The following is a 288,358-nucleotide window of genomic DNA, read 5'->3' as shown; positions in this document are numbered from 1 at the left end:
TCTGGGCTGTAGGGCGGCTTCAGAAGCGTTGGGATTCCGTTCTTGGTTAAGTAGCTGTTCACAACAAAAGCGGTGTGAGCCGGGGCGTTGTCGTGGCGCAACTTCCAATCGGCTGCGATGTCTTGTCGGATCTGATCAACCCTTCATTTGAGTCTAATGAGGACAACCACGTAAAGCTTGCCGTTGATTGTTTGTCCAGGGGGAACAAATTCATGGTGAACGACGCCTTTGATGTCGAAAAAGACCATGAGCTTCGTTTTCACTTTGGATTTACCTCCCAGAGTGGTCTGGATCAGCGACCTGTTCCTGGCCTCCCAAAAATGCCTGGCAACATCTGGATAAGCCTGCTTGATCATATCAAACGTCTCTGTGGCGGAATTTAATGGTATACCTCTGCTCTAAGGAACTCTGCATTTTGGGTTTACTATACTCACCGGAACACGTCGCGCGAAAATGTTTGTTCTGACTCTCCGAGTGCTCGGAGACAACTGACCAGCGTTCGGTTCTAGCTAGGAACGCCCTCTACCGAATCCATTCGATGCGCGCAAACTCCGAAGTACAGTCGCGGCGGAAAAAAATCGTCCTATTACTTCCGGAGAAATCCTAGAACATCACGCATTTCGTTCGCCATTTACCAGTCGATATACTCCAACGAGTCAACGAAAATTGAACTCAACACGTGGACCATCTGAGACGTAGCCGCGACGAGCATGTGAAAGAGAAAATCTTCAAAAAATAAATGCAAAGAATACTTTTTCGAATGGTAATAAACATTCCCATTAAATTTTAAGCACAAATATATATATATACTTACCCTTTTGTACAAATGTCTGATACTTTTTTTTGTGCAGGGTATTCGAGCTTTCCTGTAGCCGAAGTTAAAAGTTATTCTTGCTTGTTTAAATTTCTTGAATAGTGGCAACATTTTTACGCTAATCATAATATTTTCGCTCATGAATTTCCAATGGGGTCTTAATGCACATATATAATGTATATGGTAAGTACATACACAGCATTCTATACATACTTACGTTTTATGTAATTTAATGTTTCAACGGAAAATAAATAAAAGTAATTATCTGCGCAAGTAACAAAGAATGCCGTTACAAGCAGCTCCTCTGTTCGTTGCTCGTTTCCAACGGCTTTGTTTACTTGCACTTGGCGGATGACGGAAGGAATAATGGCTAAAAGGGAAAATAAAATGATTGCGGCTCAAGATGCCATTAGAAGTGATAAAGACACAAATGGCAAGCTGGACGCATTACATTGCTCTGCCTCGCTAAGTGTAACACGTGCAACGTTATTTACAAAGTCAGACTGCGGCACTGGCTGAACGGCGGTCCTGCAGTCGCTGGTATTGACTGTTGCAAGCTTGCAATTGCCGGAGCTTCGAAGCCCAGATCCAACAGACATACATATGAAACCGTTATGGTAAGAAAATCTTAACTCAAAAGTACTTGTTTGTAAAATAATAAATGAAATATTGTGTTAAAATAAGTATTTGTACCTGAAATATCGAAGAAAACCCTTATATTAATGACAACGGTTCATTTCTATAGTTTAAAACAAAATTTGTATTTAATAAAATTTAAAAAATATACAAAAATAATAGAGTTTGGAGTTAACATTTATTTTTTCTAACTTGAATGTAACACTTTTAAGTCTGTTCGGCTGTGTGTGTAGGGTTAAGGACTCGGTTCAAAGAAATGCCTCTTCGTTTATTTGTCCAGGAAATGTAGCGAGCGAAAAGCTGTTTAAAAGCAAAGCAGCTGCTGCAAATATTGCACTTCCTTTGAAAAAGAATGCTGGCAACATAGCATACACACACACACACACACAAATGCGCGCATAGAAGAGCTCTGAAGAGCGTGCATTAAAGTCGAAGCCTCGGGCACAGCGCGATGTACTTTGGAACGCGCGCCCGAACCAGCTGCACAGCGCTTGCCATGGCTATTTAGCCTCGAGTTGGCACCTGTGCTGCAACTACGCGTGTGTGTATGTGTGCGTAGATGTGTGAGTGTGTGTGCAGTTAAATGTTTGTTTGCGCTCTTGAAAATGCGAAATGAGCAAAGTAAACAAATTACTTTGTAGTCACATGTATGTGTGTGTGTTTGATTGTTTGTATGTGTTTGATTGTTTGTAAATGTATTTTCTAAAGGGTGGGCGGTTAAAGTAAATATTTTCGGTATTTAAGTGGGCGTTTGTAGAAATAATTTCTTTAGCGAAAAATACTTTCCAAACATAAAGAAACATACCGTTGAACATAAAACGTTCTGAGAAAAAAATTTGTGATGCCTTAAGTGTTTAGGCTTCAGCGGATGAGAGTGCTTTAATTTGAGGGCATTTGGGCGAAATTTGGTAATAATTGACGCTGGAGGGGTATTTTTATTGATGGTTGAAATTGTTTGAACCGTTAGCGCGAGATGCGGTAATCACTTGTATGGAATTTTGTTCAATAATAACATGCAGCTCCAATGACAATGTTTTATGTGATATCGCTGTGTTTTTAACCGGGTCACTACAAACTCTCTCTCTCTCTCGTCTCTACAAATATCCGAACTCTCAAATCGGTTAACTAAACTCGTATATTTTTTTTTATTTTTTCGTTTCCACTTATTACTCGAAGAACGTGAAGTCTGATCAACTATATCCGAACAGGAAATAAGATTGTATGTTATTAAAAACTAGACTTCACCGTATCAGAAGACTGTTTCAGTGAAAAATTTTTTGGCCGAGCTGCAGCAATATAAAAAACCTCGCGTACAAGACTTGCCTTATAGAGAGAGAGGGAGATATGGGTTATATTCAGAATAACCAAACGAGAAGAATTTTCGTTTAAGTGGTCATTAGAGTAATCTTTTTTTTAATTTTTTGCATTTTCTGTTCCCTTATACCCTTAGAATTAATGTAAAAACCTACTTTACTATTGGAAGGTTTCGAAAAAGGCCCAAAAATAGTAATACCGCTCGACGTTCGGAGCGCTCGGAGTGCACACCTCAAACTTTAAACGCGTTTTTCTCAAAACACACTTTTTTAAACTCCAGTCGAACTATTCAAGCGGTTTGCTTAATTTTTTTTTAAATGTTCACAAAACGCCTGGCCTTCGTCCTTATATTTTTTATCATTTATTGACAATGTTATGAAACATTTATGTAATTAAGGAAAAGTAATAAAAAAACCGTTATTTACTTTTTTATTTATAAAAATTTTTTCATGATTCTAGTAGAGACATTCACGTACTTTTTAAGAATAAATTGGGTTTTTGTGTTTCAAATCCAAAGATGAGAAATCGTTTCCGCCTGTGAAAAAACGCATCTCATTCACCCAGCCATTTCTCCGACAGATGTCATCAGAAAGTTCCGAAAAAATTTATTTGTACACTCCACGATATACCTCAAGATATGTGATAAAAGTTCTATTATAGAACAAAAATTTCTATGAAAAAAAATGTCAAAAAAAAAATGCCAGATTACCCTACTGACCCCTTAAGCAGACTTTTTCATCATAAGAAGAAGAAGCGAAGCGAAGAAGCGATCAAAGATAGTTGTTGATTCTCGGCATGTGTCTCTGAGCATGTTTTTACCATGAAAAAGATTCTTGTAATAAATCATAAGCCGGACGGTGGTCGCTTATACTTGTTGTATACCATGAGGGTGAAGGAGAAGTACAATTCTACATTCGGTACCTATTATTCGCAGCTTCTTTGTAAAAAAAGAAGAAGGGTTCTATCAGATAAAACTTTAAAGTGAGTTTCCGGAAGAACTGTCAAAGCACGTAGCGATTCACGTTTAAAGTCGTCAATTGACTCAAACTGGTGCCCACGAAGCGGTCGTGTGAGTTTGCTGAATAGTCACTTTGTCAATGATTTATCGTGGTGCAAAAACTGAGAGTTGTTGGCCCATTGCGGCCTCTTTTTACGAATACCTTCCCGGAAAAGACACATAACACTCAATCAGTATTCTTTGTTGACAGTTTGGCCGGCGGCAAGAAATTCGGAGTGCACAACACCTCGATAATCGTAGAAACCTGTCATCATAACCTTGATTTTGATCTACTTTGACATAGTTTTTTTTGGCTTCGGTTCACCTTTGCCACGATATTCGGCCGATTGATCATCTGTTTCTGAGTCGTAAGCATAGATTCAAGATTCATCACTAATAACACGTTTCATATCATCCTGGTAGTCGGAAGGCATTGTTTCACAGACGTTAACGCGACGTTATTTTTCGAAACAATTTAGTGACTATGGAACTACTTTCTACTTTTCCTAGGAACAAATGATCTCTCAAAATGGTTTTCATTAAACCACTGTCGACTCTCAAGAAAGAATTCATTCATATATTTTATAGTCGTGTTGATCGTCAACGCGTTCTCGACCTTCTTTTAATAATTTGTACCAATCAAAAACACTTGCTGGCGACAAACAGTCATCACCAAAGGCATTTTCCAACATTCTGAACGTTTCGGTACCAGAAATTTAATTCCGCACAAAAAATTAATGGAACTTCCTTGTTATATATAGTAATTTCATTCATCGTCAAAATCGTCCAATGCAAATATTTCGTGCGAAATTTAAAGTAAAAGGTTTTACTATTTTTTGCCCACAGTCGAATGTCTTTGCTTTGGTATGATTTAGTTGAGACACGAAGTTTCCTTCCCATTTGAAATTCTGCATTTTGTGAAGTTTATATATCAGTACATATATACACTCATATATGTACATGTATATACTCTAACACATATGTGTACTGTAAACTTGTGCAGCCTGTCTTTCACTCGCCTCGGTAAGTGTCTATACTTTCGGGAAAACCCATCACATTTCAAATGCAAATCCATTTAATTAAAGTGATTTGCAACTGTGTGTGATTGTCTGTCCGTCGTCCGTCCGTCTTTCATGTATCTTCTGTGTCATTCAATAGTGTGGCGCTCATAAAAAATGCATTAGTCAAAGCGACAGCAGCGGGAGAAATTGCAAAACAAGTGATTTGCTGTCACAGCGATGGCTGCAGGAGTTTGTGGCATGGCAGTGATTTCATTGCGGTTGCATGCAACATTTAAAGGCAACTAACTAAACACTTTTTACACACTTCAGGCAATTAAAAGCAAATCTACGATTTACTGCCGCAATTCACACACGCTGCAGTTTGTGTGTGTGTGTGTGTGTGTGTGTGTGTGTGTATGAGAGCATGTTGATTTGCATTTGCAGATGTGTATCTTTGCATGTGTGTGGCTATTTGTAATTTGTATACATGCAATAGAAAAATTTCCAATTAAAAATGATTTATGGCAAACAAAAACTTAAGCGACTTAAGCAACTCACACAGCAGAATCCCTTTGAAAATGATGCATGTGTATGCATGTATGTGTGCCTGCATAATTAGCATAATTAGCAATGGAAACTGGAGGCTTTAAGCAAAGTAATATTCTGCTTTTGAATTTGAGATGAATTCATTAAATTAAAATCATAAAAGTTATGAAAAACTCTTGTTTCGAAAGCTCAGTAGCGATTGGTTGGTCCGTCAGGGGTTCAAATCGCAGGCGAAATGTGAAATTACAGAAAAGGTTTGCCTTAAGAAGGGCGATATTTGGTAATATTTCGAAGTCCCAGGTTTATTTCTTATATAAAGGCTTCTCAGTGGCTAGGAACTTAGGAAGAAAGGAAAGGAAGCCCGTTGGAGAGCTTCGAGTTGCTAGAACTTATTTTTGAGGCATAGAAAACTTCGCTGATATAACAACAATGCTAGAATTAATTTTAATTGCACTCCTTCGCCGATTTTGTTTAAAAGTCGCTCTTGAGTGCCGTAATGCACCCTCAACACTAGTTTGCATAAATGTTGGTGGCTTAAGCAAGTAAAGTGGCGTTCTGAACCCTGCTTCACCGACACCTTTCCGCATTTTCTCTAATTATTTTGTGTTTGTTATGTGATGCATGGTGTGCTTGTTGCTTTTGTTGTCTAAGTAGCGAAATTAGCATTTTGAAAATCACACTGGCTGACGGAGTCTTCGAAGGAAGCAGCACGTACGTGTCTAAATGCGATTCCGGCTCGCTCTTCAGCCCGCACGGCGCCTGCAATCGTTAGGTTGTTTACTGGCAGAGCCTGTGCACTTAAAGATGAGCAAATGTGGGTGCCAAATGTGTCATAAGTGCTGCGGATTAGTTGGTTTACTCAAGGATGTGCACCTTTTAGTGAGGCGCAGCGGCAACAGGTGATTTCGATACGCTTGACGTTTAGGGCTTACTATTGCTTCCGTAAGGCGTCTATAGACATGAAGTAAAAGGAGTAAGGTTGTGTGACGAAGAGACTCAAAACATTTTACTTCAGGCTTTTTAGGCCTCACCCAGGCCACTGCATGCCTTACAGTTCCTTATGTCTTCTCCACAGGGTATTTATTTAAGTGCCAATTTCGATTCCATACTCCGCATTTAAACTTATATCTTAAGGTTATATGTATGTATATGGCAAATGCATTCAACTTCCCTTGATATGCGTGTAATTGTAGTCAGCAACGGTATAGTGATTCGTGCCTACAACCTTCAATGCGCTGACCTGTATAATTATAATGAGTTAAATGCATTGGCGATGTTGCTGCCACGCTGCTGAAGCCTTCTTGTCGGCTGTCATTGTATACTGTATATATATATATAGGTTTGTGCTGTCTTTTACAGCCACGCAGAGTCACAGTGTTGCATTTGGTGCTATCAGCAATTTACTGAGGCTAAGTATTAAGGCAGATCCTGCGACGGAGTTCAGACTTGATTAGTTAACCTTCACATTTCAGCAAAACGTCTTGAGCCCATCAAGAAAATTCTAAAGGCGAATGGATAATATTACAGCTATACTCTCCTCCACGATTGAATATACATAATTCTTAGTCGCTCAGTACTAAGCTCCATAAGGAAACTAGATTCCGTTCGGTAACTTAAATTTATGCTACATAATGGTTCCCCACAACCCATTAACCCGACTTCGATGCATTCTCAAAATCAATTACTTATAGAATTGGAATATTCTTCTTCTTCTTTACAGGCGTAGACATCGCTTACGCGGTTATAGCTGAGTTAACAACAGCACGCCAGTCGTTTCTGCTTTTTGCTATGTGGCGCCAATTGGAGATTCTAAGCGAAGCTAGGTCCTTCTCCACTGGTATTTCGAACGGAGTGGAGGTCTTCCTCTTCCTCTGCTTCCCTGACGGGTACTTCGTCGAAAACTTTAGAACTGGAGTGTTCTCGTTCCATTCCAATGGTATATTATACCGTAATTGTCAACATCGGCAGAACATAGTTCGAAAACATCTTCAACCAGACAACCAGTTTTCAGCTTCCTTTCGAAATCGACATTTAAAAACACGGAGCACCTGATGCTCGTCTCCACGCTCTGGATGCAACGTGCAACAAATGTGTGAACTTTACGTTCGGCTGTGGGGTTCGCATTTCAAGGCGGCACGAGTATGTGCGAGCGCGTGTTTATGTTTTTGGAATCCGGCAATTAATTAGCCTTTCTCCTGCCACACCCAGTTACAACGGGGCCGACGTATTCGTAATGTCCGTATATTTGCAATACTTACGGCTGCACAAAAACAGCAATAACAACACAGTAAACCAACAAGCCGATATCTACCTAGAATGCAACTAATTACAGCATATCAGGAGGATTGCGTCACCCAACACACTCACGGCCAGTCTTACAGCTCTCTACGCATATGCTAATGTTCAATTAGTGCGAATACTTGACGATAACGCTCTTGATGCGCACAACGAGCTTGCACATTATTCAGAGCGATGTTCGGCTTAGAATTACAGAATTAGAGGAATGATGCGGAACCGTGCAGAGTGACGGAGAGCCGCATGAGGCATTGTAGGGGAGAGACTTTAGCCAAATGGGCGGACATTTATGTGGGCGTTGGGAGGCTACAGCCATCGGCCATGTGTCTACGTGTCCGAGTTAATACAAATTGACCTAATAAATATACGCTTAGCTCATTTGCGAATCGCCGGTTTCTAATGTAGAATATATATATATATATATGTTTATATGCACGTGTGAGCTGGTGCTTTAGCGGACACTTGAACAGTTGCATTATGAAGTGAGCGATGCTGCCGAGCTCAGCGGTGCGGTTTGTGGCACGTGTAAGTTTGCATGTATGCGAATTTAACTGCAACTGAGATCAACGCGGTTGGGAGTAACCGAAACACTCACGTAATTAACTGGGTTAATTAATCAATGCTGAAGTGTAATAACCGCGTGACGTATGATACGTGGGTGGATGTGGATCTCTGCCGGTGCCCGGAAATATTCCTTCATTGTTGGCGAAGTTAAATTGTTAATTAGTTCAGGCAATGTAACTTTGCTCGAGCATCCGCTCAGTAATGCTTACAAGCTTTTCATTTAGCTCATTAAAATTTCAAAAGAGCTGCTAATTCTCGCACGCTTTTGCATTGCGGCATTTTTATATATATTGGAAGTGATGTTGCGTGAGTTAAAAACGATTTTGCATAGATTTTGTTTTCTCAGCATTTACTGCTTTTCGTTTACCACTTTTTATAAAGATAGCAAACTTTAGTTGACTTTTTTTTATAAAAACAGCTTAGGCATGAGCAAACCAGTGTCCGTGGAGTACCTATGTTTCCAAAAGTTCGGAACATATGATGAAATGGAGCATAACTCCATCGATATTGGACATCCTTTGGCTTTACGTCTTTTTGAAAAGGTAGCACTGGATTTGAAGTAACTGAAGAGAGTCTCTAACTTTTTCTTAAAACAACACAGATCCACGTTTTATATATTCTTGAAACATGTTAGATTGATTATAATACTTGTGTTTATCTTTACCTAAAATTTGCTTATATTACCAAAAACTAGTCGATGTAGATTACATTAGATTAATAAATGAGGATTGCACCGCGACCTAAGGTCTATTGTGCCTTCTTCTAAGTCCCAACGACTCCCTTAGCTAAGGCAAATTGATATATTCCATGATGTTATCCGTATTTGGAAACATGAACCCATGGGCCTTTATCCTCCGCCTACAGACTGATATGCAGTCAATTAGCAAGTGCTCTGGAGTTTCGCAAAAGAAGCTAAGCCCATGTTATGTAAGCGCTGCTTGAGCTTAGAATGGCCATTGTAGAAGGCGACAAGAAGCCAGAGTTTAATACTTGGGAGGTTGATTACACATTTAAACCTTTTAAGGCTGTAACCACCCATTAGCAACTTGGCATGGCACATGCCCAGGAGTTGTTGCCTATACCTCTTCCTACCCACTGCTTTATCCTTGCTGAGCAGCTCTTTATGGTATGGGGATCAACCGAAATTAAAGTTCAAGTCCTACCATATTTGTGGATGCTACGGAGCGGTCAAGTTCATCAGCCAGTTCAGCTCAGGCTATACCTTTGTGACTTGGCGCTCGGCTATTCAGCCGTTCTCTACACACCTGCACCGATAACGAATTGATCTCGTACGCAAAGGTCGCGTTGAGTGCTGCTTGACCATCGGTATCATTTGAGATCGAGTTAGAATTGGAGACATATGATCAAGATGACGAGTCGATTTGACATAGAGATGTTTCTCGGTTTATGCGATCAACCTATCTTGGTGCGCATATTCGACTGTGTCCACATCTGTTGAAGTGTCTTCGAGAGTGAGAGGCTTTTAATGGATGAAAATCTGATTTATTGGACCTGAAGGTACGTCAAAAACTTTCTAATACTAGATCTTCAATCAATCTTTGGTATTCGCTGAAATAAAAAGATAATAAAATACTGTAAGGGAATTGTCGAGAATTAATTCGTTATTCTGTCTGTCCGTCTGCCTGTGCATACGAGAATTTTTCCTTACATTTTTGGGATCCGAGATCGATCCGAAATTTGGCACAAGTCCTCTTCTCCCCAAGAAGTTGCTCATTTGTCGGAACCGCCCATATTTAATGAGTGCCAATAACTTTGACGGAAATGGATAGGCAAATAATAAAAAAGTTATGACTTTATTCTCCACCTTTATTGTATACAAATATCTCAATACCCTCAAAGTTGTATTATATTTGGGTTAGTAAAACCATCGATATTAATTGCGTTCCGTAATAATTGTGGGAATTACCGAAAGCAATAACTCACACAACAACAACACGGAAAATTCTTTGTTCACCAATATCCTCATAGCTTTCCTGTGAAGATGATAAAAAAGCAACGCACGAAGCAAGAAAAGAAAACATAAGGAAACGCATTAAATGCCATTCCATTGCGAAAATATTCATGAAATGGGATTCCCGTTTGAAATATAATACAAAACGCAAATAAATCGTCAATCGTTATTGATACATCAGAGCCATGGGTGCCTTTGAGTGGCGCATTATTGAGAAAATATAAATAACAGTTCACCGTAGCTCGCTGGACATCAAATCAACGGGCGCTTGGAATGTGTGTATGATTGGAGAAGCAACAAAAAAAGTAAAAGACATAAAGACAGAATACTCGCACGAAGCATGGAATTGCATGCAATGACAAAGAGGATAAAGTTATTGCCCAGCGGCAAGCTGCCGAAACTCTGCCATTGACCACGCGCCGCGGCCTGTCTTTCAGCTGGCTGAGGAGCGCCGAAATTTGATTGCCGCAATGACAGCTTAACGATGCCTCTGGCTTTCATAAATTGTTTTCGGTAATGGAATTATATTAGGCAATGTGTAATAAATATGTCAAGTTGGCATAGCCATGAGATGAGTGGGCAATTAGTCACAACTGATTATTTGGTTAGAATTGTGTTTACGCAAGTCAATTGCACAGTGGTTTAAGGTTTATAAAGGCCGCAGTAACTTAAAATTTTTATCTCCGACGTGGGTTATCGCAGCAGCAGTGCATGGATGAACTTAGTTAAAGTTTTAGGGATGAAGTATTTATCGATGGTATGGTGAATGCAATCGAGATCGGGGATCACTTCAAGACGAATCGGTTCTCTGATAGTAAGTCATGTGAGCACTAAGCAACATTGAAGAACAATTTCTTGCTTTCGCAGAAATCAACCCTTCAGTCACTTACTCGGAGCGTAACTGCTTCTTAGGAACATCAAGAGATTGTTTCTCAATTACGTCGACGACATTAGACAATACGCCGATCAGATTTCGGACGCAACAAACTTCCAACAAGCACTGACCGCCATTCACAGTGGAACCATCAACACCTCCATCGACTCCCTTCCAGTTAATGGCGTACTCGGAGTCAAACCACTACCCATTGCAGACGAAGTGCTCGAGTTGTCGTGAGAAACTAGAGTGACTCGTGCGCAGCTCCGTTCTGTGTACTATAGCAGGTTAAACTATTTTCTATCCAAAATAAACCCCGACATATCCAATATATGTCCTGCGTGCAATGATTTTCCGCATGGTACTGGCCATCTCTTTGCATGCCCCACCAACTCCACTCATTTGATACCGGTCTTCTTTTGGTCCAACCCCGTCAAAACAGCACGTTTCTTGGGTCTTCCGTTAGATGACGTCGACGACAACTTAGCTAATCCTTACCATTCCAACAGGGACTAGGTACCTGCTAAAACAACAACAACAACCAAAAGTTTATCACAAAACGAATTAGCTCACCGAAAAATTTTTATACCTTGTATGCATGAGAAATCGAGGTTGGGTCAAGTACTTATCCACTTCTGTAAGAGTTACATTCGTTATTCAACAAAAGTAATAGATAAAATGCTTCTTGAAATTATTTTAATTTTTCTCCGAGTGGCCACCGAGTGACCCCACTGTCTATAAACTGAATGTATTTGAATTCAGTTGTATAAAACTTCGCTTCCCTAATGTTTTTGATTACTTTGATTGCCATAAATATTTTCACAAAGAAATAATTTCCTCAAATTTCGTTGACTACCTTTTGCATCAACGGGATTGAAGAGGAAAATTTATGGGTTTCCCATCAATTATTTTTATCTAAGGCATTTGGTAAGGGAGAAAGTGGAATTTACATCGCATATTTCCATGTCATGTAGCCGAAACAATAATTTTACTAGGATTACGGGAAAGAAAGATAATAAATATGACATATAATGCATAAAATGTGACAAAGATTTTAGAAAAAACATTTAATCAAAAAGAAAATTATGAACGCCTTCCAAAAAGTTTCCTCTGTAACCAAAAATCACGTTATGGTTGGCCATAGGGGCGCTCATCAGCACTTTTCACTTGTCTCTGCTTCACTTGTCTTTGCTTTTCTGGGAGCAAAATTACAACTATTTTTCACGCATTCACCCATTCACCAATTCAAACATAAAAAATATATATTTATTTTGGGGTAACTATCGCGTTTTATCCGCTCTAGAATCATTTTTTTTCACACCAATATCGATGAACTATCAAAAATGGTGCGCTAATGTGATTAAGCTCACTTTGATTTCATTTCACTAATTCGAATTTAAATGGAGACTTAATTATGCTAATGGCTTCATAGTCGCACCTTCCCATCAGGATTTGTAAAAATTACGCAATGTTTGCCGTGCATCGGTAGCTACGGTAAGTGTCATTCAGTCTCGGTTTGGACTTCGACACACAATCATGGGCTGGCGGGACTTCGTCTACCGACCACGCAGCATATACCAAGCGAACGCCTTCCTTGTCTCAATGCAATTTCTGACTGCATGCAACGGCTTTTGGTATCACAGGGGAAGGTATGTGGTCAACCGCTGGACAATACTCTACACAATCGCCTTCCCCAACGTCATATTCATCGCCTTGCTGCTTGGCCTGTATCAGCTGTTTAACGATCCCATTCAACGCGAGCGCATCGAAGCGATGGACCAGCTCAAGCTAACCATCTATGCTTTGGAGGTGCTCATGACGCCTTTAAACCATGTGCTCGTCATGTACTTGATGCTGAGGAAGGTGCGCGGCCACATTGCACTCTACGATCGCTTGGATGCATTGGACCAGCAGCTGATACGCGAGTTCGGGGTGAATTTGAACTATCACAAGTTGCTGCGCAAGAATCTAATTAAAGTGGCAATTTTACCAATGGTCCATTACTCTGCCGTCACTTGGACTATAATACACGAGGTACCGGATAGAGTGCCACAGGCTTGCTTCTTCATATTTTTATATTTGTTGAGCACTAGCGGCCCGAATCATACTTGCTATTTGCATGCAGGCTTCGCCCAAATTCTAAGTGTTCGTTTTCGTCTGCTGCAAAAGTTGCTCAATGCCGACTTTTTGTTGACGAATTTCCCAGAAGTGCGGATATGTGAAGTTCGTCTACAGTGCCTCGTGGGTATGGTGCGTAGTTTTCACGAAATCATCGATGACATTAATGACGTTTACCGCGCTGCCTTGGTGGCGGTCTTATTGCACGATTTCACGCTGGTCACCAACATACTGTACATGCTCTTCGGTCACTCGATCGGCAAAGGCGATGACGGCATATTCTTCGCGTATGGCGCAATGTGGCTCATAGTGCCGTTGCACAAATTCATCTCTACCCCCAACTACTGCAGCATGGCGGTTGAGGAGGTGAGACGCCGTTCGCACCACCCGCAGGAGTGCGCTGAACTCTGTGCTTTTATTTCGATTGCAATGTAATATTGAACTCTGTTACTGCTTTTTCAGGGCAAACGTTGCTTGCATCTAGTCGAACAAATAGACATTTGGTTTCCCAACTTCAAATCGGCCAAACGCATGGTGGACGCCACAATGCACTGGCGCCTGGAAAACAAAATTCAATTCACTTGCGGTTTCAATATGATCTTCAATAGAACCATCATCGCAACGGTTGGTGGAGTGTGCGATAATTATTTTCAAACTTTTTCAACATTTCGCTGCATATTTTTTCAATTTCCATTCAACAGATAACGGCAGTCGTCTTCAATTATCTGCTCATACTCATACAGTTCCGTATGACCCAATTAATGGGTCAACAAATCGAGGAACAGAAGAACGCTTTGCACGATTGGGTTGGCGACCTTTAAAGTGCGTCGTGGGCAAATGGAGTTATTACACTGGTAAACAAAGAGTGATTTCGTTTTTATTGTTTGAAAATGTTATGCACTTGGAATTTAATAAATTATACAAAATTTTCGTTTTTAAGCAAAATGTAATGTTTTATTGAAAATATATTACGACATATATAGCTATTAGGGCTCTTAAAATATTTAATAACCTAAAATCGATTAAAACGATTCATATAGTGGTAACTTTGCGATAACTTTTCGAATAGTCATATTCTCCTCTGCTTCGAGTATTTAAATAAATGAAAATTGAGAGTCAAGAACGATGAACCTCATCCAGAACGGCCAGCAACATCAACTGATGATCAACATGTCAATAAAATTAAAGATTTGATACTTGAGAATCGACGATCAACAATCAAAGATCTTACTGGCATCGCTGGAATATCGGAAGGATCGGTGAAAACCATTTTAAAAGATCATTTGGGCCTAAGAAAAGTGAAACCACGATTGGTTCCAAAATTACGACAGTTTTTCGAAAAACAGGGTCAACTTTCAGACTACCAGGATTCATGAAACGTATTATTACTGACGATGACTATTGGATCTATGCTTGCGAGCCTAAAACAGACGATCAGTCGGACGAAAGGTGAGCCGATGACGAAACAAACCACGCCAAAACAGATGACAGTTTTCTTCGATTATCGAGGTGTGGTGCACTCCTAATTCCTTCCGACTGGAAAACTGTCAACAAGGAGTACCATTTGAATGTTATGGGTTTTTTTAGCGAAGCTGTTCGTAAAAGGAGGCCGGAAGTATGGGCCGACAACTTTTGGCTTTTTAAACCGATAATGTGCCGTCGCTTACTGCGTTGATCCTTCGTGAGTTTTTCTCAAAATTTTGAACTAATATCGTGCTGTAACCATTGTGTTCACCTGATTCAGCTCCGTGTGACTTTTGGTTATTTAAACTCAAACGACTGCTCCGTGGAAAACGTTTTGAGTCAATTGAAGACGTTAAACGTGAATCTTGTGCGCTTTGAAGGTTATTCCGGAAATCGACTTTAACAGCTGTTTTGAAGATTGAAAAAAACGTTGGCAGAAGTATATTGGTGACAAGGGGAGGAGTCAATCTGAAGCTTGAAAGACTTTTTATAAAAAAGTATCTCCTGTTCTGGAGGAAACCGAACACCTTGCAAAGGGTAAAAGTTGTTCAGTGAAATTAAGCACAGAATCGGCGATCCAAAACGTATCTTGACCAGTGTTACACAATCCACCACGCGTACATATGTTTGTGGTTCGTATGTATTAGCACACATGTGCATATAACCACCGTAGCAGTGGTACTAGAAGTTCACTGGAATTTTTCACTTCACATAAATCCATTGTTTTGCCACGAGCGTTGATAAAAAGTTTGCAAACTTTTTCGCTTTACTATGAGTAATTGGCTTTTAGGAAAAGCAGTTTCTAATGACAGAAATTTCAATTGGAAAAAGCTTTTGCAATTATTCCCATTGAAATATTACTGTCAACAACCACAAGCAATGGCTCCAGTACTTTACGCTTCCAATTATTGAAAATAAAAACGCTTCTCCACACAGACAGACACACATTTTTTGCGCTTCTATGAGCAAGTGGCACTAGCAGGTTGCCACAGGTAGAGCCGCATTTAGGTGGTGAGGAGGTTGTTTAAGACTTTTTCATAGACACTCTGGTGCCTTTTTGTATTTTCTACTTAATTAATGGCTTTGGGTGCGTTCACATGGTTGCCAAGTACCTTTACACTTTTTGAGCTTTGGGTCACAATCTTAATTAGTAATGCAGAAATAAGGAACATGGGTGCAAATGTGGTTTCAAAGCAGTGTTGCAGCTCCATAAATAAGGAGAAATGCCGTTTCGGGCGAGTTGAAACAAAATTAATTGCATCGTGAACGCGAAGAGTGTATGTGACTGGTTATTAGGCTTGAAAGACGCTGAGTTCGGAGAGACTAAGTTAAGCTGCCTTAAAGGAAAATAATATTTTTACTTCAGGAATAGACGACTAATATGCTTAGCAGCTAATTTGACAGTTATTTAGGACGAAAAGGGAAGAAATGCATTGAAAGGCATGTACATAATTAATTGGATAAAGGCAATAATATGTCAAAGGAGCTAGTTCAGTTTAGCTTCGTTCTATGCTCTCTACTAAATAGATTACGATGATTTCTATCACAAATACGATTATAAAATACAAATATGGTATTAAGCAAATCTGCTTTAACAGGTGCATGCAGACAGCTATATATTCTGCTTCGCAGTCACGTTTTCGGCCACTTGTCATAGTCGAAATCAACGGCTCGGCATGAATCCTTAATTCGCTGCATTAATTATGCTCGATAATTATGGTTTTGGGCTAATTAATTGCACAATTATTAACTGCAGTTCATTTACTATGTAAATCGATGGTACTTAAAAGCTTTGGAGATCGACTTATTGCTGAGCGCAGTTGTTCGTAGTGAGGGAGTTTCTGCGCAGAAATTAATCCTTCCGAAATTCCATGTAAGCCTGCACAAATGTGACAACTGCTTCATAGAAAATATAACTGCAAATATACTATATGTGGCTGAAGTTTAATGTAAACAAGATCTGTTTAAACATATATATGAGTTCGGATTTTATCTGGTTTAAAAATTCGATTTCGGTCATTTAATTTAATTTAATTTAAATTTCGCGCGAAAACCCATTCGTCGAAATGTTTTTTTTTTTAGATTCGTTTAACATCTGTGTCAAATTTCACAACAAAATAGTCATTATTGTTTAGTATACTCTTGTCTTTCTGAAGTACATAAAGGGTATTCGGGGATTTTTGCGATGAGTGAAATTATTCAATAAAGAAGTTCCATTGAACTTTGAGTACGCAATCAAATTTCTGGTGCCGAAACGTTCCGAATGTTGGAAAGGTTTTCGGTGATAATTGCTGCTAGCGATTATTCCACGTCCATGACGGCTATCCACATCAACTGATCATCAACACGTCAATAAAATAAAGGAATTGGTGGTTGAGAATCGACGATTAACAGTCAGAGATTGTACTAGCATCGTTGGAGTATCGGAAGCATCAGTGAAAACCATTTGAAAGATCTTTTGTGGCTTAGAAAGTAAGTGAAAGCACGATAGGTTCCAAAATCACTACATTTTTCCGAGAGGCAGCGTCGCGTTTGTGTAACATTGCTCTCTGAATACCAGAATGTCATGAAACATAATATTACTGGCGACGATTCTTAGATCTATGTTTACCACCTAGACAAAGATGATCAATTGGCCGAATATTGTGGCAAAGGTGAGCCGAAACCGAAAAAACCTGTCGAATCGGGTCAAAATCAAGGTTATGTGGAATTTTTTCCTTGATTACCGAGAAGTGGTGCACTCCTAATTCCTACTGACCAGCCAGACTGTCAACAAGGAATACTATTTGAGTCTTATACGTCGTTGTAAACTTTTCAGATTAACACGCAACTTAAAATAATTTATTTTTTGAATATCTGAGTTAAATCCAGTTTTTGGCCGTCAAGCCGATGTTATCTTCAGTTTGTTAGTTATTGTTAGTTATGGCGCCGTTGATTTCTCAAATGCCTTTCATATTCTCTTGCATTAAATTATCAGGGCAGAAACCTGAACAATCCAAAACGCATTTCTCTAAACTCTTGTTTTTCGTCCATTAAAGATATCGTTGTAAATTTTTTAAAATGGTGGCAAGTATTTAACTAAATTTTTTATAACGATAAATCCAAAAACTGCTTCGGATTACTTTAAATTGTTTTGTAGTATTTAAAAAGCTTTATTTCACATTGTCTGCCGATTTTGTCACACAAAGTCCGCAAAATATAACCAGTGCACTGCATATTAATTATTAAATAGGAATTGTCGATGTTTCTAAAATATTTGCACTTACAAATCATAACTGTTTATTGCCGATAAAGGCACTAATACCGGCGCACACTACGCGAACAGTCCCCTTGTAGGCATTCGTCGTCTGTTCTCCTCGTCAGCACCCATTGCATGCCGCAACTAACGTTCGCTCGCCGGCCCAATCAGCCGCTGGCCATCTGCTGCACGCTTCGCGGTCGTATCTAATGAATGCTATGTGTCTCAGGTCGGCTTTTTTGCTTTTGCACTTAATAATGTCTTTTCGTAAATTTCCTTCTCTGTTCTCTTCTTGTCCGCGTCTGCTTCTTCTAGTTACTACTGCGACGCTATTTATCGCGACTTTATGCAGTTCAAGTACATTTCATTAGAAATTTATGCAAATTGCCGACATTAGTGCATATTTATTAACTTATATAGATTGAGGAACATGAAAGAGTGCGGTGCAGGGAAATTACCACTTCTTACCGACTGGTGGTTGGCAACAATGTGTGTTAGTTTGTTAATGGTTCTTGAAATTTTCTGCTGAGTGGTGAGGCAGCGGTGTGAGTGATGAATGTATTTAATAACTAAAGTAATTTGCACTTCGTTTTCTCGATTTCTTATTTCTGTGTGTTTCAGTTTGATAGCGATCAATTAATTCTCCGAAATTGTACCGGAGTTATACCCGTAAGTCTGTGTTGTTGATGAATCTTAAAAAAATTGTTGTTTTACTTTTGGTGCTCTATTGTAAACGACCTTACTTGCATTTTAATCTCAAAGAAAGATTTAGGGACTTAGAGCTGTCTGAGCAGAGGATGAAGTCATGGTCTTATGTGAATGACTCAAAGGAGTCCGATGGAAAACTCTTTGCATAATTAATGGGCTAAAATCAGCCATTTAACTTAGCTATAAAGAGCTCCGGTAAGATCAAAATCTATACTTAAGTAAGTTAGAATAGCTAAGATTCAATGGTTGACCCTCAAGATTACGATTGATTACTATATGTAGTCCTTTGTGCAGCCATAAAAAATAATAAATAAAATGACTGTAATCATATCTTATAAGTCGACAAAGCACCTTGAGGCCAATAAAAGTTTGCTGAGGCTTTTAAATTTTACTCTCATTAGCTTAGTGGCACATCTGGAGCGTTAAGCCTTGGCGAAGCAGTTAAGCAGATGTGTTGAGGTCTGCTGAGGTCAGTTTCTACAGCTGCCACCTGCTAAGATCCCAATTCTTGTAGCGTAGACGCCTACGGGTGCAATGACCAGTTAATCAGAATTTATATAAGTATAAGCTAAGCGAATTTATAGGTTTTAAACAGTAAAATAAACTTGAAAAATCACTCGAAAATTGGTCTGAAAGCTCTTTGTAGGGTTTGCTTTTAAGAGTCAATAATAGCAACCGCGGTCATTTCTTGCTTATATAATATATGTGGATATATTTATATAATGACAATTAGTCACATGGTGCTTAGAGCATCAAATGGGGTCATATAATCACACTCACATACATAATTACACACAAATAGTGTAAACAAATAATATGACAGTATATTTCCTTGTTTTGAACAAAATGCAGCGTTCATGACAAATGCATAATCCTCTCTGAGAGGAAACTGCGCAAATTAAGCTTCATTTCAATTTCCAGCGCTTTTGCATTATTGACGTTGTTCGCTAAATATGTGCGCCCTGCATTGCTGGGCCGGCGAAATTAACGCGTGCAAACAACGCGGGGCACCACAGCGAGCGCGCAACATAGCCGCACGCCATAAAGTATGCTTCATGACGTGATTGTTTAACATTTCATTAAAATGTTACAATATTCCAATGCCGCACACAGTTTGCAACCGCTTGTGTACACACGCGCCTTTGTATGTGTGCCTGCAGGTGTTTGCATGTGTGTGTGTAGGTGTGTGGGTGTGTGGGTGTGTGCGTACGTCGGTGGAGCCGCCATGAACACAGGTAATATGCCGTAATTATAAATGATGTTAATAATGATTGTAAGTAATTAATTGTAGCCACATATTTGCCGTTATAAATACAACAAAACAACAACAACAATAACAATAACGGCGAAATTAAAGTAAAACATTTATTATATGTGCATAAGCAATAACCGCAAACACACACGAGCACCGCAAGCCGCCTGCAACGCACCAAAACACGCAGTTGCGCCCCCAACTGACCTTTCACCCCCCGACCGGCCGGCCACCGCTGGCCATTGTCCATGGTTGCTGCCGGCAAAGGGAGTGTTTTCCCGCACGATTTCCCCGGCTGGACAGCGTTGATTTCGCTCGCAATCTGCCACGCATGCATGACAAATAGGCCAAAATACCGTTAACCGCTTATGCAACTGCGTGTCAGCGCGCGAGTGTTTGTGTGCTGTTTTAATAATTTAATTTCCATTAATATGTATAATTTGTTATGATGCAGCGAGCGCTCAAACACAAAATGCACCATTCATGTCGTTAGCGCTTTTTGTGCGCTGCTATAATTGTATACTTTTAGGCGCATAAGGTAATTATCGTGGATTATTGATAGAGGCATGGCCAGCTCACAAAATAGCGGTAAAATGCTGAGTGGTGTGTGTTCGTGCAATGAATTGTAGTATTTGTGGTCGTAAAGGGGGGTGCTGTGTGGGTGCTCGGACCCTTCCCCGACCTTTTGTATGTAAATGAGTTCAAGCGCTTGTATGGAGGTTAGTTTATGCTTCATTTAAGCAATGTTTGACCGATCAGTCGTGTAAACATTTATAAAATGAGTACTTGTTGCTTATTCATTATTGACCTTCGCTACAATGAAGGCATGTATGTTTTTATACGAGTTAAGGATGCCTGTTATGGTTTTTAGTTTTAAGGGTACGTTCTATAAAGAACATTTTATGAAGATAAGTTTTAGTATATGCAACCCTTGATACCATCATTGGCTTAGGCATTATAATACATTAATTTGGGTGAGAACTGAATTAGCTGTATAAAAAATTATTCCTTTGGTTGGTATACTTCTAGGCGAATTTTCATATCTCACCAACTACTTGACTGTTTTCAACCAGTTTGTATCCATATGTAGTCTCTCATAGTGCTCTCTTAGTATATTGGGTAGTCGAAAAAGTTTTTTCACATTTTGCAAATAGATGTCGTTGCAGTTGTATATGTTCAGTGCTACCAATCATATTGTATCATACCATATAGTGTTGGAAAGGTGAGATTTTAAGCTTCATTTAACAATAAATAATTTCAGGGAAGTTGAAAAAAGTTACAGCTGTTCAAAAATGTGTGGAAATAGTGAAGAAATTCGCTAAATTTTAAAATTTTTGTATAAAAAAGTGATGAATGACACGCAAATCCATCAATTTGTGAAGTGTACGGAGACAATGGTGTATCAGTTCGTGTAGCACAACATTGGTTCGCTCGCTTCTGTTCTGGAGATCTCGATGTGAGAGATGCACCTCGCTCTGGTCAACCTTTCGTTGAAAAAGTCGATGAAATTATAGAAAAACTGACCAAGACCGTCATATAAGCAGCCATGACATCGCTAAGAAACTTAACATTCAACATCAAACAGTTTAGAACCATTTAAAAAAGGCTGGCTACAAAAGAAGCTCGATGGTTGGGTACAATATGAATTGTCTGTGAAAAATTTATTGGACCGAAGTAATACCTTCGATTCTTTGCTGAAACGAAATGAAATCGAACCATTTCTGAAGCGATGGTACCAGGAGACGAAAAGTCGACAATAATGAGCTAAAAAGATCATGGTCCAAGCGTGTTGAAGCTCAACAAATGGTTGCAAAGCCAGGATTGACATCTCGAAAAGTTATGCTGAGTGTTTGGTGGGATTGGAAAGGAATCATCCACCATGAGCTGTTCCAACCTATTCGAACGATTGATTCTACATTTTACTGTCAAAAACTGATGAGATTGAAGAAAGCAATCGATAAATATGACCAGATCTGATCAACAAAAAGAGCTTCGCCTTCCATCAGGACAATGCTAGACCACACAAATCTTTGATGAATCGGAAAAAACTGAGAGAGCTTGGCTGGGAAGTTATGTTGCATCCACTATATAGCCCTGACCTTGGACCATCAGACTTCTATTTGGTCAATCTATTTGGTATATTGATCGATTCAGAATTCCATTAGTGAAGTAAAGTTGGCTTCAAGGTAAGCCTGTGAAAAATTACTTGTCGCAGTTTTTCGCCGTGAAACCAGAAAAGTTTTACATTGATGGAATAATGTCTCCAGCGGAAAAATGACAAAAAATGGTAGACCAAAATGGTACATATTAAGTTCATTAAAGCTCATTATAAATATAAAAAAATAAGTTGAAGTTTGAGTAGAAATAGGAAAAGACTTTTTCGACTACCCAATATTATAAATGCTTTTGTTTTTATGAAACGGTGTTAACTTCTAAATATGGAATATTTTAACCTCCTTCCAGTTGACTTTATGTCGTTTAAATCAATCTGTAGATAATACATCTGCATAAAAACGTTGAAAATGCTTCGATTTTTTACTTGCCATTGAATGAGGTGTACTTTTTTCCTTTCCCCGTGTGAATTTAGTAGGCATAACTTAGGTCTAAGCTCATATTTGGCTCTTTAGCCCTCTATTCTCTGTAGTATTAAACACATTGTTCATATGTATACAAAAACAACAAAAAAGATTGCGCTTTCTGTACCACCCTATATTCCTCATGAAATGTATCAATACAGAAGGTCAAGAAACCCCTGGCCTGTTAGCTGTAATATTTTTTCTGTGAGCACCTTCTTATTCTATTTGCATGGAAACTATACAAGTAGAACCTCTTCTATCCAAATTCAAAGTATTGTATTGGAAAGGAATCGGCACTATCTTTCTTCTTCTACCAATTGACAGCATTGTAGAAGCTCTATCGTATTCCCAGTCTGTTGGAGTCTGCCAATTAAACAGTGAACTCTCAGCACTTTTATTTGAGTTCTATTTCACTCATGCCTCGCTTGCCTGCTTGTTGAGCAAGTTAGGGATTAATTCCACTGAGGCTCAGTTTTATTTATAATATTTTTGTCGCTTATATATCTGCAGTAGCCAGTGGCATATATATGTTCAAATTCACATAAGTATGTAAATATGTAAATACGTTATATCATTTTGACACTTTTTCAAGTTTTTTTTTTATATTTTCTTGCCCAAACTGAGAGTTATTGTGCAGTTAACAAATTGAAGCCGAATTTGAGTTGTGTCTCCAGCTGTGCTGTCAACAACTAACAGTCTGGAAACGTCGTTGTGCATGCGAATGACGTGAGGAGCAAATTTTATTTTTCATAATTGGAAGTAACTGCCAAAATACACGCCAGTACACGTGTTGTTGTAGAAAATCAAGAAAAAATCAAAAGAAGATTAAAATATTTTTGCCGAAAAATGCGGGAAATATGTGACATTTGCAAATATTTTGGCAAAAATTAGAAAATTCAAATCAACTTTAAAGCACCGCCTGATAAATGATACACTAATGATTCATACAGAAGATTGTATAGCAATGAATGCGGTCACCCGGTATTTATTTATCGGTCAACAAAATTACATTTAATGAGGCAAGGCAGCTACTGTCACTCCTCATCAGCATCTCACTGGCGCTGCACTGTGAAGTTAATTTGGATGCTCCTGCTGAGAACCTTCGCTCTCCTAATGACAAGGCTTTTTAATACTTATCTGTCTACATTTGGTTGTTGTTGTTAGTTCGTATTCTTCGACGACTGCAACCGACAGCAATTGCCTATTCTGCATATCGTTTTCATAAAGCATATACACAATCATAAATATTTCCTTAATTGCCCTCAAATGATGCCGCACCATCACTAAAACACCCACACAAATTGAAGAAGACACGCATTTATTGAAATTTTACATTTCCTACTCACCAGTGAAGAATTAATTTCAAATCTTAACCGAATTGTTGGTAGTGAAGTGTGCAGCTGTCAATTAATAATCGTGATAAATTATGAGCGCTTCGATAAATTCATACAAAATGTACACTAACACACTCACACACACACATATACAAACATTCACACACACACACTTGCATGTGTAGGACATGTGTCGTGTCATGTATGCGCAGTTGCTCGTGTCATGCTGTTCAATTCGATTTATCGCCGATGTGTGGGCGCAAGTGTACACACGTGGTATTTATATAACGGTACAAATGCCATTTTGTATCATTTGTTATTTGCGCTTGTAATCATATGTACGCAATGTAATAAATGTTAATTTCCTTTCAATTATTTAATGGCATTGTTTATGGCACGCACTTACTTAACTGCAAATTCACCCGCACAGCCACCTAATTACAGTGGCGGGCAGTGAAATAGGAACAGTTTTTTCAGCTTTGACTGATCTGATCGATTGTCTTTAGCGATTGGAGCTTCTTGACGTTGAACCTTCCTTGTGTTTGTTTACGTTCGTTTTATGCTGCACAGAGGCGGGTGCATATCTTGGCTGCAACATGATAGTAGTCCTAGTCGATGTTTAGGACCTCGGAGCGCACGCACGTCTGAAACACTGGAGTTGTGTCTACCGTCTATCACAACACGATCGAACTGGTTGGTGGCTTTTCAATCCGGAGAGACTTTGATAAATTTTCCTATGCTGAAATCTACCACTACAGATAACCATATCTCAGGCCCGGTAAAGTCGATCAGTCCCATAACATTTGGGGATGTTTCAACATAGAGAATTAACTTACCGACTGCTGTGCCAAATGTACCTTTTTTAACCACCCTGGCTTTAAAGTCGCCAAGCGCGATTTTTCCATTGTGGCGGGGGCAGCTCTCATAGAGACGCTTCGAGCACTCAAAGAAGGCATCTTTGGTTACAGGTCCTTCTCTTCTGTCGGGACGCAAATTAGCGATATGTTGAATAATATCGCTATGATGCGGGTTGTGGCTAGACGTTCATCCACCGGGGGTGAATGGCAGTACTCGGCGACGGAGTATCTCTCCCATCACGAACCCCACACCGCATTTTCACTCCTCCATAGTAAATGTGACCCACTCGTCTCAGACCTTTTCCAGTCCACCCAATTTCTTGGACGGCGGTGATGTCAGCTGTAACTCTAAGGAGGTCATAAACCAGCTGGACAGCGGCACCTTCCAAATTAGGGGACCGGATATTCTAGGTGCATGCCTTTAAATCGTAATTCTTAACACGTTTACAGAGGTCGTTATCAAAAAAAGGGTCTCTCATCCGGACTGTTTCTTCCTTTTCATTGGGAGCGTTTTTTAAGTAGTGGGAGGAGGGATGGTTCATCTTCTCACTTTAGCTCGTCTTCAAACGGATGTTATTTGGCTGCTCAGAGGATACTTGGTCTAAGAACGAAAGTTCTCACCTGCTTGTGCCATATATAAAGCAATATAATTTAGATGGAAATTTTATTGCAATATAGTCCATAAATGGCAATTGGTATTAATCCTCACACTGCGGTCAGTGGAAACCTGTGTTCTTATTTTTATGCCCATCGCTTTATGGGAAATTCCAAACATGTCACGCTTCACTGGGCGTTCGAGTTGTTTGTGTCGCAACTGTAAACTCAATACCAACATATGCCAACTGTCAGCCAACAATCGCAACAAAATTGATTTATGTGCATGATATCCAATAAACGCCCACAAATGCCAACAGGAGCTGGTGTGGAAGATATATGCAAATTTACACCGCTGTGAAGAGAAGTTGAGGCGCTTTGTCTGCGGATAAAAATGGAAATTTGTGCTTGAAAAATAACAGGTCCACGCTTTTAACTTATATTATTAGACCCAGCTAAGGTTTCGGGACTACAAGTGTTTAAAGACTAGACACCAGCTAACCTCACTTTAAAAAAGTATGATATACGCCTGAATGTATGCTATACCAGAATTTTTATAATTTTTTTCAGAGTCAGGCTCATAATCTCTCAATTTAGAATGCACATCCGTAGAGCTTGAAAACTTTAGAACTTTACGCGCTGTGACTCAGCTCAAATGACTACTTGGTTTCAAGTCCACACACACATACTTACACACACAAAAGTATAAATGATGAATGCAGCAAGACAAAAATGCAAACAAATATTTATATTCACATTGCACATATTTCAAACCAATGCGCCGCAACGCTCCAATTTGTGTGTGTGCATTAGTGTGAGTGCGTGTATGTGTGCGTTTATGAGTTCACGCACACATGCAGCGTGCAGTCGGCGCATAAGTTCTGCAAATTCCTCGTAATTGAATAAAATTATGATTGAATATATTGTCGGCAGTGTGTGACAGTCGGTCGGATTTGTCGCTCAACGATTGCTAATGAGAGCGCTGGATCAACATGCACAAAAAAGGAATTTACAATGCAATTATGATAAGAGCTGTCAAGCATTTATGCATTGCAATGTCCTTGGCCACAATTAAAATGCTGCAAATGCTGCAAATGTCGCAAATGGTGGATAAATTACATTTTTGTTGCGGACTTTTAAATTAACTGCTCACTGCGTAGCGGAATTCAAATTAAAGAGCATTCTTTCGATTCGCGTGAGTTTAATAAATTTGTACGAAATTCAAATAATTTAATTTTTTATTTTAATTTCAGTGAAAAGTTTATGATTCCTCGCATAAAATATGTAATTTGAGCTTAAAGTTTGATTTTAATATAATTTTCTTTGCGTAAACAGAGGCCTTTGCTTAGCGCTTGAAAGTTGGTTTCATTTTAAATTCCATCAGCGCAGCTGTGACTCTGCTTTAGTTACAAGGTTTTTCCAACAAATTTCGTTTCAAGTTTTCAGAAGCTTTAGTGTAGCATTTGCCATTGTCAGTCGAAATTTTCAGCGAAAAAGTGAGCGAGAATTGTTTACTTCAATAATTGACCATCTGATCCAATTTGACTCAGGCTGGACGTTTAAATTGTAGACGTAAACCAAATCGTGGATACTGCAGAGCAGGCAAATTCATCAGCTAGTTCATTCCCGGCTATACCTTTGCGACCTGGCACCCAAATAAGAAGAACTTGGCTACTTTCTGATAGACTATTCAGTCGTTCTATACACTCTTGCACCAATAGCAACTCGATCTCGTACGCAGATATCGCTTTGAGTGCCGCTTGGCTATCGTTTACTATAGCTATACGTTCATTGCGATAGTTGCGTTGGATGCTTAACTCTACACACCCACTTATAGCAAAGTCTCTGCTACGAATATGCTCGGAAACCTACCCATAGTAATAAAGAGTTTTCTGCGTGGTTCTGCGACCTCTGCGGAAATTCCCTCCGACGTTTTCGAGACGTCGGTGTACTACTTGATTGTTCTGTTTTTAAGTAGTAGCTGGAGAGCGGAGTCACTCCATTCAGCCTTACTGAGTGTAAACTTAAAATTCCTAGAGAAGTGTACCTTTTTGGTAAGGCTATCATTAGCGAGAAGAGTCTGTGGTATGACGCTACTTACTCATTTATAAGTTGGGAAGAGATTACCTTACCTTTGCCAAAACCATCTGCACTTCACAAGCACATGATACATCTAGAATTTTTTTCGAAGCTTGACATAGTGGTTCCTCATGTTCTTACGAAACGACTTTTGATTCGTCGCATTAACGATTATCATTTGCTTAGTCAAGAAGTGGTCCATTTTCGAATCCCATTGAGCGCAAGAGATCATGGTCTAAAGGATGAACTAGCTCAAGCTACTTCGAAAGCCAAAAGTCACAAAAACATGTTAGATTGTCTGTTTGTGGGTATTTCAACGGGAATTATTCCCGTCTCTGCAAAATTTTTTGGATGGCAAAACTTTCACCTTAAATTAGGATATCAAGAACCATCCTGACCAATTTTTGCCCCCAAGGATCAACAATTTAATAACGAGGAATCAATCTCTTGCCCGAAAGATAGCAAAAGTTATACCGTAGACGGTGATGTTAACAATTAAAGAAGCTTCTAAGCAACATGCGGCCTTAACCCTCTCAAACCACTGTCTTTGCTTAAGCAAAGCACGCGTCATTCATGGGAACTTCTGTTATTGGGCGAGTTATTTAATTTGAAGAAAAATAAATTACTATTGCAGTTCAACAGCGATGTGTTTTCTTATTCAAATCTCATCAAACGCGGCAGCTGCAGCAGGAAGGAGTGAAGGCAACCAAATGAAAGTATTTTTGTGTAGAGAGCAAAAGGTCAGAATAAAAAAAGTATACTGAAGAAAAGCGTGCGACGCAGCTGCATTAAATGTAGAAATGCAAAATTTGAGCACAAATGCATTCAAGTGCAAATGTTAATCACAGAAAATATGCAAATTCAAGTGCAAGTGCAAACTTAAATCACGAAACGCAATTCGCCGCCAGAGAAAGTCTCGCTCTGCTCAAATTTAATGAAGCTGAAAATTGTTAAAAATGAAAATTTACCAAGAGCATCACTGAACATGTAAAATTAATGTAGAATGCGCGACAGGTCGAAATTCCTTTGCTCAAACTCAAATTGTAGCATATCCCCAGGCGCTGTTATGAGAATTTTAGAATACAGTGCAAAATATACGAATTAATACTCAATTACGGTGATGAATTTTCTAATAAGCAGCATTTTAAAATAAATAATTAAATGCGTTATGTTCGAGGACCAACTGAGAGCACGAAAAGGGCGCAACAATGGCGGAGTGTGTGCCACAGGAGTTATTGGTTAATTTATCAAACGAAATGGCGCTCCAAACAGGAGATAAGAGTGAGCGATTTTTGTTGCGCTCGCAGCACATAAAACATCGGAAAATGAATAAAATATTAGGGATTTCGTTTATGTGCGCAGCTTTGTTATTGACAGCAGATAATTGCTCGCCGTTTGTTGCACCCCCTCCCCCGCACGTTCAGACATGGTGGATTTGGTAGTATTAGCAGTATTGCTGTTGTTGTATATTAATTAATTAAATTTCGTAGCTTTCGCGTTTTTGAAGCGGACACTGCTAAAAAGTGACGTTAATCAGTCGTGACAGTCGCTGTCAGGTGACGATGGCGATGTTTGACGCGCTGATGTCTGCGTGATGTCAAAGCTGATGATGATGGCAGTTATTGTCTCAGGTTGAGAGATATTTCATACATTTAGGGAATGAGGGTAGCATATTTTAAAAGCAGATTAGTAATGAGCTTGTAAGTTTAGTTATGCTTGTATATAAAAAGTTCGAAACCCACTGTGTAAATCTAGTTGTCTCGAACTATATGTTAAGTGTAACATAATCCAGGGCAAAGTTGAGGGATTGATCATATCATTAACGTCACTGAACTAAAACCTTTTGCGGATGCTTTCAATAAATGCGAACCCGATATTTTACTTATAAGATTCTGTAAATTTCGAGTTCGGGAAGAATACGATAAAAGCAAACTGCTTCCTTGCAATATTTTCTTTCTCTAATACAGGCTTATGGTCACGCACAAACCAAATACGCCTTTGGACCGAAACTCTCAAAAGGAAATGACGCAGGCTTGAACTTATTTCGAGGTGAGAACCAGACAAAATCACTTAGAGTTTTATCGACTGGAAACCACAAGACAGTTGACGGAAAGGCCGACTCGCCTTAACCTTAAGAAGGCATGCGGACATCGAAGTATCTAACTTATATCAAATCAAGAGACTAGCGAAAGATCGAGATAAATTAAAGGGTCTCTTAGTTGCCTTTGGTACCCCGCCGAGTTTTAGTGTAAAATGTAAATTGGCAGCTAATTCTATTAGTTAAAACTAGGTCTTCTGTTTAGTTTTCAATCTCAGTATTTGTCAGTAATTAAATAATAAAGTCTTTTTAAAACTAACCTTATATATGATTACCTTCTAAAACATCTGAATTAATCAAGCTTAAAGAAAAGCATATGAAAATGGTCCAAAACTTAACAACAATCGCCAACATTTAGTGAGGCCAACAACTCTAAATCTCAAGAGCTCCGGAAGAGTTTTTGACTCCCAAAAGAAAAATAAACTCAGGATAGATTGTTGACTAAAGGTAAGGAAAAACGATATTGTTCTCAGGAAAGGTGTTTGGCTTGGCTAAAGGTAACTCACATCGAAATAGGTTGTTGACTTCACTTAAGGGACTTGACCCCTTTAAAGGGTTATTGATCCCGATAAAAATGTTTGACTTTGACAATGTTAAGCTGGGGCTCAAATAAGCTAATATTCATTAACTTTCTTATAACAATTGCCGAAATGGAACCATAAACTTTCTATTGAGGAAAATATAAAATAATTTTAAAAATATTAACCGTTAGGTTTTCGACATGCCTTTAAAATCACGAATAAACTAAAATATGTTCATGTTTCCTATAAAATAGAGATTATCGTGAGATCCAGTTATTGCGAAGCGTGGTACGAAATCATCAGCATTTCGTAAAAGCTTGTTATCTCTAATAATCTCCTTTTTGGTAATTAACAATTGGTAGCATGTGTAACGGCACTCTTTCATGAGTAACTCCAATCTCCTTGTGATCAGTTGTCGTAATGCAATTGAAGCTGGTACTGCATCGCGTTCAACTGCACTTGAGCTTACTATGTAATTGAGTATTTATCTAAATGCTATCGATACTTTCATTCACGCTGATGATTTTTCGTTGGCAAAGGATACTCAATCGCTGGAATTGCAGCGTATCCTTTGCAAGCGGACAGCCAATGTTTGTGGCGAAACGTTTTATTTGTATAATGATTCAATTGTAATCCTACTAATTAGACGACACTTTGACGTTGTTGTAACAGCAATACTGAGCGCGACACATAATAACAAGATAGCAATGAAGCGAAATGTAGGAAACGCTAATGAATAGCAACTTAACTAAATGGTGCCGAGCACATACACGATCACATGCATACGCTGTGGGGGCGGACAAAACATTTTAGCTGGAAATTCGTTGCATTGCACAAGGTCAGCCGAAGCCAGCGTGGCGACCAAAGGATGCGAGCAATTATTATTTTTCTCACTTCCAACGACAAACAGTTCACATTCGCCCGACCGAGTGGGTGTGTTTGTGTGTGTAGCTGTGCAAATATATCAATTAGCATGAAGCTATTTCGTTGGAGCACAAAATGACCGAATGTGTAGCTGATGCTGGACTAGTCTTAGACTACTTGTGAAGGAATTGCGTACTGTTTATTCTAGAAAAATTTTATGAAAGATAGAAATGATTTGAATTCAGCATAACAACTGATAGTTCCATTGAGGTAATTTTGGTTAGGTAATTTATAAAGACTGATCCATACGGCGGAGACCACATTCGGAAATTTGTGAACTGCCCATTTGTGATACTGAAATCCTTTTAATATGGCTCCCTCACTGGATGATAAAAATATAAAGCTTTGGTTTTTAATTACAGTCTTCCAAAAGCTGGACCGTCTGGAAAAAGTACCAAGATGATTTCACAACGCTCTCTTCCTAACAAGTTTAACAATCGTAGTAGAATTACCAGACTGACCACTTCAACGGCGGGTTACACCTCCAAGTCCGGATGAGTTGCTCACATATAAATAAATATGTATGTGCATAGAGTGAACCTCAGCTGGGATGCAGCGAAGCAAAAAGAGAACTATAAAACTAAAAGTTTTACAAAGCGATTAAAAACAAGAAGTAATAAAAAACAGAAATGAAGTAAGAAGATAACAAATACAAAAAGGGCGTAAGTCGATATAAAACAAAATAGCGAGAAGTCCGAATTGTATCACAACAAATTTTCCAATTACGATACAACAATGTATGCGCATATACATACATACATACATACAGACCTACACATGTCTTTTGCTGTGGCTTGCAAGAAATTCAGAGAGCAGGCAGTGAGTCTGAAGGCAATTGAGGTTAGCATTTGAAGTAGTGGAAATAGTTGCTGATAAAAATAAGTGCTTAAGAATTCAATCTACTCAGTCAACATTCGTTCTTTTAAAGTGTTTTTATGGTAGCATTGGTTGTTTTCGATTCGCCATTTTCCTGCTCGTTTTCTTTGGGAGCTCTTTATCTCTTGTAAATATTTTCACGCTGAAGGAATTTGAAATTAATGCAAAATAGTAAGCGGTATAATGCCACGAGGTCGCTATTCGGTCTGTGCTGGTGGTTTAGTTTGTTCGATTCGCTACTCTCCAAACATTTAGTGAATCGGTTGGGAAATGCGCAGGCGTTCTTAAAGTCACATGGCGTAGAGATGGAAAATTATAATGCATAGCAGTTCTCCCCTTAAGATAGGGAAATAATTGCTTTGCGCAATCATAAACACTTCCGCCAGCTGTCCTACTGGGCACTTTCTTTGTTGCACATCGCAATATTGGCTCTCCATGTATGGTGCATATGTTGCAGACACTCTTGCGCTTATTCATTTAGCTTTTTAACGACTTTGCTCTTGTTTTTTGTTGCTATTTTCTTATTTTCGTTATTTGTTTTCATCATTTTCATTTTTAGAAAATTGCACTTAATTGAAATGCTTTGTCGAGTGTAAGACAAAGGCGGATTTGGGTGTAATGGAAATTAGAAAAGCGAAAGGGAAGCAGAGATAAGCAGAAATTTTTGCGTGTCTCTCTCTTTAAACATTGCAGCTAATACTCTTTATAGCAATTTAATTTGTTGGCGATTTTAATAATGATAAAGGATTTTTCATTAATAATGACAATGAATTTACAGAAAGATTTTGAATCTTGCAACTAGATATAGCGCTGTAAAGCCAGTTCTAACTTATTTGTGCAATTATTAGCTGATCCAGGGTTGTTTAGTACAAAGCAGTGGAACATTAGTTCTCTACGAAATTTAGTTGAATAGTATTGTAGTAGATAGGCATTTAGTCCGATGACAGCCAAGTTAGTCGCATATTAAGTACCATGTGACAAGCAGTACTTCGCTGTGACCTTCTATATGAGATAAAGGATTCACAAGTTTTTACAGTTCAATTATTTAAATAAATTTTTTATCAAAATAAGTAATATTTTCGACATATGTCCATTTGTAATGGCAAAAACTACTGCTGCTCTCCGTGTATGGCTTAATTGCTTTTATTGTGAAAAAGGCCGAAACTTTGCTCACTTACTTACATACATACACACCCACATACGAGTATAATAATATAAAAATAAAATATTGTATATAGGCATAAGCTTTTCGGTCTTTTTCCTAACGCTCCTAATGACCGACAGACATATGCCGTTAGGCTGTTTTAGGTCGTTGAAATTTTATTCAATGTTGCCTGATGACATTTTGCACTTGCCTTCTAATAAAAGGGTAGTTCTTGCTATAATTGCGCTTGCTGCTGTCGTTGGCGTAGCGGAGGAAAAGTAGTGAGCCTGTGACATGCTGACATGCTGAACACTCTTCTGCCATTAGTGCTCATTTAAAATGCCAATATGTAGCCAGTCGAAAAAGGCAAAAATTTATCCTTTCTCTGCCATTTGACATATTTATTTAATTTTAATATTTTTGTTAACAAAATCACACAAGAAAGGCATTTGCTTTTTGTGGAAAAAAATGATACTCTCAAAGCTGTTTTGTATTTGTTTATCGCTTATAGAGAGCAAGATAATGGTGTTATTTTTTAGCTGAATAAATATGGTGCTGCATTGTAAGAGTGTAGTATACAGTATAAAGAATACTACTTCAAATGTTTGTTTTAGGGTTAGGATGATATATGTAGAGGCACGTACTGTTTTCGCTACACACCCTTAAACCTTAGCTTACCATGAACAGCGGAGATAGCAAATAATTTTTTTCGATCTCGACAGAAAGGTTTCTTGTAACGGATTAACCAAGAGAGGCACATTTTTTAAATCGCCTTTTTGGACAGATAACGCGTGCGTCAAACTGTCATGTTATTTTTGTTCAGTATTGTTTGGCATTTCATCATGGAAAACCTACGCCTGAACAACTTCACAAATCGCACAACTTTATTACGAAAAGAATGCTGTAAAGAATGTGTTTCGCGCGCTTCGCTCAACTTATGGTCAGCATAATTGACCTACTGAGCGTACTGTTCGCAACACCTGCATCCATCTTGGGATCCAACATTCGTTGCTGGATAATATTCGATCGAATAGACCAAGTCCAGTACGCAGTGAAGAAAGTATAGCAGCCGTAGCTGAGATTGTACACGATGACCGTGGAGAGTCGATTCGGCGCCTTTCGCAGCAACTCGGCTTGATGTATAAAACGACTTGCCACACTTTACGTCGAGATCATAATTTGAAAGCGTACCAAATACAGCTTCTGCAAGATTTGAAGCCGCTCGACCTTGCTAAGCTACATCGATTCGCTCTATGCGCTCTTTAAAAGTTCCAAGAAGATCCAACGTTTACGAGCGAAATTTTGCTCAGCGACAAAGCCCATTTCTGGCTCAATGGCTATGAAAACATGCAAAATTGCCGTATTTGGGACGAAGGTCAACCTGGAGAGATTTGGGAGATGCCATTTTATCCAAAAAAAAACAACGGTTTGGTGTAGTTTGTGGACCGGTGAAATTATCGGTCCATATTTCTTCCAAAATGATGCCGATGAGAACCTAACTGTCCACGGCGACCGTAATTGCGCCTTGATAAATGACTGTTTGAGGCCTGAATTTCAACCTTTTTTGTTTTCATTTTGGTGACATTTAGTTTCAACAAAACGGCGCCATTCCCTCTATATCGTATCGATCAATGAAGTTATTGAAATAATACTTCGGTGAGCAGATAATTTCACATTTTGAGCCGGTCGGCTGGTCACCAAGATAGTGCAACATCACACTGTTAGACTGTTCCCTGCAGGGATATGTAAAGTAAAGAGTATATGCGGACAATCCCGCTTTGATTCAGGCCTTGATGCAAAATAAAATAAAAAATAATGCCAAGGAATGTTCTATAGAATGATAATAAACACTCTCCATAAAATTCGAAGTTTCTGCGTTTTTTTTTTAAAAAATAGACAACTAGAAAATCTCGAAACTGATCACCCTTTATATTATCTGACACTTGGGTTACAAAATTTGATGTTTTGTAGCCTTAAATCTTCCTAAGTGAATCTAACTTCTTGCCTTTGTCTTCACTTTGCTCACCCCTCTAACATGCTTTCAGATTTATTTGACCAAGGCTTATCAATTTTTAATACAATAAAACATGAAAATCCATTCAAGCGGTTTATGGTACTATTGACAGTTCTTTACAGAGAGAAAGCTTGGCAATTACATATTATAAGCATTCATATTTTTTTGGTAGTTTCTTTTAACCAAAGGCATCTTCAACATTCTGAAACCCGTAGCGTGTTCTTATAAATAAGTCATGGAATCACACCATGATGAAGGTAGACAAGGCTGAATGCCAAAGGGCGGCGACGTGTTGAATTTTTAAGCACTCAAAACTGGCGTAAAAACCTCAAATACAAAAAAATCATCACCGGAGTCTGTCAAACGAAGGTTTACTGCTAAATTGATTAAACGCAACACCAACCAAACCAATTTGCTTGCAAAAACACACAAATGTGCTTTCACTCAAATACTTTATTTTCGGATAATTATACACAAAAATATTTTCGAAACAAAATAAAACAACAGAATTTTTGGTTATTTTAATTGCGCGCTCGTTCGGTGTGGGCGAATTAAATACACCATTTAAATATAATAACAGCCAAATTACAGTGTTTAACCCTTTCGGTGTATTATCTTTTACTCACATGAGCAACTGTGCGCTCTTTGTTAATTTCGGTTAATTTGGGGGTACCGTTATATTTCTAATAGAGAGTGAACCCAGCAATTCAGCATATTTTATTGCATGTTAAATCATCATCAGAATACCGCTATGATTGAGGCGAAGGTGGAGCTAGTAGGTGCTTGCTAAGCGCTGATATATGAACGAGTGATTTAGAGAGATCAGGCCCTCTAGGAATACTCGTTCTGCAGAGTAAATTTATGACGTGGAGAAATCTTAAGTTATCATCAGCTTTATATACTATATGTACATATAATCCAGTAGAGGTTCAAAGGAGGCACAAAAAATGCACAAAATGATTCTGAAAGACCAGAGAATGAAGTTGTTCTGGAAAACTGAGGCTTTTAAGATGTTGTTCCTGAATAATAAAAATTTAGTGAGTTGGGCTTCAAATGTCATCAACATATATCCAACACCATATTGTCCGGGTCAACCCTCCATTGACTTTCCCTATCCTCAGACCTGAAGCTAATATTTGCTGGAAAGAGATTTAACATCAACGAAGGGGTTAAAGCCAAGAGTTATACCCTCGTGTAGCACTCATTCGACTCCGAGAGATTAAGTGCCAATAATAGTTATTCTCTTGATGTTATTGTTGTTATTGTAGCGGCCGAAATTTATGGAATTGACAGTTCTTGACCGGATAAAAGTCTGTACAGATTACGTAGACCTGACTGTGGAACGGCGTTTTCTCTTAATATTTTCCTGCGGTCCTCCTTTCCTAAGATGCTTTTACGCAATTGCTCTAGTTCTCAACTCAAAAATTGTCCCGCTGGTTCGTGTTTCCCTACAGGGTGCCTAAAAAAACATAGAGTCCTTTTTGGGACTGATTTATGTATATCCCGGCAATGGAAAGTTGAAGCTCTATCATCGTTCGCCGCAAAAAAACCTAGCATACTTTTAGCGGCCCACATATGAGCGTGAATATGGAACCTGGCAGTGGATGTGTGTATTTAATGGACTTGTGCTTATCATTAATGGCACAAATAATTATATAAAAGAGCGCAGCGATTAATTACTTCAAAAAGCGGGCGAGTGTTGTCGGGGAAAAATTTCGGCTATTTTTATGTGTGTGCAAATTAAGGGGCTTGCGAGCGTAGTTATGAGTCTAAGTTGCGATGGAGTGCACATTCTAAAGCTATATGCTCCACACAATTATTCGGACGTTTCCACAACTGCGAACCATTTTAATCATCAACGTAGAGGGAAGCTATTTTTTATGCGAGTCATAAACATTTTTTCGTAGAATTTCGTGGTCTAAAAAAATAATGACGAGAAATAAACAAAATGCCGTGGAACTATTCTAAATTTATAGTAAAACTAGCACTTTGCGCGTAATTCGCAATTTCCTTATAAAATCAGCAGTGAACGAGCGCATATTTGTCGCCATAATTTAAGCCGGATATTTCGCGTTATTCCCTGGAACCGCATAAGTGCTTGTTGCACCGTTGCATATCAGCATAAACAGACCGGTCTGCGGGAGTGTGTGTGCAGCATGTCGAAGCTGCCACAGCTTTCAGCCCCCTTGGGTGCTGCGGCAAAGTGTTCATATTTTTATGCAACGCTAACATTTTTATACGCGCTACCAACAGATTTTCCCCGTTATTTTTAAACATCACAAGCAACAACAACAACAACAACAACATGAATGGAAAGCCATTAGCAACGCGAAATGCAACAGACACTGCGCTGACAAAATCAAAAACTGAAAGCGCGCCGGGAAAAATGGAGGAAAACCAAAACAGAAACAAAAGCAATAACAATAACCAGCTAGTGATGGCAACAATGACACTGGCGTGTTCGTCAAATGCAACATTTGCCGCTGACAATGGCGACATTAAAAATATTGCAGCTGGCGTTTAGTCTTGTTGTTCGTGTGTCGCGCTTAAACGTTTTGCCGTTTAAAAAGAAATATGCGGGCGTAAAAGAGCAAATGCGCGGCAGATGCAGATGCGGCGGTGGATGGATGGGAATTTGTGTAAAATGGGCAATATAACGGCGAACGTGCAAAGGATGGACGTGCAAAAGATGGACGTGAAAAGGAAGGAGATTTGAGTAAACGACATAAGAATAACGGTATTATGAAGCATAATCTATTAACGCTGTTTCAGCGTAGATAACGGCAAACCGCAGTTCGCCAGCTCATAACCTAAAATAGATGGACATCTGGCAAAATGGCCTGTCATCGGTGAGCTTAAAGCTTCAGTGACACAACTTCGTTGAGACGACCAAAAATGGGTTATGATAATAAATTAATACGAGGAGTTCTATAAGTTAGAATATATTTCAGATTAGTTGGCCGTGAGCAGTTGGCGTTCTTCCTAACATCTTTAATTATTTTACATTTCATAGTTATAGAAGAAATAAATTTTACTGCCGATGTGCAACTCTTAGGTTTTCGGAGCTCTTAGCCGATCCCATTACACTGTTATTGAGACTGAAGTGCCTGTTCATGCAAGCTCGTCAGGCTTAAACTTTTTTGCAATATCGCTATGGCAGGGCCCCAAACTAGTCCAATCATGAAATAAGTCAGCAACTGTCAGCGAACTCCAGGCTAATATCGCTGTTCTACTATCGCAGTGGATAGTCACCAGTCTGAAGAAGTCTGCGCTTCGGAGCTGTAGATCTACTACGACTTGTATGGCAGCCGACTCCGCTTGGAAGAACTTTCAGTGGTCAATAAGCCTAAAATTGGAACTGACATAAACATCTATAAACCCTCTCCGTAGGCTTTGACCCATGTGAAAAAGAGTCTCTAAGCTTCAACGAGTTCTTCCTTCTATGTCTCCACAATGGTTAGGGAGACAGGCAGTGCTAGGTTCAGCGATCTGTTAAACCAAGTATTTGAGAATGAAATCAAAGTGGGCGCGGATTCCGGAGTGCCTAGGCTTGTAGTGATCTAGTACCCAGATTCTTTGAGTCTGAGGTCAGCTATACGCAGAAAGACCTTTAGTGCCATAGTTGGTTTGGTTCGTAATGCAGTATAAGTGATGATGAAAGCCCACAGGCCTACTTGAAAATCAGGTCTTGAGCTTCTTTGACCTTCTACTTTGTTCAAAGCTTGTTGGTTCGTGTATCCTATAAATATATTCGTCATCTACGAAAGAAAATTCGTTTTGGTTTGATGGACTGATGGTAACCTTAGAATCAATAACAGGTTTGGTTGATGGCGAGTGGTATTCTTTTCCGACGACTGTGGGGTCTACGTTCTCAGGACTCAGGGACCGCGTGCCGCGGATATTTGCCTGGAGATATTTTGTGGATCGGGATTGATGAGATATGTCTGGATAATTCTTATTTTCGGGGTTCGATGCGGGTTAAGACAGCCCTGCGCATCACTGCAGGCACACAAAAAACGCTTCACAATTTAACTGACCAAACTATTACTCTTAAGCCTCCGCTTATCTGAATTGCCATATATCGTCTCGTAAACCGCTTTAATGGTAACCTGCTTACGAAGAAGCTCCCACTGAAAACCCATTACCATTACCAGTTATAAATTTATTACCGTAAATATTCAATCCACTATAGTGAACATCATTATTTATAAGCGTTGTCATAAACTTTCGAAGCACTCGCAATCACACACTGTCGGCAAGTGCTCGGCACCCCGCTGGCTCACACCGACAACACCTGCGACCCGGCGCGAGTTAAAATCAAATTCAATTTGCGTTTAAAATTTTCATTTTCAATTCATAACTCAGCTGAAGGTTATTAACCCTCCGTCGGCATGAGTATCTTGTTTAGCGGAATTTTATGATCAACGCGCGCACACTCACACCTCTTTATTTGTGGTGTGGCGGAAGCCGGCACTCGCCTTTTGACTTTTGACCCTCCTTTGTGGGGTTATGTTTGCGTGTGCGAGTGCATAGTTATTATTTTATTATTATTAATGGCCATTTGGCGTCAAAGTGTTTTGCAATTTATGATAATGAAGGCATTTATGGACCACTTATAAATCCAGAAGCGACACAGACACACATCCGCAGCAACGGGCGCTTACACAAATAGGTTTTGTTATCGACTCGAAGATTGAAAATGTGACAGGATTACCAGTGAGGCACATAGATGAAAGGAGTAAACGCGTCTTTTGTTACTTTATTTGAATTCTTCTTCATTGCTGCGCTTCTTAGCTGCGATTTGATGTGCTGAGTCGTGCTTTGTTTGCGTGTCACAAGTGTCGCGTTATCATAAATTTTCGCTTCGTACATACATCCTCACACATACATATGTCTGTTTAAGGTTTATGGGTTTGATTCTGCGATAAATCGTCAAATTGTGTTCTGTGTGAATTTTGTGGACCATGCAGATTTCAGACGATTCTGATTTTTGTTTGTGCGAGAAGTGTGAATGCCAAGAATGAGAAAAAACACATTTGAAATTTGTCAGTCTGCCTATGTGATATTATAATTCAGCCAAAATGTAGGCAACATATTTGGTTTTGCATACTTTTCAGAGTTATAAGTAGTCAGTATGATTGGCTTTATCGAGAGTATTTACGGAAATATTAACTTTAGTGGAAAGAGCGATTATGACAATAATAAATTGTAAGCATTAAAAGTTCAGTAGCGGTTTCACGAGATATCTGCGTGATTACCGGCTAAAAGCTGATAACTGGTGTACTAGATACAACCTAAATATTCCGCACTTTGTTGACTTATCTGTGACTTGAACCAATATGTACTACATTGTACTTATATATGTATCTGTTTGTAGAGGTGAAAGTTATATATGATACTTAAGGGAAGAATAGACCGATTGCAGTCATTTTCAGGAATAATCGATATACATAGATAGATAGATAGATTACGATCGATAAATATAGTGTAAGGTTATAGGCTCGAAAGAGTATTGGATTTTGAGTATTTGGAACGAGTATTTATGTCGTCATTATTTGAAAAGTTATCTCGTTTCCTAGTCAGGAGCGAATCCAGCGTAGATCTTGCGGGGGAACTATATAATTTGGTACTTACAACTCAAAGTCTTTTGCGTCGCAGAGTGTCACTTCTGATGGAAATAATGTATTACTATTAACTTTTGGGAAGGGAACTCTCCCTAGTTTCCCCCCTTCGTGGATCCGCGGATGTTCCTAGTTTTACACAACACCAATATAAGCGACATTTCCTGCCTTTCATAAAGGCATATTTAGTTTAAGTTATAATTAAGGATAAATGGTTCTATGAATGACAGTTCCAGTGGCGAAATCTACATATTCAGCGACGGATCAAAGGTTTCACAAAAACAGAAACAGGACCAGGCTTCGTTTGTAGTAATCCATATACAGAAGACAGCTTCAAACTAAGTGACTATAATTTAGTCTTTCAGGCCGAAATTGTGGACATAACAGAAGATACCAAGTGCGCTTCGGATCTAACCATGAATTCTATAAATCTTTTAGTGTACAGCCAAGCGACTATTAAGGCAATCCGTAGCAAAAATGCCAAGTATTACTGGGTTAGGTTATGCAAGTATGCAACAACTAGACTTTAAGTAGGTAACTCGGTTCACATCATCTTTTTACCCGATCATATAGAAATATAAGGGAATAAGAAGGCGGACGAGCCGGCCCGCTCAGGTGTAGCTGAAGACACATCTTCCCTAAGCTCAGGCCATTCAGCTCCTTTAAGCGTTGTTTGAAGCCAGAACATTAGAGGAACACCTTAATTCTTGGAACACAGGAAACAGAGTGCATAACATAAAGTTACTTTGGTGTAGTATTGCTGGTGGAAAGTCTAGAAAACTTCTTCTTCTAAGCAAAATGGAGCTTAGTAACATTGTAGTGGTCATTACAGAGCACCTACTCTTAAGATCTCTTCAGAGAATCGGAAAGTGGAGTCGGAAGAACGTGCGGAGGATGGTGAAATGCTGAAACATTATCTATACGAATACCCTGCATTCAGTCGTATGGGACGGGATATATTCCCTGACTCCCAAATCCACTAAGTTGCTGAATGAAGCTTAATTTGACTACTACCTGGGAGTGCAAGGGGTCTAATATTGGCACAAGTGCGGCTGCCTGGGGTCTGGCGCTCACTCGACTTCTTTTTCAAACAACCAACCAAATCTAATGTTTCTTAGAATTCTGTTAGAATATCTTTAATTGCTTATAACATTCACCTTAAGGGACCTGTCTAAGAGGATTTTAAGTTACTTAATTAGATGCAGAGTCATAGTATCTAAATATTAGTGTTAGAACATTTCGTTTGCGCTCTTCAAAGTACACGCAATTTTTATTCATCTCAATATATTAAGACTGTAAATATCAAAAATTCCGAAAATAAAATAATAAACGAACCGAAAGTTGCAACTCCACGACTGCATTGACGATCTTCGCCTTCGTGAAGAGTATTTGCACGATTGAAATGCGTCCATTAATAACACATTTCTCACAGTTTGCGGGGCGTAGCCAATTCAAAATTTCAGCACACAGATCTTCGCTGCAAGAATGCGCCGCTTCAGCGCCTCGCTCAGTGCTTTGCTTCGTTGAAAACGCATACGAAAAAGCGACGGAAATGCAAGCGAAGTCAATCGCTCGCCACGCCAGCGTTGACAATTTTATCAGCGGATTATTTTCGGCGACACCCGCGGCAGCTTTAGTACGGGGCAGGCTGCTGCGCGTTGTGTGACGTTTGGCATGCGGCTTGTGGCACGCGGTCCCATCCGGAGACACATGTGGGACTGGTATTTGTGCTCCTCGCAACTTCTGTATTTGTTTAGTCGTGTCATTGTCGCTATTGTTGCTCTTGTTGCTCTTGTTGTTGTTTAGATGTGCGTGCGTGCCGACGCGTTGCGCTTGATATGCGTGATTTTGCGTGATTTATGTGTGCGGCGTGGCATGCAACGCTTGCCCCTCGCATTCCCGTTAGTACATGTTCGCGTTTGGCTGTGTGTGTGTGCATGTGTATTAGTGTGGCAGTTGCTTTCGTTGACTGTGCATGCAAATAATTCGCAGCTCATTAATCTGCTCTGCGTGCTCACGATGAATCCGTTGATGGCTGTTGTTGTTGTTACTGTTCGCGCGAATGCCGTTGATTTGGCAAAATGTTGCCGGCAATTTTGAGTTGACTCAGTTGATTCTTCGGTTGCTTTGATATTTCCTTGGCGCATTCTCCGTGGAAAGTAAGCAAAGCGAGACTGCGAAATGATTGTGTTGAAATTTCTTTCCGCCTGATAAAGTGACAAATTTATGAGCTGCTGACGGTAGTCCAGACCACATTGTGTGGCAAATAGGATGAACAAAAACTATCATAAATAAACACAATAATGAATTGAGTGTGCAGAAAGTGAGCAGAAGTGGAAGAAGGTAGCTTTCTCACCGTCACTCGAGACAGGTCTAAATTTACATATCTACCATTGATCGGAATTTTTCCAAATTACTGAAAAGTTACTGTTACTTAAAATTCCATATCTCATAACCGATCTACTCGATTTGAAAACATAAATTTACAAAAATTCTGCCGTCCCTTTGATTATGAATTATTATAGCCATTGTCGTACCGAAACGGGCCAAATCGGTTTAAGGTCATGTCACATTTCGTATGTATTCGAAGCTAACTGTGTAGGTATACAACAAATATGCTCAAACTACATTTTTGAGAAAAAGCCCCAACACTTTCCATTTCACTTATCACTTTATTTCCCAACTAACGAGACGCTCACTTGTAAAAGTTTGAATTCATCGCCGCTGGCAAAGTGAAAAAGTTCGTGAAGAAATGGATTTACGGCTAAGTAGGCGAAGTCATACAAGCAGCACCACTACAAGTACAAGCGATAGCGATCCTCCTCGGACAATGCGAATTCCGTACCCGCACCCGAAAAGGCAATAAAAGTACACAAACGAAAATAAAAGACGACAAATTGTTGCAACTTTGCAGCATAGCGCAAGGCGTTTTGACACATTTGGAAAGTGCATGCGAGCCATTTAAGCCATCACCTAGGCGCCCCGAAATGGTCATGCCAAATGCTTGCCGAAGCGCTGCGGGACCTCGTTCGTGCTCAGTTGTGAGGCATCGCTGTTGTCAGGATTATTATATAATAGTTGCATTTAAAGTATCGGCGGGGAATAGCATGGCGCAAATAGTGGCCACTCTCTGCACAACAATGGCTAAGAAGTTTGTAAGAATTTCCGCAAGTTAGTCGCCACGGGAGAGCTAAAGCAAAGTGATTGCCAATTGCGAAGTTTTAAGCCAATTTGCACTTCAAAACGAGTGAGTGTTTGGTTTGTTGCAACAACCATATGCAACAAATGCAGAGTAGCAATGTGCAGGCGTATATATATTTCCATAAAATATGTTTTGCTTTGTTCAAAGTTCGATTTTTATTGCTTTGTTAAAATATTATAGTTCACTGGTATTTAGTCATACAAACTATATCCCTTTTTAATTATTATTTTTGACTGTCGATAAATTTGGTTGAGATAAGGGATGATCCAAGTAGAGATATTTTTTTCACTAGCTTTTCTTACGGATCACTCGTGAGTTGTGGCAAGCTTTCATGTTATTTTTGTTCAGTATTTGTGGCATTTCATCATGGAAAGACTAAAGTAGGCCTGAACATCTTCAAATATCGTTTGACTTACGAAAGTTCACGTTCCGTAAACAATTTGACTTACTCAACGTATGGTCAATATAATCGGCCTACTGATCGTACTATTCGCAACACGATCACCCGTCTTGAGACCTAGAATTCGTTATTGGATAATTTTCGTTCAAATAGATCACGTCCAGCACGCAGTGAAGAAAAGATTGCTGTGAGTCTACATGACGACTGTTTAGAGTCAGTACGGCGCCATTCACAGCATCTCGGACTGATGTATGGAACGACTTGGCCCATTTTAAGTCGAGACCTTAAAATGAAAGCGTACAAAATGCAGCTTGTACAAGAAGTAAAGTCGCTCGACTTTGCCAAGTGACATCGCTTCGCACTATGGACTCTTGAAAAGTCCCAGGTAGATCTGTCGTTTCCGAGCAAGTTTTGTTCAGCGACGATGCCCATTTCTGGCTTAATCAAGAGCTGCCATTTCATCCAGAAAAAACAACGGTTTTGATGTGGTTTGTAGGCCGGCGGGGTCTTCGGTCCATATTTCTTCAAAAATGATGACGGTGAGAACCTAACCGTCAATGTCGACTGTTATCGTGCTATGATAACCGACTTTTTGATGCCTGAAATTGATCATGAACCCGGCAACATTTGATTTCAACAAGATGGCGCCATTTCTAACACATAGCATCAATCAATGGATTTATTGAGCGAAGACTTCGGTGAGCAAATAATTTCACTTTTTGGTCTGGTCGATTGGCCACCAAGATTGTGTAATATCACACAGTTAGACTTTTTCCTGTGGCAATATGTACTAAAGTCAATATAATCGGTCTAAAGTCTATGCGGTCAACCCCGCTTCCATTCAGGCCTTGGAACAAAACATCACTCGTTTCAGTCGCCAGTTACCATTCGAAATTCGGACCCGACCGTTTTGGAATAAATGCTTTTCATTTGGCATGTACATAAGTGTTTTTTAAATGAGTTAAGCATCCGCCCACTCTTCCCGGAAAAACTGGCGCACCTTAATAAACCATCTCAGTTCACCACAGCAGATGACACTAAAATATAACTCACCACATCAGTAAACCAACCCACTCCGCAGAAAGGATGAACAAGGAAAAAGCAGGTCACTTCGTTACAGACAGATCACACATCAACATACGCTTTTCGTCACCGATCTCGCGCTACAATTTACAATTCGTTCGATACATACTTTTCAACCATCAACTTTCGCTGAGACACTGCGCCGCGTCAACACGTCTACTCAAGCGGGATTATACCTTTCGACTTTTCTCGCCGCCCCGTTTGACGACATCTATTTTAATAAAATTCAATTTTTATAATAATAAAAATTATAATCTCTGCAATCCAATTGTGAAAATACAAACAAAGTTTATTTTAATAAACATAAATTTCGTGTACTTTTATTCATGGTCCTTCGAGCCATAGTGACAGGCACTATGGAGTTTTAGACGAAACAATATAAAAGAAAATCCAGTGCAGTGCGGAGAATAACAGTGGCGAAGCATCAAACAAAAAAACTGTGTGCAGTGAAAAAACTAGTGCAGCAACTCAACCAGAACAAAAATCAAAAAACAATAACATATACATATACTTATGTATATACATATAACTAATAAACAAAAAAATCAACAGAAGCTGCAGTGCAGTGAACAAACAAAACAAAAAACAAAGTGCATTGCAAAGAAAAAGCTACCAAGCAATTTAAGAAAACAAAAAACACGGTGAAGTGACAAAAGTAATAACTTTATATACGTTTGTAACATAGTATGTATACAACAAATAGACAAACAAACAAAAAAAGCGCGAAGATTAAAAAACAAAAGTGCAGTGCCCAAACAGGAAAAAAACAACATACGTATACAAACAAAAAACAAAGAGTCAAAAGTGCAAATGTGCAAAAATCAACAAAGTTCAGTGACACAAAACGAAAAAAATATACTTGTATATACATAAATACGTATATAACAACCAAATCAAAAGACCGGAGCACAACAAGGAGGAAATTAATTTCGTTCCAACAAACAAAAACAAACGTGGCACGAAACTCCCAAACTAAAAATAAAAGACATAAATTAAAAGCAAGCACTATTCGGGCGCGAAACCTAAAAGAAAAAAAAAACAAAACCAAAACTAATAACCGGGCGCGGGCAAATCTACCAATCTACTCTTACCTAATTGCAACAACACGCACAAGGAGCCAAGCAGGTGGATACAAGAGGAAAGGAAATGGAACAAAACGATCAGGCATACTATCCATAACAATATACCCTATAAAACTAAAGTGAGCGTATTCAGTTCATTTATTTTAAATTGTCATGCATATATGTATGTAAAAATTAGGTGCTTTATATAGACAATATTATAACGTTAGTAACTATTCCGTTGACTAGTTTAATACGGTTAACTAACATTTCGGATTTAACGCAAATAATCTGGCCTTATATATATTCACCTATATATACATACGAGTATATATATATATATATATACTTATATAGCAAAATACAAAATAAGCAAAAGAAAATTTAAAACACAACCAGCAATATTAACAAGCAAAACAAAATGCAAACATACATACATATATGCTTATTAAGACACAATATATAAAGTATATACATACATACATAATAAATGCACTTGCTAACATTTCTTACACAAACTTACGGCATTCAATCTGCATTACAAAAACAGATCATTACAAAACAGAAACAAAATAAAAATATTACCAAAGTACATACAAACACAAGTGCATAGGGAACTTACCTGCAAAAATTACTCATTTCGTTTTTGCGCTCTTTTCTCAGTGCTAACATATGAACATTTATATATGAGCACAACAATATAGAATCCGCCTATCTCTTACCCTACACTAGGAAAGGGCAAATTATTAAAAAAAAAAAAAAAACAAAAAGTAATTTTAAAATTCACTTACTATTCGGCGGTAAAGTCAAATAAAATTTCATTATTTTTAACTAAAAACTATAATCAAATCGCGGTTAAATAAAAACTGTGGGCGCACATATTAATATATTCAAAGTCCACATTGGCAATATCCCGCAATACCTCTTGCATAAAAACAAAAAAAAAAAAGTTTAACTCGCATATCATAGCACGAACATTTCGTGCATACTTATGCACATAGCGAATTGATCTCCTCAGCGAGCTCTCAATTGCACAAAACATAAGTACCTTCATAAGCACATACATATTATATACATATTTAGAGCTGCCACAAATGCAACAATATCAAGAGGCAAGTTCAGGCATCCAACTCGAGTTGCCCGCTTGTGATACAGAAACCTTTTACGGAGGTTATGAAGAATGGCCGTCCTTCCGGGACATGTTCACAGCCGTTTACATCAACCATCCACAACTATCAAAGGCACAAAAACTGTATCACCTCCGATACAAAACAAAAGGTCAAGCAGGCGAATAGTTAAACAGTTCGCATTAAATGACGACAATTTCAATTTGGCTTGGGAAGCTCTAAAAGCTAGATTTGAAAACGAAAGAATACTGGTCGATAAGCAAGTAACGACACTATTAAACTTGCCAAAAGTTAAAAAAGGAACAAGTGTAGAATTCATCAAACTAGAATCCACTGTTTCAAATTGTTTGTCGATTCTATCGACACTAAATATTCCCACAGACAGCTGGGACTCAATTCTGGTAAACATTTGCACCGCCGCATTACCAGAAAAGTCGTTACTTCTATGGGAGCAATCGCTCTCATCACGAAAAAAGTGCCCAACGTGGCAACAAATGAAGATTTTCTCACCACCCAATATGAAATTTGCGGAAAGGTTAGAAGAAAGAATAATCAAAACTACTAAGAGCAAACACGACCAAAATGTCGTAACAAAATGTAGTAACAAAATCCATTCAAACAAAAACTTTTACAAAAACGCAATCGTTCACATCCGAACAGAAAAAACATACGTCATGCGAACTATGTAAAAGATGGCATAAGCTTAAAACTTGCGAGAAGTTTAAAAAATTAAAACATTAACGAAAGGAACAACTTTGTCAGATCAAAAAGACTCTGTACAAACTGCTTGTCCGATACACATAGCTTAAAATTGCAAAAAACAAGTTTAATGCTTATATTGTCACAAAAAGACATCATACAATGCTTCATTATAGCACATTTAACATCCCACCCCATAAAAGCGCTTATAAATTAAGAACACGGGTTTAATTACAAAAGCAAATCCCGAAAAAGAAAATTCTAAAAAATAGCCAAGAGACACCCATGTTGCTCAAAGGCTCAAAAAGTTCAAACGCTCCACTGCGAAATACAAAATGGACTAGTTACCGACCTAGTTACAACCATACCAACTCAAGTTGAGTACAATGCAAATAAATACCTTAATTCACAATTAAGGAAATTTCAAACTCTAGACGATCAGTATTGTAAAGACTTCTCTAAAGCTACAACTACTCGATCAAATAATGGCCGGTACGTCGTACGACTACCACTAGAGCCACAATATTCCAATACCTCACATATTGGTAGAAAAAACAGAGTACGATTTCGGTCTAACAATATTAAAAACTCAAATATATGTTACTTTTCGACCCCGCAGGATGGCTTTCGCCAATAATGGAAAAAACACAATCCTGAATCAATCCTTGAGCGGTGGCTACTAAAAACCAAATTAGTGCATACGCACTTAAACACAGTATATAACAAAATTGTTCCAAAGGGATAGAAAAAAAAGCAGAGGTCGCTCTTATCGTCCCTACATAAGCGCTCCATATAAGGTTTTGAATGGGAGTCTGTTGTACAACTTGAACATCCCACTTAAAAAATTATAATTCTAAATGAAGCCGTTCGCAATTACCGGCTACTCGCTCGCAAGATCCCTCTAATTTCATAGTCCTAAATCTAGGGCTAAGGAGTACCCATTCTGGCCACATCTGAGCCAGGCATGGAGTTACTATCCTTTATAAGCCGATAACATAGAAAAGGCAAATAATAAACAACCGGTATTCCATACCGATGAAATAAGACATTTTAAATTAAATTTTTACTATAATAATAAGTCGGATAAACCCGCAAAATATAGTTCCTTGCCATACGCCAGTAAAGCATGTATTCTTCACCCTCGGCAACTCTACAAGCAGTACACCGAAATACATGCAACAACGTGTAATACTAGCCAAAATATTTGCCTAGGGGGCCCAGGATGTTTAAATGAGTTAAGCATCCGCCCACTCTTCCCGGAAAAACTGGCGCACCTTAATAAACCATCTCAGTTCACCACAGCAGATGACACTAAAATATAACTCACCGCATCAGTAAACCAACCCACTCCGCAGAAAGGATGAACAAGGAAAAAGCAGGTCACTTCGTTACAGACAGATCACACATCCACATACGCTTTTCGTCACCGATCTCGCGCTACAATTTACAATTCGTTCGATACATACTTTTCAACCATCAACTTTCGCTGAGACACTGCGCCGCGTCAACACGTCTACTCAAGCGGGATTATACCTTTCGACCTTTCTCGCCGCCCCGTTTGACGACATCTATTTTAATAAAATTCAATTTTTATAATAATAAAAATTATAATCTCTGCAATCCAATTGTGAAAATACAAACAAAGTTTATTTTAATAAACATAAATTTCGTGTATGTAAACGTATATGGTTTGACAAGCATTCTTCAGACAAACCTCTACCCTTTTGCATCGTCTGAGCCCATGTCGGTCCATTCTTCTGACATTCCTGGTTTATTTTCTGAACTTCTCTTTTTGGGAAGATAAATTTAAGAAAAGTTAAAAAAAAAAATCAAAAACTAAACAAAATTTTACGTATCGAAAATTTAATAAATTTAATACTTCTACTTCCAAGGTCGGTCAATTGATACTGACAAGTGCCTAAAATAAATAATCGCTGAGGATTCAAAGCAGTTATAAATAAACCGAAACCATTTCCTATGACTTTTTGTGTTCTTTCAGGAAGTGTGCTTAACGGCGCATTTTATTTGCTTAGACAAACATATATACATATAAGTAAGAATTTTGGTCCCCCGAAAAGGAGGTCAAAAAACATATAAATCAAAGCCAATAAACAAGTGACCGAAAACAAAGCCAAGCTACTTGTCAGAATCAACATTTGTCTAAGCCAACAACAACTAAGCATGTAGATATGAGAAATTCTTTCATGTTATATGTATGTGCAACAACAAATATGAATTAAATCGCGGCACAAAAACAATACGCCGATTAAATCTGTAAATCATTTAGACTATGCACGCAGATACCGCTAAGCGTGAAGTGGAGCGCATGGCTTCGCGCCAACTAGCGAAGCGAAACCAGTTTGTCGCCCATCTTCAGCAGCTCAGTTAGTCAGTTCATCGCGCTTTGTGTCAAAAAGTTGAATGGAGCCAAACTTTCGCAGCTCCCCGTGGCGAGTGCTTCGCTTAACTCTTTCGTCGTAGATCTACCTTGCAGCCGGTGGCTTGTGAGTAGCTCGTGCGTGAATATGATTGACTTCGATGCCGATTACCAGGTTTGTTGTTGTAGTGTTATTTCTATCTAAAGTGGACTGCGGTACGTTTAAATTAATATTAATGATGGCTGACGCGACGTTGACTTGCAATTCTGCGTCAATCAATTGGTTCGCTTACAGGTAACGGTCTTTTATTTCCATGCCAGTGGATATTAGAATAAAGTAAAATTTTCTTTGTCTCTTAGCCTGTCGATATTTGCATTTTTTTCGCTTAGTCTTTGCGTGTAAAGGGTGGCTCGAAAACAAGTTGAAAGCATTAAATCTTAAAAAAATAATTTGAAAGTTATAAGAGAAAGATTCTTTGTAAGAACTTGATTTCGATCGATCAGTTTGTATGGCAGCTTTATGCTATAGTGGTGCGAACTGAACAATTTTTTCGGAGATTACACCACTCTCTTAGATAATAGTTCATGTCAAGTTTGGAGACGATATATAGTCTAATAAAATCTTTCCATATAAGTACTTGATTTCGGACATTCAGTTAATAAGGCAGCTATAGTGCACTATATCATAATAGTGGTCCGATATTAGTTCTGATAAGTTAGTACCTTCGTAGGGATAAAAAAAACGTGAGCAAAATTTTATATGATTATCTCGATAACGGTACTATGGTAGTTCAAGAGACAAGAAAGTGCAGCCGTAGATCACTTCAAGACGAATTTCTTGCAGGACGTCCAAAATCAGTTGTTCTTCTCGAAACTATTGACGATGAGCGAAAACTAATATTGCAACATCGACCTACCGTGAGATTGAGACAACTATTGGCGTTTGGGGGATCAGAATACATTCAGCATTGCATGAACATTTGATTGTAGAAAACATTGTTCACGTTGAAGGCAGATAATTTGTCTATCGCTCAAAAAAAGGCGTATGTCAATAGTAGAGAGAAATCTTAATATACTTTTAATACGATACCGGTGCTTTGAAACACGACTACGACATTGTGTCAGGTTATGAATCGTAGATTTAGGCGTATGACCCGGAAGTAAACTGCAGTTGAGTGTCTGGCTGTTTTAAAAGGAGCCCAATCCAAAGTTTTTCGACAACTGAAGAAGCGGTTGATACGTTCAGAAGGCATATTTTGGAGATATCTCACTCAGAGAGGCAAGAGTCGGCAGTTGGTTCAAACACACTAGAGTATCTGGAAAGTTTTCAGCGACTTCGACCACCCTTTGCTTTTATGGAATGATATGGAATGCAAAAAAAGCAAAAAAAAAACATTCGACCACGAGATTGAATGACTAATTTGTAGTTGGATTGGATTTTAGCAAAAAAATTATAAAAATAAAACTAAGTGAAGCTATTTACATGTATTCTGTCGAAAGCGGGAGTCCTTAGGTTTAATATTATAATATCTTTCGAATCTTTTGAATACAAATGAGGAACATTTTGTGACATACTTAAATCAAAACATTAGTCATCTACGATTGTTTTAAGGCGCTTTTTAAATTTAAATAAATTTCGATAGTGAAAGCTTTGCGGTATTTTTTGCATGGAGAAATTTTTTGTGCGAAATTGAAGATGAATAAATATGAATTCGAACTCTTGCGCTCTGGGCGTTCAGGTGCAAATGATGATGTACATACCATTCGACACCTTTACACCCATATATTTGAAGTTACATATGTATAAGTAAGGAATCTCTTATACAAAGTTTTCTTGAATCCTTCCAGAAGTTATTTATTTATTTATATGACATTGTTTTAGCAAATAACAATCTACTTTGTCAGTTTTTGCATTTCTTACGACCTTTCATTAATTAATTTGACGTTACTCCGATTAAATTACCGATTTACCACGCTTTCATTTAGTCATGTGAAGAACGATGGCTATAAAAAGGCAACGTTGAGTCAAAATGCGCCCATTTGCTAAATAAAAGGTGGTGAAACGTTGGTCCAGAGGGCAAATATCTCGAAGTACAGGATATAATTTTGACTTGTGGAATGAAAGAGATTCGTATGATTCTACTACTCGCGTTGTTAGCTTGTCTAACGACTCCAAATGCAGTTCAAGGTAAACCAACTTAATAAATATTACTATTTCACATATATTCCAATCCAAATTCTCTGTCTTTATCCCAGCGCACCGCTATGTTTTGCGCCCATTGAGCGCACGCGAAGTCTATCGGCTGCTCGCCAACACAGGTCGTAGTAATGATATACCACAGGGTCGCATTATCACACAGGGTCTCACCTTCATCGGTGACATCACTCGTCGGATAATCGGCGTGGGCACCGAGCCGCGCGTAACTACACAAGAGGTTTGCTATGAAACGCGCGGCGCACGCAGTCTAGCCGAGGCTGAAGCGGTCTACGACTCTTATGTAGCGGCTAGTAATCAACCTGAGCCTGATAGGCGGCATAAGCGGGTGCGTAATAGTGAGGTGGGACGTATTTTGAAGTTGAAGAAGCGTAAAAAGTTACGCGAGGACGAGGAACTACGGGGAAATCAACGCATTCGAAATGAAGATAATGCGCCAATAAGTCAGCCAGGCTTGGGCTCCCGCACGACTACACCCACTTCTAGTACGGACTCTGACATTTATTCCACACCGCAACGCTCTTCGCTCACTACGGATCCAGCTGTAACAACTATGACGTCCAAAAGCGATACGACGGTGACGACGAATCCCACAACAACTATGAATCAGAATAATGATGCCACGATCTCGACATTCACAACATCCACATCGCCGGAGGGCTCCATTAATTGCATTGTTATTAAGAAGAATGAATAAAATGAGTGAAGAAAATGTTTAAATAATCGGGTAACTTGTTTTCGTTTATTTTTAGCTTAGACGCGTGTGGTGTGTAATAAAAGAGTTTGGCAAAAGTAGGAAAGTATCTGTTTGGGTGGTGATAGCAGTAGCTCAGGGTTTGCAGAAATATTTTTAGCGGCAATCATGACTGCTTTAATGAGCTACATTTCGGTAGAAGGTGACAGCAGTCTTTCGCTCAATGTTAGAGTGAAAGGGGAGCAATATTTTAGCTGAAAGTGTGGTTCCTTAGTGAATTCTGATTCAATATTAGCACAGTACTGACTTAAACAACTATGCTCTGTAAATATTCAAGATCGGCATATAATATTTTTGGCAATGTTATATTAGGAAAAATAGATCCTTTATTTCTGCACTGAATTGAAGACTTTATTTTCACATAGTTGGAATGGTTCACTTTACTTCCTTTAGACGGTCCAACTCTTGATAGCATAAGTCCGAATTAAGAGTATAGAGAAGCAGCTGTTAGCAGATATATTCCTTTTACTACCACAAAACACATAGAAAATCCTTCCTGACCGTCAATCCAGGCTTGAGTCACCGGGATTCCACTACGACTGGGATCAATTAATGTTACGTTAGTTTCATCATAAGTGACTATATTCTTCAGAAATGCACTGTATTTGTTGAAGTGGCGTTTCGCAGAAGGAAGCTCAATCCATGAGATCTTTTTGTGCTAAAGCGCATTTCAAAGGGGACGACGTAACATAGCCATTGAAATGTTTTAGAAAATAAGAGAAATCTTAAACGCAAATAGATAATGCGAATAGCTCTTGAAAATGAATCACTCAATTTCGAACAAATATCTGGAAAGCTATAAACAGACCGTCAAAGTCAATACTAATAACAAGGGATGAATATATGTACCATATATATTCGCTCTTCATTCTCGACCTGCTAAATGGTGCCGAGGCATGGACGAAGACAACAGCTGATGAGTTGGCGTTACGAGTTTTCGAGAGAAACGCTCTGCGGAAGATTTGTCGGCAGACAGCGGCTACCCTGTCTAGGTCATGCCGTCCGAATGAATGAAAACGACTGAAGCTCTGAAAGCATTTGATTGTAGAAAACATTGTACATACCCGCCGGGGGAAGCATAGGAAGAGAAAGACCCCCACTTCGTTGGAAGGACCAGATGGAGAAAAACCTGAAAGTTATACTTGGAATCATAAGATACAAGTATGTGGGTTTAGATACTTTTCGATTTGTGATACATCCAGTGATCAGGATTTTGTATAGCTTTTAGGCCTCGAATTCTTTGGACTCACTAATGACAAGTGTAGGGTATTTACTATATTCGAAATTCGCATTTTAAGAATTTACGTAACACCGCGATTTAATGGAAAAATACTTTCGCTATCGTTGGGTGAAATTCATTTTTCTTAACTATGAGAAAGCGTTTGTGCCGCTCATTATGATAGTTGTCAATAAAAGATGTGCAACGGCTGAGCGGTGGTTTAGTCAACGAGTAAAACTTTTACGCAGAAGATTTAGTTGCGAAATTCCACGCGCGCGAAACGGTCAACGAAGCGAAATTAGCAATAAGATAATAGTCGAAATATATTTGAGAAAGATAAAAATTTGCAAGTGGAAATATGCGGCTTGATTTGGTGATTTCGGTGTTCGCGCTTGCGTTAATCAGCATAACTTTGCCGGCAGAAGGTGAGCTTTGGGAGAATGTGATCTTTAGAGTAACGGTGGAATAGTTTTTGGAGTAGTTCGAGGATTTACATTTTTGAAGGATAAATTTCAATTATATAAAGAGATATAAATTCTCAAGTGAGAATAAGACAGTGAAAGTGATACGAAGTAGTAGTTCAGATATACTAATTTCTTAATATCTACTCAATAATTATAATGTTTCAAGTATTTTAACTGAAAAATGATGGTTTAATATGCTTTGATACACCTTCCTTCATATCCGTTAGTCAGTCATTAATTTCGGCTTTTATTTGCAGGCAAACGCGTAACCTTAGTTCCCCTTCCAGCCAGTGAGGTATATCGCTTGCTGCGTGAGGCGGGTCGCGAGGATGCAGTGCCCGAGGGGCGCGTGGTGACTCAGGGTATAGCAGCGGTGTCCGGTTTTGCCGTTGGATTGGCTAAGGGCATCGGTGGTTCATTGCTTGTGGACTTGGCTGCTAATCTCTTGGCAGCAAATGGACAGAACGTAACCGGGGAAACTGAAGAAGTCTGCTTCAATAGTCGCAGCTTGGATGAGATTGACGACGCTGATGATGATGAGTATGCGGAGGGAAGACAAGATGATGACGACGCAATTACATCGGTCGATTATTCAGATTATGATAGTTCTAATCCGGTGAGGAGCGATGCTTCTTCGCCATCTGTAACCAATGCTGGCATCGACTATGGTGATGACGAAGACATTAGGGCTGGAGACGATACCAGGAGTAGAACTATTACAACTACAAAAACAGGCCCAGGTGATTCGATAAATTGTGTGCTGATAAAGCAGTGAGCATTCGCTCTGTTGAATTAGGTTCTCTTTAAATATTAGTTTAATAAATTATTGTATTTATTTATTTAATGTGTATAATAGAATTGAAATTAAATCACTTTGTCGATGTGTGCGTTAGGTTCGGGGGTATCACACAGCACTTTTAGTTGAGAGACAGCGACAGCCACTTCCAATCATGACAGCTTTATATCTTTATATATCCAAGCGGGAACGTAGGACCAAAGGTAAAGTTTGCTGGTATCATATAGTATCTGATCATTCCCATATCCAATTCGGGTCGCCTGTTTCATGCAAAATACGCTTGGCAAAGTTGTTTTCTGGGTTTCCTTCTTTACTCTCATATTGGTTTCAGTAATCCGCAATTCCCGGAAAATGTATGATTGCCATTAAGACATACCCGTCTATTACTGGAGCCGCATTATCCAAGAGAGACTCTTGCTGTAACCGTAACTAGCATGTGAACCGACTCTGCGACGTCCATCGCAGATAGTGAATTGGTTTAACTTAAATGCTCAGTGTCGACCGTATCAACCAGAAGCTAAGCTACCGCCGGCATCGCTTTCTGGATTATTGTCTTTACTGACCCCTTTCACTGGGACGAGTCTTTTCATAGAGACACTACAAAAGTGGACCGATAGGGACAACAAACGACTCCATCTTTTTCCCGCCCTTTTGACATTTCTCTTTAGTAAGGTTTGCACTTTCATCATGGAATGATATACGATCCAACAACGAGTCAAAATTATTAAAATTTACTGTCGAAATTAGGAGTCAGTGGCCTAAATTTTAAAAGCGCTACGCCCAATTTATAGGCGTCATAATCATCCTGTTAGATCAATAATTGAGTGTCGAGGGCAAAAATTTTAATCCGCAGTCACAGTACAAAATGTTCCCGTGCCTGTGAGACAAAGAAGTGCGCGTAGTGTCAAGAATATTTCTGGCAGTATAGCATTGAGGAAGACCCTAATCAGTCTCTCATACGTCGTTCTCAACGGTTGGGCATCTCTGTGACGTCGCAAGAACTGAAGCCGCTTGATCACCAGAATCGTCATATGTTTGGGAATTGAGTTGACCAACCACTTGAAAATGATTCGGATTTTCATTGAAAAATCAAGCTTCTTCAGCTGAATGGCTTCGTCATTAAGCAAAATATTCGTTACTGGTCAAGCCGCAATCCACATGTACTCCAAGAGTCATCATTGCATCCCAAAAAAATTACGGTTTGGTGCGGCTTATGGGCCGACAGCGTCGGTAAGAGTACGTGATGATCAAGACCGGCTTGTTACTGTGAATGACAATCGTTACCGCTCAATAGTAACCGAATTTTTTTTTGGCCCGAATTAGAAAATATGGACTTGAACAATATGTGGTTCCAACAGGACGGCGCCACAAGTCACACAGCGAATGCTACAATCGCTTAATTGAAAACCAAGTTTTACGCCTTTAGACTAGTTCTTGTGAGGCTGCGTTAAGTCTATAGTCTGTGCCAATAACCCAGCCACGATTGATGAACTTCGTACGCATATCGAAGGTGAAATTGCTGCAGTATCGGCCGATTTATGCTTGAAAACCGTCGAAAATTGGGCTCAGTGTCCGGACTTCTGCAAGCGTGCCCGTGGTGGTCATGCAAAAGAAACCGAGGTTTATACATAATTGCACCACTGTTATACCAAACGAAATTTCTCGTCTCGTGGTTCAATGTAATATTCGTTCCTTCCGCGGTTTACTTTAATTCAATTATGAGGTTATGCGCCGACATACAAGTCTTCTGCCAAAGGCGAGACTTCTTTCGGCAGCAACTAAAGTTTTGTTGTTTTAGCATTTGACGATGTGTTATCGGTGTGTGCGTGAGAAATCGTAGCAAATAATCGCTGGCAGCAAAGCCAAATGCGCCGGTGATAAGCACTTGAAGGAGCACAGCGCAATAAAAACAAAAACAGGACATGGGATATAAGGATGAAACCTTGAAAGAATTAAGAATCGCTATTTGTATGTGGGTGTGTGTGCCTGTGAGAGGACATAAAAATGAGCGTAGATATGCATGACCAGCAGCACATCAGCACCGGGATAACGAACACACACGCATGAGCCGTTTTATTATCCACCGGATTTGGAAGCGCTTATATGCGTGCGACTGCATGTGTGTGTGTGTGTTGTGCATTGTTGTACAGCCACAATTGTTTCGGCGGCGTTACGTGTTGGTGGAAATTGCTTTAAACGCTTCTTCGCCGTCGACGCAACGCCTTGTTTCCGCACTCCACTTCGCGCCTGTTGTTGTTGTTTGTTAGTTGTGTTGACTTGCGATTGCCGCCGTGATTTCATTGGCCTCTCGGCCGTGCCAAGTGTCACTCAGGCTGGGCAGGGCGGTGATGGCGGAAGTGCAAAACACTGTCAAATTACGCGTGCTGACTGCTGGTTACTGATTGTCGATGGCTAGTGCATGTGAGTGTGTCTGTGAGAGTGAGTGTGTGCGTGTAGTTCGCTTATTCATAGCTCGGAAGGCAATTGTCTACTCGGCTGTCAGCGGTTTTTTGTGTTTTTGCTTCACCAATTTCCTTAACAAGCACAAGAGTGAGGAGCCGACCTTCCGAACCCGCTGATGTGGGTTAACCGTTCCAAATAAATATGCATGTGTGTGTGTGTGAGTGCGGGCATGCAAGTATCGCCGTCATCTGAGATTCTCCTTTTTGATGAGGGACAGATAGTTGACTCTTTTATTTTACGATTATTAAGTGTATGCTGCCAAAGTGAGCATATATGAGTGTGTATGTGTGTGTGGGTAGTAAGCGGCAGCATAATAAGTGGACGCGGTTGCAGAGAAACTGGCTTAGTGCTTAGCTTCTCAGTGTGCTTATTACCCTCTGGTCCAAAGGCTCAAAATATCAAATAATAACTTCGCGCAAGCACACCCCTCAAAGCAAGAGCGAACCAGGAAGGTGAACTAAAACGGAACACATAATGACATTTAGTCATAAAAAGCCATAATCAACAACAAAAAAAAAAAAAATCGCATAACCATCGCCAACAATAATCAAGCAATAGAAATGCGTTGATGAGTAAATTTGCAGTTCACATTTTGCTTTTTGTTGGTAATTCGTTTCAATGACTCGGTCATTAATTTTCATGGGTCTCGCACACACATACACCTACACTTGAGCTCATTCAACACAAATACTAATGTATATTTAGCTGGCTTGGCAAGCAAATATAAATGAAGTTGTGTAGTGACTCGCAAATTTAAAGCAACCTCAAACGGTGGGGAGTTACACCCCCCTCCCGCGCGTTTGTCAGGTGCTAAAGCATAATGGATTTGTGTATTTTTTCGCTTGTGCTGCAGAAAGCTATTATGTCTTTTTATGATTTATGTCTTCACGACGACTTTTACTTTGAGTAATGGAAAATGGAATCGGATTCGGTGGCAATAATCAAAGCGCTTTTGAGCAATTGTTTAATTTATTACTATGATTAGGGTGTGGGGTACTCATAAAAAACCAGCAAGTCGAATTTATTACACTTATGAAAATAAATGGCATGTTGTTTTACTTTTCAATTAATTTTCACTTGAGTTTTTTATGCCTAGCGATTGATAATTATCAATTATAATTCCCGTGTTGTCGTATATCACCAAGTAAGTTACTACCTTTTCAATTCTACAGATTATATATTTATACCGAGTTTGTTCGTTTTATCTTTGTCAACTTTTTTGAGTATATTACTATTAGATGTTAATACCACTCTCGACGTAAAGTTGACGACATTTGCGGCTGCAATATAACAACTACTTGACAACTATTATTTGACGAACGTTTGAGAGCTGTCATTTGATGTCAATTTGGTATTCAACTGACATCCAATTGAAAGCTGACAACCTCGTTCAGCTGACGTGCATGTGACAGCTGTCAATTCATTTGACAGTTTTCTTTTGGCATCCCTTTCACAGTTACCATTCCACATCAATTCGACAGCCGCAGTTTGAGATTAATCTGACATTCGTTTTATAGTTGTCATCTGACATTAATCTGATATCTGTTTGCCTGAAACCATTTTTCGACAACTCAGTATTTGTTTGATGTCTGATCTGTATTTATCTACTTCCATCTTCCCTACATTTGATAATTGCTGTCTGATGTCAACCTGAAAACTGTCAACAGAGTCCATATGACATCAATTGACGACTGCCATCTAACGTCAATTTTACTTCCGTTTGAGGGCTGTCATTTGACGTTTATATGAGAACCGCCATCTGACTTCTATCTATCATCCTTTTGATAGCTGACAATCCATTTGACATTTTTCTTCTGACACTACTTTCATAGTTACCATCCGATATCAACTCGGCAGCTGCCCTCTGACGAGAATCCTACATCAGTTTGACATTTCCATATGGCTTTAATCTGATATCCATTTGATAGTTGTTATCTGACATCCATTTAATAAGTTAGTTGTTAACTGGCAACAATACTCGTATATCATCTGACGTGCATTTGACTGGCGTAATCTTTCTTACATTTGACAGCAGCCATCTGATGTCAATCTGACAGCTGTCAACTGTCGCCCATATAACATTTGTTTGACGGCAACTATCTGAAGTCAATCTTACATCCATTTGACAGTTGTTATCTGACGTCGATATGACATCCGTTTGACAGTTGCTAGTTGACGCCCATTTGACATCTGTTTGACAGCTGCCATTTGTTGTCCATTTTTGAGTTGCCAATTGACTTCAATCAGAAATCCGTTTGACACTTGCTATGTGTCGTTTTTTTGCATTGATAGCTGCCATCTGCCGTCAATCTGAACCCTTTGTTTATTTTGAAATAGAGGGCAATTTTGAATTTTGAATGCATCTCATTTCAGAATTTTCAACAGCTTTTGGTGAGCCTAATTAAAGCTGTCATTGTTTCAGTTAAAAGAACTTATAGTTTGAATTTTGCTTCGCTAATGGTTCAAGAAATATGTTAGCACCTGAGTCTTATACATAGGCTTTAAGTTCTTACAAATTGAAACGAATATCTGATAAAGTCAGAAATCAACTTTAAATAAGTCACGTGGGCAGCTCGAAGAAAAGTAGAGCGATGAATTTTTTAAGGAAGAGTAGAAGAACCGAAATCAGCGGACACATCTTCTATGAAAAATACTCGATATTGAAATTGTGTTCCAACTTGTATCGATATTATTTCCGATGATACATGCGAAACTTGTATTTTAGTTTCTTTGTAATTCCAAAATGTAGAAAAGCCTTAAGAGAAATGCACTAGAATTTGTAAGTTTTGAGCGACTGTTGAATTCAACACACTTATTACAACTTAACCTCTTCCTCTAATACTGCAAGAGTTCGTGGAACTGTTGTCTCTTTGCAGCCCTTTCTGTCTCAGCACATTTAATAATAAGTTCATGATGAAGATGTTCTTAGAATGTAACATGCCATGCCAAACAGGTACTCACTTCCAGGTGTGTGTGTGTGTGTGACATGTACGCATTCAACTTGCAACTTAAGAAAACTTAAGTAGGTAAATAGTTGGCAAAAAGAAGGGTCGAAACTAAATGTAACAAATGATATGGCAGGAAAGTATCAGCAAAAATGGCGGCGAAGACTTCTTCAGGTAGCAAAGTGAAAGAATACTAATAAACTACTCGCAAAACTTGTTTGTGCGAGAAAATTCTAAACTTCGCCGTGTTATGTTGTACTTCGTTGGTGTACTTAACAAGAAACCCTATTAGGGTGGGGAATAAGTAACTAGCACATTTATCGCCTCAAACAAATTGCCTCAATTAAAAACTTTCACTTGCAGTGCAATCGCGAGAACAGAGAAAAAGCGCAAAGTAACGGCAAGTCTTGCATAGCTTATATATGTTTCTGTGTGTGTGTGTCTGTGGGTGTGTTTACTTATGGCTGTGTGTTGAAGTAAATTAATGCACACTTTATTCTGTATTGCAATTGTTTATATCAATCAGGTTATTTTATTGTCTACGCCAGTAAAGAAGAAGAAGAGGTTACTTCATCGCTCGGCTTGTTTAGCGTGAGCTGAGATTTTAACAATCACCAATAGCTTGTGTGCAGGAGATGGAGGGATCCAGATACTTCGTCATAGTCGAAACTAACAATAGCCGCCTCAACAAATTTGTGGGAAGCCCAAAGCGCTCTGTCGATTTATGAGGATTTTTTGGATTCCTTGCATGAAAAGTCCTATGAAAGGCAAACATTTTAAGTCCACAGAGGGGATCCAAGCAGCATGCATCTCGTTTTCAAGGCTATTCCGGAGAATGCTTTCGTGAGGCCTTCAATGCTTGGAAATCATGCTGGCAGCGCTGTATCGACGCAGAAGAAGCCAATTTTGAATTTCTTTTAAAGAATTGTAACGACTGGTTCAATAATTTTTTTTAAATCGACTCAGCTCTATTACTTTCCGTACAAACTCTGTAGTTATTCTATATTGATAAATTATTTATTTGTATTTCTATCATATTCATAATATCCTCATACATATTCTTCATTATATTCCTAAGTGAAAATTTATCCTTAAATTGGGTATTTTGAGTGAAGTTTTATGCAAAGTTGAGGGATATATTCTCTTTAGGCAGGTGTGGTGAGTTATATCGAATCTATGTGGTGACTCCGAAAGAGAGAAAATGCTCGCTTCCGAAAAATTGCCGCTATAAGAGAACTTTATTTTTCGAAAATTCGAAACAAAATTCGAATATGTCTTTAACTGACCTATGACAGTCAAAGTTATTGGCACATTTCAAAATAAAAAAAAATGTTGGAATAAATAATAAAAAACTGTTTTGAACACGAGCATAAATTATAAATATTTTCCACTTCTAAAAAAGATACTTCGCATTGAATGAAAGCTTTAAAAATGAATTGTTAATTATCAAACATTCATTGAAAAACTAGCGAATATGTTTCTGAACACCTTCTATGTTTTTAACTGTAAACTACATTTCCGGTCTACTCCGTGTCAAGCGATAATCGTTGAAATGTACACCGGTAAGCGCGAAAACTGGCCTGCCAACTCGTTTGTTGTTGTATGTTTTCGAACTTGCTACTCTTTACGCTCTTCTTTTGCGCTCTTTGCTCATTTCCGAACTAAAGCCATTCGAAGTGCCTACTCGTTGTTGACATGTATTCACTTCGTTTGCCATCCAAGCTGCACGATTCATACACGGCTCGTGTACTCGTTTTTCTGGCGCCCCTCTCGCGTCTGCGGCAATGCGCTCGCACAGATTCGCCACGAAGCAGCGGCTGTGCTGTGCTGCGACAGGCTGTCAGCTATGGCCGCAGTTGGAGCTGGTAGCCAGTCAGTAGTTTCATGCTGTGTGTCGAGTGTGTTGCACGCATACGCGCGTTCGTGGCGAAAGCAAATGCAAGCGAAATTAATTCTGTTTCAAAATGCAAAAAATGAAATTAAGTAACAGCAGTAAACGCTGGTATAATTGTTGCAAGTGAAGTTGTGATTTTCTAAAAAAAAGTATGTTCGGCATTAACGTTGAGTTTGTGTGGTGACAGCCTAAAAGCATGCAGCAAGCTTGCAACGTACTTGTGGCCCAAGCATTACTCAAAATCTGGAGCTTGCTTAACGGCTGGGATTGTGTGTTAGTGGGACTTAAAAAAGTTGCTTACACCAGCGTTGGTGCTGCTGCAGGTTTGGGGCGTTAAATGCTGTTGCCTACAAGTAGGCGCAATAAGATAAATGACATCTAGGCATGATTTCGCCAAGCCAGTGTTGCCTCAGCATGGCTGCACAGCTGAAGTAAATAAATGAGATTACAGTCATCACCAGTGTTGGCAGGTGAAATAGCGAGGGAAACACAGAGAAAAAAAAAAAAACAAAAAAGTAAGGAACAGTGAAAGCCAAAATTTTATGCGAGCAAAGTAAAAAGTAGAGCAGGTTGCTCGCGACATTGATATAAATTGAGTGCCATTTATGCTTGAAATGAAATATTATCTGAAATAAGTAAGTGTTATAAATGGTGTGGCATATTTTTAGACGCCCAACAGCATAACTGACAGCCAAAGTCGTGAGCAGCGCAAAGGAGGATAATACAAATTTGAAGTTGAGCAGTTTTACCAAACTAATGGTGAATATTATTTGCTAATTGAATGAATTAGCAGTGCATGGGTAGTGGTTTTAATTGATATTGACGACAGTAGTGCCTGCACTACATTAAGTGTTCGCGCTGAAAAGTATGCAACAAGAAATGTAAGTATTAAAGCGAGTTGTGAAAAGTGTGCCAAATACTGAGAGTGCGGAAATATTAAAGGAAATAAATTGTATAATTTGCATTTTAAGGCGGCGATGCGTTAAGGAGCGCAAACACGAAGCAAGTGGAAAAACAGAAAGTGAAATTAATTGTTCTAATAAGTGTTCATGAAGAAAATTTATGCTGCGTCATGTTGATGGATGAGCATGCAGAACGTGAAGGTGTTGTTGCATGTGCTATTGGACCAAACACTGTACAATAAAGATTAGCATATAATGCGCTGCAACAACAAGTGTTGTTTTGAAAGTGCCCGAGGGGTCTTAAGAAAAGCCAACGAAGCAACTGAGTGAACGTAAAGAGTTTGTTTTATAAAAAAAATAGCTGTTAAAGTTACTGTTCTAACAGAGTTATAAATGTAAGCTAAGAAAGCGTAGAAAAATCCGCGAATACCAAAAGAAATTCAATTTGACCCATTTACAGATTGTCGCGTAAACACTGTAACGCGGTTAAACCGCCATTAAAAGAACAATTCCCTGTTTGTGAGCAAGAAGTGCAAAAAATACACAGAAAAGAAGCAGCAGCCACGGGGAAAAGCTGCAAAAAGTTGTGAAAGAGCGAAATCTCGTCAACAGTAGCGAAAGCAAAAATTACACCTACACCAGGCACTCAATGGCAGCAGCGCAAGCGGCGAGCGCTTGAAGTCGAGTTAAGTGTTTACTGCGCGCCCGGAGGCAGGCAACGAACCGCGTGGCGAGGCATCGGAGAAACGGCGAGTGAGTGGTTGGGGGAGCGCTAGCAACCAGCCAAGCAGTCTACAATTCAAGCTTACGTCTGCCCGCCTGGCTGTCTGCTTGACTGCCTACCGCGTCTCCACTTGGTCGCTAGCCAGCTAGCAATTCGCCCGACCCAACAAAGCGCACAAAGCGAACAAAACGAATGAAGTGAGCAGAGAAAACATTTAGGAAAAGCGAGAAAGTGAGAAAAAGGAAAAGCATTTTGGGTTATTAGTCCCGTGAGTGTTTTTAAAAAGACCATTTTTCTGGTATTTCACTGGCACTAATTTGATGAAATCTTTAGTTGGCATTTTTGGAGCAACCCCTCCGCACCCTGTGTAAGCCACTGTGACTGCTACGGCTGTCAGTTTTGATTTTGGTATTTTTTTGTTGTTTTTATACAATCGGAAATTGTGGCCATCGCGCCGAGTCATCATATTAGCGGTGGCACGGTTGTTGGGGGAAAACGAAAATATTGTTGTGATTGTCGGAAATGTGCACAAATATTAGAGCGAAATTGAAAAATCAGCACACTGAAGGTGGGGTGGTGGCTAGCCCTAGGGGATACGCGTAAGCGAAGCGCTGATAAACGCTTGAAATACTTGCTCGCGGCGCTAAAGACTATTTGGGGACGTGTAACAAGGCTGGCATAAGCGGCGCGTGCTTGTTGTTGTGCGCGCGCGTGTTTTTCAATTTACTCAAAAACTCCCCAGCCAACCGTCTAACGGCAACGAATAATCAACGGAAACAACGCGGCAACGCTTGGACGCCTGCTCGTGCGGCGCCTATTAATTCATTGCAATTAAGCAGGAACCTTGATAGTGGCAGTGTTTCAGCGGCAGCGGCCACGGGTGACAAGGTGGAACTGCAATTAGCATCAAATCAAACCTTTCACACACACACATACACACGCGTTCAGCAAAGTGCGCCGCGCGCCACAATGAGTTCTTCGAGTGCGCTGCGCGTGGGTGGCGCGTTCAGCTCCGGTATGCAGTTACTGCTCCTCTTGGCAGCTATACAAGGTGAGTTGGCAAAAGCATTGTTGCATACTTTAATTTAATTTGACTCTGAAACACCTTCGTTCTCCACAAACACTAGCGCGTCACCTCAGTGGTGCGCGTCGGTGTGTGTGTCTGTGTGCGATCTAATTTGCGTTTTTCATTCTCGGCTGTGTGCTTGACAATGTTTTAATTTGAATTTGTGTAACGACAAAAGCTGCCTGTCGCGTTGTCGGCGCTGCTCTGGTGAATTGCTGTGATGGCTTTCCATAACGGCATTGCCTCAATCACTTCTTATTCACCCCTCGCGCAGACTTCGCGCGCTCCTCCACGTCAATTATAGCAAAAGTTATTTGTTTGTAGGTATGTGAGTGTGTTGGTAAGTATGAGTGTGTGTGTAGGTGTGTAGGCCGCAGTGAAAGTTTCCATTTGTTTTGTTTGACTGCGAATTCGTTTCGCTTGGAATTTTTCAATTTAACAAAGAATTCGAATTAGTTGCGCAAGAAATATTAATTTGCGCGAATTACGCAATGTCAGGCCGCTAACAAAACATGGCGCGAAATTCCCTCATTAAATTCGCTTTGGTGAGGTAACGGCAATTGTTAGGAAATAGAAATATGTACTACAAGTTAAGGATTTTAATTCACAATTTTATTTTTTATTTATAAGTAATTCTAAATGTACTTTGCCAATTCGAATATTTCGTTTTGTTTCGTCACTTCGCTCGTTTAAAAATTTAAATCCTAACGTAAAAGAAGCTTCCAATTGAACAATGAAACTCTGTAAATACATCATTAAGATGATAGATCCTCTTTCTTTTCCATCCATGTCTAAGTTTATGAGTGAAATTGAATTAAGTCTCAAATAAGTGCCGATTTATCACTCATTTTGAAGAAGAATGTCCGTAAAATTAACAGGTAGATTATGTTACTGACTAGTTTACGAGAACTATATAAATTGCCTAGTATAAGGATACAATAGTTACGCCAAGCTGTTAATCAGGATACACCTCCTTTGATATCAAGTTTAAGGGATTATATTATAAGTTGATTTGAATCGCATGTTTTTTTTACAATTTTCTTCTCTTTCCGCAATGGTTGAAATATTTTACCTGTGGTATTGATTCTTAATATTAGCTCACCGCAGCAAGTTCATGGAAACATATACCCACGACGGAACTAAGAGGTACCGAAATGAAACAAGCAGTTTCTAAAGTGTCTCCGACAAAAATTACTCTTACCCTTCTTTGACTAATGTTCATGTTTTAGTAATTACCAAAAATGTTGACCATACTGACTGAAAAACATTTTCCCGGGTTTTCCGGTTTCAGCGTATTTATGAAGCGGCATTCTTCTAAGTCCCGTTATTTAAATTGTCAAGATCGCGAAAAAAGGCAAAAAGTATTTAAAAACATTGAAATAGCTGTTTTATTGTAAAACCTCTGGTTTCTGGTCTTTTGGTACTGGAGCAAAATTAACACGCTTCATACTTTGAATGCTTCCGTAGCTGTGATTGCTTAACAATCATATACTCGTAATTTCAAGCTACCTCGTTGATCATAATATTTTCCATGATAGACTTTTGGTCTCGTAAACAAACAGAGTTGAACTTAAATTCAGTCCTCAATTGTAGCAAGAGTGGGAAGGGGTTAAGGTGGATAGTATGTTTATGGAAGGGTTGAAATTAGTTAAACGAGTGGAAGGTAGTGTGTTTTCAGCAAAATTAGTTACCAGAATCGTCTTGCGTCTACCAGAACATAATAGTGTTTTCCAAGCGGTGTTCTCAGGAATTAAAAACAGTTTGATCAAACAAGGAATACTGTTATATACATAGATAACTAAGCGGTTTCTAACTCACTTAAGATAAAGAAAGTATGCCTTGGTCTCCTAGAGGTACTAACATCTTATTTCACAATAATCCTACAATGGGTTCCAAGGCATAGCGATATTATTGGTGAACTAGCCAGAGCAGATACCTCCGTACTGAACTCCGAAAGGTGAGAACAAGTTATAACCATAGCTTAATATCGTTGGAATCTACAAGTAGCACATGACTGACTACTCATTGAAGTCAAATGTGACATGAACAGAATATGGGCTGTACATGCCGACAATTAAAATTTAAATGAAATGAAATAAGAACTCTAGTAGGAGCGCTGACAGATCATTGTTTACTAAGTAAACATGCTAGTATATGACGACTATTGTAGAAGCTGTCAGGAGGTAGAGAGGAGGAGGCTATTGAACATCTTATATGCAAATGTAAGGCTCTATATACGGGGAGGTTTAGAAAGTAGATAAATAATTAGGAGATTTTAGTCCCCGTGGTTTCACAATAGGTCTAATAAAGGCTTAACTGCGTAGTCAAACAACCACTCTACCTATGTACATACTTACAAACAGCAGTCAAACACACACTAATTGACTTATGAATATCAAACTTCACATGAACGTTAAAGAAGGTTGTGCCAATCTAGGAAGCTTATTTTAAGTCATTCGTTTGACTATAAAAATGAGACAGATGATAACACTACCAAATTTCCCTCCATAAATTGTTTATTTAGTTGGCGGTTTAACGGCGTCTCATCCTAACGAAGGTCGTACAATTGGAAAAAGTCATTGAACAGGACTCCATAAAGTTCCATTGGCTGTAACTTTATATCTGGATTTATTTTTAGAGGAATATCAGTGATTCCCTGTAATCATAGAGAACACCAAAAAGTTGTAATGTAATGACGTCTTTACAATGGCCGAGAAGTTATCACCACTCCAAATGCGCCGAATTTGTTTATTAACGCACCCATTCTACCAAGAGTGAGCTTCATTGGTGAACAAAATTCGCGAATAGCGTTGCGCGATCCGAACCATTATTATTTTTTTATAAATTTTCACTACTTGCATTTTCTTCATTATATAATGACAACCAAACTCCGAAAAGATATTGCCTCACTGAAGAACACACACGTCAAAAAAATCAAATAAAAGCATTTGTAAAAAATGTTCAATATTTCCTTTATTCCCATAATTGGTAATATTAGTAAAGTCATGAATTGAAATATTATACGCCAAAGTCAACCTTTCACGGCTAATTGCCTTCATCACATCATTTAATAATAAAAAATTTTTTAAAAATAATTTCCAATCATTTTTTCAAATTGTGAATATTTTTAACTCAATTAAATGTGTTTCGATAGTTTATAGTCCAAAAATTATTTTTGTATTAAATTAAATATGAATTTGGGCTATAAATAAACGCGCGAAAGTTAAATAGCTTTTAAAAACACTTTCTATGAAATTACTCACCTACAGTTGTGCGTGCAAAAATACCATAAGGCATTCAAGCCGCTCATTATGATAAGCAATTAACGTTGGCTTTAATTTTTTCAATTTTTTTTATTTTTTTTTAGTTTTTTTATTATGTTTTATTTTTTTTTATTTTTTTATTATGTTTTTTATTTGCTAATCACACGACTTAAACGTTAAAGCTGCTTTAGTCAGGCAGCAAGCTTGGCAGGCGGATTAAGCAAATAATTTCTATTTAAATTTATAATTATGGAATCCGATATCGAAAAAGTAGCGCAAATTGAGCTTTCATTGGGAAAGCGCCTAATTATATGCAATTAAATTGGTTAGTAAAAAACGTCAAAACCGTTAGTTTTTCCACACCTAATTTGGTTTTTACGCGGCTGTGATTTTTGCTGTGCTGCGGTTGGTTATTACTCACGCACACACATATTTGTATGTATAAAACTCACTCCGTGTGGTCCGTATTTATTTTTTATTGGTATTTCGTGCCACGTTGAGCTGCGGTTGAATTTGCTGATTGTTGAAATCTGGAAAATTATTTTTAGTGATTTTTGCGCTTTTTCTGCTCTTCTATTCAGCAGCCGCACAACTTTTTCACGTGACATAATTTTCATAGAAAGTGCAATTCTGCGTTAGAAAAACTGAAAGAACCGTTGCCCTTGAGGTGCTGTGAATTGAGTTATTCATTGCGAGATAGCGGGTGCGGCATTTAGGGCGCTTCTGCGATTAATAAAATTTTTCATGGTTTAAGCTTGATTTGAAGGAGTTGAACTTAACCTGGTATGGTAAAAAAAATACGAGATAAAAGTAAGAAATAAAAAATAATTCTTGTACCAAAATATGGCGAATTTCTTCATTATTTTCCCCCAGTTTTGAACAGCTGTAACTTTTTTTCAAATTACACGGAATTTTTTTTGGTTAAATGAGTCTTAAAATCTCACCCTTCCAACACTATATGGTATGACACAATGTGTTTGGTAGCAGTGGAGATATATGACTGCAACGACATCTTTTGACAAAATACGAAAATACATTTTCGACTACCTAATATTTCTCTAATGCAACACCCTGTATTTGCAATAATGTGATGAATGAATGATGAATGAAATGCATTGACAATTTAAATGCATCAAAGGCATAAAACTGAACTTAAAGCTGGCTTAATTGAGAGCATGCGAAGCACATTGCCGCTTAATACACACACATACACACACACTACACCACAACACAACGGCTTTCACATGAAAAAGTGCAGGAAAGTAGAGCAATTGCAAAAAGTGGAAACAATCTTGTGAATTCCTATACACCTCAATGCGTATTGATGTACACACACACACACACACATACATTGTATGCACCCACACACACACGCAGTATTTATATATACGACTATTCATGGCGAACAGAGCGGCTTAGACTTTCGCTCGACTTTGACGACTTTCAGTGAAGCGCAAAGGACATTGAAACGGACCGGACAAAGGGCTGATGCGAGCAGAGCAGCGAAATTGTTTACAATGAAACAGAAAATGGGAGAAGTGCAAAAAATAGAACGAGTGCAGAAATATGCTGGCAGCTGAGCACATAAAGTGTAGTGGTTATGGAGCGTAGAAAAACATGAGAAACATAAAAAAGACACTTGAAAACTATCAAAGAAAGGGCAAATGCGCGCACGATTGGGGCAGCTGCGGCGCCAAGCGGTGAAGGTTTTGCAACGCGTGCGTTTGCTGTGTTACGCGCTTGTTGAAAGAGGAAGTGGAAGCGAGGGAGATGGAGGAGGAGGAATTTATGCTTTTTATTGTCGGTTTGTGTGCAAATGACACTGACATGCAAATCTCGAAATGTTCAACTTGCAACTTGAAACATGTGTGTGGGTGAGTGTGTGTGTGTGTGCCCTACACTCGCCCATTGTTGTGCTTTCAGTGTGAATGCCTGAGGTGGCAGCAAGTGAAGCATCAAAACACAAGTGCGCACTACACTGGTCAGGGCCGACACACTTGTCCTCCCTCGGCCGCAGCTGCTGCTGCCGCTTGCGCTGCACTCGAGCGCTTACGCCTGAATGGCAAGTCGCGTTATCTGGACCACAATAAATATTAAATAAAAACTCGGCGGCAATGGGAAAAAAGCGAAATGTAGATAAAAATTGTGCGCGCAAATGCAGCTCCGTTTGCAATATTTATGAGACACCGCGCGCGGACTGGCCCATATCACTCACTCAACGCGCGCATGAATTGCTGACGCTGAAGTGCGCCTAAATGCATGCTGCGGTCGCAAGCGAGCTCTGCTAATGCAACTGTTTGTGGCGCACTGCATGTGTGTGTGTGTGTGTGTAGTTGGCGCCATGCATATTCCAATTTGTGACTGTATGTGTGTCCTGATGACGGCTAACTGGGAGCTGCGCTAAGCTGCTGTCATTGCGGCCAGTTATGGAAATAAACCCGCTCTTACAAGTGGATCTGCGCTGTTTAGCGTTTAATTTTGCGCAAATCACAAAGCATATTTGCGCGTTTAATTGGCCTGCTGCGAGCGCAATAAAATTGCGCTTTTCTTTTCTGTCTCTTCCCTCAATTTATGAATGACAATAAACTGTTTAGAGCATATCTCCCGGTGGCCATAACATTTATAAATATGGCTTAACTATTATGTCCCATTGCTAACGACTATCCTTCATCACCATCGCTTTCATTTTAAATATTTTTGCCTTTTAAATACTTTGACTCAAAAGCTCTTCATATAGAAAGCTCGAATGATTTCCGACTTTTTCAGGAACTGTTATACAGTCCCCTTTACTTATGGAGGTCTATCTGTATCTGATATGATTTTTACATAGCACTAATTTCAGCGAATGTAAGTTAAACAGTACGAAACATTGTATTTTCATTTGTGTGGGAGAGAGTATCTTCGAGACTAAGTTCGAGACCGAGTATTTACATTAATAAATGTGATAACAGTATTGTTTCTTTCATCAACATATTTTGCATAATTTACTGAGCCTTTAATACCACATGCAGAGCTATTCCTAAAAACGATTATAAAGAATTCATTTTATTTCTTACAGTTCTTAAAATGGTTTGTGGGTTGACTTGTTGAACTTCGAAAACATATGAGGTCGTGGTTTAAGTAAAAGCTATGGCTTAATTATTTGTATACCCTGAACAGTTACGTCCGTCCCTCTATATGCGAGCCAGTTCCTCAGTTTTTATATTCGAGAAGGTGATGCAGCCCTGGAACAATCGAAGTTACAGTCTTTTCTTGTTTTTACATAGTTAGTATTGGTCTTCTTTGAACTCCTTTTGATCCCAAAATGCAAATATCCATTCGGGTGATAATGCCATGACTCGGTTAAGGGATTACATAGGTTAGGTTTTCTACAACACCTTAAGAATATTTACTTAAATTTTCAAGTTGATCCGTTAGGATGTACAGCTTTGAGAACTTGTGCAGTCGAGGCTAGCTAGGCTAAATATGCCGTCTTTAAACGCGTTTTTCTCTAAACTGTGTTTTTAAAGTCGGTTTGCAAGATGTCTCGAGAACTACTCTATCGATCTTCATGAAATTTTACACGGGTATTTGAGATATTGGGTGGGCCATATAAAATTTTAAATTTGAAGATAAGGCGTAAAAGATTGAGTGTAGCGTTTGCTGTATGGCACGTAGCGCCGTCCTGCTGGAACCAAATGTTGTCCAAGTCTTCCAATTTGCTTGAAGAAAAAATCAGTTAACATTGCGGGATATCGCTCACCATTGATGGTTGCGGTTCTTTCTTCATTTTCGAAGAAAAATGGGACGATGATTCCACCAGACCAAATTTACCATCCTCGATCTTCTGCCCAATCTGTCAATAGTTCCCAGTTTTCTTCTAGTGAATAGCGACCCATTTTGTAAATTTTAGACTTTTTACTGAATATCTGTCACTTTCCGAATGGTATTTGACGTTTCCAATGTCGACATATAGATAATTCAAATTTAAAACGTTAGATGGCCCACCCTTTACAATTCTTAAAAAATTGGACGAGGTATTCGAAAAAAAAAATTTCGAGAAACTTTCACTGAAATTTTAAGTTTTTTTGTAAAAATGTCTGCCAAGAATACAATTTTCAGTTTTTTTTCCTGTGTCCAAATTCTAATTTAAGGCTTTAACAAAAACACGTATTTTTTCACTTTTAGATGTAAGGAGATATCCTGCCAACGCGAGCCCATTTTCTTTCGAGGGGTCACCAGAAATGGCGTCGCAATGGCCGAGTTTAAAAATGTTTTCCAAAAATTTCAGAATTTCTTTGTTAATAGTGTATATTTGCAACAATAAAGTATTGTAATAAAATATTAGATTTTTTATATGGAAAAAATTGTTGAAGAAAAGGCTTTTTTTACATAAAGAAACCCAAGTCATTCCTTAAAAAACATTGAAAAATATTGCTTTTTTGTTTTTTATGTATTTAGTTAAAACATAATGAATAAAACTTAATATATTTTTGCAATGCAGCTGGCCACCAAAAAAGTGTCTGCCAGATAGAAGATTTTTCTGCTTGAAATTATCTAGAATTTGAAAACCAAAAAAAGGATTAGACTATACAGGAATTTCAAAGGTTTTTTTTCCGGCTATGAAAACTACGTTTCGAAAAAAACGTGTTAAGGTTTTGGTATCCGTTTATAAGAGACTTACAAATATGCTCATATTTCCGAAGCTATTCGCCAAATGAACTTCAGATTTTCGCAGAATATTCTAAAAAATATGTACATTCGAAATACCAGGTTGTTTAATAAGTTTTGTCGTTCGATAAAAGAGGGCGCTGCTACTAGCCCAAACTTTTTTTTGGTTTTGTTGGTGCACTCTTCATATGAATGTTTTTCAAACTGTTAATTCTTTCTCTGTTTAAAAGTCATTTAGCCGTGGCACAGTATTTTTTGACAATGGAAAATATTGAATATCGTGCAGTGATAGGGTTCTTATTTTAAAAGTGTATAACGATTGTTCGCTTAGAATTAGGTCAGTAGAAAGATTGGTTGCTGAATTGAAACGTGGTCGTACAAACCTTGAAGACAATCCACGTGAAGGACATCCAAAAATCGCATCAACACCAGAAATCATAGCAAAAAGAATGGATATGGGTTTGGAAGACCGTCGATTGACTGCGAGATATTTAGTAAAGACAGTGTGAGCCATATCTTAAGTGAAATTTTGGGTTTTAGAAAGCTGTGTGCACAATGGGTGCCACATTCGCTAACAATGGAACAGAAACATATTCGAAGGCGACTTCCATTTGTTTGTAGAACTCAAAAAATGTATGTGTGGAAAGCGTTTTGCATCAAGTGAACAGGTCATAACGGCTGTTGAAGACTCTCCCTTCAGGGATGGGATCAACATATTGGAGGATCGTTGGAGCAAGAGTAATTATGTTCAGGGAGATTATACTGAATAAGAAGTGTATTTTGAATCATAAAATTGTGGTTTTTTTATCACACGACAAAACTCATTGAATAACCTCGTAATCAGGCAAAGCCGTCTATTTCCGACGGCACACTGTTGGGCCGCATGCCAAGTGACAATAACGGTTGATCGACCATAGGACTTGAATTAATTTCAAATCATCTCTCCGAATGCAAACTGTCTTGAAGGCGGTTTTACAGAAGCCGCAGTGTTGAGCGTAGTGGTTACTGACTGCTTCGATTAGTTCACTTGCGGTCGTTTTCGAATGCCATTTTCTTGGAAAGCACTATAAATTCGGTAAGCAGATGTGATTTACTTACATTCACATAAAACGACATAACACATAGCGCTCCTTGTATAATTATAAATATTAATCAAACTTTGCAGGTGAAGTAAAACATTTAATAGTGCTGAGTACAAAAGCATCCCTGGGCAACCATTTAGTCACGATTTGTTGGCACAGAAATTGCGCCGGGACATTGTTGGTGCACAAGTTTGGAATAACACTCGCCGTTGGATTTGGCTCGCACAATGCTCGGAAATGTTTGGCCAAATTTTGGCAAAATACTCGAAAAGCCAAGCAAAATTTGAATAAAAGCTAAATACAAATACATTTGTTTCGTAAAATTTTCAGAGCTGGAAATTTGCGCATTTGTTCAATAGCGGATTTGCTGCGCTGAGTGCTTGGGAGTTTGGAGCACTCATTAGCGCAGATTCATGCACGCACGCACGCACATGAAGCGCAAGCAAAGAGGGCAGCGCCGGCGGCAGATATTCAAGCACGTTCGACTGTGTGCTTATGTGTGGCGCGGTTGAGGACAGCCGTTTGCGGTGCTCCATATTTTGCACTTGATCTATATCGGGCGGCCATCAGCACTGCATACACCGAACCAACACAAGCGCCAACAGCGGAGCTCAATACAAATTCCACGCGGGCGACTCTGCAACATTTCGCTCGCGCGCTCGGGTGGGTATCAATGCTGTGACTCTCCACTATGCCACTTGCGGGCGCCGCGAAATATTTGGTCCATTAAATAAAATGCGAAAACCCAACAACAAAAAATGTGGGTTCGAATATCTGCTGTTTTTGTTGCAGCTGTTGCCGGTACCGCTAACAGCTTGTGGCAACAATATCGTCGCGGTTTTACTCGCTGCCAATGTGGGTTTCCAATTTCTAACTGCCGCCAAAAACACACACCAATATACACACAAATGTATGAATGTGTTCTTGTGGCAGTTTCGGTTCGCTGTCGATGACCAGATGCTGCATGCCACGTTTCGCCAGTTTCAATATTCGCGGCCTGCCTCAAGCGCTTCGAGTGCTTCTAGTTCAGTTGGTGTAGTTCTGGTCGGGGGAATCGCAGCTGCTCACCCTCAGCCTCATTGCACGGCGCGCCGCCCAGGGCTGGCCAAGTGAAAAGCAGCCTCAATTTATTTACATTTGCATTACACATGTGTGTGTGTGTGTGTGCGAGTGTATGTGTGCTCCATAATGTAGTTGCGAAATTAAAAGTTGGTTGGAAATATTGTTGAGTGCTCAAATTCCTGTTATATTTCGTCTCTCGCATCGCCCTCATTTCGCATGTGCTTTGCCCTGGCAACTCTGCACTCTGGTAATGGCAAGTTTTCAATAACTTCACGCCGCATGAGTGGCGCTCGTTTGCCGCGGTTTGGCCTGCACATTCGCCGCATCCATTTGGTTAACTATTCAATAGAGTTTCGAGCATCGTTTTGAGTGAATTTACTGGCGTGAAATGAAATGTAAAAGTTAATGCCCGTGCACGCTCGTCAAGTTGTGTCGGCATGTTTCGCGTAAACAATTTAATATTTTAATTTAATTTAACAGAAATGAGTTCTGTTGAAAGAATATACAAATACTTGCGATTTCAATTTTATTAAGATCGTTTTGCAATAAAAGTAAAAAAAAAAATACAAAAAGAAAAAGGAAAACTTTTTTTGTGCGATAAAATTTTATTTTCATTTCAGATATTTCCAACATTCATTTCATAAAGATGGCTTAGTGAGAACCAAAATGAGACCTTACTCCCAGCATTACAAAAGGACTCATATTTTTATATTTCCCCGACTTCATTTCCTACTTTGCAGTACTACTCAGATTCATTAAGCTTCCATAATTGGAAATTTCACTACTTCAACGGAGCTCTCATTATTTTGCAGGAAAATTCCGAGTTTTATAACGAATTGATAGCAAAAGTTCATGTGATCAATTTACTCGTACAATCCACCTTTGGTTCTTGCCGTAGTGAAAGTTCTCGCGTTACGAGTACTACCGCATTCGTTCGTATACTGGTGAATGCAAACCAGCGAGTTTATGGAAAATAAAAATTGGTGAAATGGAATTGCCTACATTACTACGCAGTTTTCAATGTTTTGTGAAGCCTTCATTTAGCCAGAATTGGTTGGTAAATCAGTATTATTCAGATGAACTCAGATTCTGTGAACTGTTTCCGAGAAGCACGTTACACACTTTCAGGCAGCAGAAAGAATCGGAACTTTTTACCAGGAAGCATTGAAAATTATACGAAAATGGTGGGCGGTTAAGTATGAACAACCTACCTACCTACCTATCAATTTGCTGGTGTAGGAATAAGAAAAAAATATTAAAAACATAATAAAATAAAAAAAATAAAAAAAAAATAAAATAAAGAAAAAAAATAAAAAAAAAATTTAAATGAAATGAAATAAAATAAAATAAAATAAAATAAAATAAAATAAAATAAAATAAAATAAAATAAAATAAAATAAAATAAAATAAAATAAAATATTAAAAGAAAATAACTTCAAATAACACAAGGAAAATATTCAAGTTTTGAAATGTATAGACGTTCCTTCAAATTTTCTTTTTCATAAAATTATTTATAACCTTTAAAATAACTAAAATTTAACTTTTTTTATACCCCTTTGATTCACTTGCTAGTCAGAAAAAGGCATTTTTTCGTGTTATTCACGGTATTTCTTTTATAAATAAAAACAATGTATAACATTGTATTTCAAAAATTGAATTTTCATTTTGAAAAATTTAGAATTGCGTTGATCCCATCGACGATGTACCAAATAATCTCCAAAGGAACAATACACCTAAGTTCGGGGTGTATTCTTCATTTGTCAATCAATCGATCTCAAAACAAATAGGTATATCGCTTAAGAACATTTTGCTGCTGAAAATTATAAGAAATCCACAAAAAAAATCTTCTTGTTATTTTGATGATTGCAGGTAATGATCGAAGAAGTTGTTAACATTGAGATTGTTGACAATGTGGCGGCTTAATGGCTTAAAAACCGAAATTGTGTTCAAAAATTTCATGAATCCTTCCTAAAAAATTTCTTAGCAGATAGTATGAAATTTTTAATCGATTGGTCGAAACGTCTCGGTAAAAGTTTTACCAATTTTAAAACAAAATTTAATGTTGGCGCTTTGTTCGAAGCTCATTTTCGCGCCGACAACACTAACATACCGACACTTAAAATGCCATAACTTCATTTTCAATCAATGAAATGTCATGAAATTCTCACTGGACAATCGATAAAGATAGCAGATTCTAACGCACTAGTTGACATATAGATGGCGCCATCAGAGGGTGCTAGATTCAAAGTCCTGTTTACTTTGGAACGCATCTTGTATGAAGAAAATGTTCTTTGGTATTTTGGCGTACGGAAAATATAGGAATTATTTTGTACATAAACTCATTTGTGGCAACTCTTTCAAGCTCACAGTATACAAGGTATCCAAAGAAACAGAAAATGTATGAAGTTTGAACTGTTGCTTTGCTTTACTTGTATGCTGAAGAGTTTGTCATTGTGCTATGTAGTATATATACAATATTTGTATATGTATAAGTAAGCATATAAATACAAGTATAAACACATAACTGTATATTCCATATTATGAACAATTGAGGTTTTTAAAGCAACTTTGTTTTTGTACTTTAATTCATATTTGGATTGCAAAGCTCTTTAAATATGCTGACAGTGGTCACTTAGTTGGATTTAACTGACAGAAAAAGTACCGTTGAGTTTATTGTTCGAAGAGCTTTGCATTAATAAATCATCAACCGTAAATAAAGAAAAAAATACAAAAACAAGAAAAAAACATTTTCGCAATTCGAGTTGATTTCCACATATGCCAACCGAGCCACAGTTGCTTCGCCAATAGTGTCGGCTGCCCAGCTGAGCAATTACTGCAGTCCATTAATACCGTAATAATATCGTTGCTACGCTTGCCTTGCTAGCGAACGAACACACAACGCTTGTTTGTCTAACTCTGCGCCAGCGAAATCACTCATCTATTATTTATGTGTGTCTTGACTTCAATTTGCCCGAGACCTGCCATCCACTTCACTCGCTCGCTCGCTTATCCAGATGGATTTATTTATATTGCACTGGAATTAGAATCAACATCAACATTGCAATTGTTGCTCGGATGCAATGAACTGAGAGTAAGCACTGTTGTTGCTATTCTTGCTGTTGCTGTTGCTGTTGTTGTGATTATGTGTTTACCCAATGAAAGTTGCAAAGCAAAGAAATGCAAGCAAAACACAAACAACAATAAGAACAAGCATTGCAACAGACACATAAACAATGCGAACAGTTACATGGGCAATAACAATAACAACAACTGTAAGCAATAATTTGTAGCTGTTTGCTTATTCGCCAGCATTTCTTTTCGTTTATCTTTCTGCTTGTTTTCGCACTGACACAGCGCAAAGTGTTGGCAATTTCCTCAAAATACTCGCTCAACCCACCACCATCCCTTGTACCTTGACCTCTCCCATCGCTACACATCCGTCATGGCTGGAGGTGGCGCTGCTGGCTTGCACTTTGCTCCCTGCCTTGGCACCGCTCGCCCGCCGGGGCGTATGAGCAATTTGTCCGAACTTGTCCGCAGGATATTACCGTTACAAGCGTTGTCGGACACACAGCGTTCGATTGTTGGCTTTGCTGTGTCCGCTATTTGATTTTGTGCTTTTTATTGTTTTTGCTGCTGTTGTTGTAAACCGTTTATCACAAATACCTCCCTCGCACGGCTAATCGAGACGATTGCAGGCGCTGGGGCAACCCTCACAGAGTTCGTTGTACGCGAGAGCAGATTTTTAATTTACAAGAGCCACACATACACACACATGCACCCACATGTAAATGCTCGCTCACTTGTCGTTGCGCGCTGCACACGAATGCGATCGAAAATAAGCAAACAAGCGCAGATAAACAACCGGCGGGCATTACACTGAGCAAACACAACAACGACGAGCACAACAAGTCAACAGTCAACAGCGGTTAAGTGCGGATGACTTTTTTCTCAAATTTCATCAACTTCTATCCAAGTTCAGCGGGTAAACACGCACATACACACACTAATAAACTTCGATGTATGTGTGTGGGAGCGTGCATGTGTGAGGGTTAAGTCGTTGCCTTCTGCTGATTAAGTCAGCCGTGTTTGCCATATTAGATTTAGCGCGATATTTGCTTAAATTACAAAAACAAATATTCGTATTTCTCATTGAACAGGATTTGGCTGATTTCAAGTAAAGTGTACTTATTGTGTGTCTACAACTGCGCATGTTGGTAACAGCTCTCAGTGAGTGCCATTAAATATTTAAAAATCTCTTGAATTTCCTTTTTTATTAGTCTCGCCGTCCATCTGCCGCGGTTTTCATTCTTCCAACTTCGTTACCATGTGAGTATCGTGTCTGTTTTTATACGGTCAGTTGCGCTCTTGATTTCTTTAGATCAGCAGTGTTCTGTTACTAAGGTAGCTCCGCACCATAGACGGGAATTGTAAAGCTTTTTTCGAGATCATTGATCATATCCATATCCAACCATCCAGCGCGGACATCTAAACACTATTCTTTTGTATTTAGGCCATCTACGCTGTGCGGTTTCTACACTTTCAATTACGCATTTTAAACCGAAAGCTCCTAAAGTTGATCTGCCAGGTCTAATGCCGAGTTGCCTAGGGGTGAGTCCTACAGCTTCGTTGATAGACGCTTAAAGTCTGGGTTTAAGTAGTCTCTCATGAAGCTTTCGCGTTGTGCAAAGCATACGAGTAGATATTCATGAATAAATAAATAATTTTTGAAAAAAACACAAAATTCGCCATACTTTTTGAACACACCTCGTACATAGTGTACGGTATGCTGTTGACAAGTTGGGATCTCTTTTTCGCTTGCTAATTAGCACCAACCGTTGGTTTTTCCAGAGTTCAGGAAATATTCCGGCTTCGAAGTAGGCATTGTACGTATTCAATAGTACTGCCGGTGGCTCTGCAGCGATTATTTTCAGGATTTCTGCTAGGATCCTGTCCGGAGGGTGTAATTTGTTAGTTCAGAACTTGCCAGTGGCTAGTTGCAGCTTTTCAAGGATAAACTGGGGGATTCGGAGAAATCTTAGAGTCTGTTTTGGATCACTGCCTTGTCCTCTCCTATCGGTCCCTTTGCAGTCCTACGTTAAGTGCCCTGGCCCAAAGCAGCGAAAGCACTTTTGAGGTTTCCTTTGAGTCACAACCTGCAGTTAATCCAGCTAATTTTAATGCGTGCCTATTACATCAGTACATTCCGCTTTATTTTGATCGAGCGTTATATATGCTCGTACCTGCTCTCTTGTGTAACAGGTGTTGTTATGTTTTTCATCGAGTCTTCAGAGTGGGGTCCTGTAGCGTTTCTTTTACAGCCCCTGCTACAAGCCGTTGAAGGTTGTAAGAACTCAGCGAGTACTGCGTTTGGTCCTTGTTGAAATGTATTAGAAAGTTGAAGACGCTGAATTCCAACCGAATCTGAGATAATCAAAAGAGAAGCAAGTGCTATTTAGTTATAATTACCTAGAATTACCCAAAATAAAAAAAAATTGTAAAAAATTGACAAAATGGTGGAGCTGAACCATAGTTGAACTTTTACCCCAAATTTTGGTTGTTTTTGTCCTGCCAAAAATTTTGATGAGATCAACTGATTCAGTCATTGTATTAGATTGTTTAATTATAGTAGTATATAAAAAAGAGGAAGAAAAAAGAATTGATGATAGGATCATTTGTCTTCGAGTTATCAATGTAGCAAAATTCGAAAAATGTTGTTTGGAGAAAACGGCGTTTAAAATGTGGTGGTTCGGATAGAACTGAGCGGCTCCGCTTTGACTGGCTGTAAATAAAAAATTATTAAAGATTTTGCTTTAAAACTTTATTATGTCATTTCTAAAGGTATGAACTATGCAATTATGAAATAAATTTCACAGTAAGTGTTTCCCTTAAGATTTCACGCAAGTTGGTTTTGTGAAGCAACAGAATGAAACGATTAGCTCGATTAAACTGAAAGAAGATGAGTCTCTTCGACAATTTAACCGCTCGGTTGCAATATTTTGTAAAAGCGTACTTTTTGGGACCTATATTATAAACATTGTGTCTTAATATATTAATTTAAAATTATTTTTCTCTGTACTATTGAAGACTATTAACACTTGTCTTTCAATAAAGATTTTCCAATTGATTAAAATTCCTTCAATAATACTTGAATGACAGCTACTAAAAAAAATAAATAAAAAAACGATTAAATTTAATTCATTTCAAAATTAATACACCGTTCCTTTTTTTGTTACCGCTCACTTTTTACTTTCACTACTTTACATTTAGCGTTTATCAATGGAAATAAATCCGCCATTTAGCCACATTCGTACTTAATGTCAAAGAGAGCGTAAAAATAGCAAACAACATTTGTCATTTGCCAGTTGCCAAGTGCCAAGAGCAAATTAATTGTGGGTTAATATAAAGAGCTATATACAGAAATAATACAAAAAAATATACTCGTATACAAGTATATAAAGGATTATACAAACACATAGTTTTGTCTACATAAAAGCACTTTTTTGATATATTTTCACTTATTTTCTGATTATATATAATTTATGGGAATATGTGAAGGTTAAACACTGACAGTAATAATTTCACTCATACAAAAACAAGCATATAATAGCATAATTGTGCTTAGTAAATACGCATACAACGCATACAACACATTCAATCGCGGATTAATAGTCCACCGTTTAACTTAACTCGTTTTAAATGTTTCAGTGAATACGCAGGCGTGGCTCCCAAACTGTCGGCAATTAAATGCGTAGTAGATAAATGTTGAAAATTCACGAGCCACGTGCAAAAGTGGGTCTTCTAAGAGTTAACCGTTTTAAATTTAATTGGGGGACAGTAAAACTACATTTATAACTTCTACTATAAAACCCTTCACAAATACAACAAGTTTTCTTATAAGAAGTTGATTCTGGTCGTTCAATTTGTATGGCAGCTATATGTTAAAGTGGCTCGATCTGATCAATTTCTTCGGAGATTACATGGTTGCTTTAGACAATACTCTAAGGCAAATTTCATGAAAATAATTTCTAAAATAAAAAAGTTTTCCATACAAGAGTTGATTTTGATCGGTCAGTTTGTATGTCAGCTATATGCTATAATGGTCCGATATTGGCGATTTTGAAAAAATGGGCAGCTTCTTGAAGAGAAAATAATGTGTGTACAATTTCAGATCGATATCCCAATGAATGATGGACTTGTTCAGGTCAGACAGTTCAATGAACATAGCTAAATCGACTCAGATCGCCACGCTGATATTTTAAATACTTATATACTTTATTTTATCTTCGACGTTTCCTTCTAGGTATTACTTTCTTCGTGATACCCTGCTCAGTGTATTAACATTATACAAGAAACTAAACCTACAATGCGCCATTTATCAAATTCATTATAACGCTCCGCTTGAGAACAAACACCGAAGCCTCCCCATAGGGAAATTCAGAATTATTAGATTTTATACATACAGTATAGTACGAACTACTAGCTACATTTTCAACTCCAACTGCCCCCAAATGAACTAGTTCCGGACCAGTCTTTCAATATTCACATTTTTCTTTGAATATTCATAGACAGCACTCTTACAGGCAACAATCTTGTTTATCGTGGATATTGCTACTCCTGATTGTTTATTTGCTCAGCTGCCAACACTTCCATGAATACTGCCACTTTCATGAATTCAAGCCACCCCAGTGCAATTGATGCCGTCTATCTGCTTGTTAGCCTGCGGCTATAATAAAAGCAGAAAAATATTTATAGAGTGTCAATGGCATTTATTATTTGCATCAAAGCTAATACACACACACATATGCCCAGCTAACTAATACAAAGCACACTTGATTTCATATTTGTTTTTTGTCGCAATCACATATTTACAAATGTATATGAGTATGCGCGGTCAATTGTTCGTTTGCATTAGTTGAAGAGGTGTGTGTGTGTTAATGACTTCGGGGAAGAGGATCAAACACTCTTTTATTAACTTTTGCTAAGCCTATTTGTTCATTGCATATATCAATACACATGATGGCTATTTATACACACGCACACAGTGACACATATGCCTACATATTTTTCGATTAAAGTGAGCGCTTGTTAGAGCTGGACTCGGCCGTGACAGGTTTTTGTAGTTCTTAAATGTCGCTCCAGGGAGAAACATGTCAAAGTGAAATATTTGTTATTGCATTTTATTGAGTACCGCTGCGGGGTTCTAGCAATCAAATAAAATTTCAATACACAGCTTAAAAAAACTTTTTCTAACTCCTGTTAATTTATTAAGCATATTTCCATTTCACTAGCCATCAGGCGTATTTAAGTGAATTTCCAATAAATCTTAGTCACACCTTGCTTTATGGGCCGGGCTCTATGATAATGAACTATAAATATACAATATATTTGCATTTATTGACATACGCACACACATATATTTGCGTATGTATTCACTTGTGCACACGCATATTTTTTCAGCAGCACATGTGCCGCAATCTCGTCGGCAGTGTATCATGCTAACGGTATATTAAACACTCATTTCGTTCGGCGATTTGTTGATCCCACCTACTTTTGGCCACAAAACTACCCACAGATTTCACTGCTATTAGTCAATAATCAAACTATTTACTAAAGCAACAACAATGGCCAAGGCATGGCTTAATATCGCCGCGGCTCTCACACTAAATGTGGGTAATGCCTAAACTTTTTCCAATATATCACATCATGTCAACATCAGTTAACAGCGTGTACAAACGTCGTCGTCCTACGCACGACAGCTCGCGTGCAAATATATGCAGGCACCAGCTGTACAAAAGCTACCCAGTAGGGTAACCGATAGGTGGATAGCACAATATCAGTCATGTTGTCTCAAAAATAATCTCAATATCGATGAATAACTTTGATGATCTGAATTTTAATTGCAATAGCAGTCTCAATCGTCCTCTCTCTGACTTAATCTGATTTTCAGTCTCAATTTTCAATCTCATTCTAAGTATCAATCCCGTTGTCGATCTTTTTCGCAGTCTCAACCACAGTCCCAGTTTCAGCCGCAGTCCACCTTTTAGCCACAGTCTATGACTAGCTTCAGACGCTCTCATTCTAAGAATCAGCTTTAATATTATTCTTAGAAAAAGTCTAGCTATAGCTTCTGTGATTCCAATATTTTAATCTGAGTGCCATACTGTTGGTATAACCGGTAGCTAGTCTCATTCACACTTCACACTCGTTGTCGCTGTTCATCGGCAAACATAAATATTTCCTGCAGGGTTGTAAATACCTTTCACATGCGATTTATAAGTGGGATGAAATGGCCATAAGTGGGTTTGTTATTTCCTGGGTGTGCCTATCAGTCAATAAAATGCAAATGTTTGCCGCCCATTCACTCGTACAGCTGCTGAAAAGTACACACGATGGTAGCACTTGCCTACGCACACATTTATCTAATCGGACATACATACACACGTGCAGGATGATATACTTGCTGAAAGAAAAAAAGGTCATATTCCGCTTTGGATTGTGCAGAAAGTAATCAAACGAATGTTGAACGTGAAATCGAAGCAGTTGAAAGGTATAGGAAGAGGAAAATAAGGATTCTCTACATACGTACAGACTACGATCACGGAATACAACCAATTTATGGGAGACGAGGGCTCGGTTGAACTTATGCGTATTTGTTGGTATGTAATATTATAGTAAAAAGGTTTCTCTTCCGAAGAAGTTGTTTTGTTCCTTTTCAGAAGAATAATAGTTAGCAGGTGCATGTGAGAAAATGTCCACAGCAGAAGACGTCTTTAAGAAATTTGCACCGTCTAAAAATTTTGTTTAGCTTGGGAATAAGATCAATCCAGAAAAGAATAACCTAGTCGACTTAGCGATCTGTATATAGTGATTGAATACACGAAAAGCCTTTTCTTTCACTCACCTATTAGATAATTTAGATTTATTAAATGTGACAGTAGAATCGACGTTTCTCAAAATATAATATAAATTATGAATTAGTTTGTTGCTTGAGGTTTCAAGATATTATAGCTGAGTTGAGTCTCTGTCTCAAACATCAAATCAAAACGGATTTGAGCGCAAATTTTAGAAGAGACATTTACATGCTTAAAATCGATCAAAAAATCATTCAGATCTCTGTTGTCTTCAAGCGTGAAAACATATGCGAAAATATTTTCTCAAGTTCACGGTTACTAGGTTGAGCAGGGTAGTTTTTTTAACGGAATTTACAGGAATCATGAAAAAATATGTGATGTTAGTTGTTTCCAAAAGCAAAGAGAGGAAAGGGATAAGCCAGTTTGGTACAAAAAAAGCTAAGAGAGCATAAGTTTGGATAATAAAAGATAGGACTTCATAGATCAGGACAGATAGCTTAGGTTAGGATATGATAGGGTAATATAAGAAATGTTTAGTTAGAATCGGATTGGTTAAGATTTGACACAATCCGATAAATAAGTATAGAATAGATAGTAGGTATATATAATAAGATAGACAGATTAGACTAGGAATGAATAAGGAACGATGGGACTGGGGGAGATAGGATAACTCTAATAACTAAGGATACATAAAAAGGAAAATAAGATAAAGTAAGGTTCGAATTATTGCAGAGATTCTGAGAGGATGGTAGAGAGGAGGTGAGGGTAAGAGGGGATAGATAAGTTAGGATATTATAAGAATGTTTTGGAATAAATAGGTTGGGTTAGTATTAGGAAAGAGAGTATAGCATGAGGCTGAAAGAGAATGGATAAGTTAAGATGAGATAAGGTATGTAAGGATTTGATAAGATAGGATAGAGTATGATAGGATAAAGTAAGATAGATTAAGGTAGAATAGGATAAGACGAAATGGGTTAGGATACTAATATAATCGATGAAGAAGCACTTCTTTCAATATCAAATCGCGTGGCTTAGTTTGTTGTCGTCCAATTTTATTAAAATTACGACATGCGCTTTGAAACCGCAATCTTACTACTCAATGGTCTAATTGTAAGCTTGACATAATCTCCCTATTGTGCCGAAAAGCGCTTGTCAATACTGTACCAGCATATCTTGCGAGTTTTGACTTTATTGGCAATATTTATAGGCAAAACAAATTATTTTTTCCGCATATTCAGACGCTTTTGCAAATAAATTCGCGCAGCAAGCACGCACTGATAAGCGTAATCACACATGCCAGACGTGTCTTCGCTGTTGTGCCACACAACCACAGCGCCTGCCCGCGCCACACTTCCTATCCCTGTTGCCTTGACGAACTTAAACAGCAATGGAGAGTATCTCCTCGCGGCAGCAACTCCAGAGCCTTGGCGCTGACTTCACAAGGTAGTTGGAGGAGGACGACATTAAACGTCGTTTAATGGCATGTACTTGTTGTTGTTGTTTTCTTATTATTGCATTTCATTTGCTTGTGATGCTGCGGTAGAGCGGCGGCCTTCGTTCTTCTTTGTTTTTTCGAGTATTTTTTCATCTTTTCAATTTGTTTTCTCATTTATGCGTGCTTCCGTGCTTCGTCGTCGCCGTCTTCTACGTGAGCGAATCGCACACCCGACCACACACACAGCGCACAATGCCACGTCATATTTTTTGTTTTTGCTGCTTATTTTTCGGCAAGTTTTTGTCGCTGCCTTGCCACAAGCGGCACGTCTGTTGCCACATATCCTTTTTTGACATTTATATGACAGCAGCGCCAGCAGCAGCAAAAGCAGGGACTTCTCGCACCAGCAATGGCTGTGTGTCAATGTGCTGGCAAGGAACGACGACCTTCTTCGGCCGTCTTCAGGGATATGTTCACTCCAGCTCACATGCGAGCGAATTTGGCTTTGCTTATGTCTTGCTGTCGATGCTCCGCCTTTGCTTGGAAATCTCTCTCCTCCTCGGCGAATTCTTTGCACAAATTTATATGGTTTGTTTGTTGTAAACCTTGAATTTGTGCCGGACTGCCTCTGGCCTGTCTCCCGGCGCCTTAAAAGCCATAAAATTGTTTTCGTGCTTTTCGTGCCTGTATCAGTGTGAGCGCAGTGGTGGATAAAGGTATATTCCAGGTTATTCCGCAGGTCTGCAAACATATTTTTAGTTTTTTAATCAGGAAGTGGCGGGGTTTGTTGTTGTTTGTTACTTCAAAGGAAATATAAGCAATATGCTTCTAAATAAATATCTTCGGAGCATTGAAATTTATCTATGAATCCCTCTTTTTTTGCTTCTTCACAATAAATACCGTTGCAAATACATATAAACATCTTCTGTTTGGTCTGGGAATTTATTTTTTTGTGTTTTTTATTTATTATTTTTTCTTCTCGAAAATCATTCAACAATCTAGTGATATTGAAAGTTTTGACTTTACGTAGAAAAGGGTACTCAGTTTCACAGTACTGATTGCTGCTTGCTAGATTGTTATTGGTGGCAGTTTTTAAAGTACTTTCATATTTTTATTGTGTGTGTGTGTGGGTAATTGAGTAAAATTACCCTGAAAACAGTTTGTTAGTAACAGTGATTTTCCAAGGAAGCCAAAAAGCGTATAAAATGATTCCAATTTAGCATTTTCAATGAAAATTTTGCACAGGTTTGGGGTTATGTCAGAACTTTATTTTTATTTGAAAAGTAATATAATGAGTATATTGGAAAAAAATATATGTAAGTAAGTTTTTCACTGCTTGTTAAACGGAAGGATGTGAGGAAACATTAAATTTAATTCAATGAAAACGCAGTTATTCTTCAGAACTTCTTTCAGAGTAGAAAACGCGCTTTCATATTGTTCCATTATAAAAAATGCAAAGCTGAATGGTGGAAATTATGTGGGCTGTGAAATAGTTGTAGTTTCCTATGTTAAGTACTTACTGTTACTCTATTCGGAACTTCATAGTATAGTAAACGGTAGAGTGGAACTCAAAACTACGATGGATTTTGTGTGGTGTTTCAGAATTAAATTTATCTAACTCAGCACATACAAATATACCTTTTTATATTGAAACCATCTAAGTTCACCACTCTTATATATGACATAGAAGTCACCAAAATATTGAATTACGTTACAAAGTGTAAATATTGCATCTAACTCACCACATACAAATAAATCATTTAAAATAGTAACTATCTAAATTCAGTACTCTTAAACAATTGGCAAAGATAATAACAATTTTGTATGGTGTTTGTAAATTAATTTCGCCGAACACACCACAGATAATTTCACCACTTGAAATTGTAACCATCTAAGCTCACTACGCCTTCTAATATACCGTAACTCACCACGTTTAAACTCACCACACAAAAACTCACCACACAAAAACTCACCATACCCAAATTCAACATGGATTGTCTCGCAGCAAAAGCTAGGTTAAAATACACAAATTATGTTTTTAAAACTTGATACCATTTTATGTTTTCAGATAGAAGGTCTCCTTACTAAAATATATCACCACTGCTAAATATTCATGATGCCTTAATATTTTCCACTTAGTTTTATGACGTTAAATAACTATATCTGAATTCACCACATTCAATTTCAGCACACTTAAACTCACCATACCTAAATACCACACGAATATTCTCGCAGCAAATGTACGATTAAAATCGACTTTGTAAATTTTATAAAAGTCGATAACATTTTAGTGGTTTGAAGATAACTTATTTGGCCGGCAAGTCCACCCACCGAAATCGGATGTAAATATATTTCACTTAATTTTATGACGTTCAAATCTCTATATCTTAATTCACCACATTTAAACTCACCACACTCAAACTCACCATAGATAGATTCAACAAAGATTGGCTCAAACTTGGTGAAAAGATTTTTCTACCAAAATTTATCACTACAATCAAACTGAATTTTTGTATAATTTTTTGTTACTTTTGGTCGGCAATCAGAGGTGGTTTGTGCACTACGGGTTCTATGAGCCCTGTAAAATAAATGCACGCAAAAGAACACTTATATTTATATACGTAAATATTTCTTTGCATACATATGTACGAGTATATAATATGGAAAATCCTTGACAAAAGAAAATAAAACCGCTATTAATTTTTGTTTTATTTTAAAGCATTTTTATGTCTACGAAATGTTACTGACAAATTAGGAAATATCGTCTCGCATATACATTAGGTGATTACAACAGCACTAATGGACGTGTGTGTGTGTGCGGTGTGTGTGTGCGCATATATCATTGCCAGATTGCGTTACTTTGGCACGTGTGGCTTCCTATTGTCGTGAGCTGTTTAAATATTGCGGCGGCAGCTGCCAACAACTTTCGGCAACGCACGCATTTTCCGCAGCAAACCACACGTGAAACGCACACGCACACACATACACAAACACAAACATATGTTTATAGGCAAACAAATGCACGTGTGTTTATGATCAAATTCATATTTGCGTGTTGCGATTGTGAAAATACGGCATCCACGCGTGTCAAATTACACGCTTCTGGCGGCTGCACACTCACACATACATACATGCATATTTATGCGAGGTCGACGTGTGTGTGCGCAGGAAATGAAACACCTTAAGCGATATTTAAAAGAGTAAAGCATTGCGAGATATTTGCCAAATGCTCATTCTTTGCATAACTTTCGGCGCTTTGTGTCATTGTTGACTTGTGTTCATTAAGGCTTTGTTTGTGTGTGAGTGTGCGATGTTTGTTTGCTCGTGGGCTTCATATTATTTTGCTGTTTTTCGCGTGAAAATGTGCTCTCGTTATTGCCGCACATTTTATTTAGACTTTTCAATTTGCTTGCCACTTTCTGTGCCCCTTCGAGTGCAACACACACACATACACACACACATAGAACACACATGTCTGCTTAGTCGCAGTAGCTTTCGGCCCATTACGGTATTGTAATTGTAGGCGACGAAGCATCTGCATTGCTTTGTCATCGCTTTTTGCAGACATGTCAGCGCCTACACAATTTCCGGCACGAAGCCGTTTTAATAACCTGTCACTCCAAACACACACACACACGCACATATACACATTCGACAGCAGGCAATAAGAGCAAAAAGCAACAGAGCAAATTTGTAAGCGTTTGCTGCTACTCACACACACCGTCGCATCATCTTGTCTAATGACATTGCGTTCGTTGTTGTCGCCTGCCGATTCATACACCAGCCCAAAGTCTCCACTCTTCACTGCTATGGCCCAGCCGCCCGTTACTTCGAACTCAACAATCTGCTCTGTTTTGTATATTTCCTTCAGTTCTTCGGCAGCTCGGCTCATTCATTTGCTTTTGACACTGAACGCCCTAATATTGCCTTTAATGAGCTTGTGCGTGTGTGTGTGTGTGCTGTGTGTCTTCAGCATTGTTTTGGCGCCTGAAGGGCTGCTTTGCATTTCTACTGCTCCTCCTCCCTTCGCTAAGAATAACTACAGCTTCTGCTGGCAGCGCCTATGCATTGCTGTGCGTCCCGCCCCTTTGGCCCGCCATATTTTCATTAGACTTAATTTTTTGCAGATTTCGCCGCTTAAAGCCAACTGGAGTCGGCCGATTTTCATTAAAGCCTATTAAAATGAAATTCCAGCAGTGCACGCGCGCCAACTTAACTGTCAGCTCGACTGTGAATTATGTTCGACAACGCACGAACGCACCAAAACGCTTCACGTTTGTGTGTGTATGCGTGTCTGTGTTTATGAGCCAGCGCGCGTTGAGGAAAGCATGAACATAATTCAATTTTCGCCGCTTCTTTGAGTGAACGGTTTATGGCAGCGTTTTTATGAAATACGAACGTCGCTGATCTATATATATATGTATGTGTGTGTGTGTGCACGCTGTAACAAACGTATTTGGTTACAAGGAAGGCAACTCCGTTGTATGTTGCAAAACTTTTCCACCTTTTTTTAGCAATGTGTGTGTACTTAGTGGATGTATTGAGTTAAATTAAATAAATTGAGATACAGTTAGAATCAATTTTGTAATCTTCTTTAAAGAAATGTTTCAACATGAATTATTTATTTTACAACTTGAATTTTTTGCACTAAATAACAAATAAAGGGTGATTTTTTAAGAGCTTGATAACTTTTTAAAAAAAAAAACGCATAAAATTTGCAAAATCTCATCGGTTCTTTATTTGAAACGTTAGATTGGTTCATGACATTTACTTTTTGAAGATAATTTCATTTAAATGTTGACCGCGGCTGCGTCTTAGGTGGTCCATTCGGAAAGTCCAATTTTGGGCAACTTTTTCGAGCATTTCGGCCGGAATAGCCCGAATTTCTTCGGAAATGTTGTCTTCCAAAGCTGGAATAGTTGCTGGCTTATTTCTGTAGACTTTAGACTTGACGTAGCCCCACAAAAAATAGTCTAAAGGCGTTAAATCGCATGATCTTGGTGGCCAACTTACGGGTCCATTTCTTGAGATGAATTGTTGTCCGAAGTTTTCCCTCAAAATGGCCATAGAATCGCGAGCTGTGTGGCATGTAGCGCCATCTTGTTGAAACCACATGTCAACCAAGTTCAGTTCTTCCATTTTTGGCAACAAAAAGTTTGTTAGCATCGAACGATAGCGATCGCCATTCACCGTAACGTTGCGTCCAACAGCATCTTTGAAAAAATACGGTCCAATGATTCCACCAGCGTACAAACCACACCAAACAGTGCATTTTTCGGGATGCATGGGCAGTTCTTGAACGGCTTCTGGTTGCTCTTCACCCCAAATGCGGCAATTTTGCTTATTTACGTAGCCATTCAACCAGAAATGAGCCTCATCGCTGAACAAAATAAAGCGCGAAACACATTTCGAACCGAGCACTGATTTTGGTAATAAAATTCAATGATTTGCAAGCGTTGCTCGTTAGTAAGTCTATTCATGATGAAATGTCAAAGCATACTGAGCATCTTTCTCTTTGACACCATGTCTGAAATCCCACGTGATCTGTCAAATACTAATGCATGAAAATCCTAACCTCAAAAAAATCACCCGTTACAAGATTTAAAAAATCCAAATTTTTAAGAGACAAATTTTAGAGGAATTTTAAAGAAATCAATTAGAAGAGTATATTATGATGAAATTAACTAACACAAGCAGAAAATAGGTAAGAAAGGGATAAGAGACACTATTATAAGGAAAAATCGCTCTCTCAATTTCATTATAATAACTACTAGATTGGAAGTTGTAGTAGAAAACAAATCGTAAGTTCTCTACAGAAGCATGGTGAAGAAAATAAAAACCCGCTAGAACGAGCTATCTGGGATCAAAGCTGCAAAAATCTTGCACATAACGGTAGATCGGAAGTACACAAAATTTCTATTGATTCTCGATAGAAGAGACTTTAGGAACATGATGGAAACAATAACTGGTCATTGTGTGGTGGCGACACACGCCCGCAAAATGGGGCTGACAGCTGGAGAAGACTGCAGGAAATGCCTAGAGCAGGGCACCAGAGCAACAATGGAGCGTCTCTTGTGCACTTTTTCCGCATTGGCAAGACTACACTTTCAGCATCTGGGATTTCCACAGATGACACACTGGAGAAGGTATTGACAGTGAGGGCGCAGAATCTGATAAATTGTGCGTCAAACCCAGGCATCCTAAACGATGACTACTCCCCGGATTTAGCAAGTGAACTCCATCTGGTATCGCAAAGGACCAAAATGGTCTTCCAAATTAACCTAACCTATACATTAGGGTGATTCAAAAAAAAATTTTTTTTGATTGGTACTCGGAAAAATGGGTTCCTGGATACCTCTAAGAAAGCCTCTCCAAATATGAGTTTTTAATTGTAACGGGAAGGTCCTCCGCCTAACGGTTTTCTATTTTTTCTTATTATCAGATAGAAAAATTTATATCTCGTCTGCAACTATTTGAAAAAGTATCTTGTTAATTAGGTTTTGTAGGAAATTGAATGCTCTAAAATATGGTCTTGCATGATTTTTTCGTAAACCCAACCGTTTAAAAGATATTAACAGTTAAAATTTGATTATTTTTGGTACAATTTTTTATTTCTTATTAATTTTATAACTCAATGAAAAAAAATTATTATGAATAGGTTTTTGGAGAGGCTTTCTTAGAGGTGTCTAGGAACCTATTTTTAAGAGTACCAACCGAAAAAAAAAATTTTTTTTTTTTGATCCACCCTAATATGCATTGATGTTTGACGATGAATATCTCGTAAACGCTTAACTTAATCGAAAAATCATAGTAGACCATTTTTATAGAGCAGTAAATTTCCTACAAAACTATGTGTTTCATCAGTCATAATAATTTTTTTTTATTGAGTTATAAAATTAATAAGAAATAAAGAATTTTTCCAAAAATAGTCAAATTTCAACCGTTAATATCTTTTAAACGGTTGGGTTTACGAAAAAATCATAAGAGACCATATTTAATAGAATAAAATTTCGAACAAAACATAATTAACAATATATTTTTTCAAGTAGTTGGAAGCGAGATATAAATTTTTCTATCTGATAATAAGAAAAAATAGAAAACCGTTAGGCGGAGGACCTTCCCGGTACAATTAAAAACTCATATTTGGAGAGGCTTTCTTAGAGGTCTCTAGGAACCCATTTTTTCCGAGTACCAATAAAAAAAACAAAAAATTTTTTTTTTGAATCACCCTAATACATATGTAATAGGTATATGGGGCTAAGATGTGTATTAACCCGATTCAACCCTTTCTAGCACACAGTAATACTACTATGCAGAAAGCATTCTTTCCAAATTTCAGTAAAATATCTCACACATTGACCGACATTTTGGCAAAACGTCAGCCTTATACTGTGGGGTCCACATGTGAGGAGGGGAGCGCATACGATGTATTGACAAAGAAGTATACCAAAAAGTAGTGGTGAAATTAACTTTGCTCCTATCCTTCCCTATTCAAATGACGTCATTTTTGTGATATTCTTGAGATATGCAAAGAAAAAGAGGGAGTCTGTTACATTTACAATTCGAAGCAATGGCAATGACAGGTGGCTTCCAAACGCACTCCCGTCGTCTTCTGCTGTATAAGTTATTTATTTTCGTTGCCACTTAACTGTTGTTGTTATGTTTGTAAATAATACCGTCGCCATTAATTTTGTTTCGCTTCGTTTTTTGGACATTGTCGGGCACAAAAATAGCTGATTTCAAATTCAATGGGAAGTTTAAACCACAATTTCGAAACGCTGCGGTCCCATTAGCATTGTCGTAGTCTACTTTTAGGATATCAGCAGCTGAGTAATTTATCTGTGCGTGCGAGCTGAGCCGAGGGGTATGCGTGGGCTTCATTGTATAGTTTGGCACTAATTATTTAGGAAAATAATGACAGTTAATGCTTCAATGGCTGGCTGGCTGCTTGATGTCCCAACAAGATGAAGCTAATGACAGTCGCTGTCAATGCTGGGAACTTGAATGGGATGATGAGCATTTTCAAAGTTTCCAGTGCAGAGTGCAACATTTGGCAGACTTTTTTGGATACATTTATTCTAATTATTCGAATTGCTAATTATTGACGTTTTGTTTAATACTGGTCTCGATGTTATATTGGGTAGTCGAAAAATATGGACCTCGCTCTGGTCGAACTATCAGTGAAAGAGTCAATGAAAAAGGTTGTCCAGTACCGTCACATAACCAGCCATGACATCGCCTAGGAACTAACATTCATCATCAAATGATTTTGAACCATTTAAAAAAGACTGGCTACAAAAAGAAGCTCGTCGTTTGGGTACCACATGAATTGTCTGTGAAAAATTTAATGGAATTTTAATGTAGGGTTTTATTCCTTGTTGAAATGAAATGAATTCGAACCATTTCTGAAGCGAATGGTAACAGGAGAAGAAAAGTGGATCAAAAACGACAATTAGGTCCGAAAATGATCATGGTTCTAGCATGGTGAAGCTCAACGAATGGTCGCAAAGCCAGGGTTGACGCCTCGAAAGGTTATGCTGAGTGCTTGGTGAGATTGGAAAGGAATCATCCACTATTAGCTGCTCCAGCCCGGTCGAACGATTGTTTTTATATTTTACTGTCAACAACTGATGAGATTGAAGCAAGCAATCGAATAAAATCGGCCAGAACTGATCAACAGAAAGGGCTTCCTCTTCCTTCAGGACAACGCTAGACCACTTATTTTTGATGACTCGGCAAAAGTTGGGAGAGCTTGGCTGGGAAGTTTTGATGCATCCACCATATAGCCCTAATCTTGCACTATCGGACTACCATTTATTTCGGTCAAAGCAGAGCTCCTTTAATGGAGTAAAGTTGCCTGCAAGAGAAGCCTGTGAAAATTACTTGTCCTAGTTTTGTGATGAAATAATGTCTCTAACGAAAAAATGGCAAAAAGGGGTTGACCAAAATGGTACATATTTGGTTCATCAAAGTCCATTATAAATATAAAAACGATATGCTCAATTTTTTAGAAATACGTAAAGACTTTTCGATTACACAATATATTTCATCACAAACGTCACGTGATGTTCCCACCATTTGATGAAGTAGAAATATAGGAACCATGCTTAAGACATCGAAAATCTTCACTAGTCTGGGAACTGCACAAAAAGAGATAAAATAACATTAGGTGATGTTTCTTCATATTGTGAGCTTCTTAAAACAACAAAAAAGCAAAAAAATACTAGAGAATCAGCGCTTGCTGAAGCCGACAGCTCTTCTTCTTTATTTTTGTATGCTTTGGTTAAAATGAAACGCTTGTGAATATTTTTTCTTTACGCGCCGAGTATTACCCAGCGATTCTGCCTTTTTTTGCCATTTTTCGTTACTTTTTGTGTTGGGTTTTATTCCGAGCTTTACAACAATGCATGTGAAAAGATATATAGATAGTAGAGGAAAAGAAGGCGAGCACTTGCGTACAACTGTGGCTGTGCTGCTTATTTTTCCATTTTCACATTCGATTTTATTGCCTTGTTCTACAATTATTTACATTTGTTAGCCTGCGCGCAACTGGTTCCAACAGCTGACGGCTTGCTGCAGGAGGGTCGAGCATTGCAACGCCGCAATTATAGCTTCAGCGAGTAGCTGGTTGATTTTGGGCAAACAGTGGGGGGGTGGAGCACGGATTATTCACATGTTGCAACGTTTGACAATTTTAACGGGTTGATGAACTCTGAAGGATGTAGGACTATAGCACGGCGGAGCAGCTGAAATGTGAAGAGAAACCAAGAAAGATCAACGCGAAACCAAAATAGGGGGGCTGTGTGAATGAAAGGATAACGATGTCATGATGTCGTGATGGTTGAAAAACAACAGTTATAGCAGTTGAAAAACAACAAACACTAAGGCAATGACTGTGTGTTCCGTGAAGCGCCAAACGACAGCTGAGCGCCACAACTCTACGCTGCCAGCGCTGGCTAATCAATGTGCCTGAGCTTGTGAATATTTGTTGTTGCCGGCAGTTTTGGCGCATCGCCAGCAACGTGTAATTAATCGTCAGGGGATGAGCAGACAAAAGCGCTGCAGCCAGAAAATGTTGAATAAGAAGCAGAGTTGGCGGTGAGGAGCTGTGAGGAGTAAGGAAGAGTGGTTGCAGTTTATCAGCCGTGATCGATGCCGCGGCCCCAGCGGAGCGCGAATGCCACCAGCTTGCTGCTACACTAGCAAGAGTGCCGCATGCTGCTTGGTGGCCATGCAAAGCCCAGTTTGCATTTAAGCGCCTTTGCGCCGCAGAAAGTTTTCGTTGAGTGAAGCGAAAATTATTTAAAATTTTCAGCTTTTAAGCGACGCGGCAGCAGCGTACACAAGCGCATCAACGCAGACAAGACAAGCCGACACACGCGCGTTGCGAGGCAAACTGGCTCACAAAAAGAAATCGTAAAAGTGCAAATTTAAAGCTGTAAACTTCCCGACTAGCGTTGGTGAGGAGAGCGGCGCCTTCAGACGGTGGCAGTTTGTCAGCGCATCCAGGGAGGCGCGGCATGCGCCGTCAGCAGGGAGCGTGTAACACTCTCAGGCAGTGCGTTACAAATTTTAACGCGATAAAAACTTTTTAATGCCTTTTCACGATTTTACTTCGCTCGCGGCCAGAAGTTTCGCAAAAAGCGCGGCAGTTGAAAAAGTGAAAGAATTACAACGAATTACATGTCAACAATCGGGGCGATAACAATGCCGAAAGGAAGTGGTAACAACCTTGCTTTACTCACATGCGTATTTGTGTGTGGAACTCTGTGGAATAAATTTGTGGTCCAAGAGAGAGAGAGGGAGTTCTTAATCCAGCAGGGGAACATTTATCGTTAAATTTGAGCCGTTATTTTGAAATGAGCACTAGCTAAAGACTCACAAAGCTCTTAAATAGCCTATGTGTGGCTAGTTTCACATTACGGATTTTAAGTGTTAGAAGGTCCTTAAATATTTCGCCTTTTCTAATATGTATTTTAATAAAATATACAGTCTCGACGTGCTATGTGAAATTTTTACCAATCCACTATGAGCTACTGGACTCTGGTCGATCACACATATCATTGATGACTCGGCAAAAGCTGGGAGAGCTTGGCTGGGAAGTTTTGATTTATTTATATAACCCTGACCTTTCACAATCGGACTATCATTTGTTTCAGTCAATGAAGAACCCTTTTAATGGAGTAAAGTTGACTTCAGGAGAAGCTTGTTAAGATTACTTGTCGCAGTTTTTCGCCGAGAAAATAGAAAAGTTTTACACTGATGGAATAATGTCTCTAGCGGAAAAAATGGCATAAAGCGGTCGACCAAAACGGTACATATTTGGTTCATTAAAGTTCATTATAAATATAAGAAAAAATAAGTTAAAATTTGAAATTCAAAATACGAAAAGGCTTTTCGACAACCCAATATTTATTATTCATTGATATTTCTAGCGATTTTGCCGCAGAAAGTTATTTATTTTTTTTCAAACACGTTTTATTACTCACACGCTTGTACAATATATCTATCGACTCTCACCTCCCATAAGTCTCTCAAAACTCAATGTATGGGAGTGTTCCTACCCTTGCAGCGGCTGCCATAACTTACAACGTCATTAACACGAATAAATATATATGTACAACTGTGGGCAGACTCACAAGTAAGCGAGTAGTCTCATCAGCATATAAGCTTAAGGCAAATGTGGGTGTGAGTATGTGCTTACACGAACGCGGCAGATAACGCAACATTGTACGAGTTGTGGATGATCGTAATGTGCTTTTAATGCAGTTACGAATTTTCGGCTACTAAAGCGTTAAGCTGCTACTTTTATAGCTGGCAAGTGTTGACTATTCGCGAGTGTATTAACTTTGCTCTCTCGGGTGTAGCAAGGTGATGATGAAGGCAAATGCCATTATTGAGCGCACGATGGGTTAAAATCTAAGAGAAGCGCGTAAGACGTTGTGGCTTAGCACATCTTAGGATTAATTGAGTATTCATAATTGGAATTTAGTTAGGTGAGTAGGTGAGCCTGTAGTGTGATAGCGTCTGAGTTACACATGGAGGCGTGGAGGTAGCTGATTTAAGTGAGCGAGTTCAATTTGTGTTAAAAATCATTTAGTATTATTCGTCATTCGGAAAATAATATGTAGGATATAAGCTTGGGTACATGAGAGTTAGGAGAATGATGGATGTTGATAAATTTTAGCGTCGGAAATTATTATGCAAACGGACTTACTAGGAATCACAAAGATAACTATAAGATATTAACCGATGAATACGATATAACGACCAGTTCAATCTTCCAAGATTATTTACCAGCTCCTTCTATCCACTAAAAGTCAATATTTCGGTTGATTTGGTTCCCTCATCCGAAGTGTAAACTTCCAACTGGGCTTTGTGAGTACTAACTGCTGAAGCTCATTCTTATAAATAGTCCTTTCTAATATATTATATATAAAATGAGCAAAGCAACTATTTTGTCGAGCACATGAGCGAATCATCAAGGTTCTGCGGTATAGCAACAATAACAATTCGCCGCAATTTCAGGCAAACTTCAAATGGCTTAAGTTGCTTGTGCGAACGTGTTGCATGACTTTCGGCGTTTCGAAATTGACAAGCGAAAGTGAGGTTATGCCGCACTTATCCAGGCCATCGCAGTCAGCAAGGCAGTGAACACACAGAAAATTGCTACAAATTGCAAAAGGCAGAGCAACATGAAGCCGTAGCAACAACACACATTCTTCGTTTACAGTTACTCTAACAACAAAACACACACATGTAACCAAAGCAAAGCAATAACAACAAGGCGGACATGGACATGCGTGCGCAAACGTCAAGACGAGATGAGCACGAGAGGAGGAAATTATTTTAGATTGCCTCGGGGAAATGATTTCGTGTTCTTACGGTGTACCACTCCCCCCCACTTCAAGCACTCAACTACAGATATGTGGCACGCATGTATTCTGCCCGAGCATTGCTCACAAATTGTTTTCTAATTTATACAACTTTTCCATGGAATTGCTTGTATTGCGGCCAACAAATACAAGCACATAAACACGTACAACAAATACAGTTAGGTGGGCGTGTGAAGTGTCATTTCTTGTGTGTCCCCCTTGGTGTCCCTGAGTGTGAATTTGCTGTTTGACACAGTCCAGTTAGCTGACATGTTTCATTTGTGCGAAATTCCAAGTGGACCAAACGCTGATCATAAGCAGAGTCAGACATTCGAAGAATACTCTTGCTGATATGTGTTTAGAGATGTAAGATAGTCTTACATTTGTTGCAAATTTTGTTGAAACATCATTTTTTTATAAAAGGGTGTGGTTAGAGTCCACAATAGTACGTCTTCGGGCAGAGGCACATTGAAATTCCTCACTATCTCGATACCATCCCTTACTATCATTGTATCGTGGAACTTACACCTGGAGGTTCATTCCCTGCTGAGATACCTGCAAGTGATTTGTGGGCTAGCGAAGCCGTTAGAGTACAGTGAGCTTCTTCACGGATGGATCTGAGTTAAGAGGGAGGGTCGCAGATGGAGCTTTCCATCAACTCTAGTTTCAGACTACCAAACTATCGTAACGTCTTTCAGGCCGTAGATATACTGCTTCGAAGTGTAGTCTCCTTTAGAGAGGTGTGCATTAACTCTGGTAGCGGAGCGGTTATGCGGAATTAGTGATCGCAGACTAAATGCTAGTCATGGAGAGCTTGACAGAAACACTTTAAAGTCTTTCCATGTTGCCGATGAACTTGCTTGGGAGAACACCCTTGTCCCAGTTTCCCTGATTGGTAACGAAAGTCGGTGGTTCGATGTCTTCTACCGCTTTAGCGTTGAACCTGTGGACCTCGACGCTTGTGCGACTACGAGATCCTGTTGGTCCAAAGTAAACTGGAACCGATAGTCGGTGGTTCGATGTCTTCTTGAGCTTTAGCGCTGAACCTGTGGAGCTCCAGGCGAAGGCGAGGTGGAATCATCTTGTAATTTCCTTATCTATTGCGTAGCTTCTGCCAGACTGAGAATGAAATATCTTGGTAGACACACATTTGGCGAACCTAGCGAAGTTGTGGGAATGATATTATAAATCATAATAAATTTGTAGTAAGCGAGATTTTAGGTACTTAATAATCCTTTGCTATCACTCAAATAAGCTGTAGAGTGGACAAATCACTAGTACTGTGGGTTGATTAAACCTCAGAAGTGGTTTTGGATCTGCAAAGATATCATATTACCCTGGAAAACATAGCACAACCTGAATGACATATGAGAAACAGCTGATAAGAATTACTAGCACCCAGCTCCAATAATACTTAGCGAGTGTCATTCTCAGACGAAATGATAAGCTTTCATGTCTTTTTGGTTTTCCAGTTTGCTATAAAATTTCCTCTCTGTTATGAAAGTGTGAGAACAAAAGTCACTGATGCACTGCCAGAGGAACGAAAATAGTGAAACCGAATATTTTCTCCAGCTAAGTACTTGTCAAATTTCGCATTTTATGCCTTGCCATGCCACATTTAGCTTTTATGCGCACATTAAACTCCCTTCCACTAAGCACAGCATCACAGTGCGCCATAAAAGTATGAGCACGCATTAAAACGAGATTTCAGCTGCCGAGCTATGCAGCTGAAGTGACCATTGGAAGCGTTTAGAGTTTCATTTAGCCTCTTATGTCCGAACTGGCTGTGCACGCCGCCACTCAACACCACACAACTACCAGTGGCACTCGCTACGACTCCGTACATGTGGCAGCTCCTAATCTCTCTGCAAATATACACAAGGAGAGCTGATTTTCGTGCATTTGCATTTATGTTTATGTTCATTTATTTTTGTTGCTGTTTATGCATGTGGTTCTGATCTTTTGCAGCATGCATGTTGTTGCTTTTGTTGTTATTTCCATGCAGTTGGGTTTTCACAAGCACGAGCACTTGTTATGCGGCATTTAAAGGATGACGGAACAAATTCGAGGCGAAACGAAAAATATTTTGAAGCCAAAAGTATGCAACCACACACAGCACGGGCTGGGACATGGCAGGAGGCTTTGAGTGCCACCAACGGAGCGATATTTGATTGCTTGCCACCCTGTGCTCTATATTTCTGGCTTGTGGCACGTATGCGTGTGTGCATTTGTGTGAGCTCGGACGTTTGTCTTCGTTTGCGTGGCGTCGTGTGTCGCTTTGTTTTCCCTGTCATTGGAGCTGGCAACAGTTTCCAGGCTTAAACACCAATTATTGCGTAGTCAGGATGAAAGTATTTCTCAGACTTTGTCGCCGCTACAGACTGCGCCCACGTCAGTCTCGCAACTGGCTGGCGGCAATCAATGTAGCAATGCAACCACACGCAAAGGCGGCCCTGTAGGAAATGAAGCACTGAGGCTGTTGGTAAAGCGCGGAACGCTGAAATATTGCGGGAGCAGTAAGTGCATTCTTCAGAAAAGTCAGCTCGTGCTGGGTATACAAGTTTGCATCGTTTAACTACGTGATCTCACTTTCACTACTTTGGAACTAGTTTAAAGTGAGGTTCTTAAATCATTCGCATTGATATTGCTTTTCCTGCTGCATCATTTTACTGTTGTTGTACAATGTACGTATATGTGTTAGTGTGTCAACGCTTGTTTTCGCTGCGGAAGTAAATTTTAATGAAAGCTGCAGGTATTCGAAGCGCAAACAAGGCGCCACAGCGGATCAAGTGCCGTGCGGAAGAAGCTCGATGCCGCGTAAGAAGCGCAAAAACGAGATTCGCGTGTGTGGCAAGTACATAAGTCGATGCATGCAGCGCCCAAAATGTGCGGAGCTTGCAGCTGAATCATTCCTTTATTGTGTCAGCCAATGCTGGGGCTTCTGTGGCTGCAGTTGCCGTGTCTCCGACATGCGATTTCTTGTTGGTCTTGTTCCGCGCCGGGATTACATTTATTATCCGGGCATATAAATTTGTTTGTCGCGCGCGCGCGTGTTGACAGTGTCCTCTACCGTTGCAGTGGCTTAACGGTTGTGTCAGTTTGTATCAGTGTTGCGGCAGCGGTTTACAGCATAAATTAGGCATGAAAAAAGTGCGCACGTTAAGCCCTTGCTGAGGCAATTAATTAACATTATAGCTGGAAGATATTTTGCGCCAAAAGTGTGGACGTCGGCAGCAGATTACTTCACCTTTTAAAATAGAGCACAAAAATTCATCACACATACGATGTGAGCTCAAGTGAGCGGAGCGTCGCAGGACTGCGCTTCGATAGGTGCTTCTCAATATGAGCCAGCAAAAATATGAGCGGCAGCGCGGCACAAATTCCGTTGCAGTGTGGTGTACTATGAACACTGTTAATAAATTTCTTGCTTTTTGTTGTAATTATTGTTATTGTAATCATTATTACCCAGAGTTGCGAATTTTCGCGATAAAATAGCGAAAAAATCCTCAAGGCTCAAGTTTGTCAACTAGGCTGCATGCAGGTGCGTGTGCGGGAGCGTCAACTGAAAGTCAGCGAAGTTTGTTTACGCATAGTTGCGACTGCATGCGGAACTTCCGGCCGCGCTCACGCACACGCACGCACACACACGTGCGCGCTGCTGCAAAACTTGACATGACAAACTTTAAATTGCTGCTTCAAAATTGCAGAATGCGACTTTCAGGTGGGGTTTCGGGGGAAGAAAACGAACTTATGTACACACAAACATACACACTCACGTATGTAATTATGCATGATGCAGCGCCGCACTCAAGTTGACAATGTGCAAAGCCGGCCGCAGCCGCACAGTTGTCCCCAAAGTGTCACAATTCGCCCATAATTCTTACCCACACCAACACGCAGACACAAACACACACACGCATACACTTAAATATACAAACAAACACATGCAAATAGACAACACATTCATCAGCAGCGTTCCACACACACACGTGTGTGCGTTCGCGCATGTTTTGCGAAAGTTGCTTCAGCTGCAATCTTCGGCATAGTTTTGCGCCCACTTGTTATTCTGCAATTACTCCGTGTTTCTGTGTGGCTCTGTGTGCTGCAGCAGTTGTCGCAGTTGTTTTTTCATGGCTTTTCAGTTGATTTTACGACTTTTTTCGGTGCGTCGAACTAGGCAAATGGGTTTTTGCGGAGATGGCGTTGCTGCTCGTCTACGTGTGTGTGTTGCAGCAACATGTTGCAAAGTAGGTCAGCGCTAATGAAAAGAAATTATGCGTAAATAATGAAAATCTGCTGCGAGCAGAGTTGCCAGCCTGCAGTTTTCACATAATGTTTGCACATACGAATATGCTTTTATTCGCCATTTTATTGGTGACGCCGCGCTACTTGTGAATGCGAGATGAATAGAGTCAATTGTGGAGCTTTGCAAAAAATATGCTGTCTGTTCGCTTTAGTATGGACTTGTTCTTGGCTGATATAGAAGGCTTCGTTTATATGCATATTTATGGTAGATGCGAAAGCCAAGGCGTCAGAATGGGTCATGTTTCGAAGATTTACTTATACCTGTTTGGAGACGATATTTACCACAAAAGCCGAGGCTTCCTTGTTTGGTAACATTTGATTGATTGAAGATTGCATTCCGTTCGACGACAGGTAGGAAACCAGTCATTTTTGGCTATCGTAAGAAAGTCATAGTGTATACTCTATCAAACGCTTGAGATACGTCAAGAAAAACAGCTGTGCACAATTGCTTTCTTCCATCGCACCTTCTAATATCATTAAAACTAGATTTAAACCAAAAGCAAGAAAAAACGTTAACTTCGGCTGCACGTTTCACAGGAGTGACTATGTGTTCAGTTTGTATGGCAGCTGTATGTTATAGTGGTGATATCGCCGTTTCGACAATAGTAGCTTCGTAGAATGACGTTAGCTCAACATACCGATCATTTATATAATATAGATTTATAGGATCTCCGACGCTTCCTTCTTGTGTTGCAGCCTTGACAACTTAATATACCCTCGGCAGCATTCTGAAACATAGCCAGTTGTTAAGAGGCAATCACTTATATCATTTGCTCAGTCAGCGCCGCGAAAACCAACGATTTCATCAGAACTTCTTTTATAGATTAAAGCTCTTGTCAATAGTTCCCTTGAGATAGCGCATTACAGAGGTCTAATGGGCCTTCTCTGGATTCGTGTTCTATCGGCTTAACAAGTTAACAGCAAAGCATATATCAGGGAGCGCGACCTGAGCGGCAAACAGCAGACAACTGGATGTCTGCTTGCTTAACAGGAACAGTAGCCATTACTCTTTTGTTGTCATTATTAGTTGATTTTGATTCACGTAGAGTGGTGTGCTTACAGGGTTGCATTCCTCCATGCTGAAACGTCGGATAACATCGGCAATGTAGCAAGATTGGTCGATTCTCAGAGTTCCCTCTTTGAGATTTTGAGCTATAGGAATACCCAAAACGTATGATTATGCTTATAAATATACCAAAAAAATTTTCTCAACAATAAGAGTTGCTTTCTGTATCTGGGTGATCGACTTATCAATTAATCGACGTTGTGTTTGTAAAAATTTATTCTTTTAAAATGTTAAGTTAAACATTTTGATTAAAAATCGCTGATTTCTTTGTTTTTTGTTTGTTATATCGAGAAAAGCGTTTACAGAGGCCAAGCATTGCCGCATAGCTGTGATATTTAACGAATATTTTTGATTTTTTGCATAGTAAAGCGATTTATATATCTACTTTAATTATTTATGAAAAAAATTTAACTAAACCGAAATTAAAAACCCAACGCACTCAATAGAAGCTAATAAATCACAATTGGCAAAATGAATAATAATTTCATTGAAAATTGTTTTTTTTTTTTACAAAATTCTATATATCTGCTAATTTTGCAAATACAAAAACTATTTTTTATATACAATTTTAGCGCGGTTAGTGTGATAGAATTGCTAGGACTTCCTTACTTTATTAATGAAACTTTAAAATCGCTTGGTTTTGATTTTTTCATGTTTTTTTTTGGGGCATAACTAATTTTCAACAATTTGGTGTTCATTTAAGAAGAACTTTTTTCTCGATATTTGCACATATGTGCGCAACTTTGTTTGAAAACAAATATATATACTATAAATAAAACACAGAAGGTTTTTACTATTACCCCTTTCTCTCCTGCTCTCTTTCACTATTATGACTGTGTCTCTGACTCTGTTGGTCAGGTTTAATGTTTTTGGTTTCATTTGATTGAATGAAAAGAAAATACTCACTTTAATATTAGCAATTAAATGAAACCGCATGACTAAAATATAATTATAATTTTTACATTTCTTTAAAAAGATTGTTGCTGACATACATAATAAAGCTTAGGCAATTAAAATTCTCGACGCTATGTTTTCGGTTCGTTATAACTTATGACCTTATGAGACAAATTGAAACCCGTAAATGACTTTAATTAAAAGTTTTTAGAAAATAAATCAAATTTATATATGAAATATTTTTTTCTAAAGATTGCTTTTAAATTCATTACAAAAGAGCGTTGCCAGATGGAACGAATTCATACGCAGATCTTAACACAAATAAAAGAAATGTCGATTGCAATAACACTTTGCTGAAAAAAAATTTAATACGCATATAAAAATTAGTACAGTTACTTTCATATAAGGTTAAAACCAGTTAAAAATATCATACAGAATTTTCCCGCACGATATACACACATATATACTCAGCGCTCTCGACTAAAATTTATTAAAATAGTGCACTTTGCCGCTTGTAAAGCCCAAAAGTATGCATCGAAAGTCAGCGCGCACATAATCCACAGCCGTCTCTGTCATTTTAGTAGCTCATCGGCATCATTTATGCAAACCCAGCAGCAATGCAGTGGCAACGCAAAACAGAAAACAAAAATTCAAAATTGTGAATTTGTATGAGATAGCGTTAACGAGGTATTTTGTTAATATTTAAAGCATTGAAATTACTTTCAACTTTGCACATGTCAACTTTCGTCTAAAAGCAGAAAGCGAAATTTAAAACATTTCAACAAAGTTTGGCATAAAGTCTGCCGACCGACGCTACATATATGCAATATATAATTTCCTCTAGTGACTTGGTGGAACATTGTGGCTCCGAGGGTAGTTGTGGCAACTCATGCAAATTCGCATTTGTGACAGTATTTGTGTAATGAATATATAAATCAGACATACATACATTCGCTGCTGGACTTTAACTCCCAAGCGGACTTACACATGTACATTAGGTACCTCGTTATTTCCGAAGTTGATCTGTGCAAATTTAGTTTTGGTCCTAAAAAGAGGATCTAACTCAACAAACTGTACCCAAAATCACTTTTCTTTTCCTCTGTGCAAAATATAAAATTTTTGTATACAAGTAGTTTGCTGAAAATAGTAAACTTACAACCTTAAAATGATTATATTCTAGTAAAAAGTTGTAAATAATTTTTTCAATAAAGCCTTCACCTTCTAAACTGAGGAGCAGTTCGAGTTATATATCAAATAAACAGAGCCTCAGCATTCAGCAACTGAATATGCATACAGTACACCATGGTAGTCCGGTGGTGCAAAGTCAGGGCTATATGGTGGATGCTTAAAAATTTCCCAGCCAAGCTCTCCCAGATTTTGTCGAGTCATCAAAGATGAGTGTGGTCTAGCGTTGTCTTGATGGAAGACAAAGCACTTTCCTTTGATCAGTTCTGACCGTTTCTTTTTCCGATTGCTTGCTTCAATCTCATCAGTTTTTGATAGTAAAATGTAGAATCAATCGCTCGAGCAGGCTGGAGCAGCTCTTAGAGGATGATTCCCACCAAACACTCAGCATAACCTTTCAAGGCGTTAATCCTAAAACAATTGGATTAAATTGAAAATAACGAGCTTGTTTACATACGTTTTCAGGACAAAAACTGAAACTTTAAAAACTTGAAAAAGATCAACTTGAGAAATAACAAACCTAATGTGCAAATAGTAGGTGCTCATGCTTACCACACATATACATATGCAAGAGTATATAAGTAGTGTAGTGTATGATGAACATACGTATACATTTATATATATTCAAATTTGTATGCAAATGCATATGTGTGAGTGCATGTTACAACAACTAGTTGACGAATTATGCTCACACTTATGCTGAAAGACGGTTATGCGGCAACAACAACAACAACCCACTTATTTACATGCGTCAAAACTTATTTTCTCCAGCGGTTGACAGCAGTTGCTCACGCTCTATTTGCAAGCGTGCGCGTGTGTGTGTGAGTTTCATTATTTCTGACAATTTATTTAAGTGCTGCGCGACGCAAATCATTGCAACCGACATAGTTGCGTGTTTGTTTGTGTGCGTGTGTGTTGTTGTTGTTGGTATGACAGTTGCGGCATGAGCAGCCTAAACATTTGTCTTTCGAAATTGATTATGAGTTGTAAATTTCAAAGCAATCTCTGGCGTTTGTTTAGCGTGTCAAGAAAGTTCGCAATTCGCGGCTGCAACTTTACTTTGGGATTTGCGATTAATTGGGAAAGTTTGCGCGCGTTGACACAAGTAATGCTCAGCAACGAGATTCGGCGCGTTGCGCTCAGCAAACTATTTGCACGAGGCATTAGATTTGTTAGTTCGCGAGGCTTTTGGGTGATATTGCGACAGTTTCAGTTTTAATCCCGACTGTAATGCCACGTGAATGTGGCGGTGTTGGGGGGTTCGGAAAGTGAAGTAACAGTGAGTTTATAAGTGAAATTTTGATAGTTGGAGAGGGGGAATTGAGTAGAACTTTTAAGTAAAGCTAATCCGGCAATTTTTGTTTCATAAAAAATAACAATGCGTTTATGAGTGTCAAAGGGTGCTATATACATAGTCCTTAATTACAGACAAAAAAAAATAACTAACTCCCGATTGAAAGACGCAAGTCAGTTGTCGAAATTATATCAGCCATATTTTGGGATGGTCGTGGAATAATCCTCATCGCGTAGGAAAGTAGTACTGTCCGTTAAGACCGAATTTGGTCTCTTACTGCTTTAAAATATACCGAATATTAAATAAGTGTCGGTGACCGTATAAAGTATGTACGAGGTCTAAGTTTGAGCCTTCCTTACACAAAAATCGCCAAGGTCATGAATGTTATGTGTTTAACCTTAGCGGTTACACATACAAAGAAAGCAGTGAATACATATGAAAATTTTATCATACTTCAGAGCATATGGATCAATATAAAATAATGAAGAAAATTAACTCTCCAAGCCCAAAAAATTTTAAAATTCCCTTTATTTTCTGAGCACACAGGAAATGGCTATTTGATTGCAAATCACCTAAAAAAGGTATTTTAACCTAATTGACCAAAGAAAAACTTTGAGATATCAATCTCGCCCAACACAGCTAAGGAGTCGTTCGAGAGCTTTAAGACTTCATTTTCTGAAATTATTAGAATCATAAAAGAATCTAGCCGATTTGGATGTATGAAATTCAACTGTGGGGTACAACCTGTGTTACTAACATTGATATAATACAAAAGTTCTCATCGAAAATGCCTAGAACAATCACTTGTTTGCCATGGTGCAAGCGTAATGAAAATATCTATAAAGATCTTGGTATTCTATGGTCTATGGTATGGATCTAAACTCCGAGATCCTCCAATGACATTGCCTAATGCTTTGGTACATTCCTGCGATCAAACACGGCTTAAGAGAAGAGATATGACTGCGTACTAAAGAGCAACGTATCACCAAAATAGTTTCATCACTTGCTTGAGCTTGTCTAGCTTTTAAATTGATTTAAGGTTTTATAACTTATTGTTAAGCTATTAAAATAAAAAGTAGATCCAATAAACAAAAAAATATTGCAAAAAAAATCTGAGCTCACTTTCTATATAATGATTAGCGTGACAAACTGAGCCGATTAAGTCATTCCCGTTTGTCTGACCGCCTATAAGTACTTGTATATACTCGAACGAGGCCCTCAGTTTGTGAGACAATGATCTGAAATTTTACACACGTCCTTTTCCCCCAAGAAGTTACTCATTTGTCGGAGCCGCCGATATCGAATCGATTTAGCATATAGCTGTATTGAAAGAGTTTTAAATTTGTGAAGATCTCTTCCCGGAATTTGGTATGGATTATTATTCAAGGCAATGCTGCAGTCTCTGAGCATATTGTTCGATCTGAAAGCTGCAGCATATATCTGCCATTCAAATTAATTGATAAATTTTCATAAATTTTCTTTCATACTTTTTTTCCATTTTATAGCGATTTGCTGTAATGATGGGATATCGAAACGTTAAGCTGGTTTATTTTAGCTTTTATAGTTTAAAAATTACAGGTAAGTAGAAAAAAAAAAACACGAAGCAATTCTAAGAAATGGTTAATATTATTTTGGGTCAAACTTTACATGCCAGCTTCCCTGCCGCGGTATAAGTTCGACTAAAACATATTACTTGCGCATTAACATTTTGCTTAACCGTTAACCTGCATAAATACTGAAATATCTATAAATATAAGAGTGAACGCTTCTGCTAACGAGCGGACTTTTTTGATGCTGAAAATTCAAATTGCGTTTTAATCATTTTGTGCAGGGTATTAGAAAATTTTATCCAAAAAAATACAAATTCCTTCAACAAAAAAGGAAATTACGCCGCATTCTGCGGAACAAATGACACAACAACACACAGGAGAACACGCAGGAGAAGCGTATTAAGTGGCATTTTTACACGCACTCAACTTAATTATCTACATACCATAGGAGCGCCCAAAGCCGGCTAAATAGACACCACGCAAATCAATCACTGCGGCCCGCATCTACACCCGCGCCGACAGGCACGTAAACCGTTACAATTTAATGATTTGTGGTTACTTTGCAGCACACGAGCTCCGCATCTGAGATGATTAGGCAACGGCGAGGCTTTGCGTTTTTATCTGCGCGCTCCGCTGAGCAAACGATGGTGAGGGAGCGGGATGCTTTGTCTACTTGGGGAGCCCCAAAGTGTGTTCGTATTATTTACATAAATGCGAGAAAGGACACAAAGCGCCTGTCGAACGGATGTGCAAAGAAAGACTCAACGCAAGCGAAAGCAAAGTACAATGGCGCGCACGAGAAATAAACACAAAGGGCAATAAAGACTGAAAGCAAGCGCAGAGAAGAGTGTTTGCGCAAACAAAGAGAGCTTTCATTTGAATTTGTCACTGTCATATCAACATCTTGGCACTGCCATGCAATTAAAATTAATTTCGTTTACACAATACAAAACATTGTCACGCACACACACACCCACACACTCGCAAGTATTCGTGGCGACATGCCGCGCACATAGCGATGTCAATCTAACACGAACACATACATATATGTGCATGTGTATGTGTTTGAGTGCTAATACACGCTGCCTTCCGCCTAGGAGCCCTATTAAGAGCGCCGACAACAATGTCAGGCCTGCTAAGTGATTGCCGACTATGCCTAGAGGCGCTGCTGGATATGACTGGGCGACAAACCCAATACACACACACGTAGACACGTATACAAGTAGTAACTTGCTATTGAAGGCGGCTAACTAGCGCTGGTCGACGGGCGGCGGTCGACGTTCGTTAAATTGGTGATGTCTTGATGATCAAACACCTCTCTGCTCTCCTCTTTCCCTTTGCCAGGCTGAGAGTGTGGGTGGCATAATCACTTCGGGGCTTCACTGGTGCGATAATTTCATTTACACAACAAGCTGGCAACTAATAAGCAAATAAACGCGGCAAACAGAGCGCGTGGGAGAGCGCGCAAGCGGCGGGGACATTGCATCAAATCTTCGATTACGCTGATTGTGTTTGATATGATTTGTTTGTCACTTGCGGCTCTGAGCGATAGTGAAGTGAGTTGACGTGCAGCGTGTCCGCATTTAGTTCGCTTGTCAATGCGCTCGATTTCCGGTTTGCAGATAATTAAAAAATCTCACGAAATTTCAAAAGGGCGACTCAACTTAAATACGCTCTACTTGCTTCGTACTTTATGGAAGCATTCGAATAGCATACATTTCTTGCTTTAGAAAGGCACTCGTGCGTGTTGACGATCTTTTGGGCTTAAATTTTAACTGCGATTCGTTGTAATTTCCTCGGAACCGTGTGAAATATTCATAAACATGTGAGCCGACATATGTCTGCTATGAACTGTTTGTACACATACAAAGTGAGAGACACGCATGTTAATAGTTAAATGAATAGTGCAAGAGTTAGGAGTCCCTATTTAGGCGAACATCGGTGCAGCTGTCAAAGTAAGAATCAAGAAGAAGAAGAAAAAAATGCAGAACAGCTTAAACTTTGTCAGTAATACCATGTATAACGGAATAGTATTTTATAAGTTTCATATTCCAGGTTGCGTATCTAATATTTTTCTACAACATACCAATACAAATATATTTTTTACGTTTTCTTTTCTTTTCATTGAAAAACATGACATTAGTGTATCTTACTGAAGGGTTCCCAGATGCTTACAGCGTAGTCTTGCCAATGCAAAACAGTTGCACAATCGATATATCAGTCCCATCGTGCGGTCGTGTATCGCCATCAGACAGTGACCAGTTAGTACGTATATTTCTATCATGTTCCTACAGTTTCTTCTATCGTGTGCCAATAGGAACTTTGTGTACTTCCGATCAACCGTTTTGCACCTGACTTGCAGTTTTGCACCCAGGTAGCACGTTCCAACGGGTTTTGATTTTCTTTACCATGCTTCTTTCAAGATCATCGTATAAACAATTCATGGGGTTCCCAATATTCATCACAATTTCGGATGTAAGCGTGATATTAGACTGGTATGCTGTACAGTAGTTTTCTTGCCTTGGATATATACCGATTTCGGATATATTTATTTCCACAATTCATGACACCATTAATGAGCTTGTAAGATTTTTCCTCGTTTATTTTCAAAACACAGTGAGACAAATGACAAAAACATACGGTATACCTCAATTTAATGCCTTTTCTTTATAATTTCTCAGTTGACAATCTATTTCTAAGGATCGGTGTTCAAAATTGAACATGTTCGTTGCTGCCAAAGCACGGACAACAATATTACATTTAAGTCTTTTATATATATTTCAATGTTAAATAAGATAAGCTATTATAATCATACAGTCCACTAGTAATAGATATCTATGTTCAAATATATTGAACATACATACACATATACATAAAATAAACACATAAAAATGTATGCATTGATATGCAGCATACAAACATATATGAGGCACGCATGCATTAATATGTGACACGCATGCACTCAAGAAATATCTAATAAACATACATATTTACTTAGGTTTGGGCAATTGATTAGAAAGGCACATGTGCACTTGAAAACAACCCAAACCAAGCAATATAAATTATACTTCTATGACAGCACACACACACACACATGTATTGTATTGTATAGTTAAAAACAACCCCAAGTGGTGTGCTGTAAATATATATATATTTAATTAGATAAGTTAGAATTTTAAAATAGTATATAAGGTTTCCAAATTTATAAATAAAACTAGAATGAATAAATTCTCACTTGACTAAAGACGTTGTTTAATTCCCCCCACCAGAGGTAAGGATTACAAAATCTTTGTTAAGTTATAAACAATCGGCAATAATCATCATCGGTCATAATTGGATGATCCCATCTTTTTTTCGTGACTTTTTGATCCTTTTGGAACCGCTCTTTGCTTCTAATTATAATTTCCAAAGTTAACCGGAAACGAAAAATAGTCTAAATTGATCTTAATATTTGCTCCTAGAGACTGAAATTTTATTAGCATATTTCGCACAATTTCTTCATAATTTGGTACTTTATCGTTAGTTAGGAAACTATCAACACGAAGAAAATCTGTATCTTTCATAAATTGTTGTATTTGGGAACCATCAATCACTCCACCTTACAAGTTTTGCATACCAAACTTAGGAAATTTTCAATTTTGAGAAAATAATTTTGGCGTAGATGTTTCGGCTTATTTTCACTGGTAGGTTATACCGATTTTTGTGAATTTGGCGAAACGTTTACTTTGGTTGCATTGAAGCTATCATACCTTTCAAAGGTCTACTTCTTATAGGAACTAAATTTGAAAACGTACCCGGCAAACGGTTTGCATCCAGCAAAAAACGTTTCACTGGTTATTTCTAGCCACACTATTTGGTGTTAAACCCCTTAAAGTTCAATTTTGGTAACTTAATGAGAAATAAAGATCTTTCCTGAGGATTTGGATGGTAGCAATATGCTACGAGTATAGTGATAAGAAATCGGCGATTTAAACAGACTGCAGCTTCTTGAGGAAAATAGGAAGTGTGAAGGTTTTTAAAACCATATCTCAAAATCAGAAAGACTAGTTCGCGTTTATAGAGAGACAAATACACGGACAGACATGGCTAAATCGACTCAGCGCGTGAAGCTGATTATTTATATAAATATTTTAAAGGGTTTCTGACGTCTTCTGTTGGGCGTAAAAAACTTTGTGGTACAATTTTTTTTAATTATTCACTTAGTTTATAGATTGTGTAGATGTTTTATTAGTTTTATAAGATTGTTATCTCCATATAAAATAAAGATGATAATCTCTTCTGTATGCAAGGGAGTGCATGCAATATAAGTGAGATGCTTTCCAAAATTATAAGGATCTCCCTAATTTTACATATTTACGTGTCACATTTCCTCTGACGCAACTGACAAATTCGCGGCATTTATGAGCCAGCACACGCATCCGCGTTAATTATGTTGCATGCGCGCGCAAACTAGGTCATCACTAAACGCCAATAAAGAGAAAATAAATAATCTAGATGTGTGCTCATATGCATTCTTATCACGGCGTGGGCGTGTACGTGTATGTAAACATGAAATTATTTTTCGCCAAGGCTGTGTGCACTACGTGAGACTCACGTGGTTCTTTTGAGCACGCAATAACGGTTTTCCGTGGCATTCGTGTAATTAACTTTAATTTGTTTTACTGCTTATTATTTGCTTTGTTGCCTCCGCAGTTGTTTCGCATTGCGCTCATTTTCCTTGATTTATAAAATTTCCCAGCGACTGCGTGAGGGGTATTATTTGCTTTATGCCCGGCTTAATGTACACACCTTGCGAATGCGAATGCCGTTTGCACCGGTACTTATGAATGTACTCAAATATTTACTTTCGGGAAGGCTTTAGCTGGAAAAACATATGAAAAATTAATTATGAGCACAAGGAAATTAATAGCTTATTGAGGTTTGTTTTAATTTCCGTGCAACTCTTGGCTTCATATTCGTGTGGTAGAAATAACAAACAAAACGGAAACGGTTCGGTATTTGTATTGCCTTCTTTCCGCTTTGAAGATTTGTAGAATTTCCTGGAAGTTTTTGCTGAAAGTAAAAGTGAACCTTAAGGAAATTTGAAAGGCTTTAAAATACCAAGGTTTTGAGGTGCTGAGTGGGATGAGCAGAAATGAAAGTGGTAGTATAATATGGACAGCTAAAATATCTAAGCCAATTATGCAGTTTTGCGGGCGTGAAGTCCGTGGTTAGAAATTTAGCGAAGTTCGTACCTTTATTTAAGTGAGTCTGGAATAAAGCGGTGTGACTTAAACAACTCCTGAGTCATACGAATAGCCTCAGCATTGTATATATTAAATGAATATACCGCTTTTCAACCACGTTCCCCAATGTGTTATGTATGGCCTCAGTGTTAGAGATACACCAGGCAGAATGCGTTGATATTTAATGTGCCGTGAAGGATTCTTCAAAAATTTTAGTCAATTAAATGTTTAAAATATTCCATCAAGATTTTATCTTTAAAAAATCATTTTTTCATATTTGAAATCAAAGTGTTAACAGTAGCAAAATGTGTTCGCACAAGCTCTGCTAGTCAGTGTAATCCATGCGAAAACAAGCGAAATGCTTCATCTTAGGATACATAACTTGGAGATCATTAACAGCAGCCTGCATATAAGATGCTGCATCCGACAAATTAGATTGATTGATAGACGAGAAATGCACCACGATCTTAGGTCTTTTGTGGCCTCTCTTAAATCACAAAGACTCACATAACCCCAGCATATTGATGAAGTCCAACTGCTGGGTGTTAGTGAAGCGATGTGATCCGTAACCTTTAGGAAGATACAAGATACAAGTTGTGAGTCCCTTAATAATGATTAATTTTCAGCTTTGGCTGTCTTAACCAAAAGCAAAACTTAGTACTTAGCGTTTTGAAGTTTCTTAAACTCCGCCATACTTCAAAAAAATACTAAATTTATCAGTTTTGTTTACAAATAGTTATTTCGTTGTATATATATTTAGACGTATTTTTGATTATATAGGTATAAGGGTGAGCCAAAAATCAACCTATCGAATTCATGGGTTCAAATGAAGCTACGTGTGTATATACAGAGAAAGCAATATAATTGTATAGACATTTTTCAGCTTCATAAAAGTCGTCAATGATTATTCAAAGATTTCTATATAAATCACGTAAAATGTAATCTTGATTCCATCTACATATTCTGTACTCATCGCTCACGTGTACGGCTCCATGGACCTTGTCAAGCACAATTCTCTCGAATGCTCCAAAGTCAGTTATCGTCCATATTTTTCTAGAGTAAAATAAGACGGAAACGGTAAGAGAGAGAGACATTAGATATTAACTTAACAACTGCTAATCGACTCCAAGGTAGCAAGAGTGGTTTTGCGTTTGATCTTCAGGTTCACATTATTAATGATTGCTTCAAATTTCATTAGAGCATAAAATTTTCTAAAATACCTAATTTTGTGTAATATTTTTAAAAGTTGTTTTTGACTCACCCTAATATATATACACAAAAATATAAATATGCATTTTCTTCCAATAGAAACAAGTCAAGTGTAGAGCATGTGTGATTTTCTGGTCGCACAGCATCAGATTGAGGCATCTACTCATCTACCTAAGGGAAAATTATTGCCACACACAAATGAAAGTGTATTATAAAGGATGTCAGGCGAAATGTGCAAAATCAAGCATTTTACTGACGGAAGTGCAAAAATATATTATGCTCGGCAAATAAAGTGCACATTTTAATATGTCGCATAGCTTAACGGTTGTGGGCGCAGGCCTTTACTTGCGCCGCACTCGTAAAAGGTTAAGATGATATTAAGACCTGCTCACTTGACACAGGCCCTAGACACTTTATCGTAATTAACCGACTGCCACAACAAGCCATTACGCCGCCATGTATATATATTATAATACATAACTTAATACATATGTATACTGTATATACATATGTGGCTTGCGATATTTGCTTTGGGTTTCGCCTCCGTTCGATACTTGTGCCACTTTCACGGAGAATAGCTGACGTTTCTGCCGCGTCAAAAGTCAACATTTGACAATTTCCTTTGAGCTTGGGCTCACAAGTGCACACATACATCGATGCACACTTGTAGTGGTATCTGTGTGCCGTGTAGGTGTATGTATGTGCAGGCGTTCGGCAGTCCGTGTGTTAGAATGGCTAATAAGTGTGCAATATTTAATTTGTGTCATCAGCATAAAATGTAACTCGCTTGCCAGTGCCGGATCACATCTAACATTACTTTTAATATTATACCCAAATATCTAAGTATTAGTATTAGTATCAGTATCAAAACGAATATGCGTTAGCCTAAGTGGGTGTTTATGCATCTTCTGCAAAATGTCTCAGAGATGAGCGAGTGCCTGTCTTTATAGCACTTTGGGGGATATAAAAGGAGTTTTTAGATTTTTCGTACTAAAAATACAGTTATGATAATGTGTATATAATCTTAAGTATATTTTGAAATATTATGGTCATTGTAGAAATAATGATTACAATTATATATTTTATTTATATTTTTGTACTTACAGGTAAGAAATATGCGTTGGTGTTGAGCTTGAAGTTGTGAGCATTGCACCTACATCCACTAAATATTGACTCTTATGTAAGTAACTGTAAATTTAAACATGTTTCTTAGCTTTGGAATACGACGTAGTTTCTTTACTCGTAACTAATTGATTTTACGGACTTTGCTTTTCCTGGATCCTTGCGCCCAGTATCAGTTACTTTTACTTTGCTTTCCGCTTTTTCGTTATTTGTTGCTACTGAATTTTTAACTAAGAGATATACCTCTTACCCAATCTTATTCCGGCCGCATTCGAAAGGCAATGCAGGCTACAAACTTTCAACGAAACAAAAATATACACGAGCAGGTATTTATGAGCATATTTAGATATATACGAGTGGTTTGTGTATGTGCTGCTCCCTGTACTTCTTCACAAGCGGTCGAAAACGGTAAATATTTGGCCGCAAAACGAAATAATATGAAACCCAGAAGACTTGTAGTGAGATTAGAAGAGCCTGCAGGAGGGGAGAGCATTCCAAGAATAACCGGACTCGGCAAATACACCGTGGTCGCTCTCTACGGCTATTAAAAACTCATTTTCCATTAATATTTCCGAAGCGGAATGCAAATAGGACTTAATGTGTGGCTTTCCGACCACAGAGCCATGCATGCGCAAATACATAAAAACACATTAGATATATGTACATATATATGTATATATGCATATATGTATTTAAGTACTCGAGTACCTACTTTGCGCACTCGAATAGAAACAGTTGGCACAATAGCAGACGCACACTTTGTAGCCATCACAGCCAAGTGGAATGAAAAGAGAGCAAAAGCGTGTGAATCAATGTGTGTGCCGCAAATAATAGTGAGCAAATAGTTTGCTTGGCCGCAGCAATGCAGTCAGTGCACAAATTGTTTGCAATTTATTTATGGCCAAATGAGTGCAGGGATATTTGTATTCACTTGAGCCAAGTTAGTTGGTCGAAGTACATATTGTTATAGACCATAATAGTTTTCAATTTAAATTAATATTAGGGAATATTTATAAATGATTATTATTGCACAAAAAATAATAAAGCAATATAGTTTTTAAAAGTGCGGCAGTGCGAAATTTTCTTTTAACATTTTCTCATTTTAAATTTTTTTACTTCAATTTTTTCAATACTTTATTGCAGAAATTGAAAAATGCTAATTTTTTACTCTAAAAAAGGAAATTATATAAATCAAATAAATATTGATAAAAGAAAATGTGTCTTACCACTGACTTTTAAATATAAATACGAATATATTTTATGATTATAACCATGTCTATGAGATAACTAGTGCCTCAGTATTCAAGCTATCGATCTGAAAATTTGCGCTCGCCATTTTCTCATCAAGGCGCTGCTCATTTGCCGAAACCATCAATATCGGACGACTACAGCATATAGCTGCCATACAAACTGACCGATCACAATCAAGTTGTTGTATGAAAAACTTGTTTATTTTGCAAGATATATTCATGAATTTTTGTGAGGATTATTGCTGAAAGAAATAATACCGTCTCGGGAAAAATTATTTTAATCGGACCACTATAGCATGTAGCTGTCATACAAAATAATCGTTGAAAATCCAGTCTTTATATGAAAACCTCTTGTATTTGATGATATATATTCAAGAAAATTGGCACAAATTATTGTCAAAGTAAACGCTATAATTTTCTGAACAAACTTTTTTGATCGGTCCGCTATAGCTTATAGCTGCCATACAAAGTACTTAAGAAAATCCAGTTCTTGTAAGGAAAAATTCTTTATTTGACAAAATATCTCTACGAGATTCAATATGGATTATTGTTTAAGACAACGCCTCAACAAATTTTTTGGATCGGACCATAGTTATATATTTAAAACATCGTTATTGTTGTTAATTTTTTGCTCCCAGACATCAATTGGTGCAACATGTACAAATATACCAATTCCTAAAAATTCTTAAATAAAACATTATTGAAACACTATTGAACTGAATAACAATTTATACGAGTATTTTATTTAAAAAAAACTTTTTTGTCTCACTTCTTTGTTTACTTTGCGAAGTGCGATCTCACAAACTCCTTAGTGAAAATATTAAAGATGCTCCGACCGCCTCCATACCACAAGCCCGGTTTTGGTATATTTGCCCACAATATGTGTAAAATAATGTGCGAGTTTGTGCAGGAAGCGGGCGCATGTATTATGCAACTAATGTGCAGAGCTGGCATTAAAGCAGCGCCTTGAGTCTCGTAACATAAGTTCGAAATTAAAAAAATTAAGTTGAATGAATACCAAATTTAGCCCAATAAACTGGTGAACGACAGTGGTGCAGGCAATTAGTGCAAACAAAACAAAATCGACAGCCACAAACGACTATTATCGGCCTTCGCGTGACCCTGTAGACATACGAGACACAAATATGTGCATGTGTGTGTGCGTGCAAGTGAAAGAGATACAAAAAAATTATAATTATTATTGGTAATTTTATTTTTGCAAAATGCTTACGTTCTTATAATATTTTTCACTTTACCTTCCTTGTTGCTTGTCGCAATTAGCGTTTGTCAATTAGAAGAAATGCTTCGAGCGCTTTAACAAAAATGTGATTAATGCGAGACGCACCGTAGAAGAAAAATGCCAGAAGATCGAAAAAGGCGGGCGGTGTTTTTGTGCCGCCATCAAAGCCTGTATACACGGCGTATACGCAACATATTTAATATTGTTATAAAAATCTCATTAAGAGACGCCTAGAAAGAATGTCCGCCATCGCAGACGCTGTGCTGGCAGCATTCATCAGTCAAATTGTCTAGCATGTATGTAAGGGGTCCAAATATGAGCGTCTTGTCTATTTTTATGGCGTTGCGTCAGACAGCCAATCCCCCTCGCTCTCACTCTTGCTCAATCTCTGTTTTCGCCCTCACAGATCCCTGCCAACTGCTCAGATGTCATACAAGACTTTTACTTTGTTGGTTGGTAGCCTTTTTCGATGTTTGTATATGTTGCCTCATAGCGTGTAGTTGGAACATAGGGCCCAACTTTATGCCCTGCTTCAATGTAATTCTTCTGGTGCGTCTAAGCTTCGAATGCTGGTAGCGTTGGAGTGGTCTTAACGACTCTTCTAGCTGTTCTTTTTGATTGCACTTTAATGCTTTTGTTTTGCATTTTTATTGTTTTTCTATATTCCCTGCCGTCTGCGTGTGGGCAACGCAGAGCACGTACGCCTTTTGTCGGGGTAAAATAATATTTTCATGGCTATGTAAATGTATTAATGCAGCGAATTCGTATGCATGTGTGCGCACGTGCGTGAGTGGAAAGAAAATTTTCGATATGCGAGAACATGTAAATGGACAACAACAAACTTGCTGTCGATTTGGCTGGGAATGCACAAAAAAATAACGTTGTATGGGCTTTCTGTTTTAATATCAATATAAAATAGAGAATTTGTGAAGAAATTTGTTGACTTTTGAGCGCTAGAGGCTTACTTTTTTGAGAGAGGAAGTCTTAAAATGTCAAAAAGCTAAGTCAAGAGGTAAAGCAGTAAGTCAGTTGTAACTCTGTTTAAGTTTTTACATGAGATATCTGCACTTCTCGAGTCTACTTTTCGCTCTTTTAACTGCCAGACGCTTTTCTTGTCAATGCTCTGTTTGGCCCTTCGCTTTTTCTCATGACCTTCCAAGCACTTAATAAAATTAGTTACAAATTTATTAAACTATCTCGTTATGGCAGAATTTCTTAACCTCTGCGCACCAAACCTCAAACGCTGCGCCGCCATTTATCGTTAGCATCAATCAGACTATATAATGTACAAGTTACTTAATTTTTCGAATTTTTGAATTTCTGCAAGCAACCGCACCGATGTGACCCCAAAGCGAACCGCAGCCTACTTTTCATAAATATTGACTTTGGCCCATTGACCGGAATTCGTTTATGGAAATTTAATCAAATTGCTGTGCATCGATGAGGCGCGCCACTGACGGGCATCAATGGCTTTCCGTTCGCTCCGAATTTTAATAGAGCACACTAACACACACACGTACACCATGCATGTGTATGTGCATATTATACTATATGGATGTGTTGGTGCGCGCTGTTTGCCGGACAAAACGCTGCCTGCACTCCGGCGTGGTTCAAGGCCATTGGGCGTTCGATACGTTCTGTTTATATAAGCTGTTCGAGAGTTTTTAATATTTGCCATGTATCGTCGGCTGCGGCAGCTGTTTTAAATATTTATTAATTTTGCGTTCAGGTTTACTGGCAACGCGAGGTTGTTGCAAGCGCCGTCGGCTTTATGTTTATATGCTTGCCGCGTATAAGTGGCGCAGTGTGGCAGCCAACTTTAGTGCGCACAAATTGTGGGTGCAGATCGTCATAATTAGAAAGCTTCGAAAAGTTGCCTAAAGTTTGCTGCTTGGATAGATTAAATTTGCAATTTGTTAAATCGCTTCAGTTCATTTTGGTATTTTTATAACCGAACTTGCTCGTATAAGTGCGTATGCTATTTCGAGAAAGAAATTTCAGACTAATTTAGATATATTTTTTACAGCTTCCATCAGGTGCTCCTTCGCTTGCCGTGATTTTTTTTTGTAATTTGCAAGGCCTGCTTCACTCAACTAAACCTTGCCTTCCTGGCACTCACAGTCCATCGCTGCCTTCTCCGCTCATTATGAATCAAAGTTAACGGTACGCAGTGCAAATATTTTTTTACGGCGCAATTTATTCTTCCGTCAGCCAAAAGTGACTTGTAGACTCCGCTTTCTGCCTAAACACACAGCCTCCGCGCCCATCTTTGCCTCGTAAACTTCAGCATTTTTCTGCTACAAATTAATTCGTGTTTTTCCGCTCGTCACCGTTATGTAACTGTGTGCTGTCGGTGTGTTACATTGCCTAGGCGAGTCTAATTGCGTTATCTGTGTACAAGGTTGTTGCCGGGACGGCCGCAGGCTGAACATTTCCACGTCATTTTGCGCTCTCAAATGAGAAGTGAGCCCAAATTATATTTTCATGTTTTTTATTTCTTCTTGTCCCAGCCACTCGTACAAGTTATTAGGTTGCAATTTAATTCAATTTACTGGTAAAATGCCTCATCTTCAAGTCGCACAAAATTTGTCTGCCGAGTTAGTAACTCCTCCGACTGCTGGAGAGCTTGATATTGCGGTACATTGGCGCAAGTACTTGGTGAGTTGCCACTCGAGCATCTTTAGTTGTGGCAGCCTGAAAGCGCACAGCTGGAAAATATCTATGTTAAAAATATATAAATAATTCATAGTGAAGTACTCAAGTGGGTAGCACATTCGGTTAGTAAAAAAGTACCTTTTTTTAATTTGGCGAAGGAATTTCTTAAATGTTTGGTTTTGGAGTGGAAACTCTGGTTGAGAAATAAAAAAACTAACTAAAGCAAATAGAGGACTAACTGAGGGAATATATGCATGGAAGAGTTAAAAAGTTAACTACAAGCTTTATTTTGTTCTGTGACTACTCTCATATTCGTGCGCAATCCAAAATAGAGTGTTCTCTTCTCTTCAATCCGAGGCAGCTACTTCTCAGTGAACTAAGTAAGCGAATATGATTGATTTTGATATAACCGACTTCATCCATTTATTTATATTTACGAGAATAAACCATCTCGCTTCTTCTTCTTCTTTATTGGCGTAGACACCGTTTACGCGGTTATAGCCGAGTTTATAAATGCGCCCCAGCCGTTCTTCCTTTTGCTGTTTGGTGCCAATTGGTATTTCCAACGGATTGGAAGTCTTTCTCTTCCTCTACTCTTTCTGGCAGTTACTGAGGTCGAATACTCTCAAAGCTGGAATATTTTCATCCGTTGGGACGACGTGACCGATCCAGCGTAGCAGCTGTCGATGAACCAAGTCAACGCCGTCTCATATTTCGTACAGCTCATATTTCATCAAATGCGATACTTACTCCCCATGTGCAAAGAACCTTAAACTTTATGCAGAATCTTTCTCAAGAAAACTTGTAACGGCGCCTCATAAGTTATTGTCAACTCTCTGCACCATATAGCAGAACGGGGATGATGAGTGACTTGTAGAGTCTGTTTATGCTCCTCGAAAGGTGACTTTTTTCTCAATTGCCTACTCAGTCCGAAGTAGCACCTGTTGACAAGAGTAATCCTGCGTTGGATTTCGATGCTGACATTGTTGTTGCTGTTAGTGCTGGTTCCAACATAGACGAAATTATCTACGACTTCGAAGTTATGACTGCCAACAGTGACGTGGGTGCCCAGTCGCGAGTGCGATGACTTTTTTTTTGATGACAGGAGATATTTCATCTAGCCCTCGTTTACTGTCAGACCCATTTGCTTAGCCTCTTTGTTCAACCTGGAGAAAGCAGAACTAACTAACTGATTATTATTACAAATGATTCGATGTCATCGGCGTACGACAACAGTTGTACACTGTTTTAGAAGACATTACCTTCCCTATTTAGTTCTACTGCTTGAGTTATTTTCTCCAAGAGCAGATTGAAGAAGTCGCACTAAAAGGAGCCGCCTTTTCTGAGACCACGTTTGGTATTGAACGGCTGGGAGAGGTTCTTCCCTATTCTGACGGAGTTTTTGGTGTTGCACACCCCTATTAGTTTTGCAGGGATACCAAAATCCGACATCATGGTATAAAGGCAGCACTTTTTTGTGCTGTCAAAAGCAGCTTTAAAATCGACGAAGAGGTGTTGTGTGATTATCCTCTTTTCATGGGTCTTTTCCAATATTTGGCGCATGGTGAATATCTGGTCAGTTGTTGATTTTCCAAGCCTAATTCCACACTGATAAAGTCCAATCAGTTCGTTGACGGTGGGCTTTAATCTTTCACAAAATTCGCTTGATAGAACCTTATATGTGATCTGGAAGAGGCTTATCCCATGGTAGTTGGCGCAGAATGGTGGTCAGAGCACACTTAAATTCCAATCGTCGGGCATGCTTTCGTTCTACCATATTCTACAGAGAAGCTGATGCATGTTTCGTATCAGTTCTTCGCCGCTGTGTTTGAATAGCTCGGGCGGCAATCCATCAATAGTTTTTATATGTCAAAAAATCTAATTTGTTAAGTTTGTTTCGTTGAAAGATAAGCTGCTTTTGATGTGTTTAAGCCACAAACTACAAACTTCCTGCGAACTTACGAAAGAACGAATATATGAATCAAGCGCCAGTTGTTCGATTTATATGGCAGCTGTACACTATAGTCGTCCGTCCGATATCGATAGTATCAACAAATAAGCAGCGCCTTTATGAGAAAAAATCGTTTGCGATATGTCCGTTGGATATCTAAAAAACTGAAAGACTGAATAGACTCTTTGTCACAATGACAAAATGTTTGCAAATTTTTCTTTGCTTTTATAACTATTACACATATTTTTCACTACACCGTTAGACAGAATTTGCCGACTTTCGTTTTTATGCTATTTCCATGGAGTGCTAAGTGCCGACCACTTTTTATGAATGCTCTAATATACCATCTGCAAAGCAGAAAAAAAAAATTGTGTGTTGTAAATTCGAGAGAAAACTGGACTGCAATGATTAAATGAGGCGCAAATGTACCGTAATCATGCCCATGGCTACTCAGATTACCTGTAAAGCTTCAGCAGAGCAGAGCGCAAATTAATGCCGGTGTGAGTATTTCGGCACATTTTCGTGTGTGTGTGTATGTGTCACTAATGGTCATTAGAGAGTGTGAGCATGACCTAAAGCTGCCTCGAGGCGCCAAGTAATCAACTTTTTCATACCGTGTGGCGGAAAAACTAAAAAGAAATGCCGAAGACTTTGTCACTTAAAGTTTAGCAGCGCCAGCACAGCACGGCCCGAATTTAGTGCAAACACTTACTCTTTAAAGCTTTGCACATTTCGCTTTAGAAAGTTATAACGGCGCTTGGCAGCTGTCGCTTTATGTACATAAATGTATGTATATGAGCATTCAATGCGAGTGTAGAGATACCGTTAGACGCGCCGGGTACTCGTCACTTAATTACACTACACAGCTGGTATTTAGGCCACTGAACCGGCTGTAGTCAGCGCAATAAAGCGGAGAGGAAGCAAAGCGCCCATCAAACGAATGACAATATCGCTCATACGCCGTGTAGCGCTATCGTTGTATGTGTATGTGCTTAACCGCAAAGTCAGTCAACTTTTAGGCACACACCCGCGCTCATGTGGCAGTCAGCCTGGCTGCGTTGTCACTGTCAAATCCTCGCAAGCGCTATCAAAGACCCCATAAGTCATTACTTAACTAGGATTTTCACGCTCATCCCTTGTAAAGCTTCACGCAGACAAAATTTCTAATAAGTTTGGTTTAAGCTTAAGTGTGCCGGCGAACAAGTGAGCTAACCCACTGTGTCTGCATGTGTGTGCTTGCTCGTCCTACATTGTAGCCGGCGCACGCTCACATGCGCGCAAATGTATTTGGGTTTATGTGAGTCACTCATCCATTTAACCGAGCACACACGAGTCAATGTATGTTCTTTTTGTTGTAAACGTGCTGCATTTGTGTTGGCGCACCAAAAGTAGTTTCAAATGTGTCAACATGCATAAGTGCTAAACACGCTCATCTGCTCAGCCATTCTATGGCACTCTCCGCCCCGCACATTCGGCTTCACAGTTGGCGCAGCTGCGTGATTGTCCGTGGAGGGGCGCCCACCGTCCTTGCAGCGCCTGCACCAAGGCGCCAAACGACGTCTGCTGCGCCCCAGCGGGAGCAAAAGTTATGAATTATGGTGAGCACTTAGAAATTGGTTGACGGGCTGACGGGGCTGATGAGCGCGCTCTGATGCATTGCCCAACCAAAGTGGGGGCATAGAGCAAATAATGAATAAATGCGGATACAATTTTCATTGAAATATAGCGATAATGTTACATACGAGTGCTTATGGATTTTCAACAAAGGCAAGAAAGCTTTTTAAAAATATCAAAAATTAAATTAAAGGATGACATTTGAAAATCTCTAATGACTTACAGTGATTATAAAGATTCGAAGCAAAATAGACTTAGCGGTTACTAAATAAATTTTTCCGTGACGACCATTAAATGCGAGCTCTAAAACTTTCCCCCAAAACAAACGTAAGATGTGCGTGTTCTCAGCATTTAAACAGAAGCACAGCGTTCTCAGGTTATGGCTGTCCGGATTACTAGGCAAATTAGCGCAGCAAAGCAGTTTAAACGTTTAAATAGTTCCTGACTACGTCGGCTTAAATGCGCGCAAAGAGCTTGCAGCAGCAGGTAAAAATGAAGAACAGAGAACCAACGCGACGAGCAAAGCAAAACTGCGAATGACACGAGTTTCGTGGAATTGGTGTCGATAGCAGTACTTGGTTGCGGTAGCGGTAATTTTTGGTAATAATAACTATGCTCCTCAGCGCTTGGCTTTCCTGCCGCGGTAAATGATGTGTAAAATTATGCAAAACATAATTTGCTGCTTCTAGCGACAGGTAAAGTTATGACGCGGAACAAATGAAGGGGCGGGCAGCTGGTTAGGCTACTTAGTAAAAAGTTGGCGCAGTGCCCCAGACGATGGCACAGACTCGAGCCTAACAATGGCATTTGTTTTAGCTGTCGCTTCAGAGGAACTACTAAATAGTAAACATTATCATTTTTTTGAGTTCCTTTCACAATTCTTTAGCCGCCTGGAAAGGGGTATGATTTGCATACAAAATCGCGACTGCTGCCAAGAAAATATTGCACAAATTTTTCAGAAATGAACATTTAAGTTACTTTATAGACACTCCAACACAATTTCAATGTTTTCGTCTTCATTTTCAAGGCTAAATTCTCGGCATATTTTTCTCTTTTGCGTGGCTTCTTAAAATGCTTTAAAAGTTTTGCTTCGAAGGGACAACGAAACTGCGTAGCATTAAGAGTTGGCTTATAGCAATAAAACAAAAACAACAACAAAATTTATAAAAATAGTCCATTTTCCAATTGACTTCGTCTTAAACAATTTCTAAGATCCGACTACTTTTAGAAGGGAGCGATAATTTTTGAAAGCAAAAAAAGCCATAGTAAGATGAAAACCATTGGAAAAGGAAAATAAAATAACAAAAAGAGTAGGGAAATATAGAAATTTCCAGTACTTCCTACTAACCCGGAAACCTCTCAGAGTTTGGTAAAGTAAAAGTCGGCCTATCGCCCTTGTTACATATACTTAAATTGCTATTTAAAATATATTGTAAGAGCGACTCACCTCTGGATTTTATACTAGAGCTTCACCATAAGGTATGCCTAGCATTGGCATCACACCCTATTAGGACATCATCCTTTTTGTTGTCCTGGATTAGTTTTGCGAATGAAGACGGTGGTATGTCCACGTCATGAGCCACGTAGGCTGAGACCAAAAAATAAATGGGTTTGCTTTTGCTTCACCTTTACCATCGTGGAATCTGTAGTGCTGCAATTTTTATTGATAAGACTTCCTTGGTTTACCTTTGTTACGTGTGTTAAAATAATTGTAATTGCTGTTGGTGTCTTCATTCATCCAGGGCTCCTGTATAAGACTGATGTCGATGTCCCTTCAGCCATCGGCACGGTTGCCACAACATCTTGGCTTAGGGTGGTGTTGGTGCAGGTGCCCTCACAGTTCAACAATAGGAGATGGGCGTAAAATCGAGGGTTTATTCATCCACGTCATCATTATTGGAGATATGTGGTGTCCTTCTCAGTTCATTTCTATTCAGAGTCACAAATAATATTTTCATAAAGACAGTTAAAGAAGCCGGCAGATGAGTGCATCTTCTTCATTCAGGAAGCCCGATTTGAACTTCATGAAAAAAAGGATTAAGCTTAAGCATGGGCTGACACACGTGATAAAATTTGTTATAAGTAAATTAATATTTATATTTCCCCGACCTTGCTGCCTCTCTGAGTTGTCACATTTCATTAGCTCTGTACAGAGAGCTTTGTCCTTTCGGTTTTCGCTTTCAGCTCGCTTTCGGCAGAACTACGATTTAATATTTTAAAAGCCATTGAAATTGTCTGCTCCACTTGAGTTGTTCAAATTTCGTCTCCGTCCTTATAAGTCTCCAAATGCGTATAACTAAAGTGGCAAGAAATTTTCCTTGTACTTTTTGCGTGGCGCATAGCCTGCATATGGCATACTGCGATTTTTTAATTCTTCGCAATTATTACTTGATCGAGCTCCAAAGCATTTAGTAAATATGTCAATATATGATTTCACCGCAGAGACGCACATTTATTTCTCAATCAAAGTGGTATTCCAAATAATATTGCGTGTGCCGCAAAGTTTTGTATCTTCAGCGTGTGTGTGTGTGTGTTTGTGTGCGTCTTTCAAGTATCGAGAAATGTCAAATTCTTACCGCAGCAGCAGGCATTTGCTTTGGCCAAACTGTAATTGGAGGTTTTGACTGCATGCGACGGCAAGCGCTGCCATAAATAGGCACTCACACATACAAACACACATAAATTCATGCTCGCACGCGTGTATGTGTGTGTAGTGCTTGTGCTTGAGCCGGCAGCTGCGGTTGTGGCATTAGGAAAAGCGGCAGACAATTGAAAATTTGAAAAGAGCTTAATTGGATTTTCGTCAAATTTTCATTTGCAATTCATTTCATTTCACTTGAATTTCATTGGAAATGTCAAAGAAGTGCGTTGCGTATTAAGTTATAAATACCAATTCATAAAGTGCTTAAAATTCTTTGTGTTTATTTTGCTCACATTTTCTGCGAAAGTGTGTGTGTATTCAAAAATACGTTTAAAAATAATCCAAGAGATTTTTTTGTAGTCGGAGAAAGCAGTTCAAGCTCGACTCGTATTCAAACCTTAAAATCACAGAATTTTCAACATCCCCGAATTTTATTTTTTTTGGTTAAATGTAGCTTAAAATCTCACCTTTCCAACACTTTACATTAGGACACAATGTGATTGGTAGCACTTGAGATATACGACTGCAACGACAACTACTGACAAAATACGAAAAGACTTTTTCGACTTGCCAATATTAACTTGCTAAAGGTCGATCTACTACAAGTCTTCTTAATTTTTTCACTCAGCTTGCTTCAGTTGGAAATTAAGGCATCGTGTCTTCTATCTGTAAATGCTCATGTGTCAAAAATGAAGATTTTCTTCAAAAACGACATATTCTTCTAGGGATTTCAATAACTTGAGATACTTTGGTTGAGTCTTGTGACTCATTTATCCACCGAATAAAGCTCAGCGTCAAAATGGCTGCCACTTTTTCGATTTTAGTTTGTTTTTTGCATTTTCGCTCGATTTTATTTATTTTGCTCATTTACTTTTAAATTTAATAAGCAAATGCCAATGTTGGTTTGTGCTTGCCGCATTGCTTTGTCGCGCTCAGTTGACACTCGGAATTGTGATAAATGGTGCAGTTTATTGAAATTTTCCTTTTCTTTGGTATTTTCATAATTTTGCATTTTTATTCGCGAGCGCTGAATTTTTTCTTTGCAGTTCAGTGCCGCTCATGAGCGTTCTCCGCCCGGCGCACAAATGACTTTCTTTCAGCTTCAAGCTCATTTTTGTTTCACACACACACCCACACTTACCCACACACATGCAGAAGTGCGGGCATTTTTTATTAAATACTTATTTTTGCCCGCCTTGCCGCTCGCCGATTGCTGCTGGCGCGCTCTTTGCAGCTGCCTGAGTGGCTGCGCGCCTGAAATGAAATAAATGGCCAACAACAAAGCGTCGAAGCGAAAATTTAAAACAATTGCCTGCAAGAAATAAAAATAGAATAAAATAAATATGATAATTTGACAGAAGAGAAGTTAATGCGAAACTCAAGCCAGAAATGGAAAAATGCCGAAAGCCACAAGCCATAAATCACTGTGGATTTGTGAAATATACAACCGCAATGAAATTAAATAACGGCATATGTGCACATGTAATAAGCTAAAAAAAAGAGTTTTTATATTTTTGAATTAAAATTTTTTTAGAATTGAATTTTTTATTTGAAGCTTTTAGTTCGATAATAAGAGAAGGAAAATTGTAATGAGAAAAAGTAACTTCCAAAGAGAACAGCGAGGAAAAATTGAGCTGAAAAAAGCACAAAATTCGGATTGAAGTAAAAATAAAACTCTCGAAAATTGAGTTCCGGAGTGCGGACCTACTTCCGATTCCTGCCTATCCCCACAGAACCACTTGATTAAGTATTACTTCGTGGGTGTGATGAGACATTTAAGTCTCTTCTATAGCATGAACTGTAGCACGCCTACACTGCTTTACATATATTTAAGTATCTCAGTTTTGTCATGATTGAGGCTGCCGCATCCCTGACAGTTTTCCAGTGCTCAATGAACTGACTGAGTATCATCAAAGTTTCCACTGTAAAACTGAGTAGTAATAGTAGTTTCTAGTTTTCCCATTGTACTTAAAAGAAAACGGCAATAAAAGAATACATGCTCAGAGTATTCAAAGAACTCTGAACATGTCGGACAATTCGAACTAATTTAGTGCTTGAATCTGTACAGATAGACTCTAAAGCAACCATGTCCACTTAGTATTTGGGTTAGGCAGAAATTTAGTTAGGCCCCTATATCGTCTGTCGATTCCGGTATCGCTCTGTGGGTCTACAGTCCATTGGGTGAGATTTGCCACCGCTGCTGCTATATTGTTAAGCTTTTGACTTTCTTTTCACTTTTGGCTCCTATAGAGAGCGGGCTCAGATAACTCGTATTTGTCACCCTGGTGGTCAGTGGGCATCATAATGGCTATTACTTCTGCAGCGTCACTTGAAATTGTTCGGAAAGCACTGATAAATCGTAGTGTCGACAGCCTGTGCACTGTGCTTATTTGTCTGGCATATTCTTTAATGCCAAAAGTTTATAACACAACCGATCTCATTACCTTTCCGAGTAAAAAACACCGGCTGGCACACAAGCAGCCTTTATTTGCCATTATTCTTCATAAGACGTTTAGGATTGTATTCGCTTTACTTGCAATTTATTCTAAGTGATCCTTGAGGCCTCAGATACTTTAGTTGTGGCCGTGAATGAATCTTTCTATACTTTCTTCCTCTTATGAACAAAACTTCTGATTTTTGGTCAGCCAGTTCTAAACTCATTGAGGAGAACCATTATCGCAGACTGTTTTTGCACTCATTGCATTTGTTCCGCGGGTCATCTAGGTGTTTACCCACTATTACCACAATAAGGTCGTCAGCGTCATTGCGTGTCTCCTTAGTACTTCATAATCCATTAGGTTCCACAGAAGGTTCCTAGAACCGAGCCTTGCGGTACTCCACTTGAATTATAGTAGCGCTTGGTGCCTTCAACGGTATCGAATAATAGTTGCCTGCTTTCAAAATAGTTTTCGTTTGATTTCGAGTGTTCAGTTTGCTTGGCAGCTATATGTTACAGTGACTCTATATCGGCAGTTTTGACTTATTATCAGCTTCTTAACGGGAGAAAGATGTGAACAAAATTTCAGCACGATTTCTTAAAAACTGAACGACTAGTTCGTATATATACACAGGGATGGAAGTACAGACGAATAGACAAAGGGATATGGCTTACTCGACTCAGCTAGTCACGACGATTATATATATATATATATAAGCTTTTCTTCCGTGTTTTAGAAACTTCTTGGCAAACTTATAACATGTTTAAGGTGTATTGTTTTCAGCGCAACATGCCGAGCGGTTAAAAAAGAAAAACCGAAGGAACTAAAAGTGAAAGTAAAATAATGTTATTATGATTATAAATAATGCCGCGACTATCGAAGAAGAAGATCCGGACAAAAACTTGTAAAACCAGTCTCATTTCAACACACACATGGCACATGTAAAAGCCTGTGAACTTTTCTATGCGGCATACGTATGCAGCAATCGGTGGCAACAGATGACACAAATCTTCAAAACACAAATTCACACACACACACACGCGCGCATGCTCGGCATGAACGAACGCCCGCGCGATTAAAAATGCATTTGCGTCAGACACTCCCTCATACACACAAACACACTCACACACAAAACATGCATTTGCGCGGCGCGAACACATGCGGGCGCGCAGAAGTCTCCGCCATTGTGTTGCAATGAATCTAAAGCCAAAACATCAACAACAACAACTAATGGCTGTGAAAGTCAACACAATAGTTTACATGGCGGCCGGAGTTGCCACAGCACCTCGACGGAGGCGCGGCGCTAACAACTGCGCATGCAAATGTGTTGGTGCTCCGCATGTGTGCAAGTGTATGGGTGTGTGTGTGTCAGAGCCTTCATCAACTGTTGCCCGAGCAAACATTACGAACTGTACGCCACATGTTACTGGCTGTTGTTGTTGTTGTGACAACTGGCGTTGCAACTTTTAAGTGACAGGCATTAGTCGGACTGCCTGGAACGGTGGTTGTTGCCGGCACTCGCTTGTTGCCACTGACACAAAAGTGTTGTTTGCATTTAGAAGCGACTCGAACCGCCCATGTCGGATGCGTGCGCTCCATACAAGTGGCTTTATGTTCGCTTTGCAAGTGCTCGTGTGCTCACAATTCCTAATCTACATGTTTCTCGCTTCAGTTTCTTTTGTACAATTGCATTGCTGCCTGCCGCTCCTCGCCGTCAAGTCGCAAGACAAATGCGCGAGAGTGGGCCAACAGCCAGCAGCCATTCGCCTGGCTTTGTCTTCGCATGACACATATTTGGCACAAAAGTCGCCCGCTTTAACCGATTCGGCTATTGTTTTTCGCTTTCGCGTTCGCTTTCGGCTTGCAGCTTTCGACTTTACTGCCACTTTCACTTGCGCCGCTGGCCTTGTTTTCAAATCGCGCGCTAAGTTTTCTTAAGTTTATGAAAACTCGTTGCTGTTGCTTGGCCTTTGGTGCTGCCTCTGCACCGCGCTTCGTTGAATGGCAGCTCCTCGGCAGTTCTGCAGTTCTAAGCGCGTGTGTGCACTGTGGCAGGGACTTATCTGTGTACACCCGTATTTTTAATGCAGAGAATGAGTGCGAAAGCGAAAATGTTCGCATGTTTTGTTATGCGTTTACTTGCAGAAATTGCGAAAGTTTTCAAGTAGTCAGAGCACTGGCGGCACTTCGCACATGAGAATGTGGGTATTGCGCTCAAATTTCGGCGGTGAAATAAATATATGAGTAGTTAGACTAGTTAAGTACGTGTAGCATTTATGTTTTGCGCTTATCTAAGCAACTGGTGGAGTTTGATAAACAATAATTTTCTTATAAATTAATGATATAAGTAGAATAAGCCTTTGTCGTGGGGTATCATAAAAATCTTTTTTTAGTCTTTTATGTCTTCGGTGTTTACAATGAAGAAAGAAGCTAAAAAGTAGTACACAAGTCAGGCCAAATAGACCCCTTAAATGCGGACAAGTCTGAAAGAATAAACCATTTTGAAGAGAATTTGTGTGTCACTAGTGTTGAATGCTGGCAGATGTAACCGATTTTATAGATAACTAAGTATATTGTGACAACATAGTACCATATGGGCTACTTCTTGCTCTAAAGAGATTAAAAATGGCTCTATATATACACATATATTGGGTAGTCGAAAAAGTATTTTCGCATTCTGACAATAGATGTCGTTGTAGTCTTATATCTCCAGTGTCCAGTGTATTATTGATATAAAAAAAAGTTGAAATTTGAGTAGAAATACGAAAAGACTTTTTCGACTACACAATATGAAAACTGCTCAGAGGCCTCTTCCCTGTAATAAAGACACATCATAATATCTTATTGTATGTTGAAGATAAACGGAAAACTCTACGTTTCGACCTCTCAACAGACCAACCCCTCGAAGTCAACTCATCAGTGATTACGTATACGCCAAGTTGTACCAAAGGCAATGAAATACGGCATTTTGGTTCAAAAATAGCTTTTATAATTGAAATTTAAGCAAAATTTATACATTTGTTTACATGTTAATACATCCTACTGAATATTAAACGAAAGAAAGCCTTATAATCAATATTAGATATTAGCCTCCTTTGACCCAATTTATTCTAAAATAGCTAGCTTCTTTGCTGCAAATCTAAACCTTCATGCTGAACCACTTTTAGCTTCGAAGTTCGATAGATTTATTGTCACTCCTTTTCGCAAAATCCACTTTCGGTTTTTGGACTCAGCACAAACCACCAAGCTAGCACACATAAGCTTGCTATGCAAGTCAAGGCAATGTAATTGAGTGAATCAGCAAGAAATGCATAACTCCGGTTATGGAGCACACCCAATTGTGAATTCATGTCAAAATATGAGTAAAATCCGGCTCCATTCAAGCACTAACCACAACTCTAATCAAAAAATGTCTTTGTTTTGAGCAAGCATAAAGCTTATCAAGGTGAGGAAGGAGCAAGCGGCGTATGTGTGTGTACGAAAATAATCTCAAAAGCACAAATTTCGCAAAAAGGACATGTGAAAATAACTTATCAAAGTTTCGGCGCCTGCAGGTCTGCAATAGATTTGCCACATGCACAGATATTTTCAATTCCGCTGCTTGGCTGATTGGAGCTGTGTGGCTGATTGCGTGCATATCAGTGGGTGGGTGTGTGTGGGCGGTTGAGCGGGAGCTTGTTGTCGTCAACACCGCCATTGCTGTCATTGGCCCCGTTTCCAAATGGCAACACAAATAACAAAATTGCCACACACACACATGTACACGCACACAAACATGTTTTTGTTGAGCATTTAAGTTAGAGCAACTATGTACATATATGTATGTTTGTATATATGAATACGTATGTATGTATTAGTTGCCTTTGTTAAAATTCTATACTTTGTTTTGTTCTTTGTTTTTGTTGGTTTTCCCTTCTTTGTCGTTCTTTGCAGTTTAGCTGATTTTCTTACCCGTTCGAAGTGGAAGTTCAGTGTTTGGCATGGCAACTTTTGACCATTTTCTCTGCAAAAAATTCCATCACAACAAAAGAAATTTTACGTTTTTCCTCTTAACTTGTTTGTGTACTTCTTTGCCGAGCGATTTGGCGTGGTGAGGAATAGTACAAGTATTTGTTTGCAGATTCATAAGCTGCCACCTTAGGCCACCAAAGCATTTTCCTGCTTCCATAATGCTCCGATATTTATATGGAGATTGCTGGGAGGCGTTGCGTTTCCCTTATTTTATAGTTAAATGTTTTTGTTTAAAATACTTATAGTAAATGGCATTTGTTTATGGCAATTGATAACCTTGTGGGTGCTCGAAAACTCGCACGTTATATAATGATTTGTTTTCTTTTTTTGTATAGCTTGAAGAGGGCAAGCTAAGTTTGCTACGAAGTTTCTAAAAGTCAGTCCTTCAGTTTTTGGGATATCGCTCCGAAACTTTAAAGACTTGTTTTTTAACTGAATAAGCAGCTCATATGTTGAAGCTGCCGATGTTAGACCACGCCTGTAGCTATACAAAGAGAACGACTAAAGTGAAGAAGAAGATGTTTCTATACACTTTTATGTTAAAAGACATCATCCGGTTAAAGATGATTCCTTTCCAATCCCACCAAACACTCAGCATAGCCTTTCGATGCGTCAATCCGGGCTTTGTGACCATTTGTTGAGCTTCACCACGTTTTTATCATGATCTTTTTGGCACATTATTATCGCATTTGATCCAATTTTCGTCTTGTGGTACCATTCACTTCAGAAATGGTTCGATTTCATTTCGTTACAGCTAAGAATCAAAGATGTTAATTTGGTCCATCAATTTTTCCACAAACGATTCATGTGGTACCCAAACATACAGCTTCTTTATGTAGCCAGCCTTTTTTAAATGGTTTAAAACCGTTTGATGATGAATGTTAAGTTCTTTAACGATGTCATGGATGCTTACATATGTGATGGTCCTGGCGAATCTTATCCATAATTTCATCGACCTTTTCAACGTTATGTCGACCAGAGTTAGGTGCATCTTTCACATCGAAATTTTTAGAACGGAAGCGAAAACAATTTATTATTATAATTTTTATTCAAAGTGAAATTAGATTTGTTCATTAGATTCCTTTAATTTGTAAATTTTGTGATTTTTTTTTCACAAACTTCTAAACCCCGCATTCAGGCAACAAATGCTTTAAAGAACGTAATGAAAATATTTGAAAGTTGTTGTTCGAACGATTTCAACTTGGCAAATTGCCCGTCGAATCAAAACGCACACTAAACACACACCACCACCATCCGTTTGTGTGTGTGTGTGTGAAAATGTGAATGGTGCTCGTATTTCAATTAAGCAATCGCGCAAATGTCGGCCATCAAAGCGCAGAGAATGGTGTTAGGCACTCAAGCACAAGCACATATATATACTATATACTATATACTATATACTATATATGGTATATGACTATCAGTTTCCATTATTAGACACATGTATTTGCCATAGCGTTGGCCAGCGCGCGTTCGCCTGATTCGCCGTTATGCAGGCGTTGGCAATCGAATGCATTTTGCAACGCCTCGTTATGACGTTAATTAATTTTATTTGTACATCTAAATTTATGTCCGAATCATGAACTCAATCAACGATGGCGGGCAAGGCACACAAACACACATACCAAATATCTATATGTATGTTTAAGTGTATGTGTGTATGCGAGTGCATTCTATGAACTGGTCAGCTGCTTTGTGTCGGTGTGTGTGTGTGTGCGTCCGTTTATCAATAACAAATTTCATATTTTCACTAAAAGCTTGAGAAGAGTTCGTGAAAATGAAAACAGCTCACACACACATACATACTCATGCATATTTGTATGCTGTGTATAGTATTATAGAGGAACGTGCAGATTTCAAGTAATATTTGTTGAAAATATCTGTAGCTACGAGTGTACAAAAATTAAGTAAAACGTTGACATGACCAGAGATATTTCATAATTACAGCTTTTCTTCAAAAAGCGGTTGAGTGCTCTTGTGTAAACAGAAAACCATCAATGAGCGCTTACTTATGCTTCAAATTCAGTTTACTTCAAAATCGCCTGTTTGGCACCACAGCGCTGCGGTTCATTCATCAATTCAGCGATTAAGCGAGTAAATGACTGAATGAGAGGAATTATGCTAAACAGTTACATAGAATATCAAGTGATGTAACCGATGTGTGCGTGTGAGGCGGGTGTGTGCGTTCTATATCCGTCAGACGCAATGAATGCTCAATCAAATAGAAAATTAATTTTTGCAGCCCAGCACATATTTACATGTTTATAACTACGATATAAATAAGTTAATTTGCTTGCATATCATATTAGTGTGTGTGTGTGCGTGCTTTGTGCGGTCTCTTGACGCATCAACGCTAATCGAAAGCGAGTTGCTGCATAGCTGCCTTTGATGAAGTCATAAAAATTCAAATTATCGCGCTAAAATAACTTGTAGGTGTGAGAACAACAACAAAAACCATGTGAAACCGAAGCAGAAGAAAAAAGTTACGTATACGCTCAAGTGCACACTTGAAGTGATTCCAGCGCTGCTTGAGGCGCTTAGAAATTCACGTTTATTGTCATAATGACAGCGTTCAAAGAATGCTGCGAATAGGAGTGGGAAGCTAAGTATTTTTAGTGAGCAGCTGACGCGTGTGGGTGTTGTCTCAGCTCGCTCAACCGTAAGGACACACATATACATATGCATTAATTCATACTTAAAGTGTGTTTGTGGTGAATTTGCTTTATTTGGCGCTAAATTTGGCTTTCCTCAATTGATTGTCATTAATACATTGACTTGCAGACGCTGACAAAAAACACTGCTGTACTAACAGTAAACATTACGGTATCTGTCAGGGAGATATTGATATTGCTTTAATTTTACGAATGTCGGTGTTTCCATGAAAGTATTGAAGAACTTTTTTCTTGGCAAAACATTTTATTTTATTTTAGTTTCTGAGAATTCATAGCCATTTCAATGAAATTGGAAAAGAGTAGGAAAAGCTGTGAAACTTTATTAATTTCACTCCTTTGTGCTCAATTCAGAACACATTTTGCTGTTGCTTTCACAAGCAAAGATCTTGACAAAGCAACCAAGCAAAGTAGAGGTGAACAACAGAGCAGTAGGCACCCCTTTGTGTCTCTTCATTTAGTTTACGTCAATGGAAAAACACTGTCCCTCATTTCTTAAGAATAATAATCGTGTTTCCATCCACTCATGGAAATTATTTTTAGTTTTATTTCCGAATTGGTTGCAAATTCTACTTATTGAGTCTGGCAATTCTCTAACAAACTATTTTCTGCGTATTTGCGTCCTACAGCTTTGTGCGCTCTCTGTTTGTGTGATATACCATTATTCGGGGAATAAAGATTAATTAATTCTTAGCTAAAATTTCGCTTCGAAAGACAATAAGCAAGGACCGATTGCACTCGTAGGCAGACCGTGGGAGGCTGCTGGTTTAACAAGAGCATAAACTCGTACTGGTTTAGGGGCGTTTTCTGCCGTGTATGTGGATGTAGAGCGCGCCACAACATGCTGTTATACCGAAATCCATACAAGCACACATCCTCAGGCAACAATTAGTTTTCGAGAAGCCGGATGAGAAATAGTTTGGAAAAGTTTTTATAACACTAAATAGTTTTAAGCCGCTTTGAATGGTATACCTTCACTTTTAGCTACCACTGTACGTGTTTTAGGGCTCACTAATAAGTTTCTCTTGAAAAGTGTTTCATGGAAACTTCGTAACTTCAATTCAAAGCAATCGAAGGTTGAACAGTCAAACTTATGATGCATAACTAATCTAGAAGCCAGCAAAGTATATGACTATGCTCTAAAGACAGCACTAATATTTCAAAATTCAATCAGTATTAATGAATATATCACCGCGTCTTCAAATTTCTTCCTTAAAGCAAGTTAAAAGACTTATAACTTTGTACTAACAGATATTTCGTATTCAAAAGTGTTGTGAAAATTGAAATAACCCATATACAGGTTACCACATGTGGGGTATGCATATTGTGGAAGAACTTCTTTCGTAAAATATAGAAAACCACCCGGACTGACAGACAGTCACCCGGACTTCAACTTAAATCTGAAATTTTAATAGAAAATTCTCACGTAAAAATATCTGTCGCTGTCTTGAATAAACTTCGAAAATCGGAAAAAATAATTTATTATTACTTTTTGAATATTTGCGTGTCCACCATATACAAATCTGTCTGTACCTAAAGTGCTTTACAGAATAACGAGCGATGTTCGCAAACATTTTGCACCCACTGTACGCTGAGTCGCAGGTGTCGGGTGCGAGTGCTCCCCTCGGCTGTTTTGTGTTGTTCGACGAGCGCTTACACATGCGACTCATTGAGTATGACAAACATGTCGCCTAATTCGACAGGCATTTGATGTGTTTCAGATATGTTTTTTAGCCGCGCGTTCGTCAACTTGTGGCTCATCGAGTATGTTTTGATTAATTGGCAATCGTGTTGCCACTGCTCTCAGCATGCATGCAGGCGCTCTCGTACGCTTTCTTCGTGTTCAATCAATTAAATTATTTTTGTGGCATTTACACGCGTTTTTCTGTCGAGTTGAAGTTTTCTGTGTGCGCCGCATGGCAAGTAGAGGGGCATGGTAACGACGGCACGTATAAGTGGCTGGAGAGTTTGATTGGCGATCACATCCAAATGGATTCTAATTGATTGTTTTCATTGCTGAACCGTGGTGGAAAGGTCACTGTTTGATTTATTACTATAGTTGAATGGTTTTACTCACTTTGGTTTGCGAAAATATTGAAAATAATCATTTTTAATGTAGTGACTCTAGTTGCTTGTGCTTAACTAATATGTTTGTCCTGCTCAAGTGCCCAAAAGTAGTTCACAAACTTCACACATAAGTATAAGTTCCAAGGTGAATTTGCTGAATTTATTGTACATAAATATTTACCTATTTTTGTATATATTTCGAAGTTTAATAACGAAATCTTACAAAATGCTTAAATTTACCAAGCACCACACAGACATTGAGAAAATCGTACGTGATTGCTCCAATAATTTTGCTTCATGTTCCATTAAAATCAATCAACCAAAGGATTCACCCGAACAACTCAAATGTTCTGGCGAGTTGGTCAGTGGGTGCATGCAAGTGGCAGCGCAATTTCGAATGTAATTTTTCTAGCTGTCAGGCCAACGCGTTAGTGTTCCTATGCGTGTGTAAATGTGTGCGCTTCCACACACCTTTCAGCAATTTATAACCCGACAAGAATCGGTTGGTCAAGTCGCCAATCATAAATCAAATAAACCGCTTCAAATGCGTTGCGGTTACTGATAACCGAAAACCAAAGCTAAAAGAGGGTTACATAAAAAATAAATAAAATAAAAAATAGTTGAATAAGGAAAAAATATAACAATTATAATAATAAGTTCAGAGGAATTGTGTTGAAACCAGTGCTTATCATAGCTTAAGGCAATGATCTGATTCTTTGAAGTTGAGTTGAGTTAGGTTGAGCTGAGTTGAGTTGAGTTGAGCTGAAGCTAAGATGAGTTGAATTGAGTTGAGTTCCAGACGCCGTTATGACTGTGAAATTCACAAACTTTAAAATAAAATAATAAAAAATAAATAAAAAATCGTAATCTGCCGTCTATATTTATCTTCATATATGGAAATTAATGTTTCATTACGTGGTTTTCAATTTCACCCAGAACTTCAATAATTTTGAGACGCCAGCACCACAACTGGGTACGCACAAGGACACAAATCGCCCGAGTAATGATCGGGAGACATTGTTATTGTGCGTGCATATAGACATTCTAAATTTATACAGTTAACACTGGCATATGCCCAAGCCCAAATACATACACGTGTGTAACCCACACACACATGCAGTTATGGGCACAAAGGTACGCTGTTTGCTGGGGTGTGGTGAATTTTCCGAACTTTTATTGCAAATTTCAACTTCACAACAAAGCATGAAAATCTTTATATTTTATTTATTGCAGCAATTTGTTAACTTCGGCAAATGTTTGCAGTTTCTGTGTGAAATATAAAATAATAAAAGTGAAAAATTTGCGCAATGCATTAGGCGGGCGAAGGAAAATTGATCGCTGTGGGACTCTTTATCAAATTGTGTTTACCAAATTTGTTTGCGCAAATTTATCTTTTTCAGCCGCATTCATATGTACATAAGCTAGACATAGTCCAAGAATAACAAGAATAAAAATAAAATGAAATTATAGGCATTAGAATAGAATATAAACAAATTTGCATTATTAATCATAAGCAATTGATTGGAAAGAGGACAACAAAAAAATACGAATACGATAGAAATATATAAAATATAAGTATTCTAGTGTGAAAGTTATAAGCAAAGCTTATGTTACTAAACAAAAAAACTAAAATAAAATAAATATGTTGTCTGACTTGAAAGTTTTCTGAAGCCGATTAGTCTTGAAAGCTTTACTTGCATGAGCAAACTTCTTCTACTCAGAGGTCGTTTAGAACTGCTTTTATGTAGTAATAGGAAACGGAGTAATATCAGTAACAGAAAGAGTTCAGTTCTGGAGTTCCTTTGAAATTTTAGTTCTTGTTATCTCGCTGTTCTCAAAAATAGCCTAAAGTATTCGGTTTGTAACTTTTAACTTTATTCGTGCGGGTTTTTGTTGCAAAATTTGAGCCTTTATTTAAGAAAACCATGTATGTGTATTATTCAAAGTATTGTCAATCCGAAGCTAAAACACTTTCACATCTTTCTGGCAATTTGTGGACGCCATACCAAACGAACTGCTTCGGCTTGGCGGTCAAAAAGAATCAAACCATTTTTGGATAGCCTGTTGTGTTGGAGCGTTTTCCTGTGAACGCCTTCGCCACAACGCCAGAATAAATGGTAATTAGAAGTAGTTAAGGTACGGTAGACGAACCAGTTCGCGATTTTGTGAGCTCATAATATAGCACGTCTCGCGATCTCACCAAATAAAGGTCAACCACAATACCTTGACATCATAGATATTCAGCTTTGCCGTTAATTTGGCAGACTGGCCATGTGTCACGTACGTTTTTTTGATGTTTCTCTTGACGCGTGGTTATAATATTTGTACTTTTCGTACTAAGAACTGTAAAATGATTTTTAACAGACTCTGCGGCCTCACTGTGGCTACCTCCTCCAGTGTGTCATACTCAGGGAGCTCCAGATGCCTACAGTGTAGTTTTGCCAATGCGGGATAAGTGCGCAAGATATGCTCCATTGTTTCTGTGGTGCCCTGTTGTAGGCCTGTTCCTGTTGCAGTTAGTATTCCCATCATGTCTTTAAAGTCTCTTCTATCGAGTGCCAATAGGAATTCTGTGTACTTCCGATCTAAGAACTGCGTATTCTCCATTTGTTTCTTTTAGTTTTCTTTAAAAAAGTCAGCTTAGTTATTTTAAACTAAAATAAACATGTTCATGTCTAGAATATTGTTTTCTTATGTATTTTCCATATATATAGAAAAAAAATGAATAGTTCTCCAATTGGGAGCTAACCCACACTTTAGACTCGACAATTTCTCTGCTGTCGACAATTTATGAGGCATCGCCTCATCAAATCTCCACGGACATGTACAAATTCTGGAAGTGAAGCAAAATAATATATTCTTGGCATATTCATGCGCTGCTCCATATCATAACACACATAACATAACAACAACAAATATGCCAGCAACATATTTAATAATTGAGAGTTCAGCAAGAAGCTGACAGCAGCATGCAGCAGCAAGCAGCAGCAGCAAACCATTTTATGCTCGAGCATTGTTAGCGGTTTTTCTGACATTCTCATCTAATTTTATATTCTTTTGCATCGGTGCATCCTACATTTTCCTAAAAAGCCACACTCGGCAGCGCACACCAAACTGGAGTTTTCCTGATAGCATTTCAGCGCCACAAGTCGTACGTGTGTGTGCGTGGGTGTGTGTGTTGGTGGCATGAAAGAATTGCAGTCAAGCAAAAAGAGAGTGAATTTTGTGGCTGCAACCGCATAAGTGACAATTGCGGGCTGTTGCCGGTTGTCGGTGCATTGTTGCATGAATCTTTTGTTCCTCGCTTCCTTTTCAATGTGATAGAAGACATTCAAACGGTTCATTATAAGGCATATGCACTTCTGACTGACTATTTATTGTGTTGCGGTTTCGTTTGTATTTGACTTTCCAGCAATCTACAACTACAACTTACCGTAATTGAAAACTCAAGAATTGTTGCAATTTATTTTTGTATTTTTATTGATGAGTTTCAAGATGAATTTATTGTTGTATAAGAACTGTGTGAGCTTAAGAAACAGAAATGTTTTGGTTTTATAGAATTTCCTTGAAAAATCGATTGACATTAGTGAATGACAGCAACCTCTTTCATATAGCATCATATTCACCAAAATGCTGGCAAACAAATGAGTGCTGAAATGTCTTGAATTATTTATGGCTGAAATTAATAGGAAATGTACATACATATATGTACTTATTACATTTGTATAAGTTTGTACATATATTCGAATAAATATTCTAAAATAATGCTTCAATGGTGTGAAAACTGAAGCCGGCGACGAGCTTCCTTAGCTTAGAATTTGATCTCTTTTATATTTTTATTAGTTAAAATCGACATTTTCATGATATATAGAGTGAAGTGAATCGTAATTACATATATTTACATACATATATACATATTATTGATTTATTGATTCAGGGGCACATCTGGCAAAACAGCTTAAAAAAGCAAATTTTGTGAATTAAAAAAAAAAATATTTCAAAATAAAGGTATATTTCCTCATATTTTAAGAATACAAAGTAAAAATTTTAATTCATTTATTTTTATGTTACACGCGATCTCCCACTGCACTAGTAGTCAACTAGTCTTCGTAATGATAGAAAAAATCTTTGTACAAGATATTATGCAATGATCTACAGTTAAAAAATATCTAAAATTGACAAAACGATAGCATTTTAAAAAAATTGAATTTTCTAAAAATTTGTGGTAATTTTGTATTCTCAAAATTCGATTTAAATAGATGAGAACACTGCTAGGTCAACGAATGAAAGGATATACAGAATAAAAGGAAAATTTCATAGTTCTCGGAACGTTTGTCTTTGCGTGATCACTCAAGAAACCACTTTTAAAGATAATTAGGTTGCCTACATTAACAATTGATAGTACACTTAAGGGTAATAAAGTTAGAAGGCCGAAAAAAACTATTTCCAGAACTTTTTCTGAGAAAACTTTTGATTTATTCATCCAAATGTGTACATATTATGTCTCTCAACTGGATCCTCTGAAATTAGAAAGATCTCATTAAAGTATGTTGAATCTAATAAAGCAAATCAAAGGAAAGCAAAATAAAGTTTTTGACAAAATGACGGCTCTCAAAACAAAAACGATTTTTTTACCAAAATTTCGGCTTTATGTGTTTATGAAAAATATTGATCGGTGAGAAAAAGTCTTCAATCAATTACTAAAAAATATATTTAAAATGCTTGTGTTAAAATTTGAAACTAGTCTGTTTAGCCGTTTTCGAGTAATGTTTGATATAAATTGATGATCTGGTGAAGCATTTCGGCTATAGTGCGCTGAATGTTGTTTTTAAGCTTCTTGAGGTCTTTGCCTCACTTCAAAAGAACTAAGGCCCTCTGATGCCATATCAATCCGCACCAAGGGGTAATCTACGAGGATGCAATTGCGTTTCCCTACACGATAACTTGACTCAAAAGCTACAATTTTTTTTGCTGACAAAGCCATTAAGCCAGAAGTGGGCCTCATCTGAGAAGATGGTTTTTTCAATGAACGTGAATTTGGGAATTTTTTCGGAAAGTGAATTTGTTTCAGTATTTATGTGTTGGATAATTTTTAGGCATTGTATGAAATTGTAACGTGAGATGATGAAATGACAAAACTTACTAAACACACTAACAAAATTTGATACAAGTCCGTAAGAAACAGGCCACTATGAGCTGTCAAAATCACGTCATCTATTGATAACGCTGTATATAGATTATTCTTTTAACCTTTTTTATCTGTCTCCTTCGAGAACTAAATAATCTTAATTATTGCTACATTCCTTATTATTAATACACGTCTGCATAAAACCAAGACTTAATTCGCTCTCAAGGGGGTCATCCCATGTGATGGCCGCTTTTAAAGGATTTTTTTCTATAACCAGTCAATTTATAAAGCTTTAAGTTTATTATCATGTATGAACATATATTTGGACAGTATAAATATACATCTTCAGCTAAAAATATTGTGTTGAATATGAGGTACAGCGTTCTGCACATCGCCGCCTCAAAAAAATGGGTTCACACTTCCTCCACGATATCGGCTAATTGGCTCATGTCAAGCAAAAAACCAGCGGCGATTTCATTAGAAAGCTTGGAGGCACAGAATAGAATTTTATCAAATGAATACATAAAAAATTGGAGTTTTGGTAGACATTTGGGGAAAAAGGTAATAATTGCTATTTTTTTGCTTTGAAAAATTTATATTTTGGGAATTATTCATTGATAATAGTACATTCCACGTGTTCACAACAATGTACAAGTTAATTCCGCCGTTTTTTATGATATACGAAAGTTTAAAAACACGATTTTCAGAAAAACGTATTAAAACTCTCCGAAGACCAACTTAGCGCTCTAAACAACTTTTTCGTATCGTTAAATTACTTCGAAGTTTCAAAAATCACTTTACTGCCGTATTCTAGATATTTTAGTATTTAAAAAACTCAAAAAAATACCAAATACATTTTTAGTTCTCTTTACAATCCGAAAATCCCTATTTGGTTTGTACAACGGTATGGTGCGAGGGTGCAATATTTATTAGAATAAAAAATCAAATAAAAATATTTTTTATTTCAACTGAAAACATGCAAAACGCACACACCTTTCTAACCTCGAAAAAAAAACTGTCAATTTGATGTGAAAAAACTCACTTTTTCTCGCAATTATTTTTACTGTTATTTGAGTTTGCAGTTTTTAGGAAAAATGGTCATTTTGCACAGTGCTGTGCTTGTGGCATGTGTCTACAGCTTTATTTACTGCCAGTGTCATTTATTGTCCGAATTTGAGTTTTAGAATACAGACATTGCGGCGAGTGACAGGGAGTTTCACCGACTTGTCCACCTGCAAATAACAAAAAATAAACTTCGTATAAATTTAACAGAAATTCTGTTTACGAGCATTTATTTGATGACAATCATATGTCCGAAAAATACAATGAATATGCTTGTGCGAGAAATAAATTTGATTTTTGGTTGAGAAAAACAACTTTATGCAAATTTTTTGATGAGAGGAACTGTGTCGTGTTTGTGAGTGCAAATTATTTGTATTTTTTATGAATTTGCAATTCATATCAAGCGCTGGTCAAAGGTTAGAGTGGATATGGGTTGGATGATTGTTGAACGGACTTTTGGAATATCACAATCTCCTGGCTATGGAAAAAATATATCCTCATGTAGCAATAAAGTGCCTTGAGGTCTTCACACATCTGTTGCGAATAATCTCGATTTCATGGGTGGATAAAGGTATAAGATCAAAAGTGTTTGAACCTCGGTTTTTCAGAAAAATTTCCGCCTGAACGTTTCTAGATTGCTTGATTCGATACCTGGCGGTACGGGATGTCTACTTATTGAGAAATTAGTAATTAACACTTTTACAATCAAGGAAAGGTGAACTTTACATAGAGTAGGAGTTCAATAGACCTTCTTTGATCTATATCAAGAGTTTGCAAGAGCGCTCACCGAACTAATACGAAGCTTATTCGTCTATTATTGACTGCATCCAGACGGAGGAGCTACAACCCATTCCCAACTAATTATAACACAATGTGCATTATACAAATAAAAAATAAGTTCAAGTTTGATTAGAAATACGAAAAGACTTTTTCGACTACCCAATATATAAAATTAGCTTAGACATCTACCCTCTTGAAGAGTATAGTCAATCCAATAGCTTATTATAGTGGCGATAGTCGCGGCTCCAGCAGCAGATCTCTCTACAGAAGCCCTGAAAGCCTCCGCTAAACCATTTGTGCTGAGACTAAAGTGGATAGAGTCAGTTAACCTGATATAGGACATATTATGACAAGGGATGCTACATTTTTCGGACACCTCTTGAGTTTCTAAACGATCATTCACCTGTGGTAACTACGTCTGCTTTGATCGTTGCTCGTAAGAACCAATTGCTAAGAAGACTTTCTGTTTTTCTCCGGACCAACCACAACGCAGCATGTTGTTCGTAATTAGATATCATCTAGAAATGTTGGGTAATTTAGACTGATCATAGTTGTAATCTTGCTGACGCAGTTGGCTAAGACACCATAAACCGCAGAAATGCAACCCTTTACTCAATACTGATGAGATGCTGCCGCATATTTTGCACAAAAAAAGCATTTATATAAGAATACTACAAACTATTTTGCTTTGTGGCTAAAAGTGATGCTCCCTACGCTTGAATATGCTTCTTACATACACCCACATACACTCGCACACTTGTGCACACACTCAAACGTACAAAAGCCGTTTATTTGGGAATTAAGTGGAATTAAATTATTATTACAAGTGCTTGCTGGCGAAAATGCCCGGGCGCATGCAAATGCGCTCAACTCGTCCACACGCTTGGCTGTGCTTGTGCGCTCGCATATTTCTAGAGAAAATAAATACTTCGCATTTCAGTGCTGATTCGTTTATTGCGATTTTTTGCTTTAAAATCTTTGCATTTTCTGCATTCATTTCTTCGCACTTTTGTGCTGCACTGTGAGCGAGCTGCTTGAAGAAGTGCGCACTTGACTCGAGTGCTGCACTTAGTGTCGCCGGCAGACAGCCTCACTTTGGCAGGCGGCAGGTGGCTGGTGGCAGGGCTGTGGGCAGGACAGAGGCGCTCAGCCGACAGGCGGCAGGCAAAAGAGTGAGCACTGGCAATGAGTGTCGCTCATACGCCCCGCCGCCCAATCAGCGCGCCACACATACAAACAGGCAGATGAGACTGAGCAGGCGATTGTGAAAACTAAGCACTCAACTTGCGTGTGTGTGTGTGTGTGGCTGTGTGTGTCAAGGGCGCGGACTTGTTGTTGCTGTTGCTGAAAATACGCAACTAAGCAGCGCACTCGTTCGCCGAGCATATGCAAATAGTTCTTCCATATTTATTTATAATCATTTGACCTTGCGCTCACTTTAGCCTGCTTATTCGAAAGAATTTGAGTGTGTGTCTGTGTGTGCGTAAACATGAATGTTGCTTGCTTATGAATGAATGAATGCACTTAACTGTGCACGGATGCAGTTTTTAAGTAACTATAATGTAGCGGGATTCATGGCTTTGCTGTAAGCAACCTGTGCTTGGCTCCTCCGTCGCTCCTCGCTTACCCTCAGTCCTCCCTTCTTATCCTCAATGGTAGCGATAGTACGCGACTTGACTGCGCCAGCTGCTTAGGTAAGCATTTGTTGGGATTTGCGTCATTCCAATCCTGGAATTCTTCGAAACCTGAACGAGCTTTCTCTGAGCTCTTATATAATAAACATATAATTTACATTAATTTGCATTACATGGTTGTTAATATGAGCAGGGCACTTGTGGCATGTCTAATGATACAGTTATGTTTACATACAATATACTTGTACGCGTTTAAGGCTTACGGTGATTCAGTCTTATCAAAAATACACGTGAGATCGCTAAAGACATGCCTTGTTCTTCGATCCTCAATAGATGAAAATAGTGAAGAATATGGTGCTTGAAAATCGTCAGGCGAGTGTTAGAGGGTATAAAAAAGAGCTCGACATCTCTAGCAAGTCCGTTCGAATTATTTTGGTAGATATTTTAGATATAAAACGCTTGCTCGACTCCTCCCGCTAAATCTGATTTTTTTTACAAGAAGAGTACCGCAAACAAGTCTCTTTGTACATGCTTCATCGTACGAATTCCGATGCCACATTCATGGAGAGTATCAGTAATTGCCGATGACGATGGGTTCATGAGTTTGACATGCAAACAAGTCAGCAAACATCGGAATGGAAACCGTTTTCAGTCGTTCGAAGAGATTCGATGAAAGAACTGAAGGCCATCCCAAAAAGCGCTTATTGTAAATGAGGACTAGAAAAATTATTGCCTTAAGTGTATTACATCTGGTTGGGAATACTTACAAGGTGAACAAAATATTGATGAATACTTCTTTAAACATTTTGGGTTTTTATTTACAAGAGTTTTGCTTTGAGCCCTGCTCATGCAACACATGCCTTCACTACTTAACCCCAAGGTTCTTGAAAATTAGACGGGTTCTGTTTCCGGTATATATGACTGGCGTGATGCGAAATATAATTTAAAGGTGGATATCACAACCATATTCGTTTTGGTAATCTCTTTCATATGTCATATAAAATTTAGTACTTCTTTGTTAGACATTTATCATACTAAAACTGTTTTAAAAATACTATTACAAGGTAGGTAGGAAGATCGCAAATACATTTTACCGTTTTCTAATGATACCAGTATGTTTTCGATCTGCTAATCAACTTCACGACTCCCTATATATTTCACATCATAAAAAGTTGGCTAAAAATTTCGGCAAATAAATATAAGCGTATGCTAAGCAATCTCTCTTCTGAGATTTCCAAGAATGCAATCACTATACACTTTTGATATATGTATGTAAACGCTCGTATTTATCTCTTCTTCTTTTACCTCCGCATTCACTTTTATATCCCCCTTAGCTGAGTGGCATTTTGATTTATTATTATTATTTTATTTCATATTTGCATATCATCATATTACATAATCGCATTGGATTTGTGTTTGATTTTGAGACGAACCTTTTGTTGTTTTTATTGCTGAGCGTTGACAGAAGTGCATTGTTGTAACCCGACCTGCCAGTCCTACGTCTTGCTTTCGTCACTTGACAACTTTCACTTTGCGAGTAAAATGCATTGCCTTGAGCTCGCTCTTCCTCGCCTCCATACCCTTTCTCTGGTGGTTTTTATGATTTTTCGTTTCCCTGGCAACGTGTCAGATTGTCGCCCGCACTTTTGTGACTGCCTTGTGGGAGAGAGTGCAATAAACTGAAGATTCAATGGGATATGAAAGCGTGTGTTGAATAGTAAATATTATTGGTTGGGTTCTCTCGCTCTATTCTTCAAAAGCTAGCTTCTGTGACGTAATTTATGAGCGAATGCAAGGCTTTGAAAATCATTTTTTCTATGATTTTGTTTGTGCTTGAATTTGCTTACAATATAGCACACATAATAGAATATTTTTATGATTTGTGCTTTAACAAAAAATAAACACAGGAAAAGCTACAAAAGTCACCTTCCCGAAGATTATATGGTATTTCACGAACTGCTTCTCCAAAGCTTTTTTCTTTAATTTGTTTTTTATTTAAGAGTTGAGATCTCTTTAAAGTACAGCTATGAGACGACCAGCCTTACAGACGCTTTAGATAAACGAGTATACTTTATAGACTATTGTATTACAACATAACCTGCTTTTCTTCCTCCTAAGTAAGGCTATATTTATTTACTAAGTTCAAGTTTAACTTAATGCGTTGCCTGTTACGTGACGGCATTTAAATTACGAAAACATAACGGAACATTTGTTTTCACAAAATCGCAGCACAGCCGTAAATATGTGTGGCGGACGAGGAGGTAATATGCCAGAATGAGAAAATTTCGACAAATTCCTTTATATCGTATTCAATATACATATGAAAGCATGGCAGCGCTTCATGGATTACACTCTGCTCATGATAGGCTTTCCACGACACACCGCCCCTCATATTCTCTCGGTGTTCTCCATGGTTTGCTGTTCGAGTAGCGAAGGCCACGAATTTACGAGTATTGTTTATCAATGTTCATCAGATTTATGTAAGGAGCTAATTTTAAGTTTATGCCAATTTCGTACGTGACCAAGATTTCACGCCAATTGCGCACAACAACAATGCAAATATCGACGTGTAGTAAGCACAACAACAGCGTGGGCAAGTTCAGCTGTGAGTGGCTAAAAGTTGGCTGCTTCGCTTCAAAAGGGAGCATCAAAAAATTGCTTCTACATTTTAGGTGGGAAATTACACTCCCTCTGCATTTCAGTCTTCTGACTCTATATGCTTGTTGTTGTTCTTCTTTGAGAGAAATAAATAACATCCACTTTGTAGAAATTTATTTTATGATCGTGACTCCCGTGGCGAAATGCAAGCTCTGACGTGCTGCAGCAGTTGGCTGGAAACTGGAGCAAATAACGAAAAGTGAAAGTTTTTTCAGAGAAAGTTAAAAATATCGGATAAAGAGGATGGTACGAGTAGTACTTAGTGCAAAAAAAAAGAGGAAAAATTCTATTACGCTATTTCTGTAGCTAGAAGAGGTGCGTTTCGGTAGCCTTTTTGGAGAGCGAGAAGAGGTCGTTTATGAAGACCGAAAGAATAAGCACATTCAAAGTGAAAACAATGCTCATTGTCTTTCTAGACATCAAAGGCATCATCCACCATGAACTAGTTCCTTTTGGAAAAACCGTCAAGTCCTCAAAAGACTCAAACGAAGGGTCAATCGGGTCCGGCAAAACATCGCAGTCGATTTAAAGTTGCACCACACCATCGACCCGGCTCACACCGCCTTTCTTGTGAACAGCTACCTAACCAAGGCCGACACCTCATCGCTTTCGCAGCGACCTTACAGCCCAGATGTGGTCGCCCTGGACTTCTTTTGTTTCCTTGCCTGAAAAGGCCGATAAAAGGCAAACATTTTGAGACGACAGAGGGAATCCAACCAGCATGCACCTCGGCTCTTAAGGCTGTCCCGGAGAATGCCTTCCGTGACGCCCGTACTTTGATGCTATTCTGAGAATCGAAGAGCCACAACGGCATCTCTTCCCCGATCTTCAAGAAATAAATATGTATAACTGAGGGTGATTTAAGGTTAACGCAGCCTCATCTGAAAGTGCTCGAACTCACCCAATACTCGTTCACAAATTTGCCACTTCAGTAAATCTAAAAGCAGAACAAGTGGAAGCAACTAAAGTGTTTATTTATGTTTTATAGTTACAAGTATGAATATGAGATTGATGCGAAATGTCCATATGTACTTTGTATTGTAAATCTCCACCACACAAAGAACGGCATATGCAAATTCCGCCACTTTCTCGAGATTGTTTATGAAACACTCGAAGAGCTTGTGTCGCCACGAATTTATTGCCACAGAGTGTTTCTTCTTGTCTACACTGACTGATTATATATATGTGCAAATATTTTCGCCACTAGCCGAGCATTGACGAGTATTTACATACACACATGCACATGTTTATGGTTCTTTTATATTTATGATTACTTACAACATTTCGGGTTACTTTTTATTGATCTTCGGAGGCTTGGGAGTTTACGATTCCATTTTTTCGTCGCAATATTGTTTGTGTGTCTTTGTTCCGCTGGCATAAGTGACGCCAAACTAAAGTGGTGTCTTCTTTTACGAGCATAAAAGCGGCGCTTCGCATTTCTCTTGAAGTTCGGCGACTCTTGGAGGTACTTAGAAGGTACTTCTAGCTTTTAGCATGAATTATAATCTAATGGATGCGCCATATTAAAACTTTGAATTGTCAGTAGGAGGGGCATTAAATGTTAGCGTAGGAGGTGAGGGCACTAAAACTGCGAAAGCGAGAGTGGGAAGTGTTCTGAAGATGTTCATAAAAGACAAATTAACGGCTTCCTTTTATTGCTGCGTATTTTGGAGTGTAGTTGTTTATTTTTAGTGATTTGAGGTGAAATGAATAAATGTGAAATGGTTGGCAGAGTCGGTTCTGGATCTCCATAAATTTGCCGGAATGTTTTCGTCCATTCGGACGACATGACCTTTCTTTTAATTCGCTGACCTATGTCAATGCCGTCATATATTTCATATAGCTCATCATTCCATCGAATGCGATCATAAATCTCGTCTCTGCACCGTATGGTTGGACCGGGATGATGAGTGACTTATAGGTTTTGGTTTTTGTTCGCGGAAGAGGTCTTTACTGCTCAATTGTCTACCAGTCCGAAGTAGCACCTGCTGGCAAGAATTATTCTGCATTGGATTTGTTATATATGGTTCCAAGATGGACGAAATATCTACGACTTCGAAGTTATAACTGTCAACAGTGACGTGAGAGACAAGTTCCGAGTGCGACGACTATTTGTTTGATGACAGTAGATATTTCGTCTTGTCCTCGTCCACTGCCAGACCCATTTGCTTCGCTTCTTTACCCATTCTGGAGAAAGAAGAACTAATGGCGCGGTTTTTGAGGCCAATGATACCGATGTCATCGTGGTACGCCAGCAGTGGTACACTCTTATAGAAGATTGCAGCTTCTCTGTTTAGTTCTGCAACTTGAATTACTTTTTTCCAAGAGTAGACTGAAGAAGTCATATGAAAGGGAGTCGCCTTGTCTGAAGCCTCCTTTGGTATCGACTGGTTTGGAGAAAGCCTTCCCGAACCTGACAGAGCTTTTGTTATTGCTCAACGTCGGTCTCCTTTTCAAGAGTCTTTTCCAAGATTTGGCGCATGGTGAGTATCTAACACCGCACAAAGTTCAATCAGTTTGTTGACGGTGGGCTTTAAACTTTCACACAATACGCTCGATAGAACCTCATGTGTGATGTTGAGGAGGCTTATCCCATGATAATTGGCTCAGATTGTGGGGTCTCCCTGCATGTGGTTTGGACTTTTAGAGTGACAGGGTTCACAATGTTCCACTGATGATCATATACAATTGAGTAGAAGTCAATGAAATTTTGAAAAGTGGAAAATTCAGGGTCTACCCTAGTACGTTTACAAATATAGTTAGCTGTCAAGCGAAGTTCAGCCGTTTATAAGTTTACACTTTCCTTTTCTTTATTCAGTTCACTGAGGGGTTCGCCGATAAGAGTTCAACAAACTTTCAGCACACGCACACACATACACAAACACACTTGAACCACACGCGATACCCCTTATAGTAGTTGTTTTCAAAGAATACAAGATTGCATTTAGTAAATTCATCACTCACGGTGATTGCCACTAGAAATCCTTTTAGCCGCACGTGGCGCAAGGGTAAGGGAAACTGCAAAATAAGGGAAAATATTTGTTGGGATTAAGGTACGCGAAACAAGCTGGGTGGATGGGTGGCTGCGCTAGAACAATGCTGGAACTTTCAGCGCGCATGTTCATCGCCTACAGCAACGCTCGTCAAGCACACATATTTTCCGCGTTTCCACGGAAATCCGTAAAAATTTAAAAAAATTCCAACCTCAAAGCAGTCGGCGTTTAGTGAGCGTACAACGAGAGCGATTTCAGGCACACATACACACACTTTACCGTTAAATGTTTTGTATTTTTGTTGTCTCCTTATCTAGCCGCCTTCATCTGCCATTCAATTGCGTATCCGCTTCGGCGGCTTTCTGAGTTCGTGCCTTGTCGAACAACTCACGCAGCGGGGCGGGGGCAGAAACGGAACGAAACACAGAAAGCCGCATGAAATTATAACAAGAAATCAAACAAAGGCAGCACACTTCGGCATTAAAAACATCCTTCCCGTCAACAAAGCAATTGAAAACACTCAAGCTTTTTTCTCAATTGCACAAAGCAGGAAAAGTTTGGTTGGGGCTGTACATGTGCATGTGTGGCATGTGGCAAGTTAACTGTTTTGTGGCACTTTGTAAAACAGCAAATCTGCCTTGCGGCGCAAAAAGGATTTTTTCGTCAAGGCTTTATAATGATTTCCGTTATTTATTTTGGTGATTTGTCCGCTGCGGCTGTCGACACGTTTGTGGCAAGGCGCGGGCTTAGCATGAATCATGGCGCCAAATAAAAGGCAATAAAAGTGAGGAAAAGATAAAATTATAAATAACAATAAAAAGCACATAAAACTTTGTTGCTATATTGTTCACGAATAAGCCCGAACATATGAAAATAAAATTGTGAAAAATACCTCAGTCTTCTAAGAGTTTGACAAGCGTGGTCATGCTCTGGTGAACGTGCAAAGTTTTACCTCAAACCTTAGTAGCGTATTTTCTCTGATTTAATGTCACACCTCGGCTTGAATAAAAGCATTCTATATAACTTTTATGTTTTTCTTTGTTTTTGCAGAGTCGTTGAGCTCCTACTCGACCACAACTTCAACGACGACGGTGTCGCCAGCGAACCTGCTGCCCTACTTCGACTTCGATGTGCCGCGCAACTTGACGGTGACGGTCGGTCAGACGGGTTTCCTGCATTGTCGCGTTGAGCGTTTAGGCGATAAGGATGTAAGTAACTCTTCCAGTTTCATTTCTTAATTTCGAAATTGTATGAAATGTTATTATATAGCTTTTTCTATTCGTAAATATATCAGAATTGCTGACAGTTTTTGATTGCGGCAGGCAAAGTGCATATAGTTTCAAATCCAATGGTCTAAGTGGCAAGAAAGTGGTTTCCACGTGTTTTGGATATAGGTGAATGCCATTACTTCAGCTATCAAAACAGATCAATCTTATACCTTTATCTATTTGTAGTTATGGCTATTAAAATATCTATCCAGTACCTGATATTTTACTCCAGTCTTAAGGAGATTAAAAGTTTAGTCCAAAATATCTTTTTTTCAAGTCTAGTATAACAAGACTATAATGGGTGAAAAGTGCTTTTTCATACAGCCTTTTTTTTGACAGATCACATATGAATCCTGTCAAGCTGTCATGCTATTCCTATTCAGTATTGTTTAGTATTTCATCATGGAAAGACTAACGTCTGAACAAAGTTAAAAATCGTTCAACTTTATTAAAAACATTCACGTTCAGTAAAGAAGGTCTTTTGCGCGCTTGGCTCAATTTATGGTAGAGATAATTGAACTACTGAGCGTACTATTCGAAGCACCATCACTCCTCTTGAGACCCAGCATTCATTGTTGGGTAATATTCCACCAAATGTACCCCGTCCAGCACGCATTAAGTAAAATATAGCAGCCGTAGCTGATAGTGTATACAAATACCGTGGGGAGTCGATTCGGCGCCGTTCTTTGCAACTCCGACTGACGTATGAAATCACTTGGTGCAATTTAAGTCGAGTACTTAAATTCTAGTCTTACAAAATACAGCTTGTGCAGGAACTGAAGCCGTTCGATTTTCCCACCGACATCGCTTGGCTCTATGGGCTCTTGGAAGGTTCCAAGAAGATTCAATGTTTTCGAGCCAAATTTTGTTCAGCGATGAGACCCCTTTCTGGCTCAATGGGTGTACAAACAAACAAGATTGCCGCATTTGGGACAAAGAGAAATCTGAACAGATTCAAAAGCTGTCATTTCATCAGGAAAAAACAACAGTTCAGTGTGATTTATGAGCCGGTGAAATCGATTCATATTTCTTCAAAAATAATGACGGTGAGGACGTAACCGTCAATGGCGGCCGTTATTGCGCCATTAAAACCGACCATATGATGTCTGAAATTGAAGCTCGGGGTCTCGGCGACATTGGGTTTCAACAAGACGGCGCCACTTCCCACAAATCGCATTAGTCAATGGATTTATTGAAAAAACACTTCGGTGAGCTGATAATTTCACGCTTTGAGCCGGTCGATTGGCAACCACGATAATATGTTATTATACCGTTAGGTCTTTTTCTGAGGGAAAATGTAAAGTCTAAAGTCTATGCAGACAATCCCCGCTCGATTTAGGCCTTGGAGCAAAACAAAAAGCCGAAATGCTCGAACGAGTCGTTGAAAAGCGGACTCAATCGATGGATCACCTGAAACGTAACCGCGTACAACATTTGGAAGAGATTAGAATGTTTTTCGAATAATAATAAACATTACTTACCCATAAAATTTAAAGTTTCGCAAGCTTCTCAAAGAGAGCAATTATCTTTATGGTTTTGGGTATAAAACGCTCCACTTTAAAGACTATTTAAATTTCCACAGCAAAGACTGTTCGCCTCTCACTTATCAGCTCTAGATCTGACAAGCTCGTAAAAGTTGCACCCCGACCGCTTGCTTTTCTTCTCTGCTTCTTCAAAGCAACCATAAAAAATCACTTTGACAAAGTAGAAACGCTAAATCCATGGCTCACGATAAATCAACCCCACTTTAGACTCACGCGATGACGAAGTCTGCATTATTAATTTTCCAAGATAAAAAGAACAGACTTTTTAAACATCTTAAGTGCGGGACGTTTTGCCTACGATGCTGTAAATCACATTCCGGTTGCTGGTACGCTCTTACACAGAAAACACCAGGCAACAACAAAAAAAAAACTGTTAATTTGTCCGTGTTGCTAAAAATAAATGCGTTCACAAATTCACTGTTATACATACATACAAAGCCATACATACATAGATAGATAGATGTGAACGCACTTGAAGACGTAGACCTCATCCAGGAAAAGTTCCAATCAGTCAGTTACTGTTTAGTCTACAACTAGTACCATGCCGAGTAGTTGCTTTGTCGCTTTAGGAATATGATGCTCTTTTATCGCTCTGGCCTCTGCTCTGTGCCCTGAGGAGTCTACTTCCTCAGCTTTTGAGGCTGAACGAGCTGAGCAATAATTCAACGAAGCATTGTCTCCAAAAGACTTCGTAAAGCGAAAGTCAATGTTTGAGTGAGAAAATCAGCTGACGAGTTAAGCTTGCCTTCCAGCCTAACTTCGGAGTAGTCTGAAACTGGTTCGGCGACCGCGGGGATGTTACTGAAGGATATATACGCAAATGAGCATGCGTGTGTGCGTGTAAGTGTGCGCGCGTGCGTCTGCTGCATAGCAAATGGCATGCAACGTGATTGATGGTTCATAAATTAGTCATTTTGGGCGGTTGTTGTCGATCCTGTCGTTATTTCGAACATCGCTGCCGGTCATGGCGAACACAAAATAAATCGCAAAACGGCGAAGAAAATAAAGGGTGAGCCGGTGGAGGAGAGAGTGAGAGATGGGCAACAGCGAGTGGCATGCTGTCTCCGGCTGCTTTACCGTTACACGCTCACATGAATTGAACCAATGTTTCTTCTGAACTTTTGTTGTTTTTGCCTTATCTTCATGTTGACAATTTGTCGTGCGCTGCCAGAGCGTTCTCGCTTCGCTCCATTCGGACGTACACAGGCATAGAAGATTGAGCGGCCCAACAGCGGATGTTACTTAAGTGTGTGTGTGCCTGTGTGTGTGGCAATTTGTGCTGGTGTTGTTGAATTTCAGGGCGGCATGAAGCGCTTGTGATGTTGACATATTAGCGCAGCCTTGAGGCCCGACATGAGGCATATGCCCAACCGTGCGAGGCGCGCCTCCAAGGGAGAGAGACGATTACCGTTACGAAAAACAGCATCAGCTGAAGAACTCACTAGCCGCACTTTTAAGGTGTAAGCCTTATTCAAATCACACACACATCTACGCAGCTTACGGCGCACTTTGAGTGGACAGTGGCGCCCAAATGCGTGACCGGCTAAGATAAAGTGTAATGATGTCGAACATCCATTGCGTTGGCCAGCGAGTGAAGCAGACCAACGTAAATATAAATAAGAAATTCATGCATGTGTGCGAATACAATGTAAGGAAGAACAGAAAAAGTGTAAACAGGCAGCGAAGCGCACAGGCCAAATGGATAAGCCGAACGCAAAAGCGATAAGCAGTCAGGACATTGATTGAAGTGCTATTGAAAGCGACGGTGGCGATAAGGATTACGTTGATTTAAGCTGAGAAATTAAGACTGGGCCGTAATCAAATGTGATGCATGAGCGATGCTTAACTTGCACCCTTTCAACACCGGCGCCACCGGCGTCAGTGAAGTCAAGGACATGTCAGGCATGCAAAATAAATGGAAATCTATACATATCCGACAAACACACACACCAACACATTTTCTGCTCACAAAAAGCTTTGATTAAATTTAAGTAGAAAAGCCGCTTAAAGTAGCCGCACGCGCTCGCTCTCACGCTCACATATTTCCATCTCTTGATATTATTTTCAAATTAAAAATTTCAAATTGATGAATCGCCAGTTTTCATGGCTTCCCAGAATTGATGATTATCGATGACACTTACCAATTAAGCAATTCAGATTGGATTTGATTTAATGGATTGCTGATTATCGCGAAAAACTCATAATGAACTGGGAAGAAGAGGTTCTAGTGAATAAATTCAGCGATTCTTTAGTCATTGGAAGACAAACACAGATCACGTTGTTGGAAGTTGATGTCTGAGGCTTATGTTTTTGGTTTATTGGTCACTGTGTGCTTAATAGACGATTTATTGGAAATATTTCTTGACTGAAGAATACGAGTTTTCAGCGCATTTTGAAATCATCAAAGTTTGACTGCGTCTATGCAGAGCTGCCAGCGCGATTTCCAAGCATTGAAGGCGTTATGGAAGACAGAAGAAGATCCGGAATAGCCTTTAGAGCCGAGTTGCATACTGCTTGGATCTTCTATGCCGTCTCAAAATGCTTGCCAAAAAGGCCTGGTTCTATCGAAACACACCACTTCTGGCTAAAACAACATCTGTGTAAGCCTTCTTGATCATACTAAAGATCTTCGTCGCAGATTTACCGAGTTTCACACAGAATTTAATCGTGTACCTCTTTTCTAATGAACGCTACATTTTCGGCTTGCACTACTCACAGAAACACGTCGCGCAAAAATGCTTGTCCTGACTCTCCATGTGCTCGGAGAAAACTGACCAGCCGCGTGTTCGTTAACTAGGAACGTCTTCCAATCGGTGCGTCTACGTTCCGAAGTACAGTCGCGACGGAAGAAAATCAGTCCTTATACTTTCTGGACAAACCCTATAAATATCGTTATCGAAGTATTTACTTTATATTCTACTTTTTGCTGAGCATTATGAGACCATTACCTACACTACTTATTTTACTAATATTTATTACCAACGCATTCCTACTTTCGCAGTTAATTAGTGAGCACTGGCTACTTTTTTCACTTCACCAGATTTACATTCCTTTCACGTTTATCCGTCTTTCCTGCAGCCGACAAGCGTTCCATTACATTACCGTTAACTTCACAATTCCTTATTTAATAATCACCATTTTTGTGGCCTCCAGCTGTAAATAAAATCGGAATTCTCCCACCCGAGTGCTGCCAGCCCACTCAACATACCGTTTATGTAACACTCAATTGTTTTGATTTGATATTTTTTATTATTTTGTACTTGTTGTTGCGCAACGCTCCGCTGACCAACTCCCACGCCGGCAATTGGATACTTTTTCCATGCGCACAAAAGCTCGACAATAAATTAAGTTTTCACTCGAAAATTTATTATCAAAACAGAAGAAATAAATAAAGAAAAATGGCAGTTACATTGGCGAGTTGTCAGCGGCGCGTCATGTCTCGCTTGCTCGCAGCGGGGGTTTACTGCCCCAAGGGAAGTTTGAAGCTATAATGAACAATAGCTTTGCTTAATTTACATTGGGGTGTCCTTAACTGATGTCAAATTTGTAAAGAACTGCGCACTTGATGACAATTAGAGATTGACAGGAGAAAGGAAATAAAAAGAGATCTTCAGAAAGATTTATATTTTTATTTCATACGCTATTGAAGACTTCGAGACTTCAAAGTCATAACATATCATAGCAGGCGGCAATCTTCTTCTTTCTTTATTGAAGTAGACACCGCTTGAGCAGGCTGCAACCATATAAGCAGAAGTCATGCCAGCGCAGCACAGATGATTATGTCATAATATTATAATATTTGATGTTCTTGAAATTTATTGATTAACCTGCCAATCGTTTAAGTTCGTAATTTCTTCGTTCCAATGCAATACTTTTTCCAATTCGAACCGCCAGGTGATCAAGTTCTTCTCATCGTCGCCTTGATTCCGAAGTCTATGAGAATTTTTATATCTAACTATAACTATAAGAATGTCCGCCAAGCTATACACATCTGATCAAATTTGACTCGTACTGGCATAGTAGTATATTTTTATATATACATATAAGTTCAATTTTAAGTCAATACAAACATGCCAATGCTTACATACATATACCCATTGTCCATACACTTACTATAATCCTCCGTTGAGATGCCTTTGAATGTTCTCTTCGAATTTTATGTTTTTAGATTTCGATTTATATTGGAGTGGCATTCGAAAGATTTTTGCAAAGTTTTGACGTCGTTTTTATAAACCTACCAGTATTGATGCGTTTGACCAATATAGGTTCCCCAGCTATTTTGTCAGGCATCCTTTAGCGACCTCTACTTGATGTCGTTTTTGCAAAATATTCAGATCTCTAGATACCAGTTTGGCAAAGACACCCTCCATACATATTAAAAATAGTAACCAAATGTATTGCTCCACAAGAGATGTTGAGATCCTTCGATATTTCTTTGATTCCAAGCATTGTTTCAAGCACTGTTTCTTTAACTTCTTCGAGGTTATTGCCATTAACAGAAATCGATGGCAAAGATTCGATGTCTTCACAATCTACACTCAACTACTTGACGTGGAGATAAGTTAGACTCCACAAAATACCTCTGTGACATTTTCAACCAGTTCATTGCCTTGATTCTACTGTAAAGACCAACTCTTCGCGTCGTATTCACAAACTTTACACTAACATAAAAAAAAAAGTTGTACCTCGTTAGGAAATGTTTATCGATTCGATTTACGTAATCATTTCAAATGGACTGGCCCGGGTCAAATTTGATCAAATGATAATTCGTGATAATATAGTTTCCTCAAAAATGTTCTGTAAAATTTAAACGATTTTTTAGTAAAGATTCCATAAAAACACAAAATTTCATGCAAACTCGTTCTATTTTTGTTCATGGTAGAAGTCGCCAGGCCACCTCTTCGTGTCATAAACAAGCAGTTGCCACAAATACATAAATTGGCATATCAAACTTCACATCAACATGAAAAAAGTGGTATCTCGCTGGGGAAAAAAATGTTTATTTATTCGGTTAGTTGAATGGGTCAGTCCGGGTCAAATTTGATCAGATGATAATTAAATGTGTGAAATGGTCTAAGCTGGCGATTTCTTCGATAATTTATAATTTTATTATTTTTTTTTTCTGGCGGAAATCATATGTAATTTTTTTTAGTGATAATAAGGTTAAGAATAAGGCTTAAATTCAAATTCGTCAAATTCTTTGAACAATGAAATTTTAAAGCTTTATTTGAACACAATAATTTTTATAGACAAACGAACACACGTATCAGACATACATACATATGTACATGTTACAAGAAACACACGCTAGATATAGAAAGAGACATTAAACTCGAACTCAAATCGCCTGTTTTCAATTTATCCAAATTTTTTTGTGAACGTGGACTGCTTTTTGTCTCTGCGTGAAAAAATACCAATATCTGAATTTCCAAATATTCTATATTCTCACAAATACCTTCGTCTATTCAGTATGTATACACGGTTTTCACTTCAGTGTCGGAATACCCATCAATGCCAGAATCAATACGAAAATGAAACTCCGTAAGCGCTATGAGGGCAGCACTCCAAGCACAATTCACCTATATTCACCACGAACTTTCACACCACAAGCCACGTAATGCCTGATCTCCGATATTAACCAACTGCCAATGATGTGCCTTCCTTCCCCCGACCGCTCGTCACTTTCCCATCACGCACCTAAAGTATCGTTTCGAATTCGTAGAGGCAACCTTCGAGCGGAATCTCAATTGTGGCAGACGTTGTCAGTTTATTGCAGTGGAAGGCCACAGCTGCAGCCACGGCCGCCCCCTTGCAGCTGGCCATTGCCCGCGGCGCTTTGCCGCAACAACTCAATGTGTCAACATCGTCAGCCCCAAAGTTACCATTGTCGCCGCTGCGTTGCAACTCAATATCGCTTAGAGATGCGGGCAGCTCAGCGCTCTCCAGTGCATTGGCGATGGGCACCGGTGGTATGCTGATGGCAGCAAAGGTTGGCGGTATGGGTGGGCTTGGGTGGTAGGGCTGTTGCGGCGCGTGCGTTTCTGAAGCTTGCGGTGCAATGGCAGTTGTTGATGCCTGTTGTTGTTGTTGCTGTGTCATGTCAGCCATATCGGAGAGCTCCTGTGCGAGCTGTTGGTTCTGCAGCCGTCGATTCGGGCGAAATTGGAAGGGTTTGCGGTTTTCCAATATTAGTTTGATGTCACGAGCTGATTGCCACCACCTGCAGTTGAGAGAAACGTGTAGGAAATGAGCAAAATGTGCATTAACGGTTTGACAGATGTGGGATTTTATGTGACGTATGCCTAATATCCGCTACGATAATTAGAAGACCATGTTTTCGCCCAGAGCCATGGCAAGTAGAGCGTGCCAAATGAGTTCGTGTTTAGTGGTATTGCATAATACTAAGTAGCAGTAGCTGTTCTTTGGCCGCAAGTGTCGAATATGATCAGTGCCACTGGCTGAACTTAATATATATGTTTCACTTTAATTAGCTGGCAAAGGAATTGGGTCAAGAGTGAGATGGAGAAAATATTAACATTGGAAAAGTGGTCTAAATTTTGAAGATATTATCTAAGCTTTCTTTTGACTCAACTGAAGCATTTGGTAGTCGAAAAAGTCTTTTCGTATTTTTAATCAAACTTCAACTAATACTTTTTTTATATTTATAATGAAATATAATCAACCAAATGGTACATGGTCAACCACTTTTAGCCATTTTTCTACTAGAGACATTATTCCATCAGTGTAAAATTTTTCTGCTTTCTCGGCGAAAAACTGGGACGAGTAATTTTCACAGGCTTTCCTTGAAGCCAACTTTTATTCCAATAAGGGAGTTCTGCATTGACCAGAAACAAATGGCAGTCCGATAGTGCAAAGTATATGGTAGATGCATCAAAAGTTTCCAACCAATCTATCCCTGTTTTTGCCGCGTCTTCAAAGATGTGTGTGATCTAGCGTTGTCCAGATGGAAGACAAAGCATTTTCCTTTGATCAGTTCGGAGCCATGTTAGTTCGGTTCATTAAATTTTTCACAGACAATTCATGCGGTACGAAAATACGAAACGACTTTTTCGACTACCCAATATTTCAGAAGTGAGGATAGTTAAACTTGACTAAGCTTGTGTTCTAGAGTTTGGAGTACAAAACTTGTTTATGGATCAGTCTGAATGCTGAACGACTTTAATATCTACAAACATCTTCTTGTCAGCTGCCATAATGAGTAGCAGACAGGACTTAGTTTCATAAAAAGAAAATTTCTTGTAAAAAGCCAAAAAACGTGTAGTAAAGGGCTTTGAAAGCTGTTTGTTGTGAAGTTCCAAATAATTTCACTTTTAAAAGACATATCGTATTAACAATTTTTAGAATCATTGCTTTCAGAAAGACACAAAGATTTTATTTGCAGAAGCTCAGACATTTATCGTGTATGAGACTCTGGTATTAAAATCCAATAGCAGTGCTTGTATGTGTTTCCAAAATAGAAAACTGGCTGAACTTTTCCTGGAAAACCTCACGCGTCGTATTTGTGAAAGAAATCTGTGAAATCAGTACACTTTGCCATACTTACCAGCCGAGTTTTGTTCGAATTCGTGGAAAATACAGTTCGAGAGGATTTATGTAATGAAATTCTTTGATGCTCTTATACTTATTTAAGGGAATGGGGCATGAATCGGAAAATATGAAATTGCTTTTGTTGGGTGCTTATATCCAATTAAATGAAGTTCGTAAATTTGCAGCAAAGAGTCATGAAACTAATAAAACTCACTCTGAAGAAGCTTGTCGAAGCGCCAACCCTGGTAGGGACACACACACTCTCAGAAAAAAACAATAAAAGCCCAACATGTGAAATGTTTATGGTCGCCAGGGAGACGTGGAAATGATTTCGCAGCTTGCAACTAATTGAGTTTGCATACAAATTATAACGGTATGTCGGAGATGGAAAATGAATACGAGGACGGGTGCATGGAAAAAACGTTGTACATATGAGTACAGTTAGCGGTGACAACATTGTTGTTACTGCATGAGGGCATGTAGTCTTGTTGTCTGCAACTTTTTGGCAATAAAAACTGAAACAAGCTGCTGTAAGTGCACGCACATGTATGCATACATATATATATTTATATGTTTCTACTCTTAGTGAGATTTACTTGCCACCAGAGACCATAACTGCTGTCGGATGGGACATACGCAAGCTGGAGCACACCGCACCCTCCCGAATGCACCAACAACCAACTTCAAAGCCAATTGGGAGCTTTTAAAGCAGCGAACAACAAAAACGCTAACAAAAATCAGTCAACAGTGTTTGCCACGCTTCACAGTTAATCCTCTTCATTCGGCAGCTTGACTATTTGACTCTCATTCGTGCTTATCTCTGCAATTTCGATAGAGTGTGTTTTTGTTTCTGACTTTATTTGTTTTTGTTTGCATACGCTGCATTGACACGCGCTGGCTGCAGCTTGTAATCTGTGCTGTTATCGCGTTGCAAGCGTCCAAAATAAATAACACAAATCAATTCGTGGAACTGGCAACTGAACTCTGCAATGAGAGTGTTGTGTTTGAGAATGGATAGTGGAACCAATGCTGCAGCAACACAAAGAGGAAGATAAAAAAAAAATAAATTAAAAAAAAATCCGATAAAACCATCGTTATTATGGCAGTATGTGTATCCGTTGCCTTGGCTGCTCGAGAAGTTCACCGCATACTTGCACTAATTAATATTTTTGTCTGTCGTTTTCGCACTTACATGTACCAGGGGCTCAACTGCGACTTGAGGATCATGTAAATATTTATGAAGTAAATCGTCAGCTGAAACAAATAAAAAATATTACTTGATTTCTTTCGACTTTACGATAACTTCTAAACATTTATTCAACATACCGTGGTGAATAGGAAGAATATCAGCCAGCCTTTGGTCCACATGCGACTCAAAAGCCAGGATTGCCCCTGCAAGAAATAGTATTGTATGCCAACGAGCAGAGTTCCGATTATGCCGAAGGCGACCAGCGTGAGCAGCGAGAACATTTGGCAATCCTCCTGTAAGGAAAAGCATAGCGAGTGAGAATGAAAATCGATGCTGAAATGAAGGGTTTTCTTTATTCTATCTATTTGTATATAAATATGTATTTATTTATATGGGACAAATATATATATATACTTCATATATAGAATATGGGTATTTAAGATATGTACAATAAGATCAGAAAAAGTTCGCTGTTTATGCTCAATTTACATTTCTGCTTGCGTTAAAAAAATCGATGATAATTGATTCATTCCTGCTGTGCATTCATACTCACCTGCAATGCGCGACGGCTCATTGAGCGGGAATACCACATTCGCAGCGATTGAAAGCACGTGTATCTGTAATAAAAATTTTAATGAATATAAACCGAAAAAATTCTTTACAGGGTTTTCCAATAAGAGTGATATGATTTCTTAAAAAAAAAATGCACTAATTAATAAGAAAATCCAAATGATTTTTATTTACATTGAAGTACAAGCGATACAATTAAGTTCTGAATATAGCGTCATTCAAATGGCCTCCACGACTTATTTTGCTCGAAAAAATTCTATGAATCCAATTTTCGAGTACTCTTCTTTCTAAATCAAGTCTTATGTTCAATATTGCCTTTTAAAACTTAAAGAACGACTGGTTTATTGCTAAAGACCAGTGACCTCAAATAACCCCACAAGAAGTAGTCTAATGGTGTTAAATCACAACTTCACAGAGACAACTCTCCAAACTTTTCTCGCCATAATTCGGTTTTTGCACGTGCAAACGTATAAAAAGACGGAGCTACCTTTTTGGAACCAGATGTTGTCAACATCAACGTCTTCCAATTGTGGCCATAAAAAGTTGGTTATCATCGATCAATACTGCTCTCCATCGACAGTGTCACCAAAACTACATCAAACTGTCAATTTAGGTGAATGTAATGGTAGCTTATGAATAATTTTGATTTTTTTGCAACAAAATCAGAAGTTTCCTTTATTTACCGCACCAATCAGAAGAAAGTGAAATTGTTTCAAGGCAAAATCTACAAATTGACGACGTTTATGGTGGTTTAATGGGTTCAGTTCTTGAGTGAGACTTATTTTGTATGAATAGAAGCTCAAATCATTTCCCAAAATCCGCAAGGTTGTGGGTCTAGATTATCCCAATTTTTGAGAACGTCTTGAAACCACAAATTTGCTTGGAAAATACGACAAGTAAAACGAGTAAAATCTATACTGCTTTATCTAGATTGATGACAAATAAAGGCCGATGCTTTTTAATAGCTAAGGTAAAGAGCTCAGTTATACTGTATACTCCGGTAGATGTCGCTAATAAATGCTACTTAGCGCTAAGCACACACTGAATTATGCATTTGTTGCATAACGACTGTTGACGAGAAAAACAATTTCAGCATGGATATGATTTGAGGTTGTCCCTATTTCATATAATGGCCTTTAAGCGACCAGCTGATTGATCGTGTATGTACTTGTGGTGTGATTGCACCATCTGCTGAAGCAAAACCAAAACGTTTTTAATATTTTTCTGATTGCACAAGTATGCTGGTGTAGTGTATTGGGTGCTTTATATAACTTTATAACTATAAATATTTATTTAAATTATTTTTTTTCTATTTAAATTAGATTTTGTGTAAAAAAGAACCCTATAAAAATATAAATATTTTTTTATGAGAAATCAAATAATCTAGCTTGAACTTATTAATAAAATGTTTTAAAAATATAATCAAGGAACATACATATTTGTGAAAGCAAAACAATGTTCCGTTTCAGAACAAGTTTGAAGTACATAAGCAAGTTTTGTAGGAGAGAAAATCTTTCTCAGCTGTGCATATATGCGGTTGGAATATGATGTAGTAAACCAACACATATAAAATGGGGCAGAAGTAAAACCAAAAAGCTGTATACTCAAAAGAGCAATAATCATGCGTTGGAGCCACATACATACGTGTGCATGTGTATCCAGAAGTTCTTAAAATTATAACAGTAAAGTAACATTTGCCATTATATAACCTATAGAAACATAAGTTAGGTTGGTTCTTTGAAAAGCAAATTTAGCATTTTTTGGACTTCTTTCTTCAAAAAGCCACGAGGCAGGCTGGCACGCACCCCAATCATCGCCAAAAATACTAGTGTTGAGGAAATATTATTACATTCCCGCTTTTTAGAATCACCCTGGCATAAGTACATATGCGTAAACTCAATATTCCACACAACACACACACTCCGCTCTCCGCTTGCATTGGTTCGCGGTTAACTTGATAAGTTATGACTTTGCAAATCAAAGTGTGCACTGACAGTCCGCGCCTCGCTGAGCAATCGGTATTCCTAATGTGAACCACAAATCGAGCGTATAAAGCTGCCGAATTTGCTTGTTCCACACATATTTGGTCGATTGTGGATCATTTTGTATGACTAAGCAGAGCAACAACAAATTTGGCTAACAATAAAAGCCAACATGTGCTACAATTTATTTGCACACACACACACTCGTACACATAGAGCATATGTGGTTGCGGAATACAATTTTTCAGCTCATTTGACACCGTTACTTTCGCTATACCCGTTTTCAACAGCCACTCGTCCGGCTAAATGCTCCGTTGGGGCTGTTATGCCAGGGGAGGGGAGAGTGGTGGCGATTAGCGATACATTTAGTAGGGCACTCATATGTAACCCCGCTACTGCTGGGATATATGTGTGGAAACCCGAACACAAACAATCCAACAACGCTTCAATGAGCAGCAGACGCTGGCTGATTGTTTGGGCTGGCAACGCCCCCTCATTCGGCCCAAATGCGTGTTAGACGATGTTAGACGCATGCCCGAGTGCCTGAAATAAAGCGCACATTGTTGCTGTGTTTTGGATTTTTCACTTGTTTTGTTACAGCTGCGGCACCACACACGCCCTATGCCACTTCGATGTTGGCAACACTCGCGTCCTAAATGCCATTTACGGGTTTAATTTAAAGGGAAATGGCATCTCGCGCGCGCTTTTAACATTATGCCGCGCCACACACACACACACACACACACACACTCTCAAAACCACCACTTTCGAATGTGACTACAATGAAAATGAAAATGCGAAAAATAAGAAACCAGCAACAACAGCAGACATTGCGAAGCACCACACGTTGCCATGATAGGGTATTATCCGCATGCAAAGCTTCACGGGACAAGTGAAAGGACGCACGCCTCGGCGCTGTTTAATGTTGACCGAAGCATTGTTGCTGCTCTTGGCGCTGTTTTTGCGTTCGACCGGATTTGTAGCGGCATGGATAGCGCGTCAATGCGTCGCAGCCTACGCCCTGATGTATGATGAAGCGTAGCAGGAGGCTGTAAAACCAGCTGAGAAAGCATTTAGGAATGTTCACTTGCATGTTTTCAATTTCACGGCAGGCAACGCAAAAAATCCGCACAGCCGCGCTTACAACGGTACTTTGTTTCGACTTTTATTTTACTTTTTACGCAGTTTCTGTTATTGTGCTCCCTGTTTGAATCGCCTCTTTCGTCTTGTTTTCATATATACATACCGTATATATATCTTTCTGGTTCTCTAACTTGTTGTTTTAAAGGGTGATAACTTCTTGTGAATTGTAAAAAAGTCAATTTTTTTGCACATATATCGAGAACTCACACATTTGAGAATACTATTAGAAAAGTTGAATTTGATCGGGTATTTAGTTACGAAGATAGTAGTGTATTTGTAAGTATTGTTTTTTTAGTGAAATGGATCCGAATCCGAAACGTCTGGACCAATCGTCTGATGTTTTCACACAATCTTTCTAGAATAACTTGTCAGGTTATGAGCGAAGGAATTAGCTATGTAATATTAATCTCTATTTATTAAACTACTCTGAAGTGAATTTGCTTTTCACAAAATAAAAACTTTTTTAGGAACCCAACATTTTGTCCAAAATCAGATTCTATCTAGTCCTTCGATCATACGTACTATAGATAGTAATATTTTTTTTGTATTATGAATGTGAGATAGTTTTAAGCAGAAATCCGAGGTTTGACAATTAAGTAATGAGGCTGATTCTATTGCCGCACTTGTGGTAAACCTGAGACCTTGAAATTCTCTTTTTCTTTTTCCGGCATCTCTGATCTCTCCATTGATAGATGTACTATCGCTCTAGCTTGTTTAGTTCGCCTGCTGCGTCAAGTTGAGTAGACGTGTGTTTGCAGTGCTCATCACGAAAATGGAACAACGAAATCAAGAGCAACGCGTCGCGATGAAATTTTGCGCCAGATTGGGCGAAACAGCTTCGGAAACGTATGCTAAGATTGTAAGAGTGTGTGGTGATAGTGTTCTTAGTCGTGCCCAGGTGTTTCGATGGCATAAAGAGCGCGCCCCCCGTCCGAAAAAAGCTCGCATGAGCAAGTCGAAGGTGAAAACGATGATTATTGCCTTTTTTGATAGCCGTGGAATCGTCCACAAAGAATTCGTTCCACCGGGGAAAACTGTGAATCAAGTCTTCTATTGCCAAGTACTCGAAAGATTGCGAAAACGAGTCAACAGGGTGCGCCCAGACAACACTCGTAACTGGATCCTTCATCACGACAACGCGCCGTGCCACACCGCCCTCAGCGTGTCCCAGTATTTGGCCTTTAAAGGGATCGCCGTGTTGTAACATAGGCCTAATTCACCCGACAACACTTCATATTGATCTGTTTCCTAAATTACGGACTACGGACATAAAAACAAGGGTACTCGCGGACATCACAGTCGAAGTTCCAGAAATGACTTGGTTCGCACGCTGGGATCGCTGTATAGCTGCTCAAGGATCTACTTTTCCTTCTGCATGTTACAAACACCGCACCAAACTTAATATCCCTTGTTCAAGGTGTAAAAAGTTTGTTCCAATCTCGGAAAAAAAATATTGTTCCTACTGAGTTTGCGCCCACAGGTAAATGGACTACTCCGGCTTAAATTTGATCTAGAGCATATGAGTTGAATACGAGTATGCACTAAATCGCATATCAAAAACATATTTTCCAATAATATGCCATCCCCAGGTTCTAGAGCGTGGTATTCCCACCTTTAACCAGCTGCCGAATCGAACGCTCCTGTTCAGCGCGCATATTTTCATAATTCCGCATGCGACAAAATGCAAATAGAATTATGTTTTAATTACTTAGTTGCCATTGTCAATATTTGTGTAAGAGTGAATATTTGGATTCTTTACAATCGCGTTGCTCCCAGTGGAATTCACTGAATTCACCAGCTGTTGTAATCGCGATTCATTAATTAGCGCAAATATTTTCCAATTACCGAACCGATATGCAAAGATAAACAGCGCGCAAATTGCACATCCCCCGTACCCCCTTCTTTTCATACACTCACCTCAGCGTCTGCACGGTATTGTACTGGAACTGGCAAAGCTCGCAGACGGTGCTCCTCGAGGTGCTAATCCAGCGCTCCAGGCAGTGGATGTGCACATATGTCAGCGATCCCTTGCACAAACACGGCGAAACTAATCTGCGCATAGAAATATTTCAAATTAAATTGCATTCACATAAATTAATATATTTGCATGTGTGTTTTTTGTATTTGTTGTAAATATGCGTTAATGCTGTTTGATTAAAAATCGCTGATAAACGCTCGCCGGCACAGAGATAACACGCGCTGCAGGCGCTGCCGGTTGCAGTCGTGTGCACTTTGTGGAAATTTAATTTTGAATACATTTTTAGAAGCAACAACAAGTACAAAAAACGAAAAAAAAAAATAAACAACTAATTATTGCCACTTTATGCAAATTTAATTAAATAACAAAATATGGCAAATAGTGCGAGTGACAGTTTCGGTTACTTTAACCAAGCGCTTAATATTTCATGAATTTTCAAAATTTTTAAAAAATTTTGCCGTGTCTCTGTTGTCTGAGCGCTTAAGGCCGTTAACCGTGTACTTCCACTTCTGTAATGAATTTAAAGCCTGCGCTTTAAAATTGGACAAATATTTGGTAGTCGAAAAAGTCTTTTCGTATTTCTAATCAAACTATAAAAATCTGCGAGTATTACCATAAGTCCAAGACTTCCTCACAAAATGTTTCGAACTACCAGACTTTACTTAATGGTCACTAAAACCATAAGGATGTTATCCAATTGGACTCTCTCGACAAAGTCACTAAAATTCTGGAACCCTGCTCGCTGATAGCAGACATTATCCTTACCTTTCCACAATAATAAACACTCTAGTATGCTAAAGACTCTAACAGTATCAAAAATATCGAAATCACGGAGTCATATTCACCTACAGCAATGAGATATTTCTATGATAAATTTTGGTACTGAGTGTCTACTTGTCAAAATACAGCTTTCTGTATTCGTTAGAAACGTGTCAACTGGTGTAAAAATATCTCGTACACATCTCTTCTCGTGAAGAAGTATTTTATTACATTTTACAAGCTCTCACCTCTCGGGATCTTCGGAGTTATGACAAATGCGGCAGACGAGCGAGCCGATCGAGCGCACGGAACCTGTGGGTGTAGTCTGTGGCGCGCCTTCTGCATTGCCAACCGCTGCTGGCTCACTGCCTTCCGCACCTGGCATAATGGCGCCATCCCGAAGTGCCGTTAAGCTCATCTGCTTGATGCAGCCGCTACCGGCCTGCAGCACCAGCTCATGTGCAGTACGCTGGCTCGAGTTGCAGTCGAGCTCCACATGCGCCGTCGTTATCGTTTGCTCCGAGTGCGCCAGCAGTATGCGGTCGAGTGTCTGATCGCCGGCAAATGATTTCTCATCTGTCGCTGGTAAAGCGAGTGTCTTCATTGCATTATTTTCCGATTGGTCGGACTGTAGCGTACAGTCGGAGTCATCAGACTTCTGGCTAAGCGGTTTATCGCTACACTCGCGACCGAGCAGATTTAAGGCTGTCTGTTTGGCTATTGTTACGAGCTCAATGGGTGCTGTTGTTGTTGTCGTTGTGAAGGTAGGTTTGGTGTCCTTGCTCATGTCCGGCATCGCTTTAAATCTGGCGGCGGCTTCGGCTGCTAGCACGGCGAGTCTTTGTAGGTTCAGCTGCTTCTTCGCATTCGCAGGCACTAAAGTAAAGAGGGACAGTGTGTGAGCCAACTGAAGGAATATTAAATTAAAAGCATTAAATTTGAAAGTCCTGCTGTCCGTTTGTCCCACTCGTGGGTCATTTCTGTTGAACGACATGTGCGGCAGCTAATTAAAGTAATTATAAGTGCTTTCCACTCATACAACATGGAACTCATGCTGCCGTTTCGACGTATGTCAACATCGCAGCTCTTATTGAGTTTCCTTGAACCAGCTTAAAAGCATTTATATGAGTGCACATGGCGAGCTGGAAGCTGCATTAAGGCGCTTCTGTCATCCTTATGTGCATATCGCAACCTTCCTGGTGCCCCTTACCATCATGAGTGGTGCCCCTGTTGTCGTTGACTTCTTTAGTGTTCTCCGCATCCATTCTCCTCTATTCCTTTTGGCTTGATCTTGTTATCCGCTTTCGTTTGTTGCACGCAGCAGATGGAACGCTTCCAGTTCGTATGTGATTTTTATATGATTTTCTTAGCTAATTTACGAACAATTTTGCTTCAAATTTACTATTCAGTCACAATACTTTTTGTTTATGCTTTTTTCTTTTATTTATTCCCTTCAGTTTTAACTTAAATTGCAAAGTTCATAAACTTTTCGATTAAATCGTTTGTAGTGTATGAATAAGCCAATCGTGAGCACGTTTCTTACGGATCGAGAGTTGTATACTGCGAAAATCCTCGAATTTAAACTGAAGCTTTGCTTCTTCCACACTTCTACCCTTGTGTTACTCAAATTCTTAATTTCATTTCGTTGTCGAGTTTAAATTTATAATACACCGTTAAACACGGAAAACTAGCATTTCTGAATGGACTGGAATTCCATTCAAATAAATCACAGCACCAGTCACGTAATAAACGAAATGAAGCCATTCAAATCCAAAGCCAAACACACTAACATACATAGATATTGAAGCATAACGGTAAAGAGCAAATTTATGTACACAATTCACAGTTTTCTGGCACACTTTAGCTTTGATTTAAGCAAACGAGTTTCTAATAAGTTTCCGGTCAGCGCGCCACAGAATAGCACCAACACAGGCACGTACACCATCGGCCACACTCGGCCACGTACGGCTATTTACAAATTCGCAGGCTTTTCGTTTTTGAAGTTTTTGTTGTTGAAAGCAAACTTCCGATCAACAAAATCCGAAGCGGATTTCATGCATGTCTCTTTGTGTCTGTGTGTATACAGGGTGCACATTCCTAATAGTACAGCTTATTTGGTTGTGTGTGTGTTTGTTTTATTTGGTGTATAAGCAAAACTCACCGAGCGATAAATCAAAGCCAACAGGAAGCCAAAGTTGTACCATTTCCGGCCACAAAAGTATTGTACAATAAGCGTGCGTGAAAACCAGCGGCCAAACCGGTGCCTGGGGCTAGGAATTCGCAAAGTTTTCCGCAAAGCGATAGCAAATGCATACAAAATATCTTGTGGTGACCCTGTAGGAAAATCGAAAAGCAGGAAGAGAGTCGGATTCTCTGTTTAAAGTTCCTCTTTGTGGTATAATTCGTTAATAAAATAAGAAAATAAAAACCAATTATTCTTACTATATATTAATTCCTTCTTTTTTTCTCTCCTGACATTTTATATTATAGATAAAAAGGAAATGGAGTACTACTCATCAACATTTTTTATTTTCTCTCTCGTTTAAAATTTCCCTACTGGGTGACTTACCTTAAATAAAGTCTATTTTTAGGTACCTACCATTTTGCTTTCTACCTCGTACTGCCATTTACAACAAACCGAAGTTACTATCGCCTTAAATACATCACAATAATCGTTCAATTTTCGCTCCGACCGCAAAGGCGCTTGAGAGGAAGTACCAAAGCACTTTTAAGCATTTGCTCGCTATCCTTCTCGCTCACTTTTGTACCGTTTACGTCGAGTTAAGAAAGTCATACACAGTATACAAAAACATTGAATGGACAATCCCTCCATAAGTTCCCTATGTGGATGCTAACTTTGTGCCGTTGGCAACCATTTAAACTTAAAACAATTCTATACCCAATTATAACCTAAGTTTGCCACGATGTTTGTAATACCTAGAAGGAAACCTCACAGACCCTATAAATGATCAGCTTTCGTCTATCCGTCCAACCGTCTGTGTAAATATGAATTTGTTCCTCATCGTCTTGATCGCTTACGCGGTTATAGCCGAGTGAACAACAGCGAGCCAGTCGCCAATTGGATATGCTAAGTGTACCCAGACCCCTTTCCATTTGGTCTCTCCAACGGAGTGAAAGTCTTCCACTTCATCTGCTTCCCCGGTGATTAGTGCTTCGAATACTCTCAGATCTGGAGTGTTTTCATTCATTCGGATGACATGACTAGCGAAACCGTTGTCTTTTATATCGTTGGACTATGTCAATGACGTCGTAAATCTCGTACAGCTCATGGTTATGACTACGGTACTCGCTGTTGCCAATGCGATAAGGACCACAAATCTTCCGCAAAACCTTTCTTTCGAACACTCCTAACGCCGACTAGTCAGATGTTGTCTTTGTCCAAGCCTCTACACCATATAGATGGACGGGGATGATGTGTGACTTGTGGAGTTTGGTCTTTGTTCCTCGAGAAAGGACTTTACTTCTCAATTACCTACTTAGTCCGAAGTAGCACATGTTGGCAAGAGTTGTTCTGTCTTGTATTTCAAGGAATTCGGATTTCTTTACACATATTAGAGATAATCACTTTTTTGATTAAGAAAAAATGAGAGAGAGAGAGAGTGAATAATCGACAGAGGGATTGGAACTCCATCAAGAGATAATGACAGTCATACCTTTAAGAAGACGACTCGGTCTTCAAACTGTAATATTTTGAACGCTATTATTTAAGTAAAAGAAAGGAGCTCCTCTTGTGATTTCGTGCTTTTCATTCTCTACTAATGATAGTTTCAAAGTGGAGCGTTTAAGTTTTAAAGAATAATAAAGTCTCTCAATGGACTTCAGAGCTTATTACTCCAGTTCTTTTCCGTATATACATAAATACTTAAATTTAGCCTTATCGCAAGCAGTACAAAGACTTTTCTTGTTGCTAAGTCATTAGTAAATTTTCTGCCCGGAACTTCGCAAGGTCATCAACCTACTTTAAAGTCACCACAAATTGCTTATATATCGAATTATCCACTATTATGTAATATTTAGAAAATTATATAATTATGGAAATGGATATTTGTGACAAGCTGGTTGCCATTGCTGCCGAAGTCATAAAACTAATGGTTGCTCCTGTCAACAGGCATGCACACCCGCGCCACCAGCCCACTGGTGACCAAGCGCTAACGAGGCCGATGAAGACTCTTTAATGCAAAAACACAGAGAAGGGAATAATTTTTCTGAGAAATTGGCAAGTAAAAGTTCAACAAATATTTATATTTTCCCTACGGCAAATGGTAACGGTAACGGTACGGTAAATGGTGAAGCCGGCAAGCGAAAGCGAAAAGTGGGTGGAAATCATTTGCAAAGTGAAACGAGTGAAGATGGCTGATGGCTAAGGTCAACGACCAACAACAAATTGCTGGGTTTGAACAAATTTCATGATTTCTTAATTCTAATTTAATTTCCTGGCTATTTTCCGGGCATGGCTGTGGTCAGGGCGAGGAAAGCTCTAAGGTATGGTATGGTGTAAGGGTACATTCAAGGGACAGGAATGCTACAAAAATGTTAATGTGTTTTATGAAGTATTTTAAACATTCTAAAGGCTTCGAAAACTTAAACCCTTTAAATTGATTGATGGTAAAGAAAATATGCACGACATATATACATGCATGTACATATATGTTGCAACTATGGTTTCATTTATTTGTGCAAAATTTAATTATTTCTGATCCAGAGGCCAAATCGATCAACTTCCTGCTTGACGCCGACATATACATATGTATATACGCCATGCTTTCAGATATATCTACACATGTATGTACATATTAAGCTAGGAAATGGTTGCTGATTGGCAGGGAGATATCACCCGGCCTTCAGTTATTACCATACTTGCTGTTTTTCTTGTTATTGTTGTTCACACTTGAGGCACTAAAACATCAGAAAAGTTTTAATGCATTTTTGGCAAAACATTTCCCCAACCTGCAGGCCAGCCCTTTCGTCCAGCTGTGCGCAGCGCAATAGAGCGAAGCTTTACGCAACCACTTAAACTAATTCTTGGCAAGTAACTAAGTACGAGAGTGTCGCACACAGTACACGATATTAATAGCCGAACCGCAAGCGATATGCCACAGCTTACGACCGAGGCGCCGGCACCAGCACCTTTGTAGCATCCACACCAGCGGCCAGAACTCAAAGTGCAAGTGATGCGCTTACCGGGAGCGCAACGAGGGAGCTAGGGGTTGTTCGGCAGCGTGACATGAAAAATTACCGGCGATAACGAAATTCTGTTACACAGTGTAAAGTGAAACTACTGTACAATTTATTCAAACCTAAAAACCTTATTAAATTGTTCACAAGCAAAAGTTTTCTTGTATAACCGACGGGGGAATACAGCTTCACCTCACACACTCACACGCATACACGCATACATATAGAACATGGTTGCTGGCCAAAGTCACACCTTCCAACCGAAAAGGCGCTTCATTATGCCGCATCGTTGGACGACGGCTCGTTTTTAACGCTTCCGTTCACACAACGACGTCGAGGTGGCCAGCTGCGGGGCGGCGTGCGGTGTGCGTTGGTGCGAGCAAAACTTTTCACTTTTGGAATTTAATGAAATATTAAAATCTTTTAGGGTGTTTTATAGTTTGGAAAACTTTGTTTATGTCTTAAGTGCGACCGAGACTCATCCTTGATACCATAGCCAGCATTTGAGTGTAATCCACGCAGCGTGCTCTCCATGTGCTGGAGTGGTGTTGGGTACCATGATGGCTTCGAATAATGTTAAGCAATACAAATCTTCTTCTGCTATTAGCTTAACTTTCTCGTAGTTGATGATGGTCAAGTATGGAGAAAAGTTTGCTTAGAAACGCTCTCTTAACTTAATCTGAGAGAATGGTGCGCCCCACAGAATCCACAACTTGAAAAGTACTTATATAAGTTTGACTATATTCTGGCTTGTGGAAACTATATAGTCGAAAATCTGTATTGTTCTCTTCTAACTGAAGACCAATTTTTCGCCCCTTCTCATATTCATAACCCTGTCGAACTCTTGGACTTCATTTTATGAATTACAGGGGCTGTCCGTTTCGAACTCTACAGGATCTAACATAAAGACCTAGGTACGCGACATAAATTATCTTTAACCAAGAAGCATAAATCTTCTGGAAACCTTCTTTATTACCTTAGACACCGCTTACCTGGTTTGTCTTCTCATTTTAGGTCGCCTTCATACGAATGTTTCTTGGCTACCTAGAGGACACTTGGTCAGAGACTGGAGCTCGTGAGCTGCTTGAACCATATGTAAAACAATAGTTTCCGGGTACTTCCAAGTGAATGGCTCTCAGAGAACTTCCCTTACTTGCGTGAAATTCTACACATGACTCCATCCTCCAACCTGTATCGAAATTATAATTCCCTTCACAAACGCAAAAGATTCATTTCAAGAACTTGATCGGTCAGTTTGTAGGGCGTTGGCTTGGATAATGCAAACACCGATAATACAAGACTGGCGGACGTATATATAGACAGACAGACGGACATAGCTAAATCGACTTAGTTTTTTCACGCTGCTCTAAATACTTATATTTTACAAGGTCTCCAACCTTTGCTGCTGGGTGTTACTAACTTCGCGGCAAACTTAATATACCCAGTTCAGGCTATAAAAAAAAGAAATTTAAAGACCTTTCTCAAACTTACAAACTTTTCTAAAGTGAAATAGGTCTTGAATTCTTGGCCGGTGAGTTTATGGAGAAATATAGCAAACCTGACCAGCATGACCTGAACAGATCTTCTTCTAAACTCTATACATTTCGACATTTTCTTGGTATAGAAAACTGTTTATAAAATCTTAAAAATGTGCACTGCTTATGTGAGCAAAACTCTTCAAGTCAGAAAATCTCTTTTTTTGTTGCTTTGCTTCACTCAAACTCCCACTTCCTTGGTAATTGCGTCAAGTGATTAAATTTAAGTGAGATGTGAAAATGCATGTGAAAATGCAAGGGTTCGCATTGTTTTCCTTTCCGTCGGTTCGCTCCACAAATGAAACAATAGGAAGTAAACATACAGCAGCGTGGTGCGGGTCGCGGAAAGCGGGGAGCAAACAACACGGGTGAAAACACTTGTTCAGCGCGTTTTTCTAATTTCTTAGTTGCCGGCTCGGACCCTTTGAGTTTCGTAAGCTTTCAATTGCGATTAAAGTTACCTAACGGCTTGTGGCCGTTAGCTCTTCACTTTTTTTTCGCTCATCTTTGTTGATGGTACGCGCAAATACCGTTAAATTAACATAATAAGTTTAAGGGCAGAAATGAAGAAAGTGAAGAAGAAGTGAAAGAAGCCGTCCCTTCCCTGGTGTTAGTGAAAGGATTAGACAACGGTGAGTTGGTGTACACGCTACGAGTATATCGTAGGTTTACAACGGGTTGAGTTGTTGTTGAGGGTTAGCGATGAAGCATTCAAATTTTACTCGCTTCGTCGGTTTAAGCGAAAGAAAGGGAGAACGAAATGTTTGCTCATTTGATAAAGCTTTTGTTGTTGCAAAATTTGTACCATTTACCAACGAAATTTGTTCAACATTTCCTCGTTTGTAGTGCAACAGATCCTGGAGATATACATATGTCACTATTACAAAATATTCGGTTGGCGTTTTGCTTCCACCGTCGGTCCGCAAGGCCACTCTCATTTGGGCGCCATAATTTATATTGCTACTTCCCTTAGCTGCTGAGCCGTCTAACCGTTCGATTCGAGAAACTTAAAGTCATTTAGGAGATAAAATCGGCGAACTAGCTGTGTTACTACCACTTTGTGACTTTGAGAATAATTTAAACTAAACTCCGTCATTAGAATAACTTCCCTCTCATTTTTGGAGAGCTGGAAAATACTCTGAGTAGTGAATCGGTGGAATCGATGTCGATGAATATGACTCATTTCTAAGACTCTCATAGGGATTGCTGCGGTTTCGATTGCTTTGATTACTATCGAAAGTCTTGTCGGGTCTCTTCTAAATTTTTCGCTATTTCGAGGGTTTGTATACCTTCAAATAAACTCCAATAAATTGCAGTGGATAGAACGTACTGTTCCCAGTCCAGACATCTTTTAATATTTCAATTGTGAATAAATGCTCTGAGGTGAAGTTTTCCTATCGTAGAAGAGAGATAACGGAAAACACAGTATTTCGTCACCTAAAATGCAAAACAACTTATCATCAAAAAATCGAAATATAGTTTTTTATTGCTTACGATTCACCACAACATACTACATATACATATGTATGTAGAATAAAATGTTCAGCTTCCGCTGTCAGATATAACCAATATATAACCAATTATAACCTATATATAACCTTTTTATAACCATTTTATAACCAAAACTCAAATTTTGTTTCAATTTGAGTGGTTTCTATTATGTCTTTTTTCCTTCGTCTGTAAACTTATAAAAATTGGTATTAGGTTATTTTGCCTATTAGTTGACGATTTGTTTCACATTCGCTCGCTTCGTCGGTCTTCTTTCCTATATTAGGGTGTCTTCAGTTAGCGAACCTGAAATGCATACTAAATTCGTCAAGTTCGTTAAAATTTTATATTCAATTTAGTCAGAGTAGAATCACTGTGCCACGAAATAAACACAGTGAGCTCATGAGAGCAGCGTTTCATATTGTTTAAGTCCTCATTTCTCTCGCATGAATTCATTTTCATCCATTACGTGACAGTTTTTCCGTTTATTTTAGCGCGAATGCGAACGAATTAAGAGCAGAAGTTGGATCAAAGGTCAATGGCGCAAAGCGAACGAAAAATGTGATATTTTCGCGCTTATTTATTTTAGTTTTCTCTGTACTTTTTATCGCTGTTTTGACGTTGTCACCAGGCGCACATATGGATCGGGTCAGTCTGTCTGGGATCACTCAAAATTTAACCTTTTTCTGCATGATTTTTCGTTTTTTCTCTTCGACCTCAGTTGCCGTTCAATCGCGAGGAAATTAAGCTCATTAGCGGCCGATTGTTGACAACATTGAGGTTGGATGGAAAAGCGATTCAATTCAAAGCATCAGGAAATGTTTTTTTATAGAAGTGTGTAAATGTGAGTTGTGAGGTAAAACGGGAAAAGCAACACAGTTGTCGGGACGTTGGAAAAAAAATTCGTTGTGAGAATAAGGTTGCCATTTCATTAAGGTCTTATTAAATTGAGCTACATTAATTTGGTTCTTGCTTATTTCGACATTCAAATGTCACTGGAGTTAATAAGTTATATATTTTCTTGAAGCAAATTTCAACTTACCGGTGTATAGTATATATATAATTCCATATATGTATATATGTATTTCGCAAATACATATACACGTAGAAAAGACTCTGAAGAGCTCTGTCTAATTTTCGCTCTGTTTTGAATTTAATTAATAGTGCTTCAGTAAACAGTCTGGGTTGAAATATGTTTGCCACAATGTCTATATGTGAGTATGCATGTATGGGTGTGCACAAATATGTATACATATAAGTCCTTTATGTTCATATGTATGTATGTATGTATTTACTCGCATGTATATTATATTTTCCAAAAAATGACGCAACTTTTGCGCACGTAATTAAAATTGAATGCCACCAAAAACAATAAAAGCCAACAAATTCGCCGTTCACTAAATGCTAGCAAACTAAAGTCATTAAATAAATCTTAACAATGTGCGAATGGGGAACAATCACAGCCGCAGACAGAAAGCACAAAATTAATATGGCGCAGGGGTGGAGATGCGGGCAGAAGGCAGGCGCTCAGGCTTGAAAACGAAATGCAATTTTCATAACTTTTCTTCATATTCGGCTTTGTGAGCACATACATACAGACACATGTAAACTCACATGCTAAACTTGGGCACTGGCTTATTGTGTGCCCTTGGTAATAGGGTACACTGTAAATAGAATATTTTAGTATTCTGAACTTTTCATATAGAGAGATGAAAACAAGAAAAAGCACATAAATTATTACCTTTATGCTAAGACTGGCCTAAACTTTTCTTTATGCGATTGTCCTCTGATGGTCTTAACATTTGATCAAATATGACCCGGACTGCAAAAAAAATATATTTTAAATATTTTAGTAAAACCCTTTACTATCTCCTCCAAAAGAAGCTCCTGAGTTAATACGCTTAATCCAATTTTCCATACAATTTCACATCTGATCAAATTTGACCCGGACTGCCAAACAAAATTTTAGTATTTTAGTAGAAATCTGTAACATCGCTTTCAAAAGGAACTCCTGAGTTAATACTCTTAATAAAATTCCCTATACATTTGTTATAAGCCGAGACCTCTAGTGCCTTCAGCGAACTATTCTTAATGACGTCAATGAAGACTTGGTGTTTTCTTCGGAGCGGACTTTTCTGTTTCGAAAACGAAGAAAGCCCCGGAAGGCAAATCTGGCAAATACGGTGGCTGAGCGATGACTCTTGTTTCGTGTTCGGCCAAAAAGTCAGTGATAGACTGTGATGGAGCTTTGTAGTGAAAGATTCTTGTATTTTCTGCAACAAATCGGACTGACTGATTACACTTTCTTATGCTCAATCGGCTAGCAAGTGATGATGAAGAAAAGGTTGCGACCTGTCATTACGCCATCAACCGTCCTGCGGTCCTCTCGAGACCATGTAAGTAAACACCATCTGTGTTTTTCTTCGGGGCTGTGGTACATGATCTTAATGATTCTGTAGGTTCCTAAGACATTCTATCTCGCCCTGATTCGTTTGTCAGCTCCTAGCTCCTTCAGAAACTTCTGTGTATATTGCTTTTAGTGACTTCCGTATTTCCAGTACTGATCCGGCAGAAGACCATCTATCTTTCTTTATGTTGTTTCCTGCGTTGAAAGCCATATCAGAAGCGTTCCTTACTTTAAAGACTTCTGCCTGAAAAATACTGCAGTATTCGGGAAGCTTGAAGGGTTGCCTGAGATCCAACTTCGAACAATATATTCGGCTCTCTCCATTAGCCATTTCATATCGGTCTCTATAGACCTTGTAAGTGGTTGGACGCAGCCGCAACTGCAGCCGAGCGAGGCAGAGAAAACAATGCCTAATTTTTCTCAGTGTGCGCAACTTTCATATTTGCCCAAAAATCAATGAAAATGAATAAAAAATATTTTGAGAGAAAATACAATTTTCCTGTTATTGTTTTTGTTACACTGAATCTATGTATGTGGCATCCGTTGCCGCCAGCGTTTATCATAATTTAAACTTTCTGTTATTCTCCATTATGTATTTGTTTAGTGCTGTACCATTGTTGGCAGCGCCATTGTTCTGCGCGGCTTTTGTGGCACACTCACTGATTGCAACAAAAAACCAATTTTCAAAGGTTAAAAGCAAAAACCAACAAACAAACACTCTACTCAATAACGGGACTAACAAAATATTAAAAAGAAAAAACCGAAAAAGGGAGAAATTTAAACCGAAAGTTACCTTTGCACGACAAGCCTTTGACGCAGTTACTCGCTGCCGAGCCGCAACCGAAAGCCGAATGTGTCGCAAAAGTTTTTAAAGCAACTTTATCATGTTAAACATTAAAAAGCAACGCAAAAGCAGAGGGGGCGGGGGTGTAACAAATTTGAGTCGGGTTGCAAACTCGCTTGACTTGCGAAGAGGCGCTGCCTGCGCTGTCGTCGCTTTGCTGCGTGTGTTTGCGGCGCTCGCTGACGCCGCTCCAATTGAGCCGTTAAGTCAGTTGCGAGTTCTTTTCTTGCGTTATTTATTTGGTGGCACTGTTTTGACACTTGAAGGGTTGCGCTGACTTGTTGTTTGCGCTGTTGTTTGTTCAGTCGCCGTTATTAGGGTTGCCACTTCGCCGGTCCGACGACGACGACGGCCTTGCCTACAATTGGAATCGGCTGCCCGTTTGCCCTTCTTGCAATGACAGCAGCTATAATTATTGTTGTCATTGTTGTTGTAGTGGCAATGTTGCGTCATTTTGCGCCAGCGAAGCGAATATCATTGCGACCAAACAGTCGAAAACTTCCGAAAGAGTTGGCGAAGACTGCGCACGTCAATGCGACGTACTTAAAGACTTTAGTTGGTTTTCTGTTTGTGTTGTTGTTATTGCCTTTTGTTTGCTTACTTCTTTGTTAACAGCGTTGACACTTAAGCCGGCGAACGGCCGGAGGGTTGCGGGGTTCGCTGGTGTGGCGTGGCTTCGCGCATATTTTCCCTTGAAAGTTTAAATGTATTTATAACATTTTAATTGTATTTAATGTTTGTTCACAACTTTGTTCATGAATCCGGGGTTCTTATGGGCTTCAAGGGCTAAAGCCGCGTCACTGGATGATGTGTAAGCGTTGAAGAGTGGCTTTTAAATTAGGTAGCAACTGATTTGTAGGCACCTTCTTTTGTTTTGCTTCGCTGACCTTCGCCTGTCGAGTTTTACATATTTGTTGTTGTCTTTTTTTGTTGTTTTGTAAATATTTTTGGTGACCTCAATACCGTTCGGGTAATTAATGTTGCTTTGTTAGCGCAGGCAGGTAAAAGTTTGCGAAAAGTTGCGAAGACTTGCTGCCGCCGAGCGCTGGGATGAAGCATGGAAATCGTCAACCAGCACTCTAGCGAGTTGCAAATATCTAAAAAAGTGAACGAGTAATTAGAACCATATTTGTGCGGAACAACAATTCATTCACTTGCTGATTTTTCTTTAAAGATTGATGATTTTGGTTGCAGCTAAGGGCAGTCAAATCTCCAAGCAATAATTTTTTAGCAATCAAAAGCGGAAGAATTGACTTTTAAAGTAGATTTTTTCAAGAAAATGTTTTCAATTATCCGCACATTAATATTTCATACAACAAATATTATTTTACAAAATTCCATCTGATTAAAATCATTACTGCTTTTAACTTACAGGTCTCCTGGATAAGAAAACGTGACTTACACATCTTGACGGCAGGCTCAACGACTTACACGTCGGATCAGCGATTTCAGGTGAGCTATTTGCGGTAACGCAAACTTAAATAACAGTATTTTTTTTAAGCTTACAAAGCGCTCCAGATAGAGTTCATTGGCTAGATTGTTATTAAGCCAAGCCAAGAGTTTTCAAAAATGTCATTTTAATTCGAACTAAAATTTTTTCTGCCCTTGGAGATGCGACCTTGCTTTGTAACAAAAATTTATTATTTCCATATTTAGTTAGCTTATAACTTTGAAAATGTCGTCTCATAACTTTTAATCGACATCGGAAATAGTTTTTGAGTTTCAGCGTTCTAAATTGCATTCGCTCAGTTCAGTTAGCTCCAACCGTTTATCTCTAAACATGTTTTTCTCAGAGCTGAATGTGTCCAAATTATTTCAGTGGAAACTCGATGTCAAAAGATTTGACCACTTTCAATTCGATCTGGATATAAGGATATATCAGTTTTTGTTTCCGGTCAAAAATCGAATTTAGTCAACTTTCGGGTAAAACTCAACTTTTTTTGTAAAATTTTGTCATTTTGTCAATTTTTCATTTCACAAGTAAACACACTTTTTATCACATGAATTTTTGACGAGCTTTTGTTAATGTATCATAATTAAGAATATAAATATTTTTATTAGAGACTGCTATTAGGTTGTGTTAAAAAAGAAGGCAGACACTTGCCATTTGCTAAACCAATAATTCGAGCCAACCATTACTCAAATAAAAGGCATTACAATCAAGTTCAAACATACTGCGTAGCATCCAAATCTTTCTACGGCCAACAGAGCCATCGTACACAGAGCCGAATTGCCTATGCTTGAAATGAAAGAGGATTTGTAGATCTGAAGGAGGAGTTCCCAAGCTAGGTCCACAAATACGACAACTGATAGAGGACAAGTGCTTAGTAGAAAAACTCGCCTGGAAATATAAAGCTTTTGGGGTGAAAAATTTTCTTGAAAATATATACGCTGGACTCTCAACTGGATTTTTCGTGGCCAAATTTGGTTGCTGTGGGAGATGAACGAGGCAAGCGGTTGCAACAGAACATTTCTTTAATGGAAAAGCGCAGAATATTTTTTTAGACTTAAAAAGGATCTTCAGAATCCAAATATTCATGAAAACAATAATAATGTTTTCTTTATTAACCAACACAACAACTTTTCTAAATGTATGTAGCTGATGTTTGTACTTTTCAAGAAAATATAGTATACACTTTGATGTTACAAGGAAACCTGATCTGTAATTTTTTTTTTTCACATGTTACTATTTAGTGGTCTTAAAATATTCAAAATTTGATATGAGTTTTCATGTGCCAAAAAAAAAAAAATAAATTCTATTAACTAATATTTTTTACCCCAGGTCATTTTAACATTTGTAGAAAAAAAATCTTGTCTTTAGATTTTATCCACGGAGAAGGCAGGAGCTGCAGCAGTCGAAAAGAAAATTATTTAATTTTTTCTGCAAAAGTCGTATTGTGCATTTAGAAAAGATGTGTAAATTTGAAATTTTAAACAGTAAAGTAGCTCTTCTTAGGTTGTTACGCTAGATGTGCCCCTTAAAGCCAATTATGTTAGATATTATTGATTTAAAGCTTAGCTAAAAAACAAAGTTTAACTTTACCAAACCATTTCTCGTTTTAGGTGATACGACCTGAAAATTCGGGCAACTGGACACTACAAATAAAATATCCGCAGCAGCGCGACTCTGGCATCTACGAATGTCAGATCAACACAGAGCCGAAAATGTCGCTCTCATACACGTTCAATGTGATCGGTGAGTAACTGGAAAGAGTCCTAAATTAAATACTTTACTTAACATAAAAATAAGACCATACAAAGTCGAAAAAAAATATAATTTTTTTTTATTTATGTATTTTGCTTTGTTTTTTGTGTGTATCCCTATTTGATGCGATGTTTCGCACTTTCTCTTCACTGTAACTCCAGCACAAAGCAAACGTAAGCACACGGTGCACTGCAAACAATAATCTGGAGTGCAATCTTATACTACTACATATAAGTAAGAAATAGGAGAATTTATTCTTCAAAATTCATATCGCCCCTCAAAGTAATCTCCCTTGTCCCAATAGAATTGTGTAAACATTTTCTCCAATCGTCCGAAAAGCCGCTGATGTGAATATACGGAATAGTTTTCAATGCGCATTACCATTCACATTTAATATCTTCAATTGACTCAAAACAGTTTCTCTGGAGCGGTCGCTTGAGTATAATTAAGCTGATTAACCAGAAGTCACAATGAGCTAAGTCATGCAAGTACGGTGATTGTGACACGACCTTGGTTGAAATGTTGGAGAAAACTCACGAAGAATCAATATAATATTCCTTGTTGACAGTTTGACCGGCCGGAAAGAATTTTGAGTGGACCACATCCCGATAATCGAAGAAAACTGTCCACAAAACCTTGTTTTTTGACCAACTCTGACGAAGTTTTTTCGGCGTGGGCTCAGCTTTGCCATCGCCAGTAATAATATAATCCTGGTAGTCGGAAAGCGATGTTTCATTTTTGAAAAAAAAAAAAATGATTTTTCAAAATGATTTTTTCTGTTGCTATTCCAACGACTACAGTAAGATCTTCGATGGTTCATTGTCGATTCTCAACCAACAATTCCCTTATTTTATTGACGTATTGATCATCAGTTGATGTTGATGGCCATCCTGGACGTAGTTCGTCGTTATGGCGTCCTCGGCCCTTATTGAATAATCATGTCACTGACAGTCATACCAACCTAGGAAATCAATCCTTCGATGAAGGGGTTTCACGCGATATTTAGATTAAAAAGTCTTACTATTTTTGCCCATAATATACAAGTATATATAAAATTTGCGTGCATATGCAAGCAGAGCACTATATACTGCCACACATTTGGCCTTCAATTTGCGTAAGTAGCAAGTCAGTCTCACAACGTTGCTCAGCAAAGGGCAGCAGATATGAAAGCGAAACGACTTATAACGGGTGATTTTTTTGAGGTTAGGATTTTCATGCATTAGTATTTGACAGATCACGTGGGATTTCAGACATGGTGTCAAAGAGAAAGATGCTCAGTATGCTTTGACATTTCATCATGAATAGACTTACTAACGAGCAACGCTTGCAAATCATTGAATTTTATTACCAAAATCAGTGTTCGGTTCGAAATGTGTTATTATCGACAAATTTTGTTCAGCGATGAGGCTCATTTCTGGTTGAATGGCTACGTAAATAAGCAAAATTGCCGCATTTGGGGTGAAGAGCAACCAGAAGCCGTTCAAGAACTGCCCATGCATCCCGAAAAATGCACTGTTTGGTGTGGTTTGTACGCTGGTGGAATCATTGGACCGTATTTTTTCAAAGATGCTGTTGGACGCAACGTTACGGTGAATGGCGATCGCTATCGTTCGATGCTAACAAACTTTTTGTTGCCAAAAATGGAAGAACTGAACTTGGTTGACATGTGGTTTCAACAAGATGGCGCTACATGCCACACAGCTCGCGATTCTATGGCCATTTTGAGGGAAAACTTCGGACAACAATTCATCTCAAGAAATGGACCCGTAAGTTGGCCACCAAGATCATGCGATTTAACGCCTTTAGACTATTTTTTGTGGGGCTACGTCAAGTCTAAAGTCTACAGAAATAAGCCAGCAACTATTCCAGCTTTGGAAGACAACATTTCCGAAGAAATTCGGGCTATTCCGGCCGAAATGCTCGAAAAAGTTGCCCAAAATTGGACTTTCCGAATGGACCACCTAAGACGCAGCCGCGGTCAACATTTAAATGAAATTATCTTCAAAAAGTAAATGTCATGAACCAATCTAACGTTTCAAATAAAGAACCGATGAGATTTTGCAAATTTTATGCGTTTTTTTTTTAAAAAAAGTTATCAAGCTCTTAAAAAATCACCCTTTACAAAAAGATTGAATATTTGATATTGAAAACTCTACAAATTTAAACCAAAAAGAAAAAGAAAGGATAAAGCTTCGATGCAATTTTGCTAATGCAAAATAATGTCAATCGAAATAAATATTATATATACATTTGCAAGCATGAAGCATTATCTCTTGAATAATGCTTTCCACTGTCTACAAACATATGTACAGAGACGTGCTTGCGAGTTTTACATTACGGATTTACATTGGATTTATTATAACCTAAAGATAAATGAAATGATTAAAAATAAATCTATCGAAGTGTGTGCATCGAGATTTAATTTCATTTTTAAGCGGATTACAATTTTAGATATTTTCTTTTACACCACAAATTGTCACTTAGTCACCTTTGCTAGAAACCTGCTGCTGTTGCATCGTAGTGTTTGAATTTAATTCACCTGCAAGTTCAATTATGTAAATTATAAATGCAATTGCAGCTTATGAATTACAAATTTAGCAATGAAAATCATCTCCTTGTCTTTTGGGCTTATCTCCTTGCAGTAGTTTGTTTAAAGTAAGCATAAATCGCTTGTTCATCATACGCCCCGCTGACCCAATTCCAGCAGCTCAGACTAAACTACAATCTACCAAATCTGCACAATCATTATTGGCTTTGCGGCGGCTATTTTCGTTTATTTTACGTTATTTCAATGCACAACCTTAGAAGTGCTTTCATCGGAGCTCCGGTGTTTGCACAACAGAGCTTTAAAGTAAATATGTATCTATATGAGTATGCACACAATTGTTGGTAATATGATCTCAAGCATATTTACGTTGTAATCCGCATAAGTGAGCGTAAGACGGTAATAAAAGTTAGAGTACTAACACAATTTTTATATATGTATGTGTACATGCAGGTAAATTCTCACAGATAATATTTCATAATATGGCCTCACGCTGCTTTTATTAGCACTCTTCAGTACTCTTCAGGACTACAAGCAGATATTGGAAACTACTGTTACATCAATATTAAATTTGTAGAGGGTTTTTGTGAGCAATCTACAGGGGTTCTACGTATATGTTTTCAACTTTAATTCGAGAAATTTATGCATTCTTTTACCTTTATACCTTAATTCGTATACCTAAATCATTCCATCAAGATTATGTGCGAATACCATGAATCTTGAGATTTGTTGGAATGAAAATTGATAAATACTAAATAGTAGTAAGTAAAACATTCAAAATTGGTAAAAACTGGCAAAAAGTACTCCAACATTTTCTAAGTTCATCATACCTTTATATTATATTATAAAAAGTATGATTTTTTTATAGTAGAAAAATTTTGATTATTTTTTTACAAGTTGACGAAAATATGGACATTTTTTTACTTTTTAAGTACATATATGTAATTTCTTTTATGTATAAACCATTAAAATGATTTCTTCGTACCAAAATGGACCGAACGTTATGGCACATTCCTTTATATTTATTATTGATTTCTTCGCTTGCCAAAAAGCAAATATTTGCTAAGGAAACATATTTGTTTAGATTCTCAACTTTAACATTGTTAAACATAAACAAGTAAATATTTCTTATGCAAAATTCATAGATAAATATGTGTCTAAGAAGTGTAAAACTTGTGCCTTTTGTTGCGGTGCTATGTTGTTACGCAAAATGCTATAAAAGTACTGTTAGCAAAAGTTTTAGCAAAATTTATATTTTCTGCATTCATCTGCAACTGGATTTATGCCTTTAATGCAGATTGCAGTTTAAAAATTCACTCGCAAATTTACAACGCAATCATTAAGCGAGGCAGCAATGCAAGACTGGCCTAGAGAACTGATATTTGCTTTTCATTTTAAATCTACGAACTCGACACTTATCTGCCACAGCATGAAGAAAAAGGCTTACTTTTGTTTATTTGTGTATAAATCTTTGCCTTTAAGTACACAGATAATTCATGCTTGTCTGAATTGAGCAGATGGAGTGGCTGCAGTTCATTTACATTGATTATGTAATAGTGTGAAGTGGCTATTTGTTTATGTACTCATATATCAATGTACTTAAGCCTCCGCTATATTATTTCATTATTTCCAATTTCAGTGAAGTACTCTTTTGATGTAATATTTTTCAATTATTAAAAATATTATTATATGCAGCTAATTCAACAAATTTTTTTCTGAAAAAATTTTTAAATTTATGGATCCAAAAATTTGTTCATATTTTATGTCGGCCTCTAACTGTATTCTTAAACTTAGTATTAGTAAAAATATTTATTTGGAAAGGAACTACAGCTGATTTCCTGGATCTCCTCTCAAAAAAGACGTTTTGTGGTGATCACTATATCGCTGAACTGAATCCTTCAAATAGGTTTCGTCAAAGTAATGTACGATATGAAATTTTCAGTGTGTATTCTGAAATATATGTACATTAAAAATATAAAATAAAAAAAAAAATTGAAAATTCTCGTTCTCGTTCAAACCATTTTGTGATTTCGATGAAGCTACTACTGTCTGATATGCTTTTTGTAGACATCCATTCAAGGTTTGGTGCTTGATGGATTCCAAATGTTCTGTGTCGGATCTGCAATAGGGCTGGGCATTCACAGAGAAAGTGGATTTGTTTTCCTTATTTTCTACTAGTTGGCAGCCTCGGCTGATGTTGCTGTAGGCCATACCCTTTACGTATCCTTTCATAGTTATTCAATAGAGCTTTGCTTTTTCTATGCCCAGCACTTCCGCTTGGAAGTTGCTAACCAAGTTCGGTAGAGGGATAGATCCAGCATTGGGAGAATGTAGTCTGATTTAATGACGATTGCAGTGAGTTGGTTTAGGATTTCACAATGTCTATAATTGTTCTGATTCCAACCACTCAATTCGTTTATTATTATTGCAGAACATACTGATGTCTTGTGAATAAAGATGTCTATGGGCAGTTGATGCAGAACCACATTGAGCGCGTCGGTCGGACATGACTTCATTGCACCAGTCTTGTCTTGACAGCCTTGTATATCCACACGATTATACTAGGTTTAAGGCCCCGATTCCTGCTGACGATTCTCTTGCAAATGTAGTAGGCCATATCGATTTTTTTTATTATTTTCTTTCTATATTTATTTTCCAGGTTGACTAAGTATGTTATACTCCAATTATTATTAAAATCATATTTATAAGCAAATTTGCTTAAATAAAAGAAAACATATATCTAGCGAGTTTGCACTTTTGTTCAATTCCCCCTGTGTTTGACGCCTCCTTGCTTTTGCCTAAGGTTTTGCTATCTCGAAAACCACTTATAGGCTTTTAAGCGGCAATCGTTCGAGTTTTTAAGATGAAGTGCTGCCATAAACTATCCCAATGCATTCCGATTCAAGCAAAATGGATAACACAGCTTTTTACTCTATCATATATGTATGTACATATGTATATATAGGTGTATGTAAATATATTTCGAATGAGTGTCTGCAATGTAAATTCACAGCTCATAAACGAGCTGAAGAGCACTTCAATGCATCTTTTGATTTGTTTATTGAGTTGCTTGATAAATGAGATAAAATCACACACACAGACACACACGTTCGCACATACGTCTTCACATTTGCATTTGCTTTGTGTAAGTAAATCAATGCATATAACTGTACTTTAAGTGTGTTAAGTTGTCTGAGTGTAAACTTATGCGCATAAAAGCTCCACTTGACTTAAAGATAAATTGCCGTTAAATAAAAACAGAAAACAGAGCTTCGCCTGAGTTGTGAATGCAATTGGATGCCTTTGTTTAATTTATTGAAGCGAGCGTGCTACAAGAAACACATTTATCCGAGCGCTTGTATCGCTTACGGCGGCGCCTGCATCAACTTAACAAGCAGCTGCTGGCGTCTGAGCATCCGTTATGCATACGTTGAATACGTTGTGTTTCATTTATTTATGTGTTGAGTGAGGTTTTAAGCCAAAATATGTTGCATTGTTGCACGCTTGTATCGATTTAATTTTCATGTGAGAGACACGGCGTATGAGTAACGCTAAAGCAATGCATTGTGTGGGTGTTGTGGCAATTATTGTTGTCATTGTTTGTGGAAAACAAGTATTATTTTGATTTCGTATGTTATTTTAATTTTCTCTGACAAACAAGTTTTAAGAATTTATTTATTTATAATTTGGTGTCGCTGGCTTTTCCTGGACTTTTTTGCACTGAACTATTGTCGAGTAAAAAAAATTTGAATTCAGAAAACAAATTTAATTCTTAAAAAATTGAATTTGAAGCAATATTAAAAAGGTTTTCTATTACAAAGGCAAATTTTGTCATATATGTATAAGCTTCAGCTTTCAACGAACCTGTGACGTAAATGCCACTTAAGCATTCGCTGGCTAATCTTAAAATAGATATTAAATTTGTATTAAAGCGGTGAAACCGGAACCTATAGCTCATTTCCGGTGTTGTTCCTACAACCAAACATGTTTTTGCTGTTCTTGCTTTCAGCGAAAATACTTTACCTTGTGAACTCTTCCAAGTAAAAGTGTTTTTGTGGATCACTCGTTGCTCAGCTGCGCTCTTGACAAGCGTAGTATCTAATTTCAATTTTCGGCCGCTTTGTGCCTCCTCACCACTTCAGCAATCTTTCAATTTCTTCAATTTCACACAAAATTTGATTAGCGCAGCAGGCGTGGGCGGCACTTGGTGTCATAGTGAGTAGTGTACAAGCCCAGCTGTGATATGGTACATGTATATATATATATAATATAGATGATTCTATAAGCTAATATGAGTGCGTGTATGTATGCATGTGTATGTGTGGCATGAAATTTGATACGTAAACTCAATTTAGTTGGAGAATTGCAGCCGATTTGCATAAATTACTCATTGACGACGCATTTACCTGTGCATAACGGCACATGTGAGGGCGAAAATATATACCTGTGTGTGCGTGTAAGTTGTAAGTGAGCCGCACCTCAAAGTGTGAGTTTATTTTTCTTCATTATTTTTCATGCTCAACGTGCAACACGCAACGAAAAATTGCCTGTATGTCGGCAACGGAGCGCTCAGCTGGCTTTTGTTGCTCTGAGCAACTGTGGAGGTGTGCTCAACTAACGGGAAATTTCAGGTCACGTTGCTGTTATGAATTTTAATATGCAAAATTGACAAAATATGTTAGCCAAGCACACTCATAACAAATAGAAAACAACCAAAGGGCAAACACCTTCATTCAATGTGCCAGAGTATGTATGTGTATGTGTGCTAGCAGGTATGTCGTGCTGCTTGTGTTAAGTGAGCAGACATGCTATTGTTACCTGGGTAATGGGGACTGTCAATCTGTCTGCATGGCACGCATTCTCACCTAAATTGTGAGGAAATATTCAAATTGAATAAATAAATGGGAATTTTATGCAGCGAGCATGGAAGCAATCTATTTGGCTTGCTCTGGGGGTGCAAAATTGTTTCTCATTCTAAGCTTCTTCTCGTACTTTAAGCACAAATGCAAGCCAGCTCAAGCATTTATTGAGTTGTAGTATTAATTCCGCATACATATGCCAAAATATATGATTTAGGCTAGCGCTCGTTTCGCTAATCTATTTTTAATCGCCAAAATCCATTTGCTGACCAACTAATTCGTGCCAATTGCAACTCGAAAAAGTTCACTACAACTTTGTTCTCAATTTTGCAAAGCCCAAATTGCTCCAATTTCCACGAAAATAACGGCATAAAACTAGCAACCGCTCAATGCGCCTAAAAGCATGCAATTCATTTTCATGTTCCCAAATATGCAAGCATGTAGCGCTTTTATTTTCATAAAGTAATGTTTTGTCTTCGTTTTTTGCTTTGCTTTACTCGCATCCATTTCATTCTCCGCGTGTGTGAGTGTGCGTGTGTGTGTACGTGTGTTTGCTTACGCGCTACTAAACTTGGCATATTTCAAATTTATCACACTTGGCCTACAGCCAGGCGTAGTACAAATAAAAAACAACAACAATAATAGCAACAACATATGCAGCAACCGCCATATGTGCATAAGCAAGTGAAATATATGTATACATATACATACGTATGTTGCATCAACAAAAAGTCGCTAACTGAAAAACAGAAAAATACTATTTGCATATATACACACACACACAGATATACTTTTTGTTTTTTTTATTTTTTTATTTTTTTTTTTATTTTTTTTTTATAGTAGGAGGAAGCATCGAAAGCCGGAGTGCGGGACTTTAATCCGCTAAACCTAACCTACTCCCAACTCAAGACTCTCCCACGGAACCACCAGATAAGGTATTACTTCATGGGAGTGTCAAGACATTTTACGTCTCCTCTATAACACGGACGGACTGACGCCTACTCTGCTGTAACTGTCTTAATATAGTCATGATGGAAGTTGCCGCTTCGCGGACAGCTATCCACTTGTCAGAGGACTGACACATAAATGCAGTCAAATTTTCCACCGTTAGGCTACCACCTATTGCAGTTTCTAACTTTTCCCTTATGTTTCGAAACCGAGGACAATGGAAAAACACGTGTTCAGAGTCTTCTATGGACTCCGCACACGTCGAACAATACGGACTGACGTCGTTTTGAAATTTGTATAGGTAGCCTCTGAAGCACCCATGCCCGCTTAATATTTGGGTCAGGTGGAAATCCAGGTCCCCATGTCGTCTACTTATCCACGTATGGATGTCAGGTATAAGTCTGTGGGTCCACCGTCCTTTAGTTGAGGTTTGCCACCGTTGCTGCCATATAGTTATGCTCTTCTTTCTCTCTTCTCTCTTTTGAATTTCTGTAATTGGCACTGATAGCTCATATAATCTCGTGAGCTCGTCACCCTGGATGTCTATGGGCAGCATACTAGCTAGTACTTCAGATGCTTCGATGGAGATAGTTCGGAAAGCACTTGTTACTCTTATTGCTGTGAGTCTATGCACCGCATTTATTGGTTTGGCATATGCTTTTATGTTTAGTGCCTGTATCCATACTGGAGCTGCATATAGTATAACTGAACTCATAGCTTTTGCGATTAGAAGTCGGCGGCTGGAGCGCACACAGCCTCTATTTGCCATCATTCTTGATAAGGCGTTATAAATCTTATTTGCTTTATTTGCTATGTTTGCCAAGTGCTGCTTGAATTTCAGTTTGGAGTCCAATATTACCCCTAAATATTTCAACTGTGGTTGTGAAGTAATTACGCACTCTCCTATAGTGAGAGTTATTTTTTCCGCAATTTTTCTGGTGCTTATGAGCAATACCTCTGTTTTGTGCTCAGCAAGTTCCAAACTCTTGGAAGAAAACCATTGGCGTAGACTATTTATGCATTCATTACATTTATGTTGTAGGTCATCAAGTTGTTTACCTACTGCTACCACTATAAGGTCGTCCGCGTATGCGATTAGCTTAACGTTTTTAGGCTGTGGAATTCTTAGCACCCCATCATAAACTAGATTCCATAAGAGAGGGCCTAAAACAGATCCTTGTGGTACTCCACTTGTAATAGGGTAGCTCTTGATACCTTCGGTGGTGTCGTATATCAGCTTTCTATTTTTAAAATAACTCATAACGATATTTATGAGGTACTGAGGGGCGCGTATTCCGTATAGGGCTTCGAATATATTTTCCCATTTAGCAGAGTTGAATGCATTCTTCACATCCAGGGTGATCAGCGCACAATATTTTTTTGTACCACCTTTCCATCTTTTTCCACTTACTGCTCCTTTCGCAGTGTCGACAACTTCTTTCAGTGCATCGATAGTCGACCTCTGTTTTCTGAAGCCGTATTGTCTTTCTGATAGTCCGCCGGCTTCCTGAATTGCAAACTCCAAGCGGTTTCTTATTATGCTTTCGTACACTTTGCCCATTGTGTCGAGCATACACAGAGGTCGATACGAAGAAGGTTCATCTGGTGGTTTTTTTGGTTTTGGGATTAAAACCAGACGCTGGACTTTCCAGGGATCGGGAAACATCCCTTCTTTTATGCATGCGTTGTACATTTTGGCAAAAAGAGTGGGCTTCGAAATTATGGCTACCTTTAGAGCTCTGTTTGGTATTCCGTCGATACCAGGTGCTTTGTTGTTTTTGATTTTTTTGGCTATGGCCAATAATTCTTCTTCTGTAACCAGTGGGGGTGATTCAGCATCTTCGTTTCGTTGCTCATCGTTAGTACACGGTTCATGCGTCGGAAATAATGCCTCGACGACTTTCTTCATGAACGTAGGGCATTTGGGTTGCTGCCGCTTATTTTTAAATTTGGACATACAGATTTTATAAGCAGTCCCCCAGGGGTCTATATTCGCTTCTCCACAGATTTTTTCAAAGCAGTTTCTTTTGCTTCTGGTTATAGCTGACTTTAAGAGCTTTTTGTGGCTTTTAAAGGCTTCTTTCAGACGGTTTTCGTTTTCGTCGCTGTGGTTGCGTTGTAGGCGACGTCGAGCTGCGTGACAGAGCTTTCTCAGCGTGGCAATTTCTTCATTCCACCAGTATACAGGGGTTCGCCTATTGTGACATTTCGTCCTTCGCATTGTAGCGTCGCATGCTGCCACCAGTTCTTTTCGCAATGCGGTTACTAAGTGGGCGCTGCCTTCGCCCGGTGCTACTGCTGTGCTCCAGGCTATCTCAAAGACGTCAGTATCAAAATCTGTTTGTTTCCAGCTTCTTTTTCGTGTAGTGTTAATGCGTGAGGGTTCCTGAGCCCGAGAGAACGAAACTTCTGCAATGATTGCCATGTGGTCACTATATGTAAACATGTCTGACACCTCCCACTTAATGTGTCTGCTTAGTGCGTCATTTGCAAACATCAGGTCTATTATAGAGCCTTTAGTTCCTTTTTGATATGTGTTTTTTGGTGCCACTATTAATAATTGTGAGGCTGGTTTGGCTCAGGAACTCTAGAAACCAGGCGCCCCACGGTGGGTTTGAACATCTGCTACCCCAAGCAGTGGACCATGCATTAAAGTCACCTGCCATTATTATCGGTGATTTGCATCTGCTTTCTAAGACAACTCAAGGAGGAAGTCTTCAAAAATTCTCTAATGGATGCGCTGGGACGGGGCATAACAGCTTACGAAATATATTCCTCCTATTTGCGCCCATGTGAAAACCATTTTTTGCTTCTCTGCAGCAAGCTGTGAATGATTGTCCGTTGCAGGACCATATTGCAGCTTTGCCACTTATATCTGTGATCCAAGTACTTTCCGAACGTTGGCAATATTGCTCACTCAGTAAGGCGACATCTATGTTGCTTTCAATTATGGTTTGTTGCAGCAGTGCTTGTGCTGCGGCGCAGTGATTTAAGTTCAGCTGCAATATTCTCATTTTTTCGTTGTCTTTAGCAACTCCATGTACTTAGGGCAAGTCGTGCTCAAAACTGAATGCTCCCCTTTGCACAGCATGCAATTTGGCGTATTAGTGCATGCTTTTGACACATGTCCCGAGCTTCCACAACGTGTGCAAAGAGAGGACCTGTCTACAACACTGCTACATTTATGCGCCATGTGGCCTGGATGGAAACATCTGTAACAACGGGAGATAGGCGAGTACTCCCGGAGGCGACAGATCGACCACCCGATCTTTACTTTGCCTATTTTAAGGGCAGTCTTAGCGTCTTGAACCCGCAGGCATATAAGGGCTATTTGAGTGCCGCTTCTTGTCTTCCGCATATTTTTTAATATTTGCTGGCCCTATATTCTGAAAACCACACTCCTTTTGTAACGCGCCGCAGATCTCTTCGGGGGGTGGTTATCTCGTCCAGGTCCTTGCACATTATAGTGACGTTATGCGTTTTTTGGCTGTATTACAGCCCATTTCTCCAATCACTCCCTCTAGCGCGCTCTCAAACGAGTCTGCTCTCTTGTCTGCTTGGGGTTTTTAATTCTAGTAGCAAGTCTCCTTTGAGCGTTTTCCTAATGTGCCTTACGTTTGTGCCCAGTTCCTCAAGGCCACTATCGCACTTAAATTTTCTTGAGAATGTCCGCATATGATCCTCCGTCCTTTTTGGTTATAATAATGGCGTCTGGTTTTCGTGCGGATTCTTTTTTCAACCGGCGTTCTCTTTTTTACCACGTCCACCCATTTCTCGGATGCGGGCTTATCTGCGGAACTGTCCTTTCGGTACAATCTTAATGACCTCACTATATGACACCTGGGCTTTGTCGTTCGCGTTTTTTAGGTTTTTTTGTTGGTGGTAGGTAACCTGATAGCTCTCGTACCCTCTTTGGCGTTTGCTTTTCTCTGGGGATAGGGGATACTTGCGACGCTTTCCCTACCATGGGCTCTTTTCGGCGGTTTCTCTGAATTTTTCAGCCTTGTCGTACAGGCTTGTTATGCAGCTTACAAGGTCTCGCATAGCTTGATTTATATGCCTCTGGCCAGACATCATGGTTTCAAGCTCCTTAATTTTTTTGTGCCCAGTTTGCAAAAAATATTGCCAGCTTCATTTTCTACGTTCTGCATTTGCTCAGATTTATCGCTTTTGTTATGTTGGCCGGCGTTTTCACAACTTTTAATCGTTCCAGCAGCGGTGATCTCCTCATTTTTACCTTTTGGAGGTGTTCTCAAAATCTTTGAATTCCTCCGAAAAGGATTCTCTGGTGTACTACCCAAACTATTTTCAGAGGCCATATCTCTGCCAGAAAATAGTTGGGAACACCTGTCAATGGGTATGTTCAGTCCTTTGTCCTAAAACCTTATTCGCTTTTTTAATGGTTGGCAATGCCGTAACCAAAGGCAAAGCGAAGAAGGAAAAACGAAAAAGGAGAAACAGCTGATCGAGCAAAACAAAACGGCAGATTAAATTAAGTGTACGTTTTGTTTCGCTGTTATGTGGGGAAAATCGAATTTAAGTTTTATTTGTGTAAATTACCACGGAAAGGGGCAAGTAAGTAAAAAAAATAAAATTTTGATCCAAAACAGATTTTACTTATCTATTTGCTAGGTTCAGTATCCAAATGGAAAGGTCCAGTCTTCCGGTAAGTGTTTACCTATAACTATGTCACTTTCACTAAATATAACTATGAGATTTCGCGAAATATTCAGGGACTGCAAAGAAACCCGTCTACTCACTTCAAATACACACAGATATACTATATATGCATATGTGCATACGTGTGTGAATATGTAAATATGTATGTGAGCACATGCTTGCTCTTCGAGAAGCGCAGTTAGTCTGTTCGAATGACTCGCTTAGTTCGTGTAGTTCGGCGCAACGTGGAACATAAAAATGCACTTGCTTTGTGGCACAGCCTGCCTGCATTAGCCGCCGCACCAAAAGAAAAATATATTTTATTTGTAGTATGTGCTCTGTATCTACATACTTCTGCTCCACACTTACTCTACAACATTTGGCGCAGGTTGCCGGGCGTTGGAAAAATCTGCAGCAGCGACATTTACAAGCTTCAGGTTCAAACCAATAAACACAGGTGCAAACACACACAGGTGAAACTGATTTATGCTTCAAGATGTGTTTGTTTTTTCGGTTTTGGTTTTGGTTAGGTATGAACTCTTCTAATATAAGAAAAGCTGAGACTGACAAGTGGTGTCCATATAAAGAAATTCTATACACATGTACATATGTACATATATGTATATTTAAGCATATTAGTGAATTTTTGAAGTTTATCCAACAAATAGCCTTAGAACTTATTTGTGAAGGTTTCGGAGATGTATTATATATAGCTACAGAGGTCTTGAACGAAGAAGTTTTTAAAAAAACTTGAGAAAATTTTCATAGAAATTTGCATTTTTTGTAAAAACCTTTGCCAAAGACTCTTTTTTCACTTTTTTTTTGTTTTTGCTTCCTCCAAAACATAACGTATTGTCTTAATAAAGAACATATTTCTTTTATTACTCTTGATGATCCTGTGAGGAGTTCTGCTGTCAACACGGAGTCTCTTTATTTTCCGAGAGACTGTCGGAAATAATTTCGTAATGGATGACTTTTGAATATTTTACTTTGAAAGTTTCACAAAATCTTTGCAAAATATGTATCTTTGGAAAAAGATGAAGAAATTTGGGAAAATTAAACAATATTTTATATGAAAAAAGTTCTTGAAAAAGCGTAATGTTTTGCTCGAGAAAACCTATGTAAGTTACGCTTTCTCAAAACTTTCTCCGAAGTGGCTGAACCGAGCGGTTTGAAAATTTCTGATCATCTTTTTAGACTTTTTAATATATTTGTCAGGTAATGATAGGAAAAATAAGATTTTGAAAAAGATTTGATTTTTGAAATATTTTTTATTCAAAAATCAATTTTTTTTTCAAAAATCAAATTATTTTTCAAAAATCAATTTTCTTTTCAAAAATCAATTTTTTTTTTCAAAAATTAAATTTTGTTTTTAAATTATAATTTTTTTTTTCAAAAATAATTTTTTTTTAATAAAATTTATTTTTGAAAAAAAAATTGATTTTTGATAAATCCTAAAAATTAATTTCTTTTTTCAAAAATCAATTTTTTTTCAAAAATAAATTTTTTTTTAAGGATACATTTTTTTTCAAAATCTTATTTTTCCTATCATTACTTGACAAATATATTTTTGAAAAAAAAATATTGATTTTGAAAAAAAAAATTTATTTTTTAGCAGCGCTGAAATGTAAATTTTTGGTAAGCCGCCATTTTGTCAAAAATAAAAACTTTATTACCAGAGTTCTAGGATTTTCTGACATCATGTATATTAATAATGTTTTTTTTGGATTTTGAATATAGGATACGTTTAAGCAGAAAAATCTTCCTTAATGCCAGCCACCTCTATTCGGAGCTACTCTGAAGATCTGCTACTGGATCCAGTTTATCAGGAATTTTTTCAAACGGATCAACGATTATTTAAATACATTAAATTCTGTAAATGAAGTTTATTTTATTGGTTTGTTAATTGTAATGCCTCTTCAAATAATAAAATTCACCAAAAATCCGTTTTATTTTATTCGAAATATATCTCCTCTCTGTGGAGATTCAACGAACATCTTGTAGTAAATAGTGAAGAAAAACTTTTAGCCAATAAAACATAAAATTCTACTGATATACCAAGTTCACTTTTTTCATAAACAATCTCACCCTTCGGCATCAGACTTTTGTACAAAGAATATTAAATTTTAGGTTAACCAGAAACAGAGCTAACTTTTCGGCGCAAAAAATATTAAAATATTTTTGAATGTTTTTTACCACTGTGTCTTTGTAGGCTCTCTCAAGCAAGCAAATTCATTAAAAATTAAGACACAAACTCTTTGTAACGGTGAATATGTGCCGACTGTCTGGCACGAAGCCTTGCGCGGTCTACGCTCTCTACAAGCAATAAGGCAGCAAAAGCTTCCAAAAGCGCCACCAAAATATTTACAAATGCTCGTGCCTTCACATATTTACACACAACTCTTCGCACACATACTCCGACATGTGTTTGTGTGCGTGTGTGTTTGTCTTTTTGGGACCAACGAAATATATTCACGAATATTCGCCGAAAAAATACGGAACTTTTACAACTGTCTGAGCGTGTATGCAAAGCAATATATTTCAGACGCTGGGCACATGCACATTTCGTACATTTTCACACAAACACACACACACATGCAAATGCAAGCATATATTGTGTGGCCACAGTGACACACAAGTGCTGCTTGCGAATCACCTTGAGCTGCTAGGCTCGTCGGCGACCGCATTGCTGTAACGGAGTGATAAAAATTTATTGCCCCGAATATGTTGATGCATGCGCACATTTTCCCATATTTATTGGGTAATTTCTATTTAAGTGGGTCATTACTCTGCCCTGGGCGTAAGCGCGGTGGAGGACACATTTCCACACAAAAAAGTTTAAATCAATGTCGCTGACACAGATCGCTAGTTAAAAGACCGCCAAGTAAACGCGAATGTGTGTCGCATTAGAGAATAAATATTTTCGAATTAAAAACTTAATTTTTTTTTTAAATATTTCAAATACTTTTAAATTCATGCTAAAGGAGAAAATAAATTAAATTTAAATTTAATTAAAATTGAGTTAAAATAAGGAGAGATTCCAGCTCAACCAAAAACCACAAAACTTCCGGCTTCCATAGAAAAATGATTTATTTTTTTCGTTTCCCGCTGCGCCATTCAATTCTCATCTGCATTCTATTGGCTCTTTTCCTGCTCTGCGCGCCAATCATTAATTTTTACTCAGCTTTTCCAACTGTTCTTTTGGCTGTTTGTTCGCAAATTGAGTGGAATTAATTGACAAATCAAGTAAACAAAAATAAATTTGCCAAAGTCATTTGCACACGGAGCTGGAGCTTTTTTTCGTTTTGACTCTTTCTGCAAACAAACAAAGCGCTCGATGTGTGTCACTCATACGCCCTGGCAGTCGCTGTTCTATTATGCGCAGGAACTTCCCTGACTTTGTAGTTTTTTTTTTGTTGATTGTTGTTGTTTGTTGATTGTTGTTGTGTTAGTTGCTGATATAAATGATCGTGGTATCGCATGCAGATTTTGCGACTGTCAAAATCAATTTGACGCAATCAATTATTAGGTCACATGTGCTGTCGCCAAAAGCTGGCAGTAATGGCAGTCAATTGCAGTGAGTGAGTGAAAGTGGAAAAAGAAAGCAAGTGAAAGGAATGAGAACTCATCAATGGCGGATCGAAAAAAGCACGCTTGTTTACACATTGAGCCAAGCAATGAACTATTTTTCTCTGTGGGCTGCATGCTTAGGGTCCATAATCGAATATTCAGAAAAAAAAATAATATTCAGCGTCGCAATGTCTCATAATAAAGTCAGAGATTATGCGTTAAATAATTCCAACACCATCCTAACGGCAATCAAAATCTTAAAAAGTATTTCCGATCAAAATCTTTTGTTCGCAAATTTCCTTTTCGTAATCCAATATATTCTTCCAGCATTGTTCTCACACACACACAAACCGCTGCAATAAATTCAGAACTCCGTTTCGACCTCATTAATTTAATTACCGTTGTGTGCAACTCATTTCTATGCGACTCAACAAAACAAACATAAAGGCGAGATAAACTCAAAAACTCGCTGGCTTCCACCGCCAGCAGCGACAGCGCGTTGCCGGCAATCAAAAATCTACAATCAGCAATAACAACAACAAAGTGTGTGCGCGGTCGCTGTGCGTCGAATGCCAGGTGAAGTGAAAAAAGTCAGCAAAGCATTGTGGCTGCTGGTGGCAACGCTGTGGCATGCCACACACGTCTACATACCTATAAGCGTGCTAAAAACTCGAAGCACAGCTCGAAAATCAGTTATAATAAATTCGTTGCGGGGACACTGTAAATACAATACACACGCAGATTTATGCATAAGTGTGCGTGTGTGTGTGTGGGAGCTTTTCGTTGTCACATACCCGTTTCGCAGCGCAACGTGGTTGTGGCGCGTAGCGGAGATAACTGTTTGCGGTGCGACGAATTGCGGCACATTGTTGTGATCACGGAAAAATTATTTCGTTTGCCACGAAATTGAACGCCAACAAAGCGACAAACACGAAAGTGAATTTTGCGCGTAGCATATCGCCAGGCGCACAGCGTTTTCATGCAAAGATTTGCTAATGCAAATATATACAGGGTGTTTGAGCGCAAAAATTGCGTTTATTTGTATTGATGCAGGTGAAATGTGTTGCACAGCGATGAAAAAATGTTGCGTAACTGGGAGAAATGTTCGACGAGAGTTTCAAATTCAAGCATTATATGATAAAATTCAGCTTACAAATACAGTTTTAAGTGAGTATCAAGTAAAATGTTTGCAGAAATCAAATCTGAAAACTCCACATTTGAGTTCCATTGCGTCGTATCCAGTACCACACCATAAACGAAAGCAAAAATTCGATAAAACTAACCGCTATTGTTGACTGGGTGCGCTCGACGCTCTGCAGGTACACCACAGTTGGCGTTAACACGCTCAAGCACACACACACATACGTGCGCGCTCTCATACTCATCACGAGATTTATATCACGTGATATGCGCGCAAGATTTGTTACGCTTGTGGGAAATAATTTGCGAAGCGACAAGCAAAGAACGCTCAACACCGCCAACAATGCATGCGGAATATATTGGAAAAACAGTTAAAAAGCGAATTTACAGTTACCACAATAATCTCACAATGCGCTCACACGGCAAGCGGTGGCGCTGTCGCAGAGCTGTTAAGATTTTAATAAACCTTCAACATTTGCAATTAACTTTTTTGCATTTCAATTCACTGGTGTCACATAATTTAGCGACGAAGCGCGTTGCAGGCGTCGCTGCTCTTTGTGTTCATCTGCATGTGGCTGTGTGCGGTTGTCATTTGAGCGCGTCGCAAACCGCTTTAAAGCCACTGTGTGGCCTGCAGTGCTTACATGTAAGTGTGTGTGTGTATATGTGTGTATGTGTGAGTAAGTGTGTTCATTTATAGAAATGCTTTCCCACCTAATGACACCCACTGCTTAACAAAACGGTTTCAATTAAATATGCAGCAGCGGTTCTTTGTGGCTCCTATAAGTATGCAATGCGTTTGCTGCTTTCGCTCTTATTGCCCATATCCATTTGGAGAAATGTTGCCTTTCAACGTTGCTCTTAATGAACCGCACGTATAGTATTTAAAAACTTTAACTGTTTATATAAAATGGTATGTATTATATAAAGGGTTTGTATATAGACCCTTTAGGAAATTCCAGCTTATAATTTTTCCAAAAATTTTGAAATTTTTTTCGAATTGTGAATTTTTTCGGCTATATTGAATATGATTTCCGATTCCGATACTCTTCCGATACTCCGACTGCTGTTGGAATGCCTAATAGTTTCATAGTGAGAGACCTTTCAAATATCTTTTAGAAGATCGTGTGAGAACGAAATGAAACTTCAAGTCAATCTGTTCAGCCGTTTCAAAGTTAAATTCCATAACAGCTCTGAAAACGGATTTAAGTTTTTGGAGACCAACACTAACTTTGTCGACCTTCACAAGCACGAAAGATTCCTTACAAACCTTGATTTGGATCAGCCAGTCTGTATCGCAGCTATATGCTTTAGTGGTCCAATATTATATTTTTTGTGAATAATATCACGTGACCAAAATTTCAGATTGATAACTCACAAATTGATGCACTAGCTTATGTATAGGCAGACAGATGAAAATATCTAAGTCAATGTAGATTGAGAAAAATACCCGAAAATTGTAAATAAAACGCAAAATCGCAAAATATTTAATTATTCATCTATATTTATTTTGTAGCCTTGAAAGTAATCGCCACCAGATATAATGTAACACTTATGACAACGAGTTTTCGAGTCATCGAAATACTTTTCATAAGCTCTTTTTGGGATGGTCTTCAGCTTCTTCAGCGCATTTTGTTTTATCTCTTCGATCGATTGAAAATGGGTTCCGAGGCGCGGGAATTTCAGCTTGGGTGGTTAATCGATGGTATTCATTGCGTTCTTGGCCTTAAATTTTGTCACAATCGTGGCACGATGAATCGATTCATGAAATATTCTTCAACAGATGTTCTCTTGCAAACACGTCAATACTCGAACTCGAATTCCTTATAAACAGTTTACCACTCCGGAACAAAACCATGTAGCACCAAACCATGAATATTGAAAAAAAAAACAAAGAGCTTCATCTTGATTTTTGAGCGGCTTTGGCATGGTTTTTTTCGGTTTCGGCTCAATTTTTTTCCTACATTCCGATGATTGTAAATTTGTTTGCACGTCAACTTACTTAATGTGTATAAACCTCATTGGCAGTTAGCATAATAATTAATAGGGTCTCCAACGTTTTCTTCTGGGTGTTACAAACTTCGAGCTTGTCATGCCCTATTCAGGTCATAAAGGTTCTTAAAAATATCTTCAAAACTATTTGCGTAATCAAGCCCAAATTTTATACATATTTTTTTTTTTGGAATTTACAAGATTCTTTAATCCCTATAGGCTAATCGTATCTCAAAGGTATTATATTGAGGAATATGATACTTCTAAAGGAGGCATCAATCTATGCCTTTAAATGTGAAGAAAGTTTGCAATCGCTTTCATTGACTTGTGAGCGTGCACTCGCTCACTCAAAATTTCACAACGATATGCTCAGCACATTCATTGATACCTTTTGAAAGCGAGGTCGAAGACTTCAGTTTGAAGCTATTTTAAATCATTTGAATTTCTCCTCCCTCCATTTTTTGCATTTCAAAATAACAAAAACATCTCCAAGTGCGGATTCCCAAGTGGGCAGCTATGCTATTATATATATATTGTATACGAGTACACTATAACTATATAATATATATATACTTATGTATAAGTATGTGGTAAATATGCGCAAAGCATCACAAACATTCCGGCCGGCATTTGGTGAATGTGCCACAATGCGGCGTTTGCTCATTTGCATGCGAAGTTTTCATGTCACTGACTGCTTGCGCGCCGCGAAAGGCGTAAATGCCGCCGATGTGCTGCAAATATGTTCGCGGCAAATTGAGAACTGATTTTTTCACATCAGCAACAACAATTAATTTCCAACACGACGCAAATTGGTTTAAGTGCGTAAGACCGAAAGGAAGTTGCGAGAGCCATTAACGGGAGGCGAAGGGAAAAACAAATTACAATTAAGGCGTTAACTAATGAGCGAAGTTAATTAAAATATATATTTTATGCCAAATGTTTGTTTCAGTTTAATTAAGATGGCGGCCGGCGCGAGTAAAGGTCATTAAAATATTGATTGGGATATTTAAATTTGTAGGATATTTCGAAATTTAATGAATAAATTATTTTTGAATGAGGTATATTTGAGTTAATATGTGTATACAAGGGCCTAAATGTTAGGTCGGGTTTTGGTTGGAAAAAATTCCAATTTAATGCAGTGGCTGCATTCAGGCATTTTTGAGCAATAATAAGTAACTAAAATGTGAATTAGTTAGTTCTTTTATTAAAAAAAACCAATATTGATTTAACAGCCAGACTATGCCCATGAAGAACTGCGGTGCCTTCCACCAGTCTTCTTGATGGATACATTTCACACTGAAAACCACAACTCACATCTTCCATTTTGCGCTCTCCGCTGCCGCTACAGTCAAATTCGCCATATTCTGCATCACTGACCCACTTAGGAAAAGTAACATCAAACAAATCGCAAAATCCTTCAACAACATTCAACAACATGCCACAGCAACTTTCACTGAAACTTACGATTTTTACGTCACTCACGCGCTCGCACACACACAGACATGCACAGGCAGCGCACAAACATTTCTTTCATCCTCTTAACCCATTTCAATAACCAACAACAACTTTTACGTTATAAAAGCAATACCTGAGTGATTATCATCACAGCACTGCTGCGGATGTGTGCGTGTGTGTATGTTGATGTGTGTGACGCCTTTCAGTGTGCCAAAGCTTTGAGTGTAATCACTTAATGTGTTGTTGTTATTGTGATAGAAAAACTTTACAAAACCCATGGTGGCATTGGTGTGAGGCAAAGCGTTGACATTTTTGTTGCATATATGAATATTGTATATACGTGTAAGTGTGGGTGAATAACAGAAAATAGTTGACCGATTTTATTTTCGTTTTGTTCCAAATACACAAAAAATAAGTTTTGTTAGCAGAAGCGCAAATATAAGCTATGTCACCTGAACGCTTATAACTGCTTATGAAAATATGTATATATATGTATGCGTGACCTGTAGAGGCTAAAGTGGTTTCTTACTAGTTCAATACTAGCACAGAGTACATCGAAACATGTCCATATGCCGTTATCATAGGAGTTGGAAGTCCTAGTGTCAACACTACCATCTGATCAAATTTGAACCGGACAGGTCCATGTAAAATGCAGTCGAAAACCCAACATGGTTTATGGTTTTGCGAAATTTGATGTTCATATACCAATTAATGTGTATTTGGTATACATACATATATCTCATCCTTCCTACATAATGATTATGTAATAACTCTTATTTTCTGTCCCTGAGTTCTGCTCACCACGCAAACAAGTGTTTTAGGGGCACAAAGCATTTAGTGGATGTCGTGAAGCCATTGAAAATTCTTCTCATGTGACTCATCCCTACAACCCTGTTACCTCTGTTGATAACATCGAAACATTAAAGAAACTCTGAAAGTCATCGTATTGGAATCAAAGGATTAGCAGCAAGGATCAACATCTCCTATGAATCGGTCAACACATTTTGGTTACTGTTTTGGCTAATATTTTGGGTATGAAGAGGTTCAATTTTGGTTATGTGGTGGTTAATGTTTGGTTAATGATTTGGGTATGAAGATGTGCAATTCTAACTTCGTAGCAAAAAGTCTGGTTCTATGAAAATTTAAATTAAGCGTTAGCATATTTTTTTTGCTCAAGATAATATTTTAAAGGCGATAATAAAGATAAAAATACCTAAAATAGTATGTTTTTTCAGTCCGGGTCAAATTTGATCAGATGGTGTTTCATGTCTATCTAGTTCCCATGTTCTTTTAAAAAACATTGGCTTATATATTTTTCATATTGAATAGCAGCTCCATGATTTGCAACTTTATTGAAACTAAAATAATAATTTTCACTAAGAAAAAATAGTTGCCTAACATCTGCTGCACTTTCAAGTGTCTTCGGAAAAGTTTTTAGTAGCCATATACTTCCAGAATTTCCTGCAGGTCAACGACACATACGCGAACATACAAATGTAACTTACTTTTCACTGTGTTACGCCGTTGACATGCGGGCAAAACAATCGAGTAACGGTTTTGTGCATTTTTACAGAAGCCGACGCTGCGGCGACAAGTACGCAGAGTGTGAGTGTGTGGCAATTTTCTCCCTGCGATCGAGTTCATTGAAAAGTGAAAAGCGAGCTGAAAGAAAAGCCATGGCACACATGATGCGACCCCCCAGGGGGATGTTAAAAGTATCAAAAGAGTGCAAAATACTCACCGGCAGTGGAGCAGAGTTTAGAAAAGCAGAAAAAAGAGAAATTAAACAAATGCTGCCAAAGGGAGCAGAATGAACGAATTGATTTTCACTTACACGCACCCACACACATATACGCACACTGAGCAGGTGTTAAGCTGCCTTACTGGCATATACACCCGCAGCTGAACACCCACCCACGTGACTTGGTCACGCTATATGAAGTGCAACATAAATTCCAGCGAAAGAGCAAATACTTGCGTTTCCACATAAAGTTGGAAGACTTTCAGCTCTATTCAGCAGCACAGAAGTGTGCACGGCTGAAATAATATTTCTTCTTTAGTTGCTTGTTGCTATGCTAGCCTTCGCCTCAATCGCCTTAGCTGCGGTTGCTTGAGTGGCGTGCAAGTGGATGGCATTTGCTGGCGAAAGTGCTTAGCGCGCACAAAGTCGGAGGCGTGTAGAGCGCTCGGATTTTATGGTGATGCTGTGCAAATGTGTTTTTCTTTTCAGTTTTATTATTTGCGTGAAAAATAACACCTTAACGGTGCACAGCACAATGTGGAACAAACCAAAGAACATTGTGCATAAACAAATTAAAGTAAATAAATAGGACTAACTAAGCGAGAGTTGGTCACTATAGTTGAGATATTTTTTCAGTGACACAGAGATATCATATTTTTAGATACTCAAACTAAGGCTTTTACAGGAGTTTTATAGAATCTCACACAGAATGATTTTATGCTTCCTCCTCTTTTTTATTGGCAAAGACACCGCTGACGCGGTTATAGTCGAGTTTAAAACAGCGCGCCAGTTTTTCTTACTTTTCGCTGTTTGGCAATTGAAGATTCCAAGTGTAACCAGTTCCTTCTCCACCTGATCTTTCCTACGGAGAGGAGGACTGGACTTACTTTTCTTCTGCTTCTCCCGGTGGGTACTGCGTCGAATGCTTTCAGAGTTGGAGTGTTTTCAACCATTCGGAGGACATGACCTACTCAGCGTAGCCGTAGTCTCTTAATTTGCTGAACTATCCCAAGGTCGTCGTGTATCTCCAACAACTTATCGCTCCATCGAATGCAATATTCGCCGTTACCAATGACAAAAGGATCATAAATCTTCCGCAAAACCTTTCTTTCGAAAACTCGTAACGCCGACTCATCAAACTTTGCCATCGACCATACCTCCGCACAGGGCAGGGATGACGAATGACTTGTAGAGTTTTGTTTTTGTTTGTCTAGAGAGGACTTTTTTTCTCAATTGTCTACTCAATCCGAAGTAGCACCTGTTGGCAAAAGTTATTCTGCGTAGAATGTCGTGACTGACGTTGTTGGGGCATATTGTAGGGTCTCCCTTTTTATGGATTGGTCTGACCATATTCTACAAAAGAGTTGATGCATGCTTCTTATCAGCTCTTCTCCGCCGTGTTTGAATAGCTCGGCCAGCAATCCATCAGCTTCTGCCGCTTTGTTGGCCTTCAAACGGGTAATTGCTATTCGAACTTCTTCATGGTCGGGCAATGTAACTTCTGCTTCGTCGGCATCGAATGCAGAATCGGGTTAACCATCTCCAAGTGTTATGCTTTCACTGCCATTCCGCAGACTGGAGAAGTGTTTCTCCATAATTTTAGTAAGCTCTTTGCATCATTCATTATAACACCTATATTGCCCAAAACATATAAAGTTGACGAAAAACCTAGAACTTTACTTCAGATTAATGGGGGTTAAGTAGTAGGAAGTATTGAGCAGTTTTTAGCCATTTTTAGGCCAGGAACACACAAATTTCTCTTCGAATTTCAATACTTATTCTTACGTGTTTACTGTTATGTTCCGATTTTTTCAATATTTATGCATGAGATACATGTGATGGAATACATTCAAGACACTATTTGTGCAAATCATTAGGAAACTGTTATATCCTGGAGCGAGATTACAAAAATTCTACCGTTTTTGATTTTACATTTACAAATCATTGGTTCTCTTGGACTCTTTGTAAAAAGCGCATACCTTTTTAATATAAAACTATTCCAAACAAAGTGTTAATTCAGAATATTTGAGCGTGAATCCAGCGTATGTGTGCGTATTATAACTACATGCGCTTTCAAACTGACACATTCATCTATATAATATAGCTGAGAATATTCTTTCTAATCAGCTCGTAGATCTGCTGTGATAGTCTCTAAATTAAATGAGCTCTCAATTTATGTTTGGCCTCAGGGGAGTATTCTACATCTAACGACGCGCGAACTGATTGTCTAAACTTTATGCAAATGCTCGACAAACACTAGCGCACACACTCATATATGCATATATATGCAAATGAACAGTTAATATTACCGTTGAATAGCAACTAGGTATACACCACTCTAATACCTTGTGAATTTGCCATTGACTTTTGTTGCTGTTATACTAGATTCTATAATGTGAATGGAGTGCTCATTGCTAACTGTTATTGTTATTGTTCGCTGTTATCTTTGCAGAGCTCAAAGCCAACATAATCGGGCCAACGGATTTGTATGTGAAAAGCGGCAGCGATATAAATCTAACGTGCCGCATCATGCAGGGGCCGCACGAGTTGGGCAACATATTCTGGTACAAAGGTGCGTATACGCAATCACACACATTCACACACATACACGCATACTCAAAGATAAGCACATAAACATGCATTCAATGCCGATATTTATATGCACACGTGCGCTCTCCGAGAAGGACAAGCCATAATTTATGCACGCGTGCGCCTTACAATTGTTTTTGTTTTCGCTTGTTGTTGCTTTGTTGTTCGCTTTCAGCCACAAATTAATTAAAAAGTTTTTTTCCTTTTATTGGCGCTGCCATTTGCTGTTGTTGTGCTGTTGCCGCCGCCAGTATGCCGTGTGGCACCAACTGACGCGCGCCTTGACAATCGCATTAATTGCGTTAAGCAGCAACAACAAAAACAGCGGCGACAAAAAAGTAGCTTAACGGCAACAACGGCATTTGGACGGAGCGTGTCACTTTTTTCGCCTCAACACTTCACATTTCAATCGCATTTCGCTCACAATGACAGCGATGGGCAGCAGCAACAACAAGTCTGGCAACAACAACAACGTCAGTAACACCAACTACGTCTGTAAGTGTCACAGCAGCAGCTTGTCAGCGTCGTCAGCGTCTGAATTATTCAACGCCAATAACAGTAACAACGAAAACAACAACAACAATGCCGTTGGTTGGAGTTGCTGGCAACGCCAGTCGCAAATGACTTTACTCAATTATGTTGCAAATGCGCCAACACATAATTGATGTGACAATTAAAGGCGCATAATTGTGGCAATACCAATACATGCGCAAACACATACACACACATACATCTACTTAAAAAAAAAATATACACATACACAGGCATATTTATGTATTTGCGTTTTATATTCCTTCCTCACAGTCTCTCGCAATATCTGTGTCGAATTGTCCGCTTTCCCTTTTTATCCATATTTGCTCAGTTGTTTTTGTAAATAATGCATGGCCTTTTTATGTGCGTCCGCTCAAAGTTTTCAATTAAATTTTTCAGGCACAGAAATCATCGATATGTCAGCGAATCTAAATGAGATCGACAGCGCGACGCGGATTAGTGTCGACAACGATTGGACAGATGGATTGACATCAAGGTGAGCCAAACGTTAATGCCATCAACTTTTTATTTTAAATATAGTTTCATTATACTCGTACTATGAAAAATAATTCACTAGAACTGTTGTGACAGAGGCACCAAAAGCGAATGTTTGGTATATTAAATACTTTTTCGGATTTTTTTTATCGAAATTTAATTTTACATTGAGTAAAGAAAAGGTTTCCGAATTTATTTAGAAATTGTGTTGAATGAAGTGATCTTTGAATTTTGTTCATAATCTTACCCCATAAAACGCATTCCCTCATTGTAACCAAATTTCAGCGAATACTTGATATTTGCGTATCCTTTTCTCTCCTTTTATACCCTGACTATCGAATATTAAATCTGCCATTAAGTTAGTAATATCCAGAAGAAATCATCGAAGACGCAAAAAAAAGTATAGATAATGGAGACCGTGATGAGCTGAATTAATTTAGCCATGTCGGGCTGTCTGCCCGTCTACCTGTATATACGAGTTTTGACAATTAAGTAATGAGACTGATTTTATTGCCGCGATTGTGGTAAACCTGTGTCCCTGTCCCTTTCTATTTTTCCGGCATCCATTCCCTCTCCATTGATATATGTACCATCGCTCTAGCTTCTTTACTTCGCCAATGAAGCAACTTTTGTTCACTTGTCCCACATCAGCATGATTATGCTGTAAGCACCCCGGATGCTATGTATGATACACTGGAAGACGTATCGATAGTGAGTTCGCAGAGTCTGTCAAAATTCTCGTCAAGCTCTGGCTTCCTAAAGAATGACTACTCCTTTTGGACCTAGCAACTGATCTCCATTTGGTATCGCAAAGGTCCAAAACTGCTCTATGCCTGTCTTATTGGCCTACCAGATTAGCCTAACCTAACCTACTTGTTTCGTGCATTCTTTCTTGGGAGGTCAAAATTGACCAAAGGTCTATTGGATACTTCTTACCATTTCCTTCCTCTTGTGTTAGTGCTCGAATATATACCATACAGCTGATAAGCATAAACATTGTCACTTCAGAGCAGCTTGAGCAGCCAGTTTGACTTATCAACTATATTTTTAAGCATAGCACTCTAAGAATTTTTTGATATGTTCACCTGAACCGATCTCTTCTCTTTATTTTAGATTGAAAATACGCCGTGCCATGCCCTCTGACACCGGCAATTATACGTGCGTGCCAACGATAGCGAAGTCATCCTCGGTGTATGTGCACGTCATAATAGGTAAGCACATAGCCACGATTTCAATATATTAAAAAATCTATATACATACATACTCGTATATAGTATATAAGCTAATAAATAAGGTATATTACTCTACAACAAAAACAAAATCGACTTAATTGTAAAGTTTCTGCTTCCATTCATATGTATGTACATTACCAAATACTAAAAACTAAAAATACACCTCTGTGCAAAAGGAATTTTATGAAAAAGAGAGAATTTGCGATGTAATAATTCTTCTTGTGGGTAGCTTTAAAATATTTTTTCTAACTAAAGAGCTTAAGTAATTGATGTAGTACTTTCTATGAAAAATAAATTTGAAAAAAAACAGACCAAATTACCCTACCGACCCCTTAAAAAGAAGGGAAGCTCGAAATGGATCATCCTTTAGAACACCACTTTTAATTTTTTCAGCGAACTATTCCAGCTAAAAACCGTGTGAAAGAATTAAATTTGTGTGTGGCAATCGCAGTAGAAATTGACTGCTGATTAACTTCTTAATCATTCTCCTCGAAGCATTAGAATCATCTGTTCTTATCAGGTAGACATTGCTGGCTTGACATCATAATATATGATATATAAACCCCGCATTATGCTGTGATTGTATACTCCCAATAGATAAATATCTGAATATATAAATACGAAGCACGCTATGAAGGTTTCGTGGAAGAAGATTTTAAAATAAAAAATAAAATTTCATCACCAGTATCACATATCAAACATATTTTTTGTTCAGTTACTATACCATGGTTGTGAATAGTTCAACAAAACACTCGTGTTTTGTGTTGTTCTTGCCAAGCAATAGTTTTGTGCTTTTCACCAATCTTTCGGTTTTATAAGCATATTTCTCAACTCGCCGCTTGGGGGCTTATAAATAAACCTCACTTTAGTGTCCTCTTCTTCCTGTTCAACGCGTTAATGAGCGCTTCTACTTAGATAAGCGAATTCTTTTATGCATGAGCTTTCCCGTTTTATCACAAATAAGCCTCAGCGACAGGTGACAACAACAGCAACAACAACAATAGAAGTGAATATTCGTATTCGTCGCTTGTTTGTCATAAGTCGCGAGCGGTAACAACACCTAGAGCCAGTCAGTTGATGAGCAGCTTTACGACAGCACGCGATAGTAAAACATAACAGTATTATTGCAGTAGCCACTGCGAGCGTTGAATATAAGAAGTGCTTGAGCTGCTTATGGAAATGCTCATGGCAGCTGTTGCCGCCACCTTTGCCCGTGTCCGTTCGCCATAGCTACACCCCCTCGTATTCTGCTTATTAGCGCGCTAACAACACCGTTACTTGCATTTTTCAAACTTTTCATGTGTGTGTGTGTGTGTGAGTGCATTTTGCTCGTGAGTAGTTGAAATGCACTTTTGCCAACTCGTAAACTTTCACCGACTTCGCTGCTGAGCGTTGCGGTTGGCGTATAATGAGCAGTTGGGTCAAATTACTCGCTGGCAGAACGGATGCAAGGCGGTTTAAGGCGTTAGTGCGCACATGTACAGCTGCACATGAGTATACACATTGCTGTGCATGTGACGCTCGCTTCATAAGCAGACAAATGGCACACTTCGAAGGCGTCACACCCGCCCCTCTTTAAAGTGCTCATTTTAACGGTTTGCGCTAAGCTGAAAGATATACCTTTGGGGCCACAAATTGGCATGCAATAAAATTCTAAAATAATAAAAAATTCAGCAAACCATAATTTGCTTCGTTGGAGAACTGAAAAACAACAACAACAAGTGTAAAAAGACTGATACATAAAGTTAGGAACTTTTATTTTAGAATCCGCACAGTATTTGGTTTGTGACGCGAATGTGGTCTGGCCTGCTCTAAATTTGCAGCTAGACACAACGCTCTACTTGCGGATAGCAGAGTAAAATGAGGCAACGAAAATGCTCAGTATTTTTAGTCAAACCTTCGTAGTATGGTTGAATGCCACTCGGCGTGTGTGTGGGCGTATGTGTTCAGCTGCTTGACGGGCCGTTTATGCAAATTACATGCCGCAGACCAACTACAGCGTGTATGTGTTTGCTTTTGTTTTAGTAGCTCTTTGTTTGCACAGTTTTTCCAAGAAAACCTCAAGCGCTCGCTGCTTTCATACGAGCGCTTTTTAGCTCAAGTTTTTCCTCTAATTCACCAAGCTCCTCTGCGGCATTATTGCCTATTTATTAGTGGCACAATTTGGCCGTCTGGCGGCATTAGTCATAAACTGATTTTATTATCATGCTGAGCAGAAGCACACAAGAGCAATTTTAGTGAGTTGCTGACTTTTATTTTCTACGAACTGACTTACCTAGTCCATATTTAGAGCAGCCTGGCAGGGAGTGCGTATGTGTGTGTGTGACATAGACGCATTTGAAGATTATTCAGAAGACTGAAATGAAAAAAAGTCTCAAAAAAAGAAGAATGCATCTAAATGCAAAAGTATTTCACTGTAATTTGACAATAAGAAGCTATAATGCCGACGTTTGTCATGAATATGTTTTAACTTCGATAGTAAAATTCTGGCAATTTGATGGCGAATTGTTCAATGATGTGTTAATCGGTTTGATTGTGCAAATTTCATGTTTATAGTCATTGAAATACAAAGTCGTAAAGATTGCAGATTGAAGCGAAATGAGAAATAAATTTAATTGCGATTTTTTAGAATAGAACATAAGTATGTGTGTGAGAGAAGTGTTCTCTAAGCTTAAATGGTAGTAAAAGTATTTATAGTTGAGTATATTGTCACCTAAAATGGAAAAAATTTCACAGACGAAGGAAAAACGACATAATAGAAACTACTAAAATTGAAACAAAATTTGAGTTTTGGTTATAAAACGGTTATATATCGGTTATCATACACTAAAATTGAAACAAAATTTGAGATTTTTGGTTATAAAACGGTTATATATCGGTTATCATACACTCATATTGAAACAAAATTATAGTTCTCGGTTATTACATATGATAGCGATTTTAATTTTTTTCTTTGATGATGCGTTGTTTTGCATTTCATGTGACGACATGTTTCACGTACAAGAACGTAACGTATACGCCCTGTATATCCATGGTGGACGACGCCTTTGATGTAAAATTGTTTGCTCATTCTTCCAGTCTTCATCAGCGATCTCTTCCCGGCCCTCCAAAAAGGTCTAGTGCCTCCGAAATAGTACACCACTTCTTGTTAAAGCAACATCTGGGTAAACCTGCTTGATCAAATCAAACGTTTCTGCCGCAGATTTACCAAGTTTCACAGAAAATTTTATCGCGGACCTCAGCTCTAACCAACGCCGCATCTTTGTCTTGCACCACTCACAGAAACTCGTCTCGTGCGCGCCCGCTCTGAAGTACAGTCATGGCGGAATAAAATCAGTCCTATTACTTTCCAGATATACCCCGCTTGACTATCGATGCGTCAAGCGGTAATTAAAGGAATTATCCAACATCACATCTCATCAAGGAATGTCCTTAGAAGTGGATGTAGCGACTGTCAGAACGCGGCTGCATATATAATATATTGTATTCCAGGACACAAGCATGTTCCGGGAAACGAAATATCTGATAATATTGCCAGGAGTGTCATACGCTTTACTGGTGAACCAACTCAAGAAATATACAAGTTGTTCAAAACGATGTATAACAAAATTTCCGTAAGAGCTGACAGACGCAACAAGATGAGATGAAATTCCTTAGGGGTAAACAGATCATGTGCATGAGAATGTAAAAAAACTCAGATGGTTTCGGAAGATAGCAAAACGGTTGTTGGCCTAGTCGCGGTTCACTGGCATCATATGAGACCCGTAAGGGCACTACTAACGGTAATACTTATCGAAAGTGACTGGAAAAAGTGAAAAAATTAAACTTCGAAAAAAGCGTTGACGTCCTGAACGACGTATACTTCAGCTAGCTGATTGTATATCACAAGGAGAAATGCATTTGATGATTGCAAGGTCTTCAACTAGCTTTCCAAGCAAGTTTTTGCACATTCTACTTGACCATGCTTTTTCAAAAAATTTGAAGTCGTTTAAACGAGCCTTGGTTGGCACGTTTCGTACCCAAAACATTAACCAAAACATTAACTAAAGCATTAACCGAAGAACTAAGCCAAACATAAAAAAACTACAACCATAACATTAACCAAAATATTAAGACCTGTTGAGACCTCTGCTATCTCTCTGATACCAATGTGACGAATTCAAAGCAATATTCTGTAACATTTTCAATGTTATCGTCATTAGCAGAGTTGGAGTGGACGACTCGCTTGAGTCAAGTTTTCAATGCCTTCACGACCTTCACTTAATGCTTTGTGCTACTTAGATATCCGTATTCGTGATAAAGTAGGCTACCCAGAACAAGTCGGCAATATCTTCAACGAATCCGAATCCGATTAGACATTCGCGAAGTTTCAAAAAATTATATGGCCATATAAGCATTGACCAATTGCTAGTATTATTTGAATTTGGTAAGTTAGTTGATGACTTATTTGAAATAGTGATGGAGGTAAGAGTATGCCGGGTTGTGAAATTTAAACAGACTCCCAAACCCCTTGCACCACTAATGCTCAAAACCTAAACTTTCAATGTGATTTCTCGATAAAATGCGCCAGAATCATTAATCAAGAGTGAAATAGTTGTAATTTCTTTAGCCAAAAGGAAGTGTACAGATCTGGGTGACGCAGTTAACCCGCATGTTGCAACAGCCAAGCTTCAATTCGCCGTTTAGCTTTGAGTTGTTGCAATTTCCTTTCTTTTGATTTATTTTAAAACTGCTCGCTGCTACCCCCTCTCAGCCATTCACCACGTTTTTGCGAAACTATTGCATAAATGCTTTCAAATTGTTGCTTTTGTTATTATTTTGCCATTTTGGGGTTAAAAGAGTCCGCATGCATTCGAGGAGTCGCACAAAGGCTGATGACTGTGTATACAGGAAGTGCCTCGAGCGGCAAAAAATAATTAACTACACACCAATATTTATACAACACATACAATAAAGCACTTACACACCAGCCGCTATATAGCTTTGTGTTTGTAGGTAAGTACATATATGTATATATGTGTGTGTCCATACGGTAAGCAGATATGCGCGTGGCTTTGTGTGGCAGCTTACAACTTGCTTTCTATGCGAGCGTTGCTGTGTGGGTAAGTGCGTTCTAACGGTGTTGCTGAATACAGACTGAAATTGAGGCGCCGCTGGCGATAAATAAACTTGTGCCAAATGGTTTCTTTTATGCAACAACTACTACACTATTTTCTCCAGCCACTCGTTTTTGCAATTTTGTTGCAGTTTTTGTTGCATTTTTTGCATTGCTTTGGGTAAATGTTTGCTTTCTTTCCGAGTGCACACCAAGAAAGAAGCTTTTCTTCGCGCAAAGCAGAAGAAGCAGAAGGCAAAATAAATAAATAAGTGCAAATGCTTGTTTGGGGGGAGGACTGTGTTGGGGGGAGGGCTTTGGGTTGAATTGAGAGGAAATGCATTGCGCATTGCAAACAAAAGCAAATGGCGAGGCCGCTTTAACGGTCGATTACCCGAAACAACAGCAACAAAATGGCGCAGTCACACAGTCACACAGCCGCGTCACGCGACACTGCAGCAGGACGCTGGGCAATCTTGATGCCCGCGCAGCGTTGCAGTCATTTGACAGGCCACTTAAAATGTGCGCGGCAATCCGTCACAATGGCAAGTGGAGTGTGTTGCAAGCAGCGCAGAAAATAATGTGTTGCAATACTCCGCTACCGCCGCTTTCTGTTTATGTGTCGCGTTTGGCCTAAGGCAGCCAGCAAAAAATAATATTTTTACTAAAAGGTTGTGCCAATATTTCCAGGTCGCGCTGGTCCGCGCTGCCGCTTGCTGCCAGCCAGCAGGCTCATTAGAAAGTCTTTGCAGCTTCTAGTCGCTCCGCGTCCAATTGCTCACTGCTTAGCGCCTGTCGCATGGCTTTCGCACAAACGCAGCGTTGCATTTCCGGCACTTTTCCACTCACGTACTCACTGGGGTAATGCACAGTTGTTCCCAGTGCCTCATGCTTCATTCAGTTATTCCGCTTGGGGCGCACAGCTAGTTAGACAGGCTATCCGTTAGCCGGTCAGCCTTTGACACTGCGAACTGGCAGAGTTCTATGTTAGTCTGTGCGTTGTTGTTTCGCCTTTGGCGATGTCGTGTCGCAGGTGACGTCTCTTCGTCTGTGCTGCTTTCGTCTTTTCGCTTCTGAGTCTAACATTTCCGTTATTGCAACACTGTTTGGGGCAGTCCCAGTGCTGCTGCAAAGATGTTCATTTAGCAATTATGTTGCTGTTGTTGTTGTTGTCATGTCAGTACGTAGTGTGTTGGCAGAGAGCGCTGCTGTCAATTGGCTTTCGGCATTCACTCACTTCGGCTGCTTCGCTTCCTTCTACTTCGCATAGCTGTTCGTGCGCTCCGAGGCCTGGCTTTATTTTCATTTTTGATTCTGTTTCAAGTGCCATTGTTACTAAGCTCTTTTTATTTAGCACTGAGAGCGACCATGCCTTCTGCTATTTGTAAGCATTGACATGGCTTTTGCACTGCTGTTGGTCATGTGTATACCCTGCAGGAAAAAAGTACTTCAATGCTAAAACCAAGCTTCGAAAACCTTTCGTATTATTCCTCTGAGTATCAAGTCTATAATTATAATACGTTTAGTTTAGAGAAAAGCTCGGGATTTCGACTTTTCGGCAAACATTCTTAGTAAGTGGCATCTTGCTATTTCTACGGGGAACCTAAACCTCCAACGACTAAATGTTTTACATCCATATTGGAAACCAGAACAAACTTTGACGAAGAAAATATATCCATTTCTTTCACACAGATAACTGGAAAGAGCAAAGAGATCAGTCCAAATTTATTAAGTGAGTTTTGAAGTATGAAATTTCATCTAAAAGTAGACGATGCCACGCCCATTGAGGGCGTCCATGTGGTTTACTACAACTTTTCTTTGGAGACTCTTTGGAGAATGACCTTAATTATTCTATTTTGGAGCATAATCAGAAATTAATTTTTTATGTATATATTTCTTGTGTTTACATGGCTTCAATGTAAAAAATTTGCTTGCAAGGTGTATACGGATGATGAACCCATCTCTTTCAAAACAAGCAGGCATTTAAGCACTTGTATTTTCTAGCACTGAAATGGTGCGCGTCTTGGCGTTAGCTTCCAAAATGCCTCTAAGCTGAAATACACGCGTAAGTACATACTTGTACATAAGAGCCTTACATATGTTGCCATATGGCAGCTTACATATCCTTCGCGGAGGATGTGAGGTTCTCTCATTGTGTAATGCAATCAAAAGTTCCATTTGCCTTAGGCGCATCTCATTTTATACTTCATGCTGTTGCTTAGCTAGCACTTGCAACAAAGCTGTTTTTTATTTTTACTTTGAGCGGTTTAAGTTCCTGCCCTTACCTCGCTTATCTCACATGCGTCGTTTTGATTACGTTATTGTTCGTGAGACCGCTAGGTGCAACAGAAATTGTAAAATGTTTCTTTTTAATGCTTTTCATATCTGAATTGGAATAATTCTGGTCAAGTGGAGAAATAGTATATCGTGATAGTGTACAAGATGCTCAGTTTCCCTTATTTGAATAAAAATTGAACCAGTTATTTGTTCAGAATGTTATCAAAAGTTTAAACAAATGGTTTAAACAAGCCAGCCTAAAAAAGAGCGGAACAAACTTTTGTTAGATGTTTGATCATAGCGGAATTACCGGGAACTGCAGAGATGATGAGCTTCTTAGGTCAGTTCAATCATCAGGTGGGAGCTTTACTGGCTTCTTGTAGTTTGCTACTGTTTGGTTACACCTCAGGCGGGCTTAGCAAGCACTGATCAGATACTGGCTAATTTAAAATTGTAGGCAGGGTAAATCATATTAGGTCTAGTGGGATACTCACCTTCAACAAAGTGCAGCTTTCAATAGTTATAGGTGTGTTAACTGGTCTCTACCTGAACGGAACGATTGGTCCCGTCTTTACTAGAGCAAGGCAAACATATCTCAGCTTATAGAAATTCTAGTGAAATAGCGGAAATAGAAATAAAGTTATGAGCAGATTTGTGATAGGTTCAAGGCGTTTTGTGGAGAGCCAATACATAACTACAGGAGCTTTAATCTGGTTTCATTAGGACTGCATTTAGCAGTCTACGTGTGATCCCCAAAGCCACCTGGACACTGTCCCAGAAAATTCAAGAATGATATACTAAGCTCGTAAGTGATGAAATGAGCACCGAAAATGGTGAATGCAAATAATTTGAATGAACATAAAGTGAAGTTGTTCGATACAGCAGATACTGTAAAGATTTCAACTGAATGTGTACATCATAACGTTCATGAAGTTTCTGCGTTGATATGTGACTCCACCATTTCACTCCTAAATCCAATCTACAGTTACCTGAATGGACTGCATATGAAACCGCTCCATAGCGTGGGAAATCAGGCGGATGGTAGACCACATATATATCTGTATTTTGGTATGCGCTGGAATAATTTTTGTTGACCATTTTGAAATAGGAAGGACCATTAACAGAGACTAACACAAAGCGTTATTAGATGGTTTGAAGGACGAAATCGCCGAAAAACGGCCGGATTTGAAGAAAAAGCTGCACCGTGTCACAAGTCAGTGGCAAACATCAATAAATAGGGCTCCGATTTGCTTCCACATTCAGCATATTCTCCAGATTCCCAATGAATATTTCCTGTGTTCAGATCTCAAAAAAATGCTCACTGGTAAGAAATTTTCGTCGCATACAGAGATAATCGCCGGCATGAGGCCTATTTAGAAGCAAAGGACAAAACAGTCTCGACTTCCTAGAAAAGTCCACGATGGTTTTGACCGGAGTTCACGAGAGATCCAATATATTTTAAGGGATTTCCATACATAATCATTTGAGTTATTTGAGAGTAGTTTATTTTGACATCGATAAATAACTCCTCAATCGAGCTATGAATCTCGAAGTCAAGGTATCTGTCGCGGTGTATTTTACCATCAGCAATTGCTGCAACATAGTGTGGTTAACGGAAGTAAGACGCCAAAATAAAAAGGCGACTCAATATACGCACAAAATCCAACGCGCTGGACTCTAAATAAGAAACTTTTTTATTTTCGAAATAAAGTTGCATGCAACTACAGCAAATTCTAATGCCACTACGCATTACGTGAGTTGCAACATTTTGCAAAAGCGAAAAAGAGAAAGTCAGCGGCGGGAAAGAGAGCGGGGCGAGCGAACTAAATAATAGAAAAAGCCATTTATGTTATCGGCCACTTCCAGTTGGTTTGGTTGCCCTGCCAAGGATGCAGGTGAATGGCGCCAGCAGTTCTATGCAGCCAACACATACAAGTGCACGGGTTAGCATTTCCAACACCCACCGCTTACTCTTCACCTGCCCTCGGTGTGGTCGTTTTTCAACTTTCTAGAATAGTTCATGCCTTGCCTTTTCAACTGGCGCAGTACCGTTACTTTATAGACTTTAGCATTGTACCCGCTTCGTGATGTTTGTGTTTACTGTTACCTACTCCATGTAAACAACATAAATACACAATGTATTTTAATTGTGCAATAGGAGCGAACGGCATGAACGGAACGAAAGACCCCGCTGGGGCATCTTAACACTGGCCCTTTTGCAGCAATGCTTTAGTGCATAAATAAGAAAAGGGCGAGAGGGTTGTGCGGAATGCACCTAGTGCTTGAATGGTTGTTTTATTCAAAGAATGTGTGTAGACGCTTGAGCTTGAAGTTTTACAGAATATACAGGGTTTGTCCGGAAAGTAATAGGATTGAGCCTATTTAAAAAAAATGATTGAACCAACCGTTACATTTCTTTAAAAACTTTCAAAATAGGCTCCTTCTGCGTCGATGTCTCGCTGCCAGCTCGATTTCCAAACATTGAAAGAGTCACGGTAGGCATTCTCCGATATAGCCCTGAGAACCGAGGTCCATACTGCTTGGATCCCCTCTGTCGTCTCAAAATGCTTGCCTTTCATCGGTCTTTTCAAGACAAGGCAAGGAAACAAAAAAGTCCTGGAGGGCTACATCTGGGCTGCAGGGCAGCTGCAGAAACGTTGATATGCCGGCCTTGGTTTAGTAGCTGTTCACAAGAAAGGCGATGTGAGCTGGTATGTTGTCGTGGTGTAACTCCTAATCGGCTGCGATGTCTTGTCGGACTCGATCGACCCTTCGTTCGAGTCTCCTGAGGACTTCACGTTAACCTTGGCATTGACGGGTTGTCCAGCCGGAAAAAATTCGTGGTGGATGATGGTTCACAACTTTGCGCACACGAGTCAAATTGTCGGTGTTTATCGAAGTTAGCTCTATTACTTTTCGGACCAACCCTGTATTCCAGTTTTTTTGGGGGGGGGTCTGGGACATTAGGAGTTTTAACTCGGTCTTTAAGCTAATGAATCCTAACAATCTATAAATACTTTTTTTATAAAAAATTGAAGACATTTTTCATTAAAAATTAACGTCCTCAGAATTTTATGTTACCGAACACGTGTAAGCTCTTCGAAAGTAAGCCGAATAAAACAACTTAGTGACTGAATGAATCTGAAAATTTATTTAAAGGAAGCTTTGGGATTTGTTTACTTCGAGATTTTCTTGGTTATGTGACTCAGTCTAACTGATATTAGTACCCATCCGGATATCTGGCTTTAATCTGGATGCTGAGAGACCCTCGAAGAGTATTCACTTGGAGTAATATAAGTAAAAAGGGAAAGAAATATTTCTAAAGTTTACCCAGAAAGTCTTCAACTTGAACAATTTCAAAACCTTTTGAAGCGCAATCGGCATTAGTGGACCTTCAACTGTTTCTTTACACTCAGAAGCGCCTCAGGAAAGAACGCACACTCACAGTTATATTCACTCACGCATTTATTTCTTCATTTCTTAAGTACTTCAATGCTTGTAGTTTATAGCGTACACACGCTCACTTATTCATGACCGCAGAGTTGCTACGTAATTTTCTTATTCGAATCTTTCCTCTTTGCTCTTTGCAGGTGAGCACCCCGCCGCCATGCAACACAACTCGAGCAGCATGTACAGCGGCAATTTCTACTGTAGCATTTGTTGCATGCTCTTCACCATTTTCACTTGCTGTTTGCAACACTTCCTCGCAACAACAACAGCGGCTGCAACACTACTCACGGTGGCAACCAGAGGCGCCAGCAAGTGCAGCAGAAGTAACAACAGCAACAATAACGACGGCGGCGGCGGCGGAAGTGAGTGTAGAACTTCAACGTCAGCAGCACTGAGCACAGCTCGGACCACCAACGTCGGCAGGTGCGTGAGTATAGGGAGCTGCCAGAAGCGCCACTACCAAAGACACCGCCGTAGCCGCAGCTGCAGCCGCAGCCCGAGCCGCATTAGCATTAGTGGCGCAACCGCAAGAAGTTCGCATGCAACACGCGCACTCAGCGAAATTACGAGATGAAGATGAAGCTGAGACCGAGCACAAACAATTATACTGCTATTCGCACATACACACACAAACACACATATACAATGCATATACACCAACACATGTACAGTCAGCGCGCGAAATGAAGTAGTCGACGCAACAGTTGCGCCACGCTGAAGGGCCGCACAGGCGTTGAGTCGCCACAAATGGAATTGGGCGCTGGGCTGGAGCAGCAGCAAGCGCTTTGCGCGGGGCGCAGGAGCATGCAGAAGGGCGTAAACGCATTAAAGTTAAAACACTCACGCACTCAAGCGCCGCAACCAGCTCGGTTGAACGTTCTTCGCCGCGCTGTGCCGCAAGAGACCAGGCGCAGCTGGTGATTAAACGACGAGCGCTGCGTTTGTGTGTATGTGGGTGTGCGCGCCGCCCACCGCCCGGCAACACATTAAGCAAACACCAGCAATTTTAACGAATAAGCGCAAGTCTCTAGCCGCGCGCTTTGCTGCGACCTGCATTCGAATTACTTGTGGCGCCTCCGCCCTCCGGCTTGCGCCCAGCTGGAGCGCTAGGCGCGTTAGTGCCGCGTCAGCGTATGACCAGTTTACTGCCGACTTGAGCGTGACTTCGCGCCTTGCCAGCCGCGCCACGTCCCCACGTTGCCACATTTTTCTCATTGAACGCACACGCTCGCTGTACGACCATTTGGGTTGGAAATTTTTACGAAATTACTTTTACTTTCCTACACGCACACACACACACTCACGCCCACACTAATGGAAGACGTACTACTGATAAACTGATAAGTTAAGCTGTGGATGAACATAACACATACACACACGCACGCAACCTTAGAAATACATACATACATATAATGAGATATTTCCAGAAATTAAATAACTGTAGTGAAATTTAAGACAAACACTTGTAGTGAAAATAATAGTTATAGTAAAACAACAAAACAACAAGAGAGGTAAAACAAAAATCATAGCGAATAAGTCATCAACTGTAACTGAGGATTCTATCACACACACACATACATATATATAATATATATAAATATAAATAGTATAGCTTAATACCGTAATTTTAAGTGTGGAGGTGAGTAGTGAGTAGGCGCCAACCTCTTGGAGGTCAGCAATTGAATTGCTCTCTTTGAGGCTGGCACATTAATGAGGTAACCTTAAAATGTAAGACTTATTAGCCCTAGTTGAAATTGTTACTGTGTGCGTAAGCACTTTTCGTATGTGTGTGAGACTTGTGTATGCATGTAAATATTGACACCGCGCAGCAATACACACTGCTTCAAACAGAGCTTAACTGGAACTAGTTTTTCACTTCATCATCATATATTTACAGTTATATACATAAACTACCATTCACTATTTAGTTCACCATTTCACAAATTCTTCATACTTTCGCATGTTGCTGTTATTTTCTACAATGAAAGTGATACAAATGGAGTTCCTTTTAATATTTATATTGTCGGCTTGAGGTGCACTAATTCCATTACTCACGAATATGCTTTCACAGTTTCCTCCCAGCAACAACAATCAAAGAGATAATCTCTCCCTGAATGTCTTACTTCAACGCCTCATAAAAAAAAACTTGCCAAGAATTTCTTCTTTTACTTTTTTCTTTTTTTATATAACGATCAAGGAGATTACAAATTATTTTTAAATTGGTTGGTGTATAGATGATACAGTTTATTTTTCATTTATAACGGCAAAATAATTTGTATATTTAAAATATTGCAAAAAGTCTCAATCAAATCTTGTTTTAGTCTGATAGACCACTGTAGTGTCTTTCAAGCAGTAGTGGTAGTCATCAAGGTAGCAGCAGATGCACTCTTACCAAGCGCGACTTCTTTTTAAGGGGTTAAATGGGTTTCCTAACATAAAAATCAGCATTTTTTCAAAACAATTTTTTTCTCATAAAAAAAAAATGAAATATTTTATTAGAATATTCTTTGTTACATAAGTACGCTATTACCAAAAAAAGCGAAAATTTTTGGAAAAAAATATTTTAAACTCTGCCAAAAGATGCACCCGCATAGGTAGGTTCCTTACAGAATCAACATGCACCTGTTCATAGTCAAATAAACTGGCATAATCGAGATTTATGTATTAAACTTTAATTCATCTAAATCCTTTGCACTCACTTGTAGGGCTTTTGTCGTGTAAACGGAGTTTAAACTCAACAAGCAGGCGATTCGAGATTTCAACTAAATCTTCTTTTTCTTCTTATTGGCGTAGTCACCGCTTATGCTGTTATATTCGAGTCTCAACTAAATATAGTTCAAACATCAAATAAAATAACTCAGAAACTTTGTGATATTTCTTGGCGGTTCTTCAGATACAATTAACTTGAGCAGATGCCGAATGTCCTTTGCGCTTTCCAGTGTTTATATCGTTAACTGCGAGCGGAAAACATTGAAAATTATTTGAAATCCTCTTTTTTTCGATTTTGCTGCTGCGGGTATTTACACACATTGAAATGAGTAACTGCCAGAAGGAAAGGGTGCGCTTGTGTTAATTTAGTGGCGGAGAGGAGAAACTCCGATACTCGTGTATGTGTAATTATGATCGCCGCCAGAGCGTTTGAGCCACAAATATTCACCATTGCAGGATAATAAAATTAATCGCCTAAAATTTGTAATATTGAGTGGCTAAATTAAATTGAATATTCTGTTTAAATATATAGTAGTCATTTATAATAATAAGCATAATTTTTTAAAGCCCATTTTTGTAAGGATGTATATATGTAAATATATGCTTACCGCTAATTACATACACACTTAAATTAATAGAGTAAATTATTTTTAATTTTAAATCGGCAAACGATTTCAGCTCACTGCTGCAACAATTGCTTGGAGCTTTATTGGCTTAGTGTTGCTGGAGCACAGCAAATGCTGAAATTATGAATTTTCAATGTCACTGATAGCAAAACGAAGGGTTTATGGTTATGTGGATGCATACTTTTGTATTCTGAAACGAAACATTCTCAATTATGCAATTTTTAATTATTTTTGTAGCTTGAAGGGCAAATTATATTTGGTCGTAAGATTGGTTACTGCAACAAATACAAATAAATAATAGTAAAAATTTTTCTAAAAAATAATTTTGCATCAATTAATTATTACTACACCCGTTTGAACTCCGATGTTCGCTGTGGATTAGCGCTAATATAAATATAAATTTTGAAAGAGCTTGTAATTACACTGAATGGCCGGATACATTTCTATATGAAATTCCTCAAAACGTCGATTTGAGCGAAAAAATATTTCCAATCAATGGTGAATTTTGCAAAATTGTGGCAGCAATTGTTCGTATGCCAATAAATATGTGTTCGAGCGTAACACACACACATTTAAGTATGCATGTAAATAAGTATTGCACAATTAAACCCATTTTGGGCTGTAAATATTTTATTAGTTTCGAATTAGTTGCTGTTTTGTGGGCAGTGTGCATTCAAAACGTGTAACTATTTTTGTTCGAAAAATGCTACTTTAAAATGAATTTTTTTTCGCTCTTTAGTAACCGAACAACGTGCCATTAGACAAGCTGTTGCTGCTTAACAACTGAAAAATAGTTATATAGAGTTGTGTGTATGTGTGAGTTTGCATGTTCATATCCTCATAAAAGCAATGCATATGCAGTTTCCGCGCAGTTTTGAATTTCCATTTCCACACGCACATACACACCCACATACATACAGCCAGCTGCGGCGCTGCGCTGGCGTTAACTGCCACTGCAACGAGTTCAACGGCGACGGCAATGGAATGCTAAACGCGCGTTTATATCTGTAAATAGTAGGCGATCAGTGCGAGTCAATAGTTTTAAGCTAATTTTTAGGTAAATAAATTTCAAAATAAAAGCGAAAACATTAAACACGAATTGTAATACAATGAACCAACCACTCAACATACACACACATATAAAAATATATTTATATATAGTTGAAGTATAGTGTAATTGGAGGAATGGTGGAAGTTAGAGGCGAAATGCAGATTTAAATTTTAGATGCTAAAAACAGTTAGATTTTCACGCGCTGCAACGCATTAGCAGTTAAGGGAGCATGGAAACTAATAGTGCGAAATAAAGTTGAAGCAAGAAGTTGTTCGCTGTAAAAACAAAAAAATTAAATGAAAATGTACAATAAACCAAATATGTAGCAAGCCACTTTTATATTGAAACCGATTTGTAATTGTAACAACGAAGTGGACTTGAAAGTGGGTTTTCCACAGAAATTCTTAATTTAAAATTTATCTATTTAAAATTTGTTGATTTATAAATTTTTCTACAAAAAAAACTACGTGTGTCTCTGGAGATGTGTTTATTCTCGAAAATTCGACATTTCGAAGAGATTTTTATAGGAAGCTCTAAATACAATATTGTGTAAAATATTTGAAAATTTTTGATGGCCAAATATTAGCATTAATAAAATCGTCACCTAAAATGCAAAATAACGTAACATCACTTTTCATAAATTTGCAAGCGAAGAACAAACGATAAAATAGGAACCACTCACATTACAACAAAATTTGAGTTTTGGTTATGAGATGGTTATCTGTTGGTTATAAAATGGTTATAGAAATGGTTATAAACTGGTTTTATATTGGTTATAAAATGGTTATATATTGGTTATATAAATAGCTATATATAATGTTATATCTGACAACAGCTTAAGATTTTATGCTGTAAACATATGAAATGATGAAGTGATGAGGTGAATCACAAGCCATAAAAAACTCAATTTCGTTTTTTTGATAATACGTTGTTTTTGATTTTAGGTGACGATATGCTCCATGATGGAGCTGCTAACATTATAAATGGAAAGTAACCATTTGAAAGGATATATCAACTTGTGAATTTCAAAAAGTCGATATTTTTCTATATAAAGTATTATATTCGAGCATAATGGTCAATCCACAAAGAACTTTTGCTTCGCTTTGCTTCAGACATTTATTAAGACAGAAAAGTTTGTTGTATGCTTTTGTATGAGTGCGTTCACATCAAAGCGAAAAGGCGAAGCAAAATTTTGGGTAACTCTTACTTTTTACTCCTTTCCTAGCATCAGTCGCCATTTTTTAGAGCGCAGCACCAAAGCAAATCAATCGTTGTGGCATATCTTTTGTTTTCTCCGATTCTTTATTTCAGTATGAAATTTAGCACCGGTCCTTTTCAAAGCAACAAGCTACTCATTTGTCAAAACGGCCAAAATCGTACTACTATAGCAGGAACAATCGGATTCAAGTTCGTGAATATAACTCCATAAATACCTTGTCCTTCATTTCCAGAAGTAGGACTGATAATGTGGACTTCGTTGCCTACATTTCGGCGCGGACAAACTCGAATTTTTTTAAACAGTATATATTTGTTTTTTATTTGCTTTTTCAAGAAACAGTGTATTGATACTCTCTTGCAGACACATAAGTATATAATAAGATTCTTCGAAAAAAATTTATCAATAAAATTTTATATAATAATATTACTTATTGTTTTTGTATTTAGTAACATTTGTTTGTGGTGAAAGTGTGAGGAATGTAAGCAGAGAAAATAAATTTTATATAAAAATAAATAATAAGCAGAAGCAGTGTCTAAATATAAAGAGAAGTATTAGTGAAGTAAGCAATTTTCATTTAATTTTTATGGAAAAATAAAAACAAAACTGTAAATAATAACCAAAAATAGCGATAATTCTTTTCAACTAAGCGCAAAATGTGCTGTAGCATTTTAAGATTAAAGTATTACAAATCGAATTCATAAAAAAGCAAAACAAACGAAACAAAAATGAACTAAAAATACAACAAATTTGTACATACATATATTAGACTAAAGCAAACAGAGTAAAATAAAAATAAAGTAAAGTAATTTTATAATGCATTTCACAATTAGTTCATTTTCAATGCTCAGAGCTCGATTAGTGCATACACACATACATAAAAAACATATGTGATGCACACATACATGCAGACCCGTGCATATGAATACATATATACATAGTTTCATCTATCCTTGGCATACAATAATGATAATGATATACTAATGATAATAACAGCGGATTGATGGTTTGGTGTAAAACAACAAAAGCAAAAAAAAAACGCAAAATAAATAACATATGTAGTATACATATACATAAATATATATTCTTAGTAATGCAACATTAATATATGTAAATGAATAATAATAATAGTTTAGCATTGGAGCATAATAAGAATAATGAAATGTAAACAACAAACAACAACATAGCTGCATATAAACGAACACAAACAAACACACATTTAATTGTACTGAACACATGCAGAGATTAATAAAATCATGATTTAGAAAAATTTCAAATTTTCGCATTTCATTTTGACAATGCGAAAGGGTTGGAGGACGGCGGATGTTGCACAACGGCATGAGAAAGAAGTGAGGTTATGTTTTTACATACCATATAACATGTTTTGCAGAGAATTTCGTTATGGATTTGAATGTGAAGCTTTGGTGATGGTAGGAAAACAAAGCTCGAAACAACTTTTTCACATGATTGGCGCCAAGCGTAATTTAAAAATAATCGCTGTTGATTCATGCCTTCCCTAACCTCCTATATTGAATGTCATTATGCGGTATAAAGTCAACCAGATTTGACCAAAAAAATGTGTGATGTCGATACGTAATTTTTCGCAGCACTGATTTAACAACAAAATCACTTGTTTTTAAAAAAATATACCATCCGATAAAATTTGCCCCAGACCGAGCTGATAGGTAGGTAGATAGTGGTGCTGCCCTAAGAACTCAATTAGCCATGTATGCGCCATTCTGATGCACTATCGTAGGACGTTATAACCTCGCTATAACTTTTCATCGCTGCGCTAGAAACCATTAGGTACTCTCAATGAAAGTACTTATATCCGTTATTCTTTTTATGAACAACCACTAAGGTTTGGTACCTGATGGTTTCAAGGTATTTTAGATATGCGATAGAGCTGGGCATTCATAAAGAAAGTAAAAAACCATTTCCGTACACCCTTCTAGCTTGCTACAGCGGCAAATATTGTTAAACGGCAGGCCTCCATTTTTAGGAGTAAGTCTGTATATACATACTATTTCTGAACCGTAGTAGTAAGTCCCTGGTTTTCTTTCTGTCATATTTGGGCCATATACATATGTATGGCTTGTTATCTTGCCACTTGCTATTTCGTTCCAGCTGATCTGAGCTATTTGTTCAAAATCCTTATAAAGGTTTCCACTGATCATTTCCATCGGCGTGGTAATGACTCCGCTGTGGTTTCATGTAAAGAGACTTCTAGCTTTGCCAAACTAATCAGTTTTTTGTTGCCGAAAATATTCCCGTAACCGGGACCCAGAATATCAACAAGTGAAGTTGATCTGCCAGTGACCTCAAAACCTTCCTGAGGTTGTTGCCTACGCTGGAATTTGTCTGTGATGATGATAGAGCTAGTAATGTCGCCTAGCTGTTAGTTTAAATGGTTGATTTCTGTTTTCTCCCTTATTCAATAGAACTTACGAGGTCTGCTCTCTGCCTAGTACTTCCGCTTTCAAGATACTGGCTGAGTTTTGTAAGCGGCTTGAAAGAGTGATATCAAGAACATTGGAGTTTACACCGCACCTACTGCGCAGTTCATTTTGAAATATATAGATACTGCGTCATCCTGTTCTACTAAACCTCTTCTCCACTCACGTCTCAAAAGTATTCTCACCCGGAACTGGCTGTTGAAATCTAACCTTGGGGAAATATAGTCTGATTTAATTATATTTAACTTATGTTTACCTATGTTTAACTGATTCAGGATGGCGCTTTGTTCATAATCTTTCCTCTTCCTACCCCTTAATTCATTTATTTTTGTAGAAGAACTTGCTCCTGCTTCTGGAGAAAAGACGTCTACGGGCAGCTGATGCATTAGTATATATGAGCGCGGCTGCCGAACGCGATTTATTACCCTGGGTATTCCTGGGGCACTGGCTGCTCTCTGTCCATGCAAACTGTGCCAATAAACCGAATCGAAACTTATTTTGTCAATATGCCAATTAGTGTGGTTGATTGTTTTCGAAGCGAAAATTTTGACCGGCAAATTTTACCATGGAAAAAAATGTTGCATAAGTTTGCTAGAAATTGTGTTTCCGATGGCATAACTGCTACGGAATCGTTGAAAATCGAGAAAGTTAAAGAAACAGTATTTGAAATACGTCATGTTGGTATCACTCAAACATCAAAAGATCACAACCTGCGTTATGGATCAATACAATTTTAGACTTCCGCGCTTTCTTTCTTTTCACTTTAAGCTTCGTTCCTTGCCTTCTTTATCGAGTTTCTACGAATTTTTCAAATTTACGACAACTCTCCTCTAGTTAAACCCAATCCAATCATAAACCTAATTTCTAACTGTAACATGGAATAAACAGTATTTTAATCTTAACCCAAATAAGTCCAAATAACACCCGTGATACGAGTATAAAATTTAAGATCTTTTTATAAATTATCCTTATTTTCATTTCTTTTCTTTTATCTTGATCATCTCAAAACAAAGCTTTAATTATCAAAAGACAATACGTATCTTGAATCTTATAGAAATAACTCTAATTAAGCATTCTTATCTACGTCATATCAGAAATATTATAATCATAACTGGTTAATCGCTTCCAATTATACGCATTTCCTTTCTTATCATAATATTAATATCAATTTTTCTGCCATAAAAAAATCACACACATATTTCATTTACTGTTAGTAGTTATCACCGCAATACAGTTATGGCCAAATCCAACACTGTTCTATCAAAATCCATCACAAATTTCTCACCAAATCTCACACACATATTTTTGGCGGTTTCGCTTTCAGAAAACGAAAGAGCGCAAGTCGAGACGACACACAGCTGGTTTTTTTTTCGTTTAGACGCTGTAATTCCATAACAAACAGAATCTGCAAAACTTATTCATATTTCTTTCTTTACTTGCTACTTGGAGATCTAAACAATCAAATCAAAAATATAACGCAAACAGCAACCAAACCATTCAAAAATCCATTATCTTGAAAATATTGAAAAAGCGACTTTGGCGCTTCTACTCTTTAATGCATGCGTGACGAAGAAAGTGCGATATTCTGCGATAAACAAATATATGTGTGTGTGTAAATAAAAATAGTTGCGCACAAATTAATCGAAATGATGATGGATCTTTTGTGGGAGAAGTTAAATTTTCGCAAAACTAAGAAAGTAGGTCACACAAAAGAATGCACACAAAAGCCGAAACAAGCAGCACAAAACAAAAGAAGAACACAGCGCAGCTATCTTCCGAGCGAAAGTTAAGCAAGCCAAAATAATGAAGAGAACGAAAATGCTGTAAATAATAGATACTAAAGAAAAGCAAAAAGTAATCGCAAACAAAACAATGTCGTAGAGTGTCTCAGTCTGCTACCAAAAGACTGGTGAACCACCGAACACACAGTCGTGCCCGCACCGAATCCAATTAGAATAACAAAAGCCGTCGTTGCGAAAGTCAATCACTGAAGCGAGGCTATAAATGCGCCGTCCAAAGTGTCGCTCGAGTTCAGTTAGTCAGTTCGGCAACGCATGTGAATCTATTAGCAGCCCAGATCCAAAGCAGATTTCGATTATCTTACGGAATGTTAATACAGCGTGTGTTGTTGGTGGTCACAGCGCTTTGCTGGTCATTCCATGCGGCAAACGGAGGTAAGCTTAAACTTATTTAGCATTCAATTCGCTTTCACTTATCGCATTCATTCCGGCATAGATACAAAACCCGAAAAACTCACAAGCTTTCGTCCCATCTCACAGGCTGAGTATGAGGCCATACTTAGTCTAACCGATGGTGAGACGGTTGTATCAGAGGGTCGTCTCATAAATGGCGGTCTCGCCGCGTTGGCCGGTTTGACAACGGGTTGGGTTACGAGTTTGCGTTTCCCCAACATCTTCGGTTCCTTTATACCGGCGCAGAAAACACCCAACGCCAGTTATCCACTTTGTGTCATTAGAACTGAAGAAAATCCAGAGAGCCAGCATCATCACGAGTATCATGGCTACCATGAGCATCACAACCGACAAGGCCGCTCAGACGATAATGAGAGTAATGAAAGTTCGGAGGAAGACTACCATCATTATGTTCAACAACAACTACACCACCATGAAGATCACTCGCATGAAGACCATAGCGGGGAACACATTAGCAGCATTGAAATGCCGTGGAATACGAACAAGTTGGCTCCAGTTGTAAATTGCATTGTTGTGCTGAGAGAAGATGAGAAGCATGGTGATGATTATCATGATACTACAACCAAGCGACCGAAACGTAAGCGCAGGAAACATAGACCACACCCGGCATTACTGCCAGTGGCCGCGCCAACTCAATATGCACATCAACATCAAGCACCACCACCACCATCACCATCTGTTAGGTATCCATACTCGGCAGCGCAGAGTCCATACTCGCCTTACGGTAGTTATAACAATCCCTGGTATTGGCAAACACCTTACTACAATCCGTATTCCAGTGAGCCGACAACTTTTACCGCTATTTATCCGCCTGCCTATCCAGATATTTACGCAGCAAATAATCCAGGCCCTAATACTCGCAGTTACCCAGGCGCCTATTCTGGCTCTTTTGCCCCCTCTCCCGCAAGCGATACTCCTGGTCCTTATTACAACGCCCCTCCAGGCGCCTATTCAGATCCTCCCCCAAGCGCTTACCCAAGCGATTCTTACAACCCTCAGCCAAGCAGCTATACAAGCCATTATTCCATTCAGGGTGGCGCCATAAATCGCAAGAGTCCTTCACAAAGCTCTGAACCCAGCTACAACTATGGTCCACCACCCAACGGAGGCAGTTTTGCGGCAGTAGACCAAGAACGTTACACAAAATATCACGATGAACGTATTAGAAAGAATCACAAGATTTCAACAAAAGCGAAAAAGTCAGCCTCAGCTTCAAAGATGCCAACAACGAACAAAAAACAGAAACCGAAGCGAACTGACAAACCACGACCATCAAATGATCACGTAAACTCCGAATCCGCGCCAACCAATGTACCAATTAGAGGAAGGCATTCGAAAGTGAAGCGCGACGAGAGCGGCATACAAACTCGTTCGTATGCGAAGATCGCAAGTTACTCGGAAAGCGGATACCAGCCCACGCTGTACCCACAATATACCTATCAGTCCAGCTATCCGAAGGTGTCATACAACCACGCTCTGCCCTACCCAGCTCCCGTTTATGTGAGAAATAGTATTGAGCAGCCGTCTGCAGCGCCGAACCCAAAGCAATACCGAGCGCATGCGACTGGCGCGGAGAACGAGGGCTATATGTCGGAGCACATGCAAGCGAGAAAGCAAGTCGAGGGTTATATGACTTAATATTTTATTGCATATAATTAGATTTTTAATTTAGACTTAAAAAATATAATTTACTGATATTAGTTAACATAAATAAATATTTTTTTTTTGTATATTTGAAACCTTGAGAGTTCCTTTCGAGATTTTCCACTTTTTTAAAGAAAAGGCACAAAAATTCACATTTTATAAGGAATATTTATGTATTATCATTCTTTGGAATTTATTTTTAAAGATTATCTATTTCAAATATTGGGACTATCGGGACTACGTCTCAGATGGTCCCCCAGTTGAGTAAAATTTTCGATTACTCGGTATTTGACTGGTAACTGGGCTGGAAGCAGGATTGTCCAAATATTGATGGCCAAACGACCGGCCCAGAAAGTATGATTATCTGCTCACCGAAGTGTTTTCTCAATAAATCCACTGTCGCCTTTGACAGTTACGTTTTCATCGGCATCATTTTTGAAGAAATATTGACCGATGATTCCACCGACCTGCAAGCCATACCACACTGTTGTTTTTTCTGTATGAAGTGAAAGCTCTTAGAACGTTTTAGGTTGTTCTTCGTCCCAAATGCGACAATGTTGCTTGTTTACATACCCATTGAGCCAGAAATGGGCCTCATCGCTGAAAAAAAATTTGGTTCAAAAACATCGGATCTTCTTGGAACTTTTTCAAGAAACCAAATTACGAAGCGATGTCGCTTTAAAGGGTCGAAACAACACAAAAATATTCCGAAACAGGGTTGCCATGTGTTTTTATAACATTTTTAAGATTATGCTGTCGTTTTTATAAGAGCAAGAGAAAATATCTCCAGCCTCTGCGGCAAGCGATTCCAGCTACATTTTATTGCAATATTTCAAGCGAAGTGGAGCAAATAAGATTAGTGAACTATTTATTTTAAAAGTTAATAAAAACTCCTAAACAAGCAATTAAGATTGTGTTTACAGTTTATCACGTTGCAACCGGCTTGTTAACTTCCACCGCCTCCACACGATAGACAAACTTGCAGAAAGCACTTATCCAGTTATTTGCTGAGCACATGAAATCACTTTGTGGGCTTTGCATGATGATTTCGGGGGCTCAGCTCAGCTCAGCTAAGGTGTATCGAGCACCCGCTCTTAGCGGCGCTCACTTAAGCTCTCCCCCACGCCTAATAAGTTGACAATTTGCATAATAATCAGTGCAACGACGACAACGTAAACAAAGCGTCTAAGCGGATTACAATGAGACAATGGCAATGCTCACCTATTAAATATTCCAACTAACATTACAGTTCAAAATTACCCCACCAAACAAGCACACATAGCGCATAGCACACGCAATCCACCGACCAAGCAGCTATTCACGGCACGAGAGCGAGCACAATGACCGAGAATCGGTGCGCTTCCTGCGGTATGCTGCGAGCTTAGCCGTTCGTGTGCGGCAGGTGTTACGACAACCGCAAGTGATTTGCATACATTTGAGCTATCGAGTGCAGCAGCGCAGTCTTCCAAGTCAGACGGCGACGCGGCAGACGTGGGGGAGCAGAATCGCATCACAATATCAAAGTTTGATGACTCAGCTTTGCGAGTGTTGTCGTGCGTGGACCAAAGTGGCGCCCAAAGCGGCTTATACAGCGCAGCTAACAGGCAAACGACGGCTAATCTGCACTGTCCAAACAAAATGATATGTAAGCTTTGGTCATTGAAATTAGATGAATTGTCCTGGTTCATTCGAAATCGGCTTTAAGGTAAATCTGTCGGAAATGTCATTTAAATGCAAGCAGCAGCAAGAAAACTCTCACAACTGCATTTGTAAGTATGTGTGTCTAAACGAGCTGGTTCCATAGTCAATAATAAGTTGAGTGTATAATTTAGCATAAGATTGATTGAAATTAAGTATGAATACGCCTATATACAAAATATTGTATTAATTATATTTGAATTGCAGTATTATCTCTTTGCATGTGAGTATTAGAAAATATTTGCCTTGACACCGACATATTCTGATAGCGTCAATGTTTGCTCTGGTGTCGCTTTACTGCCTACGGAATGATTATGGACACAGACACAGATTTACATAAATCGCATCAATTACTGTACTTTATAAAGATTGCTGTTTGATATATCGATGAACATCAATATTTAAATATACTAATCGATGGAGGAATACCAGAAGCCGTTTGCAAAAATCTGTATTGAAGCAGAAGGAGACTATTTTCAATAAAATAAATTGATTTTGTCGAAAATACTATTTGTTCACACCTTGTAGTTCGGGTATATAACGGGTGATTTTTTTGAGGTTAGGATTTTCATGCATTAGTATTTGACAGATCACGTGGGATTTCAGACATGGTGTTAAAGAGAAAGATGCTCAGTATGCTTTGACATTTCATCATGAATAGACTTACTAACGAGCAACGCTTGCAAATCATTGAATTTTATTACCAAAATCAGTGTTCGGTTCGAAAATTTTTTATCGACAAATTTTGTTCAGCGATGAGGCTCATTTCTGGTTGAATGGCTACGTAAATAAGCAAAATTGCCGCATTTGGGGTGAAGAGCAACCAGAAGCCGTTCAAGAACTGCCCATGCATCCCGAAAAATGCACTGTTTGGTGTGGTTTGTACGCTGGTGGAATCATTGGACCGTATTTTTTTCAAAGATGCTGTTGGGCGCAACGTTACGGTGAATGGCGATCGCTATCGTTCGATGCTAACAAACTTTTTGTTGCCAAAAATGGAAGAACTGAACTTGGTTGACATGTGGTTTCAACAAGATGGCGCTACATGCCACACAGCTCGCGATTCTATGGCCATTTTGAGGGAAAACTTCGGACAACAATTCATCTCAAGAAATGGACCCGTAAGTTGGCCACCAAGATCATGCGATTTAACGCCTTTAGACTATTTTTTGTGGGGCTACGTCAAGTCTAAAGTCTACAGAAATAAGCCAGCAACTATTCCAGCTTTGGAAGATAACATTTCCGAAGAAATTCGGGCTATTCCGGCCGAAATGCTCGAAAAAGTTGCCCAAAATTGGACTTTCCGAATGGACCACCTAAGACGCAGCCCCGGTCAACATTTAAATGAAATTATCTTCAAAAAGTAAATGTCATGAACCAATCTAACGTTTCAAATAAAGAACCGATGAGATTTTGCAAATTTTATGCGTTTTTTTTTTTAAAAAAGTTATCAAGCTCTTAAAAAATCACCCTTTACATGCAGACTTGGGTAGTCGAAAGAGTCTTTTCGTATTTCTAATCAAACATTAACTTACAGTTCCGGCCGTTGTTTTGATTGAATGCTTCAATCTCATCCGTTGTTGGCTGTGAAATCAATCAATCGTTCGGCCACACTGGATCAGCTCATGGTGGATGATTCCTTTCCAATCCAACCAAACCACTCTCCATAACCTTTCAAGGCCTCAGTTCTGGTCTTGCGACCATTTGTTGAGCTTCACCACTCTTGGACCATGACCTTATTCGCACATTATTGTCGTATTTGATTCACTTTTCGTCTTCGATTTCATTTCGTTTCAAAGAATCGAATGTTGATTCGATCCATGAAATCACAGACAATTGATGTGGACCCAAATATCGAGCTACCTTCTGTAGCCAGCCTTTTTAAATGGTTCAAAACCCTTTCATGAAGAATGTTAAATTCCTTAACGATGTCATGGCTGCTTATATTGCATATATAATATAACGGTCCTGGCCATTATTTTTCATAATTTCATCGACTTTTTCAACGATAGGTCGACCAGAGCGAGGTTCATTTTTCACATCGAAATTTACAGAATGGAAGCGAGCGGACCATTGTTGTGCTAGACGAACTGATACAGCATCGTCTCCGTAAAATTCACTCTTTCTTTGGCGGCTTGAGTGGTATTCTTCTGTTTTTCATTATTTTTACTCATTTTTGAAGAGCTGTAAATTTTTTAACTTCCCCGAATTTAGTTTTTTTTTTTGGATAAATGAAGTTAAAAATCTCACATTTCCAACACTGTACACACGACTGCAACGACATCTATTGACAAAATACGAAAATACTTTTTCGACTACCTAATATACATATTAAAAGCTCAGCTAACCTCCAACAAGTCTACTCTAGCCTAATCTAAACTTGTGCAAACAGGATAAAATCTAAGTAAGCCTCAACAAAATTAGCTCGCTTATCAAATTTCAAGCTAACTGAACTAAAGATGCTATATTTTAAGCCAATCCAACCACTAAACAAAAATCTCCACTGAAAAAGCTTACAACTTTTCTTGTAGGGTTAAATCACTTGAAACTTGCAACAACTATTTCACCCCCTGCATGTTTATTTAGATGCTCGTGCATCTCAGCTCTCTCATTAAAAGTTGCCTCCTTGACCGGATGTAACGCCAATGGCTAGAAACTCTTTCAAGTGGCTCTGAAAATGTGCCGGAACCTTGTAACACTTTCCAGATCTCCGTTAGCCATAGTGCATTTGCAGTTGTGTATATGTATGTGTATGTGAGCGTTCACATGTGCAGGTGTTGCATTTTATGAAAGCGAGAAAATTCGCTCACGGCGCTAGGTCAGTTTGCCAGCAGATTGACCATATTCAAAAGCACCGTATGCGGACCCACGAATGCTGGCAATATTTGCGTATTTACAGTTACATGTGTTTGCGTATTTTCGTCTACATAACTGCTGAGAAAGCACCGGTTTTAAGTGCTGTCATTGTTCACAAACACACTGTGACGGAAAAGTATGGAAATGTGAAAAAATTTAAGTTTCTTAAATTCGTTTAGTGCTATTCGTCATTCCTCATATGTATTGGTGCATAAATTCCTCTCTCCTTGTGAGAGCTTCTATCCCAAATTCGGACTCTGCTAAGATTTTTTTAAATATGTTTTAGAAATGTTACTAAGAGTCTTTATCCATATGTGATCTTTCTTTCACTACAACAAAAAGTTTAGTATTTGAAATACTAGTAATTTAATGCTCTTTGGGCTATTTTGAACTTTTCCTTCACTGTACGACTCAGGGAGTTCACACACTAATCATGGAAGCCTACATTTCCAGAGGCAAGCCCAAAACACTGTACATATGTATATACTTGCCTTTAGTCGTACTGGGAATAAACTCGTAGCTTTGACGTGAGTTTTCCGGGCTTACTCACACGAATGCATAATGCGAGTAAATCGAGCATCGGACTGCATCTCTCTGGTTTTCAAACTCGAACCGACGGCACGTTTTCCTAACAAGTTATTCAAATCATTCGGATTTTCAGGGCAATATCCAAACTTAATGCTCTCTACCCATTTATTTGTACTACTACTACTAGCTACTCGATGAAACCATTTTATTTGTTTCTTATTCGCACTTTTTGTCGTTCCCAACTCTTTAAAGCGTCAATTTCTTCTGGTTTAACGGTTTCAATTCAATCTTTATTATTTCCGCTCGTCTCTTCTCACCGCTTTTTCGTTCCACCTTTGCTGTTTCCATTATACATATATGTGCATAGTATATGCATGCTTTACGACTCAATTGATTGGTGCGGTTTTTGCGCCCTCTGCCTCGTCGCCGCCATTGTCTTCGCCCCTTTGTCGCATGTAAATTAATTCTACCAGCGACTTTTGTGCAATCAAAATGTAAATATTTATGCTGTTGACATGTCAAGCGTATGTTGTTATTGCGTGTTTTTGCTATTGTTGTTATTGCTGCCTTTGTTCTTCTACTTAATAGTCCTTTAACTGAGCTTATAGTTCCGCGTTCGCCTTATGTGCACACATATTCATGTAATCGCTTGCATATAAGTGGATTATGTACATATGTATTTGCCTGCACTCCTTTACAGTTGGCTCGTTGTTGTTGCTGTTCTAAACATGAAGAACACTTGCATCTATGTTGATGGCTTCATACCGATCGGAAATTGTATACTTGCCTGCTTGTGGTTGCAGCTGCCTCACTCAGGAGCATTTGTATCTTATTTACAGTTATAACGCTGAAGAGCATATATGTATGTGTGTGGGATAATGTGTGAACGAACACACGTCAAAGGTTTATGGAAGAAGTATGTTGTTATTTAATTTCTCTTTAGGAATAGTGCAGTGCACAAATTATTTACCTGAATTTGTGTGGCCGCCTAAAGCTATAGTGGCCTGATCTGAGCAATTCTTTCGCAGATTGCATCATTTTATTAGGAGGTAACCCTTGCTAAATTTTGTCAAAATATCTCGTCGAATACAAATGTTTTCCATACAAGAACTTAATTCCGATCGCTCAGTTTGTACGGCACCTAATGACAGTGAGCAACCTTTTGGGGAGAAAAAACATCTACAAAAGATAAGATCGATATATCAAGGACTAAAGAGCTATTTCCGATCAAAAAGAGAGACCTGAGCTCTTGTGAAATCCAGAGCATAGAAAAACCACTCGCTTTTCTGGAACTAGTTCCGCGCGATACTAGTTGTAAAGTAGTTTACAGCGTCGATTTACCACAGGGTCAAAATAGCATAGAGATAATAATAAAACCTTACACGCTGTCGCAATGCATTGCATGACGTCACACGCAGACAAAAGCGATATTAAAATACACAGAAACAACAATAACAATTATGTCAATTAAAGTGTAGATCACGATACGACAATTACGGTAAATAGTAATGTGAGCAGAATGCGTGAATAAAAATAAATAAAATAAAATAGAGGGAAAACTAAATGGAAAATTGCCGCAGAAAGACTAAGATTTTTTCTTTTGTGAGGGGAAGACGGGAAAGCAGTCCGTTCAAAATGAATTAAACGCAAATGAGAAATGAAAACATAAAGAAAATTGTTGCGACGGCAGTGACGAGGGCTTATTAGAAAATCTGTGGTAAATATGTACATTAATGGATATTATTTATAGCAGTTGCCCACCTGCTAGTTGGAAGAGTGAATTGCTCAAGCAAGTAAAAGTGAAGATGGAACTTAATGCACAGCGAGAAAGCAGAGATCACAGATGCGGATACAATTTTTTTTATACAATGTAAAATTATTCACTGTCCACAGAACTTACTTTTATAGCATTGCTCCATGATTTCTTGTAACGTGATGTGACGATATGATGTGATTTTACAAATGAAAATGATAAGTATTAAGAAGCAATATAATAGGTATAGAGTAAATAAAAACTACAGTCGGTGGTAGTTTTATGAAGGAAAATTTGACGACACTCATGTGAAAGTCCACTGAGAATTGGAAAGCTGTGAGCGAAGCGGCAACCTCAATCATGACAAAACTGACGCATATAAAGCTACAAAACGTTTCACGTTCGATATGCGTACGAAGTTCATCAATCGTCGCTGGCTTATTGGCATAGGCCAAAGACTTGACGTAGATCTACAGGACATAATCTAACGGCGGGCAACTGACTGGGCCATTTCGTGAGAAAACGCGTTTACCAAACTTGGGTTTCAATAAATGGATTGTGATATTCGCTGTGTGGCTTGTGGCGCCGTCTTCTTGGAACCACATATTGTCCAAGTCCATATCATCTTATTCGGGCCAAAAATATTCCGTTATCATTGAGCGGTAGCGATTCCCATCCACAGGAACGTGCCGGTCTTGATTATCACGGAAAAAGTACGACCCAATGACGGCGCCGGCCCATAACCGCCCCAAACCGTAATTTGTAATTTTTTTTGGGATGCAATGTTGACACATGAATTGAGTATGAATGTACTTTCACAGGAATAAACAATTTTATTGATACTTCAAACCGTTTTATTCAGGGGGTTCCACGGGAGAGTCTGGAGTTGGGCGCAGGTTATGTTTAGCGGATTGAAGTTCCGCACATTCCGGCGTGTACCTACTTTACAAAAAAAGGAGAACTTCAAATGAAGGATGACAACCCGATGTGATTTCAAATGGCTTGATTTGATCATATGCCATGTGATCTGTTATAATACGATTCCGTAGGATATAATGTACGCATGTGGTACCAGCTAAAACCTAATCGATGAAAAAATAATTAGAACCCCACTGTTACAGTTAATTCCAGCAATGTTGAAACAGTGAAAAGTGATGTGATAAAATATCATATGTGTTAATCACTTGCTACTCATTGAAAAAAAAAATTGCTTTAGTAATTGCAAGCACTACCACTTAGGCAACTCAATCGTTAAGGAATACTTACTTGTTCCTTTTCTATATTTGCCAAACAGCGTCTAAAAGTTTAACTGTATGCTCCTTTCTCCAAAAACTCGGGGACACCCCTGACCCAGCGAATCGGCAAAATGGCAAAACATTCTTCAAGGCGAAATCTCCCTCGTTCAAGGAGAATTCTCACAAAATATTAAGGAAGAGATGCCCTCCTAGATAATGCGGGAGCCCTTTTTTGCATAGAACATGAAGACAAAAAGCCCGCTTCAACTTACTTGCTAGTAAATGGTAACTCGTACTATTTGTTGAGTCCTCGGATGCATACAAGCTACACATCCGACCCAATACTGCGTGCTGATGACATTCAGGATTGTGAGCATATTCAAACAGCACTCACAGCGACAGTTACAACCACGGAAAATCTGATTTCAGTATCTTGTAATTACTTATGCACATAATAACCCCAGCAAGTATATTTATTCATTTCTAATGTGTGTGGGTGTGTGTGTGCGACTAAAAGCATTCAAGTATGGCATTGGCAGCGACGGTCTGTCACTTGTAACTGGGGCATCTAAGAGTGTAGGGCTCGAAACCATTCCACCGGGCAAGCACTCCTTCGGCTTCGTAAACCAATTAAGAGCACACCTCCACCACGCCCAGCCTTACTTTCACGACAACAACAAGCTAAAGTAATATTTGCATTTTAATTTTCAGGGCAATTGCAATATTGCATAATTAATCATTTTCTGCTGCACCACCATAACTTTGGGTGCGTGCACCGGCAGATGGGCGTCTGAGCGGGTGCGCGTCGTGGCAACTTGCAAATATGCGGAGTCGGGCTGAGTTGCCACAAGGGTCATGCCGTTTTTAAAGTGTTGCAGTTTGCTTTATTTTTGTTGCACTTGTTGGCTGCAGCTGCTGACTACCTTTCCATGCTTTGGTGTCTTGATATATTTTTTGTTGCAATTGGATTCCCGTTAGCCATTCCATATACTATACATACCTAAGAAGACATGTTTGGGTTGCATTGCACTTGGGCATTTGAGCAAATCAAATTTACATCAGAATTCCATTTATCTTGTTTACTACGGGGAGGGACGTATCAGATATCGTCCCCAAAGCCTCGCAATGGAATCAACAAGCTGTAGATCGCCTTCAAAAACTTCTCAACTTGAGAGCTTATGGTCTGTAGTTGGTGTTGGAAAGGGTTAATCGACACAATCTGCAGAAATTCGATCAGAAGGTAGATAACTGTTCAATATGAAAACTCCACTTGGTTAGGACTCATATCGATCCAAAGTTTTTTAATTTATAATACTTTGTGAATTTATTGCTTTAAATATTTACATATATAAGCCGAAGATTCGGTGTCTTGCTTTACAATAAATTTGTATGAAAACTCTAAAATTTATTTTTCGGAAATATTTAATTGTGAATCAATCAAGCAATAATGCCGATTACTATGTTGTTGTTTCTTGTCAGTTTTCATTGGAATTACTGCTACAAACGACATTTTAGTCAAGATAAAGCAAAACAGAGACGTCGTAAATATTTTTGTGACTCGATATTAACGAAAAGAATATACTTGATTTAAGAAGGATAGCAGAATCCAACAAATTAAATACTTGTGTTGCTAGACACTTAGAACAAGTGGAGACCGAGCCGTCGGCATGTCGGGGAAGGTTCCTTTGATCGGATCTACAACCTCTATAGTTGCAGAGACCGTAAAAAGAATAGAACTTTTATCGATAAAATATGAATATTTTTTGGAGTAGTACTGACAGCTTGTATTGCTCTTTGAATATATGCTTAGCTCTAGGTTTCAAAATCGCTACTCCGTTAGAGTGAACTTAAAATCTCGGTAGTAAGTTAAATTTACTTCGAGTGGTGTTATTCGAGTGCATAAATCTTTGATTGGTATTTGTTGGCATTGCTTTGGCTCTGCTTATTATCATCATCAATTTCTGTACCTCGTAGTGCATTAGATGACCTCTGTGCTTGCTGCTATAGAACGCACATTAACTTTACATGAATTATTAATCCTTGTGCAGCCTGCCGAGCCCAAGCAGAGAAATACCTCGATACATGGATATCCCCTTCCCAATCTTCACATTTTGAATCATATTAACTTTAATTATTTTTCAAGATGATCGATTTTTCTAATAGTTGTAAGCAAAGAGAGCTCCTCACTGCGGCACCTACAAAATCAGCTACCGATTATGCATTAAAGCATAGATTCTTAGATGGATTGGTTACAAAATGGTACCAAAATATCAAGATGCTGCAGAGATTTTAGGTGCTCAGAATGTAAGTGGAATTCAGTGTAATCAAAACCTCATTAACACTGTTCCTTCCTAGTCACTGAACTCTGTCGACAACTGTTTATTGATTATTCCTGTAATCCATCCAGTTACCCGCAGCTCGGCATTGACAGATTACCTCGAATCTGCAACCGGATTCTGCTCGGTTCTGCTCGTTCGAACAACCTAAGCACTCCGAGCTTTATAATATCGTTTCAAATGGAATCTTGATTAATCAGAAAATGATAACTGCTGAAAATATATTGTTATATAAATGTTCTTAAATGATTCACTTCATGTTTGTGATATATGTACATATCTATAACTGAAGTTATGCTTTCAGTTGAGGATTTAAATGAGATGGGATGGTTTAAGGACATGTAGGATGGTCAAAGTCGTGTGCAAGAACCCCTAAGAAAATCACGAAAACTGTTTCCTCATATGGTCTCGAAAGTAACGCAGGACGGTTATTGGACTAATGACAGGTCCCAACCTACTGGCATCACATGCGAGCCAGATAAGCATAAGTAACGATGAAATATGCAGAAAGTACAGGAAAGCAGACACAACAGATTCTATAACTCGACTTCAATATCTAGGAGCTTCGTAGTTGAAGGAACTGGATGAAGTATCCAAATTACATATCAAGTCGCGTTTGTTTATGTTGTTATGACGAATTCTTCACTTCAAATTAAATTGAAGCTTCATCTGGAATCAAAAAGAATCAGTAGGTATCTGTATGGCTTCACAGCCAGCCAGTATAACCTAATCTAACCTACGCTCTTAATTAGGTGTATTTCCAAACAATTAAGATTAAAAAATACAACAAACTCTCCGATTTCGATACATCAATATTCTAAAATTCTTAGGAACTTCAATTTAGTGATTTCGAAGCCTTAAGAGAGTTTCATATATGTATATGCACATATACATATATAACACCGATATACATATATATATATATGAACATATATTATATGTAGAAGATACGAACATTTTCGAAATGTAAAAGCGATTAAAATCGGACAGACAACTGTTTGCGCCAGACCCATTTGATATGGATTTTTAATTACTATGTGAAATAAATCTCGGAACTCACGTTGCCACGAACGACCAAATGACATTTCATGGCAGTAAACACCACACACACATACATCGTGCATGTGTCGATTGCAGTGCAACTAATAAAAACAAATAAGCACATTGTCATATTTATTGCATCACAGTGCCATCAGCGTTGATGTCATGATAAATTTAGTATTTCTACACCAACACATTGTTAAGCCATTTGTTGCGACGCAAATGCATTTATCCCTGCAGCCATGCGGCCCTTCGTCCACGCGCCGACATACATTTAAGTGTATGAATATGTGTATGTGTGCGTGTATGTGTTTTGTGCGGAGAGATAATCCATTATTCTGACGCTGCATGTTTGATCCGCCCAACATTATTTCACTGTTCAGTTTTTTTCGCTCGCTCCTGGTGGATTTTATGCAAAATGCCGCTGCTGTCCGGCGCTCGGTGGCGCCACGTGGGCAAGCATGCAACACATTTTAAATTTGCCACATCACATGTCATGTTGTCGCTGCTATTAGACGCATCCATTAGTCTTGCTTGCTTGCCTGCCTGCTTCGCTTCAGTCGCATGCGAGTCCGTCTGTGTAATGATGTGGGCATTTACGTGCGAGTGAATGTGCGTGTGTGTGTGTGTGCAGCGTTGTGTGGGTGTGTCGGCTTTCATCCATTTATCCACCCATTTGTAACTCTTTTTTTGCGCCGCTCAAATTGGTGCAACAGCATGTAGTTGTAGTAAAATATTTCGTTTGCTTTCCGCACCATCGCACCCGCCGCTCTCCCGCTCTCTATGCTGCGAATGCTGCTTTCGCATGCGACATTGCCAATAAATTGTAAGCGCAACGCTAATGATGGCGCACAGCGCACGACATGCATGTTTGTGTTTGTTTGTGTGTATGTGTGTGTAGGTTGCATATTGTATCCATCAAAATCAAAAGCACACACACCCACATTTGCTTGCCTCAACGTAAAGGAATTGTTCGTCTGCCTGCTTTCATATCTTTACATCCACCCACTGCTGTGTGCATGTGTGTGTGCATGTAGCCCACGTCGCAGCTAAATCGAGTGGTTTCGATCTCATTTGATTGATTTGTATTCAATTACGCGTGTTGCGCTATGACTATCGATTATCAGCTATTTGTGTTTTTGCTGTTATTGCTGTTGTTGTTTTTAATGCTTTTTGCCTTGTCGTCGAAAAATCATGGTTGGCAATTTGTCGCTGCGCTGTCGGCAATGCCAGCATGTTGCAAGCATTATGCTTGTAAGTATCCATTTGAGGGGAGGGTGTAAGGCCTGACCCAGTAGGAAAATGCACACGGACTGACACTTTCACTTCACTAGAACAGAACTGTCAACAAAAGTGGGTTTATTAGCCTAAAAGCGCTGGAGTTGATGATTATGGAGATTACATTTTAAAATGGATGTGAAGATATGGATAAGAGAATTCCAAATGAGGAACCTTAAGCAAGAGAAACAGAGAGATAGTGAGATCTAAAGTTTCATATCAGTCATACCAATTGGTTAGTGTGGTTCAAATTAAGGTTAGGCATCCAAAAGAGGCAAATGTAGTGCCAATAGTCAGCCTTACAGATAGCAATTACAATCGCCTCTGTCAACTTTAAAAATAACCTCAAATATCGAAGCTGGTTGTTCACTCAGGAAATGTCAACATCTTGAGAATGTGCACTTTTTTTGCCAAGAAGCCCAACCTACGATTCTATGCTGAAACTAATACCTTTTCCAACCACTAGAGTTAAATTTCTCTTTGAAATCTGAGAGAAGCCAGATGTTACTCTCCTTTTGAGAACCTGCTCTCTGAAGCTGCTTCTTACGAACTTTTCGCCGTATTCTTCAACATAAGCATAAGAAAGGAAGATTGCGGAAATGCTAAAGTTCCAGATTTGTAAAATTTTACTGATCCACAGAAAGCTATAACGATTTGCAAGTTTAGTGCATTACATGGCACTACTTGTTGTTGCTTTGCTGCACCACAGGTAATGTATTACATACCAGACCGCACAAGCATTCATCGAAATATAGGCCAGGCGGAACTGATTGAGCCGTGAGTTTGCTGCATTCAGTTGATTCAGTTTATTGCCTTTCGCTGCTCATTTGTAGCCACATTTCTCCCAAACCTACACACAGAAATAGCTCGACGTAAGCATATCTAATTTCCATATCATATAAATACCTGAAACTGCAGCGCCGCTGTCACTTTATGTTGCGGTTAGAAATATTCTGTTGCGTGATCCCTTCAAATGACTAACTCACAACTTGCGATGTGATAGTATTAGAGCTGCACTGAGTGGCCTGTCGATATGGTACTACATAGACTACAGTGAACAAACAAATGTAATTAATTTCCTCAGCTAAGTGAAACCGGTGAAATAATGTACTGTAATTGCAATCAGTCTGTTCATGTTTCATTTGCATGCACAAATACTTACCACACTAGTATAATTGCCTGTATATATGTGTAATATATGTTGGTATCAATACATTAATATCCATTCAGTTTTGTAATTTCTATGTGTACTAAAGACATGTAAGTATTTATTTCATATTGGGTTGTGTAGTAGCATAATTTTGATGTCATACTACAGCTATAGCACACGTTTTAAGCTTTGAACTGAAAACCGTTCTTTTTCTCAAAGATTTTGTGAGTCCTTGAATATGCAATATTCCTTATTCTTAAGAAATTCAATGTGATGATTAACAAATGGATCTCTGTTCTTTAATCTATTAACCTACTGAAATTAGAATTTAATTTTTTTTCCTTCAGACGATCAAATTGTTAAGCCTATAGTTTCGAATTAACATTTTGGTTATGTCGAGGGAGCCTATGATACTCTGCCATCTCTGCCAATCCAACCAAATACAAAGCAAAACCTTCCTGACCGTCAATCGTGGCTTTACATCGGCTCACTGTGATTCGAAGATTACCGGTTTTGTTTGATGTTGTCCAAAGTGATCCACTTAATCATCCGCTTTGGAAATAAATCGATTTAGTAGCAATTCAGCAGCGATTTGCAGATGGAAATTCGATTTGTGAGTTTTTTTGCGTTAACTTGTATGGCATCAATTGATAAAGTTTTTTTATCAAGTCTTATTTATATTATTAGTCGACGATTTCCATGCTTTAATCGATATTTTCGACAACAGACCTTTCAGAGAGACTTTGACATAAAAATTACCAGAACGGAATGGATGAAGCCAAAACTACTGTTGTTGTTGTTGTAGTGGTTATCTAATTCCCGCTGATTGGTAAGGTTTTGGTGGGTTGTTTTCGAAGTCAACTAACTATAGGCCTAGGAAATGTGCTCTCTCGATGGGTTCGCACCATAGGGAGAGGAGATGCATAAGCAACAGGTGTTTCAGAGTCGTGTTGGACTCACTGCACGCTGGAAATATATTTGGTATGTCGAAGAAGATTCTGTATAAGTAGGAATTTAACCCACTAAAGTACCCAAAACAAAGCTGCGCAAGGGACACTCTAGATTCTCGAAACAATACGAGCTCGTCTGCAATTGATGGCTTTAACTACAAGTACGCCATTCACTGAGATGGATTCGGTAAAGGTGTTAATAGCACCTCTGTGAATGGTTAGCACGTGTTTGTTGCGTTCAAGGTCTGGTCGACGTACTGTTTGATGACGTCGATGTAATCAAGAAAATACATCCCGATGTTCCTAGGCGGCGCCCTGCTTCAAGCATACAACTGCAGGGATAATTTCTTTGAAAACTTTCCGATAGAAACTTCTTAGGGATGAGTTCATTTTGGTCCTTCAATATATATATGAGGGCCTCACTTTGAGAATGTCCAAAAGGATACATCAAAAGGCATCTTGTAAACGTTTTGAGTAAAGTATTTTGACACGTTTGCAGCTTCTTCGCTTGCGTTTCGCTATATCCAGGCGACCATATCGGTGCGGTCGAATGCCTTGTATATTGCCAACAAGCTTTTTTTTGTACTTTCCCTAAAAGAGCGATTTCGAGGATTTTCGTATAAGAAATAAAGGAGTACAGGCTACCGAATGTAAAACCCAAAATATTTAGATTATTGACAGTTCAAACGCCGTCGGCTGTGATATTAAAATTCAGTCTGTACTCCTCTTAGTTTGTGAATACTTGTACGTCCGCTGTGGATTTTTTATTGGGTGAGAAGGTCAAGAAATCATTGTAGAAATGAAGCGAGAAAGGATAGAGAAATCGCGTTTTACTTTCGAACGCATGCCTTCGATTCCATTGCCTGATGTCAATATCGTCAATATTGGACATCGTACAGTCATCTGCATATGATTCAAAGGAAATTCTTTCTGGAGGTTGAGAGAGTTTTGAATCATATAAGAAAAATCGTAGGGGGTAGAGGGCACCACCCTGTTTAATTCTTGCTAACTTTCAGCTTTGCCTTCCAAACAGGCTGGATGATTGTCGATTTAGTTTAGTTATTTAAAACAAAAAAAAAAATTGAAGAAAATACGGTACGAACGTAAAAGTCGCAAAAAAAAAATGTAAGAAAGTATAGTGGTAAGGTTTGCGTGGCCACGCGTGAATTTAGCGGAAAAAAGGTTAACTTTCATAAGCCACAAAATGTGGTTTTTGTACGAGCAATTTTATACTACGCCACATGTTCTTCTTGACCTCTACGATACGAAGTCGATAAGTGGAGAGCACAATAACCGATAAGACGGACAAAATCATAGCTTTTGATGCGGTTAAATTGATTTATCTTCTCATAAGGACTTTGTCTTGTCGATTAAATCACAAACCGCTTTTGACACAACTGTGTTGATAAAGATATTTTGGAATTTTTGTGGTATTGAAATCCAATATTCTAAGTGCCCTCTGTGTCTCTCTCCAAAGAATAGGTCAGATTAATTAAGCGAGTAAATTGAAGTTAAAGAAAATGTCTGATGATGCTCATAAAGATTAAAAAGCGTAAAAAATTGATTATTATTAAGCACTTGTACACAAAGTTGATTAAATAGTCATTGTGTATACCATATTATTACATTAATTAATATAAATTGTGCCCAAGACGAGCGGAGCTCCGTGTTTTTTATCTTTTCGTTCGTCTTGTTTAGCATAACTAACGGCATAATGTCGGGGGGTACGCCACATATTTCATTTATTATCTAAACTATATTAAAATATTTACTCAACGATACAATTAATCACTTGCCGCGCAGCGAACCACGACAAAAACTAGTCGAACAAAAGGCCACATCAGCCTGCTCAGCAATAATTAGTGCGACCGCCTCCTTGCGCCGCCATTAGTCCCCTGCAAGAGTGTTTAAACAAAAGCGGGTTACGTGCGGTTAGCTGCGCTTCGCACAGGCCACAGCTGTATACCAGCCCCACCGCCTAGAGCGCGTGTCTAGGCCGCACTCTAATGACCATAATTATAAGTTATTTCCGCGCTAGTCATTCCGACAGTTGATTATCGCAAATTAATTTCATTAATCAAATTAAAATGAGTTGAGGAAAAATTGAAAAGAAAAGCAACAACTCATCAGCGTGCGACAAACCTGGCAGCAGGAGTGCGCGGCTCAGCGACGTTGCCATTAAACTTGGGGTGCAAATTAATTTCTAGTTTCGCTCTGCGTTGGCGAGTGGAATCAGTTGCATTGATTGCTATTATTTGTATTTGTTTACCTCGTTATAAATAGCTCAAGTAATTACATACTCGTATACATTTTAATTTTTGCCAGACAATTCAATTAGCTACAGATCGGATAAGACATTTTATAATTAATAGACAAAGAACCTCCCTGCCAATGTACGCAGGTAACTTATATCAAGGCGCAATTTATAATCATTCTCAGTTTTGAAAGTGAGTAAAGTGAAGCGGAAAAATTAATTATGATGAGCAAATGATATGCTCGTGATGTCACGAGCTTGCTATCCTCCTGCCGCTTAGTGGTTGATTGTTTACAAATGACTATCGCCTGCCCACCGTTTCTTTCTACTGATTACTGCCAAGAAGGCTGGCGAAGACTCGAGCAAAATATATACCCTTCAAGTATTACTCATACCTTGAAATTTTTAAAAGAAATTTGGAGTATTTTGTTTATAAAAACTAGAGCCTTGGACCTTGTTAAGCGAAGTACTCATCCAACGAAGTACGCTTGAATAACAATAACCATTCACTTTCGAAGAAAAACTTTCTAACAAACAAGCCCACCTGACTTGTTCATATTTTTCTACATAGACAACTGAGAACCCTTTACACTTTAGAAACGGTTTTCAAGAGCCTACTTTCCTTAAAAATATGTTTCCAATAAGCTTGCGTATTTAAATGTTGAACTTTTAAGGAACCATCAAACAGCTAAACACAAAAAAACTCTAAGCAAGAGGGGTATTCACCCAGCGTCACCAGTCAACTATGGAGATGCATCTCGCCAGAAACCGCTTTACTATTTATTTGCATGCAAACAAGTTTACTTTGCTTTCCATTATTAACAAGTTTTTCGTTTTGTGTTTCATTCGTCAACTCAGGCTCGTTTGTAAACTCGTTTAATTTGAAGGCTAACGGACGGACGTCAGCTGAGTAATGTTCTCCTTGAGTCACTCCATTGCCCGGCAGCCGGCTGTTCGGTGGCCGGTAGCCGCTGGTCGCTGGTTTACTTTGATTGCATTCGGATTGAGAAAAAGTGATGTAGAAATGTAAATTATCGCCGCTGCGTCATGGCGCTGTGCTCGGCGCGCACCTCTCGTTGCAGCGGCAAGAGCGCAACCAACTACTCAATCAAATGCAGCTGTTGCCACAACCGACTCTTTTATTTTCATTTTTCATTTCAATTTCCTTGCTTGCCCCCTCCCCCCCTACACTCGACCGCTGACCATTTGCATGACGAGTAGTTGTAAATTGAATTTGATGTTGGCACCGCCGCGCAAAAGGTTGCACAAAATGATTTATGATTACGTAAGCAACTGAGGTCACTCGTAGTTGATAATTTAACAAGAAGTTTATTAGATTTTATCAAACGGCGAAGAATGGTACGAGTATTTCGCAAAAACTACTTGCGAGAAGCAATATCAACTTCAACAGAATAAAATCTACGGCATCGTGGTATTCTAGGAGTTCTAAGTAGCGTGACTTTTTATTAAAATAGAGTAACCTGCAGTGCCATAAATAAATGTGGGTATAGTGATTGTTCCAGGCAAATACAAAGCAAAGTTTTAAGCGAAGTTGTGTCAGGCAATTTCTTCATATGATTCCTTTCTAAAAAAAATTAATCTAATCACGAAATCAATTACTCTTCAATTATTAAAAGAATGCATATTACTCCCAACTTATTGAACTGCCATTGAAATTTCAGTTCATGGTCTGGATTAAAGCCGCAAATTTTCAAAGGGCAATAAAATAATGGTTCCATTGTTTTTCAAGAAATTTTATCTAAAAGTTTGATGCAATAAAGTGCTGTGCTTCAGTAATCTTTTTTTTTATTGAGTGGAATATATTTCCATCTTAAAATCAACTCACTCACACATGTAAAAGTGAATGAGAATCTTTGGGTGACGCTGCGTATAAGTAACTTCCAACCTCCTTAGAAAAATATGCAAAAAATAAGGCAAATTTATACGGGGCATTTATTAAATTTTTTTGCTATAACTCACTCGAAGAAGAAGCTGAGTTCTTTTCAAATTATTTATAAAAAATTTGGTTCGGTGCCTTAAGTCAAAAAAAAATTAAAAAATTTAAAAATCGGATTTTGTTGCTGTAAATCAAAAGACGTATATTCAATTGATATCCAGTATTTAATTATCTTCAGCTAATGCTAAGGAGACGGTAGATTGTACAAGTGCGATGTTATTATGTTGTTGTTGTTGTTATTGTAGCCGGAGAATTCTATTGAGTTGGCAGTCCTTGTCCGGATAGAAAATCCGGGTCAGTTCGGGTTACGTAGAGCCGACGTCGCAGGAACGGTGCGATGTTATCCTGCTTTCCCACGCTAAGTTGGCCCGATCCATCAACAAAAGTTTACTCTCCTCCTGCCGCTCAGTAGTTGATTGTTTACAAAGGACCATTGCTTTTCAAACGTTTCTTTCTACTGCTTTCAGTTAAGAAGACTGGTGAACGATACTCTCTAAGTATTACTCATCCCTGGAAAAAGTGGAATGTGCAGAGAAATTTGAAGGATGCGTCTCGGATGTTTGCTTTGGCAAACGAAAATTTTTCAAAACCGTTAAATGTTATGAATAATTTTAATAATTTAACTTAGTAATTGCCTTAAGCCAACACTTTTATTCTCATACTCATCACGCAAACCACATTTTAACAACATCCATTTCTTTTCTTTTTCCAAGCAAATTAGGGGACTCACAACTTGTCACAACGCACATTGGTATATCTGTGGCCGAAATTCAAAAATTTCATGTTGTCTGATTTGAGTGAAAATTTCACAGTTTGTTACCAACTATCTATACATTATTTTCCCAAAGTATTAGGATTCTATCTGCATTAGTTTTTTTATTCAGAAATACCCAAAGTTGGTGAATGTAGAGAACATCAAAATTAGCAAAAAATTTACTCAAAAGTCAAATCATTGATACAATAAAACAACTATTGAAATTCAACTTTGTTATTATTTTTCATTTACAATATGAATCAAAGAAAAAATTTGCATCAAAATCCACTGAAAAAAATAATGCATAAAAAATTTTGTGGAACAACATAATTTGGACGTCAAAATTTCAATTTTCTTCAAATTCAAAGTGGTGCATCTTTTTAGCGCTGTCTACCGCTGTCGACATACATATACCGAATTAAAGCCTGAAGTCTCAGCTAAACGATAAAAAAAAATTCAGCTGCCCCAAATTGCCCCCCTTGAAAAAAACAGTGTCAGAATGTCACGAAGATGTAAGAAATTTGCTAAAAGAGACTTGATAAAAGAGAATTTAGTTGTATGGGAGGTGGGCGTAAAAGTGGGCGGATATTATTGAAATTTAACACCAACATATATAATGTCATAAAAATGCTATGCACCAAAAATCAGTGCTGTAGGTCAAAAATTAAGTTTCACCTTATATGGGAGGTGGGTGTAAAATAAAATTTTTTAAAAAAATTTTTTCATTTTTTTCTTAATTGGAATCCAAAACAATGATGTACCAAATGTCATTGTCCTGCGACAACTCCTTATATTTTTAGCCGCAGTATGCACTAGCAGAAACCAATGTGCAACGCATCGTAAAAACCTAAAATTAAAAATTCTTACACTTGTTCAAAAAAGTTTTTTTTGGATTACATAAAAATGAGTTTACGCAATTACAATTTCCAACGCAATGTTTTCGGTTCATTATAACTGATAACTTTATGAGACTATATGAAATGCCTAAATGTTTAAATTCACAAAGCAAATAAAAATATTTCAAATATTCAATAGATAATTAAAATATATTCTCCTCAGCCGACTGGCGTCTATTTTATTATCAGTCCGCCTTCGCAATAGGGGCAGGAAATTAATATTTTGTAGAAATAAAATTTTGTTTTCTGGTTACGTATACGACACGGCTAACAGAAGGAGTGAAAAATATAACACTTGCTGATTGGCAAATCTGCACAATTAAAAATCTTTTATATTTTGATAAATTGTAAGAAAATCTCCCTCATACAAGAAAGAAACACATTGTAACTACAGAAAGTGTAAATATCTTTTATTTCTTCGAAATAATAACTTAAATTCGTTATAAATCCAATATAGCCGATGATTTCCAAAATTCTTCAAAAGACAGTATCCCAATCAATTTACGAATTATGCTCTCAATATTCTGCAAAATCGGTCGTTTTAGTGAATTCCTTGGAAGTGCGGATGATAGTACCTTATTAAGCCATCACTTTCTGTCTTATGTGTATGTATGTACGTAACGATTTGAAATTGTTTACCAAGCTCTATCAATACATACACAGCAATTGCAGTACTCAGCTTTGCTAAATATTGAGTTGTTGTTGTTGAATATAAAATGTAAATGTTGTAGAAACATAAATCGCATATAAATATACGCAGGCATGTGAGCAGTAAACAAGTTGAAGATGAAGATGATGTTACTCATACGGCCTGCAGCACCATGACTAACTTGGCAGGTGTGAGCAGAAGAGTAAGTGGTTCAAATTGGGATGTAAGGATATATGCTTCTAATTACGTATGTTTATTCATGTATTCAGCTGTGTACGTGTGGCATGCAACACTATTTTGCCAATCATTTAGGATGCCTTTTGATTGTGGTATGTTTGTAAATATGAAAATAATAAAAATTAAACAATGAGCGCATTTTTCTAGAATTTTGAAGTTTTGTAAATAACAGATCAGACATTAAAATTCCCATACAATGGGAAATCTCCAAATTGTTAGCGCCTTTGCTTTTCATATTGAAGAATTTCCTTTTATTCTCCAAAATAAATCTTAAACTTCACACATTTCTGCTTCATTAATATTTGTACTAGAGTTGTACTCTACTTTTGAGAATTTTCTTAAATTAAATTTAAAATTTTTAAAACATTCTTGTGTATAGGTAGGTGCACAATGTTTCGCTGGAAACATATTCTGCAAGAAACATTAAAAAATTTCCAAAAAATCTAAGCTAAATAGATACATAAGCATGAGTGTGTGTGCATGCGAATGCTTCTGCCAGCGCTTTGTTGCATTTTTATCTGACTGATGTATTCAAAATCACATTTCCACGCTGTTGCGTCATAAGTCGAATGCACACACATAAATCCATCACGTTTCCATCATCAGTTGCCTTCACCTTCACCCTGGCCCCTAAGCGACCCCTCGCCACTTTTTAAAGTAACTAAACTAAATTCCATGACATTTGCTATTTTCATTTGCCTGCCTTTTTATAAAACACTATTTTTCCATGCTGCCAACATGCAAATACAAGAGAAAGCGCGCGCCGGAGAGGCAGCGTAACGGAGGGAATGTGAATGCTGCAGCATGGACGCTAAGACCACAATGACAATTTCGAGCACGTTTTCGTTATTAACGCCGGCAAATTTAACTCAGCTCAGCTGCAATGTGTGGGCGCCCGGTCAGCAGGTCTAAGGCTGCGTCCGCAGCAGGAGTGCATGTAGTCGGCGGATGTGCACGAGAAATCGAGAATCGTAAGAGATGAAGGAACATTCTCTTCTAGTATCAAACTCTTTGGAGTAATTGACTGGTCGTAGAGAAACAATTCTCTGTGTTTATTAGAAAGAAATTGCCTTATTATACTCTTGGTACTTGGTGGACAGCCTAGATTAATTTTGTTCACCTAACGGTTGCTTTTATAACCTAATAGAGTTATAAAGTTAAATTATCAAAATGATCAGTATGATGAGAGGAATTGATCTCCCGAAATCTGACGGTCCGTGCTTCTATTCGTACAAACTAAACAAGAAATTGAAATTTACACTGTCTAAGGATCAAGAGTTGTCAATCTAGGGGTTGGATTATATTAAGCCAAAGCTCAAGCGTGAGGAAGCTAATGGTCTTGTGAGGTTAAGTTGTGTGTAAAGGGTTGGCAAAGCACGAGCCACTGCTATAGAGTCTATTGAAATCAAGGTAGGGGTCACGACAGCTGAATCTAGACCTAACGCGAGATCAAGCTATGAGTCCAAAAAAAGATATCACGATACATGGACAAAATTTTGCTCCTCACTTTTGGAATTTCAACGCAACGATTTTGCGAATTCCGTAACGTTAGCTATGATCATAGCCTTAAGCACAAATGCAAGTGCGCATACACAAACATAAATAATAGTAAATAAATAAATATATGTACGTATATAACTGGTATATATCCGGTATATATCTGGTATGTGTATGGTATATTTCTGGTATAAATAGGGTACATATCCGGTATATATATGGTATGTATATGGTGCATATCCGGTATATATATGGTAGGTATACGGTATATATCGGGTATAAATATGGTATATGTGCCAGTATGCCTGATTGTTATTTATTTTAACTGTTATTTCATTACGCGTTCACTAAAGTTGCCGAGATTTGCGCGCTTTCGAACGAGTTGCAAATATGTCACACCTATTTGGAGACTACTGCGCTTTTTTGATTTCTGCTTTTACCGTTACTATCATATCGGCAACTGTTGTTGAAGCCGAGGAACGTAAAAATGGCAATTCGGTAAATAAATAAATAATAAAATGTCGAAACGAGACATACATATGTACATATATGCACAGATGCCTACATATGTATGTATGTATATGCGTGCCTGCGTATTTGTAGTTGTGTGTGTGTTTGTAAGCCGCTCAGCGCAATCGTCGGTCGTTAACGCTTTCGTGCGAGTATAAAAATCACAGAAATCGTTGTCATTCATTTGGTCGGCTTCTGTTTGCCAGTTGCCCTCACTCTTCTTTACAGCGCGGCTGGTCTTCCCACCCCGGCTTTCGTGCAGCAGCAACCATCGGCCCTTCACAATTGTTGTTTGTCAGTCTTTTGGCCAACTGTCACGACAAGCAGCGACCGCCGGGCGCTCGAAAACTAACAATCAACTACCGCATGCACATGCACAGACACACACACACGGTGGCCAGTTACATTCCCCCTCGTTCCCAGCGCGCATTCAATTGCTGGGCCAAACGTTGGCGGCCATTATAAGCCATTAGAGGCGCTTACATGCAGTGGAAGTTTTAGTGGCATTGCCCGCGGCGCGTGATCACCGACTGCCTACAACTCGGTATTTACTCGAGCAAACGTACACTCACACACACACACGCACACACTTACACTTACACTTGGTGACGGGCGTTTACGTGCTTTTTGTGTTTTCATTTGTGCAACAAATAGGCGTCCATTGCGCAATGAATTAAAATGCCACCGCGTGGGTTGGGTGCGCGCGCTTGCAACGCGTGTGATTGTGTCGGTGTGCGCGCGTGTTTCGGCATATGTGCCATGTGAGTTTTCGTGTTGTTCTTCGTTGGCGTGATTTTGTGTATTTTAGCGCATAGGCACGAGTCGGGGATTAACAAAATAGCCGGTGCATTAAGAGCGCTCGGCGACAACGTGAGGGGGGCGCAGTTGAGGGCGCGCAGCAGCGGAGTTGTTGGTGTGATGTTCCTGTAAAACATGACAATTCCGAGAAATCCTCGCTCAGCTTGAAAAAAGCAATTTATATGGACAATCGTTGTCAGTGAGTGTATAAACATATACAGTTACAAAAGTAAATCGATTTGCATACAAACAAATAATGCAGAGCTTCACATACTGGATGTGCACCGATTTTCGCGAATAAAATTAGCCAAGCTCTACGCTGACGTGTGTTCAATTAAATATATTTTTACTACAAAGAGTAGTAAGCGTATATGTGAAACGAAGACTGTGCTTTGGACTAAGTATTTGCTTTAACCAAGTGGATCAGTGATTCATCTAAGCACCTATTAATGCACCTCGGCCATTTTTTACCGCAGGAGCATCTTTTTAGAGGCTTAGTATTTGTTTGATCAACAATCCAGTTCCTCTATTGTAATCTCTATCATTTCCTACCTTCTTCTATGTCCATGATTTCATTTAAAGTGCCAAGAAACAAAATTTTGCAATATTTTCGGTGATTGAATAAGCACATTTTCCAGCAAACAATTGTATTTTCATAATAAAAATGACCTGACAAATTTCTGCGAACATCATTCCAACATATCCACCAATTGTCACTTACAAGTATATGTTTGCATTTTAAGCAAGAGTTCAAAAAAGTGGCAACACAGGCACTGAGTTCGCCGAAATTGCTAAAATAATCAGTTGCTTCAATGCACCTTATAATAAAACTTGACATCCTCCGCTTCAAACTGGACAACTGATGGATATTCTCGTCATTCATATACTTAGAATCGTCCGAGTGCGTTGACTAATGCTGATTGTACTTTTGGTCGACCGTTCGGGTTGGTTGAAATCAAAAGCTTTTCGATCATAAGCTCGTCTGTACTGGTGCCTTCTTAATCCATAAATAAGACTTATCAGCAGGACTGCTAAGTCAAATATTCAAGTGCTATCACCATAAGCTAACGTAAGTTATGCTAAGCAACTAAATTTCGCTGAATCTTAACATTCTAGGCAGATTTGATAGTACAGGTTTGGTCATAGGGAGCTGCTTTGAGTACACGATTTTCTATCCTATTCTAATCCAACCCAGCACATACTCAGCAAAAATTCCTTACCGTCAATCAGAGGGTATATTAAGTTTGTCACGAAGTTTGTAACATATATGTAAAATATATATATATATATGATCAGTGTGTTGAGCTGAGTCAATTTAGCCATGTCCGTCTGTCTGTATATATACGAACCAGCCCTTCAGTTTTTATGATGTCGTTTTGAAATTTTGCAAACGTCATTTTCTCTTCAAGAAGCTGTTCATTTGTCGGAACTGCCGATATCGGACCACTATAACATACTGCCATACAACTGAACGATCGAAATCAAGTTCTTGTGTGGAAAACTTTCGCATTTGACAATGTATCTTCGCAAAAGTTGGCACAGATTATTTTCTAGGGCAACAATGTAATCTTCGAAAAAATTGTTCAGATCGGCTACTATATAGCATATACATAGATGCCATATAAACTGAACACATACATAGGCTGCTAACGGGTGATTTTTTTTGAGGTTAGGATTTTCATGCATTAGTATTTGACAGATCACGTGGGATTTCAGACATGGTGTCAAAGAGAAAGATGCTCAGTATGCTTTGACATTTCATCATGAATAGACTTACTAACGAGCAACGCTTGCAAATCATTGAATTTTATTACCAAAATCAGTGTTCGGTTCGAAATGTGTTTATCGACAAATTTTGTTCAGCGATGAGGCTCATTTCTGGTTGAATGGCTACGTAAATAAGCAAAATTGCCGCATTTGGGGTGAAGAGCAACCAGAAGCCGTTCAAGAACTGCCCATGCATCCCGAAAAATGCACTGTTTGGTGTGGTTTGTACGCTGGTGGAATCATTGGACCGTATTTTTTTCAAAGATGCTGTTGGACGCAACGTTACGGTGAATGGCGATCGCTATCGTTCGATGCTAACAAACTTTTTGTTGCCAAAAATGGAAGAACTGAACTTGGTTGACATGTGGTTTCAACAAGATGGCGCTACATGCCACACAGCTCGCGATTCTATGGCCATTTTGAGGGAAAACTTCGGACAACAATTCATCTCAAGAAATGGACCCGTAAGTTGGCCACCAAGATCATGCGATTTAACGCCTTTAGACTATTTTTTGTGGGGCTACGTCAAGTCTAAAGTCTACAGAAATAAGCCAGCAACTATTCCAGCTTTGGAAGACAACATTTCCGAAGAAATTCGGGCTATTCCGGCCGAAATGCTCGAAAAAGTTGCCCAAAATTGGACTTTCCGAATGGACCACCTAAGACGCAGCCGCGGTCAACATTTAAATGAAATTATCTTCAAAAAGTAAATGTCATGAACCAATCTAACGTTTCAAATAAAGAACCGATGAGATTTTGCAAATTTTATGCGTTTTTTTTTTTAAAAAAAGTTATCAAGCTCTTAAAAAATCACCCTATATATATATTTCTGGACTAGGCAACACTAAGTGTTGCCAGGTGCAATCTGACATTTCCATTGGAAAGTTTGACATTTTTTAGCATAACATCACTCAGAACGTTTTGTCATTTAATCGTGAATTGTTTTATTTACAGGGAATTAAAAAATTAATCTTGGCCAAAAAATGGAATTAACTCGTGAACATTTTCGTGCGATCATTTTTCACAACTTTCGACGTGGATTATCACGAAAAGAGTGCATCGATGAACTAAAATCATTGTATGGCTATGAAGCTACGAATTCAATCGTGGCCGACGCTCGCTCAAAGACGAATTCCGTGAAGGTTGTCCAAAAACCGTTGTGCCAGAAAAGATCGATGCCGTACGTGAACTGATAATGCAAGACCGTCATGTAACATACCTTCAGATAGAGGCATGAACACCTGGCCGTAAAATAGGTTTGTTCTCGTTGGATCCCACACAATTTGACAATCGCTCAAAAAAAGGCTCGTGTGGATTGGTGTAAAGAAATGCTGAAAAAATACGATCGCGGTGCTTCAAAAGACGTTTATAAGATCGTCACAGTTGACGAATCATGGATCTATGTGTATGAGCCCGAAACAAAACACCAATCGACCGTGTGGGTCTTCCACGACGAGCCAAATCCAACGAAAAACTAAAAAAAAACCATTTTCGTTCATAAATATTCCTATTTTCATTGTTAGGCCAGAAATATATATAGCAGCCCTCGTAGTTACTAAAAGATATGCACCTGTGAAGGGTATATTAGCTTCGGTGCAGCTGAAGTTAACATGTTTTCTAGTTTGGTTACCGTTTGCAGCAGCTCTCTGCAATTCGATCGGGGCGTTTTCGCTTGACATTGTCATAAATAACTCACTTTTACCATTCCTAACCTTTAACATTGGAAATTAATAGTTTTGATGAGTTTCAGCAGTTCAAAATTTGGTCATATTAACATTTATTTTTATTTTCAGCTTTTATGGTTTCAAATGGTTTTTACAATTTCTAGCTCCCAGCAATCGAAATCAACATTGTGAATAACCCATAGTTTGCTTGATTTAGAACTGAAGGTATTTCACGGTCTGAACGAAGCTTTTCCCAATTGGAGAGTACGGTGTTTCAAAATTCTGGCTATTTTGGGTATGTCCATATGTACATATATGGCATACTTCTGAAGCAATTAAAATAAAATATTAAAATATAAAATTATTAAATTTGAAATTTACTTTTGAGCAACAGTCTAAAGCCTTGTAAGACATTTTCTTCAAACTATACTATATTTTAGAAGAAACAAAAACCAAAAATTGTTAAAATATAAACTTAATTGTTTCTAAAGAATTTTTCCAGGAACTCGACGCGCTCTGATACAGAATTAGCTAAATAATTTATATACACATATTCGTAAGTATGTCTGTATATATATTTATGTATATATGGTGTATATGTATTGACCAACTAAAAGTGAATTCATTTCTGTAAATCATGTATAAATAATTTGATTGCAATGGTTATGAATTTATTTTCATTTATTTCCATTTTACTACGCCGACCGCACACTTCACACTTGGCCAACCGCGATGAAAAAGTGAAATATATTTCATAACAGCTACAACAACAGCAGCAAACATAACTGCAATAGTTTCCAGTGAACATATTTGCAATGAAGCAAAAGTCAAAAGGGCAGCCATGGGCGCTGGATGAAACGGCAACGAAGTGGTTGGGGAGAGCAGCAAGATGGTGCAGGAGCATGGAAAAAATCACTTAAAATGCTATCCGGCTCATAAATTAACAATAAATTCTGGCTCACCACAAGCACCAGCGCACGCTCGGGCCAGATAACAACGAAAAAAAAGAACAATGCCAATCTACACATGCATATGTATAGTACAATGGTATGTACGTGTGTGTGTTTGTGTGTTGGGAAGTGGAAGACGCTGCCAGCAGCAAAGTGGAAAAGTGGCACAGCAAGCTGAGGAGCTTTCAAGAAGCGCCAGCAACTCACACTTCCGGTGCCCGTTGCTGCTGAGATTTGTGGTCCTCAAGTGTTGCTGTTTCGTCGCTGTGGCTGCTACTTTCGTGTTTATTGCTGTTGTGGTTGTTGTTGTGGCCGCAACTGCCGAATTATTGCCACTTAAGAATATGTTGCCGTTGGTGCTTATGGCTTCACGAATTTATTGCTGCTATCATAAAATTTTACTGTTGCTATTGTTGTTGTATGCTGGCATTGTTGTTTTTGCAGCTCTTGATGGACTACACACACTTCCGATCAACTTGAATGCTGAGTCATTTAAAAGCGGCCAACAGTTGCGACGACTGGCACCTACGGCGCACGAGCGCCACTTCCGCTATTCACAGCATTCCGAGTAACTGTGCTGCTTCTAAGTGTGTGTGTGAGTGAGTGTATGGGTGCGTGCAAACACTTATGTTTGCAGAATCACGCACACGCATGCATGTATTTGTTTCCATGTAAGTGTGTGAAATGCTTCCGCTGGCACATGCATTATATAAGCCTGTATTTGTAAACATGTGTGTGTGTGTGTTGGTTTTTGAAAACCACATTCATACAAATATGCATGGTTAGAGTATGCAGTGTGAGGTGCCATTGTATTCATGAATGGTGCGCTGTTGTGCAAACAGCGCGGACATCCGTCAGCAGGCAACAAAATAGCAACGGCAATGGCACTCTGACCTCACTCACACAACGCCAATATATGGCAATATGCATGGAGTACACAACTCACCGGTGCGAGTGTTTGCAAATATTTTAGTGCATTTATTTCCTCCAACGTGGCGATATGAGAATGTGTCTTCCGCATTCTAAAAACTAAATTTCGAGCACTACAAACGCACACTCAAATGGTTGGACTCATTCTACTGCAACGGTGAAACAACTTTACAACGCAGTTAGTATCGTATACATGCACCTGCCGCTGCTGTTAATTATAGATGTGTGTGCGAGAGCATTAAATTATTTCTGTACAATTACAGCAAGGGATTGGTGTGGCTTTAGTGAGTCCACACTTCGGTAGTTTAAGTTCTTAGTTGCAGTTGTATAGCTCCAGTGTTACCAATCACATTGTGTCATATAATATATTGTTGGAAAAGTGAGATGCTAAGCTTTATTCAACAAAAGAAAATTAAATTCGGGAAAAAAAGTCATAGCTTTTCAAAAAATAGTAAAAATAATGAAGAAATTCGCTATAATTTGAAATTTTTGTATAAAAAAGGGTAGAATTCCACGCAATGAAATGAAGAATGAAATTTGTGAGGTTTTATGGAGACGATGCTGTATCAGTTCGAGCAGCGCAACAATGGTTCGCTCGCTTCCATTCTGGAAAGATGCACCTAACTCTGGTCGACCTATCGTTGAAAAAGTCGATGAAATTATGGAAAATATTGACCAGGACCGTCACATAAGTAGCCATAGCATCGCAAAAGAACTAAACATTCATCAGCAAACGGCTTTGAACCATTTTAAAAAGACTGGCTACAAAAAGAAGCTCGATGTTTGGGTACCACATGAATCGAATGTGAAAAATTGAATGGACCGAATTAACATTTGCGATTGCGATTTTTTGCTGAAACGAAATAAAATCGAACCATTTCTGAAGTGAATGGTAACAGAAGATGAAAAGTGGATTAAATAGGACAATAATGTGTGAAAAATATTATGGTCCAAGCGTGGTGAAGTGAAACAAATGGTCGGCAAGCAAAGGACGCTTCGAAAGGTTAGGCTATGTGTTGATGGAATTGAAAAGTAATCATACACTATGACCTACTTCAGCCTGGTTGAACGATTGACTCTACATTTTACTATCAACAACTGATGAGAATTAAGCAAGCAATCGAAAAAATGACCACAACTGATCAACAGAAGAGGCTTCGTCTTCCATCAGGATAACGCTAGACTACACACATTTCGGCAAGCACTGGAAGAGCTTGGCTGAGAAGTTTTATTCATCCACTATATAGCTCTAACCTTGCATTATCGAACCACCGTTTGTTTAGGTTAATGAGGAATTCCCTTAATGAAGTAAAGTTGGCTTCAAGAGAAACCTGTGGAAATTACTTGTCGCAGTTATTCGCCGAGAACCCAGAAAAGTTTACACCGACGGAATAATGTCTCTAGCGGAAAAATGGAAAAAAATGGTCGACCAAAATGGTACATATTAGTATAAATATAAAAGAAAACAAGTTGAAGTTTGATTAGAAAATTACCACATTTTCTCCATTAAAACCAATCGCCACAATAAAATCAAATCCCAATTAACCTCAAACCTGCACAAACCAATAAAAATGAGGGAAAATAGCTTATACGCTGAGATCCTATTTTCGAAAATTTCAAACAAATACCTCAACTAAAAGTTCAATATTCTGCTAAGGCTCTGCAATAACTTGCTGGTGTGCGTCCACTCCCGTTGTGCTTGTTGTGTGTACACCTTTAAGCATAATTACCCACCTATAAGCTCGGAAAACCGTAAACACCTGTTGTTGAGTGAAATGTGCTTAAAAACGCTCAAAGTTAGCTGCCTCATTACACAGCCTAACCGCAAACACCGGCACTAGTTGGAGCAACTGCCAACACGGAACAACAACAACAACACAGTCGCTTAAGAGGAGGCTGCAACACTAATACGGACTAGCAAAGCCGCCTTGCCGCAAGTTAACGGACTGCAAGTCAAGCGAGGTGACGTACGGGTGCACGAACTTGAGGCTGAGAAAAGTGGCAGCAGGGCCTTTAACCTTCTCGCTTGCCGGTGACTGGCGCAAAAACGAAAGATACACAAAAAGCGCATAATTGTTCGGCTTGAGCGGCAAGCAAACTACAGCCGCTGCAACAACACAACAAAGAGGTGTCAAAATGCTAGTGCTGTTGCACCAACAGCTGCTTTGAGCACACACAAACAGCCCTCCAGCAGTCAGAGGCGCCTTGTGTTGGAGTGTGTGTGTATTTAAGCTGGCTTGGATAGGCTGGGCTTCGCTTAGGATTCCAAGTGACTGGCAAGTTGTCAAGTTGATGGGCTAATAGGGCACTGAACTGGATTTATGGAGCTGTAGGAAGTTACTGGGTTCACAGAAGCGAGTTAAAGATTGAGCGAAGCTGCATGCTGCTTGTTGGTGTTGTAAACTTTTGTTTGTAATGCAAATCGGTTGCATGTGTAGGAAGTGTGAATGTCAATGGTATCACCGATGATTCCACCGGCCAATAAATAACAAAAAAACCGCAGTTTTTTCTGGATGAAATGGAAGCTCGTGAATTTCTTCAGGTTGCCCTTTGTCCTAAATGCGTCAGTTTTGGTAATTCACTGAGCCATAAATAAGACTCATCGTTGAACGAAATTGGGCTAGAAAACGTCGGATCTTCTTAGAACTTTTCAAAAGCCCACAGAGCGAAGCGATGTCGCTTGGGAAGGTCGAGCAGCTTCAGCAAAAGAAAACATTTTTTTCTGGGGGTTCTGAAGCTAAAACATACTATAGCCAAGGAGTTTCTAAAAATAATCATTGTTTTTGTTTATATATCCAAGTTTAGGGAATATAATTATGACTATATTTTTTTTTTTTAAGTAACGCCCTTCTATAATTACAATGGGCCTTTTTCGTGTGGAGAATTTACTGACTTTTGAACAAAAGATAAAAGCTGAAAATTTTAGGTATCTCATCTCGTTTAACACAATTATTCATGGCAACATTGAACACAAAATTTCTAAATTTTAACATATTTCAACGAAAAATGTCAATATAATATCAATTAATGTCATGAAGGCATTAAAATTCAAAATTTTTTTCATAGTTTTTATCAACACAAAAAACGTCCGATATATTCACCGTTATTATGCAGTAAGTGCATATAAATATGTACTTTTATTTAATTTGAACTCAACTCGCCAGCCAACTGCACTCCGTATTTACTCTACATTAGGCAAATGAGTATATAAATTAGACGTGAAATTAGCATAAGCGTGTGTCATGGCTTACAGAACAGATCGCTATCGAGCGCTGGCCCGCGGGATTAAGTGCTTGCACCGCACACACATGCACACTCAATTATTTATATTGATTTATATGGCATATGCGTTAATTACTAATTGCCAATGGCGTTGGACAAATTTCATAATTCACAAAACAATCGGCGGTTTGACTAATAAATGTCAGTTGTTATGACACATGCCAAGAGGACGCTGAGTGCGCTGCGAAACGCGAAACTAATTACCTAATTGAAAGTCACTCATACGCCACGTAGCCAGCCTGCACCTGACATTGGCATACCAATCAATTAATAAGCGACGACATTTTTCATTTTATTTAAGTCGCATTTCTTCACTAAATTTGATTAAATTACGCTAAATTCATTGAAAGCCATACTTTTTCCAGTGAAGCGCGTTACAATTTTTTTACACAGCAATGTAGCTAAACGCGTTGGCCTGAAAGGCTAACGGATGATTGTGTTGAATTATTTTACACAAACAGCCAGTTTCCAGTGAAGCCATTAGAATGATATGAATTTCTAAATTATATTATGAACGAATTGTATTAAACCCGCACAACTTGGCTGGAAAATCGTTGAATAGCGTCGGTCAAATATTTTAGCTGGAAATGTCAAGTATTTATTTCATAGCAGCATGCTTTGACAGTTGATGAAATTATCAGCGGTGCTGGCATTTTTATATTCGTCGCCGCCATATCAGTGGCTATTACGGCACACACACAAAATGAAAAAGTATTTGACTTTCGAACTACGAAAAAAAGTCCCAAACAAAATTTTGTGGCTGCGCACAATGAAAAACCGTTATATTATATCCACATGTGCAAAAAATAGTTGTAAAATAGCAGTTAAAAGCTGTCTATTGGATTGTATAAGCTAGAAACATAGATCAAAAGAGATATGTCACGTGTTGATGTTAACAAATCCTAACTGAAACACAATGTGTGCGCTCAAACTGTAAACGAATCACGACTGCTAATCCCAGGCATTCACACGTGCGCCTGTGTGTATGTGTGTCCAAGTACATGGGTTTAGAGTGAAAAGAAATGGATGAGGCTTAACATCTCGCCACAGGTAACAAGTACCTTGCATGTAATGCCAATTAGTGGCAAACACACAAGCAACAAGCAGTGACACGGATCGAGGCATAAATCTGAAATGAAGGGCAACTTTAGAAAATGAAAATTTTAATGGAAATTGCAATTAACACTGTGTTATAAAAGAGTTTCAAGCTTAGAGTCACACAGATTTTAAGATGCTGAGTACAGAAGAGTCTTGTCTGGGTATTTATGCCGGGACCGAGTTATTTGAATTCTCAACAAATTCAAAGGTTATATTGGGTAGTCGAAAAAGTCTTTTCGTATTATGTCAATAGATGTCGCTGCAGTCGTATATCTATGAACTTCTCCAGCCTGGTCGATTGATTTTACATTTTACACTTAACTACTGATGAGATTGAAGCAAGCAATCGAGAAAAACAGCCAGAACTGATTAACAGAAAAAGTTTCGTCTTCTTTCAAGACAACGCTGGACCACAGACATCTTTGATGACTCGGCAAAAACTAGGAGAGCTTGGTTGGGAAGTTTAGATGCATTCACCATATAGCCCCGACCTTGTACGACCGGACTAGTATTTGTTTCGATCAATGCAGAAATACTTTAATGGAGTAAAGTTGGTTTCAAGAGAAGCCTGTGAAAAATACTTGTCGCAGTTTTTCGCCGAGAAACCAGAAAAGTTTTACACTGATGATTAATGTCTCTAGCGGAATAATGGCAAAAAAAATGAAATTATTATCTATATTATCTCTAGCAACAATAACAACAATAGTGGTAGTGTGCGCTCCAACAGACAACAAATTTGCAAATAGAATACAAATGTATGTTCCATTAACAGGTGTTGCCATTTTTTACTCGCTCCTTTTCAAGCTTCACTGCAGACAAACTAATGAATGCGAGCACGCAGTTAACTCAAGTACACGTGCACTCATGAGCAATCTATACTGGCAGCTAAATCACAACCGATTCCAGGAAATCCACATCTCTAAGGACACAAATACATACATATGTATCTCTATGAATAAATGAATACTGCTTATTGGTGAGCAACAGGACGATGCGCAGCCTTGAGTGTCGAACAACACTCTTGACACTCTTTGTTCGTTGCCAACAAAAAAGCGCAATCAATCATAATTTGTAAATGTCATTTCGTTATTTTGATGATGACTGATGAAGTTGTTTCACTGGCAATGAACACGACAGCGCGCACGCTTAGCACACACACACACACCGACACATTCGTCCTTAGCATGCTATGGAAGCTGTAGAAAGCGCAAAATTATTCTCACAGAGTTTGCAATAGCTCTCCGGGCAACAGTCACTGTGACTACCTGACTGACTGACTGACTATAGACCTGAATGCTTAATGTCAAGTGTTGAGTTTGTAGCTTAGCACATTCACAGACAAAGCCGGCTAAATTCCACGTGCAGCAGTTTCAGCAGCCTTCTTTTAATGCGCGTATGTGTGTGTGCGAAGGTATTCAAGGAATTCCAACGCGGCCGGCCTGAACATTATACACCTGTGTAGCTCAGTCTTCAATAGCTTTCCGCTCTGCCTTTTAAGACGCGGAGTTTGATGTTGAGCTGACAGCGTCGACTGCATTGACGGCACTGTTCGTGGAAGTCTTAACTGTCAATGTTACGTAATGCGACGACAGATAAATGACAAACAGTGTTGTCAATAAAGGTTTTGAAGATTTCGAATTAGAATTAGGAGCTGATCGGATTTTCTAGACTGTAGAGATGCATTCAAACATTAAATCGCAGAGTTGTATCTGACTTTTGAGTTTTGATAATGAATTGAAGTTTGTCGCCTACAGGGAATGTATCGCGTTTTAGTAAGTTCTATATTAACCGTTATCATAGAGATGTCATATAAGCCTAGATTACTAGAATCAATATTTGAACCAAGCTCCTCTCGCATTAGAAACAGTAACAAATTAACGAAAAGAGTTAACCTGAACTTTGTTTTTAGAAAACAGTAGATTCTTACAACTCGGACAAGCTTCTTAAAAGACACACATTGGGACATTGATCTTAGTTTCTGCTGTACGTCAAGAAACATTTGCTTTCTACAGCCATTATAGAAATTAGCAAGGCTGTAACACAAAAAATATGCGGAAAATTTTTCAAAGGAATATGGAAAAACAATTTCTAGAATAATTATGTTAGGTTATAACATTTTTGTACTCACCCCTAGATGGACTACTTCCTAGAGTAAATAAAGGTTTTGTAAATTTTAAAAGTTTCCGTCTTAACCGTGTTTTTTATCTTTACCTCAAGTTAGACTCGGATCGCTTCAAAACATAGCCTCTGCTTCGATTATATTTATGATGTTAATAGATCACTCATGTGGTTGCTTTTAAGAAAAACCAGTCTTTTAGTGGAAGAAGCTGTTAATGAGACCTAGCATAACCAGTTTTGAGGATATGATCTCGTGCAGAGCGATTCCTTTCGGTACTCATTGACTAAGAGATTGTCGAGATGTAAAAAAAGTGTAAAAAGTTGGATCGCCCACTAGCCATTCGCTGCTTGAGAGGAAAGTACACAGCCAATAAAAGTTTTAGGTTGAAAGTTATATGCCTTTTAGCGGGATCGAAACAGCCTGGTACCCAATTTTGTAAAGGAGCCTATATTTGACCAATTATTACATTTCTATCGGAACAGAAGTCTGTTAATTATCGCTTTAAGCTTCAATCTTTCAGCAAATGTAGAAACGTAGAAGAAAATTTTCTCCTTTTACTCAACAACGACAAGTTTCACTAATAAAATGTCCACAACAACAAGCACTCCTCTTGTCCTCCAGACAGACGGTACGACCATTGCCGCTTACATTTCATCTTTCAAAGGCTTGTGCTGAAACTCGACCTCGTTGGATGGGAAATTAAAGCAAATAATGCGCTTCATTCATTCGAATGCCGAAACATTCAGAAATTCCAAAGTCAAATATTCTCTGCCAGCACTTCAGCTTCATTCAGCAAACACTGAAATCTTTTCTAATGTGAAGCAAACACTTCCCTTCAACACGTACGCACACACACACACAAGCGCTTTGTTGGCACTACAAAGAAGTCCGGTAATTTTCTTAATTACACCAACAGACTGACAACTGACTGACTTTAGTCTGCTCCAAGCCGCCGGCTTATTTGCGCGACATTACCTGACGTTCTTGACTTTGCTAAGCGTTTGTTTGCACTTCACTCAACCGCCAGCTATGGGCAGGCGGCATATGAACACACACACTTTCGCACATTTAAACTTACACTTGTCCATTGAAGCGCACAAGTGCAAGAAGTGCAGAGAATGGCGAAAATTAGATAGAAAGCAGTGTGAAAGAGAAATGAGACCGGGTGAGATTAAAAGCACAAGGTTATGCAGAATTACACTGTGACTCAGTGCTGGCTGCCTTTGCCTGTATGTGTGCGTCTTTGCAGCGCACACTTAATTTCTGTTTCTGTTTCTGTTTCTTGTGTCTTATTTGCTCGGGCAATGGAATGCAGCAAGTGACAATTATTATGATTGCTCCATGACTTCTCACCCGCCTCCGCGCCGCCCAGATAAACGGCATTTCGTTTCATTGCCTTTCTGTCAAGCAATTTCAAGTCTTTCAATTTCGTCATCCTTCCTCTTCCGCTGCTCTTTATGCCGATGTATTTGAATGCGAAGTCATTGCAGTTTTCCACTTCATTGCTGCTAATCCTGCTTCGGGTAATCACACTCCAAATTGCTGTTCTCGAGAACTCTTCACTCACTTTCATATATATAATATAATTGGCAGTTATTTGTACACGAGATACTCGTATTCGAACGATATATACATATGTATGTAGCAATGGCTTTCATTTAGGAAGGGTTGCTAGTTTCATGTTACGAAGGCGAGAGCTTGTCTCCTACTAAGTATTTGCGAGCCAAAATGAGTAATTAGGATTTACTGAAATTATATTTGCTTTGCCACCATGCCACAATTTTCAATTTTGTTAGCAAATTGTATTTTTATTTTTTTTTTCTGGATATGAAAAAGTGAGTTTAAAGCAAAATAGAAACGTTGACTTTGAATTTAACGAAGCTATAAGGCAGAATCTTTATATTGATTTCTATTGGTCAGTTTGTATGGGAATTATATGCTATGTATAGTGGTCTAATATGAGCAGCTTCTTGAAGATAGTGCATAATTTCAGATCAATATCTAAAAAAATGATGCGTGTATACGGACGGTATATACAGACGGACGAATTGACAGACAGAGTCAGCTAAATAGACTCACTTTCTCACACTGCTAATTTATATGTATATAATTTAAAGCGCCTCCGACATTTCCTTTTGGATGTTACAAACTTCACGGCAAACTCAATGTACTCTGTTCAGGCATAGAAAATTTATTAGTAAAGACATTTCCACAAATTTGTATATAAAGATGGTCAGTTTTCATGCGATCTCGTGACGTGGTTATGATCAATAAACGATATTCTCAGAAAGCCAAAGCTAAGCAAAAGCCTATAATTAAGTCCTATGTTAGGAGCAACTAAAAATATTACTAAAGTTATCGTAAAGAATGCTGAATGGAACTGGCCAATAGGTTCCTACACGCAGGGGCTAAACACTCTATCGGACGCTCTTTGTCAAAGCTATATAGTGGAAGGAAAGGTGGTATTATATCCGCTGTTTTCAAAATCTCACCTTTCCAAAACTATGTGGTATGACACAATGTGATTGGTAGCACTGAAGATATATGACTGCAACACCATAATATATCTGTGATAAGCAGGAAATACTTCGTCGATCTATGAAGATTTGGCGAGCTGCTTTTAAGCGGACGAACAGCTGGCCAAGTGAGATTCATCGGTTTTTGAAACTGATGATGAAGATGAGATACAATTTATTGATAGGTTGTGATCTAAGGACGGGAGTTTCGTGGTAATAGTAATAAGAAATAATGATACTATGACCTAGTTGAGTGCTTCAAGAAATTGGATTGGATTATAATTGATCTTTCATTTCTTGAGCTGCTTTCTTGAAAATGTCTAGGTCTACGTGCCTGACCAGTTTGGCTCGATGTTAGCAATCACAATTCCATAGCACATGAATACCTCTACAAGTGGTTTTAAAGCCTTTACAAGTACAGCAGGAAAGATTAGTATTATTACTATGGCCAAAATCTCAGTTCGGCGATTTAATTCTATGTTGCTTGTACTAGTCTAATACTAACTAATTTAACTCTATGAATATGATACCTCAGATCAATTTATTTTATCGAACAGAATCAATACGTTTCTGACATTATCCAAACATATTCGCAACATGAAACCAACACACACACATACGTATGTGAAGCATGTTTACGGTATTCCCTCGGTTGACGAATGCGTTGCGAATACATATTTACATAGCGGTATATTAATGGAAATTTATTCATTTGGTCAGTGAGCCGCAGCGGATCGAGCCCAAAGAATTATGCAAATCTGTAAAGCAACAAGAACAACAACAGCGACGGTAAACAGGTCAAACTATCGGCAAAAACAACACAAAAAACTGGAAATAAACTAATAACACAGTGAAACCGGTCCAGTTGTTGGCCGACATCACTCACGCATACGCACACACATATGTAAATATAGCGGTATTGTTAGTGTTGTAAGTGTAAACGCTCCAGTGATTGTGGGAATGATGGACAAATGGCAAAAAAGTTAGTTTTTAACAAAACCCCATGAATAGTGAGGTCGGCGCTGACCAAAGCACAAAGCCACACACACGCACACACACTCACATACACGCATATGTTGGGCTGCTCTGTTAATGTTAATGCTTGCCATGCTGTTGATGGCTCGCTATTGACAAGTCTATGAATAAAATTTGACGGAAATTATGACAAATTTGATGAGCGAAAGCGAAACGAAAGCGGAGAGCGTGATTTGTTGGCAAAAGCCAGCCACAAATTCAATCATTTTCAATTTACATAAGAATGGACAAACAAATATTTGTAGAAGAGTAGAGAAGTGAAGTGATTTTATTGGAACTGACCACGGTAACGGCACTTTAGTGCAGTTAGTCTTGTTTTGAACTGTTTTGAAAGTCTAACTGAATGAGCACAGTGTTCTATTATGCCGTTTGATGCGATTAAATTGAAAAAAAAATGCAATTTTTGTAAAGCACAAAAAAAAAAAGTTTTGAAACGAGAAAGGCATAAAGAAGGGTACAGATATTTTTAAAGCCCTATACATCTATATCTATCTCGATTAGTTTTAGGTGATACATATAACCGTTAGAGAAGCAAAACTATAATACTCTGTAGCAACACGTTAAAGAGTATAAAAATAAAACAAAGAGAGCGCAGAGAGAAACGTGTCTGCAAAATCTTTAAATTTTGCGTTAGTTTTGGGACACTCCTTCTTTGAAATATTTTTATGAGGTATTCCAAAATCAATAAATTTATTTGAAACTGTCACATACAGTTATAAAAACATACTTAATGTTGATAAAATAAAGCTGATCAGTTATAATGGTTTTGAACGCATTTTGTCTCATTTAATCTGACTTCATTTGTTTAATTACAAAAGCAGAGGACAATAGAAGAGAACGGCACCAATGTAGAACAGACCTCATTCGCGTGGCTCATAAAATTGAGCGAAACTTAGAAATTCGGTTTAGTTCGGCTAGCAGCGTTCTTGCTAAGCAGTCTAATTAAGAAACTTACTAAAATCATATTAAGTTATTAATAGTTTATAATGAGATTAACGGAAATACGTTTATTAGTGCTGCTTGGGTTTCTACAAGTAATAGCTAAGAATGAAGGTATAATTAAGAAGTGTTATAAAGATTTTTTTTTATTTAATTATTTTTAAAAATTTTACTGCCTTCAGGTCGAACTATTTTTAAAACTCCAAAAATTTCAACTGAGTTCACCGAAGAAACACATAAAAATGATCAAGCGAACGAAGGCAGTATTCCAGCGAAAGAAGAGAACATCGAGAAAGACAACGAAAACCAGCGACTAAAGTCTTTGATAGAAGAGCTTTTACTGAAAGGTGGAAATAAGGTTATAACAGAACAACTACTAAATCCAAACTATTATGAAAGAAAGAGTGATACTGAAGAAAGCAAGTACGATATAAATCAGAGCAACTCAACCAATGGTGGCAACCAAATCGAATCTATGAGCACACAAACTCCAGAATTGTCAACCAATGTAACTCCTGAAGGATTGAAAAATATAACAAATTTCGACAATCAGAAGCTACCCAGCACGAGTAGTGAAACTTCTTTTAATTCCACTCAGAACGACACAAACCACACCACACTCAACCCACTGGATACTGCAGAGCGACATGCCGCGATATCGCTCCATATTTTCAGCACGAAGGAACAGAACGAGACTGGGGATCATCCAATAGATCACTTTAGCATAGGCATTAAGAATGTTGGCAACAATGAAACTCTGAAGCAGCAGTTGGACTTTTTACAAAAGAATGCGGAAAATATCAAAAAACAACAACACATAGTTGGTGAAAATGATGTGAATATTCTTGAAAGGGCTGAATGTACTAATATATACCTATCGGACACAGTGGATGCAGTAATTAATAATATAAACAGTAGTTACGAAAACTTGACAGCCAATGTTGCCACAATTTACAACCAAAAAGTCAGTCAGGCTTCCTTAACCATTGTTTCACCAGAATTACCAATGCCTCTAGTGCAACCAACAGATACTAATGAAGAACCTGCTAATTCATATGCACTTCCTATCTTGAAGGATCTTACAACTATAGTAGGACAACAAAATGAGTCTACAAATCTTGGTGATGAGTCGTCTTATAATGACAATCTGATATTATCCAAATCTCAGGATCAACCCGGTGTTACCAACGGGAGTCATCAAGCAGAAATTAGGCTGTCTGATGATAAGATCTCAGAACAACAAGAACATGGCACTCACTATGTTACTCAAAAGCAACCGTTGAATTATAACAATGAAGTGGTTATCGGCACGACTTCATATGAGACGACGAAACTTCGCCAACCACCAGCAAAACCGTCTAAGGAAAAGCAATCTCCAACTTCAGATGACAAAACGAGCTCAGGGCTTTTATTAAATGAAGATTTGTCACAATCCAGTGAATTGATGGATATTAATGGATATAGCGCACCACAAAAGTCAGCCGTGGGTTCTTTATTTGAGCCCTCGGAGCCAACAATATCCACAAGCACATTATCCCATACTTTTGAAACAGCAAATATAGAGGACACTTTTAAGCGTCTCACCGAAATATTTGATGAGTATTCAGTACCTATTTCTAGCGTGTTGCAGCAACTATCGGTTGGCCTCGAGGCAAACCCAGAAATCGCAAATTTACACACGAGTACGCACGAAATTGAAAATGCTCAAGGAACTCTCGTTTTGGCAGGAAACCTTGAACGGCCTGATGTAATAATGCCTCTGTTGCATGATGAAACCGACTCTATGGAGCTTGGTTATGGCTCGGATTATAGCATATTTCAGAGCCAGATGAATTTATCAAATTTCATACGCACTAAAGAGGTTGCAAGTGACGAGAAAAGTTCGAACGAAAGTCTTGCTCATGAAGTGCTTGATAGTGACAAAGACTCAGTAGATGAAGCACCACATTCTAGTCAACTCAACACACCAACAACGAATTATCAATCGGATGAGTATGGCGAAGGTAATGAAAGTGAGCACGAACTAAATGACACGTCAGCAACAGAGTACAGTAATGTAAATGTTGTAACCACAAACCCAGCAGCAACAGAAACAAAAGTTTCAACAACCAAAATGACATTATTTGATGCAACCACAACGCCATTCGCAACCGATCCGATGGCAACGATTGCAAATGAGCCAGCAAACAATTTAGAGCATCTGGAAGTGGCAATTGGAAACGATGTAGGAAAGGAAATTGAAAATATTGACAAAACCAATGAAATGCAAGTGGAAACTATTCACCAACAACAACAGCAACACCAACACTTCGCAGCCGACACAGCGTTACTTGCGGAGAATACAAACGACAAGTCGGCCTGGGTGGCCAACGGATTACAACACATCAGCAACACGCTTTCGGCACAACCGGGCAAGACGACAAATCCAGAGAATGCGGAGGAGGAGCACAAAGGGGTGCCAAAACCGGAAGTGATGTGCAACAAAACGGAGATAATTAAAAGTGAGCAGTACAGCAAAACAAATGAAAATGGAAATGAAAATGAAACCGAGAATGAAAAGGCAGACATGATATCTGGAGGACGTGTGTTGCTCGGACGCTCTTTGAGTTATACGATAAGCTGTCATATCAGCAAACACGAAGTGCCCACTACAATCGTACGAGTCGTACATGCAGCCAACACTACTGATGAAATTGACAATAACCGGGAGAAAATAATAAAAAATCATGAACAGTTGACAATTACAAGTGCCGATGACAGCAGAAATGGACTGCCAGTGGGAACCCTGAAGCCCTTGGACGCCGAGCCGACAGCGCAGCGCACTGAAACGGACAGCACTGATGACAAAGCGAATGAAGGCGCCGCTGATGTAGGTGTAGGCAGCGCTGACACTGATGGCAATAGATATTATGGCGTAGGCAGTGAAGATGGGGACAGTGCGGAGGAAGGAATGGAAAGCGGCGAAAATTACTACATTGATGGGGTTGAGCATGAAATTGATGGCGATACCGATGGTGCTGCTGATGTTGATGGCTATGTGACCGGCGCTGCATCGTTTCATGTTAATGGCATTCAAAGCCGTGTGAGGCAGGCAGCTGCAATGACAGCAGTCGCACAATTGACAACCAGTTTAGAAACAGATAATGACAAAACATACGAGTATGACACTCGACAGCCACTCCAAGGCGGCTTGAGTGATAAGGACGTCAATTTCCAAAGTGTCGAGCATGTGGCAGCAAGCGTCGTCAACAGCAAAATCACCAAACAAGTGGACAGCAGTGAAGGTGGCGCTGACAAAGATTACCAAGATAATGATGGCAACGATGACAACGATGATGGTGACGATGATGACGATGATAATGAAGGCAATGCATCCATTGAAGCCGTCGAATTTGTGACCAGTGATTACCAAACGGAGAATGACAGCAAATATCGAGAAGCAGCGCATATTGGCAGCGTGGACCTTGAACCCAACAGCATTGCTGTAACTGCCGATGCTGACGGAACGTTGGATGTTGATAATGTGTTGCAATACAAGCTTGCCAAGGCGGAAGCTGACGCCGTTGAAGCGCAGGAAAATATCGAGAACTACAATGCAGAGCTGTTGAAAACCGAGACAGAATCAACAAAATTGAAAAATGCCAGCGGTGGAGTTAGTGACGCGAACAGCGACGATTCCGAAGAGGACGACAACGACGATGACGGCAAAGGCGGCGGTGGTGACGACGCTGACAGTGATGAGGACGAGGAAATGGCGGATGTGAGTGGCACAGCTGATGATGCTGAAGCGGAAGATTCCTCTGCTGCTGCCACTGATCCGATGATTGCTGCGGCAGCTGCCACTAAAGCGAACGGCGACGACGTCAAAGCGCGCAGAGCAATGCATCGCGCTGACACCGCTTCATAAACGGATATTACAACGACAAATTGGTGGCATGCATTGGCAAAGACGGAAATTAGTACATTTCTAAATGGCAACTATTGCGCAGCGTGTATGAGGCAGCGTTGCCAACACAAACTACATATGCACATGCACAGTTTGAGCGGGCGGAAATCGCGCGGAAATCAAAGGAAATGCAAAGTAACCGAGCGGATGTGGACGAAGGCGACGAAAATGCGTGGACCCATAGTTAAGTGCGGATGCCAGTGACCACTAAGTGGGCAACGGATTAAATGTGACCGCAATTATGCGGGAGTGTGTGTATGTGTGTAATCAGTATATGAGGGCTGTTTTTGTATGTAGTAGTTAGAATAAACAGACTGATTTAGATTAGTATTAGATTCAATTTCAAATTGAAAACCATTTTTATGTTTAAATTATTATTTTGCAACAAAAAAAAATACTCATAAATATTTATGATTCCGCTTATTCACATATTGCTATTTTTATTATTATTTTTTTTTTTGTGCTGTTTTTGGTTGAAATTTATTTGCGGTCCCCTTCACTGGCTGCATTCTGCGTTATTTGCGGCCGCCTGCCGGGGTTGTAGATGAGGTCGATAAAGAACGGCGGAAAGAGCGCTAGTTTATAGCCATTGGCCGGCATCAACTGGCTGCCGTTATAGCGCTGCGCAGTCTGCACTACCTCCCCGATTCGGTATTCGCTTTTAATTTCACTTAATGTCAGTTTGGAGAGACGACGTAGAAATTCTTCATCACTTTGCGTTAATTTTGCCAATCCACCAACTATCAGCGTAAAAATCACAGCGGTTAATAGTTTATGCGAAATCATTCCAACAAACCGAATCTTGATTAATTTATCTGCAAATGACCGCGTTCAACGAATATTTTTACTAGCGCTGCGTCTGAAGCCGAAAATGAGTCTAAATGTGTCATACTACTTCGGTTTTGGCTGTGTGTTTTGAAAACGAAAGTGAAAGTTTGTTATTTTGATACTTTTTTCAGCTTCTCTTTGCTTTCGCTTTCTTTGGTATTCGCACACTTTCCATGAAATAATGTTGATGATATATGTCTACAAATATTTTTGTAGTATTAGCTAATCTTCATTATTAATGGAGTTAAAATTGACTCATGCGAGACATCAAATGACGAGACAAGACAAAGTAAACGATTGTGTTAAGAGTGTTGGTCAAAGACTTTCTCTGGCGGTCATCGAACTTTGCAACGAAAACAAGTCGAAATCACTTAAAAATGTAGCCCTTTACATTCAATATGTTAAACTCGGGAACAGAATATGAAACAACGACGAAGTAAAACCTCCTCACCACCTTGATTAGATTAGATTACATTAGATAAATAAATGAGGATCGCACCGCGACCTAGAGTCTATTGTACACTCTCCTAACTCCCATCGTCTCAATTAGCCCCACCAAATTGATGAGTTCTAATATACTGCTTGATGCTATTGAGACGATGTGATCCCTAGCAAGTGTTCTGATGTTTCAGACTCCAACAACGAGCGTCCAATTTATGGTCGTCATAATCATCCTGTCAGATCAACAATTTAGCGTCTAGTGGAAAATTTGAATCATCAGGCACAGCAAAAAATATTCCCGTACCTGTGAGATAAAGAAGTGCCCGTAGTGTTGAGAATATTGCTGCCGCTAGCGCATCAACTGTGGAAGATCCAAATCAGCCTTTCATACGTCGTTCTTAAGCGTTGGGCATCTTTGTGACATCGTTGTGCCGAACTTTGCTAAAAGATCTTAAACTACATCCTTGCAAGATGAAAGAAATTAAGCCGCCTGACCACCAGTAACGTCGTCTTTTCGTGAATTGGGCTGAGAAACAACTTGAAAATGATCCGGATTTTCATCGAAAAATAATCTTCAGCGATAAGGTTCATTTCTGGCTGAATGGCCTCGTCAGCAAGCAAAATATGCGTTTTTGGTCAGACAGCAAACCACACGAACTCCATGGGTCACGGCTTATGAACCGGACGGCCGTTATTGGGCCGCCATTCTTCCGTGATGATCAAGACCGGCACGTTACTGTGAATGGCAATCGCTACCGCTCAATGATAACCGAATATTTTTGGTCCGATTGGATGATATGGACTTGGATAACACGCGAATATCACAATCGATTTATTGATAACCAAGTTTGGAGAACGTGTTATCTTACAAAATGGGCCGCCTCGGTCGTGCCATTTGACGCGGTTATACAACAAGCCAGCGAATATTACAATATTAATATTGGTAAGCAATTTGTCCAAGAGTGATCCCTCAAACAGCTTTCGCAGAAGTACTCTACTGGCGATTAAATATGTATTAATATAAATTTTATTGCGAACTTTCAGCAAAATTTCAAATAATTGATTTATGACAAAGGTCTTTAAATTTCTTAACTAGGTGACACGAAAGAAGCTATTCCAGTCAATCCAAATCTGCAATACGTTGCTGGTAATCGACACCAACCGGCTGGTAGACAATCTTATTTGGCCTAACCATGCGAACCGGTTTCGGTTTAGAAAAGGCCTGTACAGTTGGCTCACGTCGCTTCGTTTTCAAAAGCTCAGAGGGTATTCGTGAGCTGCCCCTCTGTGGTATTTGCACATTGGAGTATTTCAGCAACTCGCTAACAGGTAAAGAGTGATCCATATGATGTTTGTCAATACTGGAGGCTTTTGTGTCTTCACATGGAAAATAAACACATAAAGGCGCTTGTGCTTCCACGTTCGCAATCTGGATCTCGCAAGCCCAATGTTCTGGATGCGCATCACAAAAACCAGCTGGTGGTTGGATGGGACTCTCGCACATCCAATAAGTAGGTACAAGATTGCAGAAGCTTTCAAGTCCCGCTGGAGGTTGTGAGTTGTCATCAATGGAGCTTTCTTGGTTAATACAGGCCCAGTGTGTGTTGAATTTTTCACAGAAACCTGTGGGTGGCTTCACCGGATCTTCACACATCCAATCGTTCGGAAAGTGCTGACAAAACCATTTCACCTGTTTTGGTCGTTCTGGACGGCGCTCTGAGAGAACGCTAATCTCCTCATTCGTTAAGCAGGACCAATGACTGGCAAACTGATTGCAAAAAGTATTTGGCGTCTCCACGGGCGCATTACACATCCAATGCGAAGGAAACATTTGGCATAGCCAAGTAAGGGACTGAGTCGGAGCGCTTAGTAACTGGGTGGCGGCGCATGACGGAGTGAAGTGTTCACAAAATTGCGCAGGTGGTTCAGGTATGTCGGAGTTATTTTCGAGGTTGCACAGAAAAACGACGACTTCGCAGTAATCAACTCTCGTTACCAATGGGCTAGAAATGGAAGTCGCGTGGTCTAAAGGTGAAGGTGAAGGCAACATTGCTAACGATGTTGGCTGCGGCATTTTAGTAGCATCTGGGGATGGTGGTAGAGCAGATGGTGGAGAAGATAGTGAATCTGTTGGCGGTGTTGGGGATGGCGATAGCGATAGCAAAAGCGGTGGTGATGGCGTCGTTGATATTGCTGATGATAGTAAAGTTAGTGGACCTGATGATATTGTAGGCGTTGGAGATGGTGATGTCAATGATGATAGCGAAGGCGACAACGATGGTGACGGCGATAGTGATGGCAAAGCTAATATTGTTGGCTGTCGCATTTCAGTCACATCTGGTGATGGAGAATGTAGCGGGTCTAATAGTATCGAAGGCGGCGGTGGTGGCGTTGGTGATTGTGACCACCTAATAGTTGGTACATATGGCGGTGGTGGATAAGATGCTGGTGGATATGGTACTGGTAGATATGGCGGATACCATGCTGGTGCTAAATATGAATACGTTGGTAGAGGCCTTGGATAAATCGGAGACGGTACTGGAGGTGGAGCTGAAGGGGGTAGCTGATATAAGGGCCTGCGACGTTGTGGGTTCGGACGTGGAAATCGATGTCTGTTGTGCTTCCTACGCGTCACGGTAATAATTTTGATATTAATGGGAATTTCTGTACTGTTTTGTACTTCTTGGTGAACAATAAGCTTTCTACCCTCAGAAACGCTCGTATGGAGTGAGTATTTTCGTTCATAGCACAATGCAAAGCCAAGCAGCAAGAACAATAAACCAACGGAACACCGACAGAAAATCATTTTATTGTGCGAAGACAATCACAACGTAAACTAGAACACCGAACTCTTCCCACTTAGACAACTTTTGACAAACTAAGTAGTCTTATAAGCCAAATACTATTTATAATGATATCATTCACCAGTTTCTTAAGTAGACAAAGCATCAGCAGAGCTTTTGGCTAACTTTCATTCAACTATAATGCGTGTAGTAATAAAAATCCAGTGTCTTTCATTCGGTCATTGTTTCGGAGCTTACAAAAGAATATTTTATTTATAGGTTAAGTAGAATAACAGCCAAAATAGTAACGTTATGCCTAAATAAATTATTTCAGTAACTAAAAATAGACAATTTTGCTTTGCTTTGACTGTAACTGTTACTATAAAACTGCACAGTTGTTTCTTGCAACTTCGCATCGGCGAGGTATTCCTATCCAGTGATTGTCCGGTTAAAAAAGTACCATGGTGGAAGGTTGTAGTAATACGGTGGAGGATAATATGGTGATGGATAATAAGGTGGCGGATAATATTGTTGCGGATATTGTTGTTGTGGATATTGTTGTGGCGGATATTGTTGTTGTGGATATTGTTGTTGTGGATAATTTTGTTGTGGATAATTTATTTGTGGATGATGTGATGGTTGAGGATAATAATTTGGGTGTGGTCCATAATGAGATGGTTGTGGACTAGCTACTGGTGGAGGTTGCGGTGGCGCTACATACCAGTGCGATGTGTGTTGCCACGACGGCCGACCATAATAGTGTTCATCGCATTCGTCACTATCTTCATCGTCGTCATAGCATGGGTGTGGTCGTCTTTTCGGCGGCCGCCTAGTAGGTCTGCGATGGTGGTGATGATAATGATGCTCATGGTGGTCATGGTGCGGTCTTTGGGTGGTGGTTGTCTGCAAAGCCAGTAGTGCGCCCAAATCACGTGGACCCGCTGCGATCGGCACTTCGAGAATCACGGAACCCTCATCCTCATCGCTGTAGTCTTGTTCGTTTAACTCCGTTTGTGGTATCAACAGCGCTTGTGCTTTGTTGCTTTTGGTTGCCGTTCGACCGCCTTTGCTTGTCACTGTATGTAGCAGCAGTGCCGTTAGTAGAACGCTGAGTTTAAAACTGTAAGCCATTTGGTTTATCACGGCTGAGCCGTTCGATTGGTGAGGCACAACTAGTTTAGCAAATGTGGTCTGCATGCTTATTTATATGTGTTCTATGTGGTCGAGTGTATTAAGAACGCTTCTTTTGCGGTTTTCTTTTTTATTTCTCTCCAATTAAAGCAAATAATAAAAAAAAGTCGAAGAATAAATATTTAGCTTATTTTTCTTTCCTTCAGCGGCCTTTCATCTACTCCATAGTTTTTGATCGTCGATCTATTAATGGGTTCTGTATTGCATTGTCAGCCGGAAATTTTGCGGCTTACTTCACTTACTTATACAACGGTCTTTGCCAATATGCAGAAGAGCTTTAAGCTTCATGAGTGCCCTACGCACCACAAATGTAACGACATTTTTACGCACCTCTTCGTTTCTCTGTGAGGATTTCAAATTATTCGTTGCTTCGTCTGTGGGTGGCGATGTCAACAAACGAACACATTTTAATTAATTCACTTGTTTGTTTCGTCAGCTTAATAGTTCCGTTGATTTGCTCAACTTGCAAGCTGTAAAAATTGTAACTCGACAACTTTTAAGTGTCACTTTCAAACTTTCTTCCGATTGCTAACTGTTCACTATAAATAGTACCACGCTAGTCAGTTCCTCTCTCAGTTATCCACTTGTGCCGCAAACTTCAGACGAAATGAGTTTATCTTGTCGAATTTTATTCCTCACTTGCGCAACATTGTTCGCCT

General features: G+C 38.8%; 7 protein-coding genes across 8 annotated transcripts; 6 read left to right on the top strand and 1 right to left on the bottom strand.

The window, feature by feature from the left end:
- The first annotated feature begins 12,549 nt into the window (after nt 1-12,549).
- On the top strand, nt 12,550-13,952 carry LOC105225480 (putative gustatory receptor 57a). Its single transcript, XM_011203961.2, has 3 exons — nt 12,550-13,497; nt 13,594-13,755; nt 13,833-13,952. The coding sequence occupies exons 1-3, from the start codon at nt 12,550-12,552 to the stop codon at nt 13,950-13,952; spliced, it is 1,230 nt and encodes a 409-aa protein (XP_011202263.2).
- A 38,546-nt stretch (nt 13,953-52,498) lies between these two features.
- Nucleotides 52,499-53,292, top strand: LOC105225481 (uncharacterized). The gene is made up of 2 exons (XM_011203962.3): nt 52,499-52,568; nt 52,637-53,292. The coding sequence occupies exons 1-2, from the start codon at nt 52,499-52,501 to the stop codon at nt 53,290-53,292; spliced, it is 726 nt and encodes a 241-aa protein (XP_011202264.2).
- Nucleotides 53,293-54,830: 1,538 nt separating this feature from the next.
- Nucleotides 54,831-55,807, top strand: LOC125777501 (uncharacterized). The gene is made up of 2 exons (XM_049452611.1): nt 54,831-54,993; nt 55,290-55,807. The coding sequence occupies exons 1-2, from the start codon at nt 54,927-54,929 to the stop codon at nt 55,805-55,807; spliced, it is 585 nt and encodes a 194-aa protein (XP_049308568.1). The 5' UTR covers nt 54,831-54,926.
- Nucleotides 55,808-63,102: 7,295 nt separating this feature from the next.
- On the top strand, nt 63,103-232,797 carry LOC105225445 (zwei Ig domain protein zig-8). The gene is made up of 8 exons (XM_049452603.1): nt 63,103-65,807; nt 155,735-155,892; nt 185,510-185,587; nt 187,199-187,331; nt 212,702-212,821; nt 213,769-213,865; nt 214,978-215,075; nt 226,059-232,797. Exons 1-8 carry the CDS (start codon nt 65,726-65,728, stop codon nt 226,490-226,492), a joined length of 1,200 nt encoding a protein of 399 aa, XP_049308560.1. The 5' UTR covers nt 63,103-65,725; the 3' UTR covers nt 226,493-232,797.
- On the bottom strand, nt 162,665-174,155 carry LOC105225444 (uncharacterized). 2 transcript variants are annotated; one of them, XR_007422335.1, is made up of 8 exons: nt 173,876-174,155; nt 172,914-173,541; nt 171,846-171,980; nt 166,787-166,850; nt 166,371-166,526; nt 166,237-166,298; nt 162,952-163,716; nt 162,667-162,894 (listed from the first exon to the last, which is right to left on the bottom strand). XR_007422335.1 is itself a non-coding variant. In XM_049452601.1 (7 exons), the coding sequence occupies exons 1-7, from the start codon at nt 173,928-173,930 to the stop codon at nt 163,194-163,196; spliced, it is 1,623 nt and encodes a 540-aa protein (XP_049308558.1). In that variant the 5' UTR covers nt 173,931-174,155; the 3' UTR covers nt 162,665-163,193. The 2 variants fall into 2 exon arrangements, 1 of the variants encoding a protein (XP_049308558.1); XM_049452601.1 differs by having other exon boundaries at nt 162,665-163,716.
- Nucleotides 232,798-236,083: 3,286 nt separating the features above from the next.
- LOC105225482 (uncharacterized) lies at nt 236,084-237,827 on the top strand. The gene is made up of 2 exons (XM_011203963.2): nt 236,084-236,150; nt 236,212-237,827. Exons 1-2 carry the CDS (start codon nt 236,084-236,086, stop codon nt 237,825-237,827), a joined length of 1,683 nt encoding a protein of 560 aa, XP_011202265.2.
- Nucleotides 237,828-278,557: 40,730 nt separating this feature from the next.
- On the top strand, nt 278,558-282,417 carry LOC109579484 (serine-aspartate repeat-containing protein F-like). Its single transcript, XM_019989944.2, has 2 exons — nt 278,558-278,624; nt 278,693-282,417. Exons 1-2 carry the CDS (start codon nt 278,558-278,560, stop codon nt 282,415-282,417), a joined length of 3,792 nt encoding a protein of 1,263 aa, XP_019845503.2.
- Nucleotides 282,418-288,358: the final 5,941 nt, after the last annotated feature.

Source organism: Bactrocera dorsalis, chromosome 3 (assembly GCF_023373825.1).
Source record: "Bactrocera dorsalis isolate Fly_Bdor chromosome 3, ASM2337382v1, whole genome shotgun sequence".
NCBI classification, from domain to species: domain Eukaryota; kingdom Metazoa; phylum Arthropoda; class Insecta; order Diptera; family Tephritidae; genus Bactrocera; species Bactrocera dorsalis.
This window is presented reverse-complemented; position numbering and strand designations above follow the sequence as displayed.

Excerpts from the sequence above, each read along its gene's own strand:
- LOC105225480 (XM_011203961.2), top strand. The coding sequence starts at position 12,550 with ATGGGCTGGCGGGACTTCGTCTACCGACCACGCAGCATATACCAAGCG. Across the intron at positions 13,498-13,593 it reads GCAGCATGGCGGTTGAGGAG|GGCAAACGTTGCTTGCATCT; the intron begins GTGAGACGCCGT and ends CTGCTTTTTCAG. Across the intron at positions 13,756-13,832 it reads ATAGAACCATCATCGCAACG|ATAACGGCAGTCGTCTTCAA; the intron begins GTTGGTGGAGTG and ends TCCATTCAACAG.
- LOC105225444 (XM_049452601.1), bottom strand. The coding sequence starts at position 173,930 with ATGGATGCGGAGAACACTAAAGAAGTCAACGACAACAGGGGCACCACT. Across the intron at positions 166,527-166,786 it reads TGAGCCGTCGCGCATTGCAG|GAGGATTGCCAAATGTTCTC; the intron begins GTGAGTATGAAT and ends TTTTCCTTACAG. Across the intron at positions 166,299-166,370 it reads TATTCTTCCTATTCACCACG|CTGACGATTTACTTCATAAA; the intron begins GTATGTTGAATA and ends TATTTGTTTCAG.
- LOC105225445 (XM_049452603.1), top strand. The coding sequence starts at position 65,726 with ATGAGTTCTTCGAGTGCGCTGCGCGTGGGTGGCGCGTTCAGCTCCGGT. Across the intron at positions 185,588-187,198 it reads CGTCGGATCAGCGATTTCAG|GTGATACGACCTGAAAATTC; the intron begins GTGAGCTATTTG and ends TTCTCGTTTTAG. Across the intron at positions 215,076-226,058 it reads GTATGTGCACGTCATAATAG|GTGAGCACCCCGCCGCCATG; the intron begins GTAAGCACATAG and ends TGCTCTTTGCAG.
- LOC105225482 (XM_011203963.2), top strand. The coding sequence starts at position 236,084 with ATGTTAATACAGCGTGTGTTGTTGGTGGTCACAGCGCTTTGCTGGTCA. Across the intron at positions 236,151-236,211 it reads ATTCCATGCGGCAAACGGAG|ATACAAAACCCGAAAAACTC; the intron begins GTAAGCTTAAAC and ends ATTCCGGCATAG.
- LOC109579484 (XM_019989944.2), top strand. The coding sequence starts at position 278,558 with ATGAGATTAACGGAAATACGTTTATTAGTGCTGCTTGGGTTTCTACAA. Across the intron at positions 278,625-278,692 it reads AGTAATAGCTAAGAATGAAG|GTCGAACTATTTTTAAAACT; the intron begins GTATAATTAAGA and ends TACTGCCTTCAG.
- LOC105225481 (XM_011203962.3), top strand. The coding sequence starts at position 52,499 with ATGAAAGAGATTCGTATGATTCTACTACTCGCGTTGTTAGCTTGTCTA. Across the intron at positions 52,569-52,636 it reads GACTCCAAATGCAGTTCAAG|CGCACCGCTATGTTTTGCGC; the intron begins GTAAACCAACTT and ends TCTTTATCCCAG.
- LOC125777501 (XM_049452611.1), top strand. The coding sequence starts at position 54,927 with ATGCGGCTTGATTTGGTGATTTCGGTGTTCGCGCTTGCGTTAATCAGC. Across the intron at positions 54,994-55,289 it reads CATAACTTTGCCGGCAGAAG|GCAAACGCGTAACCTTAGTT; the intron begins GTGAGCTTTGGG and ends TTTTATTTGCAG.